The sequence below is a fragment of the Phodopus roborovskii genome, unplaced genomic scaffold (assembly GCF_943737965.1).
Source record: "Phodopus roborovskii unplaced genomic scaffold, PHOROB, whole genome shotgun sequence".
NCBI classification, from domain to species: domain Eukaryota; kingdom Metazoa; phylum Chordata; class Mammalia; order Rodentia; family Cricetidae; genus Phodopus; species Phodopus roborovskii.
The window spans coordinates 29,511,682-29,745,518 of record NW_026126434.1 but is presented as its reverse complement, the minus strand read 5'-3'; the positions used below and the strand labels follow the sequence as shown (position 1 = coordinate 29,745,518).

Below are 233,837 nucleotides of genomic sequence, written 5' to 3'. Positions count from 1 at the left end.
AAGGATCTAAGGACCCTGACAGACACTAGATGGATGGACAATGGACCTGTGGTCATGCCCTTTCTCTTTGCTTTCATGAGAAATAGACTATGATTTTTTTTCTTTGTTTCACTACAGGGTTTTCTGTGTAGCCCTGGCTGTCCTGGAACTCACTCTGTAGACCAGGCTGGCCTCAAACTCACAAAGATTCTCCTGCTTCTGCCTTCTGAGTGCTAGGATTAAAGATGTGCACCACCACACCTGGAAACCATGAAGCTTTCAAAAGAATTTTAATTTTTATTATTACCAAACTTCTCAGAAGACTCCTACATGGGGCTGTAGTGATAGTTCAGATGTTAAGAACACTTGTTCTTGCAGAGGACCCCAGTGCAGTTCCCAGAACCCACGTGGCTCACAACCATTAGTCACTCCGGTTCCAGAGACTTTAACACCCTCTTTTGTCATCTGCAGGGTGCACACACACCAAGCAAAACAGTCAAACACATAAAATAAAATAAATCCTTAAGAAATTAAAAAGGGCCGGGCGTTGGCTCACGCCTTTAATTCCAGCACTCGGGAGGCAGAGGGAGATGGATATCTGAGTTCAAGGCCAGCCTGGTCTACAAAACTAGTTCCAAGACAGGCTCTAAACCCTGTCTCGAAAAGCCAAAAAAAGAAAGAAATTAAAAAGGAAGAGTTAATATTTCACTGAGCAGTAATAGGAAAAACTGTTAAATTAAGAAGGGTGTTGATGGCGCATGTCTTTCATCCCAGCACTCAGAAGGCAGGCAGATCTCTGAGTTTAAGGCCAGCTTAGTCTACACAACCAGTTCAAGGACAGCCAGGGCTACACAGAGAAACCCTGTCTCAAAAAAAATGTTTTTTAAAAATGAGAGTTTGTAAAGTTTAATTATTTTATTTATTTATTTATTTATTTTTTGAGACAAGCTCTCTCCATGTAGCCCTGAGTGTCCTGGAATAAGCTATGTAGACCAGGTTCAGAGATCCTCCTGTTTCTGCCTCCCTAGTGCTGGGATCATAGGTGGTTCATCGCCAAGCCAGGCCTATAAAGTTTAATATCCTGTCTTTCTCATCCTTCCCATCTCTGGAAATGTGGGTTTGGGTGGTGAGGGCATAATCTCTGACTATAAGCTTAAGATGGGTAGACCAGGCATGTTGTCAATCCTTTACCCATTCATGTGTGGCAAAGCTGAGCTGAAGCAGGTAGGATGAGGACAGTAAGACACATTCCCAGCAGATGCACACCAAGGAGCAGGTGACAGAAGGACAGTGACAGCAGAGTCTCACAGTCCCAAGGTGGCTGCCTCAGCCTGGCTCTGGTCCTGTGTGGGTGGCCGCTGTTGCCCTGGTGTCTCCCAGCCCCTCATCCCCCAGCCCTCCTTCTCAGAGTTCCTCAGGCCAAATGACTCCTTGTCTGAAACACTGTTGTGCCCAAACTCTGAACTCCAAATTCATCAAGAGACCCGATCCAATGCAAAAGCAAAGAATCTTTAATTAATGAGTTAACCGTATTAACTAAGTTCCTCTGTCTAATGCACCAAGTGTTATGCCAACTTCAAGAGACGCCAAATAGACCACTGAGAAGCCTACTCTTGGATGCAAAGACAAAGGTTTCTTTAATAACCAATGATTGTATTAACTCGGGTCATCCATCCAACAAGGCGGGTTGAGCAAGAAGGACCCTGAGGGACCTTGGGGCAGGGAATTTATTTGAGTAGGGCAAGGGGAGTGTCTGGGGTCTGCAACAGTCTCAGGATTGGTGCACATTCAAGCTTGGGAAACCTGTCCTGTGTTGATTGGTCAACTAGTTGCTATGGCCTATAGGCCCTCCCAGGGCAGTTGCTATGCTCTGTATGCCACTGTTATCATAAAGTACATCCAGAACCTTTATAGCAGATCCAGAATCCACCAGCTAACTTCTGATTGGTTCATTGCCACATGGAGGGCATCTGGCTTTCTAGTGACTGGGGCAAGGTTGGAAGTTGGTCAGAAACTCAGCTGCTGAGTCAGAGGCCTACATCTTGCTTTCTGCAGCCTGTCATGGCTGCTAAAGCAGAGGGTTGGTGAGGGGCTGGGCCCTTCAACACCACTGGGTGGATTTCTTTCATGCTTGTGCTAGGGAATGTTTTCCTTCATGTTCTACGTTGATTGGGCTCCCTTTCCACCCATCCTTCCATAACATACATGGTGCTCTGGGGCCACCCCCTGCTCACAGGCACTGCATGGCTGCCACACCCTTTTACCAGCAGTGGACACTGAAGCCTTTTCAGACCTCTAGAGAAGTCAGCTCTACCTAGACCAGCCAGGGTGGTAATGCCTAAGTGATGGTAGCAGTCAGCAATATTCTTGCTCTGTGAGTCAGTGGTCAGTGGGGCACTGATCATTACCAGGGATCCAGGTCCAAGAACAGCCTCATTCAAAGAGGATACTAGGAGATGTCTTGGGGAGGAAAAGCAATTGGTAGGAGGAGAGAACCAGTCTCCTGAGAGTTGACCTCCGCTCTCCCGCCATGATGCCTATATTCCCCCCCCCCAACCCCTACACACTAATGATAACAACAATGTTTTGGTTGGATAGATGGATCAGCAGTTAAGTGTTAAGAGCACTTCCTATTCTTAGGGTGGAATTTTTGAAACAGGGTTTCTCTACATAGCCCAAGATGTCCTAGAACTCACTCTATAGAGTAGGCTATCCTTGAACTCAGAGATTCACCTGTCTCTGCCGCCTGTGTTGGAATTAAAGGTGTGCACCTCTATGCCTAAGCTATACCCACTCAAAGAGGACCCAGGTTCTGTTCTCAGCACTCACAAGGCAGCTTACAGCTGTCTTTAATTCCAGGGGATCTGGCATTTTCTTCTGGCCTCCATGGGCACCAGGCACACACATGGTGCATCTACATACATGCAGGCAAAAACATTCATAACATAAAAATAATAAAAATATTTTAATGTTTTATGAAGTAAAATTTAATAAAATAAAATAAAACTAGATTACTAGGGTTATAGAGAAGGTGTATTGGGTAGAGTCACTTGCCATTCAGCCTGAGTTCAAACCCTGGTATCTGCATTCAGGAAGGAGAGGAGATTTCCCAGGGGTCTTCTGTCAGCCACTTGCACACCGTGGTATATGTGCCCTATAAAAATAAATACAAAAAAAAATACATAAATGTAACAAAAAGAAGATGATGTTAAAATCAGGCCTGGTACCCACTCAACAAGAGGGAAATCATGCGTACTAGTGGTGATCTAGCCAACTGCCCACAGCTAGTAAAGTCATGGATCTTGGAGGAGGATCTTCTGTCCCCACCTAGAAAGTCAGCATAATCCTTAACTACATTCTAAATATTGTCCTCATGTCCATATGTAAGTGTAGTCCTCACCCCTCATCAAGGAAAATTCTTTTTTCAACAGACAGAGGCCATTACAAAAACAAACAAACAAACAAACAAACAAAAACCCCACACAACTTCAGAGTGGTGGCATGCCTTTGATCCCAGCACTCCGGAGGTAGAGGCAGGTGGATCTCTGTGAGTTCAAATCCAGCCTGGACTACAGAACTAGTTCCAGGATAGGCTCCAAAGCAATACAGAGAAACCCTGTCTCAAAAAACCAACAAAACAAAACAAAATCCACAACCAATCAAAATGTAGGTTTGTGGAGCCCACTCCCAGTGGATACATACAAAATACAACTCCTGCATCCAAGGCTTGGGGATCATTGATGAAGAGGGGATGGAAGGGTTGTAAAAGCCAGAGGATCAGTGAATTTGTTATGAGCTTGTGTTTCCTAGGAATGTCAGATGCTACATCTATTGAAGTCTCAGCAACATGACGGTCAAAGCATGAGCTGAACAAGGATGGCATCCATGCCATAGTGGTAGGGGAAGCCCCGGAGGCCTCAACCCTACACAAAGAACTACAGAAACTCAGGAATGCTGAGAACAGGAGAAACAGACTTCCCCAGGGAAAAGCCCAACCAATTGGTCATCCAGTATCAATGGTCAGCCCTGAAAACATATAAACAAGTAACGGTGTACAGACTGAGCATGTAGTACTTACATATTTAGGTATGTATATATACAACACACAAGCATATGTTGAGTGTGTGTAACAACAATGAAAAAAGAGACCATGAATTTAAAAGTGAGCAAGGAAGATGGAGGGGCATGTGAGAGCGTTTGGAGTTAGAAGAGGGAAAGATGGTGTAATTATAATATAATCTTAAAAAAAAATAAATAACTTTGAAAAAGTTTTACACTTGCTTGTGCACACACACACTCAGCCTGACAGACTATGTGTGCAATTCCGGTACTTGGGAGGCTCAGGCAGGAGGGTGAGGTGTTCAAGGCCATCCTAGGCTTATGTCCTGCTGCTTGATGTCTTGAGACCCAGTCTCAAACAACGGATATGTAAACAAACACACTAGTAGTTATGGCTTGGTGGTAGAGGGCTGGTTAATACATAGCAAGACCTGGGTTCATCTTCTGATTGAGTAATAAAGAAGGAAGGTGGAGGAGGGGAGGCCTCTGGCAGCATTACATTGGCAATTCAGCACAGTTTTGTTTGTTTGAGACAGGGTCTCACTGTGTAGTACTGACTGGCCTGATGAATGTAGGTGAGGTTGGCTTGGAATGTATGTAGTCCTGCTTCTGTTTCCCAAGTGCAGGAATTAAAGGCGAGCACCACCTGCCATCTGGCTGGTTGGTAAGAATGTACGGAGTCCTCCCACCTCTGTCTCTGAGTTCTGGAATCATGTTGTCAGTCATCTCATTCCACTGATTTAGGACTTCTGCTTGGAAGCAACAAGTGGTGGTGCATTGGACCTCTCTGCCCACCGTCATTGTCTAAAGCCACCCGGCTGTAACTAACTTTGTCAAGATTCAGACGTTGGATTCTCCCATTTGTTTGGAAGGCAGAAACTGGGAGGATTGATAATCAGCCTGCCTGACTCCCACACTGGATGTCCTGATAATCAGTTCACACATCCCCTTTATTCCCCACGTTGACCTCTGCCTGTCCTCCAGTTCACTTGAACTCCTTGATCCTACTGTGGTCCTGACTGGATTTGAACTCACAGAGATCTGCCTTCCCAGTGACGACAAAGAGCATGTGTCATCACAACTGTCCCCAGTTCTTAAAAAATTGCTGTGTGTTTGTAAAGTAGAAGGCAACTTTTGAGGAGCTGGTTCTCTCCTCCTGCTATATGAATCCAGAAAGTTGAATGCAGGCTTGTCTCTCAGCAAACTCCTTTACCCACTGATCCATCGCTTCAGACTCCCAACCTCCTTCCTACATACATCTAGTTTTTGTTGTTTGGGTTTTTGTTTGTTTGCTTGTTTGTTTTTTGAGATGGGGTTTCTCTATATAGCTTTGGAGCCTGTCCTGGTACTAGCTCTGTAGACCAGGCTGGCCTTGAACTCACAGAGATCCATTGCCTCTGCCTCCGAGTGCTGGGATTAAAGGCATGGGCCACCAATACCTGGCAGTTGCTGTTATTTTTTTTAATTGAGACAGGGTGTCCCCTGGTTGAGCCTGTCCTATAATTAGCTCTGTAGGTAAGGATGGCCTTGAACTCCTGACCCTCCCGCCTAGCCTTCTAAGTGCTGGAATTATAGGCATTAGCCACCACTGATGGGGGATGTTCTTCTGTATATATGTTTCTCTTATTGATTGATGTATAAAACACTGATTGGCCAATAGAGGCAGGAAGATAGGTGGGACTAGGAGAGAGGAGGATTCTGGGAAAGGTAGAAGGAGAGAGAGACCTCGAGGAGAAACCATGTAGCCCGCAAAGGAGTAACAGGTCCAGATAGTCTCTCATAAGCTAAGACCATGTGGAAATACTTAGATTAATAGAAATTGGTTAGTAATTAAAACAGAGCTAGCCAATAAGAAGCCCTAGCCACCTGCCAACAGTTTTATAATTAATATAGGGCCCATGTGTTTATTTGGGGCAAAGCAGCTGTGGGACCAGGCGGGACAGAAACCTTCAACAACACACCACTCCCAGGTTTCTGAACTCAGAAATGGGATTTTAAAAATTCAGATATGACTTGGTTCCAAGGAGCTGACTCATGTTCCTTAAAGTCATGAAAGTGCAATGGGCAAACAGCACATGACTTCTGGAAGATGTAGTAGCTTCAGGATGACTCACTGTGTCCCCAACTTTATCCTTTGCTCATTGGAGGTTTTAAATATTTATTGTTTCGTAACTTGATTGATTGATTGATTGGTTGATCTTTGAAATAGGGTCCCACAATGCATATGTAAGTGTGGCTGGCCTGGAACTCACTGTGTAGTCCAGGCTAGCATTGAACTCAAATCAGCCTGGTTCTTTTCTTCCTCCTGAGTACTGGGATTAAAGGTGTGTCACCAGGTCCATCCAACAAGAGTACATCTCAAAGCCAAAACAAAACACTAGCTGGGTATAGTGAATGTCTTTAATCCTAATATTCAGGAGAGAGACCTCTGTGAGTCAGAGGCTAGCTTGGTCTATGCAGCAAATCCCAGGCCACCCACAGCTACATAGAGAGATCTCATCTCAAAAACAAAAACAAATCAACAAGAAGTTTACATCGGACTGAGGATGTAACTTAGTTGGTAGAGCGTTGGCCTATCCTGGCCCCTCCCATTGTCACATACATCAGGCATGGTGGTGCATACCTGTAATCCCAGTGCTCAGGGCTACATAGAGAATTTGAACCCGTCTTGGGCTATGGGAAGCCTTGTCTCAGACAGACACCAGAAACAGAAAGACAGGAGATTTGCATAACTCTCCCTCCTTAGCCCATTTTCCAGCCCCAGTTCTCCCTGAGGTGACTAATTCTGCACATATACAGAGCATATAAGGCTGGGGTGGAGCTCAGAGGTGAACAGTTCCTAGCAGGTACAAAGCCCTACACCAGATCCCCAGCACCACAAAATGATCACCACCAACAACTAACACCCACAGCACAGCAAACTACAATGACAACCATCACCCACAGCAAAATAAAGGAAATTTAAATGAAGAGCAGACCCAGTTACCATCTCCCATGATGTTCTCCCCTTTTACAAATGGCAGTGTCCCACCATGCTGTCTAAGTCATCTGTTGTCTGTAGTCTGTATTTTATCTATTTTGAGTTATTCCACTCTACACAGGTGAACCCCAGGGTGTGGGAAGCCGTGTGGTTCCCCACTGTCTACATGCACCATGTGTTGCTGATCCTCTCTCTCTGCAAGTGGACCCACACTTGGTACATCACTCTTTCATATCTATAGGATAATATGTGGTTTTCTCTTTTTTTGGACTGGAGTACTAAGTAGCTTAGGCTGGTCTCAGATTTGTGATTCTCTTCAGCCCTCCTAAATGCTGGGATTATGAGTGTACATTCCCACAGTCAGCTGATTCTCCCTCTTTGGATGCTAATTTTGTTTTCAGTGTGATTTTCCACTGGCCCCATGTGTGATACTGATGAAACAATTAACCAATGTGCCAAACCTGAGCATCCTGGCCATCTTAAGCCAAAATCTGAATTCCTTCCACCACGCTGGACCTGGGCAGGGAGTGAGAAGCTCTGCTGGAGTAGAAGCTCTCATTTGTGCCCTGAAGGAAAGCAAGTGTGGATGTCTATCCCCTTTAGCTGGAGACTCTGCTTTATCAGTCCTGGCAGCGGTGAAGTGGGGAAGTTGGCAAGGACAAGGGGCTCTAGAGCAATTTCTGGGGATATGGGGAGGAGATGGAGCATTGCAGCCCACATTTGGGAAGGTATATCATTGAAAAGGTAGAGTGGCTGTTAGGTCCCCTCTCACTGATGCCGAGCAGAGCTTGTGGGTAAGGTCGGATGTGGGACAGTTGCAACACTTATTGTTTCCCAGCTGGTGCCTGGTCACCACCTATCACCATGTCATACCCAGCATCCTTTCCTGTACAGGTCGAGAAGAGCCCTACCAACCCTCGGGATGTGGGGAATCTATGCTGCAATGAGGAAGAAATGGATGTGCAGATGTGCATGAGGTACAGGTGAGCATGACATGCATATGTGGGTGATGCACACATGTGTGTGACCTGCAGGTGTGGGTGATGTGCAGGTGTGGGTGATGTGCGGATGTGGACGTGCAGATGTGGATGTGGATGTGCAGATGTGGATGGTGTGCAGATACGAATGATGTGCAGATGTGGATGTACAGATGTGGATGTGGACATGCAGATATGAATGATATGCAGATGTGGATGACATGCAGATGTGGGTGATGTGGGGATATAGATGTGCAGATGTGGATGGCGTGCAGATGTGGATGATGTGCAGGTGTGGATGTGGACATGCAGATGTGGACATGCAGATGTGGGTGACCTGCAGGTGTGGATGATGTGCAGGTGTGGATGACATGCAGGTGTTGATGATGTGCAGGTGTGAATATGCAAATGTGGATGCCGTGCAGATGTGGGTGATGTACAGATGTGGATGATGTGCAGATGGGCACCTCCAGGGTTCAACTCTTATCTGAAAAGGATATGGCTCCTCACAGCAGGTCAAGGACAGACCTTGGGAGGCCCAAGAACACACTTCTCAGATTTTTGTTTACTCCTTGGAAAGCTGTTACAATGGACAATGTCAGAAAGTTCTGTGTGGAACCTGGCATCTGGGCTTACAGGGCAACCTCTGGGGACCATGGCTTGGAGGAACCAGAAGCCAGACATAGTTGTTTTCTGAGGCTTCAAGAGCTGTGTGTGCAAAGCTTCCTCAAGGTGGAGGCAGGAAGATCAGGAGTTCAAGCCCAGCCTCTGCTACATAGCAAGTTTGAGGCTAGTGTTGGCAGTGTGAAACCCAGTCTCAAGAAAATGGGGGCTGGATAGAAGACTAGGTTGGTAAAATGCTTGCAAGAGTGAGGACATCAGTGTGGATGCCTTAGATTCCACATTACAACTGTGATGCAGCATTGTCCTCTTATAATCCCAGTGCTGTCGGGAGCAAAGACAGGCAGGTCCCCAAAGCTCACTGGTGAGTTAATCTGGTTTATTTGACAAAGTTCTGGGCCAGTGAGAGACCCTGTCTCAAACAAAAGGTGGAAGGGGCCTGAGGAGTTAGACCCTTGATTGTCCTCTGACCTCCAGTGGTACAAACACATGGATGTGCCACACACACACACACACACACACACACACACACAGCACACATATACATACTCAAACACATGCACACATGCATACACACACTCACATATACACAGGCTCATAAACATGTATACACACACACATGAAACAGAAGAAATAAAAAACAATATTTTTGTTGCTGATCTAACAGATTTCTTGGGGAGGAGGTGGGAGGGCACTCACCTTAACTTTGTTATAGTTACAATAACACTAACTGTAAACTTAGAAGGGACAAGAGGCTAATACATTGCCTTAAATTCTCCATGGCTGGGCAGGGCATAGTGATAGTGGCCTACCCCTTTAATCCCAGTACTCAGAGGTGGAGGCTGGCCAATCTCTGTGAGTTCAATGCCAGCCTGGTCTACAGAGTGAGTTCTAGGATAGCCAGAGCTACATAGTAAGACTCTGTCTGAAAACAAATTAACAAACTAACTTTTCCATGGCTGGGTGCCCTATGTGGTAGCCAAAGTTTGTAACCTCTACACTTGGGAGACAGAGGCAGGAGGATCAGGAGTTCAAGCTGCTTAGCAAATTCTAAATAAATCTGGATTATGTGAGACCCTGTCTCAGAGGAGAAAAAAAATATATCTATATATATTGTATGGAAAAAGAGTTGTTTTCAATTAAAAATGTATCTCAAACTAGGAAATACTGCCATTCTTTAGAATACCCAGCCCCCACCCCTTTTTTCTTTTGCAAGTTGGGAATTTTTTCTGCTGGATGTTTGGATGTTCTCCCCCCCACCCAGGAAAGAAAGAAAAAAAAATTTCTAAGCATTCTTCCCAACTTTGCAAGTAACTGTTTACTTTCTTTTTATCCTGTTTCCAGGCAAAGACCCAGAAATGGATGCAAACCTTCCCATATGCCAAGAAGTTCTAAAAAGATCAGTTTCGATTCCTCAGGAGCTATATTGAGGAAGACCCAACAGACCCAGGGGACCTCATCCTTGTGCCAACTCCAAAAGGAAATGAAACAACATAAATAAAATGTTTTGCAGGGTTTGTGGGTTGTGTGTTTAACATGACCCATACAAAACCAGGTGTGCTTCAGTGTGTGTGTGTGTGTGTGTGTGTGTGTGTGTGGTGGGTGTGTGGTGGGTGTGTACCCACTTAGGAGCAGTGTGCACAATCTGTTGACTATGATATTCTGGAATGAAGGGGCAGGGCAAAGGTTCAGCCCCCAAAGTTGAATCCCTAGTCCCTGGCATGGGGTGTCTTCTTTCTCCTTTCTCCCTTGGGAGCATGCCCTCACCCGCCACTCCCACCTTTTGAGTCTCTGGCAGTGGAGGCTGCTCAGCCCGGGGTGGTTTCGGGAAGTCAGATGACCTTTCCTCTCCCCTGGCTTTCGGTTGTCGGCTGTTTGTCCTGACACCATGGCCCCTCTGCTGGTTCCCCTCTGCCTGCTGCTGCTATGCCCAGGTAGGAGGCAGGGAACAAGGCTATCGGGGCCCTGTGGGCGTGGCAGGTGGGCTGGATCGAGGAGACAGCCACTTCTCAGCCCCTCTCTCATCTGGGCTGTTTTCCTTTCCCACAGGCCTGGCAGCTATCTCCTGCCCTCAGAGTGTCAATATCTCCGGTGGCACTTTCACCCTCAGCCACGGCTGGGCCCCTGGGAGCCTCCTCACCTACTCCTGTCCCCAGGGCAGCTACCCAGTCCCAGCCTGGAGACGATGCCAAAACAACGGGCAGTGGCAGACCCCAAGAACCGGCTCGCTGTCCACCCTGCGATCCCCTCGGTTCATTAGAGCAGTCTGCAAACGTGAGTCCCTCTGGGCTTTGAGAAGTGCCCACCAGTGTCAGATCTCTTAGCAGGGGATTCCCAGGGACTGGAGAGAGAGATGTGGGGGGGGGGGAGAGAAGAGGAAAGGAGGGGAGGGAAGGGGAGGGGAAGGCGAGAGAGACTTTCAAAATACTGGAAAAAGCAGGTCATAGTGACTCATATCTTTAATTCCAGTCTTTGGGAGGCAGAGGGAGGTAGGGAAGGAGGCAGAGGCAGGTGGATCTCTATGAGTTTGAGGCCAACCTGGTCTACACAGTGTATCCTAGGCCAGCTGGGGTTGTAAAATGAAGCCCTGTCTCCAAAACAACAAACAGCCCTCCCCAAAAAAGGCCCTCAGAAAACCAAAAAAAAAAAAAAAAAAAAAAAAAAAAAAACCAAGCAACCAAGACCAGAAAAAGTCCACCGTCCTTAGGACATTTATTTATTTATTTTTAGGTAAAATCAACTGTAGGATTACTCTCCATTCTAAATGGGTGCTGAATGCCTCAGAGTACCCTGAGCACAAGTGTTCTTGGTGAGAGACTGGTGTGACCACAGCCCTTAAGGTGGGCGGCTACCAGTTAGTTAGGCGGAGCTGTTTTAAGTTCAGAGTATTCAGCCACTGTCTGAAATAGCAAATAGCAATCTTATGTTTCAATCTACTTTCTGGCTTTTTTTTTTTTTTTTTTTTTTTTGTTTGTGTTGTGAATGGAAATTAGGCACTCTCCTATGGAGTTAATTTCCCCAGCCCTTTTTTGATTAATTACTTCTGTTTTGAGCCTGCCAACTCTGTATGCTTTGGTTTTAAAGGTGAGCTTTGAACTCACTGAGGGTGAGCTTGAACTCCTGCTTTCCAGATTCTGTCTCTCCAGTAGTGCTGGCTTGACCTACATGAGTCGCCATGTTTGCCTTTGGGGAGTATTTTTTTGAAGCACACTCACTCACTCTGTAGATCAGGCTGGACCCAAGCTTGCAGCTGTTGGCCTACCAGCCTCTGTCCCCCAAACACTGGGATAACAGGTGTGCACCACCAACACACACCCAACCTTTCTGATTCTTTTTTTCCTCTTGGTTTTTAGAGACAGGGTCCCTCTGTGTAGCTGGCCTCAAAGAACTCAGACTGCTGGGATTAAAGGAGTGAGCCACTACCTCCTGGCCTGCTTTTGTTTTTGGATACAGTGCTTTGCTGTACAGTCTAGGCTGGCCTCAAATTCACCATGCCCAAGTGCTGGGATCATGGGCTGCACCACACCAGGCTCTTTCCATGTTTTTTTTTTTGTTTGTTTGTTTTTTTTGCCACTGGTTGACAAGTCTTGGGTTCTAACAGAAGGCCCCTTCCCGTGCCTAGCCTGAGTGTTAGCCATCCTCTGCCCTGGCCAGACTTCTTTCTCTCCCACCAGCTGTTCGATGTCCAGCTCCTGCCTCTTTTGAGAATGGCATATACACTCCTCGGCTGGGGTCTCACCCTGTGGGTGGCAACCTGACCTTCCAGTGTGATCATGGCTTCACACTGAAGGGCTCGCCTGTGCGGTACTGTCGCCTCAATGGCATGTGGGATGGAGAGACAGCTGTGTGTGACAATGGGGGTAAGTGCACTTTCTGCTGGGCTACATGGGGTGGGAAGCAGGGGATGGGCTTGCAGCTGCAGAAGTTTTTTGGGGGAGGGGAATGTTGGTGGCACAGTGATATTCCTGGATTGGGGTGGGTTGAGGTCTGTGGGCCACACCTTACCGGCCTGCGGGGAGCCTTGTCCAGGCAATTGCTGATAGGTTCTATATCTGACTTAGTGGCTCTACACACACACCTTTCAATTTATTCTTTTTTCTCTTCTCCCTTTCCTCACCCACTTCCCCTACTCCCCCCCATCTTCTTCCCTTCCTTTGATTCTGGTCTCACACTAGTCCAGGTTGAACTGGGGCTTGTTCTGTAGCCCCGGATGACCTTGAACTCGCTGCAATCTCAGACTATAGGCTGAGCTACCAAACCTTTTCAGTCTACTTTTCTAAGTGCTTCAAGATGACACTTTGTACTTAGCCCCAGGAAGTATCACAGATGAGACCTGAGAGAGATGGAGAGCCGAGTTTGGGACTCAGGGCCTCTATCTTTCCTATGCCTCAGTTTTTACATGTGCAGAATGGGATTAGTGGGGCTATCAAGACAGCACAGCAGTTAGGATTCAGTTTCCAGCACATCTGGCTCATGTCCTCCAGGCCAGTAACCCCAGCTCCACACAGACATACACATAAATAATAATATTAAAAAACAAACAAACAAACAAAAAAACTCTGTGAGTTTGGGGCCAGCCTGGTCTACAGGGAGAGTTCCAGGACATCAAGGAATACACAGAGAAACCCTGTCTCAAAAAAAAAAAAAAAAAAAAAAAAAAATAGCAAAGAGTTCACTGGCCTGAAATTTCTAAGCAATATTCCAAGGGAACAGAGGAAGAGCCTGCTTGCTGCTGCCAGGACCTGTGTTGTCCCTGAGGCCCCAGTCCTGGTTTAGCCATGTGTGGGTCTTCCCACACAGGACCTGCTTTCATGGCTTCCCTGAAGCTGCCAGAACCTGGTGATTTCTGAATTCCTCACAGGTGTTGGGTAAGAAGTGGGGCCTCCCAGGATCCCCTGGAGCCACTCTGTTTTTACACACAGGAACCCACGTAGCCCAGGCTGGCTTCAAATGCAGACTGCCAGTGAACTTCTGATCTTCTTGTCTTAGCCACCATAGTGTGTACTGCCACATCCAGCTTTGCCATCACACAGAAGGCAATGTCCCATAGGTAGCAGGACCATGCACTCACCCAGCTACCCAGACAGTGATACCTCACTCATGCTCTTGAATCTTTCCCAAATAACCATATATAACAAATAAGTATAATTTGTTTTAAATTTGACACATAATCTACTGGTGTTAGAGCATGCAATTTGTGTGAGTCTGGGGATGGGATCCAGGATTTCTGGAATGCCAGGCAAGTACTCTATCACTGAGCTGTGCTCCAAACTTCATAGTAGGTAAATTTAAAAGTATGTATTTATTCAGCTGCACATACCTTTAATGCCAGTACTTACAAGGCAGAGGCAGGTGGATCTCTGAGTTTGAGGCCAGCTTGGTCTACATAGAGCTGCCGTTACACATGGTTGTGCGCCACCATGTTGTTGCTGGGAGTTGAACTCGGGTCCTTTGGAAGAGCAGCTGGCGCACTTTACCCTTGAGCCACCTCTCCAGCCCTCGTCTCATTTTCCTCTGCTCAGTTCTTTGCTTTTGAGAATTATGACTGCTGTCATGAAAATCCATACCTCTCTCTCCATTTTTAATAAGATTTATTCGATATTATGTATACAGTGTTCTGCCTGCCTGCATGTATCCCTGCAGGCCACAGGAGGGCGCCAGATCTCATTACAGGCAGTTGTGAGCCACGATGTAGTTGCTGGGAATTGAACTCAGGACCTTTGGAAGAGCAGCCAGTGCTTTTAACCGCTGAGCCATCTCTCTAGCCTGCTTCTCTTGTTTTAATTGCATAGTATTCCATTACATGAACACCTTACACAGTATTACTTGCTGTCCTGTTGAGTATCTGAGTGATGTCTGGTTTGGGACTAGGAAGAGTGAGATTTTGGGAACTGTTTCTCACAGACTTCATCCTCTGGAGTGATAAGTTGGGGAACTTCAGCTTTAGCCAGGGTTCCCCCAGTGGACATTTCAGCTTTTAAACAGAGTTCTGGCTGTCCCACACCCTCCCCTGTACCTGGAGTCACTTCTAGGTTGAAGGTCAACCATTCTCATGATGTATAGCCAATCACCTTATGGTTACTGAAATGCAAATGATGCCTGGGTCAGGCCTGGTGTGCTCCAGTGCGTGGCTGAGGCCTTGAATGCTAAGTGCTGTGGGCTATTTAAGGCCTCCAGCCATGCAGTAGTCTGATGCTTCTGGTGTCTAAAGGAACCCTTGGTGGCTTTGAGGGTCTGAAGGAGGAAGAATGTGGCATGAAGGTCAAGGGTGTTGAACGGTACAGCCATTTCCAGACCCCTTTACCTGTCTTTGTTCACTTGCAGCCAGCCACTGCCCCAATCCGGGCACCTCAGTGGGCACAGTACGGACAGGCTCACGCTTTGACCTTGGGGACAAGGTCAGTTACCGGTGCTCCTCCTCAAATCTGGTACTGACCGGCTCGTCGGAGCGGGAGTGTCAGAGCAACGGGATGTGGAGTGGGACAGAACCTATCTGCCGACGTGAGTGTCCTCCATTCTCTCCTGGTGCTCCACACCCAGGTCTGGTCCTGGCTGACCCTAATGTGACTCTTCCCACAGAGCCATACTCTTATGACTTCCCTGAGGATGTGGCCTCTGCCTTAGGCATCTCCTTCACCAACCTGCTTGGAGCCACCAATCCCACACAGAAGAAGACAGGTGAGTGAATATTGGAGAAGGGACCTGGATAGAGCAAGAGAGAGGCAAGCTACCTGGATGCTGGGAGCTGGAGGAACCTTGATGTAGCACAGGGTGGAGGTGGGCGTCTGAGCCTAGGGTGGGTTGGGGGTGAGCATCTAAATGCTTTGTTTCTTACTTTCCTCAGAAAATCTGGGCCGTAGAATCCAAATCCAGCGCTCGGGTCGCCTGAACCTTTATCTGCTCCTTGATGCATCTCAGAGTGTGTCTGAGGAAGACTTTAAGATCTTCAAGGAAAGCGCCTCCCTCATGGTGGACAGGGTGAGAAACTGAGAACCTGTGGGCAGTGGTTCCTTCTCAGCCCTGCTGGTTTTCCTCCTTGCTCAGAGTCCTGCTCAATCCACCTCCTTCTAGAAACCTCCCCAGGCCACCAGATCCATGAGGTTAGTGTGTATGAACATTTATTCCATAAATGTTTTGGGACCCCTATTATGTCTCAGGCACCAGACTGGGTGCCAGGAGACACCATAAGGAGCAAAGCATAGCTGTCTTTTTCCCTGCTCTGCCTCCTGAGTGCTGAGGCAGCTAAGGGCGTGCACCACCACCTCCTGGCTGGTCTCCAGTTCTTGGGCTGTGAGATAGGAATGCTCGTCATGGACCATCTCTGAGCTGATCTGTGGGTGAAATGAGGAGGAGTCTGTTGGGAGCACATACTTGGCGTGCATCGTTTCCTTGGCTTCTTTGAGCCTCAATTTCGTAATAAGGGTCTTGCCTGTCAGCTCAGCAAAGCTCTTTGTGTCTGTTGGGTCTGCTCTCGTTTGGTTTTTGCAACACCTGCCCCATACCACTTCTCTCCCACCCTCTACAGATCTTCAGCTTTGAGATCAAGGTCAGCGTTGCTATCATCACCTTTGCCTCTGAGCCCAAAACCATCCTGTCAGTCCTGAGTGAGAAATCCCGGGATGGGGTGGAGGTGATTGACAGTCTGGACAAAGCCTGCTATAAAGGTTTGATTGTCATCTACTGGGTGAGGTGGAGGGTGGAGGATGGAGTATAGAGCAGCTGCAGAGGGGATACCAGAGGGGAGGGGCCTGAAGATGTAGTTCAGTTAGTAGTGGATTTGCCCAGCAAGCCCGAGGCCCTGGGTTCCATCCCCAGCATCACATAATATTCCCATACCCTAGGTCATCCTTGGTTACCTTTGGAAATTGAGGCCTACATGAGATATTTTATCAGGAAAAGAGGGGTAGAGGGAGGAAGAGAAGCAGAGAAGGGGGAAAGGAGGGAGGAAGGGAGGGAGAGAGAGAGGTCAAGCACATTTGTCCATTCTTAGGGCACTTGAAGCCAGGGGAAATGGTAGGATTCCAGTTTCCACACCTCTTGGCTTTCCATGACACGCTACAAATAAGCCCATGTTCAAATGTACCATTTGGAACTTCAACTCCTTCCAGATCTCCTGGCATGTGCTATGCCCCTCATGGCTCAACACTGTACCCTCCAGTCACTGCCCGCCTGCACACTGTGTGAAACCTGTCTGGGTGCCATCAGGCAGCTAAAATATCACAAACTCTTTGGAAAGTTCCAACTTTAAATCTTGGGAACTTGTAGTGGTTTTACATTGAGTATTACTTGAGGAGAATTTCTATTTTTATTTAATTTTTGAGACAAGGTCTCAGTGTGTAGCCCTGGCTGACCTGGAACTAACTCTGTAGACCAGGTTGGCCTCAAACTCACAGAGATCCTCCTGCCTCTGCCTTTTGAGTGCTGGGATTACAGACTTGCACCATCATATCTGTTTCTGCAATGAACATTGTAAGATCAAAAAGTCAAAATGGTTGAAAAGACTTGCAAACTGTCTGAGTTTAGCAGACACTGACATTTGCATTTCTGGTGGTCTTTCAAACAGAGACATCTCCCCATTCCCAGGCAGCAGGTAGAGAGTTTTTGTTGTTTGTTTTTGCTTTCAAGAGATTTTTCTCTGGCACATTCCAGATCATGAAAATGCCTCTGGCACTAACATTTACAAGGCTCTGGACAGTGTCTACCTCATGATGAATAACATGATAGCCCGCTTCAACATGGGAACCTCCGCCTGGCATGAAATCCGCCATGCCATTATCCTGCTGACAGATGGTGGGTGTCTCCTTGTCTGCTGGAGTTTGGTAACAGGGGGTGGTGGCAGGACAGGTTCTGAGGTCTTGTGTTCTGCTTGTCTTTCTGCCACTGGGGACTCACTTGGTCTTTTTATTTGTTTGGTTTTGAGACAGGGTTTTTCTGTGTTGCTTTAGCTGGAATTCAATCTGTAGACCGTGTCAGCCAGCCTCAGACTCACAGAGATCCACCTGCCTCTGCCTCCCAAGTTCTGGGATGAAAGATATATGCCACCATGCCTTTCTTCTTCTCCTTTTCTTTCTCCTTCTTCTTTCTCCTCCTCCTCCTCATTATTATTATTATTATTATTATTGAGACTGGTCAGGCTGACCTTGAGGTCATGGTCCTTCCTGCTTCAGCCTTCTGAGCGGCTGGAATTAGAAGCTTGTGCCACAGCACCCAGCCCATAAATGCACACATATACACATACTCTCCCTCTCTCTATTCTTTTGCAGTCATCATATGTATTTGTGGGCTACAGTGTGGCATGTCAGCACATGTACACAGTGTGTAATGATGGAGTATTGACATGTCTGTTACTTCAGTCATTTATCATTTCTTTGTGTTGGAAGCCTGCAAAGTTCTCTAGCACAATTCTGAAGAACCCAGTTACTTAATGCTAGCCTTGACTCTGTTGCTGGGTTACGTGATACCAGAGCAATACAGGAGACTTCAAAACTGCAGGATCATATGATCCTTCTCTGTTTTTCTAATTTTTAGTGTATGTGCTGTAGAGGCAAACCTTAGCTTCTTCCCTTTGCTTTCTCTTTTTCCCTCTCTCTGGTTGTTTTGAGACTGTCTCATCCAGTACCCCATGCTGTCCTTGAACTGCACACACACAGAGACACACACAGACACACACACCCTGAAATTAACCAGACCCAAAGACTCTACAACTCAATGAGCTTCTATACAGCTAGAGCAGCCATTCATCAACTCAATGAACTTCTGTTTTCAGACTATTTGTGAGATTTGCTGGTATCAGCCATTCTGACTGGGGTGAAATGATTATCTCAAAGTCGTTTTTAATTTGCATTTCTCTGAGGAGTAGGGATACTTCTGGTTTAAAAATAGTTATTATCCATTTGTATTTATTTCTTTGTTTGTTTTTGAAAACTGTCTATTCAGTTCATTTGCCCATTTATTGATTGGACACTTTCTTTTTTTGAGACAGGGTTTTTCTGTGGCCTTGGATGCTGTCCTGGAACTCACTCTATAGACCAGGCTGTCCTTGAACTCACAGAGATCTGTTTTATTTTCTTAGTACCTAATTTCTCCAATTCTTTGTAAATCCTGCAAGTTAACTCTTTGTCTGCAGTCTACCTGCAAAGGCTTTCCTCACTCTGTGGGCCCTGTGCTCTGCCATGTCCTTTGCTGTACAGAAACTCTGTTTTCATGTGTTTGTTTCATTTTGCCGGCACATATGTATGTGTGTTGTGTGTCAGTCTAGTGCCCGTGGAGGTCAGAATAGAGCATTGGATCCCCTGGAAGTGGAGTTCTAGACAGTTGTGAGCCACTATCTGGTTGCTTGCTGGGAACTGAACCTGGGTCCTCCAGAAGAACAACAAGTGCTCTTACCCACTAAGCCACCTCTCCAGCCCCAAACAACATGTTTGAAAGTGACTGAATGTTTCCCAGGGCTGTGAGAAATTCTAAAGCCAACCCAGATGGGGCATCCTTTCCCTTCTCTGTTCTAGGAAAGTCCAACATGGGTGGCTCTCCCAAGCCAGCCGTTGATAACATCAGAAGTATCCTGGACATCAATCAGAACAGGAACGACTATCTGGGTGAGGCTCTGCCCCTCTAAGCTGTCAGTGGGGGTGGGGGCAGGCTCCCCTGTCAACGGTTCCAGTGTGGCTTAGCACTGGCTCTGAGCCTCGAGGGTTTCCCAGAAGTTCTGCGTGACAGCGGCTGAGTACCACATGGAAGAGTCAGGTGCCAAACTGCCCATGGTCCCCCCTCTGGTCCTATGTACAGAGGGCTGGGGCCCTGGGCTACTTCTTCATCTGGGCTGATGAGTGATGCCATCGGCACTAAACCTGCTTTCATGGTCGGGTAGGGAACGATGCCAACACAGATGTGACCTGCTGCAGAGAACTGCTCAGTGCAACCAGCCCCCATGTCATTACTGTCTCAAGTTTCAGGAAATTTTGCAGGAAGAACTGGCCTGGGTTCCCAGTAGGGATTATCCCCGCCTGTGTCCCTTCAACAATGGAAACCTAGGTGACACATTAGCAGGCAAAATTGCTGAAGGAATACACAACTCCTCAGATTTAGAGTGACAGCAAAATGTATTGGCCTATGACCAGAAAACAATAAAAATTTTTTTTTTCATGTTTTAAGACAGGGTCTTGCTATGTAGAGGCCTGGTAGCTGCAGGTGTCTTTGGCTTGTAACCACAAAACCCCATTCTCCATCTCTGTTTTCACCCCAACTTCTGTCCTGTTTCCACAGTGTCCAGCTAGCTATGTGTGGGTTCAGATTCCCTATGTATTTATTGCAGTGTTGTGCCTACCAAGCAAGCACTCTACCATTGAGCTATATCCCCAGCCCTCTGTCTCCTTCCTTCCTTCCTTTGTTTTGTTTTTGTTTTCTTTTTGAGACAGACTTTCTCTGTGGCTTTGGAGCCTGTCCTGGAACTAGCTCTTGTAGACCAGGCTGGACTCAAACTCACAGAGATCCTTTTGCCTCTGTCTCCTGAGTGCTCGGATTAAAGGTGTGCGCCATCCCCACCTGGCTTGTTTTCTTTTGTTATACATATATTTATCTTTATCTCTGTGTATGTGTGTCTGTGTGAGTGTATGCCACATGAGTGTGGGTGCCCTTGCAGGCTAGGAGGAGAGGGCATAGCCTCCCCTGGAGTTGGAGTTATAGGCAGTGGGGTGCTGGGAACTAACTCGGGTCCTTTGCAAGAGCAGCAAACACTCTTGGCAGCTGAGCCAGCTCTCCAGCCAGCCCTCTTTTATTTTATTTTTGGGGCAATGCTGTGCTGGCCTCTAACTCACTAGGTGGTTGAGTCTGGCTTTGAACTCCTGATCTTTCTGCTTCTGCCTCCTGAGTGCTGGTAATACCAGGTAAAAGACCCTGTTTCCCCAGTGGTGGTGCATGTCTTTGATCCCCGCACTCAGAGGCAGAGGCAGGAGGATCTCTGAGTTCAAGGCCAGCCTGGTCTACAGAGAGAGTTCCAGGACAGCCAGGGCTACACAGAGAACTCCCCCCCCCAAAAAAAAAACAAAACAAAAAAACGTGTTTGTTTCTAATGCAGGTCACATTCACAACTGATCTTGAATATGTTCTTCGGAAACACAATTCTACCCCTGCAGGCAATACACAAAATAAACAAGGCAATCATTTAGCATGAGAGTGATGGATACCCAGTGCCATGCTAGGAAGTCAAGTGGGGAGGACATGGGAGGGTCTGGGGCATTGCAGATTTAGAAGCCCTTAATGACAAAGAAAGCTGTGTGGATGCCTGGGGGGACAGTACCCTAGCCAGAGGTACAGCAGGAGCAGAGGCCTGAGCAAAGTGTGCCTGTGGCTTTGAGAAGCTTCTAGGAAGCTCTCTGTGCAGGGTTGGGGTCTGGTGGTGTTGGCAAGAGGAGAGGAAGTCAGTCAGGGGTGAAGGAGGCAGAGTCTATCTAATTCAGGTCTTTGTGGGCTTGGTGAGTTCAAGTAACCCGCTTCATATCTTGGGTGGCCTCTCAGCCACGGGCTCTGGTGACTTCCCTCCTTCCTACCAGACATCTATGCTATTGGAGTGGGCAACCTGGACGTGGACTGGAAAGAACTGAACGAGCTGGGGTCCAAGAAGGACGGCGAGAGGCACGCCTTCATCCTGCAGGACGCGCAGGCGGTGCAGCAGGTCTTCGAGCATATGCTGGGCAAGTGAAGCGCTAAGTGGAGAGCCATGGGGCTTGAGTGCCAGCCTGGACCTGTGCCATCACCCTTCCTTCCTGACCTGGTCTTCACCCACAGATGTCTCCAAGCTCACGGATACCATCTGTGGAGTGGGGAACATGTCAGCCAACGCGTCTGACCAGGAGAGGACACCTTGGCATGTCACCTTTAAGGTATCGGGAAGGAGGGGCAGCGCCTGGGTCACAGACCTGAAAGCAGCCAGACACAGCAAACCCCGATTATTTTGTGTTCCCTGTAGCCCAAGAGCAAAGAGACTTGCCGGGGATCCCTCATCTCTGACCAGTGGGTGCTGACAGCTGCTCACTGCTTCCATGACACCCAGATGGAGGACCGCCACCTGTGGAGGGTCAGTGTGGGTAAGTCAGGGGCTGCAGCAGGCCCTCACCCTTAGGCCAGAGTCATCACTGGCTCTTCTCAGCCTTTGGTCTCTTCTGGTCCACCCTAATCTGCCACTGTTCCCAGGGGATCCCAGCTCTCATCATGGTAAAGAGTTCCTTGTGGAGAAGGCGATAATTTCCCCAGGGTTTGATGTCCATGCAAAGCAGAGCCAGGGCATCTCAGAGTTCTATGCTGATGATATTGCCCTGCTGAAGCTGGCCCAGAAAGTGAAAATGTCCACACATGCCAGGTGCCTGAGCCCAGGGTGGGAGGACCCTACAGAGGACAGGGTCTCTGGAAAGTACCAGGAGCAGAGGATACTGAGGAGGGGTCTGTGTGACATTCATTCATCCTTCTCCCCAGGCCAATCTGCCTTCCTTGCACCGTGGAGGCCAATGTGGCTCTTCGGAGACACTCAGGTGGCACCTGCAGAGAGCATGGTGAGTCCTAAAGGCTTGAGGTTTGTGGTGAGCTGGGGCCAGAGCTTGGGTGTGCTGGCAGCACCAGGGCTGCAGTCCTCAAGCTGGATTCATGGGCTCTGGGTGAGGAAACTGGTACTGACACTGCCTTCTCCCCAATGGCAGAGACTGAATTCCTACAGCAGCAGAAAGTCCCTGCACATTTTGTGGCTTTGAACGGGAACAAACTGAACATTAACCTCAGGACAGGACTGGAGGTGAGAGCTCAGGAAGGGATCCCCCAGGAGCAGCTCCCAGAAGGTCCAACCCTGCCTAGGGTCTCCCCTTCTCCAGGGCCTTGCTGGTCTGCCTAACATCTCCTGGCATGTTCTCTCCTACTACCCACATTGCAGCGGACAAACTGCATCAAGGCCGTCTCCCAAAACAAAATCATCTTCCCCAGCTTGACAAATGTCAGTGAGGTGGTGACAGACCAGTTCCTATGCAGCGGGATGGAGGAGGATAGCCATCCCTGCAAGGGTAAGGAGGCCATTCCTGCTCCACCGCCCCCCTTCTCCAAAGCTATGGTGCTGTTGTGGATGACTGGTCTCTTGTCCCCCCTTTCCTGCAGGAGAATCTGGGGGCGCAGTTTTCCTTGAGCGGAGATACAGGTTTTTCCAGGTGGGAAGTGGGACCTGGAGGGGGCTGGCTGCCAGGCAAGGGTACAAGTGCTTCTTGCTGGGTCAGGTGGGAGCCCTTAGAGGGACACACAGGTTGAGTCTCCAGTGGGGCTGCCACCATCTTAGCCCTGTTGTCTCTTCCTCTAGGTGGGCCTGGTGAGCTGGGGTCTTTATGATCCTTGTCACGGTTCCTCTAACAAGAACTCCCGCAGGAAGCCTCCCCCAGGCATTGAGCCTCGAGATTTTCACATTAATCTCTTCCGTCTGCAGCCCTGGCTGAGGCAGCACCTGGATGGGGTCCTGAACTTTTTGCCCCTTTGACATGGTCACTGACTCCCTTACTGTTCTGACTCTCCTGTCTACTACCTCAGAGTGTCCTCACTCTTGGGTACATAAATCCTGGGCCCCAGGAACCCAGGGACAATGGCAGAAGTTAGGGAATCCCCAGGGTTGTACCAGGACCACTGTCTGTACAAACCTTTCCCTAGAGTGCAGGACTTGTGCTTTTCACTCTCACATGGAATTTCCCCAGTTATGAAATTAATAAAAGCCAATGATTTCCACATCTGTCTGTCTTATGTCTTGGGGGTGGGGAGGCCAGAGAGATTCCAGGAAGGTCAGAGACCCTGCTGCACAAACACCGGCTGGACTCTGCTCCGTCACACGGTCCACGGGAAGCTGGCCTCTGAGGGGATGGTCTGGGCTTGTTCTGAGGGTCTGGGGGGTAAGGGGGAGCTCTAAAAGGAAAGTTCTGGACCTTGGTCAGTAAAGAGCAGAGCTGGGATAGTTTGTTTCCTCAGTTGGCAGCTCAGCAGGGGCCCTCCTTCATGAATGTTCCGGGAAAGCCGTGTCTGCATAGGGCAGGCCAGCCAAACTGCAGGTGCCAGAGCAGATTGCATAAAAGGCTAAGGGCCAGTGGGAAAGGGTGTAGCTGGGCCCAGAGTTGCAGTTTCAGTTTGGACAGTGAGCCAAGTAGACACCCGGGGTGAACTGGAGAGGGCTTTCGGCCACTGGCCTCTCTCTTGTTCTCTGTGATGATGGGGTACAATCTGAGTCTTCAATTCTGCCTGGTCCTGCTGGCTTTAGTCCTCTCCTCTGGAGGTAAGCAAAGGACACCCATCCTCCTCTTGTCCACAGCACCTGTCCTTGGTCTGCCTTCGCGGGCCAGCCTTCACTATCCTTTCTCTGCAGGTGTGAGCACAACTCCAGTGCTTGCAGCCCGGCCCCAGCTCTCCTGCTCTCTGGAAGGAGTAGAGATCAAAGGTGGCTCCTTCCAGCTTCTCCAAGGTGGCCAGGCTCTGGAGTACCTGTGTCCCTCCGGTTTCTACCCATACCCTGTACAGACCCGAACCTGCAGATCCACTGGCTCCTGGAGTGCCCTGCAGACTCAAGACCAAAAGATTGTCAAGAAGGCAGAGTGCAGAGGTGGGAGGCTTGGGAGCATGAGCACTGTGTGACAGGGCAGGTAGGGGGTGCTTGGCACTCAGTAACATTAGAGCTGGGTGACTGGCAGGCTGAGCAGTGGGCAAACCTCTGAGGGTACATGGGGAAGTGTTTCCCCATGTCAGGCAGCCCTGGAATGCAGCTCAGCTGGTAGCATACACACAAAGCAGTACTATATGAAACATGGTGCATGCCTGTAATCTTAGTATGCAGGAGGTAGGGTGGGGAGGGCAGAAGCTCAAAGTCACCCTCAGCTTCGTAGTGAGTTTGAAGCCAGCCTGGGCTACATGAGACCTTGACTCAAAGCAAAATAATCCCCAAAACACAAGGATGGGTAGCAGGTTGAGGGGATCGGGCTGTTTCTTAGAGACATGAAGGAACTAGAAACAACCCTCGGTGACTTTTACCTGTCTTCCCTAAAGCAATACGCTGCCCTCGGCCACAGGACTTTGAAAATGGGGAATACTGGCCCCGGTTGCCCTACTACAACCTGAGTGACCAGATTTCTTTTCATTGCTATGATGGTTACACTCTCCGGGGCTCTGCTAATCGCACCTGCCAAGTGAATGGCCGGTGGGATGGACAAACCGCCATCTGTGATGATGGAGGTGAGGAGTGGGTCACCCCTGACTTTACCCCTTCCCTGAGGGCTTTGCTCCGGAATGTATGGGCACTCCAACTGTCCTCGTGTCTCTGCAGGGGGATACTGTCCCAACCCAGGTATTCCCATTGGCACAAGGAAGGTGGGCAGCCAATACCGCCTTGAAGACACTGTCACTTATCACTGCAGCCAGGGACTTGTCCTGCGTGGCTCCCAGCAGCGAAGATGCCAGGAAGGTGGCTCCTGGAGTGGGACAGAGCCTTCTTGCCAAGGTGACTCTTGTCTTCCCGGCTGTCTCCACAGGAGGGCACTGTTTCCCCACCACCTTACCTTAGCTCTTTCCTCACACCTTCCAAATCTCCTTGCCTCTAAGCCTCTCCTGTCCTGACATCTCAGTACCCTGTCAGTGTGTCCTCGCCACTTCAAGCATTTGACCTAATCTCTGCCATCCCTAGATTCCTTCATGTATGACACCCCTCAAGAGGTGGCTGAAGCGTTCCTATCCTCCCTGACAGAGACCATAGAAGGAGTTGATGCCGAGGATGGGCATAGTCCAGGTTTGAGAACAAGGAAGGCAGTTGGGCGGGAACCTGGGGAAGGGTAGGTAACCTGCCAGGGACGATGCATGCCAGAAGCTGAGTCTCTGATGGTGCCCAGGGGAACACCAGAAGAGGAAGATTATCCTGGACCCCTCGGGCTCCATGAATATCTACCTGGTGCTGGATGGATCGGAAAGCATCGGGGCCAGCAACTTCACGGGGGCCAAGCGGTGTCTCGCGAACTTGATTGAGAAGGTAGAGCAGAGCTTTGCCTCCCTTTGAAGAGGGACCTCGTCTGGACTTCACTCCCCTTACAAGCCTGGTCCTGTGTCCCCAGATCCTCCGCCTCCTCACTGAACTGCAGCCCCTGGGCCTCACTCTGACCCTCCCTGTCTCAACAGGACCACTGAGTACTTATTACACTGTTCTTTTAACATAGGTGGCGAGCTACGGGGTGAGGCCAAAGTATGGTCTAGTGACCTATGCCACAGTCCCCAAAGTCTTGGTGAGAGTGTCTGATGAAAAGAGCAGCGATGCTGACTGGGTCACAGAGAAGCTCAACCAAATCAGTTATGAAGGTCAGAGGTCAGGGAAGGGAAAGCTGGGAGGTACACCTAGGGGTTGAGGTGGTTGGAGGCTCGGGGCTCTTCTAGACATGGTAAAGAAGTTGGCCAAAAGTGTCCTTGAGCAATGAGGATTTTCAGCAGGGCTGGGAGAGCCAAGGGCAAGTGGGTGACAACCCAAAAAGTAAAGATTGGCTGGGCTTGGCATATGCCTTTAATCCCAACATCCAAAAGGCAGGGTAGGCCAGCATGGGTCTACACAGCAAAGCAAAAGTTAAAGAATGTGGGATCTGAGGCCCAAGGGTGGCTTGAGATCAGGCAAGGAGTTGAGCTCTTCCCTCTACAGACCACAAGCTGAAGTCGGGGACCAACACCAAGAAGGCTCTCCAGGCTGTATACAGCATGATGAGCTGGGCAGAGGATGTCCCACCGGAAGGCTGGAATCGAACCCGCCATGTCATCATCATTATGACCGATGGTGAGACCTTTCTCCTACCCTACCATCCTCGCATCTCCTGTGCCAGTGTCTGGTCCTGGACCCACTTTCATGGTCCCCATGTTTTCCACAGGCTTGTATAACATGGGTGGAGACCCTGTCACTGTCATTGAGGAGATCCGAGACCTGCTGGACATCGGCAGAGATCGCAAAAATCCCCGGGAAGATTACTTGGGTGAGTGACCGGCTGGGACCCAGCACTCTCACCCCTCAGGGCCTGGACCCTCACCCTTCTTTCTCTGCCTCAGATGTGTATGTGTTTGGGGTCGGGCCTCTGGTGGACTCCGTGAACATCAATGCCTTGGCTTCCAAAAAGGACAATGAGCAGCACGTGTTCAAAGTCAAGGACATGGAGAACCTGGAGGACGTTTTCTTCCAGATGATTGGTAGGAAGACACGTTGTCATGCGCACTCAGGTCACTGACTTCCCTCACCCCTAAGGCCTGGCACACTGGCTGCCCTGCTCCTTTCCTCTTGTCCACCCCAGTATCTACTCACTTCCTGACGTTCTTCACTTCCTGGTCTCACAATCAAGAGCTCTGAGAGTTCATTTTACAGATATGGAAACTGAAGCCAAGACAGACAGGCTCAGAGGACAGAAGGCAGTGCCAAGACTGGGTCTAAAATGCCCAGTCCTCAGATAGCCTGTCTTAAAGCTTTTCTCACTATGTACGGGATTCCCATCTAACACCGGGAACCACTTTTCTTCCTCCTTGGAAGAATAAGGAACCAACAAAGATGGCTGCCAATGCCTTCAGCATTCTTTTCTTCTGCTAGATGAAACCAAATCTCTGGGTCTGTGTGGCATGGTGTGGGAGCACAGGAAAGGCACGGATTACCACAAGCAACCATGGCAGGCCAAGATCTCAGTCACTGTGAGCATTCCAGCAGTGGGGACTTGTGGGAGGGGAGATGAAATGTACACACTAGCCAGGTCTGTAATCTGCTGCTCAGGAGACTGAGGCAGGGCAGGGATTCACAGCCTGCTTGGGCTACAGTGAGTTCAAGGTCTGCACCAGGAACTTTTGAAACTGAAAATGGAAAAAGGAAGCTAGGCAGGGGCCATGTATGCTAGCACCCTGGCTGCTGGAAGTGGAAGCAGAACTACCTTGGGTTTGTGATCAGCTGGGGCTACACAGCAAGACAGACTCACACACACACACACACACACACACACACACACACACACACACACACACACAGAGGGGAGGGAGAGAGCAAGCAAGCAAATGAGCACTGATGTAGCATGTAGGGAGCCAGCCTCCAGCAGCATATACACCAAGGCTGACCAACACTGGTTCTTCCTAGCGCCCGTTGAAAGGCCACGAGAACTGTATGGGGGCCGTGGTATCCGAGTACTTTGTGCTGACGGCAGCACATTGCTTCACAGTGGAAGATCAGAAACACTCCATCAAGGTCAATGTGGGTAAGGGTGCAGTTCCTTCTCATCTCCAGACCCGTCCTCAGGAAGCAGTGTGCCTGTTCTGTCCTCTGCACAGCCCTTCCCTTACACCCACGGAGGGGGAAAACAGAATTCAAGTGATGCTATATGGCCACAGCCAGCAGGCTGCTTACATAAACCCATTTCCCTCCTCCTAGGAGGGAAGAGGCAGGACCTGGAGATTGAGGAGGTCCTGTTTCACCCCAACTACAACATCAATGGGAAGAAGGCAGAAGGGATCCCTGAGTTCTATGATTACGATGTAGCCCTCATCAAGCTCAAGACCAAGCTCAAGTATGACCAGACTCTCAGGTGAGTGGGGCCAGGTCCCTGAGGAGTTGGGCTGGAGGCACAGGGAAGGCTGTCTGCTGCCTCTGATTGTTCCCATCTCAACAGGCCCATCTGTCTCCCCTGTACGGAGGGAACCACCCGAGCCTTACGGCTTCCTCAGACAGCCACTTGCAAGCAGCACAGTAAGGCATGGTCTGGGATAGGACAAGGGTGAGACCCAACACAAAGGGGTAGAACTACGCTCAACTCAGCGCCTAGGCTTAGGAAGGGCCCAAGGGACATCTGATGGGTGAGAAGTGAGGGGACATGGGGGATGGGGTAGGGAGATAGCATGACCCTGTCACTTGTCCAGAGGAGGAGCTGCTCCCCATAAAGGACGTCAAAGCCCTGTTTGTGTCTGAAGAAGGGAGGAAACTGACTCGGAAGGAGGTCTACATCAAGAACGGTGACAAGGTGAGAAGGGGCTCCTAGAGAGGCCACCTAGGCCTGCTCCTGCCCAAGCCAGCTCTGCTTACCATACTTTCCTGTCCCACAGAAAGCCAGCTGTGAGAGAGATGCTCTGAGGGCCCAAGGCTATGGCAAAGTCAAAGATGCGTCTATGGTGGTCACCCCCAGGTTCCTCTGCACTGGAGGGGTGGACCCCTATGCTGACCCCAATACTTGCAAAGGTGAGGTGACTCTGTGTCTATGCTGCAAGCCCACAAGGCCCAGATATCTTTCCCCTACAGCTTGTCTCTTCCACAGGAGATTCTGGGGGCCCTCTCATTGTTCACAAGAGGAGCCGCTTCATTCAAGTGAGCATTCACTTTTCTAGTATGGGGGAGGCGCCCAGGGGCTACATGCACCACAAAAGGAATGCTTGATGCACGAGGCTGACTGTAAGCCAAGCGTCTGTCCTGCGTGCACCAAGAAGACAGCACAAGCTGGGCTCTTGTGCATTTTTTTGGGTCAGCTTAGATGCTTCCTGGGATTCTGAAGTGTCAAGAGACCCATGGCACCCCTTCACCTACACAGGTCGGTGTCATCAGCTGGGGAGTAGTGGATGTCTGCAAAGACCAGAGGCGGCAACAGATGGTACCTGCTTATGCCCGGGACTTCCATGTCAACCTTTTCCAGGTGCTGCCCTGGCTCAAGGAGAAACTCAAAGATGAGGATTTGGGTTTCCTATGAGGGGCTTCTGGCTGGGAGGGGGCGAGGATCAAATTAAAGCAGCTTTGATAAAGACTGTATTCTTCATCTTTTGGGGGGGGTAAGGGATCAGGGGGTGTGCACTGGTCATGTTGCTACAAGAAACATCAACACTGACAGCCGTCTTTAAAGGGTTAACCCCAATCCCAAGTGCTGAAAAACTAGAGGCTGAGGGGGTGAGCGAACTTCTGCCCCAGGATTTTACTGAGACCAGCTTCGGGGCAATATGAGGCACAAGGAATCCAGCTTCATGTCTTAGAAGCCATCCACGGAGGTTTCCTACAGATCGTCACTGTACACAATCTGGGTCCTCTTGTCCCGGTGACAACCCTTAGGGCTGTTCTGGACAGCTAAGGAGGCAGGAAAGGAAGGAACAGTTAAGGTGTGAAGTAGCTCACTGGTTAGACCTGAGGTCTATCTCTGCCCTAGCCTTGGCCCACTAGTGTTTATGCTGCCCTCTGGTGGCCAGAGTCTCACTGTGGCTTAGAACCTTATTATTGAGTGAGCCATGTGAATGATGACATTGTGAAATACATGAAATAAAAGATGAGAACACCTCTGTGGCCCTTGCTGGTATATTGACTGGTCCAGTCTGGTTCCTTCCTGGTGTCTGCATGGCCTCTTGCTTTGAAAATCTGCTTCAGGCAGAGTGGGTCTCTCAGTGTCCACTGAGGAACCTCATACACAGACCAGACTTCTGAGGACCCCTCTCTTTCCTCACACTCCTCATCCAAGGGTTCCATCCAATACCCACGGGGCCAAAGCAGTCCCCTCTCTGGTCCTGTACCCTGCTTCTGCTGACTGCCCCTCCTCCTTAGGTCCTGGGTTCATGACCTAGGGCTTCTGGGGATGCTCGTGGGGGACCCCTCGTGGTTCCCTTGCTGCAGTTGCCACTTATGTCTGGCAGGCCAGGGCTGCTGGAGAGGCGCTTAGCAGAGCCCAGCCGGCTTTCTAACGTACTCGATCCCCCACACCAATTCTGGGTCACCCTTTTCTCTACAATTCCCATCTCTGATGGTTCCAGACACACAATTTCAAGTTCAGACATTGTTCCAGCTCAGAGGAGACAACCTGGTTCCTGCTCTCCTCCCTGTCCCAGTCACTGCCGCGGGACCTTTTAATGTTCCTCCACTATGACATACAGCCTGGCAATTCTCCATCACCTGTCTAGTACAAATCCTAACCCTTAGTACTCTAGGAAATGGTGTACTGTAGGGAGGGGATGAGGGAAGAGCATCATCCTTACCAAGGGAACCCCAGACAGACTTGCCAGTAGCAGCATCCAACATGGGCTGTTTGCGGGCTATGTTGACTTTGAGCTGCACGGATTCCACCTGGGTCCCATTGAGCTGTGGGACAAAACAGGAGGGGACAGAGGGTGGGCATTACAGGGAGCCAGGTGCTGCCACCCTGGGGACCAGACAGGGCTCCAAGGATGGAGGTTTTCTCAGTCAGGAGAAGAGGTAGACAGTAGGGACAGGAAGGACAGGAAGGACAGGAAGGAGGGGTCTGAGAAGTCCCAACCTCAGCAACGGCCTGATCTGCAGATTCCATCTTCTCATAGGTGACGAAGGCACAGCTGGGGTGACAAAAAGCGGGGTCAGTGGCAGCCCATGGCCCTAGTGTCCCCACACAGCTTCCTCCCCAGGATGCTCATCCTTACTTTCTGGGTGGGTCCATGGAAAGGTCGATGATGTTTCCAAAGGGAGAGAAGGCCCCTCGGAGGAGGGTTGGCGTCATGTCCTCTCCATACACATATAGGGTGTTCCCCTTCCGAGGGGCCCTTCTTTCAGGAAACGAGTCTGACCCTGTGGTTCAGGAATCACGACACTACTGAGTCCCCATCACCCCCTATTTAGCGGGACCCACCTAAGCCTGGCCAAGAACACTCACTACGGAAAGGGCCCTCTCGCTCTCTGTCTCGCTCCCGATCTTTATCTTTGTCCCGGTCTCTGTCTCTGTCACGGTCTCTGTCTTTGTCTCGGTCTCGATCCCGGTCTTTGTCTCGGTCTTTGTCCCGGTCCCTATCTCGGCTCCTCTCATGACTTCGGTCCCGGCTGCGGCTTCGGGGAGGGGAGGCTGAGGAGCGGGCACCACCGTGTTCTTCGTAGCTCCAGTCAAAGCCTCGAGGTGGGCCATCACCAGCCCCAGGTCCCTCGGATTCTTCTCCATCTGGTCCCAGTTCCCGCAGCCGATCGCTAGAAGACACAAAGCTGGGGAAAGGCAGACAGTAAGGACAAAGGGGGCTCCCATCTTACAGACACACTCCATCTGCAGCCTTCCAACGACTCTGGCCACTGACTCCACACCAAACTGTGGCTTCTCTCTAATGACTCTGGCCACTACCCCACAGAAAACAGTGGTCTCTCTCTGACCTTTCATACAGAGATTTCCTCTGGGGACGTCTGGATGACTAAAGGGGGGGGAAAAAAGATAAACAATTAAGATGATTCCCAGGTGCTGGAACAGGGTCCAAAATCTTTGAGTCTTTTGTCCTCAACCCTTAACAGAAACCATTACCTCCTGTAGGTCTTCGTCAGCAGATACGCTCCTCTGGAAGGGCTGGAAAGTGGGGACAGGCCCCTTCTCAGGGTCCTGGGAAGAAATAGATAACCATGTTAGTGCGGACCAGGAAAGCGCCTTTCCCTCTCTTCTTGGCTTCTCATCTAGTTCCTCTTTCGTTCCTATTACACTTCTTATTAATGATGTTGGTCTCTTTGTTTTTCGAGACAGAGTTTCTCTGTGCAGTTCAGCCTGGCTTCAAACACACAGAAATTCCCTTGCCTCTGCCTCTCGAGTGCTGAGATTAAAGGCATGGGTTATCACCACCTGTTTTGCTGTGCTATTTCTTTCTTTCTTTCTTTTTTTTTTTTTGGGTTTTTCAAGACAGGGTTTCTCTGTGGCTTTGGAGCCTGTTCTGGAACTAGCTCTTGTAGACCAGGCTGGTCTCAACCTCACAGAGATCCGCCTGCCTCTGCCTCCTGAGTGCTGGGACTAAAGACGTGTGCCACCAACGCCTGGCTCTGCTGTGCTATTTTTAAATAAGGGTTTGGTTTACTCAAATTTCCCTTCAACCTAAAGTAGCACAAACGTGAAAGCAGAAATGTAGGAGCCACCTAGGTTTCCTGTATAATAGATAAGAAACCTAATGCTCCAACAGTGTATATGTCGTGCCCCTCTAGCCCCAGGTGCTTGTGAGGCTGAGACCCGTGTGCCATTTGAGCTCATGAGTTGAAGACTGGCCTAGGGGAACAGTGAGAAAGGAATAAGAAAGTAGAAAAAGAGCCTAAACCTCAGAACAGTACTACTTGCTTGTATCTGAATATACATGATTTCCCCTAAGCCTACCTCCCTTCCAGTTTTGAGGGGATCTCACGGATGTCAAGGGTGCCCCAAACCATCTTACAGTGCTCACCTTTAACTTCCCCTCTAGCGTCCGAGAACGTTTGAAGCCTGAGTTCTTAGTCTCAGCCTTGATGGCACTGATGGCTCCTGACTTCACCAGCTGCTTGGCCTGTTCTGTTGCTGTGGCTGTGTCCACCACAGGCTGCTCGGACAGTGCTGGGGGCAGGAGGGAGGCGTTATGCTGGCTGTGGTGGAGGGCAGCCCCATGCCGCTCCTCCTTGGGTTCCACATCTATCACTTACAGCGTTTGACACCACCCTGGCTGCTGGAACTACTGCTACTTTGCTTCTTGAGAGCCAACAATGCTTTTTTCTGGGAAGGAGAAAGATTAACCAGAAGAGGTTTGTCAACCAAGGTGCTAGTCCCTTATATGAATCATTGCAGGGGCAGTACATATGGTGTCCTCAAATATTTGACCTAACCAAAGCATGGCATCCAAAGGCTCTCTTGTCTATTTTGGCAGTTGAAAAACAAAACAAAACAAAAAACCCTAAGCCCTCCATATAAGCTGCAAATAAGCCCTAAAACATCTTCCTTGGGGATTTTACCCACCTATCTTCTGCATATTTACTGAGGTTGTACAAAAGTGAAACACCTAGTTGCTAATCCAGGAAATATAATGACTAGACTGACAGCCAAGAATAATCAAAGGTACTAACCAATCATAGCTGAAAGCAAGTAACATTCTCAGATGCTTAAGTGGCTACTAAACTGGGACCTGGGTAGAGTTTACCCAACACAGACAAAAAGATATTTTAGACAAAGAAAACATACTAAAATGTGGTAAAAATGCAGAGGAAAGGTCTTGGGGATGTGTTTTTTGTTTGTTTGTTTGTTTTGTTTTTGAGACAGGGTTTCTCTGCAGCTTTGAAGCCTGTCCTGGAAGTCACTCTGTAGACCAGGCTGGCTTTGAATTCACAGATATCTGCCTGTCTCTGCCTTCCAAGTGCTGGGATTAAAGGCAGGAACCACCACTACCTGGCCAACAGGACGCCTGTTGTTTTGTTTGTTTGTCTGTTTTTTTTTTTTTTTTTTTTCCAGACAGGGTTTCTCTGTGTAGCTTTGGAGCCTGTTCTGGAACTTGCTCTGAAGACCAGGCTGGTCTCGAACTCACAGAGATCCTTCTGCCTCTGCCTCCCGAGTGCTGGGATTAATGGCGTGCACCACCAACGCCCAGCTCAGGATGCCTGTTTTAAGAGTAATGCTGTCTTTTCTGACAGGGATGTTGAGTGGAGATTTCAGGGCTTTGTTCTATATATAACATGAAACCTTTGAAGTGTTTTCAATGGATCATGTGTGCCCCCTCCCCAAAACAGCCAAGCAAATCCTTGTTCTGAGGGAAAGAGCCAATCGAGAGATTACTTAGTAATGAGTATGATGTTGTGCACCTGCAGTTCCAGCTCCTCAGAGAAGCTGAGGAGCATCACATGAACCCAGGAGCTCAAGGTCAACCTGGGCTGTTTACTGAGACCCTGTTTCAAAACAAAACAAAAAGTGGGAGGGAGGAAGGAACAGGACATGGACAGACATGACAGATGTTCTCCTCTGTAAATAGTGCATAAGTCAGAAGTGAGCTGAGTGTGCGGTGAACAGATTACGGAGGTTCAGAACTGTTGCAGGCTATCCAAAGCTACATAGATTCAATCCAGCCTGGGCTAAAGTGTGAGGCCCTGTCTGAAGAGATTTTAGAAAGAGGGGTAGATTACACAGGAAGGTGGCTTTAGCTTGGAAATCTGATGCTTTAAAACACACTGAATGGAACTGGGAATCCAAACCTGACAATCTCTAGCTCTTGGGTGGCACTAAAACCACAGGAAACATGACAAGTCCACAGGGACTGGACAGAAAAGAGCGAGCGTTCAAACCAGGACTTGGCAATGCTGGTGAAGCTAAACAAGAGGTGTGTTCTGGGTATGAGGCACGAGAAAGGAAAAGTCCCATCGCCTCACACTCACCCAGGTGTCCTCAGTCTGCAAAGGGTTGGCCCAGCACCCTACACTCCTTACCTTTTTCTTGAGTTTGTTGAATTTCTTCTGTAGTGCCTCTTCCTCTTCGCTCAGTCCGGGAGGTATCACCAACATGTTGGCTCCTGGTTCAAGGGCAGAACCCAAGACATCACTCTTTACTGTCACCACTCAACATTCACACGTCGTCCAACTTATGTCCATCCTGTATTTACCCCAACCTCCAGGCCCGCCTACTGCATGCAGCCTCTGGCCTTGCCCTAACCCCTGGTTTCAAAGAGGCTGCTGCCCGACCTCCAGTTCATTACAATCAACCGGCATTCCCGCCTTTGTCCAAGGTCCAGACACCAGAGCCTTGGGGTACCTCAGCCCGGAGAAGGCAAAGCACTCCCTGCGACGCCAAGGCGATGGCTCCCGACCCCCATGCCCAATGGGGTTAGGTCAGCCAACCTCGGGGTCCGATGGGCAGAGAAGGCGGCTGGGCCCGCGCAGCGCTATCTGGGCAACCAGAGGAGGAGGAAGAAGAAGCAGGGGCCGCGAAGGGAAGGCGCGAAGGAGATGAGACGAAGCCCTCACCTGAGGGGGCGGCGCCCGGGCCCGCAGTCTCCGGCGCCGCCGCGCGGGCTGCTGCGCGCGGGCTCGCGGCGATGACGTACAGGGGGCGGGACACGCGGTAACCAAGGCGGCGAGGCGCAGCGACTTCCGCCCAGCTTTGCCCTGCTCGGAGTCTGGCTTCGGCGCCGCACTCGCCCACGCTCCCGGCGGGGAGTGGTGGAGGGAGGGGGCGTGCCGGAAAAACACCGACTTCCGCCCGTCTCGGGGCGGGGCCGACTCCGTGGCTGCTCTCTCTGAGTTTCCGGGCTGTGCAGCAGCTGCCGGGGCTTCAGGATGCTGGAGACTGAGAGACTCGGTGAGGGGGAGGGGGAAGTGAAAGGGGAGGGGAGGGGAACGGAACGGAATAGCAGATGGGAATGACTTTTGGCCTCTAACCTGTGGCCTTTCCCCCCTCCCCGTAGTGCTGCCTCCCCCAGATCCCTTGAACCTGCCCCTTCGAGCTCTGGAAGTGGGGTGCACTGGGCGCTGGGAGCTGCTGAGCGTGCCTGGGGCTCCAGAGAGCACTGTGAGTAATTCTACCCCGACCACTGGAGGACCTTTGACCCCACCTTCCTGTGCTTGGGCACTGTCATCCGGGCTCCCAGCTGATGGTGGACAGACCCCAGCCTCCAGTGGGTCAGAACAGGGAGTGCTGGAGACACTTGCTCTCACAACTGTCCCTTCCTGTGTAGCTTTCCTCCTTGGAGGTTCCGTCTTCCAGCACGCCCCAGGGCACTTGACTGAGAACTCAGTTTTAAACTCCTCAGTCTGAAGCCGGGTATGGCTCATGGCTTTAATCCCAGCACTTGGGAGGCAGAGGCAGGCAGATCCCCTGAGTTGGAGGCTAGTTTGGTCTACCTATCAAGTTCCAGGCCCGCTAGAGCCATATAGTGAGATCTTATCTCCAAAATAAACGAATGATTGAATAAAGAAAGAAAGAAAGAAACAAGAAGAAAGAGAAGATCTAGGAGTGGCTTAGTCCAGAGGTTCTCAACCCCTTTGGCGGGTGAACAACCCTTTCTCAAGAGTTGCATATAAGAGATCCTGCATCTCAGGTATTTACATCACAAAATTACACTCATGAAGGAGCAACAAAATAGTTTTATGTTTGGGTGGGGTCACCACAAGTTGGGGAACTGTATTCAAGGGTCACAGCATTAGGAAGGTTGAGGAACACTGGCTTAGTTGATTGAAGTCCTCGCCATGCATGCTTCATGAAACACATGTAAAGGCAGAGGGTGAGAGCATGTGTGTACCCATGTCCACACATTCCACAAATACCTATATATCCACACATGTTATTACTACTACTAAGGAAGTCTAAAATGCAAGCTCCCAGCTGAGTATGTAGCTCAGTCGGTACAGGGCTTCCCTAGCATACACAAAGACCTGGGTGTGATCCACTCAAATGTGGTATCACATGCTTGTCACCCTCATTTCAAGGTAATTCTCGGATATGTGTGTGTGTATATACATATATACTCATGTATGTATATATATAAAGTTGGAGGCAAGCCTGGGTTACATGAAAGCCTGTCTTAAAGTAAGAATGCAAATTGCTGTGTCTAGCCTCTATGCGTCTGAAATCCGGTTTGCTTTAGTGTCCTAGGACTTCAGCTGCAGGTGGGTTTTGCTTAGCCTTCAGACTTTGCTCATTACCTGATTGCCTCAGCTTCTGTTGGCGACAACTTCCATTGGATTTAAACACAAATTCAATCGCCCCCTTTGTCTGCACTTTATCCTTTCCTAACATAATGCTTCTCATCTTGTCCTTGTCCCAGCTTCCCCATGGCCTCCCTCCCTGTGCCCCAGACCTACAGCAAGAAGCAGAGCAGTTGTTTCTCTCATCTCCTGTCTGGCTTCCTCTGCATGGTGTGGAACACTCAGCTCGGTGAGAAGTCTGCAGGGGCCCAACTAGGGAGGTGGACCAGCCAAAGGAGGAAGGATCAGGAGAAAGCTGACTCCAAAATTCCTTCTCTCCAGAAAATGGCAGAGGAAGAGGGATCCATGGTCTCTTCTGGCTGCTCTGGGGGCTCCCGTTCCATCCGACCTTCAGGCCCAGAGACACCCAACCACAGGCCAGATACTGGGCTACAAGGAGGTGAGAGGTCAGAGACCACAAGAAACAGGATTGGGGGGGGATGGGTCAGAGCAGGCTTGGTCTCACTGGGACTCCAACCTCTTGTCTCAGGTTCTGCTGGAGAACACAAACCTGTCGGCCACAACCTCCTTGTCCCTTCGCCGGCCTCCAGGGCCAGCCTCCCAGTCACTCTGGGGCAATCCAACACAGTACCCTTTCTGGCCAGGTAAGTTGTACATGATAGTGGTAGAGAGTGTCTTAGTGTCTAGGGAATAGGTGCCTGCTGATGCTGTAACCTCATGTTTCCCCAGGTGGGATGGACGAGCCCACCATAACAGATCTGAGCACTTGGGAGGAAGCTGAGGAGGAGATAGACTTTGAGAAAGGTAAAGTGGCCCTGTGACTGAGGAGGGTCCAGTGAACTCTTTCTACCCATCCTGTATTTTCACAAACTATGGGAAAGGGATCCTTTTCACCCCCAAGGGAAAAGGTGTTCTCCCTAGTAGCTCTTTAAAAATGGCTATAGCTGTGTACACAGAGGCAGAGTAGTGTGAATATCTGTGTCATATGATGTAGTTTCCAGAACAGCTAGGTGGTGGCTGACGCTTCCTCTCTGTTTCCATCCGCAGAACTTCTCACCGTCCCACCTGGCTTCAAGAAAGGGGTGGATTTTGCCCCCAAGGGTGAGTTTGATAAGGATTTGCAGGGCTGCCCTGCTCTCACAGACTTGCAAATATGACAAGGTGGCTGTTGTTCCTCAGATCACCAAGCTCCTGTGCCAGGGTTGCTCAGCCTCAGCCGTCTGCTGGAGCCTCTAGACCTGAGTGGAGGCGACGAGGACGAGAGTGAGGCCGCAGGAGGTCCTACAGGGGACCCTGTTCCAGCCTCTCCCTGCAGTACTGCCCTGGTCCGAGCGAGCAGTCTGGAGGATCTAGTGTTGAAGGTTGGTAGTCGCCAGTGATGGAGGCAAGCAGGATGGAGTGCTGCCTCCAGGAGGGGGTTGGGTTTGATGCTGAGGTTGGGTTTGAGGATAGCAGTGAAATCTTTAGGAGATGAGTAGCAATTGAGCACTCTGGCTATACTTTTATCACTCCTACCTGATGTTTCCAGGAAGCATCCTCAACCGTATCCCCGCTGGGGCCTCCTAAACCTGCAGCTCAGGAACAGTGGGCCGTCCCTGTGGATGTCACCTCCCCCGTGGGTGATTTTTACCGTCTCATTCCTCAGCCTGCCTTCCAGGTACTATATCTAGGCCTTACTTGGTAGAGTAGACCCTGGTCCTGCCCCTCAGCCCAGCCTTGTTCTCTCTCTCTTCACCAGAGCCCATGTACCTTCCTGGCCTGTCTCACTTTTTGGTCCCAGCCCTACTCTGGCCTTCTCCTTTTTGCTCTGCATTCCTGGGGGTGGGGAGAGCAGAGAGTCTCTATCGCTACAGCCCTGCCCATTTCTCTCACACAGTGGGCGTTTGAGCCAGATGTCTTTCAGAAGCAGGCCATCCTGCACTTGGAGCAGCATGACTCTGTCTTTGTTGCAGCTCACACATCCGCTGGGAAGACAGTGGTGGCTGAATATGCCATTGCCCTGGCCCAGAAACACATGACCCGGTACACATGCCTCCTCAGCCTGCCCTCCTCCTGCTGCATCCTTTTGGGACCTCCCCTTCCCCATCACCCCTGTACTTTACCCTTTAGACAAGAGGTCCAGTAGAGGCTGAGATGGGGTTCAGAGAGAGAGAGATAAAAAGGTCTAGGAGAGAAGAGGGGCAGAAAGATGACCTGGGCTAGCTTAGGAAGGGCTGGTGTCATGGAGGGGAGTTTGAAGATTGTCAGTGTGAGGGAGGACTCTGGCTAGAAGGCTGGGTACCCCAGCTGTGGGTCTGTGAGGACCGACTAGCTGACTTCATACCCCATTTCTAGCACCATCTATACTTCTCCCATCAAAGCCCTGAGCAACCAGAAGTTTCGGGACTTCCGAAACACATTCGGGGACGTGGGGCTGCTCACGGGGGATGTGCAGCTGCACCCAGAGGCCTCCTGCCTCATCATGACCACGGAGATTCTTCGGTGAGAGAGGGGCCTCCCAGGTGGGCTCTGGGTGGGGAGTGAGCATCCCCGCAGAAGCAGGGCAGAGTCAGATCTGCTGAGGGGTCATCTGGGCGCTGCTCCTCCCCAGCTCCATGTTGTACAGCGGCTCCGATGTCATCCGGGACCTGGAGTGGGTCATCTTCGATGAAGTCCACTATATCAACGACGCCGAGGTGAGCAGCAGGAGGGTCCTCGCCGCATAGCCCTGCCCCGCATACCCTGAGGACTGTACTGTCTCCTGCTCCCTGACTGACCTGTCTCTCCATGTGTGTGCAGCGTGGGGTCGTGTGGGAGGAGGTGCTCATCATGCTTCCTGACCACGTGTCCATCATCCTTCTGAGCGCCACCGTCCCCAATGCCCTGGAGTTTGCTGACTGGATTGGGTGAGATGAGCTTCCTGGGTGCTTGAGTCAAGGGGACTGGGTGTTCCTTGGTGGGGGTTGGGGAGCTCAGGCCACTACAATGAGGAGAGGGGTCAGGGTATGGAGCTGGGAAACAGTCAGACCTGGGTGGCTGGGTTGGGGGCCCAGAACATTTTTGCATGCTGAGATGGGGTTGGGGTGGGAGCTGCCTGTCTGGGCAGATAGACTGCATAAGACTGAGGAAGGATAGGGCAGAGCTTTGTCTTTGAACCAGTGGGAGCTGAAGAGGAGATGAAGTTGTGGCTAGTGGCCTCCCATTCTGGAAGATGGGGGGTTCTTTCTGGTGCCTTCTCTGACCCGCTGCCCTCTCCCCTCTCCAGGCGGCTGAAGCGGCGGCAGATCTATGTGATCAGCACGGTTGCCCGTCCTGTCCCCCTGGAACACTATCTCTTCACAGGAAACAGCCCCAAGACTCAAGGGGAGCTCTTCCTTCTGCTGGACTCCCGAGGGGCCTTCCACACCAAGGGGTAAGTTCAGGGCTGGGTGTCATGGCTGGGCCTGTGCTGGGTCTCACACCACCTCACCCTGTGCTCAGGTACTATGCTGCAGTGGAGGCCAAGAAGGAAAGGATGAGTAAGCATGCACAGACCTTTGGGGCCAAGCAGCCCACGCACCAGGGGGGACCTGCACAGGTGAGGGCCTGTCATCCCCTCCACAGCCTGTATTTCAGCCGCCATTTTAGCACCGGTCCCCGTGGGGAGCGGGTGGACTTGAGGTCTGCATCCTGTTCTACACAAACCTACTTAAACCCGACTCTACCACCTTCGCATAACCTCAGGACCGTGGAGTGTACCTGTCCTTGCTGGCTTCCCTCCGGGCCCGGGCTCAGCTGCCTGTGGTAGTGTTCACGTTTTCCCGAGGCCGCTGTGATGAGCAGGCTTCTGGCCTTACCTCCCTTGATCTCACAACTAGCTCGGAGAAGAGTGAGATCCACCTCTTTCTGCAGCGCTGCCTTGCACGGCTTCGAGGCTCTGACCGACAGCTACCCCAGGTGTGTCCCTGTAGACATGGGTGGGGATGTGGTGATCGGAGACCTGCCCCCACTGAGGGGTGTCTATCCACGCCTTCTCTGATCTGCTGCCCTCTCCTCCTTCCTCTCTCCTGCAGGTCCTGCACATGTCAGAGCTCCTTCGCCGAGGCCTGGGTGTGCACCACAGCGGCATCCTGCCCATCCTTAAGGAGATAGTGGAGATGCTGTTCAGCCGAGGGCTGGTCAAGGTGAGCAGGTGGGTGAGAGGGGCCAAGGCTTAGGCAGGACAGTGTAGTGGTTAGGAACCTGGGTTCTGGATCCAGGCTACCTGGGTTTGAATCCCAGCTTCATGACCCTACTGAACTCAGGGTGTTTCACCTTAACTTTAAACAGGGATGTACTAATACGACACAAGTGGTTCTAAGAAGAGAAACCTCCACAGCGGGCAATCATAGAAAAGTCACTAATAATTAGAGAGACGCAAATTGAAATGCTTTCAGGAAGCACAACTGTACAATGGCTAGGGTGGCTTCATTCATTCATTCATTCATTCATTCATTCATTCATGAAGCTCCCTAACTGCAAATGTGGCCAGAGATGTAGGCTGTTGCCAATTTGCCACTGTTTGGCATTCAAGTACCGTTGTTGTTTTTCTACCTTGGCACTGTTTAAGCAAATTACATGTAGTATACTTTTTGACACTAAGGGTCATTCTTGGGTATTTATTGCCAATAAATTCTACCTTGGTCTGTGAGGGAACATATGTATTTTCTTTGTTCTCTTTGGCCCTGTTTATGATGATGGGGTTCATATCTTAAGCCTATGCTTCGGGGGATCAGTGTTGAAAGGCTGACTGTGAAACAGAGTACCTTCTACTGGGGCAGTGGCTAGGTTAATGTAGGGGCTGTTTCTCCACAGAGACACATACCTCAGTCACAAGCAATGATTGGTAAAGCTACAAGAACATGGATGGATGTGGAAAGTAGAAAACAATCAGATGTATAGCTGCATTTATGGGAGCTGAATCGTACAAGTACAAAGCAAAATATTCTAAAATAGTGTTCACACAAAAAGATGGTGGTTAAATACAATTCCCAGTTGTGGTTGGAGGCTAAAGAACCAGGTAACCACCTAAGCAGAATGCAGAAAATGACAGTGCTGGCTCTGTGGGTCCTCCTGAAGAGGACGTTCTGTAGACAGTCATCTGAGACTTGGCTTCAAGGAGGATGAGCTGTGCCAGGGCTGGGCATATAAAGGACCTTTTTGCTGATCCAGTCTCCTGTTCTTTCCCAGGTCTTATTTGCTACTGAGACCTTTGCCATGGGGGTAAACATGCCAGCGAGGACAGTGGTATTTGACTCCATGCGCAAACACGATGGCTCTACCTTCCGGGACCTGCTGCCTGGGGAGTATGTACAGATGGCAGGCCGGGCGGGCCGGAGGGGCCTGGACCCCACAGGCACCGTCATCCTGCTCTGTAAGGGCCGAGTGCCCGAGATGGCAGATCTACACCGCATGATGATGGTGAGCAGAGTGATTCGAGGCCCAGCTGGGCGCAGTTCCAGCACCAAATCCTTTAGCCCAACATGCTCTTCTGATGTTCTCATTTTCCTGGGGGAAGTCAAGTTAAAAGTGAGCAAGTCCAGCCAGACCGTGGCGGTGCACACCTTTAATGCCAGCACAGGGAGCCAGAGGCAGGCGGACCTTGAGTTTGAGACTAGCCCGGTCTACTGAGCAAGTTTCAGGACAGCCAGGGCTGTTACACAGAGAAACCCTATCTTGAAAAACAAAAAGCAAAACAAAAAAGTGAGCAAGTCCAAGGGGGCTCCCTCTTCCTCCTGCTTTACCGCCACTGAGGGTATGGCACCCAGTGGGGCCATTTGGGAGTCCATGTCTTTTTATTTTGTTCCCTTATGTTACTGAGGTGAGCAGGGGGTTGGTATGAGGCCTCGCCTCATGGCTGCGAAGCCAGGGACCAGAAGCTGGCTAGGGCACAGGTCGCACTTGGTGACACTGACTCTCTGGCTCCAGGGGAAGCCGTCCCAGCTCCAGTCCCAGTTCCGTCTCACATACACCATGATACTCAACCTGCTGCGGGTGGACGCCCTCAGGGTGGAGGACATGATGAAGAGGAGCTTCTCGGAGTTTCCGTCCCGCAAGGACAGCAAGGTGAGGAGGTTAGGGCCACCAGCACAGCAGGCAGGTCAGAGCTAGCCAGGAAGAGGTAGGTGGGCATGGCCAGTAGGTGGGGTAGGAGTAGAACTGGGGCTTGCAGACTTAAGTGGGACCCCCTTACACAGGCCCATGAGCAGGCTCTGGCTGAACTCACCAAGAGGCTGGGGGCCTTGGAAGAGCCTGATGTGACTGGCCAACTGGCCGACCTGCCTGAATATTACAGCTGGGGGGAGGAGCTGACAGAGACCAGGAACATGATCCAGGTGAGTAAGTGGGGATGTTGGAGAGCCAATAGGAGAGGCAGTGGGTCACACTGGTGCTCCTAAACTTAGTCCCAGTGTCCTGGTCTCACATCTTCCTGTGTCCTTCCCATGTCCCCTCGTGTCTGCCCTTCTCTCCAGAGACGCATCATGGAGTCCGTGAATGGCCTGAAATCTCTGTCTACAGGAAGGGTGGTAGTTGTGAGGAATGAGGAACATCACAATGCCTTAGGTGTGATCCTGCAGGTGAGGACAAGAGGGGTCCTCACCACTAGACAGTGGGAGGCATGACACTGTCTCCCCCTTGGCTCAGGCTCTTGTCACCACTTTATGCTTGTCTCTGTGCCTGGTCCCAAGAAGCTCCTCTAGTTACTTGGCTTGGCCACTCATCCCTCCTCAGTTCAGTGGTTCTGTGTGGTGGTGGGGGTTTCCAATCCTTGTCCAGGGTGGACATGCTATGTCCACATTTGGTGTACATGCCTCCTATAGGTCTCCTCAAACTCTACCAGCAGAGTGTTTACAACACTGGTCTTGTGTGATAAGCCAGTTGTGTCTGAGAGCCCACAGGACAAGGGGCCAGCCATTCCAGATGTGCCCCAACCAGATGACCTTGTGGGCTTCAAGCTGTTCCTGCCTGAAGGTGAGTTCCTGATAGTGGTGTGAACAGGACACCTGGGCCATGACAAAGCCCTTCTGACCTGATCAATTTCCAGGGCCCTGTGACCACACTGTGGCCAAGCTGCAGCCGGGAGACGTGGCTGCCATCTCCACCAAAGTGCTCCGGGTGAATGGGGAGAAGATCCTCGAGGACTTCAGCAAGAGGCAGCAACCAAAGTTCAGGTCAGGGACGTGGGGAGCCTTTTCTAGGGAGGGGCATGTCCCAGTGGGTGTATGTGTACAAAGGGACCATGAAACAGGGAGCCGAGGGTCTCCCTCAGCTCGAGGGGAGGCCCCTGTGGCAAAGAAGCCTCTCGGTCCAGATCACAAAACCCACTCCCCTTCAGGAAGGACCCTCCCCTTGCAGCTGTGACCACTGCAGTTCAGGAGCTGCTGCGTCTCGCTCAGGCCCATCCATCAGGACCCCCAACCCTTGACCCTGTCAACGACCTGCAGCTCAAGGATGTGTCAGTGGTAGAAGGTGGGCTCCGGGCACGGAAGCTGGAGGAGCTGATCCGGGGGGCTCAGTGTGTGCACAGCCCCCGGTTCCCTGCCCAGGTAGCGCCTAAGCAGAGGCAGCTTCCACCCGGTGCCCTGTAGCCTGGGTACTCCTCCCTCAGTCCTGTGCCCAGTATACCCCTGCTGAGGGTGAGGGGCCGCTGATGGTCTCTGCTGTGACTCTGTTTAGTACCTGAAGCTGCGGGAGAGAACGCAGATCCAGAAAGAAATGGAGAGGCTGCGCTTCCTACTGTCGGACCAGTCACTGTTGCTGCTCCCCGAATACCACCAGCGTGTAGAGGTGAAAGAGCAGGATGGGGCATGTGAGGTTAGGGGAGCTCGGAGAGAGTCAGGCTCCCCAACCCTCACCGTTTGTTGCAGGTGCTGCGGACCCTGGGCTATGTGGATGGGGCTGGCACAGTGAAGCTGGCAGGACGAGTGGCCTGTGCCATGAGCAGCCATGAGCTGCTCCTCACTGAGCTCATGTTTGATAATGCACTGAGCACCCTGCGACCTGAGGAGATCGCAGCCCTGCTCTCTGGCCTGGTCTGCCAGAGCCCTGGTGACCCTGGGGATCAGCTGCCAAGCACCCTCAAACAGGTAGGGGCCATCACTCCTCTCTTGGGTTATGTACCTCCACCCCTCCACCCTCTGCCCAGCCCCGATAGATGCCTCCCAAGGTGTGGATAGTCTCTTCCTGATCAGGGGCCTCCCTAGTCCTGGAGCTGGAGGCCTTGACCTCTCCTTACCATCTGCAGGGGGTAGAACGTGTCAGAGCTGTGGCTAAGCGGATTGGTGAGGTCCAGGTGGCCTGTGGCCTGAGCCAGACAGTGGAAGAATTTGTGGGAGAGCTGAATTTTGGGCTGGTCGAGGTTGTATATGAGTGGGCTCGGGGTATGGTAAGTACCTGGGTTTGGCAGGTGCCTGGCTGGGAGAGGTTGCCCAGGCCCGGAACATTTAGTCTTCACTCTGTTCTCCCCATAGCCCTTCTCCGAGTTGGCAGGGCTTTCAGGGACCCCTGAAGGCTTGGTGGTCCGCTGCATCCAGCGCCTGGCTGAGATGTGTCGCTCTCTTCGAGGAGCAGCCCGTTTGGTAGGAGAGCCTGTACTGGGTGCCAAGATGGAGACAGCAGCCACCTTGCTACGGCGGGACATTGTCTTTGCGGCCAGCCTCTACACCCAGTAAAGGGTGTGTGAGATAAAAGTATAACAATAGGAGATCAGAGTGCTTGGAGCATGGGGAAGGGGTGACTGTATTCAGATGCATCAAGAGACCTGCTTAAAAACACGCTTTTATTATCTGCACAGAGACCAGACCGGTATGTCCTCTGAAGCATCAGTCCTTGGGGGAGGGAGTTATTGAGAGTGGCGGGAGGTCTTGAGACATGGCTTCCACATACCACGTGGGCAGGAAGGCATAGGGTGCGTCCCGATGGACAGACACAGTGACTGGGCCACCAGGTTCCCAGGAGAAGAGGTGGACAAGCCTGGTGGAAGATGGAGGTGTGGAGTGAAGTCAGGGACTGAGCTGAGATCCAGAGGTGGCGCACAAACCTCAAGTCCTTACCTGGGGTCATCTTGGACAACTGTATTCTGGGCAAAACTAAGGAAGGCAGCACAGAAGTTCATGCACACAGAGGGGTTCCAGCCATCTCGGTCATTCTGGAGGGGACAGAAGAGGCAGGAGCCATGGGGGTGGGAGGAGGGGAAGGCACATGGCAAAGGGGCACTGGACCTGAGGTCTTGATACAGGGAGGGGATGCGGTGGCAGCCCAGAAGACTCACCCTCACGCTCTCAAACATCTCCATGGTAGGGAAGGTCTTTAAGGAACAGACGAAACCTTCTGGGTTCCGGAAGCCGGCAACAACATGTGGGACCCCTGGGAGGAATGACTGAGCCCACCATTTCAGGAGCTTGTGTCTGATAGGAAAAAGGCAAAGGGTCAGCAGGGCCCCTCCACACTCACCCTCTCCATTATCCTAGGACTCTCCTGTTCACCCAGGGCCCGAACCTGTAGAAGTTCCTCCACTGGCCAGGGCTGTGCATCTCCTTGGAGGTCTTGAGCTCCACATAGCAGGCGGGGGGCTGTGTGGATGGGGCCTGGGGATTAATGCAGTCCACCTCCCCAGAGAAGAGCAGAGGGTGGTTCCCCAGGCGGCTGCGTAGCACAGAGCAGAAGGCCACGTTGGTGTTAACATCCCCAGAGGGGTCCGGGGAGCCTCCAGGTTTGTCTGTGCAAGCAGAGAAAGCAGCAGCAAGGGGAAGGGGCTCAAGGCCTCTGAGGGACTGGAAAGTGGCCACACAGCAGAGCGGGCAACTCTCACCTGCACACATGTACTGCTCAAATTTGTAGCCCATGTACATGAGCTCCCGGAGGAGGGGTGGCCTAGCGAGCCTCTGCGCCCGAGCAGCTGGGGTCTCCACCTCACTTATGTACAGTGTCCCTTGGAACCGTGAGGCTGCCAGCTGCCAGCCCTCCTGCCGCTCATACGGTGTGGTCAGCAGTTTCGTCAGATGCCCTCGCCATGTCACTGTGGCCCCTGCCAGCCAGCCTGGACCCCTGAGGGGGGAAGAGTCTGGGGCTAACGGTCTGAGCCAAAGTCCCCGCTAAAGATCACTTGGCTCTCCCAGTTTCAGGAGATGAAAATGGATCTCCAGATCAGCTTGTGCGCTGTGTGCTTCGCTCACCCCTCCAGCTGGTGTCGGTGTTCCAGAACCCAGCGTAGCAAATGGTCCAACCTCTCCTTGACTTCCTCATCCCGGGGCTTGTATCTATCAGGGTACCCATCTCTGAGATCAAAGTCAGGACCTGGACCATTGACGGGGGGTGGGCTGTAGTAGCGGAGGGCTCGGGCGTCTCCATGGTACTGGCGTTGTGCATCCAGGGAAAAGCAGCCCAGTTCGGAAGGGCGCCGGTAGAAGGGAAACGGCCCAGAGTACAGCGCAGGCTCTGTGCGCAGTGACGACACTGAACGCGGGAGTTTGTTCCAAAGCTCTGCCACCTCTGTCTTTTCAGCTTTTCTCTTGGTCCCTCTGGGCTCCATGAGGTCCTGAGGGGAAAGCTTGCATTTCAGAGTGGACGAGGACAGAGTGAGCCCAGCGCCGTGCAGCAGTTCCCCCTCCTCTCTCAAGAGCTGAGCGCCTCTTACCCATCCACGGCCTGTCCAACGCAGGGAGGTTAACAAGTCTGGCTTTAGCTGAGCAGTGGCACACGCCTTTAATCCCAGCGCTCGGGAGGCAGACGGATCTCTGTGAGTTCGAGGCCAGCCTGGTCTACAGAGTGAGTTCCAGGACAGGCTCCAAAGTTACACAGAGGAACCCTGTCTCGAAAAAAGAAAAAAAGAAAAAGTTTGGGCTTAGAGTAACGATCTGGTTACCTCAGAGCTCCCGACCCTGACTCCCTCATTCTCCAGCCTACGGCGTCAGGGCAAACACGTCAGAGCCAGAGAAGGATGCAGGAGTGCAGCGGCCGCTTCTGATGACGCCATCACCGCCATCCAGGCGGGAGGGTGAGATGGCGCGGCTGGTCTGCACCTCCAGTCCAGTCACAGGTGGACGCCCGCGCCCGGGCGCTCCCTAAGCGAGCGCTCTGACAGCAGCCAATCGGCAGCGGCGCGCGCGTCGGAAGTGAGGCTGGCTCTGGCCCACCCCGCCCGCGCGGTCTATCGTCATTATTGTGCGCCGGAAGAGCCTGTCTCCTATCCCGGAACCGTGAGATTCCGGGCTATGAATCGCAAGAGACAGCTCCTAGCGTGTGAGGCCTTTGGAGTGAAGCGGCGGCGGGCGCCGGGGCCCGCGAAAGCGGATCCTTTGAGGGCTGGAGCAGGTAACCACGGCAATCCGGGCGCGGAGGGCCCGAGGGTACCGACCCTTGGAGGAGGAGGAGGAGGACCCAGGGTAGGTAACCATGGCGACCCGGACGCGGGCTCGCCGAGGGACGGGGCGGCCTCTCCGGGCCTCACACGGCCCTGACCCCGCGCCATCCGGTAGGGTCCGCACGCCAGGCGGTCGAGGAGCTCGTGCAGCTGTTCCCCCGGGGGCTGTTCGAGGACGCGCTGCCGCCCATCGCGCTGAGGAGCCAAGTGTACAGTCTCCTGCCGGACAGGACGGTGGCCGACCTGCAGCTGGTGAGGAGCGCCCGGGGGACCTTCTGCGGCCCCTCCCGGCCCGCGGCCTCCTGGGCGCGCACGGTGCCCCTCCTCCGCCCCCCACGTCACTCAGATCCTCAGTCGGCCACCAACCCTTAAGCAGGCGTCAGGCCAGGGCAGATGCGCACACAAAGCCTCTCGGTGCTGGCTGTTTCCACTGACAGGTGTGCCCGAGGCCACTAGTGGACGCCCAAGTAGGAGAGTGGGTCCGAGATGGCTCTAGTGTTAACTCCCAGGTTTTCCAAGTGATGGGCCGGTGGTGAGTGGGTTGAATAGGAGGCAAGCGCCAAGTGGTTGGCCGAGTTGGTGGTGGTAGGAACATGTACTGACAGTTGGCTGTGATACCTGTACATCGTTTAGGCCCCTTGAACACAAGTAAAAGTCATGAGGCAGAATGAGATTAATTACTTAGCTTCAGCAATCTGAAGAACAGACTCCAACACCTCATTTACCTGATTTCCGTTGAATTAGCCGGATATTTTTGAGATTATTCCACGTTGTTTGTCGTTGTTATGAGCCTATTCTAGTTTGTTCATTCTTGTGAAACAAACGTATTTTTTGATGAATTATGAGTTTCATCTAAGCTTTCAAATTGTATTTTCATCAGTGACCTGTTAGAAACGTCTTCCTTACCTCATTTGTAACTCTCTTTGTCCAGGTCAGTAAGAGCTGTGCCACACACCCCAGACTTACCGTCTCTCTGGCTTATGTAACTTTGTGGCCAGAGAATATACACAAGAATACAATGACCCAATGCATGGCCTGTTTTGCTAAATGTTATATATGTGTATTTGACAAAAGTATCATTCAATTATTAATCTCTCCAGCTGAGGTTATAACTGAAATACTGTTTCATCACTGATTATTTATTCCTTTGTTCCGTGAATTTATGAGGATGATTCATATACTCCTGTGATTTTTTTTGATTTGTTATTGGTTCTTTTATTTTTATTTTTTTACTGTGTGTCTGTGTGTGTGTGTGTGTGTGTGTGTGTGTGTGTGCCTGTGTGTGCATGCGCACACGCATGTGTGTGCACCCTTAGAGGTCAGGAGAGGGTGCTAGATCCCTTGGTGCTCTGCAGGAGCTGCAATAATCTTACCCCCTCAGTGTCCCCACTACAGATTAATAGTTCCCTTTAGCTGTAGTACTGCACCCACATATGCACCAAAGTCTTCCTTCAGTGACTTCAATTCTCAGTTTTAAATTCTTTTCTGGAACTTTTTATTTTGCTTTGTTTTTGAGACAGGGTCTCACTATGCAGGGTCAGAAGGCCTGGAACTCACTATGTACACTAGGTTATCCTTGAACTCACAGAGATCCACCTGCCTCTCGGGTGCTGGGATTAAAGGCGTGTGACCCCATAGCTAGGATGTGTTTAAACCTTTACCTTTAAAAAAAGATTTTTAAAAATTTTAGTATTATTTTTGGCCATGTATAGTGGCATATATGTCTTTAATGCCAGTGCTGTGGAGGCAGAGGCAGGTGAGTCTATTTCCAAATTATCTATTTATTTATTGTGTATTTGTGTGGTTTTGTGTGTGTGTGTGTGTGTCACAGTGCATGTGGGGAAGTCAGAGGATAACTTGTGGGGTTGAGTTCTCTCTTCAACTGGACTGGACTCAGGTTGACAGGTTCCGAAGCCCTAAGCCTTCTATGTGTTTTTTTTTTTTTTTTTTTTTTTTTTTTATCATTTTCTACCAGTTTTTCATCCTGGCTTTTTACATCTCAGCATTAGCGGCATAATTGTTTTTTGTTTTAATTTTAAATATAATGTCTTTTGAACTAAACATAGTTGTATGCCTTGCTAGGGTGTGGCATGGTGGTTTCACATGTTCTTATAGTGTGTAACAACCAGGTTAAGAGAATGAGCATTGTTGTCTCCATTTATCATTACTTGTGTCTGAGGACCTTAAAACACCTCTCTTTTAGTTCTTTCTAAAATGCCTAATAAATGGTATATCAGCCAAGTGTTGTGGTTCAGATCTATCCCAGGTGGGTAACAAAGAAACCATGTTTCAAAAAGCAAACCAAAACAAACAGCCTAAAGCATCGTGAATATACTCACTCTCTATATTTTAAGAAGACAAGTTCCTCCAGGATACTTTTGATGGTCCTTTTGATAACCCTGTGGTTATATGTCTTCTGAGCTTTGCTTCCCGTGTGCCGTGCTTCCCGTGTTTTTGGCCTTGTGCTGGGCACATTTGCTCAGATCAACAAATGCCCCCTGGGTGTTTCCTTCTCTCTAAATCTGTTTTCACTTTCATGTATCTGTCTGCTAATTCCTATGATCTTGTGAATTTCTTAATGTTTAAGCAAACATTTTTTTGTTGCTTTGAGTCAAGGTCTCACTTTGTAGCTCTGGTTGGCCTGGAACTTTGCTCTGTAGACCAGGCTGACTTGAACTCACAGAGATCTGCCTGCCTCTGCCTCCCAAGTGCTTGGATTAAAGGTGTGCCCTACACCTTCATCACTGTTTAACATAGTGACTAGTAAGGGTCTGGTCTTAGAAAATGTTTATATTGGTTTTTTGACAGCTTATAAGGCTGACATGTGAGAGGTAGTTGGAAAGGCTGTTTGATGGTTCACCTGAGTATCTCCCTTCATGGTAGATGTGCTAATCTCAACACAACCACCACTGCACGACCCCCCCCCCCTTGTCTTACCCTGTCTTTCTTTCCACTCTCATATCTGTGGAGACAGAAGGAGCTTCAAGAGCGTGGAGAGATTAAGATCATCCAACTAGGCTTTGACTTGGATGCCCATGGAATTGTCTTCACTGAAGACTACAGGACCAGAGTATGTGGGGGGGGGGCAGGGGGCAGGGGGCGGGCAGGGGAGCTGGGCATAGAAACAACAAAAGGAACATTATCCCTAGTTACTCCTAGCACACATCTCAAACAGGGCCCAGAGCTCTGATAAATAGTGAGATGGACGAGGGAGGGAGGGAAGAAAGGATGGAGCAGACAGGAAGGGGGAGCAGGGAAAAGGGTTTGAGAAGTAGAAGGACCCACAGGAGAGAGGACTCGGGAGGAGATTGCTGTCCTGGGGATGAAGTGGTAGAGAACCACGTGGAGGTGGGGCCACGCAGGTCACAGACATCAACTTTGCTTCCAGGTCCTCAAGGCCTGTGACGGCCGACCGTGTGCTGGGGCAGTGCAGAAGTTCCTGGCCTCGGTGCTCCCAGCCTGTGGGGACCTTAGTTTCCAGCAGGACCAGATGACACAGACTTACGGCTTCAGGGACCAGGAGATCACGTGAGCCATTGTGGGGTCGATAGGTCAGGCATGGGTCTGGCATCCCCATCCCTTCTCCCTGCAGCTCTTTCCTTCTCAGTGAGCTTGTCTTTGGTTGGTGAAGTGAACTCCACCCTGCAAGAGTCAGGAGACGGGAGGCCTAGCAGGAGCTGTGCTTAATGGTACTTAACTAGAACATCAGAATGGTAGAGGCTGCAGTGTCCTTAAAGATCACACTGTAGGGTCCCCTACAAAGAACAGGGACAAGTTCTAACCAAGGTCTCGGTGAAGAAGGGTTTCGGGATGCTATGCCTAAGTCTGGCCTTCTGCTCTCAAACTCCCTGTGTGTGACATGACCTCCCCTGGGAAGTGGCAGGGGCTGAGTGGGGAGAGGTCATAGGTTATGGCTGGCTCTGAGCTGACCCTCACTCCTCAGGCACATTGGAGCCTGTGGTCAGGGAAGCCTCCTAAGGAAGCTGTCCTGTCAACAAACAGTCACCACAGGGATTGGGGAGCTGGCTGGCTTGGTGACATGCCTGCTATGAAAGCACAAGGACCAAGTGAGTTCTAGTCCCCAGCACCCACAGGCTGAGTGCAGCAGGTGTCTGTGATCCCAGTGCTGAAAGGGATCCCTACAGCAAAGTTTAGCCAAACCAGTGAGCCCCAGGTTCAGTGAGAGACCCTAGCTCAAAAACAAGGTCAAGCCAGGCATGGTGGCACATGCCCCTAATCCCAGCATTTAGTGGGCAGAGGCAGGTGAATCTCTGAGTTTGATGCTAGCCTGGTCAGCATAGTGAGTTCTAGGATGATCAGGGCTACATAGAGAGACCCTGTCTCTAAAATAAATAAATAAATAAAATAAAAAATAAAAGGAGGAGCAGGGTTGGAGAGATGGCTCAGTGGTTAAGAGCACTGGCTGCTCTCCCAGAGGTCCTAAGTTCGATTCCCAGCAACCACAAAATGGCTCACAACTGTCTGTAACTCCAGTCTCAGGGATCCAATACCCTCTTCTGGCCTCCACAGACACTGCATGCGTGTTGTATACAGACATACATGTAGTCAAAAAACCCATACACGTCATGTTATTACTTGATGTAAACCTGTGGTCTCTGTATGCTTGTGAGTGCTTGTGTATCTGTGTACACACACACACATACACACACACACACACACACACACACACACACACACACACACACACACAGACTCTCTCGCTCTGAGGTTACAGGGAAGAAAATGCAGAGGGACACTCAGGCAGGTGGTGGAGCCAGTAGGGTAAGTGGCTCCTGCCTTGGGTTGCCTCTGTTTCTGGGCACGCAGTGTCCACACATCAACAGTTGGGGTTGGGGTGCGGTTCTCTGATCTCTGACTGCATCGTCCTGGCTTCCTACAACCTGCAGGCACCTGGTGAATGCTGGAGTCCTCACTGTCCGAGATGCTGGGAGCTGGTGGCTGGCTGTGCCTGGAGCTGGGAGATTCATCAAGTGTTTTGTTAAAGGTGTGGTGCCTACAGACAAGTCCTCAGGACCTCGGGGACACCCTTTGGGTGACGTTAGGTCTCCATGTCTAACTCACCTCTTCCTTTTCCTGGGCCACCTCTCCTCTAGGGCGCCAGGCCGTGCTCAGCATGGTGCGGAAGGCCAAGTACCGGGAGCTTCTCCTGTCGGAGCTCCTGGGCCGCAGGCCTCCTTCGGCAGTGCGGCTCGGCCTTGCCTACCATGTGCATGACCTCATTGGAGCCCAGCTAGTGGACTGGTGAGTCTCGCCCTGAATCTCAGGAAAATTCCATGACCCAAGGTTGGGTATCCCTGGGATCACACTTTGTTCCCTGGTGAAGCCTGCTTGCTCTCATCTTTCCTGGGACTTGGGAGCGCCTTGTGCTCAGCTCTAGGCAGCTGGCTCCAGTTTTCTCTCTCTCTGACACAGCATCTCCACCAGTTCTGGAACTCTCCTTCGCCTGCCAGATACGTGAGGAGTCGACTCTTGGACTCTTCCACTCCCTGAGTGAAGTTCCTGGAAGCGCTGCCCCTGGACGGCTGAGGGGGTCACCAGGATGGGTGCCAGGCCCTGCTGCTGCAAGCTGAGCCTCCAACCTGAGCTGGGCTGTGTGCGCTGCAGCTCTGCGCTTCTGTGGGTGCGGAGCCAGGAGCCATGCCGAGGGGCTAGGAAGGCAGGATCGCTGGGGATGCTGGTGAAGGGAGCAGAAAACTCTGCCCTTTGTGTCAGGTTGAAATCACTAAATAAAACACTTGTGCCTATGCAGTCGGTGTCCTTTGTTTTGTGTGATATGTGTGCAGGTGTCTAGATAGTTCAGAGAGAGAGAGCAAGGCTTACTCAGGCCATTTTCCCTGTGGGGGTAAGGGTGTGCCCCATCTTCTGAACCACAGGCTTTCTGTTAGAGCCTATCCCAAGCAGAAGACTGTAGTTGAGTCTGTCTTGAATGTAAGAGGCAAGGGTTTCTGAAGCCATTCTTGTTTAGTTAGGAACTTCAACTGCCCTGTCCATGTGCCATGTTGGAGCTGTACAAATGTACACATACACACACACGCAGTTAAGGGAGGTGCCTGGTACTGGGAATAAACAAGCACAAGATTTCATTTCGGGGCCAAGATTTCTTCAGAGACCCTGATGTTTGGGCTGCTTCCCCAGCACTGGGCCTAGGGCCAGTTGCGTTTCTTGGCCATCACGTGGTTTCCCGGCTCATCTGGGTGAGGGGAGGAGCAAGGTTCAGAGTCAAATTGTCCCAACCCTAGGTTGACCAGAAGGGAGCAGACATCAGACCAGACAGGTCTGACCTCCTCTGGACTCTGCAGCTATGCGGCTCCTCTGGGGACTGCTCTGGGTGTTCAGCGTCTTTGCCTTGTCCCTGCAGAAGCCCAGGTCCTGGCTTGGGTGGGACAGGGTGAGGGAGAGTGGGGTGGTGGGTGAGGCTGAGGCTGAAGCATCCTCGCTGTCCTTCCAGGCTGCTCCTGTTTTCCCCCTCGGTGGTTAATTTGGGGGTCCCTCTGTCAGTGGGGTTGCAGCTCCAGGATGCCCCTCCAGGACAGCAAGTAAAAGGATCTGTGCACCTGAGAAACCCGAACGGCGGCTCTTGCTCCCCAAAGATGGATTTTGTCCTCAGTTCAGGAAATGATTTTGTTCTTCTCAACCTCGAGGTAACCAGTGCCCACACCCCTGCTGTATCTCAGGCCTTCCTGTTGCCTGTTTAGTTAACAAACAGGAGCTTGTTATGCAACAGGCTGGCTTTGAACTCATGGCAGTTCTCCTGCCTCAACCTCCTGAGTGCTGAGAGTTACCTGGTTCCTCAGTTGTCTTTTATGTTTACTTTTGGTCACAGGGTTTCATGGTATAGCCTAGGTTGCCTATAAATGCTCAGCAGACTTCCTCTGGCCTCCAAGTGTTGGGGTTACTGCCACACGCCATCATGGCTGGCCTTTCTTTTGCTTCTCAAGCACTATCTTTCTCTCTGACTTCCTCCTCTTTTCCAGCCCAGTGGTCTCGGTGTCCCTGTCTTGGATTCTGTGTCCCTTTCTTCTTAGACAGTCTCCCCTGCCGCTCCTGACAGGTTCCATTGGGAGATGTGAGGGACTGTGGCCTCTTTAATCTGCGTAGAGCTCCCCACGTCCAGCTGATGGTTCAGTCTCCGTGGCTAAAGAACATAATGTCCAAAGCTACAGATACTCAAGGAGTCAACCTACTCTTCTCTTCTCGCCGTGGACACATCTTTGTGCAGACTGATCAGCCAATTTATAACCCTGGCCAGCGGGGTGAGCCTCTGGCCTCAGGGCCTCTGCTTTGCCTCTCTCCCAGGCTGCTCAGAGAGTGTTTGGTGTCCTCTATGACTCCACGGACAGCAGTGGTTTAAGTCCCCATTGTCTCCCTGCACTTGTCCCCTGTGCCTTTGCCCAGGGACTTTATCTCTCATCCTCCACTCTTAGTTCGTTACCGGGTCTTTGCACTGGATCACAAGATGCGCCCATCCACTGACACCCTCACAGTCACAGTGGAGGTGAGTGCCTGACCTCTGACCTTCCTGACCCTGTACACTGATATGATTTCCCTCCTGACCACACTGACTCCCCTTGTAGAACTCTGATGGCCTTCGTGTACGGAAGAAGGAAGTATTTGCTCCCACGTCCATCTTCCAAGATGACTTCATGATCCCAGACATCTCAGAGTGAGCTCCCTCTCCTCAGGGCACCCCTATCTACACTACCCCAAGTCCTGATTGCCTTGGCATGCCCACCTCCGATTCACAGGGTCACATTCCAGATGCTCTGACCCTGTGCACTCCCCCCCCCGCCCCCCGCCTCTTCTGGAGGACTCAGGCCATGGGCTGTCTGTGGGCGGGTAGCCCAGCTCTCTCCCTTGCTCATTCTCAGGCCAGGGACCTGGAAGATCTCAGCGAGGTTCTCAGACAGTCTGCAGTCCAATAGCAGCACCCACTTTGAAGTGAAGAAATATGGTAAGTGCTGAAGCTAGGGGTGGAGACAAGGATGAGGCAGGGCAGCCCTGAGGGAGGGAGCGGTGGAGGACTCTTTCTCTAGTACCTGGCCCGCTCGCTCACTCTTTACCCTATTCAGTTCTTCCCAACTTTGAAGTGAGGATCACCCCATGGAAGCCATATATCCTGACAGTGCCCAGCCACCTGGATGAAATACAACTAGACATCCAGGCCAGGTAACCACTGTCATCTAGTCCTGCACCCATGACTCACCTTTCAAAAGCTTCTGTCCACCCACCCTTGGTTCATTCTTCCTTCCTTTTCTTCTTCTTCTTTTTTTTTTTTGGTTTTGAGATAGATTTTTACCCTTGCTGTATACTCACTATGTCAATCAGACTGGCCTTGAACTCACAGAGATCCATCTGCCTCTTTCTCTTGAGTGCATGTGTGTGTCTATGTGTGCAGGGGCATGTGTGAACATGTTTGTGGAGGCCAGGGAACAACCTCAGGGGGCATCCTTAGGAATTCTGTTTCTCTCCTTGGAGGCAGTCTCTCATTGGCATGGAACTCACTTAATTGGGCTAGGCTGACTGGCTGGCTGGTCAGGCAGCCCGAGAATCCCCCTGCTGGAATTACGAGTGGATGCTGCCACACTTGGCATTTTGCATGGATTCTGGGGTGCTGAACGAGGTCTTTGTGCTTGTGTGGTAAATACCCTGCCTGCTGAGTTATTTCCCCAGCTCTCAGCTCTCTTCCAATCTCCCTGTGATGACAGGTATGTCTACGGGAAGCCCGTCCAGGGTGTGGCATACACACGCTTCGCACTCATGAATGAGCATGGCGAGAGGACTTTTCTTCGGGGCCTGGAGACCCAGACCAAGGTAGGAACGTGGTGAAGGAGGGCACTGAGCAGAAGAGGGGAGTCCCCACTTGTATCCCATTTTCTTTCTTTTAGTTGGTAGAAGGCCAGTGTCAAGTTTCCATCCCAAAGGACAAGTTCCAGGCTGCCCTGGATAAAGTCAACATGGGGATCAGAGACCTGGAGGGGCTGCGCCTCTATGCTGCAGCAGCTGTCATCGAATCTCCAGGTGGATGGCTTTCCTCCACTGTCACCTCAACCCCTTGCCCTTGAGGACACCGAGGGGACATTTAAGATGCAAACTACACCATCCACCTAGCTCTTCATCCCTGATATTGACCATCTCATCTCAGGCACACAAACAAGGAAGACCCCAAGACTGTCTCTCTGGTCCTGTCTATTTCCCTGTCTCCTTTTACTTAATCATCTTGCACCACTCATCTGTTCACACACCACCCGATAGACTTGCTATATACATCCATGAAGATGAAGTGATGCTAGAAACATTTCCTGACTCTTTGACTCTTGCCTCTCTTTTTCTGGGTTCCACCTCCCTGCCCTTTGTCTTACAGGGGGGGAGATGGAGGAGGCGGAACTCACATCCTGGCGCTTTGTGTCATCTCCCTTCTCCTTGGACCTCAGCAACACCAAACAGCATCTTGTGCCTGGAGCCCCCTTCCTGCTGCAGGTTCCTCTTGGAAGGACAGGACTGGAGGGGAGAGGGTGTGGGTTGCACAGTCTTGATGCCTTTTTTTACCGATATTCCTCTAGGCTGTGGTGCGAGAAATGGCAGGCTCCATAGCCTCTGACGTTCCTGTCAAAGTTTCTGCCACATTGTCTCCTGGCTCTGACTCGAAAGTCCTCAACTTTCAACAGAACACCAACGGGATTGGCCAAGTCAGCATTTCCATCCACATCCCACCAGCCACCACAGAACTTCGGCTCTCAGTAGGTGCTTCTCTGAGCCCTGGAGATGGGAGTGGGGAATGGAGGGTCCACGAGTTGTTTTCTGAGTGCTTCTGACTGAGTTTGGGAGGAGGGCTGGTATATCTGGATCCTTGGCATAAGCCCTGTCCTTCCCTGCCCTTCTCTCCAGGTGTCTGCAGGCTCCCCCTATCCAGCCACAGCCAGGCTCACCGTGCAAGCCCCACCTCCACGAAGCTCTGGCTTTCTGTCCATTGAGCCGCTGGACCATCGACCCCCTCGTGTGGGGGACACTCTCATCCTGAACCTGCGAACTGTGGGCATCCAAAGGCCTACCTTCTCTCATTACTACTACATGGTGTGTGGGACTCAGGGTATAGGAGTGTTGGCTGAAGGGCAAAGGCCTCTGCAGAGCTAGGCACAGGTTCAGGAAACCACTTACTCCTCTTTGGCTTAGGTCCTCTCCCGGGGCCAGATCGTGGCCATGAATCGGGAGCCTAGGAGGACTCTGACCTCCATCTCTGTGTTGGTGGACCATCATCTGGTACCTTCCTTCTATGTTGTGGCCTACTACTTTCATCAAGGACACCTAGTGGCCAACTCCCTGCTCATCAATGTCCAGCCTGGGGACTGTGAGGGCAAGGTGATTGGGGCTGGAAAGGTGGTGGTGGTGGTGTGTGTGTGTGCATGTGTATATGTGTGTATGTGCACGTGCGTGTGCATGCATGTGTGTCCAAGCGTGTGTGTATATATGTCTGTTGTGTCTGTGTGTGTGGTGGGCATGCGCGTATGCATATTTTGTATATTGCATGGGTGTACATGCACATGAATGTGTGAGCTTGAGGAGGGCTGGGAATCGTGTTGGATTGCTCTCTTCTGCCTTATCCATTGAGGTAGTTTCTCTCAATGAAGCCTAGTGCCCACTCGTCTTGCTAACCACTGTGCTCTGTCTTGGCCTTTCAAGGCTGGAATTACTGGTATGCCCTCATGCCTGCCTGGTTTCTGGCAGTTCAGATTCCAGTCCTCGTGCTTGAATGACACACACTTTTAACCTCTACTCTGTGTCTCTAGCCCACCCCCACCACTGACTGCCCTTTACTTACCATTTCTGCCAGCTGGAATTGAATGTGGATGGCACTAAGGAGTATCGGATTGGGGACAGCATGAAACTCCAAATTCAAACGGACTCTCAAGCCCTGGTGGCACTGGGAGCTGTGGACACAGCTCTGTATGCTGTGGGTGGCAGGTCTCACAAGCCCCTCGACATGAGCAAGGTTTGTCAAGCCCTCTCCATTTCCTCTGAGCCTAAGCTTTGGGGCTTAGTTTCCCAGTCACTCAGTCCCCACAGGATCCTGGCACTTCCCCTCTTGACCTTGGTCTCTGGTTCCCTACTCCACATCCCTCAGCATTGTTTGAGCCCTGCCCTAATGCCCACAGCGGAGCAACAGATCCTGCGCCTCAGCCACTCATGTCTCCCAGCATCTCTTGCCTTATCCTGCTAGGTCTTTGAAGTAATGAACAGCTACAATCTTGGCTGTGGTCCCGGAGGCGGGGACAATGCCCTCCAGGTGTTCCAGGCTGCTGGTCTGGCTTTTTCTGATGGAGAACAACTAAGTCAAATCAGGGAGGGTAAGAGTGGAGTAAGTGGGAGCTGATGAGGGAGGAAAGGCTTGGGGAGGACATCCAGGGGCGAAAAGGCAGGGCGGGGGTAGGGAAGGAGGGCGGCTCAGCTCCTCATGGCTTGGCTGCCCTCTTGCTCTCTACCAGGCCTGAGCTGTCCCAAGGAGAAGAAAAGCCGACAAAAGAGAAATGTGAACTTCCAGAAAGCTGTCAGTGAGAAGTGTGAGTTGTGGGAGCCCACGGAACACTGGGAGCCATGCACTTGTGGTATTGAGGGCTGGGAAGCCAAGGGCTGACTGTTCTCCAGGGAGGTGGGGCTGAGGTTCGGGTCCTTCGCACCTGCCCAGCCTCTCCTGGCCCACCAGTGGGCCAGTATGCTTCCCCAGAGGCCAGACGCTGCTGCCAAGATGGGCTGACAAGGTTGCCCATGGCTCGCAGCTGTGAACAGCGGGCAGCCCGTGTGCGGCAGCAGGCTTGCCGGGAGCCCTTCTTGTCCTGTTGCCTGTTTGCAGAGGAACTGCGCAAGAACCACACCAGGAACCAGGCAGGGCTTGCCCGAGGTGAGCAAGCAGCCAGCCAGGTGAAGCTGGGGAGCAGGTAGTGGGGGGCTGAGAAGGCAAAACTTTCCCTTCTCACCCCTGCCCCTCTCCACCCCCAGCCCAGGAGGTGCTGCAGGAAGAAGATCTGCTAGATGAAGATAGCATCCTTGTGCGTAGCTTCTTCCCAGAGAACTGGCTCTGGAAAGTGGAGCATGTGGACCGATTCAAACTGTGAGGGCCTGGGGTGCCTCATCTTGCCTCTGGGCTGGCTGGGTCTGGAGGCAGTCCCGTGGGGTGACACAGCTTCTACCACAGGCTGACGCAGTGGCTTCCCGACTCTCTGACCACATGGGAGATTCATGGTGTGAGCCTGTCCAAGAGCAAAGGTGAGGTAGCCCTGCCCAGACCCCAGGCTTTCTCTCTCTTCCCAGCTTAGTCCTTTGCTTCCAGCATGGGGGTGGAGCCCATGGATCTGGGAAGATCTTCACACATATGTGGAGCAGGTCAAAGCTGAGGACAGAGTGAAGACTTTTTCATACCCTTTCTCCTGTGGCTTGAGGTCTTTGTGTCTATCCATCTCTGCCCCTGCCGCATATTCCCATGCACAGGCCTGTGTGTAGCCACACCAATCCGTGTTCGAGTGTTCCGAGAATTCCACATGCACCTGCGCCTGCCCACCTCTGTCCGACGGTTTGAGCAGTTTGAATTACGGCCTGTTCTGTACAACTATCTGAATACTGACCTGACTGTGAGACCCTATGGGAGGGAGCCTGAGTGCTCAGGGAAGGGGGTGGGGAGGGGGGGTGGGGGAGGAGCGTGCAGCCAGAGATGGGGCAGGCAGTGGTCTTGACTGGATTAGGCCTCTGACCATCCCTGTTTTCCTGTCCCCAGGTGAGTGTTCATGTGTCCCCAGTGGAAGGGCTGTGCCTGGCTGGTGGTGGAGGGCTGGCCCAGCAGGTGTTGGTGCCTGCAGGCTCTGCCAGGCCTGTTGCCTTCTCTGTGGTACCCACGGCTGCTGCTGCTGTGTCCATGAAAGTGGTGGCTCGAGGGCTTTTTGATGTGGGAGATGCTGTGTCTAAGATTCTGCAAATTGAAGTAAGTGACTACCTCAAAATCTAGGTCTCCTGCGCTGCCAAGTCTGTCCTTTAGCTTCTGTTGACCAGGTCAGGGCTCAGCACCCAAAGCTAGTGCATAGGCAACCTTACTACTACACTTGCAACTCAACTCTGACTCTGAAATTATTTATTCATTTACTTATTTTCAGACAGAGGCTAGTATGTAGCCCAGGATTGCTTCAAACTCACTCCGTAGCCCAAGCTGGCCTTGAACTTTCAGTAACCCTCCCATCTTTGCCTTCCAAATTGTTGGGATCACAGGCATGCTTTGTCACACCCAGCTGTCTCTGAAGTTGTTCATTCTATGTCATTTCATTTGTGAGGTACTGGGAGTTAAACCTAGGACTCTATGCATGGTAGAAAAGTGAGCCATCCATGAAGTTTACACTCCAAGTCCCAGGGTGTCTGCTCCGGGAGGGGCAGGTGGGCGGCTAATCCTCACTCTAAGTTTTGATTGAGACAGAAGGAAGGGGCCATCCACAGAGAAGAGATGGTCTACGAACTCAACCCCCTGGGTGAGTGCCTCCTGCCCCAGCCACCAGTTCCCTAGGGTGAGTTATGGGGCCCAGGGGCTGACCACAGCTCCTCTATCTTCCTAGATAACCGAGCCCGGACTTTGGAAATTCCTGGCAGCTCTGACCCGAACATGATCCCCGATGGAGATTTCAGCAGCTTCGTCAGGGTTACAGGTGGGCTTATGGTCCACACCTTTCCCAGGAGCACCTGCAAGTACCCAAAGCCTGTTGGGTGCTGCGTTGCCCTCTGAGGCTGGGTCCTCGGTCTCATCTTCTCCCTCCTCTATAGCCTCTGAACCTTTGGATACTTTGGGCTCTGAAGGCGCCTTGTCCCCAGGAGGCGTGGCCTCCCTCTTGAGGCTTCCCCAGGGCTGTGCAGAACAAACCATGATCTATTTGGCCCCTACGCTGACTGCTTCCCACTACCTGGACCAGACAGAGCAATGGAGCAAGCTGCCCCCCGAGACCAAGGACCACGCTGTGGATCTGATCCAGAAAGGTTCTGGGTTCAGGGAGAGGAGGAGTCAGAGCCGGGGAGGGCAAGATGGGCAGTCGGGAGCCTAGAGAGGGAAGCTGGGGGTGTCTTTGGGAGCACAGATAGCAGGAGAGTGGGCATGTCACCTCCATGGTCACCTCTGCTTTCCCAGGCCACATGCGAATCCAGCAGTTTCGGAAGAAAGATGGCTCCTTTGGGGCTTGGTTGCACCGGGACAGCAGTACCTGGTGAGGCTGGGGAGTGTGTTCAGGGCAGCTGGAGAGTAAGAAACCACAGGCCAGGTCTCCAGCCATCCTTTCCTCCCCTCTAGGCTCACAGCCTTTGTGCTGAAGATTCTGAGTTTGGCCCAGGATCAGGTGGGCGACTCCCCAGAGAAGCTGCAGGAGACAGCTGGTTGGCTACTATCACAGCAGCTGGGTGACGGCTCATTCCACGACCCGTGTCCAGTCATCCACAGAGGCATGCAGGTGTGAGCCTGCAAGAGGTCCCCGAGGATGTCAACAGGAAGACTGGGTCCCCCACCACTCCAGCCTGACACTCTCGTTCTCTCCTTACCAGGGGGGTTTGGTGGGGAATGATGAGACTGTGGCGCTCACTGCCTTCGTGGTCATCGCCCTTCACCACGGGCTGGCTGTCTTCCAGGATGGGAGTGCCCAGCAGCTGAAGAACAGAGTGGTAAGGAAGCCAGCACAGCTGTCCTTCATGGCCCCAGCTGTCCTCACTCTGGGAGCCCAGGTGGACAGGCTCAGACCTCCGATTTCTTGTAGGAAGCCTCCATCTCCAAGGCTAACGAGTTCTTGGGGCAGAAGGCAAGTGCAGGGCTCCTGGGTGCCCATGCAGCCGCCATCACCGCCTATGCCCTGACATTGACCAAGGCCTCTGAGGACCTGAGGAACGTTGCCCACAACAGCCTGATGTCCATGGCTGAGGAAACAGATGGTGAGGGGGAAGGCACCCTGGTGGAGCTCCTGGGACCCTGAAAATGCCTGGAAAGAAGGCTATCATGGCTGAGGAGTAGAAGCAGGGGTAGCTGGCAGGGGGCACCAGAGAGCCTGGTGGCTCAGCTCCACCTGCAGTTTCCCTGTTCAACAAGCATTTCCCTTCCTTTCCAGAAAACCTCTACTGGGGCTTAGTCATTGGCTCCCAGAACAATGTTGTGTCCCCCACACCGGCCCATCGTGGCCCATCAGAACCTGTGCCCCAGGCCCCAGCCCTGTGGATTGAAACCACCGCCTACGGCCTGTTACATCTGCTGCTCAGGGAGGGCAAGGGAGAAATGGCTGACAAGGCTGCGTCCTGGCTCACCCACCAGGGCAGCTTCAAAGGGGGATTCCGCAGTACCCAGGTAGGGGCAGCTATAGGGCTTTGGGTATGCAGTTCTGAGATTAAGTGCCTGACTCCTAGCCTAATCTCTTTAGGACACAGTGGTCACCCTGGATGCCCTGTCTGCATACTGGATTGTTTCCCACACCACGGAGGAGAAGGTCCTCAATGTGACTCTCAGCTCCCTGGGCCGCAATGGATTGAAGTCTCACATGCTGCAACTTAACAACCACCAAGTCAAGGGCCTGGAGGAGGAGCTGAAGGTGACCCACTCCCTCCCTGACAGGGTTGCTGTGGGGTTTGGGCCAGCTCAGAAGCATGCACATGTACACACACACACACACACACACACACACACACACACACACACACCACCCATGTGCTGCCCGGCTCTCTCCTGAGGGTGTTGTGGGAAGGACCAAATTTCTCCTGACTGTGTGATCAAACCACTGGGCTCTTCTTCCCTCACCCAAAACCTAGCGTGTCTGCAGAACCCACACCAGGGTCTAGGACAGTGGTTCTCAGCCTTCCTAATGCTTCAGCCCTTAAATACGGTTCCTCGTGTTATGGTGACCTCCAACCATATAATTATTTTCATTGCTGCTTCATAACTGTAATTTTGCTACTGTTATAAATCCTAATGTAAATATCTTGTCTATGGTTTCCGATGGTCTTAGGTGATCCCTGTGAAAGGGTTGTTCGACCCCCAAGGGGGCCACAACCCACATGTTGAGAACCACTGGTCTAAGAGGGTAGAGAGAGAAACTGCAGCAAAAGCTTTTAGACAGGGGATGGGCTGCTTGAGGGATCTGTCCCCTGTGCCCCCTGACCTGCTTTTCTCTCCCTCCTGGAAGTTTCCCCTGGGCAGCAAGATCACTGTGAAGGTGGGAGGAAACAGCAAAGGCACCTTGAAGGTGAGGCCAGCAGGGCATGGGGTGGGGAATGGGCCTTGACGGACACCTTGTGGGCAGAGCTTCAGTGCTGGGGAGGAGGAAGCCATCTCTGGCTTTGTGTCCCTTGATTCTTTCCTGAGCTGCCATCTTTGCTCTGTTTCCTTCACTCGCCAGTCCTGGTCCTTAGCCGGGCCTGTCCCTTGTCCATAGTACCTCAGACCCAGGTCCCCATGCCCCTTTTCTTTCTGCCTGCCACACCTGGCACCAGGCTGGGTGCCTCTCTAAAGGGATATGGGCAGCCTCCCTCTGGTCTGGCTCAGGTAACTCCCGCTGTGTCTTCATGCTGCCCCTCTGATTACTGTCCTGCACGGCAGTGAGACTTAAAGCCTGGGAAAATGTGCCATTTCCAGCATGGTGGCATATGCCTGAAGTCCCAGAGCTTGGGGCATGGACTCAAGAGCATCACTAGCTCAAGGTCTTCTTAAGCTATATAATGTTTTTGAGACCAGCTCATGTAGGGTCTGAGAATTGCTGAAGTGCCCCAGACTCAAATAGCATGCAAAGACAAAGAGCATTTATTCCAGCATGCAGGGGCAGCACTTGTACAAAATGGCAACCCTGAAAGGAGCACCTAAGCCCCTTTTAAGTTCAGCTAGAGGAGTTCTGGGAAGTTAGGGCATCTTAAACACAATTGGTTAGGCAGGGTGTAGCTACATTAGTGCATTTTTTAATTGGCCGTGGTTGTCGTTTTACCAGTTTTGGATATACTTAGGCAAAGCAAGGTATGTTTTAGGGAGATTACAGGAATTGTCCTTTTTTGGTCACTGCTGGGACTGGCTCAGGCCTGGTATGTACTGTCTCCCTCGTCCTTTTAGGAAACTGAAACTCAGGCCCAGTTGTAAAATGGGGAAAGTTCGGACCTTTCACTTAAACCACTTGCGACCCTTTAAAAAAAAGCCAGCCTCGCCCCCCCCCCAGCACGTACCCCACAACTTACACAGCTGGGCTCTGCCCTTCATCACCTCCACCTCCTCATTCCTGTCCTGTCATTTGTTTTCACTGAGCGCCCACCAGGAGGCACTGCAGAGCTTTTTGTTGTGGCCTCCTGCCCCTCCTGGCAGGCTGTGCTCTCTGGGTGGCCTGGCCTCCTCACTTCACTTACACCTTCCCCAGTGCTGTGGTGGGGTTGGGGATGGGAGAGGTTGGGGGGCTCTAGAGCCTTCTGCCAGGAGACCCTTCAAGTCTGTGCCGCATGTGTCCTGTGTTCTCATCCCATCTCTGACTGAGCCAGGTCCTTCATACCTACAATGTCCTGAACTTGAAGAACACGACCTGTCAGGACCTTCAGATGGAAGTCACAGTCACAGGCTACGTGGAGTATACCAGTAAGCCCTGGGGTCTGTGGTCCTGACCCCTGCAGGGCTGACATGGGCTCAGGAGCTCCTTACCACTGACTGCCCTGCACAGGGGAAGCCAACGAAGACTACGAAGACTATGAGTATGAGATGCCAGCTTCAGATGACCCTGGTGCCCACTCGAACTCGAAGCCTGTGACGCCCCTACAGCTGTTTGAGGGCCGTAGGAGCCGCCGCAGAAGGGAGGCTCCCAAGGTGGCAGAGGAACAGGAGTCCAGAGTCCAGTACACCGTGTGCATCTGGTGGGTGCTGGGAGCTTCCTGGAGGGGCAGGGCAGTAGGGAGAGGCTGGGCGGTGCCCCATGTGTAGCACAGGGGGTCTGTGCAGCTGCCCCCTCCTCCCTGCAGGCGCAATGGCAAGGAGGGGTTGTCCGGCATGGCAATTGCAGACATCACTCTTCTGAGTGGATTCCACGCCCTGAGGGCTGACCTGGAGAAGGTACAGTCAGCCACCCACAGTTACCCTTCTGTCTTATCCACTGCATCTCTGTAGCACCCCAGGTGTCGAGCCCAGTCACATGCAATGACCAGGGCCCGACTGTCCCTCTTCCCTGCAGCTGACTTCCCTCTCCGATCGTTATGTGAGTCACTTTGAGACCGACGGGCCCCATGTCCTACTGTACTTCGACTCGGTGAGTGGGGGGAAGTACCACAGGAAGGAACTGGGTTCTTGATTCTGTGTTGTGAGGATGAGGTGATGAGGGCAAGATGTGGGGAGGAGGCTGGACAGTAGCAGCCTTGGAGAGCTCACACGTGACACACCCCAGTGCAAGGATGGGGCTGTGAGTCCAGCTTGGCAACCGTCAGCCTTCAAGGGAGAGATGGAGGCCACCACAGATACTGGTGGGGAAGCGAGGGCTCGCCCAGGCCTGTGTTCCTGGGAAAGGAGAGGTGGCCAGGTGAGGCAGGGTTGGTTCAAAAGCCAACCCGCATCATGGAGGGTCTCACGGGGAATGTGTGCCTGTAGTGACTCTCAGCAGAGGGCCTCGGGCAGCGAAGACCAGGACAAGGCCACCATCTTGGCAGTGAGGTCATCAGAGACCTTGGGGGCTAGTTTTTAAGAGTCTAGTGTCAGGATGAGGAAGATGACAGGACATGAAGGATGCTGGAGACAAGGTCATGGTAACCAAGCAGAAGCAAGGCAGGTGAAAGTAGCCAGTGGCCTGGCCTTGAGCAGCCTTCTATCCTGGTGCCAGGTCCCAACCACCCGGGAGTGTGTGGGCTTTGGAGCCCTGCAGGAGGTGGCTGTGGGTCTGGTGCAGCCTGCCAGTGCTGTCCTGTATGACTACTACAGCCCCGGTGAGCACTCGGGATGTTCTGGCATGCAAGATCATGGGGGCTGAGCCCTGATTAGGGGCACCATGGTGGGTGAGGTGCTGTGCGGGCTCCACAAGATGCTGAGATGGAGAGGAGAGGCACAGGCCCTTACTCCTCGCTGCTTTCCTCTAGATCACAAGTGCTCTGTGTTTTATGCTGCACCGACTAAGAGCAAGCTGCTGTCCACCTTGTGCTCTGCAGACGTCTGCCAGTGTGCTGAGGGTGAGAGGGGGCCTGTGTGGGGCTGGGAGATGGCTGGGGAGGCCCAGCAGGTCTCATCTGACACTTGACCTCAGGGAAGTGCCCTAAACAGCGACGCTCGCTGGAACGAGGGGAGCAGGACAAAGATGGCTACCGGATGAAGTTTGCCTGTTATTATCCCCGTGTGGAGTATGGTTAGTTCCCCCGGGCCTCTATCCTATTTGGCACCAGCACCTTGGGCTGTCTAGGTTGCCTGCTTTTCTGCCCGCAAGTCCACCTATGGCCTCTTTGTATTGCCCCGACTTCCCTCCCTTTTTTTGTCCCCTCTCAGGCTTCCAGGTTAAAGTTCTCCGAGAAGATGGCAGAGCTGCCTTCCGCCTCTTTGAGACCAAGATCATCCAAGTCCTGCATTTCAGTAGGAAGGAGAGGCGGGTGGGCTGAGGAGTCATGGAGGTTGAGGTCTAGGTGTGGGGCCTCTTAGAATTGGGAAAATTCCAAGTCTGAATGCAAATCCCCCATCCTCCCACCTCCCTGTGCCCTGGTTTCTGGGAACCTGGACTTGCTCATAAACAGTGAGCCACAACTCCTTCTGTCAGGAGTGGAGTGGGTTAAATGGCAGGATCTACAGAGGGTCCTGCCCTGGCTCCTGCCCTCCCTTCTCCAATGTTATCTTTCTATTTCCTCAGCCAAGGATGCCAAGGCTTCGGTAGGTCAGACCCGCAACTTCCTGGTCCGGGCTTCTTGCCGCCTTCGCCTGGAGCCTAACAAAGAATACTTAATCATGGGTCTGGACGGGGCCACCAGTGACCTCAAGGGAGAGTGAGTCAGCTTACCCTGCCGTCCTTTGCTCTCCTCATATCTGTGACCTTCTTTTGGGGACAGATCCTAGGCACCTAGCTCTGCCCTTCCAAAGACAAGTGCCTTCCATGTCCATCCTGACCCCTGCTGTGTCACCTGTGTCACCTGCAGCCCTCAGTACTTGCTGGACTCCAACAGCTGGATCGAGGAGATGCCCTCAGAGCGCCTGTGCCGGAGCACCCGCCAGCGGGCAGCCTGCGCACAGCTCAACGACTTTATCCAGGAGTACAGCAGTCAGGGGTGCCAGGTGTGAGGGTGCAGGACTCTGGACCCCTGAACTCAGCCCAAGGGTCAGTCATAAATAAAAGCTTTTGACAGCAAAGTGTCCCTGTGTGTCTGTATATGTGGAGCAGTCCTCCACCCACCCAGGTTTTGTGGGCCCTAGCCAGGTTTGTATGATCTTGGATTTAGAGTCTTGGGGAGCCTTGGGCTGTAAAGGTCTGCCCGAACCCTCCTTGAGGCAACTCTAGGATTCAGTCCATCTTAGGGCCAATAGCCAGTGCCCCAAGTACCCTATCGCCAGGTGTCACAGTCACTGCACCCTTAGAGACGCCTCTCGTCTTTAGCCCACATACTCCTGTGGTTGGAGTTGTGGGGTCTGTTGGCCTGAACTGTGTCAACCTGTTGCAAGCCCGTTGACCTTGTTGTCAGTGGCATTAGGCAATCTTTCTGGCATTGTGCAACATTAGGTCTGAAGGTCACTGATTTTAAATAGGCCGAAGGTTGACTGTGTTGTTCTTAATGAGAGCATTCATGTTCCAGCCTCAATCTCTCTCTGTCCAGCTAGGGGCTATACAGAAGGTGGGTAGGGTTTTTCTAGGAGTCAGGATGAGAGGGAAATAAGCCAGCACACATACCTGTTCCTCTCATGGCTCTTTATTCTTCAAGAATGGAAACTTCACAACAAAGTTCTAAGATTTCTCTCTAAAAGTTCTTAAAATTTCTCTAAAGTTCTTTCCTAAAAGTCTCCAAAAGTTCCTTCTTCTAAAGGTTCCCCTGGGATCTCTCCTATCCCACAAGACTTCTAGTTTTTGTACCTGCAGGCACATTTGACAACTCTCTGACAGTAGGGCCTGCATCTCTCTGAGAGCCAGGAAGGAGGCAGGATCTTGAGAAAAGCAGGCACCTCATGTCTCTCCCCTGGATGTGACTGCAAAACATTCAGGGGGTAAGCAACTTGCAATATGTGCTGTTAACTGATTAAAAGGGGCTTCTCAGCACTGTATCAAAGGGAAAAACTAAGGCTATGTAGTGTGAGATCCTGAGGCTGCAGCTCTTACTGCTGACATCCAGGTGAGAAGGAATTCCTTTCTCTGGGGCCCGTTTGAGAATACAAAACACCCAGTTATATTCTCTATATAGTCAAATTCGTAGTAACAAGTATTCTGGAGTTAATACCTAGAATATTAATTTCTATTTCTCTAATAAATGATAAAGTCTCCCAGCAGTTCCTGAAACACTCAAGGGGAAACACATCTCACAGGGGCCAACCCTCCCTACCCTGTCTGCCTAACTTTCCCCAACCTTGGTGGCACCTTTGGTTATTTATGGATGTCCTAGAATTCTACCCATGGAAATTTACAGAGGTCAGATGAATCTGTTATTGGATCATTCCACAGGGATCCATGGCTTGTCTTCCTTGTTCTGCCTAGTGATTGGTACCAGGCTCATAGCTACTTATTCTGGGAGCTCATAACGGGGGGGGGGGGAGCCCGAAATGAGACTAGGTAGTTCCTGTGTCCTGGGAGAGGTGAGATGGAGGGGCTTAACCCAGTGAGGAGAGTACCAGAGCAGCATGGGGTATTTCCTGTGGGTTGTTTTGAGACAAGGTCTCATGTGTTCTAGGCTGGCCTCACACCTGGAGCCTCCACAGTTGAGTTCTGAAGTCATAACATAGATCACGACACCAAGGATTTCATAATGCTAGGGATGGAACCCAGGATGTCAGACATATCAGGCAAGCACTTTACCAACTGAACCATATCCCTAAATGATTTTTGACTTTTTGAGACAGGTCTTACACAGCCAACACTGACTTTGAACTCCTGATCCTTGGCTCACCTGAAATTACAGGAGTGCCCCAGCATGCTGGGTGGCTAGTCTGTGTTTGGAAGTTGGAGTTGAGCAAAGAGAATAAAGATAAGGGGAGTTTGAAACAAAGAAAGGGAAATACACAAAGGCTGGAGACAGGAAAGAGCACATTTTGGGACTCTGAAACTTGTCCCTGCTGGAGTTTGTATTTGAAGATGTGGGAGGGGGTGCTGAGGTAAGCAAAGACACCTCAGGAGGGACCTTCACAGCCACCAGGCTTCCTGGTCACCCCATCAGCTGGTGACTTTAGAGGAGGTCTGGTCTTCCTGGGTATTTCAGAACATTGGGCCTTTTAACATCTGCATTTATTTTCCCCAAACCAGTCACCAGAGCAGGGTTTAGTTGTAGCCTGTGCCACCCATAGAGATGCTGCTGCTTTTATGACCCAGCCCCAGACATCCCATCCCCTTCTATCTCCTGGGGCAAGGCCAGGGATCCAGGCTAAGCCTGGGCTTCTGCTACAAGGACCAGGCAGCCGTCAGCTCACCCAGCTTTGGGTAGCACAGCTGGATTCTCACCTTGGTTCTCATGCTGCACTCCCTGTGCTTTGGGTAAATCTTGGCGTGGAGATGAACCATAGGGTCTGTCTGTAAAGCTGGGGATGGGGAGCTAGGAGACTTCTCACACAACTCCTTGAGCTCTGTCATCCTTTTTGGAATAGTCACTCCCCAGATACTCTGCTAGGTTCCCAATCGTTCCCCTATCAGGGCCCTTGATCTGGTCCTAAGGGAAACCCATCTCATATGGCTATAACTTCTGAATCAGTTGTGTCTGCCCAGCTCCCTCCTAGGGAGGCCCTGGTTGGTAGACTGTCTCCATCACTTGGATTTATCTTCTCCCTGACTGGTTCTGTGACCTGTGGGCCCTGACCCCAAAGGCAGCCTTATTCTACCTGTGCCTAAAGCACAGGAGGCTTAAATGGCAAAGAGAAAGGAAGAGCACTCAGCAGACTTTTTCTGTCTCATGTTCCTGACCTATGGCCTACCAAGGCCAGCAGGTCCCCTTTCCCCTTTCCGAGCTTCCACAGATATCTATGGTGATTTTCCTTTTTTCTGGCTGTCCTGGAACTCACTCTGTAGACCAGGTTGGCCTTGAACTCCTGCCTCTGCCTCCTAAGTGCTAGGATTAAAGGCATGTGCCACCACTGTCTGGCTTTTTTTTTTTTTTTTTTCTTTTCTTTCTTTTAAGTCAGCTCAGTTGGTCATTTTGTTGTTGCTGCATCCAAGTCTTAAGCCTCTGTTTGCTAGGCTTAAGGTGCTCGAGTGGGTGAGACAGCGAATGTGGAAGCAACTCTGAGAGACCTACGCCGCGGGAGTCTTGGAAGTTTTACATCACTTCCAAGTTGGAGATCCAGATTACATTAGATGTCACCGCACAGAAACCTTGAGACTCGGTCCTCCTCCTCTGGACCCACCCCCATGCCACTCCAGGTTATAGGACCCAGGGACAGCCTCTTACAACTGCCCATTTTTATTTCTCTCTTGTTGCTTACTATTGGAAAAATTGTTACTTTTGTTATGAGTGCTGTCCAGATTATGGTGCTTAGATAGCAGTACAGGAGCCTCCGGAGCCAAGAGGAGGCTGCTTCTTAATTTCCATAGTTCTAAGATTAGAACTATTGACAAGAGAAAAAGGGGGGAATGAAAGACCTAAAAAGTAATGTTAATGATGGACTAACCTGGAAACCAATATCTGTTCCTTGGAATTTGCTAGCTTCCTCTCACAAGGCCCTGAGATAAGAAGAATTCACACTGCCCCTCCTTTCTGCCCTTCCTTTCCTGTGAGTCAACAGGTGGTAAATAGGGTCCTTAGGAAACAAAGAGATAGCTGTAACTCTGGTTTGCCCAGACAAGATTAATTAGTACACCCTGAGGCCCTAAGGTCTGCTGACCCTAATAGCAGACCATCTGGCCTCCAAGGGTCACATACTCAATGGACAGAGGGTCCCACCCCCTCCCTAAGCTAGTGGGTTTGCCTTTAAAAACACCTGGGCCCAGGGGAGGGGGCTTCTCCCTAGCCTGCGTGCTGGAGGAGCCCATTTGTGCAAACGTTTCCTGTTCATTAAAGCCTCTTGCGTTTTGCAGCAACTGGACTGGACATTGAGTTCTTGGGGTATCGACTGAACCTGGAAGACTTCTCATTCTGAGGGTCTTACACAAGGAGGGCAGCAGCTGCTGGTAGTTAAAGATACAGATTCTGCCCCTGGTTGCCTGCTGGAGCCCAGCTCTGTCTCAGTAGCTTCGTGCACACACACACAAGTCACCCAGCCTTGGCCCAAGTATCTTCATTAAAAAACAGGGACAAAGGCGTGGCCTATGCAGCATGGCTGGGGGAGCAGTTAGGAGAGTGTGTGGTACACATTGTTCTAAAGTGGAGCGGGCCATGGCTTCTTGTCTCCTGACACCTTTCTGTGTGGTGATGAGGAAAGAGCCCAGTGTCTCTGTGTGAGGCAGCCATGCACCAGTACAGCCTTGTCTCTTCTGAGATGGGCTATGTAGCCCAGGCTGACCTCAGACTCAGTCCTGCTGTCTCTGTCCCCTAAGTGTTGAGATTACGGAACCACCACACCTCATTCTAGACATTTCTGACAGTGAAAGAGGCCATATGTGTAATGTCACCAGCCCAAGCGTTGTGGTATATGCCTGTGATCCCAGCATTTGGAAATGTGAACACTTTGAAGGGAGCACTTTGAAACCATCCTTGGCTTCATATTGTTTTCAAGACTAGCCAGGGCTACATAGTGAAACCTGTCTAAATAAAAAGGTCTGGTTGTTGTTTTTGTTCAGTTTTACATGTACACATAACATAAAATATAAGTAAATGAAAAACTAAACAAAGCCCTCGTGTTTTGTCTGTATGCATGTGTGTGCATGCAGTATACCCTGGAGCCAGTAGAGGGCACTGGAACTCCTGAACTGGAGTTACAGAAGGTTGGGAGCAGCCACATAGGTGCTGGGAACCCAACCTCGGTTCTTGGCAGTGGCAACCAGCACTCTTAACCACTGAGCTACCTCTCCAGCCCTGTGGCACTTGTTTGCCACTCCAGAAATGGGGAGACAGAGACAGGAGCATCCCTGGGGCCAGCCTGCCTAGTGGATTCAGGGAACTCCATAAAAATGACAGGCTCAGGGGTGTTTTCATCTGGTCAGACCACCTGAGGTTGACCTTTGGCCTCCACACATGCACCCCCTCTGTCCCCACAAAAAGCCTCAACCAAAGCCAAGAACAACAACAAAGAATTACACAGGGGACCAGGCATGGTGACATGCCTGTCATCCCAGCTATTTGAGGGACTGAGGGAGAATTCAAAGTTTGAGGCCCTGCCTGAGCTACATAGTAAATTCAAAGTACCCTGGACAGCTTAGTGAGACTCTGTCTCAAAATTAATAAAAACGGGACATAGGATTGTCTAGCAGGGGATTGCTCACCCGGAATGTATAAGGTCCTGGGTGCAGTCACTAGTATCACAAAAATAAAGTGGTAATAATAATAATAATAATAATAATAATAATAATAAAAATACTTGTAGGGACTATAGGCAAACCCGAAAGGCCTATTGGGCAGAGTTTGTCATTTATTTTTTTCCTCTGGGATAAATTCATTCCGCTCAGCTGGTTCAAGGTGGGGTTCGGTGGGAGGGGCCGGGCTCAGGATGGACCTCTCGGCCCACGTGACTCAAGAAGAGCTATGAAACTGATAATGGCACAGAAAGGTCAGGGTTTTCCATCTCTTCCTTTCTTCCTGATGGATAGTCCCGTCTCCTCATGAGTCTCCAAGGCCAGTGGGACTGTGCCAGTTTGAAAACACACAGCTCTGAATGTGGGCAGTGGGAAGGGACCTGAGGCTGATAAAGGTCAGAATCATAGCCGGATGGATGGCTGGGGCCCAGAGCTATAAAAAGCCGTGTCGGGGCTGCTGCACAAGTGTCCCACCATGGTGCTACCTGGGCTGTGGCTGCTGCTGCTGCTGCTCGTAGGCATCCGCTGGCTGTGGGGCTGGTGGAAACTCTGGAATCTCCACCTCCCACCTCTTGTCCCGGGATTCCTGCACTTTCTACAGCCTAACCTCCCTGTCTACCTGCTTGGCCTCACTCGGAAATTTGGACCAATCTACAGGATCCGCATGGGGCTGCAAGGTGAGCCAGCTTTTTTTCTTCCTGTACCCATCTCTCCCTGCTGACACCTGCTGTCCCCCCTACACAGCTGTGGTGGTGCTGAATTCAAATAGGACCATTAAGGAGGCCCTGATCAAAAAATGGGTGGACTTTGCTGGCCGACCCCCGATACCATATGGTAAAGATTGAAGGCACTTTCTTCTTCTCCTCCTCTTCCTCCTCCTTCTCCTTCTTAAGATAGGGACTCACTATGTAGCCCTGGTTGGCCTGGAAATCACTATGTAGACTAGGCTAGCCTCAAACTCACAAAGACACACCAGGTATGACCACTGCTCTGGGCTGCTTCTTGGACTGGGGGAGGTAGTTCAGGCCTTTGGCTTCCTTAGTTAGTCACTGTTCTCTCCACCATCCCTCCTACAGAAAAGCTAGACTTGGACCTGTCACTAGGGGACTACTCTTCAACATGGAGGACCCACAAGAAGCTCTCTCGTTCGGCACTGATGCTGGGCATGCGAGGCTCTATGGAGCCCCTGGTAGAGCAGCTGACCCAGGAATTCTGCGAGGTGAGGCTGCACTGCTGTGGCTTGGCCCTCCTGGGGTCAGCTTCCCCCACCCTGGTACCCCTTGGTCTCCACAGCCTATGTAGCCCTGCCTCTCTTCTGCAGCGTATGAGAGCCCAGGCTGGCACACCCGTGGACATCCATAAGGAGTTCTCCTTTCTCACGTGCAGTATCATCTGCTGCCTCACTTTTGGAGTCAAGGTCAAGGCTGCCCCCCTGTCCCTCAGGCCCATCCCTCAGCCCCTCCTGACCCTTCAATGGTCATGAACTCAAAAGCGTGCCCTTCCATTCTGACAGGATGACACTTTGGTACACACCATTCATAACTGTGTCCAGGACTTGATGCAAGCCTGGAACCACTGGTCCGTCCAAATCTTGGATATAATTCCTTTTCTCAGGGTGCGGAAGCACAGCCCAGACTCCTGGGGACTGGGGCGGGGGTGGAGTGGGGGGGCACTGGTCTCCATCTGGAAGCTGATGCCCCTTCCTATCCTAGTTCCTCCCCAATCCAGGCCTCCGGAAGCTGAAGCGGTTCCAAGAGAACAGAGATCATATTGTAAAGCAGCAGCTGAAGCAGCACAAGGCAGGCTCTAGCTCCCCGACCTAGGCCAGCGATGCACCTGCTGCCCCTCACCACTGCTGAGCAGGCTTCCCTCCCCAAGCTACACACTCAGCCTGCTTCCCCTGCCCTCTGCAGGACAATCTGGTTGCAGGCCAGTGGAACGACATGATTGACTACATGCTTCAAGGAATGGAACAGCTAAGAGAGGACAAAGGTGCAGGACAGATCCACGAAGGGCACGTGCACATGTCTGTGGTGGACCTATTCATCGGTGGCACCGAGACCACAGCCACCACGCTCTCCTGGGCTGTGGCGTTCCTGCTTCATCACCCTGAGGTGCACTGTGGGAGGAGATTGAGGCTTCTTCTGGCACTTGGCCTGTGCTATGTTCAGAAAGGGGGCTCTAGGCTCAGCTAGGTGGCTAGATGGATGGGCCGAAGACTGGGCAGCCATGAGCTAGGTCCCTAGACTCCAGCTTTGCCCCCTCTCTTCTCAGATCCAGAAGCGACTGCAGGAAGAATTAGACCTCAAGCTGGACCCCTGTGACCCCAGCTCCCAGATCCTGTACAAGAACCGAATGCAGCTGCCTCTACTCATGGCCACTATTGCTGAGGTGCTGCGCCTGCGGCCCGCCGTGCCCCTGGCCTTACCCCATCGCACCACTCGGGCTAGCAGGTGATTCTCTGGGTTAAGGGTTGAGTGAGGAAATTATCCCACCCCTACCCAGGGTCCTGAACAGCTTCTGACTCCACCTTCCTTCAGCATCTTTGGCTATGACATCCCCAAGGACACAGTCATCATCCCCAACATCCAAAGTGCCAACATGGATGAGATGGTCTGGAAACTGCCTAGCCAGTTCTGGCCTGGTATGATGGGATCAGGCAGGGGAGTGGAGGAGCCCAGGCCTCAGCTGGGACGCATTTCCCTAGCTGTCTGTTAACTACCCACAGATCGCTTCCTGGAACCTGGCAAGAGTCCCAGGACACTATCCTTTGGCTGTGGGGCACGCGTGTGCTTGGGAGAGCCTCTGGCACAACTGGAACTCTTTGTGATACTGGCTCACCTGCTGCAGGCCTTCACACTGCTGCCACCACCAGATGGCACCCTGCCCTCCCTGAAGCCCCAGAATTATGCTGGTGTCAATCTGCTGATTCATCCCTTCCAGGTTCGGCTGCAGCCCAGGAACCTGGTACCACAAGACCAGGGCCAGAACCCTTGACAGGACAGGACCAGTGCCAGCCTCGTGCCTCAGTTTCTCCTTTATTGCTCCATTATCAACCCCTCCCCTCCCCCCTGTAAACATGGTGCTGTGAGATCGTGGTAGAGAAGGCTTCCTTGGTGAGCCAGGCAGTAGAGACACACTCGCTCTTCTCTGGGCACGACCCCTCAGTGCTCGGCAGTCATACTGGGGTGTGAGCAAGGTGGGCAGCAGGCTCAACTGCCCCTGGTGGGGGGCTGGAAGTTTCTGGGTCTCAGCTTCATTTCCGTGAAAGGTACGGAGAACTCGAAGCCCTTCCAGTGGTACCAGCTCACTCCCTGAAGAGAGAGTTGTCAAAGGCGGGGAGTCAAAGCCAGCACATCAATGCCACTCATTCATCCCCACCCTGCTCCTGCAGGTGACTCCCAGGAATCCCTCCATCTCCCTCATGCTCCCTGCCTAACCCTCTGCTGCAAAAGGCTGAGGCTTAATCCCCAGCCGGTACCTTCTATCCACTAATAAATAGTCTTCAAGCTTCCTCAGTGAGGTTGGCATCATTGTCCCAGTTCACAGATGACAAGAAGTTCAGTCATTCATGTGACAGTACTCCAGCCCAAGCGACCCAGAGCCCAGCCTGCTGCCCTCATGGCCCCCACCTGGTGGTCCACTGTGCTCCCATAGAGCCCGTTGAGGTTGGCATAGTGACAGTTCCTATACCACCAAGCCCCACGATAGGATACAGCACAGGAGATGAGCAAGTTGTTGGGGTCTCGATCACGGGCAGAAAAGACACTGCCGCTGTGGTAGCTCATAGAGTCGCCTGGCAGGGCATGGGAAGGCGTGGTGAGGACCGCTCTTATGCCCACCCCCACCCTGTCCCGGGCCCACCCTCACCTGCGGTGCCATGATAGCCCTCTAGGTGTAGACGGTAGTTTTCCATTGCTGAGTCTACCCGGAAAAAGTCATACTGGGCGAAAACAGCTTCGTTTCCAGCCCGCAGGTCCACTCGCATGGAGTAGTCTCCAGCCTGCGTCAGACTGTGTAGGACCTCATTGCCTGGGGTGGAGCGCTCTTTGTCAGGATCCTGGGGTCCACAGGACTGCCATCCCTTCCCTGGTTCCCCAGCCCTATGAGGCACGGACCCAACCAGAACTCCCTGGAGACGTTCCCAAAACCATGGGCATACTCCTCCCAGTCTCTCCAGAAGTCCGTCTGTCCATCCATGCGGCGCTGGAACACCTGGAAAGCAGGCAGGGGCAGCATTAGCCTCTGGCTCCTGGGCAATCAGTTCCTGTGCTACACAGGTACCTGGGCTCTGACTGCAACCCACCAGCCAGCCGCCTCCATCAGTCTCCATGTCACAAAACACATCCAAAGGCTGCTCGCGGTTGCCGTTGAGGAAGATGGTGGTGGTCTTTGAGGCACTGGGCCCATTCTGCATCTCCTCCCCACAGTCCCGGGGGAAGGGGACCCGCAGCCCGCCTGCAGAGAGGAGATGGGGAGTCTGTCTTCCCTGAGTCTCGGACCCCAGCTGCCCACTTAAGTTCAGCCCCCGGTGTCAGTACCAGTTGTAAAGGAAGTGGACACAGGTGGTGTGAGGCTCTCGCCCCAAACAGCCCGGAGCTGGGCTCTGTAGAAGGTGGAAGGGAAGAGGCGGACAAGCCGGTGTGAGGTGGTTCCTGCTGGAAGCAGGATTTCCTGGACACAGACAAGGAACACACAAGGTCAGCAGAGGGCGAGATGGAGACTCACCAGGAGGGCCAGAGGTGGCACCTCCAAATCAAGCTATGGAGAGCAGATGGCCAGTGAGGCAGGAGTGGGGTACCTGAATCTGTCCTCCAGGGCTGTCAAAGCTGAGCAGGTAGCCAGTGGGCGGGACTTCGGGCTCAGTCCAAGTGAGCAGTGCCGTTCGAGGGGTCACTTCCTTGGCCTCTAAGTCCTGGGGAGCCTTCAGCCCTGGAAGGGGACATAGGAAGAGGCAGGTGAGCCCACACCTGTCCCTTTGAACCTCCTGTGACCCATCTCCCTCACAACCTTGGCTCTACCTGTGGTGAAGGTGATGCTGGCTGGGGAGGTGAAGTTAGGGCCGCGGAGACCACGCACAGTGGCTGTGTAGTTGGTGTCGATCGCCAGGTCCGTCAGTGGGTAGTCCACAGCACTGCCAGGTGCTGAGGCCTGCAGGGTTGGGGCTGGGAGTGGGGGTGGCATCAACTCCTGCCCATCCATGCTGTCCCCTGCTCACCCCACCTTGAATAAATCCTCTTCAGAGGAGGCTCAGCCATGCTCACCTCCAGGGGATGCGACCTGGACGTTGTACTGGTCCACGGGTTTGTGAGGGGGTTTCCAGTGCAGAAGGGCAGACCCATCAGTCAAGTTCAATGCACGCAGCTGGGTGGGTCCGTCGGGAACTGGGGGAAGCAGGGAGCTCAGAGGTATCCCTGCCACTGTCCCTACCCTTAACTCTCCCAACTCCACTGCCTCCCTTGCCCTCTTCACCCTCACGACAGACAGCCTTGTTTCGGCTTTCTCTACCTCTCCTGGTGCCGGGGGCAGTCTTTATTACCCGTAGTCAGGAAGCCTGTGAGAGGCTCACTCTCCTCAAAACCACGGACAGAGACCACTGTCACCTCGTAGCGAGTGTCTGGGATCAGCCCCTGGAGGATCTGGGTCTGGGTCCGGCCGTCCACTAGCACACTCTGTGGCTCTCCTACAAACAAACATAGGTGGAGCCCGCTGAGGGTCACAGGAGAGGTCTGAGAGCAGCTAGAGAGGGGACAGTGTGCAGGGGTGGGGATGGGCAAGAGAGGAGAGCTAAGGAGGACGTGGGAGGAAGGGGCTGTCACCTCCATCTGCTAGTTGGTAGGAAATTTTGAAGCTGTCCACCCTGGATGGTGGTGGCACCCAGTTGACTCTGGCTGACGTTTCCCCAATTTCACTGAATTGCAGGTCCCGGGGGCTCTCCAGAACTGCGGACAGTAAGGCGGATACAGCGGTGAGGCTGCAGATAGGCAGGCTCCTGCTCTATCTCCCCGAGTGCTCTAGCTTCAGAGAGGCCCACCATCCCTCTCTGGAAGGTCGCTCTCTAGGTGCCTTCAAGTCCTCCCATTCGCCAGACCCCTTTACACACTGGGTTCCACTCTGCAAGTACAATGCTCTCTCTTGGTGCCCAGGATGGGTCCTCACCTGGACTGAGTGTGCGAGCAGTACCCTGGATGCTGTCTGCCTTGTGTGGCCCACGCAGCCCGTACAGAGTCAGGCTGTACAGGGTCCCAGGATGCAGGTCCCGAAGCACAGCTGAGCGCTGTGTCCCTGGCACCACCAGTTCTCGCTGGACCAGAGGACGAGAATATGGCTCCAGGGTACTTGGTGAGGGGACCCCAAAGCGTATTAGGAAGGTGTCAAAGGCCCCAAGTGGGGCCTCCCAGTTCAGCCGCAGAGAACTAGTGGTCACATCTGTTACTGACAGCTGGGACAGGCGGGGCCCTGGGTCTCCTGGGGTCTGACCAGCAGGAACTGGACCTGTGGGAAGTGGGTGGGAGAAAAGGCTTTGGAGACAGAGACAAACCAGCCCCAAGGCTTGGAGCATGTCACTTCTGCCATCCCACCCTGGTTCTATTGGTCAGAAAAGTTGGGCTAGAGAGGAACAGAGCCACAGGAGGGATGTTCAGTGGCCTGACATCGGAGGAGAGGAGAAGCTATGTAGGGCAGGTGACCAAATGTCCTCAACTCTTCCTGGGTGTTTCCTTGTGCCTTCCCTGTGGCAGGCACTTCTGGATGTCACCTTCCTCCCTTCCCTTCCTAGCCCCCAGACTAGAATAGTCCAGGCATGGCACACCTGTGGTGCCCTCTGCAGAGACAGGTCCATGACGCATTCCTTCGCGGAGCCCATAGAGGAAGAACTGGTAGGAAGTGCTGGGTTCCAGGCCTGAGATAAGGACCTTGTCCTGGTCTCCATCGACAAGCAGAGCCTGGGATTGCCCCTCTGTGTCCTGGTACTGGACCACAAAGGAGTCAAAGAGCCCGCGGGCCACATCCCAGGAGAGGCGCAAGGAGTCTGGGGTTGCCTCAGTCACTGTCAGCGTCCCCAGGTGGGGTGTTTCAGGGGGCTCAGTGGGGCTTGGGGCTGGCACATCCTCTTCTGGGGCTACATGGGAGAAACCAGGGCAGAATCTTCATTGGGTGCTGTGGGCCTGCCCTTCCCATCATGCCCTTCAAAGGAAGGGTTATGAGGCCAGCCAGGGATGAAGACAACTCATAGTCCTGCCAGAGCAGTCCAAGAGAGGAAAGGGAGGGACCAGGGCATCTCCCAGAACCTTCTTGAATTTGTTTTACCCTTACCTTAGCATTACATCCTGACACCCAGGAGGGCCTCTCTGAGCCTAGACCCAGGGTCTCCTGCCTGGGAAGCTGCTGTGTCTGTTGGCCCTTCCTCAGCTCCTGGCTGTGTCTGGACCAGGGACTCACTTCCCCTCTCCCAGCCTCTGGCATATCAACCCTGCCCCACACAAGCAGTGGCCCTTCAGGCTCTGTCCTTGCTCTGCCCTTAGTGCCTGTCTCAATGATTTTGAGAGCAGCTGAGGGTGGCACTGGCTGGTGTACGTGTCTGGAAAGTCACACTAGTCCTGTGCCCTTGGCCAATCTGAAGTGGGTGTCAGTGGCCTCTGCCCATTGGACTTCCCAGTGATTTTCCGTTTGAGAAACAATCCTGGCTCCCTAGAACAGGGGGCATGCACCTATGCAGCAAGGGGATAGAGCTGTCCCCACAGAGTAGTGGGGAGCAGCACATGAGGGGAATGGGTGGGGTCAGAAGAGCAAGGTTCCCCAAGACCTTCCATTGCTGCCTGACCTGGCTCCTGTTCTTTCAAATGACCGATCAGCACCTAGGGAGGGCACAAACCCTCACAAACCCTCCCTTCTTTGGCTCTGGACAGGCCTCTGTCCTTCCCACCCATCCGCCATGGTCAGTCCCTTTGTCTTCAGACTCCTCAGGCCTATGGTGAAGCAGGGCAGCCTCACCTGTCACTCCCAGGGCAGAGATGGGTCCTAGGCGCTTCCCTCCAGAGAGCCCATAGAGCAGAAACTTGTACTTCCTGCGTGGCTGCAGACCCTCTATGGTGACTTCATTCTGGTCTGCAGCCACGAGCACCGTCTGGGGCTGCCCGTCCCTGTCTCTGTACTGGACCAGGAAGGAGTCAAAGGGTCCCTGTGCCACGGTCCACAAGAGGTGCAGAGAGTCAGTGGTCTCTCCTGTCACTGACAGTTCACCAAGGCGGGGCTGTGGTGTCTTCTCCAGGGGTGCTGAGGAGAGGGTGGGGACAATTTTCAGTTTTGAGTCTCCATTCCTGGAGACACAGGGAAATGTGAGGCATTGGGAAGGGTCCACATGTGGCCTCAGGACTTGAGGACACAGCCAGACCTGCGCTGTCCTGCTGTGGGGGAATGAGGGACAGCTGCTTTGTCTCTGGAGGTACTGCCTAGCCCCTTCCTGCCCTGTGCCCATTTGCTACAGTCAGGAGTCAGACCACACAGAGTGTCATGATGAGAGAGGGCTAGTGGTGAGCACAGGCAGTTCTTCATTTCCTCAGGGCAGGGGCTGTGGCCAGAACTGAGGCTCCAGGGGCATCTGGATGTCAGAGATACTCTCAAATGCAGAGAGCTGCCATGAGCCTGGGGCTGCTCCCCCTATCTCCTTCCACAGTCCAGATTCCATACCCTGGGACCAGGTAGGGCAGAGTGGGAGAACAAAGAGCCAGACAGAGAGACAATCTGCCCACACGAGGGTGACAGTCGACAGACGATGCTTGGGCAAGCCTGTATAGTAAGGGTTTTTTTTTTGGGGGGGGGGGTTATGTTATGTGAGGGCTCCAGGCCTTGATGTCTGCCTGGGGTGACTCATGGACCTGGGAGTTGGGTAAGGGTCATGGACCCACTCCACCCTTTCCTTGGGGATTGACTCATGGGCACAAAAACACCAGATTTTTCCATAGTCTTCTGCAGCCAAGCCCTTCCTTTCCCTCTCATGGCTCAGGGTTGGGAGAAAGAGGGCATAGGTATCAGCCAGCCAAGCTACTGGTCACCGGCACACTGGGGAGGCCGTGGTGCAGATGAGGCGGCTTACTCATGTCAAGTGGCTGTCAAAGACTGAGTTTGGGTTTGAACCCAGGTCAGCCAAGCCTAAAAGCCCCTTTCCCTTGGCAGTTGTCAGGAGACGGTGCATAAAATGCTGAGATTGTGCTTAATCCAAGAGCAGGGACTTGCCTTTGTGAGGACCTTTACTCTCAGAATAAGTCCCTGGAAGGCCCTGGGCATTGGATCTCTGCAAGGGTGCGAGGCAGGGCCTGGACTCACCCGTGGTGCCCTCCACAGAGGCAGGGCCCAGCCTTTTGCGGCCTGCCAGGCCGTAGAGCAGAAACTTGTATTTTCTATTGGGTTCCAGGCCGGGGATGGTGACCTCACGCTGGTCTGCTAGCACAGGCACCACCTGGAGCTGACCTCCCCTGTCCTTGTACTGGACTAGGAAGGAGTCGAACTCGCCCTCAGGGACAGTCCAGGCAAGACCCACGGAGTTCTGGGTCACCTCTGTTATTGTCAGTTCTCCAAGATGAGGAAGAAGCTTTGTGTCTGAGATTGGAGTAGAGAGGAAGCTGCTTAAAAAGTGTACCACAGACACAGTCCGTAGGGGGTGGGGTGGGCTGGGGCTCTGTTCCTGCTGGTCAGAGGGGGTGATCGGGCAGGGCTCAGGATAAAAGAGCGTCTATCAAAGGAAGCAGGTGCTCCTGCCCTGTGATGAGGATGGCAGGAAGGATGGGAGTGAAGGTCTGAATTTGGGTGGACCTGACAAAGAAATGGGTCCCCAAACTCCAAGGTCTGGATGTGGGGCACAGAAACATGAAATTCCAACAGTCGCCACAAGGGGGAGGGAAGGGCGATGTGGGTTGCGGGGGGGGGGGGGGGGGGGCAACCTTGCCAGGCATACTCACCAGTCTTTACTTCTGCGGAGATAGGGCCATGACGCTTCCCACCTTGGAGTCCAAAGAGTAGAAACTTGTACTTGCGGGCCGGGTCCAAACCTGAGACGGTGACCTCACCCAGGTCTCTGCTCACAGGCACTGTTGTGGGCTGACCCTGTGCATCCTTGTACTGGACCAGGAAGGAGTCGAAGGGGCCCTGGGCCACAGTCCAGGACAAGTGCACAGTACTAGAAGTCACTTCTAACACAGCCAGGTCCCCCAGGCGGGGCTCTGTGGGGAGCTCTGTGGGCAGGGAGGCTGCAACAGAGCAGAGACAGAACCTGCTGAGGTGACCAGGCTGCCCCTAGGCTGCAGAACAGCCTCTTCTAAACCCCCACCCCATGCCAGCCATAGGCAACTGCTACAAGCAGCTCACATATAAGAGTCCCTGAACCACCCACGTTTAACACAGTAGTTCTCAACCTGTGGGTCTTGACCCATTTATCAACTGTTTATCTCCAAAAAATATTTACAATATGATTCATAACAGTAGCAAAGTTAGCTGGTTGGTGATGGCCCATACCTCTAATACCAGCACTCAGGAGGCAGAGAGAGGTGGATCTCTGAGTTTGAGGCCAGCCTGGTCTACAGAGAGAGTTTCAGGACAGCCAGGACCTCACAGAGAAACCCTGTCTTGAAAAGCCAACAAAACAAAACCAAGTAGCAAAAAAACAGTTATGCAGTAGCAGTGAAAATAATTTTGTGGTTGGGGGCTCACCACAACATGAGGTACTGTATTGAAGGGTTACAGTGAGGCTGGAGAGATGGCTCAGAGGGTAAGAGCACTGGCTCCTTTTCCAGAGGACCTGAGTTCAATTCCCAGCATCCACATGGTGGCTCAACAATCATCTGTAATGAGATCTGGTGCCCTCTTCATATACATACATACATACATACATACATACATACATACATACATACATTAAAATAAAGGGTCACAGCATTAGGAAGGTTGAGAACCACCGGTTTAGCAGATGCCATCATGATTGCCCCCTTGCTTCAGGAACTAATACTTGAAAAGCCACACAATGACAAGCAATTCAGACCCAGGTAGCCTGAATCCGGAGCATGTTAGGAATCACTAAACACCCAGAGAGGCAGCCAAAGTGGAAGGAATGAGGGATCCAGTAAGGCTCTGGAGTGGAGGAAAGAGGGAGCTGTGTGGAAAGCTCTGTTCTAGGTGACAGGATTGGAGGCCCACTGTGTGAAGCTAGCTGGGAAGAATGGGAGAGGGGGTGGGGATAGTGCAGAGCAGAAGGGGAGAAGAGAGGGGCAGGAGAAGAACAGCAAACACAGGGGACAGCTCTCACCGGTCACGCCCACGGTGGACACGGGACCCACACGCCGACCCTCATGGAGTCCATACAGGTTCATCTTGTATTTGCGCCCAGGATCCAGGTCTCTCACGGTGGCCTCCCTCTCCTGGCCCCCGACACGCACCACCTGGGGCCGCCCATCACTGTCCTTGTACTGCACAGTGAAGGAGTCAAAGTCTCCCTGGGGGACAGTCCAGGAGAGGCTCAGGGAGTCTGGGGAGGATCCTGTCACAGTCAGCTCTCCCAGGAGCGGCTCCTCACGGGGCTCTGGGGCCTCTGTGCTGGGCTCTGTGGGGCTGGGTGTCTCTTCCTCTGCAGCTGAGAAAGGGACAGAGAGGTGAGCAGGATTCCTGCTGGTGTCCTCAAGTGAGGACAAAGTAGTATACTTATCAAGGGGGCCTGGTGCTGTGGTCAGCTGACAACTGACCATCAAACCCAAGCTCCTAGGTAAGCTCAGGAGACGTTCAACACAGCAAAGTCCTCTATGGACCTGCTTCCCAGGGAGACTTGCTAGCTCAGAACGTATGTACACAAAGGTAGACCACAGCATCAGCAAAGCAGGTCTGTGGTGCTGAGCAAATCTGGGGTATTAACAGCACCTAACCACTGATACCACTCACTTGCCACCAAATAGTTTGAGGGTCCGCCTCCCAATGTTCTCACCGAGGGTTCCATGCCCACTCACCCGTCACCCCGACAACAGACACGGGGCCCACACGCTGGCCACTGTGCATGCCATACAGGTTCATCTTGTACTTGTGGTCTGGCTCCAGGCCAGGGATGGTGACCTGGTCCTCATGTCCTGGCACCCGCACCACCTTGGGCTGCCCATCCCCGTTCCTGTACTGGATCAGGAAGTGGTCAAACTGTCCCTCGGGGACTGTCCAGGAGAGGCTCAGGGAGTCAGGGGTGGCGTCTGTCACAGTCAGCTCCCCTAGTTGTGGCTTTTTAGGAGGAGGCTCAGGAGTTGTGGTGGGCACCACCTGTGTGGTCATAGTTTCCTCTTCTGGAGTTGGACACACACACACACACACACACACACACACACACACACGGGGGGGGGGGAGGGAGAGAGAGAGAGTTAGGTCTTCTCTGTTCTCAGAATATAAATAAACATTTATAAAAACAAAGTTCCAGCCGGGTGTTGGTGGCCAATGCCTTTAATCCCAGCATTTGGGGAGGCAGAGGCAGTTGGATCTCTGTGAGTTCGAGGCCAGCCTAGTTTACAGAGCAAATTCCAGGACAGACTCCAAGGCAATACAGAGAAACCCTGTCTCAAAACAAAACAAACTTCCCAGCCACAATGCTACTACCATGCATCTTTCCTGTTCTTTCCATACTGCCATTCCTAGCTCCCCACCCAGACATTTGCCAGCACCCCTGACTTCTCCCTCCCTCCAGCTCTTGCTCCGCATAGCCACTGCCTTGGGCCTACCTGCACTGTCTCTCCTTGCTGTCTGTTTCTTCCCAGGGCCCAGATCTTTACCTCAGACATGTTTGGAAACCCCTCTAGAAGGCTGAGTCCCAGCCGCTAGTGAACTCAGTGCTCTGTTACTCTTGGGTGCCTCACACCCCACCCCACCCCATCTCTTCTATCATGGAACCTTGGCTGGACCACCATCTCCTCTCACTTAGTGATGACCCAGGTCTGCCTTCCCTGCCTTCAGGTTTACTCCTCCTCTCCCTCCAAGCCAGCTGTGCTTCAGGAGGAGGCCCAGGCTTTGAATGAGAAATCCAATGACAGATGCCAGCATGCAGCATAAAAACAGGTGCCCAGTCCTGTGTGGAATTCCGGGTTTCTGAGCTGCTCCCCAACCTCTCCATCAACCTCTCAAGACCACCTCACACCTCAGAGCACATCACACAATGTCGTGGTTCCTCATGGATCAGCTTTATTTCTAGCCTTCTGTTCTTTGCACAGTTGGGACATTGACTGACACTCTTCATCCCATCACTGCCCCAACACTTCATTCACCCCAACACTGCCCCAACACTCTTCATTCACCCCAACACTGCCCCAACACTCTTCATTCACCCCAACACTCTTCACCCCAACACTCTTCATTCACCCCAACACTCTTCATTCACCCCAACACTCTTCATTCACCCCAACACTCTTCATTCACCCCAACACTCTTCATTCACCCCAACACTGCCCCAACACTCTTCATTCACCCCAACACTGCCCCAACACTCTTCATTCACCCCAACACTGCCCCAACACTCTTCATTCACCCCAACACTGCCCCAACACTCTTCATTCACCCCAACACTGCCCCAACACTCTTCATTCACCCCAACACTCTTCACCCCAACACTCTTCATTCACCCCAACACTCTTCATTCACCCCAACACTCTTCATTCACCCCAACACTCTTCACCCCAACACTCTTCATTCACCCCAACACTGCCCCAACACTCTTCATTCACCCCAACACTGCCCCAACACTCTTCATTCACCCCAACACTGCCCCAACACTCTTCATTCACCCCAACACTGCCCAACACTCTTCATTCACCCCAAAACTCTTCACCCCAACACTCTTCATTCACCCCAACACTGCCCCAACACTCTTCACTCTAATGTTGACCTAACAAACACTCTTTACTCTAACCTGCCACCAAGCCAATGCCTGTTTGACCTCAGGTCTCAGTGGTCTTATGAGCAGGCCGGTTTAGATATTTCTTCAGGTCCTGTTCTGGCCCCTCGGCACCCCATGTTCTATGCCCATGGCATATGCCTGTCCCCTTGAACTTGAGATCTGTGTTCTCTCATCTGGATTTTCAAAGCTTTGCCCGGATAGAGACTCCTGTGGGCTGCCAGGCTGTCAGCTCAGAGCTGTCCCAGAACAGCTCTGTCTCCTGTAACTATGCCAAACATAGACAATGGCACAGACCATGGACATCAGACAAGGCCATATGGTGCCATGATGGCAAGCTTAGAATCCTATTACCACATAGATACACTCAAGCATTTGCTATAAAACAACCAAACAGCCCTCATCCAGGTGATGAAGGCTGCCTCTTCTAACAATCATGGCTTTGTGGTCCCTCTGGACACCTTCCCTCAGATGGAACTCAGTGACCTCGCTGGGTGATGGAGGATCTGCTGGCAGTATCACTCAGACTGAACTCCACTTCCTGAGGCTTTTGCAGCCCATCTAACTCAGCAGTTTCTCCCTAACCCCAGAGTCCCCACAGCACTACACCCCCAGGTTCAATCCACAGTTCATTCCAGGTGAGTCTTGAGGGCTCCCCAACTGAAATTCAGCCCCACAGTCCCCACATCAGGGAACTGAGGCATGCAAATAAAAGCTTAAATTGAAGAAAGGAAGGAAGGAGAGAGGAAAGGAAAAGAGGGCTTGAAGCAGTTTGCACATACGCAAACTAAATTCTGTATCCCCACTCACTTCACTGTTTCCATGGGCCAGAGAACTTTACATGGATAAGGCCCCGCTGTGAGGAGTCACGCTAGCACATCCCAAGAGAGGGGCTGACACCTCTTCTGTGGGGCTTTGCTGCCTTGGAGCCGACCCAAGAACCAGCAGCTTGTTCCCCATGATCTTCTTAGAAATAAAATATTGGGCTTGGGACACACTGCAGGGTCTCAGGCTGATTTTGGCAATGTCAGAAGGCCAGGCAGCTTTAATGCACAGTACAGGTATTTTCATGAAGATGTTTGGAAAAGGAGTAGTTTGGGACCGGTTTTCCCACACAGACACAACTAACACTCACCAGTCATACCCACGGTGGACACAGGACCCACACGCCGACCCTCATGGAGTCCATACAGGTTCATCTTGTATTTGCGCCCAGGATCCAGGTCTCTCACGGTGGCCTCCCTCTCCTGGCCCCCGACACGCACCACCTGGGGCCGCCCATCACTGTCCTTGTACTGCACAGTGAAGGAGTCAAAGTCTCCCTGGGGGACAGTCCAGGAGAGGCTCAGGGAGTCTGGGGAGGATCCTGTCACAGTCAGCTCTCCCAGGAGCGGCTCCTCACGGGGCTCTGGGGCCTCTGTGCTGGGCTCTGTGGGGCTGGGTGTCTCTTCCTCTGCAGCTGAGAAGGGGACAGAGAGGTGAGCAGGGTCCCCCGCAAGTATCCTTGGCTTTTGATAAGGGGGAAGGAGTAGCTATGGTTACCAGGGAGGTGCCAATATCAGTTCAAAGACAGCACCCTTGGGCCTGGTGGCCCTGGTCAGCTGGCAGCTGACCACCAAGCCCAAGCTCCTGGGTCAGCTAAGGCGACCTGGTCAGCAATGGCACAGCAAAGGTCTTGATGTCCCCACTCCCTGCACAGGGGAGATAGGCCAGCTCCAGGGAAAGGTACATGGGCCATAGCCTTGGGCACAGAAGGTCTGGGATATTAGCCAGTCCCAGGCTACTGATTCCTACCCAGAGCCGACCATCACTCCCAGTGGATCCCACCCTGGACTCCCACAGACCACTCACCCGTCACCCCAACAACAGACACGGGGCCCACACGCTGGCCACTGTGCATGCCATACAGGTTCATCTTGTACTTGTGGTCTGGCTCCAGGCCAGGGATGGTGACCTGGTCCTCATGTCCTGGCACCCGCACCACCTTGGGCTGCCCATCCCCGTTCCTGTACTGGATCAGGAAGTGGTCAAACTGTCCCTCGGGGACTGTCCAGGAGAGGCTCAGGGAGTCAGGGGTGGCGTCTGTCACAGTCAGCTCCCCCAGGATGGGTTTCATAGGAGTTGTGGTGGGCACCACCTGTGTGGCCGTGGCTTCCTCCTCTGGATGTGAACACACACAGGGACAGGTTATGTCTTCCCTGTCCACAGTTGCCACATAAATGGGCATTTATAAAAAATGAAGCCTGGAAGAGCAAAGTGACACTGACTAAAGGGACCACCACATATCTTGTCTGTGTCCTCTACCCTGTCATTCCTGGCACCCATCCTAGACCTTCTCCTCCCCCTCTATCCACCAACATGACTTCTCTCCTTCCTGTAGCACCTAAGCAGGCCCCGAAGGCCACTTCCCTGGGCCTTCCTGTGCTACCTCTCCTTGCCATTTCCTTCCTCACTGGCTTCAGGATTTTGCTCCAAATAGGCCTGGAACATCATACTAGAAACTCAACCCGCCCTCTCTCAGATGCCATCATTCTGGATGAATTGTTGGAGGTCTCTAGTTGATGACAAGTGATACTCAGCTCCACGGTGCCCAGATTAGGGGACAGGAGTTCTTTGTGGAATGAATGAATTGATCCATGGAAATCAAAGTTGAAAATTGTGATAATAAATAAATTAAGATAAAACAAATAAATAAAGTTGAATTCATAGGTGTACAGTGAGAACACTAGCCACTCTGCTGTCCCTTCAGGGCCTGGATGCTCCCTACACAGACAGAGAATCTAGAGGAATCAGAGGATCACACATGCTCAGCAACAAGTTCCAAGGCCCATGCCTCTGCTCTGGGGTGTTTACCAGCATCCTGGTTCTTGGGATTCTATTGGGAACAGAACAGCAGGCTCCGGATGCGCTGCTGGGTCTGAGTCTGATTCGTGGAAGCAGCTGTGTGTGGTTGTTTCCTCCCACCTGAAACTTGTCCTCAAATCTCTCTCAAGAAGTTCTGAGGTTACAGAAGCACAGTTGTAGAGAGAGGAATTCTGAGGGCCCAAGCTAAGCAGGAGTTCCAGGTGTTAGTATTCAGGCATCTGTACTGGCCTGTCCTTGGGGCTCTGACAGGATCCGCCCTCAGCTGCAGCCACTAAGAGCACAGCTTGTGCACATGCACTACCTTCCCTTTTAAAAGGGCCCCACCCACCTCTCATCCTTCTCTCTCTCTCCCTTTCTCTGTCCCCATCTCTCTCCCTTTCTCCCCCTTTTTCCTTTCTCCTCTCTCCTGCTGCTCCTGTCTCTGGAGGACAGTCTCCTCTTTCCCTTTCCCCTCTCTATGATCCCTAATTAAAAAACAAAAACAAAACAAACAAAAACAAAAACCCTCTACTTGCACCCTGTTGCATGGCATTTTTCTCTTGAGTGCCACTTTTCTTAAATTACAGCACCAGGGAAGTGCTTTTGTGAGCTGTAATCTATGTTGGAGTTAGTTAGGTCTGCAGTGATGTGACTGCCTTCAAGCTACCTGCACTCCTGAAAGACTCACCACATTCCTGCAAGTGGTCCTGGGGAATACATTTGCTCACCAAGCTAGACATGGGTGGAGTTAGTTCTTGGGTCTACTTTTAGTGCCTCATCTGGCATGAATAGATGTTAAGTTTCCCTCAAGAAAGTCAACCAACATAATTGGCACTGGGATATAAACTAACAGAACCCAAGGTGAGTTAGGCGGGTGAGGGTATGTGACCACTGTAATAGATGCTGAGGCATGGATCTGGGATCTACAGGGGTGATCTAGACATGGCTACCTTTTTCATGTGCTATGGGATGGTGAACCTCCCTGTTATAGGAGACAGGGTATGCAAGGCCAAACCAGGCCATCTGAGAGTTTCCAGGTGAGAATCTTGGGGTATTCATTTTCCTAAACTGGATATGGTTGATGAATGGTTTATACTACACAAATGTTAAGTACATCTCCAAAACAGAAAATGGACTAGAGGGTGTATTGCAATCCCTAAAAGTAGCACATATAGGACAAGATGGTAAGCAAGTTATGGTGTTAGCTCTGTGGCCTTTGCTGTAGGCAAAAATGTGAAACTGAATCTCAGCTGCCTTCTCAGAAAGAACTTGCCCACATAAGAGAGGGATTGCAATGGGGGAGAGTCATGAAACAGGAAGACAGATAGAAGTATCAACTTACTGTTTCTTAGAGCTGGAAGGATGCAAGGTAGGTCAAACACACGCTACAGAGCCTATCCTAGGATCCAAAGCCTTGGAACCCTTGGGTAATTGGGTAATAAAGGAGGAAAGGATAGAAGGATAGAAGGCGACAGACCTTAGGTCTGACCATGAGGAGAGGAAGATAAATCCATGGTTCAATATGCAGACAGGGCATTAGTAATGATCGAGTACTGGGAAACTATGACGTCCAGGGCACACTCCACATCTGACCAGCATGAATTGGGGAAGTTTTTAAAGCTGAAAACAATGAAGAAGCCTCCCATAGCCTTGCTGGTGTGGCTGTGAAATAGAAGCAGATGGGACTAATCTGAGCGGAGATGGAGAAACCGAGTGTTCTAACAGCCCATCCCTCCTTGAGACAAAAGGCTGCATAACCCAAGGCAAAATGGGGAAAATCAATCCCTGATGAAATGGCTCATATGAGCCATCAGGGACACTTAGTCCCATAAATATTGGGACTTAAAGACAACAGAGGAGAGAAGGTGTTGCTGGAGGGAACTGGGAAGGAGAGAGGCAATGTAGATGCCCAGTTCATGAAGTCAGACAAACTCATATTCTCGGGGAAGCTAAGAAAGAGATCTGCAGCCAGATGTGATAGTGTGTGTCTTTAATCTGGGTGCTGGAGAAGCAGAGGAAGGTGAATCTCTGTAAGTTTAAGGCTAGTCTGGTCTATATAGCAAGTTCTGGGCCAGCCACAGCTACAGAGCACTTCAGCTTGCTGGGACCAGGATGGGATGTGACAGAATGACTCAGAATCTCTGGGAACTCTGACTCTGAATGGCATGCCAACTGTCTTTCTAAAATGCAGCTGCCATCAAGAGGGAGTGAGAGAAAGCCAAGGCAGATAAAGAATCTGTCCCGGTCACTCAAAGGGAAACGTGACAAGACTAGTGTACAGACAGTTAACAGAGTGCCAAATGCTGTGCTAGGGACCTTCTGGTAGATTCTACAGCCTGAGCAGCAGGATACAGAAGACAGAAATTATAGGACAATGCAGATTAAAACATTAAATTTGGGGCTGGAGAGATGGCTTAGTGCTTAAGAACATTGGCTGCTCTTTCAGAGTTCCTGAGTTCAATTCCCAGCAACCACATAGCAGCTCATAACCACCTGTAATGGGATTAGATTCCCCTTTCTGGTGTGCATAAAGACAGACTCATACATAACATGAATCAAAAAAAAAAAAAAAAAAAGATTAACTTTGACCTCAGGGTGGATGCTCATCACCTCCAGAGTGTGCAGGGTACATTTCTCCCCTGCAAGAAAGCATGAAAGCATGGATCTATGCTAGGGATAGAAATTGTTTAAATAGCCTGGGGCCCCTCCAATAGCCATCACAGCAGAAAATAGGGCTGAAGAAAAGACAACAGCCACAGTGATGGCAGGGGGCTTGCCAGGACTGGAGACCCAGCTCCAATGGTGGGCATTTTAGGTTAGAGTACAGTCATGGGCCTGAGTCAGGCCCTTCAGGACCATCAAAGGCAAAGAGAGACACAGTGGTCCTAAAGCAACAACAGCATCCTGGAATGAGGAGGCCGGACAGTTCATGGAGAACATCTGTGTGCTCTGGAAGGCCAGACAGGATAACATACATTCCATCTATGCCACTGTGTTCAATGTCCCTTGATAAAATAATTGATGAAACGATGAGATCTTTTTCTACTGTACTGAGCTTTGGTAATGTTTCTTTACTAGTACCTTTGCTCTGGATCCTAAGGCCAGTTTGTATTCATTTGGAATGGCTAACCATGGATCTGCAGAGCATGCCCCTAAGGCTGTCTTTATAGTCCTATTTATTTATTTATTTATTTATTTATTTATTTATTTATTTATGTCATGGGATGGGTCTGGGACCCTGCATTGTTATTCTGTCCACCTCTATGAATGCATTTGATGACATGGATGACATCATGCTAATCTGAGTATTTTAAGTATCTATAAAATTGTCTGAAGAACAGGAGAGACATGAATTAAAGGTCCTAAAGGAATGTTCCCTCTACGAAAGGCACATTCCTTTCGTAGAGGCATTGCCAGAAGCTATAGGGTTGTTCAATGAAAATCTTGATGTAAGGAGTGGACTGCGTTTCTATGAATTGTTCAGGCTAAGGAGACCCCCAAAGTCCCACAAACCATACGGCTATGGAAAATGCTGTTGGTTGCAACACTAAACTAGCTGAAGACACTGCATACTTGTTGCAGAATATGGAGAAATAAAATTGAGACTGAACTGGAAGGTCCCTTCTTTTGGCTTCATTTGTATTACTGACAGGAACCATGCAGGGTGCTGTGGGAAAACCATCACCAACAGCCCTGCTTGTCCATGGACCCCGAATACTACAGAACCATCTATTCAGGCAAGATGAGACCTCTGGTACATAATGACACAACATTATGGGCACAACAATAATTAGGCTTAAAGTCTGTCCACAGGTCCACAGGAGGGAACATGCATCTTGTACTACAAACCAGGGCAGAAGCCTGTAGCTGGAGAAGACACCCATCGAATTGCCTTCTAAATATTTGTGTCTACACCCACAGATTACTGCTGCAACCATCACCAATTAATCATGGAAGGAAATTTATTCCTTGTACTCAGAGGTGTACTGCAGAGACTCATAACTGGTGAAGTTACAGAAACTAAATGACAGTTGCTGTGTCACAATAGCCCAATACTCAGCAACAGATGGAAGAAAATAATGAAGCATTTCTGCCCCCTACTCCTAAGTCTAAGGGAACACTACAAAAAGTGGGAAAATTTTAAAACCTAGAGGAGGGATCACAGCCTTGTGATGCATTCCCTCTTGGAGGAAAGCTCACTAGAAGTAGCCAAGTGTGGTGGCATGTGACTTTAATTCTAGCACTTGAGAGGCAGAGGCAGGCAGATCTCCGTGAGTTCCAAGTCTACATAGTGAGTTCCAAAACAGTCATGGCTATGAACAGAAGCCCTGATTCAAAAACAAAACAAAGAGAAATAGCCAGGAAGTATTCAGAGCTTAAAGGGCTCAGGAAATAAAGAAAACTCACAAGCCACAGGAAGCTCCTGAAACTTACAAAATTCACAGTCTGTCCCAACACTAGCTAAACATTAGCAGTAACTTGCAGGAGAGCTGGAGAAAGCTCCAAGGATGGATCTTTTCTGAGTCATTATCCATGCTGAGGTCAGCTTTTATGCAGTACACCTGTATTTGAGTCACCCATGTTTCTGCAAGTAACCCTTCACCCATTTTCTCATATATAACCTTAATAAACTATTGATTCGTTATGCCAGATTTCTCTGGAATATCTTGAATACCTTGTTTGTTGTTAGTAACCTATCTAGACTTCTAGACTAAATAGACTTTAATACACACACACACACACACACACACACACACACACACACACGAAAAGTGAAGTGTTCACACAGCCTTGCTTGTGTGAGAACAAGTGTTACGAGAATGATGGGCCATCCCACACAGACCCATCTGACACTCACCGGTCACGCCCACAGTGGACACAGGACCCACACGCCGACCCTCATGGAGTCCATACAGGTTCATCTTGTATTTGCGCCCAGGATCCAGGTCTCTCACGGTGGCCTCCCTCTCCTGGCCCCCGACACGCACCACCTGGGGCCGCCCATCACTGTCCTTGTACTGCACAGTGAAGGAGTCAAAGTCTCCCTGGGGGACAGTCCAGGAGAGGCTCAGGGAGTCTGGGGAGGATCCTGTCACAGTCAGCTCTCCCAGGAGCGGCTCCTCACGGGGCTCTGGGGCCTCTGTGCTGGGCTCTGTGGGGCTGGGTGTCTCTTCCTCTGCAGCTGAGAAGGGGACAGAGAGGTGAGCAGGGTCCCCCGCAAGTATCCTTGGCTTTTGATAAGGGGGGAAGGAGTAGCTATGGTTACCAGGGAGGTGCCAATATCAGTTCAAAGACAGCACCCTTGGGCCTGGTGGCCCTGGTCAGCTGGCAGCTGACCACCAAGCCCAAGCTCCTGGGTCAGCTAAGGCGACCTGGTCAGCAATGGCACAGCAAAGGTCTTGATGTCCCCACTCCCTGCACAGGGGAGATAGGCCAGCTCCAGGGAAAGGTACATGGGCCATAGCCTTGGGCACAGAAGGTCTGGGATATTAGCCAGTCCCAGGCTACTGATTCCTACCCAGAGCCGACCATCACTCCCAGTGGATCCCACCCTGGACTCCCACAGACCACTCACCCGTCACCCCAACAACAGACACGGGGCCCACACGCTGGCCACTGTGCATGCCATACAGGTTCATCTTGTACTTGTGGTCTGGCTCCAGGCCAGGGATGGTGACCTGGTCCTCATGTCCTGGCACCCGCACCACCTTGGGCTGCCCATCCCCGTTCCTGTACTGGATCAGGAAGTGGTCAAACTGTCCCTCGGGGACTGTCCAGGAGAGGCTCAGGGAGTCAGGGGTGGCGTCTGTCACAGTCAGCTCCCCCAGGATGGGTTTCATAGGAGTTGTGGTGGGCACCACCTGTGTGGCCGTGGCTTCCTCCTCTGGATGTGAACACACACAGGGACAGGTTATGTCTTCCCTGTCTTTAGTTCCCATGTAAAGGACCATTTGTAAAAACAAAGCCTTGTGGGGTGTGATGTCACAGGCCTGTAAACCCAACATTAGGCAGAAGCATGCAGATCTCTGTGAGGTCAAGGCCAGCCAGGACAGCCAGGGTTACAAGGTAGACCCGGTCTCAAAACATTATATTGGCAATTAATAAAATAAAAATTAAAAACAAAACAAATGAGTTTAAAACATAAACAAACACCAAAGCCCTGGAGATCAAGCCACACTGGCCTCAGTGGCTTTGCCATACCTTCCTGCTCTGTCACACCGCCATACCAATACCCCACCAGTACCCCCTCCTCCCATCTGTGAACACACTCACCTCTCCCTTCCCTTCTGCGCCAGCCTCTTCAGGGCCCCGTGGCCACCACTCAGAGCCTCTCTGCGGTGGCCCTCCTCGCCATCTCCCTCCTCACTGGGCTCTCATCTTTGTCCCCAACCTGCCCACCCAGCTGCCTCCAGACTTGGAGTATCCCAGACTTTGGCTAAACCGCTCCTGGCTACCTCACTCACGAGTCCTCCTGCAATCTGAGCTATGCTTCCACATACCCATCTTTTGATGCCAGATGCCAGCATTCAGCACAGAACCCATGCTTTCTGAGCTGCCCCCACCATGTCGTAAGCCCATCCTGTCCCTCTGAAGACATGTCACACAATCCTCGGGTCCCTTCTGGATCATGGTTTTTCTAGCCTGCTCTTCTCTGCACCAGCCTGGACTCACTCTTTCTAAGGCTGTCACCAAACTCATGCCTCTCAGACTTCAGGTCTCAATGGTTCCCTGTGAACAGGCTGACTTAAGTGTCCCTTGCCAGGTCCTGGCTTGTCCCCACGCTTTTCTACCACAAGCTCATGTTCAGTATGGCTGTGAATGGATCCATCACTCAGTAACTTCTCAATCGTCTAGGCTCAAGGTTCCCCATTGTATGTACCTGGATCTGACACCTGTAACTTGGTTGGTACACTGGAGAGGTGTACAGTTAAGACACATCCCAGCATCACCTCACAGTTTCCATAGTGACAAAGCCACTGTGAGGACTCATAGAGCCAAAAGGCTGCTGGGCCACATATTCCCATGGAGTGCCGACACTTTTGCTGTGAGGAGCTTTGCTATTTAAGGCTAAACTGTGCTCTGGCCGCATCAGTCAGGATCACCCATCCCTCAGATGCCTATGCATTAAGTTATTGGTCCCCAGGGTGGTTGGGGCAGGAGGAGGTAGACCCCTTAAAACTGTGGCCTGGAGGAAGTTCCTGGTGTCACTTAGGGTGTGCCCTTGAAGAGGACAGTGAGGTTGAGTGTTTCCTCCTTTTGTCTGGCCTCCTATGATGTGCTGTTCCATAGCAGGCTCTGAAGGAACAGGGCCAACCCACCAAAAAACCGAGCCAAAGCGAAACTTTTTATCAGCTGATCATATCAGGTTCCTATCACCAGAATGAGGCTAATGCCACATTGTGATAGGAATGCAGACTGGGAGACCCTGGATGACCTGCTGTACCCCCACCTGCTCTGTGGGAAGCCCCTGATGGCTAAAAACAGACACTTCCAGGAAGCTGGTTACAAGAGGATGATTTCTGAGTTCAGGTTGGCTGTACATATGATGGACACAGGCCAACCCAATGCCCCAAATGAAGCCCATACAGGTAATTCTGCACTTGTGATCGGAGCTCCAGGTCCCCCACAGTACTTCTTCCGGCCCCCAACATGTACCACAGGGGCCACCCATCCCTATCCTTATAAAGAGTCAAGGTGTCAGTTCAGGAAAAGCTCAGGGAGTAGGGGGTGGGGGTCCTGTCATTATTGGCTCTTCTGAGGATTCTGGAGCCTTTGTACAGGGATGTCTTCTCAGGGTCCTCTGACCTGGGAGAAGAATTGGGACCACACAGATGCTAAGAGCACCCAGCAGATAAACTTCCTCCAGCAGAAGCCGGGGGACTATGTGGCCTTACAGTGGCCATCTGGTCACTACAGGCTGAGAAGAATTGAGCCAGCCCTGCTGTCCTGTCTGATAGTCAGGCTGTCCTGTCACATAACTTCTACTAGGCCATATGTGTCAGGAGCCAAAATAGTGCTTGTTTTCTTTGACCCAATAATCCCATTTCTGGGCACTTATCCTAAGAAAATTATTAAAAGCAGGAAAAAGTTACAGCATGGAAGAATTCATAATAAGATTATTCATGACAGCAAAATGTGTCAGGACCCAAATGACCTGTTACAGATGATTGGTTTTGTTACAGGGCTTTCCCAGGAAGCATCAAATAACCATTAAAATGATGATTAATGCAAACTGTGTAGTCACAAGGTAAATGACTACCATCCAACAGGCACTCAAAAAAGTAAGAGCCAGCTTGATAAGGGGAGTGTCCTGGAGCTGCACAGGGAAAGTAGGAGAGGGGGCTCACTTACACCATTGACCTTTGTTTGTGTTTTGTTAGGGGAACTCACACTGTTGGCTTTTGTTTGTGTTTTGTTAGGGGGACTCACACTGTTGGCTTTTGGTTGGGTTTTTGTTAGGAGGACTCACACTGTTGGCTTTTGGTTTGGTTTTGTTAGGAGGACTCACACTGTTGGCTTTTGGTTGGGTTTTTGTTAGGAGGACTCACACTGTTGGCTTTTGGTTGGGTTTTGTTAGGGGGACTCACACTGTTGGCTTTTGGTTGGGTTTTGTTCTTGGTGCAGGTGCTGGATGTGGAAACCAGGGCTTCACACAGGATAGTCAAGAACTTACAGTTACTAACTGTGATTGTTGGGTCAAAGTTAGACTTAGCTTTTTACTTTCTAGCTTCCAAGCTTTGCACATGGCTGCCATGTCCGTCACACTACAAAAATACAGGCTTCAGAAGAAATGATTGACTCATACATCAATAGGTGAGTGGGAGGTGGGAATGGGCACTGATGCAGATGGAAAGGGAGGGCAAGGACATGGGGGACAGGGATATGGAAGAGCAGGGTCTGTGGGTCCCTCACTGCCCTCTCCACTTGCTATGAGTTGAGAACTGCCCTTATGAGGAATGGCAGGAGGTAAAGAGGCAGGAAACTGAGCTGTGGGTGAGGATTAGCAGCTCACTCCAGACTGCAAACTCTCCAGGAGGCCCCAGTTCTCCCCATATTCCACAACTCTCCAGTATGCGGGACCATGTACAGACACAGACCTGTCAAGTCAGGGAGACTGTGACATAATAATTCCCCCACCTAGATGGTCACCAGGACATCCTGTAGCTGAGTGACTTGACCTGCCCCACCACAGAGTCCCTGACAATAGGTCTATCCACCTTCGGCCTGCTCTTGAGAAACCCTGGGAAGAAGTGTGACTAACAACTAGGGCCCTGAGTGCACCTGTGACTTACCTGTCCCCCTACTACTCAGGGACTCATAAATTTAATTTTCTTATAATTAGAAACGAACTGTGTTGCCAGGGCAACAGGGAAGACAGATGGGGAGCTAAGGGAGAGATGCTGCATTTTCCTGTTTTTCTGTGATTATAAAAGGAATGCGTGGAGGGGGAGAAAGAAATGCTTGCCATGTTGGAACATTCACACAATGTAGAACAGACTAAAACAGGAAGAGAAAAAAGAGGCAATCCAACAATGTGCAGAACACTGCATTCCATCTCACAAAGCACACTGCCGTGGGCGCCGTGGGCTGAGCTTCATCCTGCCTTGCCTGTTATTGTCAACTGGTTGTGATTAGCACCCAATGGGAATCTTTGGGCTCGGTTGCCCCCTTTCCTTTCCCTCATCTTGGTTTTTATTTTTTGAGGGAGGGAATATTACTCTGACCCACACTTTGGGAGAGTGTTGTTCCATCGTGGTGGGGAAGAGGGTGTGGTGGGACAGTCACATCCTGGTGGTAAGGAATCCAGGAAGGGTCCAGGCCAAGGACAGGGCCAAGAAAATGTCCCCCAATAAACTACTTCCTCCACCAAATGCCCATTCCTACCTCTCACCACCACCCAACAATGCCATCATAGCACAAGTCCATCAAGGTACTCAAATGTGTGTGTGTGCATGTGTGTGTGCCTGAGAACAAGAGTGGGTGTTGCTCCACAAGTATGAGCCACCTATTTAGCACATGGTCTCTCCCTGGCCACCAGCTTGTCTAGGCTGACTGACTGGAGAGCCCTGGGACCTTCCTGCCTTTACCTCCCCAGCACTGGGACTACAGGCATGTGAAATCCTGTCCACCTCTTTTTATGTGAATCTTGGGGATTGGACTCAGATTTCTGCTTTCATGTCCAGGATGTAACTCAGCCCACATCTGTGTGTCTTAGTTTATTGAGACAGGATCTCGTTCTGTAGTAGTCTAGGCTGCCCTGGACATCACAGAGATCCTCCTGCCTCTGCCTCCCCAGTGCTGGAATTAAAGGTGTGTGCCACCACATCCAGCTCAGTTCTGTATTTTTCAGTAGAATATTATAAAATGGTTTTAGAGTAAAAATTTTCTTTTCAAATTTATTTATTTATTTATTCATTCATTTTTAAGAGGGGCAGTGTTGATACACTCCTTTAATCCCAGTACTCAGGAGGCAGAGGCAGATGGATCTCTGAGTTTGAGGCTAGCCTGGTCCAGGACACCAGGGCTACACAGAGAAACCCTGTATCAAAAAATATTTTGTTTTGTTTTCCAAGATAGGGTTTCTCTGTGTAACTTTGGAGCCTGTACTGGAACTCACTCTGTAGACCGGGCTGGCCTCGAACTCACAGAGATCTACCTACCTCTGCCTCCTGGATGCTGGGACTAAAGGTGTGTGCCACCACTGCACAGCCTCAAGTTTTTTTTTTTTTTTTTTTTTTCATTTTTAATCACATGTATGTGGTGTGCCTGTCTGTCTGATTCTCTGTCTGCTGTCTGTCTCTTTCTTTCCCTTTTTTCTCTTAGAGACAGAGAGAGAGAGAGAGAAAGAGAGAGAGAGTATGTGTGCATGTCTCTGTGTGCGCATATGAGGCCAGAGACATCAGATCCTCCTGGGGCTGGATTTACAAGCAGTTGTGATCTGCCTGATGTGGATGCTAGGAAACTGATTGTGGTCATCTGCAAGAGAAGCCTTAACCTCTGAATCACACGTGTGGCCCCTTGCCAAAGTATTTTCAAGGTACAGATGCTGTTTATGACATGGATTCACCCCTAGAGAGTACACTGTTGTTTATCTGTATATGAGTGTGAATGTGTCTGTAACAAGGATGCCTGCAATTAGGAAAGAACAGGAAAACACTAGAAGATAGCTTGCCATGTGTGTGATTTGTTTCACCTGCTGGAGGAAGATCACAGCCATTAGGAAGAGGCTGCCGGTGAGCAAAGGCCAAGGCTGTTCAGGACATATGTGGAAGGGAACCAAATCTTAGCCTTATGGGATTAGGAAAACAATATCCAATACCCAAGGAAGGAGGCATACCCCTAAATCCCCAGCTCACACTCACCGGTCACGCCCACAGTGGACACAGGACCCACACGCCGACCCTCATGGAGTCCATACAGGTTCATCTTGTACTTGTGCCCAGGATCCAGGTCTCTCACGGTGGCCTCCCTCTCCTGGCCCCCGACACGCACCACCTGGGGCCGCCCATCACTGTCCTTGTACTGCACAGTGAAGGAGTCAAAGTCTCCCTGGGGGACAGTCCAGGAGAGGCTCAGGGAGTCTGGGGAGGATCCTGTCACAGTCAGCTCTCCCAGGAGCGGCTCCTCACGGGGCTCTGGGGCCTCTGTGCTGGGCTCTGTGGGGCTGGGTGTCTCTTCCTCTGCAGCTGAGAAAGGGACAGAGAGGTGAGCAGGGTCCCCACAGGTGTCCTTGGCTTTAGAGGAGTAGCTATGGCTATGTCAGTTCAGAGATGTCCCCCCTTGAGCCTAGTGGCCCTGGTCAGCTGACAGCTACCCAATATGCCCAAGCTCCTGGGCCAGGTGAGAGGACCTGGACGGCTCCAGCACATCAAAAGCCTCTGTGGTCCTGCTACCCAGGAGAACAGGCCAGTTTGGAGGCCACAGCCTTGACCATGGCAGGACAAAGGTACTGACCCCCACTCATCACCAAAGAGCTAAGTGTCACCTTCCCTTGAGTTCTACCTGAGTTCTCCACAGTCCACTCACCCGTCACCCCAACAACAGACACGGGGCCCACACGCTGGCCACTGTGCATGCCATACAGGTTCATCTTGTACTTGTGGTCTGGCTCCAGGCCAGGGATGGTGACCTGGTCCTCATGTCCTGGCACCCGCACCACCTTGGGCTGCCCATCCCCGTTCCTGTACTGGATCAGGAAGTGGTCAAACTGTCCCTCAGGGACTGTCCAGGAGAGGCTCAGGGAGTCAGGGGTGGCGTCTGTCACAGTCAGCTCCCCCAGGCGTGGCTTCAGGGAAGGGGCATCAGTAGGTTCTTCTTCAGGGTCTGGGGAAGATGTAGAACAGAATCTTTGCTGTTTCTGGAAGTTCTCAAGTCCCAGCTCTCTGGCATACGGGTCAGAATGAGGCCGTATTTAGACCTGGTCACTCTCTCTTCCTGTCTGTAACCACGAAAGCCTTTCTATGGTCTCCCTGGGGCTCTCAGACAAGCCAGGCCACCGTGTGGCTCAAGGCCTTTGCATGTCTTATGCCCACACTCCCTTTAAGTATTTGTGTTTTCTGTTTGTTTTAAGACTGGGTTGCATACAGCCCAGTTGGTTTTGAGTTGAGTAGATACAGGAGAATAAACCTAATGCCTGACCCTCTTTCCTCTGTCACCTTCTAGGGTCTCAGGTGTGTGTACAAGGCTTCATTGGACAACCCGAAACCTCTCCTGAATTTAGACTACAGAGGTTCCTGCAAGGTCAGGGTATTATGTCGGTGCACCGCAGACAGGTGACCATTATGACACTTAAGTTATGTCAGAATACAGCTGCTAATGAAAACCTTTCCCTCAGGGGAGGTTGGGAGAATGCGGGACACAGGTGGGCCACAGGCCAGCGAGCACCTGATTGAAGCTGTCAAGGATACATGCACCTTGTTATATCCTCTCTCCTGTATCCTCTGGAACTTAAAAAGCAAAGCAAAACAAAACAAAACAAAAACTTCTTATTAGGCTTATTCATTTTAATTTATGTGTGTTTTGCAAGTATGTCTGTGTGCCATGTGTGTGCTGGGTGCCCTTGGAGGCCAGAAGAGGGCATGGGGTTCCCATTGTTAGTTACACAGGGTTGCAGCACCATGTGGGTGCTGAGAACTGAAAGTGAACAACAAATGCTCTAAACCACTGAGCCGTCTTTAAGCCCCAACCTTTGGAAATTTCTTAAAACAATTATTTTTGGACAAGATTTGCTGACATTTCATGAAATTTTTTCCAATCCCAGGGTTCTCTCTAGAGTCCCTGCAAAAAAGCAGAGCCTAAAATATGCATCAGAGGTCTCAGCACCCAGGGATTCCCCCAGACTTTCCTCCTCTTAACTGGGCAGTGCTCCCCCAGCCCTCCCTCATCTTAGCTGGGCAGTGCTCCCCCAGGCCTCCCTCATCTTAGCTGGGCAGTGCTCCCCCAGGCCTCCCTCATCTTAACTGGGCAGTCTCTGTCCCAGATTCCATTAGACCTGAGGCATTGGAGATCAGGGATGACTTAGAAGCTGAGAGGTTTGGGGGTCCTGTGTCTCTGCTGTAGGAGACAGTGAGGGCTCTATTTGTGTGAGAAGTAGAGAATTCTTTACCCACTCACCAGTCATGCCCACAGTGGACACAGGACCCACACGCCGACCCTCATGGAGTCCATACAGGTTCATCTTGTATTTGCGCCCAGGATCCAGGTCTCTCACGGTGGCCTCCCTCTCCTGGCCCCCGACACGCACCACCTGGGGCCGCCCATCACTGTCCTTGTACTGCACAGTGAAGGAGTCAAAGTCTCCCTGGGGGACAGTCCAGGAGAGGCTCAGGGAGGCTGGGGAGGATCCTGTCACAGTCAGCTCTCCCAGGAGTGGCTCCTCACGGGGCTCTGGGGCCTCTGTGCTGGGCTCTGTGGGGCTGGGTGTCTCTTCCTCTGTAGCTGAGAAGGGGACAGAGAGGTGAGCAGGGTCCCCCGCAAGTATCCTTGGCTTTTGAGAAGGAGGAGGGAGTAGCTATGGCTACTAGGGAGGTGCCATTGTCAGGGTCTGGTGGCCCTGGTCAGCTGACCAACATGCTTAAATTTTTAGGGTGACCTGACACAACCCAAGCAGCCATCAACATAGCAAAGGCTTCTGTGGACCCCGGCCTGGCAGATGAGCAGCCACAGGAGGGATGCACAGCTGCAGTCCCAGCTATAGCCTGCCTTGGTGCTTGCCACCTCTGGGCCATCAAGCACTATTCACCAATCAATCTTGGCTCACCTAATCTGAAGGTCACCTCCCGATGGGTCCCACCCTGGACTCCCACAGACCACTCACCCGTCACCCCGACAACAGACACGGGGCCCACACGCTGGCCACTGTGCATGCCATACAGGTTCATCTTGTACTTGTGGTCTGGCTCCAGGCCAGGGATGGTGACCTGGTCCTCATGTCCTGGCACCCGCACCACCTTGGGCTGCCCATCCCCGTTCCTGTACTGGATCAGGAAGTGGTCAAACTGTCCCTCGGGGACTGTCCAGGAGAGGCTCAGGGAGTCAGGGGTGGCGTCTGTCACAGTCAGCTCCCCTAGGCGTGGCTTAGGCTCAGGAGTCATGGTGGGTGGCTCTGTGGGCTCCTCCTCCCACGGCACTGAACATGGAGACAGGATGACCATGGGACCTTGCCAGCTCTGGGCCTTTGCAGCTGTTCAGAAGGTCGGGGTTAGTCTCCCACTTACCTGTCAGGGCCTCGATTTGAGCAGAGTCCACACGATTTCCACCATGGAAACCATACAGGGTTACCAGGTATCTGTGGTCAGATTCCAGGCCAGTAAGAGTGATGTCACTCTGGTCACCCTCTGTACTGACCACTTTGAGTTGCCCATCTCTGTCAGTGTACTGGACCTCGAAGGAGTTAAATTCTCCCTCAGTCACCACCCAGGAGAGATGCAGGCTGTGAGGTGTGGCCTCCTCCACCCTCAGCTCCCTGAGGTGGGGTATGACCGAGGAAGCTGAAGCTGTGGGGGCCTCTGTCCACGCTTCTGTTGGTTCTTTGGGGCCTGGTTCAGAGAGATGGGAGAGGAAGTGATGCCCTATTGCTGGACTCATTTGGGGGAGGAGGGAGTGGAACGGAGAAGGGAGGAAGGCAGAGGAAGGAGAGTAAGCAGAAGCATTTGAAGTGCTAAGCACTAAGTAGATGCTGTGGTTTGCATGAGTCTAAATCGAGATGCAGAGAGGCAAACCCCAGAGTACAGTGGCTGCCAGGGCCTCAGGAACTGAGTGTGGAGAGTAGTTTGTAAGCTCCTGGCAGGAGTGAAGCCATCCTAACGGGGCCTTGTGCCCCTCCCGTGGGCCATCAGACCATTGAAACAAACCCCACCCTGTCCCAAGTTAAACTGCCCAGGAATCCCATGCCGGGAAAAGGAAAAGGTTAAACCTTGGTGCCAGCAAGAGGGGGAGCAGGCCTCCTGGAAGGAGATTTCACACAACTATGACAACTCATCAGCCTACCATGCAGGAGACCGGAGCTGATGGGCAGGACCAAGTCTTGAGTGGGCCTGCTTAGTTATATGTACATCTCTGGCTCTCCATTTAAATCTAACCTCATGCCAAGACCCCAGGGGTGGATTTGAGGTATTCACTGGACTTTACTCCTCTTCTCACCACGGCCACATTTTTCTATGACTTGTCTGTTTGCTTGGCCTATGGAAGGCAGCTGGCCAGGCCCCTAACAGATTGGTGGACACAGGGGTTGAGGGGGACAGCTTTGCACCTCCCTGTAATGAGTGCTTGGTGACTTACCCATTTCCCAAAGCCCACTGGCACTGTATGTAAATTATGACTTGGTAAAGCTGGCACCAAGGAAATGGGACCTGTCAGGTGGGCTGTCACACTCACCAGTCACAGCGATGACAGACAGGGGACCCACGCGCTTGCTTTCTCGGAGCCCATAGAGTAGCAGCTTGTACCTGCGGCCTGGGTCTAGACCAGAGACCCTGACTTCTCTATGGCCGCCCTCCACAGGCACCACCTGGGACTGTCCGTCCTTGTCTTTGTACTGGATGACAAAGGAGTCAAACTGGCCCTCGGAGACTGTCCAGGAGAGGTCCACGGAGTCTTGGGTCACACTAGTCACCCGTAGTTCCTCCCCTAGTCGGGGTTTAGGTGGGGACTTTACTCCAGTGTGGTCCAGAGTATTCATGGGCTCTGAGATGGAGACATAGGTAAGAGATAGCTCAAATGGTCCTGGCTGTGACCTTGAAGGGCAGGGCAGGGCAGGGCAGGGCAGGGCAGGGAGAGGAGGGGTTGTTGCCACAAGTGATGGGCTGGTGCTCTGCACCCTGCCAGGAAGACTCACCTGTGGTGCCCTCTGTGGTGAGGGGGCCAAAGCGCTTCTTTCCCTGAAGCCCATATAGGAGGAATCTGTACTTGCGGCCCGGGGCCAGGGCTGTGATGGTGGTCCTACGCTCTTCACCCTCTACTGGCACCATCTGGGACCCACCCTTGTCCTTGAACTGGACCACAAAAGAGTCAAAGTGGCCCTCTGGGACCGTCCAGGATAGGCGCAGGGAATCTGTTGTAGGATCCGTCACCCACAGCTCCCCAAGGCGGGGAAGGGCCCCTGGGCTGGCGTCATCTCTGGCAGCTGACACAGAGAAAGGTTCTTGTATTTATTTCTTCCAAAACAATTCTTGACCACCTCCCACTAGAGCTGGAAAACTGCAGAGTGGCCCAAGTGGTCAGTGCATCCCCAGATACTTCCGTTGCCCTCTCATTTGCTCCCCCACCTAGCCAGAGCCTCCCAACTTGACCCTCTGGGTCTTCTGCCCCAAGCCACCCCGGCACAGACACCCTAACTTCCCTGCTCATTTTATCTTTTTCTCTGACTAGGCTCGTCTTATCCCTTAGAGACCTCTCTCTCCACAGGGCACAGCTTACCCAGAAACCCAGCTGAGTGACCTGACTAACCCCTGGGGGGAATCCCAAGGGGTTAGAGGCTCTCTGTGGGAGACAGGCAAGGGGGAGGAGATGGGCTGCTATGGGGGTTCAGTGTGGCCCAGCCTCCCATTTCCTTTCTCATCTGAGTCACAACACCCACTCCACAGGGCCTGGAGGAGACATGGTGCATGCACTGTTGCTTGTTGTAAAGACTTGTGTTGGGATTCACACACACACACACACACACACACACACACACACACACGAAAACTCAAACAGAAAAGGGATCCCATGACTGCCCTCCAACTTGGGAAGGCGCTGGCCCGCCACCCTCCTGGACAGCAAAGCCACTGACGGAATTGTTATTGAGAGAGATTTTCTGGCAATGGGGAGCCCCAAGGGGCAGAAGCCTGCCTGGACCAAACCCCGAGAAAGGGGCCAGCTGGGTAGGGTTTGTCTGGTTTCCATTTTCCCAGGCTCCGAGAAGTCAGAAGAGGAAGGTGAGCCTCTACTAGAAGTGGATATGGGGACAGAGGGATGAGAGCTGGGGAAGAGGCAGAGAGGCAAGCCAAACTCTCAGGCTGTGACAGTGACACCTGGCTCAGGATGGCAGGAGGGGCTCCTCTCCAAGAGGCCCCAGGTCCCCACAACCCATCTTCTAGTGAAGGCCCAGCACACAGAGCAAGGGAAGGAAAGAGGAGGTCCGAGAACCTGCCCTGCAGGGTCCCTGTCTGATTTGCACTGGGATGGGCAAACAGGAAAGTTGGCCAGCAGGAAGTTCAGACACTCCAGGGAAGGCTGGGACTCCAGGTGGGGTCCAGGCTGAGTCTCAGGCAGTTCCCACCTGTCTTTGTTTCCACAGAGACCTGACCACGTCGTTTCCCATCTTGGACCCCGAAGAGCAGGAACTTGTACTTGTGGGAAGGCTCCAGGCTTGGGATGGTGACTTCCCGCTGGTCTGCTGCCACTGTCACCACTTGGGGCTGGCCATCTCTGTCCTTGTACTGGACCATGAAGGAGTCGAATTCACCCTCAGGGACAGTCCACAAGAGGCCCACGGATTCTGGAGTCACACCTGTCACTTTCAGCTCCCCCAGGCGTGGCTCCAGCTTGGAGGCCTCGGTGGCGGGAGGTGGCGCTGGAGGGAGAGTGTCTAGGATGAAAAGCAGGGCATGGCTGAGCTCCTGGAAGGAGGCCTGGCTCTGCCTGCCCTGGGGGGCTAACCCTGAGGAAGAGATCCCTCTTTATCTTCAGTAGCCTGTAACAGCCTGCTCTTCCATGACCCGCATGTTGTCAACTGCACTTGTTACTCTCACCAATAGAAAGGCATGTTTTCACACTGCCTTGGAATTACTCAGGACATCAACACATTGCTTGTTCATCACCTCTAAGTAAGCTGATAAAAAGGTCCAGGTGTTGCCAAGTCATGAATCAGGAGTAAGATGTTTTGATAATGGTACATTGGTCTGCTGGTATCCATAAGATGGTCCCATGGATCCCAAACCTGAGGGTGCTCAAGCTCCTCATATGGGATGGCAGCCTCCACACACCCTAAAACCTTAAATCATCTCCAAATAACTTACTATGCTTAGAGCAATGTAAATGCTATGCAAACGGTTGGCAACTATATGGTTTATGACAAGTAAAAGAGTTGTACTCATTCAACATATGTGCTTGTACGTGTTCATGTGTGTGCAGGTGAGTGGGCATGTGGTATGAACGTCCGTGTGTGCAGGTGAACATACATGTGTGTGCATGCATGTGTTCATGTGTATGCAAGTGAGCATGCAAGTATGTGTGTACATGTTTATGTGTGAGTAGGTGAACATAAAGGGTATGTGTGTGTGCAGGTGAGTATGCATGTGGTGTGCATTTTCGTGTGTGTTCATGCAGGTGAGCATGCATGTGTGTGCATGTATTCATGTGTATGCAGGTGAGCATGCATGTGGTGTGCATGTATTCATGTGTAAGCAGGAGAGCATGCATGTGTGTACAAACATGTAGAGACCTTGTGTGCTGTTTTTCAGTAGCTGTCTGCTTCACTTTTTCTGAGGCACGGTCCCTCAATGGACACTGGAGCTTGCTGATTAGGCAAGGCCGGCTGGCCAGTGAGCTCCAAAGACTCTCCTAACTCTGTCTCCCGGTGCTGGAATTGTAAGTATTCTCCACCATGCCCAGCATCTTCCATGGGTTCTGGGGATCTAAACTCAGACACTCAAGTTTGTGCAACTGTCAACTGCGCTATCTCCATAGTCCTGAGGGTCTGGTGAAAGGGTTCAATGGGCAAAAGGCACTTGTCACTGAGCCTGGTGACCTAACTTCAATCCCTAAGACCCACACAGCAGATGGAAAAAAACTAACTTCCATCAAGCTGTCCTTTGACCTTTAGTCACACTGTGAATGTGAGCATCTACACACACGCATACATACACACACACACATGTAAGAAGTTATTTTTGTGTGCATGTTCTGTCTCCAGCTGCATGTGAAACATCTGAAGATATGGAATGATGATTATATCAGCATAATTAAGGCCCTTTATGAATTCTATTTCCTAGATTTTAATGCCACGTTCAGAGAGAGGAAAGGGGTTCCACCAGATGCTGTGGTCCGGGAGTCACAGTGAGCTTATGTCCAGGAATAATGAAAGGAGGCAGAAACCAGGAGCTCAGGGAGTGTGTCTTCCCTAGGGGTAAAGCTGGAGTGGACCAGAAGGGAATGAGACTTGGATGGGCACCCAGGATCTCTGAGAAGTTCTGAGACGTGTGTGCCTAGCCTCAGTGGAGAAGGGCAGGAACAGGGGGCGGTGACTGTGTTCAAATCACAGTAGGGTTGCAAAGAGGAGGGAAGGAAAAAACAAACAGAAAAGTGATGGGGAGGAGAGAGGAGAGGGATGGAAGCCAAAAGGGAGGCAGGATCAGGGGTGGAGTGCAGATAAGGAAGCCACCCAGGGTGGGCAGGTTCCAGCCTTGGGGAGACAAATGTTTGGGGCCTAGATTAGAGTTCATGAGTCTGAAGAGAGGCCTGTAGTCACGGGTGCAGAGACTGATGAGTGAGGGATGGTAGCCCCAGGCAAGGCTGGGACAAGGGTCTTGAGGAAGCACTGTGGGTCACGGGGGATGGGTACTGCCTGGCGCCCTCACTCACCTGTCATTGCCAACACAGAGAGGGGACCCACACGTCGTCTGCCATTTAGACCATAGAAATTCATCTTGTATTTTCTTGCAGGATCCAAATCAGGGATGGTGACCTCTCGCTGGTCTGCAGCCACAGGCACTTCCTGGGGCTGCCCATCCCTGTCCTTGTACTGGACCATGAAAGAATCAAACTGCCCCTCAGGGACCATCCATGAGAGGCTCACAGAATTGGGGGTTACACCGGTCACTGTCAGGTCCTCCAGGCGTGGTTCAAGCGGGGGCTCAATGGCAGGAGGGGTCTCTTCTTCTGGTTGTGAGTCTGAGACAGAATCGGCAGGGTCTGTTAGAAAAGGGTCCTAGGAGAGATGCATGAAAGACTGCACCAATCAGCAATGCCCACCTGCCAAGAAGATTCACCAGCAATCTGGCAAATTTGGCACCAGCAATATGACAAAGGCACTTTTGAACAAGCCTGATAACCCAAGTTCCATCCCAGAGCCCATGTAAAGGTGTAAGGACAGGACCAGACCCACAGAGATCTCCTTTTATCTCTGTTCATGCATACATGCACCATCACACACACACACACGCACACACACACGTCATACACAATAGCAACAACATGCATAAATATATGGTGTCACCAAATCCTTGCCTGCTGTCTGGCTAAGCATATGGAAAAAAGGTATCACAAAGCCGGTGGCAGCCCCAGTCCTTGGTGACTTGCCCTATCTAGACCTTCCCAAACAAACAAGGTACCATGACTGGTCAACAGCTAGACATCCCCCTGACCATGGGACATGAGGCTCAGAAATAAGAGGGAACAGAACCAGATCTGAGCCACACTCACCAGTCACGCCCACAGTGGACACAGGACCCACACGCCGACCCTCATGGAGTCCATACAGGTTCATCTTGTACTTGCGCCCAGGATCCAGGTCTCTCACGGTGGCCTCCCTCTCCTGGCCCCCGACACGCACCACCTGGGGCCGCCCATCACTGTCCTTGTACTGCACAGTGAAGGAGTCAAAGTCTCCCTGGGGGACAGTCCAGGAGAGGCTCAGGGAGGCTGGGGAGGATCCTGTCACAGTCAGCTCTCCCAGGAGTGGCTCCTCACGGGGCTCTGGGGCCTCTGTGCTGGGCTCTGTGGGGCTGGGTGTCTCTTCCTCTGTAGCTGAGAAGGGGACAGAGAGGTGAGCAGGGTTCCCGCAGGTGTCCTTGGCTTTAGAGGAGTAGCTATCAGTTCAGAGATGTCCCCCCTTGGGCTAGTGGCCCTGGTCAGCTGATAGCTGGCCAACATGCCTAAGCTCCTGGGTCAGCTGAGGGGACCTGGACAGCTCCAGTACATCAAAGGCCTCTGTGGCCCTGCTGACTAGGGAGACAGGCCAGTCCCAGGGGTGGGCACACAATAGTAAGCCATAGCTTCAGCCAAAACAGACCCGGGAGGCCGACCAATCCTTGGCTACTATTCCCCAGTCACTAGACTTGGAAGAACTGAAGGTTCTATTTACTGATGGATCCCACCCTGGACTCCCACAGTCCACTCACCCGTCACCCCGACAACAGACACGGGGCCCACACGCTGGCCACTGTGCATGCCATACAGGTTCATCTTGTACTTGTGGTCTGGCTCCAGGCCAGGGATGGTGACCTGGTCCTCATGTCCTGGCACCCGCACCACCTTGGGCTGCCCATCCCCGTTCCTGTACTGGATCAGGAAGTGGTCAAACTGTCCCTCGGGGACTGTCCAGGAGAGGCTCAGGGAGTCAGGGGTGGCATCTGTCACAGTCAGCTCTCCTAGGCGTGGCTTCTCGAGGGGCTGTGGGGCGTCTGTGCTGGGCTCTGGGGGGCTGGAGGGCTGGTCCACAATGTGTGGTGGAGCTGAGGAAGGGGAGCAGGGTCATGGGTGTTAGCAGTGACCCACCAATCAATGGGGGTAGCAAAGCACACCAGCATGTGTGTCCCTACATGAAGGCCTTGGCATCCAACACCCAGTTCCTGACCCATCCTTCTGAGGCAGCCTGCTCCTTCCCTACACAAAGCAGACCCTTCATCTCTAAGGAATGCATTGCTGAGGCAAGGCCACTGCCCAGAATGCAAGCAAGATGAGATGAGGTAGGTAGGCCTAGGAAGAGTCCTTCCTGGATGGCTTGGGATGCACAACTCCCAGGGCACACCCACCTGCGGTCCCCACACATCTGTACCTACTATCCCCTGCAGTAGGTCTTCACAGAGTTCCCTGGGGACACATGAAGAGCAGGAAGGGATGGGGAGGGAGCAGAGGAGAGGCAGATGGTGACAATGTTGTTGTATGGGGAAGTCAGGAGGGGCTGGGTGTCAAAGGTGGCTCTGCTACAGTACAGTTTGCACACAGGTATTCTGAGCCGGACTCAACTGCTCCTCTATTTATTTACTGGTTTTCAGGCAAAGTCTTACTGTGCAGCCCAGCCCATCCTGGGACTCAATAATCCTCTTGCCTCAGCCTTCTAGGTGCTGTGATTACAAGCAGGTCTTAACCCCACCTGGCTTGAACTTGCTGCTAGTGTATAACAGCATTATGGAGTGTCACCATCAAGGCCCCCACTTGGCAGAAAGGAAGCTGGGAATGATGAGATTAAGTGACTAGCCCAAGGTCCTATGGGCACTGATTTATGAAGTCAAGAGTGAGGGACAGGCAGCTGCCTCCAAAATCCCTACTCCCTAGCAGTGTTATCAGCAGCAGAAGGCAACCACGATGGATAGGAAGGGAGGGGCTGGAGACATGGAGGAACAGGATAAATAGATAAGACTTGGAGCCAGCCTGACTAGGGGTTGGGGAATGGAGGCTGAAAGGAGTCCTTCCCATGTGGAAAGAGGCTGGAGCAACATGGCATCCAGGGCCCTGGGATCTGCCACCCTTGCACAGAGCAGCCATGTGGTGAGGATGCAGGAGTGGATGGCAGAAGCCCAGCAGTGACAGCCAGGGACTGAGTCAGGCCCTGAATGAGTGCAGTGTAAGCGGCTGTGAACTGTGCGGCTGGAGGAGAGGAAGTCTGGGAAGGGCATGGAGTACAAGAGGGGTCTGGCTGTTCGGAATGGGGAAAATGAAGGTGGAAGAAGTGTGACAAGCTGAAGGCTGGGCAAGGGGTCCTGAGATGTGGGGACAGAAGAGCAGCTTGCAGGAACGAGGCAGAGACCTCAGCAGATGTGGAGTGAGGAGATGGCAGCTGGAGCTGGAGCAGGCTCTGCTTGAGGCCTGGGGCCAGCAGCGAAGGGAGACATGTGGGGTTCTGACTCACCCGTTTTGGCCACTACAGACACGGGCCCCACATGCTGCTTGCCACGAAGCCCGTAGAGGTTCATCTTATACTTCCTGTTGGACTCCAGGCCAGGGACAGTGACCTCATTCTCATCCCCCATGATGGGCACCGTCTGGGGCTGTCCCTGTGCATCCTTGTATTGGATCGCAAAGGAGTCGAAGGGACCCTGGGCCACGGTCCAGGACAAGCGCAGGGAGTCTGGGGTCACACCAGTCACCCTCAGTTCCCCCAGGAGGGGCTGCTCAGAGAAGCCATCTTTCTTCACTGGGGCTGTAGACAAGAAGAATGAACCAGGTACAGAAGCAGCAGCCTGGGATCGGGGTTCAGGTTTGGACCTGGGGATCACCATTCCATTAGAATGAGTGCTGAGACCCTGGGAAGCTGAGCACAGCCAGAGTATGACACACCTCCTGGGCTTTAGGGAGCACACTGAATGGGGTGGAAGGGGCCTAGCTGTGCTGGGGAAGCTGGCTGCCCCTCAGCCTGGGAGCAGCAGGGCCAGGGTGTTGGGATCAGCCATTTTGCTGGGAGGTTCAGCTGGTCCCTAGCTGAGGGTAAGCATGTGCAGAGCCAGAAAAGGGCACATGAGACCTTAGGTGGCCACCACTCACCGGTTGTGCCGTCAGCAGTGAGGGGCCCATACCGCTTCTTATTGGCAATCCCGAACAGAGTGAATCTGTACTTGTGACTGGGGTCCAGCGGGGAGACCACCACTGAACGCTCAGGCCCCTCCACTGGTACCACGAGGGGCCGTCCTTCCTTGTCTCTATACTGGACCATGAAGGAGTCAAACTGGCCCTCAGGAACAGTCCAGGAGAGGTGCAGTGAGTCCGGGGTAGGATCTGTTACCCACAGCTCTCCTAGGCGGGGTGGAGATCCTGGGCTGGGGTCACTCTGAAGCACTGGGAAGAGAGAGTGGGACCGAGAAGTCACAGGAGAAAGGAAGCCCCGTGCAGCTGCTCTCTGTACAAAGACACATGACAGAGGGACCAGGAGGACTAAAACCCAGCCAGCCCTCTGCCTTGCTGTGAGCTCTTTCAAGGGGCTGGACCTGATTACAGCCTAATGCACTAGTGTTACATTGACTATTCCCAGCCAAGGGGAAGAGGCTCTGAAAGGAGAGGGGGGAACCCAGCCAGCCCTTTCACATCTGTGCAGCCAGGGAAACCTCCCTGAGGCGGCCTCCATGCTTTCAACTTAACTTGTAGCTAGTTTCTCTTTCAAGAGAACATCCACTGGGTGCTTCAGTGTAGGAAGCACCCGCCCCCCCCCCCACCTGTTGCTGTCTGCCATGCCTGTCCCCATGCCTGGCTGTACCCACTTTCTGAGCGCATCTCTCTCCATTTCCGCTCTTTGCACTCTGTTCCCAGAGGATTCCAGAAATGTCTGTACCCCATCACCTCCAGTCCAGCTCTGCCCCCCACAAGGCAGTTTCTGGTGGCCTGGCCATCGCTAAGACCTGTGAGCACTGGAGAGCCCTAACTCTGTCCTGCGGACTCTGGCTGTGCCCTCCTCTCAGCATCTGGGACACAACCCTGGTACTCCTCTGCCTCAGCTCCCCTCACGTGCTCCCTGCTCCCCACAGCTACCAGGACTCAGAGTAACCCCGAGGCCCCTCCAGTCCCCACGGGGCACCTGTTTTGCCTCACTTAGGTGTCACTCAACGCTGCTGTAAGGACTGTGGCCCTTTAAGGACACACTGAGCTCACTGGCTCCAGAGACACACAGGAAGTATTTCTCTGAGTGTCCCACCCTATATTGCTCTCCACTGGCTGCTGCCTGAGGGACAGAAGTAGTTGATCCAGGGACCTGCGGGCTGGCCTGAGCCTCCAGGCTTTTCTCTTACACTAAGTCCCACAGTCACCATTCCAGGCCACCATCAGCCACACCAGCTGTTGACCGACTTCTCTATCATGCCCCTGTAGCAGACACTATGCTATTTGTAAGGTAGTTCATCATTTTACTCTTACATCCAGAGGCCTTGGGAGGTCCCTTAGGGCTCCCAAACGAGGCCTAAGCCATCCCACACAGCACACAGAATCCTAGAACTAAGCCCATTAGCACCTGCATGCCCTGCTCTCCAGCCAGAAGAGCGTTGCAGGTTCTCTGGGAGACCACCCCCTCTGCCTCACCTACCTCCTCACTTCCACTGTCCCCACACTTTCCCTTCAGGATTTAACACAGCTACGGCTATAGGTTGCTAGGGGCCATACACAATCTCCCTGGACCCGAAAGCTTCAACATGGTACAAAGTACAGGGCTGGGGTGCCTGCTGTCACTTACAGATCTTGGCTTCAGCCACCGAGGGGCCATGCCTCTTCTTGCCGATGAGCCCATACAGCATAAATTTGTACTTGCGCCCTCGTTCCAAGGATGTAACAGGTGCTGAGCGCTGGGGTCCCTCCACGGGTATCACCTGGGGCCCATCTTTGTCCTTGTACTGGATGACAAATGAGTCGAACTCCCCCTCTGGGACAGTCCAGTGCAGGAGCACGGAGTCAGAGGTCAGACTGGACACTGTCAGCTCACCCAGGCGTGGTAGGACCGATGGTTTCCCAGGCTGCTCCTCAGCCCTGTCTGGTGTTTGGGGACAAAGGCAAAACATGCTGGATCAACCATTCCCCTTCTCCCTGTCTCCTACCCTCTGCTCCGCCTCCCTCGCCCCATCCTGGATGCCTCCATCCCTGCCCCTCCTTGGAAGGAGACCTTTTATCCTAAGTGCCTAGCCTCTCTTTATGTCCCCACCCTGTACCCTAAAACTTTAAGGAGAGTTTTGTGTCCCTCATGGTATGGCTTGAGAGTCTCTAGATTCCCCACTGATGCTTCAGAGAAGTCTTCAGGCTCCCCAAACTCCTAAGCTGCTCTTTCCCTTGCTACCCCCTCCCAATTGCCTACTTGTTCTAGAACTGGACCACTCTAATCTCACAGGGAGAACCAAGGGGGTGTAAGGATTAGGCATCATCCCAGGCCTTGACCTTTCCCACCTGTCCCTGAAGTTATGGTGGCAATAGAACCCCCAAAGTGCGCGCACGCGCGAGCACACACACACACACACACACACACACACACACACACCAGAAGACTTTATCCCGGGGAGGGGGTAGATCTGGCCAGTGCAACCACAGGTACTGTTCCCAGGAGACAGTTCACCTGAGAGCCAGCGCTGGGACCAGAGCTCCATCTGCCTTGAACTCTACAGCCCTGGGCTGAGCAGAGGGACAGCCAAGAAGGGAGACATACATAGAGCAGGGTCTACTACAGCCTTCTGGATGGGTCACTACCCACCTCTGACTTTCCTCCAATGACATACTGTCCTTGTGATGCCCCCTCTTAACTGCCTTCCCTTCGAACTCTCAAAAGGTTCTCTCTGTTGCTTCCTCTTATTCTCCAGTCACACTCGCCCTTCACTGTTCTCTGAAACCCTGTCCGCCCTCTAGAGTCTTGAGATGGCCCCAGCTCCTCCCCCAGCCTCAGGACACCGCCCTGAGCACAGTCCAGAATGTACCCATAACGCCTTGGTAGGTGATGGGAACAGAGGGCTTGCCCCCAGGGGTGATCCCATGGAGGAACAGCCTGTAGGGGGCTCCGGGAGGGGGCAGGGGCACCAGAGCCTGATGGACGTCTCCTGGTAGCAGTTCTTCGTGTGCCCAAGGCCCCTCGGCCACCTGCATGCGCAGCTGGAAGTGGGTAAAAGTGTCAGGCTGGGCAGTCCAGGCCACACGGAGGCGCCCTGCCTTGTCTCTGCCCAGCACCTTCAACTCTCCCAGCGGGTAGTGCTCCAGGATCAGGATAGGGGCCTGGGCCCCTTGGGTCGTAGAGGGGCCCGAGGGAGGAGGCTCACCGGTAGCCTCCAAGAGGCCAGAGGGTAAGGACCCTGAGGAAGGGGCAGGGCGGGTAAGAAAAACAGGAGAGTTGGGTATGAGAGCAAGAAGGACACTGCAGTCCCCAGGTGTACCCTCAACCTCTGAGCTAGGTGCTTTCCCTCCCCTTCTCTCCTGAGCTGCTTCCCGGCCCTGTCTGGGGTTCAGGAGGCAATCGATACTTCTTCCCATACTTGGCCAATCCTCCAGCTCATCTGGAGAAGTCAGGCCTGGCTTAGGACAGGCAAAGACATAAACCCTGCCACCCCTCCCTGCCCACGAGCCTCCCCTACAGGTGGTATCCGCCTTCCATTAGTGCTGCAGTGAGAAGCCTGGAAGGAAGGGAGGGAGGAAGGGGACAGTGGTGTTAGGAAGAAAGGGTGTGGTGGGCAGTAAGGGAAAAGAGAGAGCGTGAGGGTGGACGTCCAGTTCCGGTGGCATCTGGGCCCTATGGAGGAAGAAGAGGTCCACCCCCACCCTGCAGCCACAAAGCCACTGATCCCTGGGCCAGGCATCAGTCCTGTGGGAGAGACCAGCTGGAGGGGAGCCAGGCCTGGGAAAGCAGTTCAGGAAGCCGTGGTTTCACCCCACACACCCCCACCATCCACACATGCTGCCTGATGGCTTTCAAGGCCACCCTCAAGCAGCTCTGTTGCATCCCTTCAAGGTCAAAGCCAAACTGTGGGAAATAACCACAGACCACAGGCTTCAGGCACCCTCACCACAGTGACTCAAAGTGGGAATCGATGGTTTCCAGCCCACCCACTGAAACTGCAGGGCAATTCCCTGAAAATGCCACAGTCTTCCACAGCCTGCACTGGGGGGGGGGGGGTGTCTAAGCTGCGGTCGCTATGATGCAGCCCTGAACAAAACTATAAACTTTCCAAAAATATTATGAGAAGGTGGTTTTGTAGTTTTAGGGTTTTCCCCCCAATAAGAGAAAAAAGAAAACTCAAGTGTAAGGTATGACCTTTGCAGACAACATTGTGTCACTATCTCAATATGTTGGACTTGCCTGGCAATAGCAGCATTGCCAAAGAGCTCAGGATCCCAGGTGTGAGCCAGGGAACCCCACAAACCACATCTGTTTGGCTTTAGCTATCCTCAAGAGAATGCCAGGACCCTGGGATGGGGTGGCTTTCTGTGGAAGTGTCCTACAGCCTGGGCCAGGTAGGCTAGGAGGGGAAGGGCATGGTGGTGTGGGGGGTGGGGAGGATTGAAGCCTAAGCGGTGAGACAGTGGGAGGGCTAAGTGGCTGCAATCTGGAAGGCAAGTGATGCTGGACAGGGGGTGGGCATTCCAGGGCCCCAGCCCACACTACCTGTGGTGGTGATGAAGGCGTAGGACTTGGATGTCTGCCCTGCCCGCACCCCATGGACCTCCACGTGGTAAGTAGTGCCAGGCCTGAGGTTGGGCAAGCCGACAGTACGTTCAGAGCCATCCACAGTGAGCTCCCCACTGGAGCCCTTGGCAGGTGGCAGTGGCCGCCAGCGCAACACCACACGCTCGAACTGGCCCCGGAGCCCGTCGAGGGACACGATCAATGCACCATCGGCTGCACTGCCCAGCACCTCTGGCTTCGGGTGACGCACTGTGGTCACCAGGTGTGCACCATCTGATGCTGGGTCCACGTCTCCCTGGTTCGACTCCCACTTCCTGGTGCTCTGGGTGGGACTAGCGGTGTGGTGGGGCTGACGTGGTTTGGGTGCAGGGTCACCCGTTGTCTGGTAGCGCTTCAGGAACTCATGAAGGTGGCGCGCCACCGATGTGTAAGTCTGGTTGGCACGCAGTGGGTAGCTGTGGGCACGCAGGTGACGCTCCAGGTCTTGTACTGTGCCGCGGAAGCGGCCCAATTCAGCCGTCAGGTTACCCCACGGCCTTCGGGGATGCTGGGACCGGGGATGCCACTCCTTCGCACTCCCCTCTGTGGGCTGCAAGGGCCGGGAGGGCCGTGGAGGCCGGGGAGGGGGGCTAGGGGGCGGGGCTGGGGGGTGCACCTCCGGGTAACGGTAGTGGCCTGGCGCTGCCGAGTGAGAAAGGGGGAGGGGACATCAGGTCAGTGCCAGCGTCCTTCACGAACCCCTGCTAGGGAGGAGGCCTCTTCCCTGAGCCCCAGCCCCACCTAGAAAGAGAAATTAGTGTCCCCGAGCCCCACCCATTCCTTTGCCCTCCAAGCCTGCCACTGTTGGTGCCCTAGAAGGAAAAGAAGCCAGCAGACCAGGCGTGTATCTGAGGGAGAGAACGGGAAAGGGAGATGATAATGTGAGCTACTCCGAAGTGGGTGTCGCCTTGTCCCAGGAAAAAGAAAGATCCGGCTGGATATCTGTTAAGAAACCTTGAGGGCTGGTGGAAAATGACCCCAGACACCCCCAGTCCCAAAGTCAGCAGGACGGCGACCTGTGACCTGCTTAGCTCTAGTCTCCACAAGATCAAACTGCCCACTGCCCATGTACCTAAGTTAGTACAAAAGCCACCCTCCAAGGTAGTTCACAGCATCTTCTGAACTCTGCTTGCTTCCCAGGGGCAGTCCCTCCCACAGTCTATAGGACCCCAGGCACCTAAGAGCCATCTCCCCAGGGTCACTAGAACAGAGCACGGCTGTGGCAGGTGTGCTAGGATTGCCACAGCCTTCTGTGACCCTCCAGCATGAGCCCTGGAGGAGAGGGATCCCAGCCATGAAAACCAGGCTCTACCTTAACACCGGGAATGCCATACCTGTGTTCGCCCTGATAGAAGCCGGGTAGCTGACTGCACGGCCTCGTTCTGCAGTGACGGTCACCACATACTCCACGCCAGGCATCAGGTCGGTTAGCTGAGTCCTGTCTGCCTCAGGGGGTACTTCCAGCCGCACCCTTTGGTTGCCAGCACTGACATAGGACACCACAAATCGGTCCACCTCAGCCTGGGGGCGCAGCCAGCTGAGATCCAGTGTGGTTGGAGTCACAGCTACCACTCGGAGGTCCTGAGGTCCATCAATCACTGGCAGGGTTAGACAGGAGATGGTTCAGTAGTGAACTCACTTTGCTCTGCCTGTCAAATCCAGATGTCTGGCCCCCACAGCCCCCAGCTCTCACTGGTAGTGATGGTCTTAGAGGCAGGAGGACCCCAGCTGGTCCCTCGTAGAGCACGGACAGTGACCTGGTAGTCCTGACCAGGGGCCAGTCCTCTCTGGTCATAGGCTGAGGCAGAGCTGGGCACCCGAGCTGTGAATGGTGGACTCGCCCCCTCAGTCTGCAAGAGAGCACCAGATGCATCAGAACGGGACTCTCCCTTGCTCCCCCCGTTCTTCTTTCTAACAGTTCCAAACAGTGTCAACACAGGACTGTGTGGGCCTTGGCCCCACAGTAGCTGGGGAGCATGGCCAGGAACCGCAAGATGCCTAGCGCCTTACTCTGACCTGTGGGTCTTCCCTGTGGTTTGTGTCTGTCAGTGCACTTAACCATCTTTGAGGAAACCAGCCTCAGAAAGACAACGTCCTGACAGGGTGCACACCAGGAAACCAGGAGGACTGGCAGGGTGGTTTACTGTTCCTGTAGAGGGATCTAAATCCAGGTCCCAGCACCCATGTGGGGCAGCTCACAACTATCTGTAACTCTAGCTCCAAGGGATCCAACCTCTGTCCTCCTCAGGCCCCTGCAACTCATGTTCATATACCCACACACAAACATACCAGACACATGATTATACATAAAATAATTTTCTTAAGAAAGCTGGGGGCTGAGCAAGGTATGGTGGCATAAACAAGGCATGGTGGCTCACACCTTTAATCTTAGCAATCGGAAGGCAGAGGCAAGTGGATCTCTGAGTTTGAGGCCAGCCTGGTCTACAGAGTGAGTTTAGGAAAGCCAGGGCTACACAGAGAAATCCTGTCTCAAAAAATAAACAAGGAAGAAAGAAAGGAAGGAAGGAAGGAAGGAAGGAAGGAAGGAAGGAAGAAAGCTAGGGCTGGAGAAAGAGCGCTACAGTTAAAAACACTTGCCGCTTTTGCAGAAGACCAGAGTTGAGTTCCCAGCACCCACATGAAGTGGCTCATAACTGCCCATAACTCCAGCACCAGAAGATCTGACGCCCTCTCCTTCTTAAATACCTGAACACACATGTGCATACACATACGTACAGAAATCTTTTTTATTTTGTTTTGTTGGGACAAAGTTTCTTTGTGTAGCCCTGGTTGTCCTGGAACTCACTCTGTAGACCAGGCTGGCCTGGAACTCAGAGATCAGCCTGCCTCTGCCTCCTGAGTGCTGGGATTGAAGGCATATGATACCCAGTAATAAATCTTTACAAACATAAGAAATCAGAGAGGCTTGAGAGCAAGCGATGAGTCCCCAGGTTGCCCTCTCATGTGCAATCCCCCTCATCTGCCAGAATTCTGCCTGACCCAGGTTCCCTCTAGTTCCCTGGTGACCCTGGCTACCTACACAAGTTCTTTCAGAATAGGCAAGGCAGAGCATGGATGTCCTGCACAAGCCCCCTCTTCTTTCCCAAATCTACTTAGCTGGCCCTGGGGTAGCACTGACTCTGTGTGACTGGGTGTCCCTTTAGACATTTTTCTTGTCCCTTCAGCAGCCTTATACACCCATTAAAGAAAGGCCTACCTGCTCAACATTCTAATAGTACATTTCCTGAGCACTGTTTACACCTACCATTGTGCTGTGTGTTGAAAACTCAAAAAATAAGATATCATCCCTGTCCCAGGGTTGGGTGTAACCTAGTAACCAAATGTAGACCTCTCCCTCCCCAGTCTCTATGTGTGATAAATAGCCATGAGGGAAAACAAAACAAAACAAAACAAAACAAAACAAAACCCTTTGGGTGTGTGTTTCAGATCTTGAGATTTTGTAGAGTGGCCCTTCAGGTTCCTAGAGTGACAGCTGCTGGGGGGGGGTTGGGGGGATGGGGGTGGGAGGGCTGGGCATCTGTGAATGTTCTAACAGCCCTACACTGAGTGGAGCTGCCTTGCAAAGACAGGCTCTGGAGACATCCTGTACCGCTTAGCCATGTTGGCCATGGTAGGGACACCTTCATTCAGCCAAATGGGATTGGAAAATTTGAAAGATACTGTCCTAAACCAAAAAACATAGTAAATACCAAAGTAAAAAACCAGATGAGAAGCCACGTGGCAATTTTTGGGTGAGGATGAACTAAACTGTGTCACTATTTTCTGGGTGGAAAGGTTCCCCTGGGTACAGAGATTCCTGCCCTCCTCCTACAGTCCCAGCTTAGAGTGGCTTTCACCCAGCACATGTGACACCCTCACACCTCCCAGGATCCACCTGCCCATAGTGCACCCCCATTCTGCCTCTCCTTCTAGTAAATGCCCCAATGTCTAGATCTTTCATCAAAGCAAACACATCCCGAATTCTTCTTTCTTTGGATCAACATGTCTCTTGGTTCCTCCCTGAAGTCCCCATGCCAGCCTCACCCACGCTGCCCAGCCCCATCTCTCAGATCTGAGGCCGGCTTTCTGGCCAGATATTGGCAGTTGGCACTGCTCCCTGGTAAGGCTTGGCTCCCTTGCTGATTGTTGTGCTGACTGTTGATTCTCAGCCTCAGGGCTCTACAGAGAAAGTCTGGCTTGGGTGATCCCTGGAGATGACCTAGCTCCCATCCCTTTCACTCCAAAACACCCAAGAAAACGTTTTCTGAGGTCCAGGGATGCCCGGCATGCACTTGACGCACTCTTCTTCCAGGCTGCAGAGAGCACTCCAACAAACAATGCCTAACTGCCTTTGATTAGCGTTCAGGTTCCTTAGGTTACACTCTCTCAAATCTCGTAGAAGTGGGAGAGTCCTGGGGCTTGCGGCCATGAGCATGAACTAAAGCTTATGTCCCAGTGGGTCCCTGGTACTGCCACACTCACACACCTCTCATTTAGATCCTGCGATGGTGGCAGCAGCTCATGGGAGAGCAACTTCAGCAAGCTCCCTGCTGACACCAGGTTCTGGAACAATGAACACACTTTGAGAACCACTGAGTCACAGTGACAGCCCACACACACAGGAGGGGAGGGGGAGTCTTGCGTTCTGAAAATTGAGTGTGCCCTTGGCTGGGAATAGCAGTCAAGTTCTAAGAGAAAAGTGTCTTTTGGGGGGGGGGGCACCAGGAACAAGGGAGAGACAGGCTGCTTTGAGGAGGACGGAGGGGTGACACTGGACTGACAAATAGGCTCCATGTCAGCTGATGGACAGAGCATGGCAAGGCAAAAGGTTCAGGCCCAAGAGTCCCCACAAGCTGGGCGTTGGTGGCTCACACCTTTAGTCCCAGCTCTTGGGAGCCAGAGGCAGGCAGATCTCTGTGAGTTCGAGGCCAGCCTGGTCTATAGAGCGAGTTCCAGGACAGGTTCCAAAGCCACACAGAGAAACCCTGTCTTGAAAAGGTCTGAGGGCTGAGTGTTGACCATGTGTCTAATACCATCCTTGTCCTGGGTTTGGGTATACCCTAGTAACCAAATGTAGACCTCTCCTCCCCCAACCAGTCTCTATGTGTGGTAGCCATGAGGAAAAAAAACCAAACCCTTTGGGTGTGTGTTTTCTGACGGGATGTAGGGTGGCCCTTCAGGCTCCTAGTATGACAGCTGCTGGGAAGGTGGGAGGACTGGACATCTGTGAGTATAGCTTCACATACAGCCTCACGCATGACCTGGAAGAGTCCCATGCCCAGAGCAAAGGTGAGGGGCTGAGAGCCAGGCCTATAGCAGACCAGCTTAACCCACCCTGCTCAGAGCAGAAGCTAAGCAAAAGCCGCACCCCTCGACAACACCCAGAGATGCGCCTGTATGTGTTTGGAGACAGCACTGCCTGAAGGTCTTTCTTATCTCAGATGTTTATTTTATTTATTTTATTTCTCCTCCCCTGAAGGTTCATAGGAAAATTCCTTCTAAAAGTCCCACCCTCCAGATTAGAGCTATGTAAATAATGTACACTTCATAAAATGTTAGCGCGCTGGTTTTACTGTCAGGCAGCCAACTATCATTTTTCTCTTCTCTAGTTGCCAAATTCTTGTCTCCTGATTAAATTATTTTTATATAAATTCAGAGAGGAGAAGGGGGGCTACCTTGGTTATGCACAATGCACAAGTGCTTGGGGTACGGCTGGAGGAGACCTTCCTGTAGGGCCTGCCCTGGGGTGAGGATGACAGCCAGCACCTTGGCACGTCCCTCCCTGTTCCAGTGCCTTCTGAGGCTTTAGGGCCAGGGACTATGCTTGTGTAGAGTTTCCCCTGGACACAAGTATGGCCTTGCCCACCATTTGTGGGATGGTGTGGGAAAGGTCAGATGACTGAGACGTGAAGTATCCGTGTTCCCCGAGTCGGATCTGTGTAGACAGCAGTCCCTAAGGAGGGGCCGAAGGCTTTGTCCTCACTGTGCTCCCAAATGTTTTAGGGACAAGTTAGGGGCAGAGAAAGAATGCTTGCTGAAGTACTGATGACAGGAGCTGGGAAAACAAACTCATGGACTCAGAATTATTGTGAAGGCCCAGACAGCTTGGCCTAAACCAATAAAGATAACATTGAACAGAGCCTAAGGCAAAGGCTATATATAGACTAGAAGCTGAGGCAGTGAGGCTGCCTTCCATCTTCCTTCCCGGCCTCCCTGCCTCCATTCTCTTCTTCCCTTGTGCTCATTTATCTGTAACCTCTTTCTTTCTTCCTTTCTTCCTCTCTCTCTCTTTCTTTCTAGACAGGGTTTCTTGGTTTCTTTGTGTAGCCTTGCATGTCTTGGAATTTAGCTTTGTCAGACCAGGCTGACTTCAGACTCACAGGGATCTGCCTACCTCTGCCTCCCAGGTGCTGGGATTAAAGGTGTGCACCACCACTACTGCCTGGAGTGTTTATCTACACTTTCCAAGGGTTTTGCTCTGGGCCTCTGTGAGGTTTGCAATAAAAAGACACTTAAACACATATAAACAAAACCACTGACAGTCTGTGTGACTACAGGTTAATATATAGCAACCCTGAGAAAATGTCAGTGGGCCCAGGCTGGCAGTGGGTCTCCCTATTTTGGGAAGCCTGTACAAAAAGGCAGGAAGCATAGAAAATTGAAGAATCTGAAAACAAAGCATTAGGGAAAGAAGGAAGAGGCCAATAGTTTGCCTGAGAATGAGGTGACAGCTGAGCACTCTGAGTACAGAACATAAGGAGACCACCATGTATCCCACCCAGATGCTGGTCCCCAGCCAATGCAAACTGGTGTGTGGAATGGGGAGACTTGGACTCAGCAACAGCAATGGCCACTGCACTAAGCAGCCATGAGTAGTGACCTCACCATTATCATCAATAACCTAGTTGCTCTAGACCAATGTTGAATCCTCCATGCCAAGCTGGGGCTGGGTAGGAAGGCATTTAGAGCAGATTGGGACACCAGCCATCTGTAGTCTCACAAGTGTGACTTCCTGTGTGACATGAGCTCCACAGCCCCTTATGCTGCCCAGCCAGCCTCCCCCTTACTTCCTCTCACCATGGGGATGAACTGGATTTCATAGGCATCCACAGGACCAGGGGCCCGGGTCCACTCTGTCCGGACAGTCGTCTCCTCCAGAAGGTGCATCCTCATGTTCTGGATGGCTGGTACCTCTGCCCACAACGGAGGGAAAGCTGATTAGCCCGGGTCACTCAGGGCGGCAGAGGGGCATGTCTTTGTTTCCACTGCCCAAACTCAAGTTGGAGGACACTGGAAAAGGCCCCAAAAGGGCGGGGGCATCTCTCAACTTCCCCCGTGTCCTGAACATAGAAACACTTTAAAGACAACCCTCTGCCCAGAGGTCTAAAGATCAGGCTTCCCACAGACGGATGGGGTCCTACTGACTGATCTCCCCCCACCCCCACTCCACAAGGACCGGTTCCTCCATTCTTTCTCTAAGCCCCTAGGCCTCAGGTTTCTTCTGCCAGAATCCCTGTTCCTGTCCTAGAATATGGGAGAGGGCGCCTGGCTCACCTTCCCCGCAGTCGTCCCCAGCATAGCCATCTTGGCAGACGCATCTGCCCTGGAGACATTCTCCCCTGCCACGACAGTCACCCGGGCATGTCTGGATAGCACAGTCTGGGCCTCGGAAGCCCTCAACACACACACATTGGCCTGCATGGCACAGTTCCCGGGGCCCACAGCCCCCTGGGCAGGCGCTGGCAGGAGACTCTTCTTGCCCACAGTCCTCACCGCTGTACCCTGCATAGCACAGGCACACTCCCTGCACACAGCGCCCACGGCCACGACAATCTGCTGGGCATGTGCGAGTGCTACAGGCAGGGCCAGTGAAGCCTGGATCGCACACACAGCGCCCGTCCTCACAGCGGCCGCGCCGGTTGCAGTCGGCCGGGCAGGTGCGGATACTGCAGTCTTCACCGGCGTAGCCCGCGTGGCAGACGCACAAGCCATCCTGGCACACTCCGTGCTGGCTGCAGTCGCGCGGGCACCGTCTCACACCACAGTCCTCGCCCGTGTAGCCATCGTCGCACACGCAGAGCCCGTCCAGGCACCGGCCGCGGCCTCTGCAGCCGCTGGGACAGCTGCGTGTGCTGCAGTCGTCACCTGAGTAGCCTGCTTCACAAACGCACACACCGTCCTGGCAGTGGCCGTGTCCGCGGCAATCCCCAGGGCACCGACGGCTCCCGCAGTCCTCGCCAGTGAAGCCCACATTGCACACGCAGCGGCCATCCACGCAGCGGCCGCGCCCGCGACAGTCACCAGGACAGGCGCGCGTGCCGCAGTCCCGGCCTGTGTACCCGGACCAGCACACGCAGCGACCATTCTCGCAGCTTCCCCGGCCGCGACAGTCCCCGGGACAACTACGCACCCCGCAGTCCTCGCCGCTGTAGCCCGCGTGGCACACGCACACGCCATCCTCGCAGCGCCCTCGGCCCCTGCAGTCCCGTGGGCAGGCGCGCGCACTGCAGTCCGCCCCTGTATACCCGGGCCAACACACGCAGCGGCCGTCCTCGCAGCGGCCCCTTTGGTTACAGTCCCCGGGGCAGCTCCTCACGCCGCAGTCGTCGCCGCTGTATCCTGCGTCACAGATGCATTCCCCGTCCTCGCAGCGGCCACGGCCACGGCAGTCACGCGGGCATGTCCGCGTGCTACAGTCTTCGCCGGAGTACCCGGGCCAGCACACGCAGCGGCCGTCCACGCAGCGCCCTCCCTCACCACAGTCCCATGGGCAGCTCCTCACGCTGCAGTCTTCACCGCTGTAGCCAGGGTCACACACACAGCGGCCGTCCTCACAGCGGCCTCTCTGGCTGCAGCCCCGAGGACAGCTTCGCACCCCACAGTCCTCGCCAGAGTAGCCGGGGTTGCACACACAGCGTCCGTTCTCGCATCGGCCCTTCTGGCTGCAGCCTCGGGGACAGCTTCGCACCCCGCAGTCCTCACCAGAGTAGCCGGGGTCACACACGCAATGTCCTTCCTCGCAGCGTCCTCTCTGATTGCAGTTTCGAGGGCAGGAGCGCTGGCTGCAGTCTGGGCCTGAGAAGCCAGTGCGACACATGCACACACCCTGCACGCAGCGCCCGCGCCCCTGACAATCTCCGGGGCAAGAGGGCCAGCCGCAACTGGGGCCGCTGTACCCGGGGAAGCACACGCAGCGTCCTCGAACACAGCGACCCTGGTCGTTGCAGTCATCTGGACAGGCTGAGGGTGGGGACGAGGTGGGTTTCTTAGTGTCCGTAGGTTCTGAGCAGGTGGGTCCACCCCAGCCGGGCTCGCAGGAACAGGCACAGCGGCTCAGGTCAAAGACACCATGGAGGCTGCAGAGGCTGCGCACATCGGTCTGGCCTGGTGCGGGAGGAAGCAAGACCCAGCCAGTGTTAGTGCCTATGGCTAGCCCGAGACTCAAAAGGTCATTAGCTCCTCGTTGCTTAGCATATATGCCCTCTTGTGAGTGTTTGGATTGACTCTAGTCGATCTCCACTTTTCAAGTTGCGACCTTCACAGCACCCACCACCCCTATAGAGCAGGAAGTGGCGCATTTTCTCCTCCATACCAAAGATTCTTGCCATCACCCTAGACAGCTCTCCCATCCTGATCCTCTTCTCCCCTCCTCTTTCCCACCTCCCCCATCAGTGCTCACCCGTGCCAGCCTGGGCAGTTGTGGGACAGCATCCTCCTGAGCAGTGTTCCTTAAGCCCTTTCACCAGCTCCTCCAGGATCTCCAGACGGACCTTCAGGGCCTGCACCTCTGAAGCAGGCACCGGAGGTTCAGTGCCCGGGGGACAGCCACAGCCAGCTGAGGGGGGCAGGTTAATGCGGTGGGTGAATACCACCTGCTTCTCCCCTCCTTCCACAGTGTGCTCATACAGCTGAGAAGAAGGGCCCCCTGGCTGTGGAGGGGGCCGTGGGGCTGGGAGGGTCACATTGGACCGAGGAGAGAAAGGGCCTGCTCTGGCAGTGCCAAGCAATACCAGGAGAGTGAGAACAGACGTCAGGGAGCATTGAGCTGGCATCACTTGCTCAGGAAGCTGAAGGAAGAAAGGACAAGTGTGAGAACTGACTCAGCTAGGAGAATCCCCAGCGCACCAGCAGAATACCTGCTAGTAACAGATGCAACTCAGGCAGATGGGAAGCTGAGCCTAAAGGACAGCCTCTCGGGGCAGGCCTGCTCACCCTGTCTTCCCTATTTAACTGGTTCGACTCCCCCTTCCTTTGCCACCCCGATTTTGTTTGTTCCACAGACCAGCCTCAGGTCCTCTGTGCTGTATGTTTCCTCTGTCTACAGGTCTGCACCTAACTGGCATAACTCAGACTGTCCTTACATTGGGCAGCACCCACATGGTAGTTCACAACCCTCTGTTAACTCCAGTTCCAGGGGACCTGACGCCACCTTCTGACCTCTACAGGCACTGCATACAGCCTGTACACAGACATACATGCAGTCAAAACACCCATACACACAATTAAAGAACCAAGCTGGGTGGTGGAGGCACATGTCACATGTCTGCAGAGGCAGCCTGGTCTACAGAGTGAGTTCCAGGACAGCCAGAGCTACATAGAGAAATTCTGTCTTGAAAAACAAACAAACAAACAAACAAACAAACAAAAATTAAAGAACCATATAGGGAAAACAAAAAGAATTGGTCTCTACCTTATATCCAAATATGGAAACTACTGCGAGATGGGTCATAGTCCTAATACAAAAGGGAAAGCAAAGGTTCCCATGGTAACACAGAAGAAAATATGAGTGGAGAAAGTGAAAACTGCTCAAGTGAGGCACACAAACCTAACAACAGAAGAATGAACACAGTGCTGGAAGTGATAACTTCACTCCCTGACTTATTTCCTCCGTGTAGAAGATGGAACATGCTGGGCAAAGGCTCTACCACAGAGTTGTATGTCTAGCTCAAGAATTGAAAACATCTGGTCATTGAATGACATCAGTAAGAAATAAAACAATTCACAGACTGGGAGAAATATGTGAGGTAAACATGAATGTGAGAGCAAGAGGGGAAGAATTGAAAATAGAGGCTTGGGTTTTAGTGGGTCCATTGGTAAAGTAAGGGGGGAGGGAGGAAGAGAGAGAGTCTAAAATATAGCTGGGGTGAAGGGTCCACTGGTAAATTACAGCCTGAGTTTCATCCTCACCCCCGTGTAAGTGCCAGACACTACGGTGCATGCCTATAAGTAGAGTGCTGAAGAGATGAGGGCAGCAATTCTAGAACAGAGGATGAAGGCGGGCAGGCAATGGTAGACCATGCCTTTAATCCCAGCACTAGGGAGGCAGAAACAGCAGGTGGATCTCTGTGAGTTCGAGTCCAGCCTGGTCTACAGAGTGAGTTCCAGGACTGGCTCCAAAGCTAAAGAGAAACTCTGTCTTAAAAAAACCAAACCAAACCAAAACAAAACAAACAAACAAACAAAAAAAGGGTGAGCTCCAGGCTCTGGACCTTGTCTTAATAAGATGGAGAAAAACAAAAGACACCCAGTGTCAAACTCTGACCTCCACATGTCCATGTGCACACACAAACATACACACATAGATAAAACTTAAGAGTGTGAAGCTCTTGCAGAGGAGTGGATCTGAATCGGGTCCCAGCATCTATGTTGGGAAGCTCACAGTTCTGAGGGATCAGATGTGTATGTGTGCACACACCCCTACCTAAAACAAACAAACCTGGGGCCTCTGCAAGAGCAATTGTTCCTAACCACTGAGTTCTTTTTATTTTGTTTTGCTTCTTTTCCTAAACTGTTGTCACTTTGATTCAGGATCTTACTATGTAGTTTAGGATGATCTTACACTTCTGAGCCTCTTGCCTCAGCCTCCCACATTTTGGGATGACAGGCACACACACCACCACACACTGCTGGCTGTTCACAAGGTTTATTTGCAACTGAAATGCAACTCAATTGGATAAATGACAGCAGAGTCAGAACAGAATATTAAGCAACAAGAAAACCTTCCTCTTTGCTGCACATGCCATGAATTAATTTCATGTGTATGCCAAGCAAAGGATGCCAGACACGAAAAGATAACAACATTCTAATGATGCTATTTATGTGAGACACACCATGAACAGGCAGAGCTAATCTGTGCCCTTAGGAGACAGGATGGGATTACAGTTAGGGATACCATAGACAAGGGGAGATACAGGGGCTTCCTGGGACATCCTGTACCTTGATCTTGGTTAGAGCTAACAGATGTATGTACAGCTCACTAGGCTGTACACGTAGGACTTGTGTGTCAGTGTCTGAGAGTTATGGCCTGTGATTAAAAACAAATCCTTGCCTGACATCACCATACTTTACTACACTTTCTATCCCTACATTTCCCTATCCTGCATGCACACACGCCTCAATCCACTCTAACTGGCTTCCCAACAACCTTCAAGATCACCAAACAACTCCCCCTAGGGTCCCCCACAAAATCTGTCTTCAGTTTACTCCACTTCTCTCAAAACCAATGATAAGTTGGCCACCTCTTCCATTTTGAAGTGATCTGTGATGTCCAATATGCCAACCATCTCTCCTTCCATAGTGTGGGTGCTGAGGATTGAACTCAGGTCATCAGGCTTGGCAGCAAGCACCTTTATCCATTGAGCCACCTCACCATCCATGCCACCACTGGTCTTCCTTAAATACTTCACAGTCACCTCTCTAGAGAGCACACTTGCTCCTCGCTTTATTCTTCAGATCTCTACCCCACATCACCGAACAAAGCCTTCTCCACCGGGCAGAGGCCCTCATCATGACATTACAGTGCACATACAGTTGTTGCTTGTACTATTTAATGGCTTGTAATCTTGTATGAAAACTCAATTGTACTATTTAATTGTTTGTGATCTTGTCTAAAAACAGAGGGACTGCCGCTTTCTTGCCTCTCAAGCCCCTTGACATACATCAAGGCGACAGAAGAGTGCTACCATTTTTCTCTTCATTTTTCCTGGCTGCTGTGTCCTTGCATCCAGCACACCCAATGTGCTCAGTAAATATTTATTGGCTGTATTAATGATAGTGAAGTTATCTAAGCCCAGGACTAGCACTAAGGCTGGAGTCAAGAACAGGACCAAGGTTAGGGCTAGGACCACGGACAGTGTCTGGGCCTGGAAGTCCAGTAAAAGAGTAGCTGTGACTGAAGAGCCAACAACCAGGAGGGGAGGACGTTGGAAGGACCAGATGGTATAAGCATTTTGGGAAACAGGCAGAACACACACTGTGAAATAAATAAAGCTGGACATATGCAGAGCTGCTGAACCCGCAGTGATTCCTAAGACTACAACAACATGGCAGAACTGGCCAAAACAGCCCCAAGGGAGAACCACCAAGCTTCTATCAGCTCTTGTTGAATTAACTGTGGCCACGAGGACAAACTACAGTTCACATACTATTGTTGGGTCATCTATAAAGAAAGTTTGAGCGAGCCAGGCGGTGGTGGTGCATATCTGTGATCCCAGCACTGGGGAGGCAGAGGCAGGCAGATCTCTGCAAGCTGGAGGCTAGCCTGGTCTACACAGTGAGTTCCAAGCCAACCAGAGCTACATAGGGAGATTCTACATAAAAATTTTAAAAAGAAAGAAGGTAAAGAAGTGTGAGTTTGAGGAGAGAGGATAACGAACTTGCAGTTTTGAGCTGGAAGTGTGGTGTTCTTGGGAAAGAGTAACCAGAAGAGGCATTGATGGGAGATTTCTAGGGTGCTAAGAATATCTTGTTTTGTGCTGGGTTTAGAGATTACACATAATCTCAAGGATTTGGGAGAGTGAGGCAGGAAGTACAGGAATTCAAAACTAGCCTGAGCTACATGGTAAGACCCCATCTCAAAATTTCAAGGGCTAGAGAGGGTGATGGAGACGGAGAAAAGTACAGTGATGTATAGATGAACATGTACAATGAAACTCATTGATGTAAAAACCAAAACCAAGAAAGGGTAGAAACAGTAGAGTATGAGCTTGGGTTCAGCATTTGGGGGATGGGGGATAGAAGTGGGGAGGGGGAAATTTTTATTTTATAAATTTCCATTACAACTATTTCAGGTGTGGATATGACATGTCACACTGAAGGTATGGCAGTCAAAGGGGCAAATTTTGGGAGTTGATTCTCTGTTACCATGTGGGTTACAGGAGGAACTCAACTCAGGTCACCATCATCGAGCATGGCAGCAAGAGCCTTTATCTGCTGAGCCACCTTGCTGGCCCTTGAAGATATTTATGTATCCACATTTTTTATTAGTTTTATTGTGCCAGCATCAAACCCAGGGCCTTGTATATGCTAGGCAAATGTTCTACATCTGAGGTGCTTTTTGTGGAAAAATAAAAATCCCAAATTGGGGTGATGGGGTTTAGATTCAGGGGTTCCTTGTTACTTCGTCTTCGTATTTATCTGGATGTGTTTGCAAGGTTCACTTCGACAACTGGAGAGATGGTTTGAGAAGAAAGGCTGAGGCAAGAGAGAAGGCTTGATGAATAGGGAGCAGGATGAGGCAGGGTGGGCCTGAACTGGGGGAAAGCTGAGCCATGTTGGCAGGTGCCCAATCACACGGAGCAGAGAAGCCGAGAAAGCAGGAGGACAGACGGAGCACTGGCCAGGAAGGAAGGGCTGTGACTCTCCTCTCCCAACATATACATTTCCCAGCTTCCTCTTGGGAAAGAGAAAGGTGTTTTCAGGGCCACCAGACACCCTGACTGGTGTCAAGAGACAGAGGATGTCACTCAGTTGGTGGGGTGCCTGCCTAGCATAGCTCTAAGTTTGAGCCCTGGAATCACATAAAACAGGTGTGGCAGAACATGTCTGAAATCTCATCACTTGGAAGGTAGAGGGCAGAAGGACCGGCAGGCCAGGGCCACATAGGAAATTTAAGGATAGCCTAGACTGGGTAAGACCCTCTTGTTGACCACCCTCTTCAAGCAACTGGGTCCTGCTTAGCTCTCATAGAGGTGATGGGGGGAGGGGGTCTCTGCAACAGGAAAATGTACTGAAACTCCATTGGCTTCTCCAGAAAAGCTATTGAAGAGAGGTGTGACCCTTAAAGACCATGTCCCAGAGCCTCTTTCCCAGGCCCCTCCCCTCTCTTGTCACCATCATCACCCTTCTGTTTCCCCTCCCAACGCTTGGAAAATGTGGCCCTTCTCTTGGCACTGGGCAAGCAGAGAACTGAGTTTTTCTTATGTCTCCCTCTATGCCTCTCTGAAATATGTTGGGGGGCAGCCTCGCCCTCTTGGCATCCTTCCATACTTGGAGGACTGGCAGGGTGGGGGCATCCTCTCAAACTGTGACTCAGCACCCCTGGTATTCAGTGTGTGGCCAGCTTTGACACTTTAGTCACTGGGGACCATTGGTCCTACTGGGTGGGAAAGGGACAGGCTTCCATGAGGGGTGTTCCAGGGATGAGGTCTGGTTCCATTCCAGTGTCACACTCAACTCCTGCCATCCCCACTCTCAGCAAAGTTTGGCAATGAGAGGTGAAGTGAGGACTCCAGGCATGAGAAAATGAGGAGTCTCAAGTACTGGGCTGAAGCTAGTTGAAAAGAGGGTGCCAGTAAGAAGGAGCTGGGGTCCAGGCACCTCTTATTTTGGGGAGAAAGCAGATGGGGTCATGGGAATAGGAAAATGAAGAGAAAGGATTTCCAGACACCCCCCCCCCCAGTGGGAAACGTCAGGAGGAAAGTGAGAGACAGGAAGATGCATTCTGGCCCTGCACCAGTGGCCAGGGCTTGAGCGGAAGAAAGTTTGACTAATGGAGGTGCTGGGTCTCCAGGGGTTGGAGGCAGCCAGGGACAGCAGGAGGGGGCTGAGATCCGGGAAGCAGGGGCGGGGCAGCAGCAGCTGCTGTTTCCTAGCTGCTTCCCAGTAGTTCCCCTCAGTACCACTTCCAGTTGTTCCCAAGCCATTAAATTCTTTCCAGGCGAGATAAGAGGCCCCGCCTGCCCCACCCGAGGCCAGTCACGTGTATTGGGGAGTGGGTGGGGAGACTCGGGCGCACAGAAGCCGGGAGCCTGGATGAGGGACCGACCGAATGAAGACATAGCCCAGGGCCCTGAGGGGACATCGCTCAGCCTCTGCAGGCTCTCTGAACTTTGAGTCACGGGTGTAGAGCGCCCGCCAAGAACAAGTTATGGGATCGTCTCTGAAGGCTCTCTCTCTGTCCCGTTTCAGCACTTCTGAAAACCCTGTACTTCTCCAGCCCTTGTTCTCAGCCCCTGTGACTCCTGCACCTGAGAATTCCCATTCTGGACGTGGGGAGCAGCTTCCTCTCCCCCATTTTAGCCCTAGGCTCAGCGTCTGCAGCCCCAGCATTCAAAATCAACAGTGCTTTCCTGCTAGCGTGCAGCTAGACAGCTCAGCCCAACCTGATCCTCCTTACAGCCTCTTGATCAACAGCTGGACCCACCTGACTCTGGGAGTCCCACACTTCCTTGTCAGGTACCGGCATCCCCTCCAAACCCTGGTGTGTGCAACACACACCACATTCTGCCTTAGCCTCCTAAGCACACCTCCACTGTCTCTTAGGACTTTCTCTGAGCTGAGCAGAAAACCCCTGTCCCAGAAGGCACTCCTGCAGCACTTGCAGCTGTGGAGAAGTTCAGGAGGGAAATCCTTCACCTTTCTCCACTCCTGTGGTTTTCCCAGAACTGTTGCTTACCTGGAGATCGTGGTGGCTTGTGGCTGCTGCACCTCTGAACCTGCTCAGTCCCAACCCCAATAAAGGAAGTGTCTCAGGCAGGGTAAGCACCCCTCAGCAGCCCTGGACTCTTGGGGGGACCCTTCACTTGCCCCTTGCAGCAGAGGCTCCTGGAGCCAGTACCAGGACTGTTGATCTCACAGCAGTGACAGAAAAGAAGGGAGCCTGCAGTAAGTAAGCAGGAGGAGGAGAAGGGGAGGGCCAGCATGAGGTCAGTGAGGGGAGCGGAGATGGAGATAGGGCAGGTCTTCCCACCCCTCCAGCCCCTCCTACCAGCCCATGTCCCCATCCAGGATGAGTTGCCCCCCACACCCTCATCTTAGCCCCTCTGTCCCTTGTTTTACCCCCATGATGTCCTTTTGTTATTCCATTTTTAATCTTCTCCTTGCTGCCCTTACTGAGAAACCTGACATTCTCTTATTCTCTTCACCACCTTTGGCCCCTTGCCTTTAACCCATTTCCTCCTCTCTGCCAGCACCATCCCTCAGGGCCAGTCTCCATACCTGTCTCCAAGCTCCCTTCCACTCCTTCCTAGCTGCTGCTGCAAATTGGATCTTACTCCATATGCTGCTCTTTTTTCATCCATAAACTCCCCTTTGGTTGTGCTATGCAGGTGGGCACAGGAAGCAACCCCACACACTCAAGCTTGAACTGCTCCAGTGCAAGATCATTCCTGGGGCTCCTTGCCTGCCTGCCTTGCTTCATTCACCCCATCACTCCTTCCTGCCATCCCTCCTCCCCTCTCCCGCTTCCTCCTCTGGCTTGGGCTTGAGCAGCTGTCCACTGCCCATTCTGCCCAGCTCTTCTCTGGTTCCCAGCTCTGCCCTGTTTTCATTCTCTCAACTCAGCGAATTCCTAAAGAAATAGTGAGACTTGGGCACTGGCTGGGCGAAGGCTTGGCTGAAGACCAGGACATACAACTTGGGAAAGTAGCAGTAGGGGTGTGTGGAGATAAGGACAAGTAGAAAGAAGGTCAAGAGGTTGGTAAAGGGAAAACCAAGCAGCCAGAGGCAGCAGTGTCTAGCCCAGTACTTCCCCAAGGCACTGATAGAAGTTTTGCCTCAGAGGACTATCTGAGGGACCCATCCAACCCCCCACCCCCCAGTCCCAGGTCCCACACTGAGAACAGAGCTATCTCTACTGCACTGCAACTTTATCATTAAGGTGCACACACTTTAGCCAGGTCAGGTGATGGTGAAGGGACTTGAAGGGATCCACATGTATCTGGTGACATATGCAGGTTATGGCACAGGTGTCTGCAGTCACAGGCCACACCTCCAGTCACAGGTATGCCTGAGAGGAAGTAGGCTGGCACAGCATGTGACCACGGCCACTGACACCAGCCCCATGTGGCTGAGAGCAGCAGCACACATGACCTCCCTCATGGGTGTACCCGTGTGTCGGTGTGTCTGGGTGTGTGTCTGTTTTTTTCCTGGCTTTGATGGGAAGATGAAGTCAGCGAACAGGATAGAGCTGGGCTTAGCTTCCTTCCTCTGCCTTGGCCAGAATCCCCCAGAGCCATTAGTAGGTGATGGCTCTTCAGGTCTCCCAGGGAAGTGGGAAGCAGCAGATAAAAAGACGAGGGGGGTCTTCAAATTGCCTCACAGAGAGAACAGGTGGCGGCAGTGTGGCTCTTAATAGCTCTGGTTTCAGAGCATGCTCACAGAAGGATCCGTCTCTTCCCTAGGTCATTTCTCATGCCTTTATTATTCGGGAAGTAGGGTCATCCTAAGTACAGTTGACAGTGTCACCTTTATTATCCAGTAAGTGGGGTCATCCTAAGTACAGTTGGCGGTGTCATCGTTATTATTTGGTAAGTAGGGTCACCCTAAGCACAGTTGGCAGTGTAAGTGGCCAGGAGACTTGAGGGTCTCTGCACAGGAATTCAGGGCTCCAGGTTATGAGCTTACAAGGCATCTGGGGAAGATCGTGATTGTCTAGAACCACCTCCTCCCAGACCCCAGGCTCCTGGGAAATCATGTCCTTTCAGAATCAGGAATGAAGGTCAACTCTGAACCATGGGGACTGGGGCAGGGAAGCCAAGAGTTCAAAGCTGGAATGGCTCCAATAAGGTGTCCTGCAGGACCAGCAAGGTCACAGCACTGTCCAGAACCATGTGTGTGCTAGCTGTTCCCAGGGGTCTTTGGCTCAGAGCCCCATAGCCTTGAATGACCCTTAAGGTTGAGAGAGAGAGAGAGAGAGAGAGAGAGAGAGAGTGAAGGCAACTGAGTGAGGGCAGCCTAAAGGCACAGAAGGGAACGAAGAGAGGCCAGAGGGTGACCCAAGAAATATCCCAGAGAGGCAAGGGCAGGAAATGCGACCTGGGTTCTGTACACAGCAGCCCTGCACAGTGCAGGCTTCCCTTCATCTTCACGGGTATCGCTCAGCTTCCCTAGGAGTGAAGTCAGCTCCGCTTCCTAGAGCCTGTTCTCCCTCCCTCAGGAAAGGGGAAAGAGTGGACATGGCTAAGAAGGAACGGTGAAGAACTCGGACTTTTGAGATTTCTCATGTAGACTGTGTGTGAGAGGAAGCTGCCTAAGATGGGTGGTCACCGTCCATGGTGGAGAGCCTTCAGACTGCCTGGAGACACGGGTGTGGAGAGGCAGGAGGAGGGAGGACATTTCTATCTCGTGACAAAAGAAAGTCACACAATTGTTTTGTTCTCTGCTCTGGAGCGGGTGGGCGCCTGTATTTACCAGAGGGACTGAGGTCGCTGTGGCAACCACACATCTGGGCCCCGGAATCCAGATGTGCTGTATCCAGGAGCCATAGCAGAATGATGAGGCAAACATTAGGCTCCCCAGGCCTGGCCCCCACAGCCAGGAGGAGGACCGAGTTTGGAGTGAAGTGCAGAGAAGGAGGGAAAGCATGGAGGGGTGAGAAGTGACCAGACAGGGCAGGAGTACTGACCGGCCGAGGATGGACAGCAAAGGGGGAGGGGTCACAGAGAGAAAGCTGCACAGGGCCAGCAGTGAGAGGTGCAAAGACCAACGGACAAGACAATGAGGCAGGTGGAGGAGGGGAAAACCCAAAGGAACTGAGAAAAATCAAAGAGAACTCTGTGGGGCAGAGGATCAAGAAAGGCAAGGGAGAAGGTAGGAGATGGCAGGGCATGGACGATGGAGGATGAAGATTGCAAAGAAGGAACTGTTAGCAAAGGGCAGAATGGGAAGCAGTGAGCCTTGGGTCTGAAAGTCCTGCTTAAGTGCCAGCGTGACAGTGGCCTGGCATGCTGAAGGGGCATTAGAGAGCCCAGTGGGCAGAGGAAGGAAGGTCACACTGACCTGCAGGGCAGTAGCTGAGCCTGTTTCCACCTGCTGCCCTGCACCCCAGTCTCTATGGCTCTCCTACCCTCTCCGGCCCCTCCCCAAACCAGGACAAGTCTGAGGGCCCCAGTCTCCCATCACTCAAGAGGTCTAGGGTGGATCATCCCAGAGCTTGGAACACTTTCCCACATGGGTACAAGTAGCAGATCCAGATCGGAGGCAGCGCCTACTGGCCCAGCACAGCACCAGGTTTCACAGTACCACCATGAACAGTAAGGAGGCGGGTTACATCTCAGAGGAGCGCAATCCTGAAATGTTTTAAGGACATCAGCCCATGAAGGGGCCCAGGACCAGACCATCTGTTTCTCTTACTGCTTGGATAAGGTGCTCAAGGGAACCTGGGACAGGATGTGGCTGTGGACCAGGGCTGCCCTCTGGGAGGGGGAGAGAAGCTGAGTTCCTGGGAGCCCTAGTTCCAGGTTGCCATGGCTCCCCAGTCTGTTTTCACTCCAAACACAGTAGGGGTGGGTAAAGGGAGTGGGGAGAGCCTGGCTGGACACGTGAGGTCCTTCCTCCCTCCTTCAGGGCTAGGCTTATAGCCAGGCAGCCCCTGTCCAGTCAGTCATCTGGGCCTGGAGCCCAGGTCCAGCTCACACCCTCCAGCTGACCCAGGCCACTCCTGTAGGGTCAGGCCAAAGCGCTGCTGGATGGGAGCAACTGCAGGGGACCTAGCAGCCAGGCACACTGGTCCCCTTAGGTGATCCTTTTCCTCACACTCAGAGCACACAGCCCTTACACCCACCCACTCCTGTCTTGCCCCCTCAGGTCTGTCTCCTTCAGTTCAGGGCCAAAGGGGAGTCCCATAACGTGCCCCTTCTCCCTACCAGGCCCTCTGCTGTGACCCCGCCCTCCTGGGCTCTAGGCCCTCTGGCCCCCACGCCTGTTGTTTGTGTGGACAGCTCATCCTGGAAAGCGGGGGACCTGCTGCAGAGCAAAGAGGAGCTGAAGGGTGTGGGGCCCCCTGTCTTTCCTGTTTACTCAGACACATTCCGGTGATCTGTACTATCTGCTGTCACGACAATGCCAGACACCCTAGAGATTCAGGGGTGCGGCAAGGGGCTGACATGAGGGCTGACTCCACCCCACTCCACCACCGGGGACTTGGGACTTCGTCGTAGCTTGGTTCTTTGATGCTGGCCCTAGAGGAGTCACACGCTAGGAAAGCAGTCAACATTCCTTTAACTCCCTCTTGGGTTGTTTATTTAATAATAATAAAAAAAGATACACTCACAAACTGACTTCCACCACCCAAGAACATCTCTTGTCCCACCTGGGGACCAAAGTCCTACCTCTACTCCTGAACAGATAAACGAAAGAACAGAGAGGCTATGGGAAGCTGCCCAACCCTCAACTGAACCTTACAGAGTACCCTCAGAGAAAGAAGGGGACTGGGGGTTTGCAGGAAGGAGAGAGCCCTATATTCTGAACAGATGAGGAGAGGTGAGCCACCCACCCTACTCCCATTAAGTGCTGGATCCCCATACACCCTGCTTTCCTTTACCAATTACCCCAAGTTCCAGGATCAGGTTCCCCCAAACCAGTTCTAAGCCAATGTGAGCTGCAGAAGTCAGGGGTGGTTGAGGTAGAGGGGCTGGTGGGAGGCCTGACCGGCCTGACTGGCTGCAGAAGCTGGCAAGGGGCCACCTGTGGTATTGCCTGGGGTTGGGGGTGGCTGCTTTCGGAGTGAGGGGGGCACCGTGGAGGTCTTGATGTGAATCACCCTGGTGTCCATGACCTCACACTCGATCTGCATCATCTCCTCATAGTCCCCTGGGGGCCCCCGGCCTGACACGGTCTCTGTGAGAAGGGGAGAGTTAAAGAGGAGGAGAAGGGGAGGCAACCCGTGGTAGAAGGGATGAGATGGGAGGATGGTTAGGAAGGGCAGAGGCAGGCCCATGTTGGGAGTTCAGCAGGCACAGGGATGGAGGAGGGACAAGCAGGACAGAGTAGGGAAATAAATGACAATGGTAAGTGAGGGGTCACAGGAGAAGACTTCAAGAAAATGAGCAGTCTATCAGGCTTCTCGCTCACCCACTCTGCCCAGCCACCTATAGAAGCAGCTTTGGGTCTCGCTGAGAAGGGTCTCACTATGTAACCCACACTCACCTACTCTCCCACCTTCCACTCCCGAGGCCTCAGTGCCAGGATGTCAGGCCCATGTTTATTGCACTGTGTTTCCCCTTAGTTCTAGCCTCTTCCCACCTCTTGAGACTCATCTCTCTGGACATCACCTTTTCCCTTGGCTCCCCCTGCTGGATCTCTGCAAGAACTTCCTTCCTCGGTTCCAGATTTCAGAACCCTCCCATAGCCAGAGGAAGAATTACCATTGGGGGCCATGGCTGGCATCACCAGGGACATCTTGGGCCTGGATGTCTTGTTGTGGCTGATGGCTGGGAGCAGCAAGTGGTCCTAGGAGCAGAAAGAGCATGCCGGGTGGCTGGAGAAGACACACTGACAGGTTCCCCAGCTCTTCTCCTCCTTCCCACTTAAGAATATGAGCGGGGCCCAGGGTGACAGGAAGACGACAGGAGAGGGGAGCTCACCCTTCGGAAAGAGACAACATAGAAGGTGTCTTCCCGCCGGTCGATTGCATCTAGAAATTCAGGCTGTGAGCGGCCTGGGTGGCGGTAGAGCTGTAGCTGCCCCACAGGGTCCCTAAGCAGAAGAGGACAGACTAAGGGAAGAGACAAAGGCCTTGCTGAGGGACACATTGTTCCTGCTGGAGCCAATGCTAGTGACATGTCCTGGGAACACAGCTCTTCCTAGTGACTTCACTTAATCAATGCTTACCCAGTACTCACCTCTCAGGAGGTCCTGGAGGTTGGGTGGGGACTGGTTTCACTGGAGGTGACTTCTTCCGTAGCTGAGACTTCTGGAAGGAGAAGCATCTAAAGATTTGAAGAGGGTAAAGGGAAGAGGGAAAGAGACAGGCGGTCCCTGGAAGCTTGTGCCACCTCACACTCACTCCTCCATGTGACCCACACAAGCCCTGAAAGGTGTCCCCTGAAACCCTAGGATGCTTAGCTCTTTCTTATCTTCATCTCTCCTTCCCTGACCCAGACCCAATGGCTCCTACCTGTCTCTCCTGGGCCCTCTGAGGTATCTTCCGACGACCTCTCTGGTGTCGCTGGACCCAGCCACTCAGCTCATCAGCAAGCCTAGGGAGACAGGCCACCACCTCATACCCAAGCAGGCTTGAGAAGGCAAGGGAGCTGGCATTCCATACAGAACAGCGGGGCTATCTGGGGCTGATGGACACACCTCAGGGACTCAGTGCGGTTGAAGTGGCGGCAGTCAGAGGCGAGGAAGAGCTGGTCTAGGTCTCTCAGCAGTAGCTCCTTGGCCCCGCTAGGGAAGGCCGTCAGGTTTCTGAAGTGAGGCAGAGGAGGGAGAGCTCAGAGACTGCCTGGCACGGGGCACTGCCAAGGGTAACTTTGGCTCTGTGCTGTGCAGAGGCAGGGTTCAGGAAGCCTTGCTCTTATCCCTAAAGGAGAGGGGTCTTTTTGCTTCTCACCTGAAGCTGGGCCTGGCTGCAGGGTTTGGCTGGTGCTCCTCTGGGTCCCGGGCAGCTTCCTGGAGGGGTTCAACACCATGAGCCGGCCCTTGCTCAGAGAACTCCAGCAGGTGTCTCTGGGGTCGAGGTTCCTCTCTGCTCATCCGAGAAGAGATGGGAGCTGGAGGGGGCTCACTGATGCTGTGGGAGGGAAGCATGGCAGGGAAGCATTCCAGCTTTCTCAAGTGCCTTTAGTAAGGGTCAGAACTCTGTGGTCAGAATGGCACAGGTCCCACCTGCCCCACAAGACTGAGACTCCCTGCCATGAGATGGGGTGGGAGTTGCCAGCCTCACAGGTCCAGGAAACAGGAAAAGGAGAGCGAGTACTCTAATGCCTGACACCAAGTGAGCCCATACATCACTTGAGTGGGTATGTGTTGGGGACAGGGGGTTTATGTATCCATGTAGATGTGCACACAGCACTCAGAGGTTAGCCCTGGCTGCCATTCCTCAGGCGCAATCCAACTTTTTATTTTATTTCTGAGGCACTGTCTCTCACCAGCCTGGAGCTCACTAAGTACTCAAGTGTGGCTAGCCAGCAAGCACTAGAGACCTGCCTATCTTTATCTTCCCATTGCTGTATCAGTGCATGCTACCACAGCCGGCTCTTTTCAGATGTGGATTCAGAAGATCAAACCCAGGCCCTCGTGCTCATATGCTAGGCACTTTATCCACTGAGCTACACCCTGTCCTCCGGAGTCACCTTTCATTAACGTCATCACTATCACCCACAACACACCACCCAAGGGAGAACAGTACAAGCAGCCACTGATGGATACACCATCAGGGGTAAAGTGTGCCAGAAATGTTTGTGCAAGTTGGAGCTCACATGGCACAGGAACAGACTGCTCACAAACAGGCAGCTATGAGGCCCAGCCCCATCCAGGAGGCTCCAGGAAACAGCGAGGGCCTCACCTCACAGGTCCAAAGTTGAAGGCAATGAAGAGAAGGAAGACCATGACACAGACAACCTTCCTGTTCCCAGAGCCCAGCTTGAGCTCACTGTTCTGCAGGGCAGAGGCAGACACAGGAGAGTATGGTTACCACAGGGGCCTGTACTTCCCACCCCCTCCAAGGGCAGCACAGGCCAACCTCTGCCAGTAGGGCCTCCAGCCTTCGCCGGAGGGCAGCATTCTCCCTGCGCAGCTGCTGGTTGTCTGCCAGCACGGCCTGCAGTCTGGCCTCCAGTCCCTGCAGGTACTCTTTCTTCTTCCGGCGGGACTGGCAGGCCGACTCCCTGTTCTTGATCATCCGCTGCTGCCGTTTCAGCAGCTTTGCCTTGCACCAGCGAGGTCAGAGATCGGAGATGAGTTAGTGAGAGACTGCGCCCCCCCCCCCAATGCCAGGGCCTCAAACGGCCACCCTCCTCCTGCCTTCCTGACCAGTCAGAAATGCTCCCCATCTATCACCACATTTCAGGGAAAGGGCCTCCTAGGAACAGCTTCTCTTTGGGTCTGTCTTCCTTCTTTCCAAACTCTGGTTCTGAGCACTGAGTTAGCTGGGCTATAGTTAACAACAGTTGACCTGCTTTTCCACTGGGAAACTGCCTGTGTCCTGGCACCCACAACCAAGTGTGATGCCCCGGGTTTGACTTGAGTCCATCCCACTCTGCCTGCGGTAAAAGCACGCCTACCGACCCTAAGGCCACACACAGAAAAGGCCACCTACAGGTCTCAGCTCTTCATCCAGCTCATCAACCCCCTCAACCACACTGCTGCTTTCATGACAGGGGGCTTTCTTCCCTCCCATCCCAACACATACATCCACTTCAGGCGGGCAGGAGTTCCCAGGCATAGGAGCTGGGACAATGCTCTTCCTCTCGGGCCGAGGAACTGCGGAGGCTGGCCCTTCAGGCTGGACTCGAATAGCACCTTGGATGAGGACTACTGGGGACACTGGGAAAGCAAGCAGAGTGGGGTTAGTGCCCTGGTGTTCCACACTCACACCCAAGCACTAAAGGGTCAGGAACTCAGCGGCAGTGAGCTCACTGACAAGGCCCCTTTCTCCAGCCTCCATACCTGCGGGCTGCTGGACAAGGGGCTGCAAAAGGACAGTAGTGCTGGGAGGCCCAGCTCTAGGTGGCACCTGAACTGTGGTTAGCACCACAGGTTTGGGCTGCAGTGGAGGCTTCCGAGTGGCTGGAGCTTTCCCTGAGGGAAGAGGAAAGAGGGAATCGCAGCAGTAGGAGACCTCTCACCAGGGACCCCAGGGGTCTAGAGGCCCCATTACCTGAGGAACTATCAGGGGACGGACCCATGCTGATCTGGACAGCTCCAAGTGAAGATGCTGGGACATCCCATAGGAGACACCCCGGGGGGGACGGCGACTCCGTCTTCACTTCCAGAACCTCCTCTCCTATAAAAGCCTATGCAGGGCAGTCCAGAGATATTAGGGGGTCAAGAGACATCATCCACACCTCTGGAGGAGGGCTGGGGCTGTGGAAGAGAGAAAACTGTGCACCTGGCTGGGAGAGTCTGGTGAGAGCAGGGAGGCCTCTGAGTTGACAGAAGAAGATGGAGAGGCGGGTTCCACCTTGGTCTGGGTATCTGTAGGGGAGCAGAAAGACACAGAGCTGGTTATCAGGGACTAGAGAGATGCTCAGTGGTAGAAGGAACCTGCTGCTCTTGCAGAGGACCAGTTCCAGAGTCCACAGGGTGGTTAGCGATTATTGGTAACTCCAGGGGATCTGACACTCTCTCCTGACCCCTGGGGGGGGCATAAAATAAACCTAAAAAAAGAAGAGGGGTTGGAGAGATGGATCAGGGATTAAGAGCAGTGACTGCTCTTCCAGAGGTCCTGAGTTCAATTCCCAGCAACCACATGGTGGCTCACAACCATCTGTAATAGGGTATGATGTCCTCTTCTGTCATGCAGGCATACATGCAGAGCATGCATGCATAAAACGTGAATAAATAAAATTTAAAAAGGCATGTGCTACATTCTGCTTGGTGCTAGGGAGCCATTAAAAAAAAAAAAAAAAAAAAAGGCTGGGCAGTGGTGTCCCGCACCTTTAATCCCAGCACTGGGGAAGTAGAGGCAAGTGAATCTCTGTGAATCCAAGACCAGCCTGGTCTACATGAGTGAGGATAGCCTCTAAAGCCACAGAGAAACCCTGTCTCAAAAAATGAAGAAAGGAAGGAAGGAAGGAAGGAAGGAAGGAAGGAAGGAAGGAAGGAAAGAAAGAAGAGCAGGCTGGCTAGCTAATAAATACTTAAGAGGAAGGAGAAAAGGGTCATTTCTCCCCCATCACCTGGACTCAGGGCTACTGCAGGTGCCCCAGAGGGAGGAGCCATGAGATGACCATCTAGCTTTCTAGCTCCCTATCCACTGGGACTTCCCTTTCTGTTTCAGTGGCTTCCCTACCATTTCACACCCACAGCTGCTGGTGTTCCTCAAGGCCATCTCACCCATCTGCCAGTTCTTTTTCTCCCCCACAGACTCTGTCCATCCATGTGGGAGAGTCCTGAGCGATCACAAGGTTCACACTCCTATCCAATTCAACTTCTTTTCAAGGTTCGGTTTTTATTTTATGTGCATGAGCATTTATAAGTGCAAAAGGCCAGAAGAGGGTCTTATATCACCTGGAACTGTAGTTACAGACAGGTATGAGCCACCATGTGGTTGCTGGGGATTGAACACTGGTCCTCTGGAAGAGCACCCAGTGCTTTTAACCACTGAGCCATCTCTCTAGCCTGTTTCTTATTCAATTCTAACCTCCCTAATCAATGTACTCTCATGTTGACAGTGACCATGCCTTCATCTTAACATGACCAGTTCCTAAACTTGTTTCTGTCCATTCCAAACTGTTTTCTGTCACCTCCATTCCAATGCCTCCCACACATTCAAAGTTAACCAGCCCCGAAGACTCACTGCCTCTCACTTCACACAAGTTCCCTTCGGACTGACCAATTAGACTCCTAGGAGCATATCAACAAAGCTTCACCTATCTCTGAAACTTATTAATTGCCCACAGAAACAAATGCTAGGCCCCAGGTGGATGAAATAAAACTCACCTGACACTAACACTACTATAGTACTTAATTATACAATCAGTTATCTCAATGCTTGGTTCCCAGTGGGAGGAACTGTTTGGAGAGGACTAGGAGGTGTGGCACCAGACATGGGCACCCATGCCAAGCCCAGTCTCTCTCTCTACCTTCAACTTGTGAGTCAGATGTGAACTCTCAGCTATTACTGTCCCAGCGCTGTGCCTACCTGCCACCTGCTTCCCACCACGATTGAGGACTAACCCTCTGAACTAAGCGAGCCCCAAAGGAAATGTTTTCTTTTAAATGTTGCCGTGGTCACTGAGTCTCTGCACAGCAATAACACAGTAACTGAGACAGGGCGTGTGTGCTGGGGTGGTACGAGCAGCACATACACATGCACAAAATTTTCCACACTGTTTTGAAAATGCAAATTAATGGTAAGCTCAGGGACAGACTGAGCACCAGGAACAAGGAAAATAGCCATTTACCTCCTCCATGCTACTTTGCTTTGTCCCTGAAGTTCTTCCCGGCTTCTATTCCCATGACCTTCCCGTCACTCTCCCACCTCACCCTGTCCTGTCCACGCAGATGCACACATCCTACCCTGATAAACCCAAGTGTGGGTTCTGTTTTTTTAATCTGTGTAATTGTTCTGCTTGCATGTATGTCTATGGACCATGTTTGTGTCTGGAACACCTGGAGGCTAGAAAAGAGCTTTGGATCCCTGGGACTGGAGTTACAGACAGTTGTGAGCTGACATACTGATGCTGGGAACTGAAGCCAGGTCCTCTGAAAGAACAGCTAGTGCTCTTAACCACTGAGCCATCTCTCCAGCCCCATCTCCTTTACCCAGTAGCAGGATTTTTGTTGTTGTTGTTTTGGGTTTTTTTTTTTTGGGGGGGGGGTTCGGGACAGGGTTTCCCTATGTAGCTTTGGCTGTCCTGGAACTCACTATGTAGACCAGGCTGGCTTTGAAATCAGAGATCCACTTACCTCTGCCTCCCAAGTACTGGGATTAAAGGCATGCACCCCCACAGCTTGGCCCCCAGTGGCAGCTCTTAAGGACAGTGACAAGCTGTGATTACCTGAGGGATCATCAGAGAAAGAACCCACGGTGATTTGGACTGTTTCAAATGGGGATGCTGGGTCATCTCCCAGCAGGCAGAGTGGGGGTGCTAAGGACTCTGTCTTCACATTCAGCACCTCCCCTACTCCAGGAACCTGTGAGCAGGGAGGCAGAAAAGACAGAAGGAAAGAAAGTTAGAGAGGTGTTGAGAGTCAGGATGAGAGAAAAAACCTGAGAGCCTACAAACCACCAGTCATCTGTGCCGTCACGTGAACAGCCCGAGACTCTAGCCAGGCTCTCCAGCTCTGTTCTTCCTTTCTATTTTCTTCCCAGGAGAGTCAACAAAATCTCAAGATTGCAAATATCACATTACAGTGGACAACCTGGGTAAGAACGGTTGGAGAATCCTCAGCCGTTACCAACGCTGTTTTCCCAAGACCTACTACTGCTATCTCTTTGTACATTATTAAAAAGGACCCATCTTCCTTCTGCACAACCAGAGTGGATGCACAAAAAATGAGGTGTTATCACTGAGAGGACACTCCCACTCACAGCACACAAATAGAACCTCGGCACCTAGAGTAGAGCCAGAGGGGACAGTTCTCACCTGGCTGGAGGGCTCTGAGGAAAGATTCGAAGACTCTGAGCTGAGAGAGGAGGAAGAGCAAGGAGAGGACGGCTCAGACTTCACCTGAAGATCTGGAAAAACAAAAGTTAGGAAATAACCAGGAAGGACTGGGAACATGGCTCAGTGTCCAACACCCGTCTTGTGTGTATAGAGCCAACACTGCAAAAATTAGTGCCCAGGAAGCAAAGGCCTAGCAGAGAAGAGGTAGGTGCTGTCGGCGGGGTTAGCAGAGTGAGGGTGGACAATACACGCACACTAGGGGTCCAAGAGGAGAGTGCAGAAACCTGTGTAGGCTGAATGAACACAAGGACGAGGGATACAGCTTCTGGGATGCAAAAGGAAAGACTAGGGAAATACTAAGCGTCTCTTACCTGGGAAGATAGGTAGAGGGTCCCAGGGAGGTTCAGGGGGGCTGACATCCATCCCCACATCCAAAGAGCTGCTGTCAAACTAAGTCATGGGCACAGTAGAGGGCAGGAAAGTGATAAAGTGTGAGACCAAAAGAGTGACATGCCTTGCAAATGAAGGAGCCCATTGTGTTAACCCTCACAAAAAAAATACTTGTATTCCTGTTTTATTGTACTTTTCCTAACAATATCTAAAAATCTGTTCTCTCATGCGCCCTTGTAAAGACACTTACAACTGTTAATATCTTATCTGTCCCGCATAAAAGGGACCTCAAAAGGTCAGAAGGGGCTGCTCTCAAAAATCTCCGCTTAGGGTGAAACAGCAGGCTGGCCAGTTCGGGTGCACCTCTAAAATAAACCTTGCTCCAATTAGACAATGGTGAAACTGGCCTTTCTCCTCGCAATTTTCGGGTTGAACAAAAGCAGCGGTGACTCCCGGATGAACTCTGACTTGGGGATAGCTCCAGGTTTGAGGGTCCCCCCTCCCACCACCAAGGGAGGAGAAAGGCTGAGGTGGCAATACCTGGACATCCTGCTCCACGCAACGGAATAACTGTGCCTGCTCCTCGGCCACTTCATCCAGGCCACTGTACAAGGTGCTGTCTGCAAGGAGGCCCGCGTGTCAGGAGGCTCGCACTGCAGCGCGAGCTCCATTCCTCATTGGCTCTGCCGCGCCAGACCCACCGCCCGCCCACTCGCATAGGCAGACACCTTAAAGTGTCCGGCCCCTCTCCCCTGACCCCGGAGCGGACCCGTGCTCCCGCGGGAGGCCAAGGTCGTCCCTCATCCCGCATCCCGCGAAAGCCCGAACGCCGCTGCGCGCTCCTTCGGGCGATAGGCTCGGCGTTTGCCCAGCCCTCCTCCCCGCGAGCCTCGGGCCCGTGTCTGGCCACAGCCCGCTCCCTACCCCCGGGCCTCATTCCACACACCCCAGTCCTCCGGGCTCAGCAGATTGTCGGTAAAGAAGCGCGTCGGGTCGGCGATTTCGCTCAGGAGCATCAGCTCCGCCATCTTCCCCCCACCCCCCACCATGAGCCGGCTCCCAGACCCGCCTCTCCCGAGCCTCATCAAATCAATGGGCTCGCTGAAGAAAAACCGGGCAGCCCGGAAGTCCCACTGGCCAATCAGATGCTTGGGTGCTGAGCACATGACACGAAGGAGCGGTGACTGTACAAGCTGGGCCAATAGGAACCTGGCAGCAGTCAGCCACTCCACACATCGGGGCGAGGCTGCGCACGCGCCAGAGAGACCCCAGAGACCAGCCTTGTGGGAAATGTAGTTCCCACAATTAAAGTTCTGGCATCGGGACTAGAACGATGGCTCAGCGGTTTTAAGCTGCACCCACGTGCAGGAAAAGCACACATGCACACATAATAAATGAATGACTGAATGAACGAATGAATAAGTGAATCAATTGATCAATAAAGGTCCAGCATCTAGGATGGACAGATGACTCAACAGTCAACAATTTAGTACATAGGCAGCAGTGGAGTATGCCTTTAATCCCAGAGGCAGGCGGATTTCTGAGCTCGAAACCAACCTGGTACACAGAACGAGTTCCAGGTCTACACAGAGAAATTTTGTCTCACAATAGACAGACAAACAGTAAAAAATTAAAAAGGTGGGGAGAGAGCGTATGGATCTTGCATGGACCTGGATTCCATTCCCAGCACCTAAACCAGGCAACTCCAGCTCCAGGGATACAACTTCCTCTGGCATCCGCAGGCACATGAAGGCATACACATAATACACAAATCTTCAGAGGTGGATAAGCCACCACACCCCCAAGAGACTAGCTGTCACCGTTGCTATCTCCCCATAGGTGGGATAGTATATGAACTGAAACCACTTTGGGGCCCTTAAAATATCCCAAAACGCAGAATACAATCCACGGGTTCCCGTCTCTTTTAAAAGTTTAACTTTTTAATCAACAGAACATCTTGCGCAGACCCCGCGCCAGCCCTGCATCCTGTTTCTTTCCCTCAATGACCACTTTCCCCAGTTCCTCTTGGGCGGCACGGTTTTGAGGATCTGCTGCTAGCACTTTCTTGAGGTCAGCAGTTGCTTTCTCCAAGTTCCCAAGGGCAGCCTGAGCAACCCCTCTTCGGTATAAGGCTTTTAAATGGCCCGGCTCCCGCTCCAGCACTCGGTCACAGCTCTGGGCCGCCAACTGGGGCTGCCCTAGCAGCAACTGGCAGGCAGCCAGATTGGCATAAAGGATAGTTTGTTCTGGGGGTCCAGGTGGGGGTAAGGTCAGCAGCAGTCGGAGAGCCCCTCCATAGCATCGGGCAGCCCCTTTAGGGTCCCCAGCTCGAAACAGTTCTGTGCCCCTCATGTGTTCTTCCTTGGCCAGGGCCTCCTTCTCCATAGCCGCCAACTCCCAGGAATCCCGACCTTTAGTAAATGAATCCAGTCTGAGATTGGCAAGAGGTGCAGATGATCCGGGAAGATGGATCTCGGCTTCTTCGCCTTGACACATGGATTCCAGGCACTTTTCTGTGAGTTCCCCCCAAGTTTTTTCCCTCCATTGCCCTATGCCTATAGTTAGTTCTGTCCAGCCCTCTGGCATCCCAGATCCAAAAGGAAACCCCAAAGCCAACACTCGGCACCGGGACCCTAGTTTGGGTTTGTCTAAGCCATGGCCACGGACTACAATCTTCTTTACAAAACTCCCATCAGGGCAGTACCAAAGATCACAAGCTTGGGGACGCTCTGCTGTCTCATTGGTGGAGACATGAAGTTGGTCAGTGTCACCTTCAAGCCCAGCCTCCGAGTGTTCAACCTTTTGAGGAGTCTCTGCAATCCGACTGGCTGGATCCGGTCTCACTCCCAGTTCCAGGGCTTCAGGGGTGGGAACTGGGGGTTGCTGCCTAAACTGGACGGTTGCATCTAGGTTTCGCTGGGCGTTCTCTTCCCGCTGCCGGGGTTGAGCGGTATCCTTCTCTTTCATTGCGCTAACAGGTGATGTCTCCATTTGACCTCCTGGTCCCTTCAACAGTGGATAAAGGAAAAGTTTTGACTGGAAAGTGATGGATCAAGTGTCGTTCATACCTGAAAACACACACACACACACACACACACACACACACACACACACACACACACACGAAACAATGCAAATTCCCGAATTTCTAGTTAGGACTCCGTCATTCCTCTGAGACCGGGGCACCTAGTCCTCCTTTCCAAAGCTAGAGTCCGCCCAGACCCAGTTTAGAACTATAAATATCCTAATTCCCCACTAAAGATGGAGGTTTCTGCACGGCTCGAGTGGCCGTCCCAAACACCGGCACTTGAGTGAGTCAGGAAGTACCTGAGAGGACAAAAATCCCTGCTGGGCGGCCTAAGTCACATCTGCTGCGTTGAGTACGGTCCCCGGGCCTGGGGGCGAGCCTGCAAGCAGATAAGTCTCTTTAACAGCCGCGGAGCCCACGAGACTGGAAGCTCATCCCCCCCCCCCGCAACACAACGACCAATCGGGAGGACGGAGAAGCTGCTTAGCCCGTCCATGGAGTGACGTCACTTCCCTAGCAACCGTGAAGCTCCGTGCCCTAGCAACCAACCTAGACCTAAGCAATAGAATTAGGCCAGATCGATCGGAAAAAAAAAAAAAAAAAAAGGACCAAGAAGGGTCAACTTGGATTCTTGGATTGAAGAAGATGGAGTGGCGGTAGAGTTTCCAAGCATGCATAAAGGGACTAAGTTCGAGCCTCACTATTTTTTTAAGGCCAAGAATGTTATTATGACTAAATTCAGGGATCTTAGCTGAAATCAACCCCTGTCCAAGTTGGCTCCTCCTTGACTTTTGCCTCATATCCATCATTGGCCTTTAACCGACCACCCCCTGCCTCCGATCTAGAATCTTTAGTGTTTATCAAAGTCTAACGTGCATGTCTATCACTTGGGAAAGACGTTAAATTGCAGGCCCGCATTTCCAAAGTCGGAGAAGGAGCCTGTGATTCTCAGCTAGTGCTCATGCTCCCAGCCCACGAAGACGCACCGCCGACGGTATAATCCCTCGGTGACCTCATTCTGAACCGGCCCAATTTGTCCTGTATTTTGGGTGTGTAACTGGTATAGCATGCTCCAGTTGAGTGGAGCGGTGGAAAACGGGTCTCCTAGCTAAGAAGGGTATAGATAGATAGATTCCTTAAGTGACTGAACTTTGCTTGGCCGGCACCGATTTTCAGGGAAGAAGAACCCCAAGTACCTCACTTCGACATATGTTCTTGACATGTTGTTGACATGGTCTTACATGTCCCTCACTGGCCTGGAGCTCACTATGTAGGGGAGGATGCTGGGAGGAACTGCAGGCATGTGCCACTGTGTCTGATTGATGTGGTACTGTGGGTCACACCCAGGTCTTCACTGATGATGATGGTAAATGGAAATACTGACAAGCTTTAACACTAATTAGAATATAAAGAAAATAGGTGAACTAATAAACCTCCTCAGACATATTAAATAAGGGATTACACTCATTGGCTCTGACCCAATTCTTATTCAAGCATAGCTTACAAACTCGCTTTGCTTAGATAATTTAGGAAGATAAGGACATGAAGTTACACTTCCAAGTCAGTTGGAATCTAAGTTTCTTTTGCCTCTTGAGCCATTTGCTCATTGGAAAAGCCTCTTATCTGAAGAAGCAAAAGTTTGCTAACCTGTTTAAGAACGTGGCCCTGGGCCTGAAGCTACTCTGAGGGGGAAGCTGGTTTAAGGATAACTGGGACTTACATAAGCACACAGAAAAATATAACCTGGAGATAACTGAGCTGTCGCCTGCCTCTGTGAATCTGCCTAATTGCCTGGAAGATGCCACCCAGAGGGACCCCAAGCCCAGTTTCGGCTTTTGTAACTACCTTTTGCTTCATTATTAAAAATGTAACTTGAGATGGCAATCTAGTAAATACCAGGTGTACTGGCACACACCTTACTCGGGAGGCAGAGGCAGGTGGATCTCTGTTAGTTCAAGGTCAGCCTGGTCTACAGAGTGACTTCCAGGACAGCCAGGATTGTTACTCAGAAAACCAAAACAAACACACAGTATTCCTGACTTTTTCGCTTTTTAAAATTCTGTTTTTGCCTTTGAGCCAGGGTAACCGTAGTCCATGGCCCTGCCCTGTCCCTGGCACCATGACTAACTATTGTGGTTCTTGGAATCCCCAGAATCTCATTGAAATTTTATCTATCTTCTCTCTTCTTGCAGTTCCTTGTAGCGTCCGCGCTATGATCTGTTCCACGAGATTGAAATAAAGACAAGACAGCGGGTCATTCGTTCAATGGCAATGTCAGAACACCAAATGCCGAATGCCTTTTACTGAGGGGAAAGAACAGGCTTAAATACCGATTTACAGCACAGTGGAAAATTACAGGAATTTTAGATTTAGCTCCTCCCTACGAGGTGTGTCTTGTCAAAAAGGGAAGAGTACCAACAACAGCCTTGGAGCAAGGAGTTCCTGCCAACAGCTTCAGGCTTGCTCAAGGCGTCTCAGGGTCCTACAGTTCCTCTGAGGGATTTCAAGAAAGGTTGATAGAATGGCTCACACCCTAATCCTTGGACAAAGAAACCTCACCTTCCAGGAGCATACCCCTTAGTAACATTCTCTTGTTACTTTGTATGTGTATATTTTAGCTCCAGTATACTCCACAAGGCAGTGAGTGTGTGTGTGTGTGTGTGTGTGTGTGTGTGTGTGTGTGTGTGTGTGTCGTAACCCCCCCACCCCATTCATTCAGCAGGTATTTACTGAGCAGCTGCTGCATCCAGGCAGTGTGCCAGGACTGGGGATGCTGAGGTGAATGAGACAGACAGACAGACAGACACGGCCTTTGTACTCAGGAAATTAATAGCCTCGCTATGGAAAGAAATCACAGAGGTATAAAAATGTATTGTGTGGAGACTGCAGAGATAGCTCAGGGGTTAAGAGCACTGGCTGTTCTTCCAGATGTCCTGAGTTCAATTCCCAGCACCCACATGGTGGCTCACAGCTGTTTGTAGCTCCAATTCCAGGGGATCTGATCCCTTCACACCAGTGCACATAAGATAAACTTAAAAGTTATTGTTTTAAAAAAATGTGCTGTGAGGTGGAGTGAACATTCCTCAAGGCAACAACTTTGCTGATATCTAAGGAATGAGCTGGTGAGGGGTGTGGTGACTCCTATAATCCCAGTACATAGGAGAAGTAGGATCAGGAGTTCAAGATTTTTCTCAGCTAAATAATGAGCTAATTTGAGGGTAGCCTGAGTGACAAAGAGGAGGAGGAGGAATCAAAATCACTTGAAGGCTGAACCTCAGACACCACATCTGACATGCATTCTTGTGGAAAAGCAGCAAGCCCTAACCATTGTGCCAGCTTTCCAGCTCCACAATCCATTCTTTGTTAGTCAGTTAGTAATCCTTGCTAAAGGTTGGAGTGTCCCTCTGTGGCAGAGTATACACATCGTAAGTAAACAAGATCCCGAACCACCCCCTAATCCTTACTAGGCCCTCAGGATTTACCAAGGAAGAATGGAGACAAATGCAGAGACCCCCCCCCAGTGGGGACAGTGTCGAATTAAAATGCTCCCCATACCAGGGACAGTGCCTTGGGTGGCTGGTGCCTCTGGGATTTCCAGCTCAGCACTATCTGGAAAGGCTTCATGCATAGAGGCAGTCAGATCGCTGAGCCTTGAAAGGTTGCCATTGTTTTGACATGCAGAGATTTGCAGGAGGCAACACAAGCCTTGTCCACCCAACATTACACACTTGTGTCTTCAGTCAGCTTGCATGCCCCATCACAAGGCCTGGAGTCAGCTACAGTTTTTCTCACTGTCAAACAGCAAGCATTCCACATTGCGAGGAGCCAAATGCTGCCTTTATGCTCCACTGCTCTCCCATTAGCATCATTGTGAGAGACTAAAATTCTAGCTTCCCAGAGGTTAGACAAACGTCCTCTTCTATTTAGTTTTGGTAGTTTCTGTAGTATTAGGTTCTCCTGGAATTTGTGTCAAAATTGTTCCTCTTTCTTTCCAAAGTTTTTTTTACTGTACTTGCCTTGCAGGTGAGGTTTTCTGGCAGGATCAGAGGGAGACTTTCTGCAGTGAAACATTTTGTCGAAAGTTACCCCATAGTAAGCCTGGCCATGAGTCAACAACAGCAACACCAGGCATTGTGCTAAAAGACAATAGTCTTAGCTCATATGCATTAGCTTATTTTTTCCTAACATAACTCAAGGAACTATTTATTCACTCAGCCTTTTTCCCCCTTTTTCCCCCTTTTGTGATGGTGATGGCAGAGACCAATTTCCAAGACTCTGTATGCCCTTGGTTTACTCTTCATCATGAAGCCAAATCCCCAGTCCCTGTTCAGCAATTTATTTTCCTTATCTGGCTGGGGCTGGAGAACTGGCTGAGTAATTAGGAGGACTGGTTGCTTTTGCAGAGGACCAGGTTCAGTGCCTACCCTCCACATGGTAGCTCACAGCCCTCTGTAATTCCAGCCCCAGGGCAGCCAATGCCTTCTTCTGACCCCTGTGAGCACTAGGCGCATATATGGTGCATATACATACATGCAGGCAAAACATTCATACACATAAAGTAAATCTTTAAATTATTTTTTGGGGACAGAGTCTCACTTTGTAGCCCTGGCTAGCCTTGAACTCATAGAGATCTGCCTACCTCTACTTCCTGAGTGCTTGGATTAGAGTGCTCCACCATGCCTGACTTATTTTTGTTATTGTTGTTGTTTGGCAGTCTCATACATCCATGTAATATGATTTTCAGTCATTTTTGCCCTGTCCTGTTCCTTTCCCTCACCCCATCTTTCCTGACAGAACCCTTCTCAACAAGATCTTTTTGTGTGTGACCCATGGGGTTTAATGTGGGTATGGGCAATTTATCTTGACCACACCACTGAAGAAATTAAACCCTTTTCCCCAACAAGCAGCTAACAATCTGTCTGGGAGGTATGGCCCCTCATGGACTCCCTCCCCCATCCATGATGCAATGCCATGGACAAATCTTTGTTGCTGGCCTTCTTGCTAAGCCCTGTGCTAGGTCACAGGCTGAGGGACAGGCAATACCTCAGACCGTTACAACAGAAGATGTTAGGGAATAAAAACCTATTGATAAAATGTCCTACAGTGTCAGTTACTCAGGTGTGATGAATCAATAAACCAGGGTAAGCAAATAAGTAGGAAAGGTCCCAGGTGTGTGTGTTGTCTTTAATCCAGTGCTGAGGGTGTGTCTCCTCATAGAGTTGATATTGGTCCTGTGACATAAATGATTTATGGTGACCTGTAGGGGGCTGGGATAGCTCAGTGGCTAGAATGCTTGCCTAGCTGGCAGGAGGTACTATGTTTGATTTCCCAGTACCATAAAAATGGGGCAAGATGGGACATGCCTCTAACTACAAACTCAGTAAACATGTCAACATATTAGGGGAGGTGAAGTGGGTTGGCAGGTAGAGAGGCTTTTGGCCAAGCCTGAAGGTTCCTGAGATCCACATGGTAGAGGGGAGAGAACTGATTCATGCAAGCTGTCACCTGACTCCTACAGGTACACTGTGGTACACACACACAAATAACAAGGGGCTGTGTATAATTCAATAGTGGACCACATGGTTGGCTAATACAAGGCCCTGTATTAAATCATCAGAGGGAGTTGAGGGGAAGAGGAGGAGGTAGGGAGGAGGTGGGAAAGGGGAGATAGAGAGCACTGAACCTTAATCCTCACAGTCCAGATAAGAGCAGACCTAAGAAACCAACTCCCCAAAGCTGTCCCCTGCCTCTAAATAGGCATACCACGCACCCCTACATACACACACCTACTCCCCTTGAAATGACAATTTCTTTTTTTGAGATAAGTTCTCACTGTGACATCCTAGTTGGCTTGGAACACTCTATGTAGATCAGGCTGGCCTCTAACTCATAGAGATCCTCCTGCCTCTGCCTCCAGAGTGCTGGGATTAAATGTGTGCACCACCAGACTTGAAAATAATAAATTCTAAAAGATTAAAAACCAGTCAGGCAAACAAAGAAAAGTCAGTTCTTGGGTTGAGCCAGGCATAGTGAGGCGGGACTATCATCCCAGGGCATGAGAAGTTGAGGAGAGAGGCTCTTGAGTTCAAGGCCAGCATGGGCTATATAGTGAGATCCTGTATCAGAAAAAAAGAAAGAGCAGAGGAGGGGGAGATGGGAGGGGGATCAGGGTACAACAGCAGCTCAGTGGTAGAGCACCTGTCTAGCACACACAAGGCCCTGAGTTTGATCTCCAGCGTCACAAGTGAATGTGAGACATCTTCCCCAGCACCCTGCACATTTCTTTCCAAACAGCATCAGTTGGAATTCCCTTCCTGCCAGAGCACAAGCACTCTTAAATATCGTGCCACACCAGGCTAACAACTTGGGCGAGGTTTTCTTTCTTTACAGAGGTAAAGCTATAGCATGTTTGTACAATAATGGATGTGTTTCAGTGATGTAGAAAAACAAATGATTCGGAACAACAGGACTTATGGAGTCCCAGCTCTGGCAGACAGAAGGTCTGCACTCCCTGGGCACAGATGAACTGGGCCAGAAGTGTCTGCAGCAGAGTTGCCTCAGTGGGCGCTGGACATTGGTGAAGCTATGGGGAAGTTCTTTTCTGAATGGTTCTGTTTTTCCACTCCCTTTGGAAAGAACGTTGTCATCTTGTGAAACTGTGGTCTCAGAGTGGGGAAGGTCAACCAAAGAGGGAAATGTAGGCTGGCAGCTACACAGTCGGCTCACAGGAAGTGAACCATCCAGTATGACTGTGCACTTGCATAGGACCTATTCAGCTGGTGGGTGAAGTGTTAGCGGACAGGGTGACACCGAGCCAGAGGCAAGGGAGGTAAGACAGAAAACGGGAAAGGAGCCAAGAGAACAGGGTGAGGCCTGGAGGTACTCACCACATTTAACTTTGGAAGCTGTACTAGTTAGGTTACTATTGCTGCTGTGATGAAACACCATGACCAAAGCAGCTTGGGGAGGAAAGGGTTTATTTCAGCTCATGCTTACAGGTAATAGTTCATCACTTAGAAGTCATAGCAGACACTCATACAGGGCAGGAACCTGGAGGCAGGAGTTGATGCAGAGGTCATAGAGGGGTGCTGCCTACTGGCTTTTTCCTCATGGTTTGTTCAACCTGCTTTCTTATAGAACCCAGGGCCATCAATCCAGGTATGGCACCTCCCACAATGAGCTGGGACCTCCCCTTCCACCATTAATTAAGAAAATGTCCTACAGCTGAATATTATGGAGGCATTTTCTCAATTGAGGCTCCCTCCTTGCAGATTCTAGGCTGTGTCAAGTTGACATAAACCTATCCAGGACAGAAGCTAAACTGAGAAATGAGGAAAATCAGATTTTCTTTTTCTCCAGAGATAGGGTGTTGGCTAGCCTTGAACTCATGGCCATCTTCCTGCCCTCAGCCCCTCCAAGTTCTTAGATTACAGGCATAGAGACATTATGCCTGATCTGAAGATTAAAAGCTGAGGAAATCAAACAATAATAAAAATAATGTGGGCTGGAGAAAGGGATTAACAGTTAAGAGCATTGGCTGCTCTTCCAGAGGCCCATAGTTGATTCCCAGCATCCACAAGGTGACTCACAGACATTTGTAATTCCAGCTCTAGGGGATCCCATGCCCTCTTCTAGTTCCATGGGCACCAGACAAGTGTTATACAGACATATATGTAGGCAAAACACCCACATATATAAAATTAAAAAAAAAAGTGATTGACAGAGTCAGTGGGTAGGTGGTCCAAATGGAGTTGGGAATTTTTCAAGAGGAACATGAAAAGACTAAGTGAGATTTTTGGAAGGGGGCAGCTACAGGTGGTGAGTAGATTGAAGGACTGATAGGTGGATGTTTGGTTAGGTAGGAGACGGTGGGTCACTAGCTCATGGATATACAAGGATATCAAAGACATCAAAAATAATCAAATGAGGGGTTCAGAATGAAGATCCCAATACAGCATTTGCCTGGAGCATAGGGAGCCCTGGCCGGCTTCAATCCCCAGCATGCAAACAATAACAGCATAATAAAATGTCAAAGAGGCAGAGGCAGTGAGCTCAGTGCAGACTTGCCAGAGTGAGGGAGCAGTACCCGTTTGAGGATTTAGGCTGTTGACAGGGACACAAGAGCTCCCTGTACACAGGGGAGCAGAGGCCAGACAGAGAGGGCTTATTGCCTCTCCCCTACCCTAGGAGGCAGAATGTGGGTGAAGGGGAGAGGTGAGAAGTAATTTTTACTCACTTCTCCTAATTACTTTCAAAGAGTTCAAATATCAGTGGAAGGGATTTTACCAGATGAAGATCTGAAAACCAGAAAGGAGCAACATTTGACATCAAGTTCCAAAGCACTTCTTTGGGTTAAGCGTACTCGTCAAAACCACAGGCAAGAAATTTCTAAAATGCTTGGGGCGTTGGTGGTGCACACCCTTCATCCCAGAGCTTGGGAGGCAGAGGCAGGCGGGCTTCTTTGAGTTCGAGGCCAGCCTGGTCTACACAGTGAGTGTTAGGACAGGCTCCAAAGCTACACAGAGAAACCCTGTCTCGAAAAACAAAAATGAAAGAAACAACAACAACAACAAAAGAAAGAACGTTGCCCTGGCTGAAGCACTTTTTAGATTCTTCTCGGGTGGCTCCTGGGGTGACTCCGGCCTTGACTGCTCTTTGGAATCCTCTGACTTAGGAGTTGCCCAGAGCCTAGGGGTGGTCAGAAACTCATGATAAACTTCAAGGGATTTGATTCATGCCTGGCACAGACCAGAGAGACAGGCCAGAAATTCAGGTGCTGCTGGCTAGACACCTGGAGGTAAGGATGATGACTGATACAGACTGGTTGAAACTTGAGTTGAACAGGAACAGTGGATGGTGTAAATTACTAAGTATATAGACAGACTGTAGTTTGGGAAATAACTGAATAAGCCATAGGCAATCTTGAAGGGCTTCCGTCCCTGTAGTGGGGATTAATCCCAGGGCCTTTTGCTGGTATCATTAGAGTCCCATTCTTGCAACCCTGGTGATAAGTTTTTAGGCTGGGCGTGGTGCAGCAGGCCTTTAATCCCTGTCTCAAAAAATCAAAACAGCAACAACAAAAACACCCTTGAGCTTCATGCAGTGTGGGTTAGTAGTGGGGGTTAGTACTTGCCCCATTGATGAACTATTTGCCTAGCCCCACCCCCTCATCCCCACGTTTTATTTTGAGACAGGGTTTCACTAAGTTGTTTAAGTTGGTTTTGAAGTTGCATTGCAACCCAGATATGTCTTTCAAAAAATCGTTATTGTTATTGTGTGTACATGCAGTTGCCACAGCATGTGTGAGGAGGTCAGGAGATCTTGGAAGCAGGGTCTCTCTTGGGTCTGCTGTGCTTCGTGGTCCTGGCTAGCTGGCCTGGAAACTTCCAGGAGATTATTCTGTCTCCCTTTCTCCCTCCTGAAATAACAGCTCTGGGAGTTACAGATATGAATCCGTACATCCAGCTTTTTTTGTTTGTTTTTTTCCAGACAGGGTTTCTCTGTGTAGCCCTGGCTGTCCTGGAACTCACTGTGTAGACCAGCTTGGCATTGAATTCACAGAGATCTACCTGCCTGTCTCTGGAGTGCTGGGATCACAGGTGTGTGCCACCACTGCCTGGTTTACCTGCAGTTTTTCTTTTTGTTTGTTTTTAAAATTTATAGCCGGGCGTCGGTGGCACATGCCTTTAGTCCCAGCACTTGGGAGGCAGAGGCAGGTGGATCTCTGTGAGTTCGAGACCAGCCTGATCTACAGAGCGAGTTCCAGGACAGCCTCCAAAGCTACACAGAGAAACCCTGTCTTGAAAAAGCCAAAAAAAAAAAATTATTTATTTAGTATGTTCACAGTATTCTGCCTGCATGTATGTCTGCATGTGGTTGCTGGGAATTATTGCACTCAGGACCTCTGGAAGAGCTGCCAGTGCTCTTAACCTCCAAGCTATCTGTCTCTCTAGGCCCATTACATCCAGCTTTTTAAAAAATATATAGATTCCAAGGATCAGATTCAAGTAGTTGGGCTTGCTTGGCAGGTGCTTTCTCGTCAGCCCGCAGACAGGCCTTGAACTTTGTCTGCCTGTCCTTTAACTAGGACAAAATACTGGGACTAAAGGCAGGCCTCCCAGTGTTGATCCTCTTGCCTCAGTCTTCCCAGAAAGTAGAACTAAAGACTTGGTTTCTGAAATCCTTCTATTTCTCTCTCTTTGGCTGGGGATGGAGCCTAGTGGCAGAGTACCTGCCTAGCATAGGTCTTAGGTTTACTGCCAAATACAGACGGAGACAGACAGCCACTCTGGTCTCTTCAGATCAAGCAATCCCTTCTGAACAGGGGCTCCCTGACTAGCTTTTGAGCTTTTTGTTGTTATTGTCCTGGCTTCTCTGAAACTCACTATGTAGACTCATAGAGATCCCTCTGCCTCTGCCTAGCTAGTGCTAGGGCTAAAGGTTGCACCACCGCACCTGGCTGGCTCCCTGACTAACTTCCTGAAGACTTTCAAGCTGTGGAGTAAGAAGCAGAACTAGAGAGGACAGCCTGACAGTGTTGAGGGAGACTTAGAGTAGGCGGGGAAGGGGGAAGCTGTTGCAATAATCCAGGATGAAGGTAGGTAACACAAGCAAGGGTTGGGGAATGGTTGTAGTAAAGCCTGACTCAGCTCAGCAGCATACCTTGATACAGCAGGCACCAGATGAAAAGGAAGGTGGCTTGTTCCTGCACAGACAGGCTCCAAGTGGCACAGTCCCTGTCTGTGAAAGAACACAGCCAGCACCTGGAGGAAGGTCTGCAGGTGGGGTGTTGTGTTGGGTCAGGAAGCGGGGTCAGCAGTTGGAATGTAGTTCAGTGGTGAAGTGTTTGCTTAGCACATAAAAAGCGCTAAAAAAAAAAAAGAACAAGTCTGTCCAGGAGGCTCACACCTTTAATTCCAGCACTCAGGAAGCAGAGACAGGCAGATCTCTGAGTTCAAGGCCAGCTTGGTCTACAGAGCAAGTTCCAGGACAGCCAGGGCTACACAGAGAAGCCTTGTCTCAAGCAAAACAGTAACAACAAAACACCCTCCACCAAAAAATCCACAACCAGTCAAACAAAAAAAGCCCCCAAACCAATAAACAGAATTCCTGACTTGGTAGCAGAGGCTTGTAATCCTAGAATGTGTGTGGGAGAGGTGGCAGGTTGGGGAAGCATGGTTGCATGTTAGAAGGAAGCCCATGCTACTACATACTGTGACCTCCGTATCCATGGATGGATGGATGGGGGCGATGGCTGTGGTGAGTGGGTGAGATTTCTTTCTTTCTTTCTTTCTTTCTTTCTTTCTTTCTTTCTTTCTTTCTTTTTCAAGATGCTGGGACTAAAATCTCGTGCTTGCTTCCATCACCCAGTGAGTGGATGAGATTTCAAAGGAAAAGCCTCAAAGAAGAAAAGTAAATCTAGAGATAGACACCTGGGGAAGGGGAGAAAGAGAAAGGGAGGAAACAACCTGTCACTGAGCCTGCAGGTATAGGGAATTCCCAGTCAAGAGAAAGGTGTGCCTGAGGCATGGTGACACACCCCAGTAATTCCAGCACTTGGGAGGTAGAAATACTTCAGGAGTCAAAGGTTATCTTCAGGTACACAGCAGTTTAAATTTAACTGAGCTACATGGGAGACACTGTCAAAATAAGTAAATGGATAAAGGGTGGGGGTGGGCAGTTGGACAGACAAGACAGGCACAAAAGGGCTGGGAGAAACAATATTTTGAAAACACTATTTTGTGCAATCACTGGCTATTTGAGATTCTAGCAGTGTTAGGAACAGAAGTGCATTTCAAGGAGTCAGGAAAGAGGGGGTGTGAAAGACAGTCACAGGGACACTTTCCAGCTCCAGAGGAAAGCACATCTGAAACTCTTCAAGAGCATTGGTGGAGGCTGCTCAGGGGCTATCTTGCTGCTCTTTCAGAGCATCTAGGTTCAGGTCCCAGCACCCACAGGAGGTGGTTCACAACCACCTGTAACTCCAGTGCAGCACATGGAAGGGCCTTTGTGGGCACGGACACACATCCTTGTATATATTCAAGAGCAGACACGCAGCAACACACACATACATAAACATAAACCTTTCAGGAAAGAACTGTGTTTAGGAAAGGCATATTAGATCTGAAATGTCCCAAGGGGAACCCTGAGACCCACTCACCCCAACCTGCCTCAGTTCAAGGTTCTCTGTCTGGATTCAGGGTGGCAGCCAGGTCTGAGCATATCTCACCAGCCACCCTGTGAGCCATGGTCATGCCTTATGAATGAACAAAGCTGGGTGACACCCCCTTCTGCATGTATGCAGTGAACCCAGGCACCTTGTCTTCTTGTTCCCCCATCCCCTGTCACAGAGGCCTCACTACGGGCTTCTGGTTAGAGGGCAATCAGCCCAGGTATAGAGGCTCTGTTAGCCCTCTCCCCGGGGTCACCACAGCTCTCTGCTCCTTGTCTAAGCCTGACTTCATGCAGGACTCTCATATAGGCCAGGAACACTGTAGCAGGTGGTGTTCATTCCCCTTCTCCTGTCACCCCAGCCTTGAACAGCTTCACCTTGGTCTGCCATTTTCTTTCTTGTCTTCTGGAAATCTCCCTTCCCCAAACCAAAGCCCTATGCCCAATCTAGAAGGGGGTGAGAAGGCAAGGGTTGGGAACTCCACTGTGAATGAGATGCCAGGTCTTCTCAGTCTGGTTCTTTCTCGTTTGAGGTAGGGTTTAACACAACCCCCCCGTCCCCCCCCAGCAAGCCCAGCTAGGGCTGTCCTGGGAAACTATCTCCTGCTTTTGTCTTTTGCTGGCCAGCTCCCCTGCACCGCGGGGTGGGGGTAGAGGGAACAAGATGAAAGAAAAGTGAACGGATCGCCCAGGTGTTCTCTGAACCGTGGTCTTTGGAACTGCGGGTGATAAATCCACTAAAGTGTCTTTAATACCGTCTTTTGGAAGTTCACACAGACGCACACACAAATCAAAACAAGTCTAGGGAGAGAGGAGGAACACAGGCTCCCTTCCTTAGCCCTTCTGCCCCGCTGCCCAGGGGTTGGCACAGGTAGAAAGTATTTACATTGCAGGGACTTGATTGCTTTTCCAGGGTGAGGCGTACTAAGCCAGAAACTCCCCACTTCTCACTCCAAAGCAACAAAAACGGGAGTTCTGGAATTAGCTAGAAAATATAGACAGGAGTGGAAATCCGCACTGGCAAAAATCCGAGCCAGAGGGGTTGTAGTTCTCCCAGGGTTGAGTTCTTTTAGAGGGGTGGGAGGAAGAGTCCATCTGTTTGTGGGGTGGGCCTGAATTCACAAACCAGGAGCAAGACTGAATCATCTCCACCCCTCTCACCCCAGCAAGGAAGAGGGCGGAGCCTGCCGACCTGGAGGCGGAGTTTGTGGGAATTGGGGCGGGGCCTATGGAGAAAGTAGAGCTTCGGGGACCTGACTCCCTACTGGGGATCAGAGACCAGGAGAGTTCCGCCCCCACCCCCCACCCCGCACTACACTTTAATGGGGTGGGAACTGGGGCGATACTCGCTGGGCCAGAGATTCCGTGGGGGCGGAGTTAATGATGTCTGGAGATCCAGCCGTGCCGCGGGAGGATGTGCAGGGCGCGCGCGTTGGGTAGGAGGCAGGACCGCACGATGCTCCTGGAGGTCGGGGGGAGGGGGGGCACGGTGTGGGGCCGAAACGGGGACGTTTTTAGGGATCCCAGTAATTTTCATGGTGCTGGGCGGCGATTATGATGACTACGGTGAGAATGGTGCAGAGCACCATGGCTGCGATGCCCACGGCCAGGGAGATGAACGAGAAGTTCCGGGCCTCGCGCGAAGCGATCTCAGCGGACACCATGTCTCCGCGCGCCAAGGCTGTGCGCACCTACCCGGGAGGGACGCAGGAAGGGGGTCAGAGAGACACTGGTCACCCGTCGCAGCCTCCCTCTAAGCAGATGCTCAGAATGCGCTGAACTAATGAAATCCCAGTCAGCCCAGGTTTTCCTCTGCCCCACACACCTGCACGGCCTTGAAGATGGCGATGATGCCCGTAGGCCAGAAGCAGCAGATGGTGGTCAGCACAGCGATGGGCATATAGTCGTGTGGCGGGCGCCTGGGCTCCAACAGAGCCAGCCCTGGGCCCTGGGGCGGTGGGGGCAGAGTGGAGGTCACTCCGGGCCCCCCGGGGGTCCCACCTGCGTAGGGCTGTGGGAAGGACAGTGAGAGGAAAGGGGCATCACGCCTACACTCTAGCTACTTGTCAGCAGCTGGTCAATTGGCAGAGAGGTTCCTACAAACACGACTCTAAGGTTAAAGGGGGAGAAATTAACTCCCCATCCTTCTTCACTGTGAAGTCGGTCTACGTCACCCTTCTTTGTGTCATCCAGCCCCATATTCGTGGAACCTCGCACACTGTCTTACAAGGTATGGGTCAGGTCTGCACTTCAGGTCTTGTTTCCTTCCTCTTTGGCATCTCGAGGCTCAGGCTTTTCCCTCTTCTACCCCTGGCTTCCCACCTTCCACTTCTTCCTCTTGCTCCAAGCCAGTTTCCTTCCTTCAGACCTCTTGAATTTGAACCACCTCCGAAGCCTCGACCTTTGACCCCCAAGTATATCCCCCACCAGGTTTACCACCTTCCCAGGCACAGTCCCTTCCCTCACCACTCTTCTGTCTAGGGTTTGTTACCAAAACACCGGTCGTTCTGGTTCTATTTCTCTCTTTCCCAGCTGCCCGTGAGTCCCTGTAGCACCTGCCTCCCTCTCCTAGGTCCCATCAGCCCCACACTCACCGTGCCCACCGGATACACCGGGACATAGGCAGTGCAGGGCTGCAGCTGCAGCGGGTAGCCAGGCGCCACGTAGCCCCCCAGCGGCAGCGTGCCCACCGCCCCCGCGTGCGTGGGCACCACAAAACCCGGGGCTTGGGCCGTCGGGGCTGGCGCTGGTGGGGGCGGGGCGGCGGCCGCCGGAGGTGGTGGGGGAAGCGGGCCCTCGAAGCGAGTCTCCTGCAGATAAGGGTCGGGTGGCATGCGGGGTAAGGTAGCACAGCCGGGTGGGGGAGCCCCAGCGCCGGGACCGGGCGGGGCATGGTGGGGGGGCCGCGGTAGCGTGGCAGAGGACGAAGGACCACGCTGAGCGCTAGCTGCAGCGGAGGCCAGGCCACCTGCCCCTAAGCGCGGGAGGGTGGCAGTGCCCGACTGGTGGTAGTGGTGGTGGTGGTGATGGTGTGAGGAAGGGGCCGTTTGTGGGGGCGGGATGGGGGGCTCGGCCGGAGGTTGGGGGGCATTGTAGGGCGGCGGTGAAGTGTGGGGAACCGAGTCTGGAAGGCCTGGCCACCGGAAGCGGAGGAGAGGATGAGGGGAGAGAGAAAACAGCAGAGATCAGAAGGGGAAGAAACAGAGAATGAGAAACAGCAAGGGAGAGACAGCTGGGATGACATCTGCCATTTTGGGGGTCAAGGAAAGGGTTGTATGTATCTAGGCCACCTGCCCTCCAATCTGGTTTTGACATCACAACTGTAACAACTCTTCCCCAGCTCCTCCGCTGTCACTCACAGCTGCCAGCCACACATCCTCGGCTCTCTCAAAGCTATAGCTTCTGGACTAACCCTCTACATGTGTTCTCGACTTAACAGTTTTATGTGGATGACATTCCCACTTTCCTTCAGTGGAGAAACGAGCCAGGGGTTACCTGGGAATCTCATGGCCTCTATTAGGGCCCATTAAAAAAAGTCTCCTGAGACTAATCATGGTGGTTCGTGCCTCTAACCCTAGTACTTGTGAGGCACAGGCAGGGGGATGAGAAACCAGGGAGTTCACGGCCAGCCTGAGCTACATAGGGAAATCCTGTTTCAAAAAGAAAAAAAAAAAAAAAAAGTCTTCTAGATTTCACTTCCCTGACAACCCCTATCTGATCAAGCCGCAGTTATTTCTCCGCTGGGTGTCTCCATGCCAGTGAACCAGTGACTGGCCATCTGTCACTCCTAGTGATGATGCCCCTGCAGTACCTGGCTGTGCCTTCCTCTCCTTTTCAACCCCCCCCCATGTTGTTGACATGGCACAGAGGCAGACTGACCCAAAGAAAGGAAGAGAAGAGGGAGACAGAGAAAGAGGTGGGGGTATGAGTGGAGGGAAGGGGAATGGTACTGAGCCACATAACACCCCAGACAGTGTCAAAGAACGTGCTTAGGGCCAGTCAGGGGTTAGACAGGAGGTAATGGGGAGGGGGTATGGGGGATTTTTTTTTACCTGACTTTTCCGATGACATGTTTGCAGTCGCTGGGACAGGGTCTCTGAAGCTGGAGTCAGGGCCCCCTGGCTAGTGCAGGAGTATGGGTCCGGGATGGCGCAGCCGGCAGCGCGGCGGTGGCAGCACGCAGCGATGGAGAGATGAAGACAGTGTGTTGGGGGGGGGGGCAGAGGGAGAGAGTGGCAAGGGGGGAGCTTAAAGGGACCGAGGCCAGGGGGAAGAGAGAGCTTCAGAAGTCCCCCCCCCCAATCGTTCTTTCTCTGCGCTAGGACCACCTCTTCCCTCCTCTCACCCTGGCATTCAAGCCCCCAGTTTAGGCTCCCTTGGAGTTGTCATGGAAACCGGGAGGCAAGACCAGGCAAGGCGGGTGGGACTAAGAGAAGGAAGCAGGGAGAAAGAACTCTCTCGAGTCTCTTGTCAAAGACCCGCTTTAGTGATTACATCGTGGGAAGCCAGTTCAATGGATTCAGCCCACTTATCTCCAGACCTGCTCACCCAAGGGGTTCTTCGCTCAGAACTACCTGCAAGATAGCTCTAGGCTTCTCCAATTAGAGAGAGAACCAGGTGTGAGAGAAAATTGTACAAAGCTGGGAACCAGGAGAACCTGAAAATTCCCCCAGGTGTACAGCCTGGGTCTGGCCTCGAGGTTCAGGTCTGTAATTGGAAGCGCCTGCGGAGGGTACACAGGTACCTTCTTCCTCCGGAGTTAAGGAGCTGAAATGGTTTAGCAGAGAGAAGCAAGATGTAATTGCTTGTTTGTGACAATGGTTTAGCAGAGAGAAGCAAGATGTAATTGCTTATTTGTGATAGGCAGGTTTGAAAGGCGTGCTTGTGGGGGCTGGAGTGGTCTTGGGCGGGTCAGCATTCATATCCTTTCCCTATGGCAGCCCCTGTCCTCCCCTCCTCCCGCCCCAAGACGCGGTGGTGACTTAAGAGTCTTTTTATTTGCTTTTTGTGTTTTGGAAGGACGTGGGTGGGGAGGTGGGGTGAGGATAGACAGTCTGCAGAGATTACACCAGTTGGTCCTTTTGTAGAAACCTAGCAGAGGGATTAGAAATGTCCTCCCCTTTTAGAATTTCCCAGCCCTCGCCTGGGGCAGTTGCCCTAGGTCAGGGACGCTCTGGTGGCGTCCTGGAAGGCAGTCCCAAGCCCTGGCTAGATCAGGTACCAGGTCTGAGAAATTTCTACATCACGGCCTCATACCGGTGGTTCTGGTTTTTCAAGCGTGGATGGATCAGAGAGAATCCCAGATCCATCCCTCCCACACTGTCTTCACTATACGTTTCTGGTTTTATTGAGAGTCGAGTTTAGATTGAGCAAAGACCCTGAGTTCAGGCCGAGAGGCTCGGGCATGCTCAGAAAGCCTGGAAACTCATTTAACTGCTGAGTAAAAGTCCTGACGGGTAAAGGCCATTCCTGGGCACTCGGACGTGCGCTGGGGTCACGGGTAAAGCCGAGTGGTGCCAGCGCCCGCAGCGCGGAAGTCTGGCTGCAGTAGCAGGGTCTGTGTCGCCAGCAACCCGCAGGGATCCGAGGAGCAGATTGTTGGGGGTCGCTCAGGGTTGAAAGATTGGTGGAAATTCGGTGGTGAGTCCTTGCAGCCCCCGGGGCCCTACGCCCATGGAAGGTGGGTCATGAAGGGTTGGTCGTGTATGCAAAGATAAAAGTAGAGCCAGAGAAACTGGGCCAGGCTGCACTTCACTCGAGGGGCCTGAAGGACTCTCGGCGTCTCCGGAGACAAGGGCACAACACGCACTTCAAAGTGAAGAGTTGTAAGGCGCTGATCCGGGGCGCTAGGGCAGGCAGGAGCGGGAAGAGGGGCGGCTCGCTGACCTGCCAGTTGCCTGGCTTCCAGCTACAAGCTGGGGTAGACTTTCGTCAGTCCTCACCTTCCAGACCAGAAATTCGGGCTCTGCTACAAAGCCAGACAGCCTGGATTGCAAAGTGGGGCGCATCAAGGAGGGGAAGTAGCACCCTGGGTGGCTGGATGCAGCCGACTGTAGGAAAGCCTTCTCTAGATACAGACACATAAGATTATCTTTGCTGTTGTTTCTCCCCTTCCGGCTGAATGGATCGCTCCGCCCGGTCCCTCCCCAGCTCCTTGGGTGCAATGGAATGTTCCATTGCCTCTCCGGTTCGCGGTACGCGTTTCAGGGGACGCTCTCGCTGTTGTCAGGGAAAGCCCCGGACGTGACGGCTTTCCGCGACCCCGAGCACCCCCCCTCCCATCCGTCATACCCCTGCGCGTTCCCCTAGTCCCCCTTTCCCTCCTAATCTGTGGATTCCAGACTGGGTACAAGTAAACAGCTGGCGGAGCGAAGCCTCCAGACCCAGGCCAGGTGGGAGTCTCCACTCTCCATGGAGCCCGGGCTGCTGCTCTGGGGCACTTGCTGAACCCGGAGTTGTGCATGGCCGAGGTGATACTTACGGAAGATCCTGGGCCTAGGGACCAAGTCCCTTGAGCGCCAAGTTAGGGGCGGGACTTAGGATGAGCATTAGCGCAACGAGGTGGTAGGGGGTGTGTTTGTGCCGAACCAACTGGAGTAAGTAAAAGTAGGCTATTGTGACAAGGACCTGGTATAGGAGCGAAGGCCGGAGGGATTGCTTGCTGGAAGTCTATTGGGAGCAGAGGGGGGAGGGGGTCGCTTCCCTCACAGCCCCTCGTTCCTTCTCAGGTGGGAGCATGCCGGGGCTATGGAGGCAGAGGCTCCCTTCGGCGTGGGCTTTGCTCCTCCTGCCATTCCTGCGGCTGCTGATGCCCGCAGCCCCCGCACCCCACCGCAGTTCCTACAAGCCAGTGATCGTGGTGCACGGGCTCTTTGACAGTTCCTACAGCTTCCGCCACCTGCTGGACTATATCAATGAGGTCTGTCAGGGGACGCTGGGTGGAGGGTATTGGAGCAATAGTGTCTGGGGTGGAAGCGTGGGCAGCTGAAAGACAACCCCTCTAGACCAGTTTCTCAGGGTACTGCTACTAGCATGAGGGGACTTGGGGGTTGGGGGTCCCTGATTCCAGCAAGCATAGTGAATGCACGTGGCCTCCGTAGGCCAACCCCAGTGGCTGCATTGCCCCCTTCCCACAGACACACCCCGGGACTGTGGTGACTGTACTTGATCTCTTCGATGGCAGAGAGAGCTTGCGGCCCTTGTGGGAACAGGTGCAAGGGTTCCGAGAGGCTGTGGTCCCCATCATGGAAAAGGCTCCTGAAGGGGTGCATCTCATCTGCTACTCCCAGGGTAGGCAACAAACACTCACTGACTCCCAAGCCCTATTCGAGCTTAACCCTTATCTCAGGCGTGCTTTTCAGCGTTTGCTTTTCAGAACTTCATAGCTCTGGTCAGAGGCTTAGTAAATGTGCCCCATCATCTGTTTTCCTCCTTTGTGTCCTGGACGGGAGGGAGGCTTCCTTCCATCCTCACTTTCCATGATTCTTAGAGTTAAGGATTTGGAGAGCTGCTAAAAGGCTACCAATTGGTCAGAGGCCTAGACATTTATCTTGGTACTATCAGGTGATACCACTTGACTTGTTGGCATAGGATGTGTCTTCAGTCTTGGATCCCTTTTTTTTTTTTTTTTTGGTTTTCGAGGCAGGGTTTCTCTGTATTGCTTTGGAGCCTGTCCTGGAACTAGCTATGTAGACCAGGCTGGACTTGAACTCACAGAGATCTGCCTGCCTCTGCCTCCCAAGTGCTAGGACTAAAGGTATGCACTACCAACGCCCGGCTAGTATCCCATCCTAAGACCTCTTTCCAGCATTGGTGCTCTGCCTCTAGGGGGTCTGGTGTGCCGAGCTTTGCTGTCTGTCACAGATGAACACAATGTGGATTCTTTCATCTCCCTCTCCTCTCCACAGATGGGACAGTATGGAGGTGAGTGGGCACTGTGGGTTCCATAGAAGGCAGCATGTTTGGGGCACAGGGTTGGGGTCACTTGGCACTGCCATTCTTTCCTCAGACACAGACTACTTGAAGTGGCTCTTCCCTACATCCATGCGGTCTAACCTCTATCGGATCTGCTATAGTCCTTGGGGCCAGGAGTTTTCCATCTGCAACTACTGGCATGGTAAGTGGGGGGTGCTGCCCTGGGGCCTGTGTGGACATGCACACAGGGTGAGGCCTGCTGTGCCCACCTCTACTGTAATCAGCAATAGTGCATTTATCAAACACTTCTAATCAAATAGGTACTGTTGAGAATGTTGTTTGCAGGCCACTCAGGTGCCTCAGAGAGGGTAGTCTGGTGCAAATTTTCCTTTTAAAAAGTTAATGGAAAAAAAAAAAAAGTTAATGGAAGCTGGGCATTGGTGGTGCATGCCTTTAGTCTCAGCACTCTGGAGGCAGAGGCAGGTGGATCTCTGTGAGTTCGAGGCTGGCCTGGTCTACAGAGCTAGTTCCAGGACAGGCTCCAAAGCAGGTTGGTCTTGAACTCACAGAGCTTGCTTCTGCCTCCCCAGTGCTGGGATTAAAGGCATGTGCCACCACTGTCCATCCGTGAATGATTTTATATTCAGAAACAAGTAACAGACTGGATTTGCTCCTTTAGGGACCACCCTCTAGTGTAGGGTTGTGTGCCTGGATGCTGGGGCCAGATTGTGGCTTGCAGCCTGGTTCTGTTGGGTAACCTTGGGTGCTTTATGAGATTCAGTCTCCTTCTGTAAAGTAGCATGTACCTTGTGAGGTGATTAGCATCATTAAATTAATGAGAGTAAAACACTTTAACAATCACTGGCTCATACAAGGTGCCAGATAAAAGTGCCTTCCCCGGAGCGGCAGGGTGCTGACACACACGTTTATTCCCAGCACTTACTTGGGAGGCAGAAGCATTCAGATCTCTGTGAGTTCAAGGCCAGCTCGGTCTACAGAGGGAGTTCTAGGACAGACTCCAAAACTGCACAGAGAAACCCTGTCTCAGAAAAACCAAAAAGCAAACAACAGTGCCCATGTTTATCCGTTTTCTTTTTTCTTTTTGTTTTTTAAACACTTGTGTTGTATGGCTGAATGTCTGAATTCACTATTAGACTTGTTCATTTGTGTATTTTAGTATATGGGCACTTTGTCTGCATGTACATCTGCATGCCAGAAGAGGGTATCAGACAGTTGTGCTGACATGTGGGTGCTCGGAATTGAACTCAGGACCTTCGGAAGAGCAGGGAGATAGATGTCTTGACCACTGAGTCATCTCTCCAACCCTATCTTCACTATTACTGTAGTCTTTACAGTAGTCTTCCCATTGTGGTTTTTGTTTTGTTTTTGGTTTTTCAAAACAGGATTTCTCTTGAACTCACAGAAACCACCTGCCTCTGCCTCCCCAGTGCTGGGACTAAATAAAGATGTGCACTATCAACACCTGGCATTCTTCCTTTTTTTTTTTTTTTTAAATTAATTTTATGTGTGTGGGTATTTTTCTGCATATATGTGCACCACATACATGCCTGTTGCCTGTGGAGGCTGGAAGATGGCATTGGATCCCTGGGACTGGAATTACAATTTGCGCTACCATGTGGGTGCTGGGAATTGAACCAGAGTCATGAAAGAGTAGCCAGTGCTCTCAACTGCTGAGCTGTCCCTCCAGCCACCTTGAACTCTGTGTAGGCAGGGATGACTTTGAACTGATGTTCCTGATGTAACAACCTGAGTGCCAGTATTACGGGTGTGGCCCATGCATGTCCAGCTTATGCAGTACTTGGTGTCAAATCCCAGGGCTTCAGCATGCTAGGCTACACCCCGGCTCCTAGCTATCTCCCTAACTGCTGTTTGTACTCAGATCCTCACCATGATGACTTGTACCTCAATGCCAGCAGCTTCCTGGCCCTCATCAACGGGGAAAGAGACCATCCCAATGCCACCGGTAAGGTCCTATTCCTACCTGTGTCCCTCTTCTGCATCTGTTCTGGCCTGCGCCCTGTGGCTGACCCCATCTCTCCCCATCTCTGCAGCGTGGAGGAAGAACTTCCTCCGAGTGGGCCGTCTCGTGTTGATTGGGGGTCCTGATGATGGAGTCATCACTCCCTGGCAATCTAGGTAACAAGGGATTATAGGGGCCGAAGACCTGGCCTGGTAGCGCATACAATAGATGTTCTTTTAGAGATGGACCCGGTGTGTAGCCCAGGCTTGACCTCTTACCTTTGCCTCCCAAGTGACTGGCATTATTACCACATTCACGTCTTTTTGATGATGCTTGGTATTGGGTCCCAGGACTTAAATCTGCTATGCATGTGCTCTGTGTATGTGCTGGACATGAGATCCAGGAACTTACACACTCTAGGCATGTGTTCTTCATACTTGACCCTTGTAGAAATATTTGAATGTGAGGCAAGGAGATCACTTGAGCCCAGGAGTTCAGGATGAGTCTGGGCAAGATAATGAGACCATTTCACCAAACACACAAAAATCTGATATGTTTAATCCCAGTAATTAGGAGACAGAGGCAAATGGGTCTCTGTTTCAGCTCATCCAGGGCTGTTTGTTTGAAACCCTGTGTCAAAAAAACAGAACACTGCCACCATACAGTGTTTGGATTCTGGCAGCTGGATTCTGGCTTAGTTGGTACGGTGCTTGCCTAGCATGCCCAGGCTCCGTCCTAGCTCTAAGATAGAGGAGGAGGATGAGAAGGTACTACATAGTGAATATGAGGCTAGCTTGGGCTACATGAGACCTTATTTCAAAAATCACACAGGAACACTCATACACACATAATTGTGAAATAATCATGGTATTTAGGAGGTTGCAGAGTTCCTGATTTTACCTGGGGCTTTGTTGTAAGAACAAACCATTAAACTCAGACTGCTGGGTGTGGTGGTGCACATCTTTAACCCCAGAGTTTAGGAAGCTGAAGCAGGTGGATCTCTGAGTTCAAGGACTGCCTGCTCTACATAGTGAGTTCCAGGACAACCAGAAACTCTGCAGAGAGACCCTGCCTTAAAAAACAAACAAACAAGAAAAACAAAGTCAGGGCATTGACATCACTATAGTGTGAGAGTGAGGTTCCGGCCCCTTCTTGCGCCAGGCCTGGTGAGAGTGTCTACCTCAACCCCTCTGTCTTATTCCTCAGAAAGCTGGTGGCACTGCAGCTCTGCACACCTGCCTCTGTGGTGTGTCATGGGGAAGTGATCTGTGAGTGTCACCTGAAATTTACTCAACAAATATTTATTGAACACCATATGTGTGCTCAGGTGCTGTTCTGGGCCCTGGGGAAGCATTGGCAAAGGAAGTCCCGATGTCCTGTTCTTTATACACTAAATTAGAAATACTATGGCAAGTGCAGTGACAGGAGGCAAGGGCCTGTTGTAGCCTGTGGTCAGGAAGTGTCCTCGAAGGAGCTGTCATTGGAGCGAGCCTGGAGAAGTAAGGGAAGGCTTGTGCCATGGGAGCCTAGTAGAGCCTGGTGAGGACTGGGGAAGGCCGTGTGAGGAGAGCAGGAGTACAGGAACTCTGGGCATGGTTGCCTTGAACCCTTGTAGGCCAGTGTTAGTTTCTTCCTCCTTGTGACAAACTGTAGAGTGTAGTGGGCGTAACTGCAATCCTAGTATGTTGGCAGAGGCAGAGGCATAATTATTGTGTTTGTGGCCAGCCTGGGCTACCAACAGAAAACAATAAGCTAACGGATAACATTGAGCTGAGAGGTTGTAGCTCAGAGTATTTGGCTAGCATGCTAAAGTCCCAGGTTTGATTATTCTGTTTGTTTCTGGAGACAGGGTTTCCCTGTGTAGCCCTGACAAGACTGGCCTTGAACTCACAGAGATCCTCCTGCCTCTGTCTCTTGAGTGCTGGGATTAAAAGCCTGTGCCACTGCACCTAGCTCCTGGATTTGATTCTCAGTATCAGGATGAAAGAAAGATAGCAAATCAGTGGATAGATAGGTAGGCAGAAGTTATGATTTTTTTTAAAGGCTTATTTATTATGTATGCAGTGTTCTGGCATGTAGATGGTTGTGAGCCACCATGTGGTTGCTGGGAATTGAGCGCGGGACCTCTAGAAGAGCAGCCAGTGCTCTTAACTGCTGAGCCATCTCTCCAGCCCTATGATTTTTTTTAAAGTTTGGTTTGAGACAAGAGTATCCTGTTTTCCAGGCTGGCCTCAAATTTGTTGTGTAGCCAATGACATTTGTTACCATGTTAAGTTTATGCAGGGCTGGGGATCAACCCAGGGCTTCCTGCATGCTAGGCAATCACTACCAACTCAGCTACATACCCAATCTTAGAAATTACAGGGTTTTTAAAAAATTGTATTTAATTTTATGTGCACTGGTGTTTTGTCTGCATTCATGTCTGTGTGAGGATGTTGGATTCCCTGGAAGTGTAGTTAGAGTTGTGAGCTGCCATGTGGGTGCTGGGAATTGAACCCAGATCCTCTGAAAGAGCAGCCAGTGCTCTTAACTACTGTGCTGTCTCTCCAACCCCCAACTCCTGGTCTTTGAATAGTTAGCATTTGTCAAGTTATTGACAGGAGGGTCTACTTGCTTGCTTGTAATTTTTTCTTTTTTGAGAAAAAAAAATGCTATATTTTTTTAATTAAAAAAAAAAAAAAAAGTTGACTTGAGTCTGTAAAGGTGCCTGGTCACTTGTGCTCAATCCCTGAAAACTGTGCAAAAGTGGGAGGAGTGAATCCATAAAGTTGTCCTCACAGAATAAATTAAATTTTAGGTGGGCATGGTTGTGAATACCTTTAGTCATAGCATCCTGGAGTCAGAGGCAGGTAGATCTCTGAGTTCTAGACCAGCCAAGGCTACATAATGAGAAGCTGCCTCAAAAAAAAATCCAAACAAACAAACAAAAAATTAAGGTATCTCAAAACAAAACAAACATTAAGCTGAACATGGTACCACATGCCTGTCCTCTGCACTCACTGGGAAGCATAGGGTTCATAGTGAGACCCTGCACAAAAACTACTCATTGACTTATTTGCAGTATTGAGTATTGCATCTGGCATCTATGCTAGGCATGTTTTTCTGTGTGTGTTTGGTTTTTGAAACAGGGTCTCTCTACATAGCCCTGGCTGTCCTGGAACTCACTGTATAGACCAGGCTGGCCTTGAGCTCACTGAGATCCTCCTGCCTGTTTTTGAGTGCTGAGATTGTAGACATACACCACCACTTGGTTCTTGAACCATGTTTAGCTGTGTCTACATGTGGATGTGTACATATGTGTAGGTGCTGTCACCAGCTGCTCTTATCTGCTGAGCCATTTCTCCAGCCCCCAAATTTACATTCTTTTTAAATTTTGAATTATGTGTATGACTGTTTTGCCTTCATGTACTTGTATGTACCACATGCATGCCTGATATCCAAGAGGATATAAGATGGCATGGATTGCCTGGAACTGGTGTTACAAATGGTTGTGAAATACCATGTGGTACTGGGAATTGAACCAGACTCTTCTGGAAAAGCAGCCAGTGCTCTTAACTGCCAAATTAACTCTCCAACCCTTAAAATTCTTTAAGTCAGGAATTGTTCTTAGTTTTTTGTTGTTTGAGGCAGGGTCTCTGAGCTTGAACATTCTATGTAGCTAAAGCTGGCCTTGAACACTTTATACTCTGCCTTCACCTCTCAAGTGTGTCATGGTGCCTAGCTCCTCTTAAAGAATTTGGGTATCCTCCATGATGCCTGTCTCCCCTGGGAGCTTTGAGTCTCAATGGGACACTAGTGCACATTAGTTTTCCTGGTTCTCCTGATATCTTCCCTGCAAATCTCTTTGTAGCTTCTTTGGTTTCTATGATGCCAATGAGACAGTCTTGGAGATGGAGGAGCAGCCGGTAAGATAGCCTCTTGGAACAACTCCTTTCTCCCTCTATTTTCTTCCCTCATTCTGGTCTCCCTCTGCCTCTGACCTCTGAGCTGAAGGGTCTGCCTCATGGGGCCAGGACAGCAGGGGTGGGGTAGGGGTGGCTCTACAGCAGCAGTATCCTCACTTTGTCTCTTTTTTTCCCCCGTGTTTCCCCACCCCTCCACCTCCTTGAAGGTTTATCTGCGAGACTCCTTTGGGTTGAAGACTCTCTTGGCCCGGGGGGCCATAGTGCGGTGTCCAATGGCTGGGATCTCTCATACCACCTGGCACTCCAATCGCACGCTGTATGATGCCTGCATCGAGCCATGGCTGTCCTGAAGATGTCCTCAGGGATTCCCCAGCCCAGAGACCAAGTGGTGGCCTTGGGAAGCAGATGCCAGACTCTGGCAAACCTGTGACCACCTCCTCGCTCCCACACTGCCCTGCCCCACCAGGGTTCCCTGGATCCTCCTCCCCTCTGCTCCTCTGAGAATGACAGGTCCTGGTCCCCTACCTCATGTCCTCATCTGGGGATGTCTCCATGCTCTCCCTTTCTCCCACAGCTGAGGTTGGGAAGCGAGCACCAGGGTTTTTTAACTGGCTTCATCGCTGCTCCTCCTCCTCCGGGTCTGGCTGTACCGGAGGACCCAGCCCCTGCCCATCACAGGGGTGTCTTTCCAGGCCACTCAGGACATTTTTAGCTTCTATTGTCCCTGTGCTTTTTTTCTCTCAACTCCCCTGTCGTCAGCCTCCCCACCAAGAGGGACGCTCGTAAGAGGGGTTCTGAGGGTCCCCTATGGGGACAATTCCACATTTGAAGTGTCAGTGTTGGGGAATATCTGTGGCCTGCAAGGCCCATCTCAGGTTTGGGGATTCCCCCAGTCCCTATGATCAGTATTGGGGTATCCCTGGGAGCCTAGGTTCTTTGAGGTCCCAGCCCCTCTTTTAAGTACCCTTGATTGGGTGTTCCCTGTATTTATAGAAATAAAGTTCCATTTCCTCAGGGTGGCTTGGCTTATTCCCAGGTGAAGGGGACTTGGGCTCCCCCAAGAGGGTGGGAATAGAAAGCCTGGGGCCTGGGTGTCCAGATGCCTGGTGTGGGGTGGGGACCCCCTTGGTGTTTCCGTGCTCTCAATGCCCATTCTGTTTAGGTTCCTGACTCTCTGTGGGTTCTTTCCTGCTGGAGACAATTCTCTTCCTGTCCCAGCCTAGGGTTAGGGGGCTGAGTGAGCCCCAGGCTCTGTAACTTTGGGCCTCAGCGTCATGGGCAGAATAGGTCTACCATCCCCGGCCTAGATGAGGGGGCTGAGGGTCAGGGTGGACATGTGTCATACCCCTTGACCTTTGTAGGCCAGGGCTGGGTGAGGGGCTGTACAGTGAGTCTCACTTTGTCTGGGAGGAGGAATTTGGACTGAGACAATAGAGCCCTGTCTGTTCTGGCTTGGGGGTGGTGTCCCCCAACCCCCAGTAAATGCCATCAAGGGATGAAGGCAGTTTTCCTCTGGTGGGTTGGGCGCGCCTGCCTGTCTATGACTGTTGTCTCTCCTCAGCCTATCTTGCCTGTTTGGCCATGACCTGCTCTTGCTTGGCTCCTGCCTTTTTCCCCACCTTCACATTCTCCCACAGTCTGTGTTAGGTTGAAGGGGATGGGGGTGCTGGTTGCTATTAGAGCCAGGAACTTATGATTTGGGGCCCTTCAAAGGTTTTGTAGGTCCTTCTAAGCGGCTCTTGGCTGAAGAAAGGGGCCTGAGACTGGGAGTCTTGTGGGAGGGGTCAGGAGTAGGAGGCTGCTCTCTGGCCCCGCCTCTTCTTCTCTTCTAAGCGGGGAGAGGCCCACCCACCAGTCTGAGAGCTGGGGTTGCTGATGCGGCTGCAGTTTCCCGGCTGGGAAAACAGGTGGAAAGAGGATGTTACTAGGGGAAAGGAAGTCAGTGGTGGGAAGGATTGGGGCTGCTTGACCTTAGGATGGGTATGTGCTGGGAGGGAGGGTTCCTGAGTGAAGGGTGTGTGTCTGGGGAATACATGATGGTGTGGGAGAATAATGGTGGCAGAAATGTGTTTAATATGCTTGGGTTTGTGTGTAAGGTGCAAGGTGTCTACAGTTTTGAAGGTGAAGTTCCAAGGGTTGTGTGGGAGGGCTGGGGGCTGGCCATTAGCTCTGGAGTAGGGTGAGCCTGGCTGAACAGTTCATGATTTGCTAATGGCAGGCCACGTCTGATTAAATGTACGGGCCTCTCGCTGTAGACCATGTGAGAGGCTCATTTAGGAGACCTTGACCTCAGTAGATTGTTTCAGGAGGGTCAAGACTGGAGAAGGCAGAAAGAAGTGAAGAATCTGCAATAACTCCCTGTCTGCAGCCCACAGAGTCTGGAAGAAACATGGGGCTCAGGGCTGAGCTGTGCGTCTTCCTAATTGGACTTTTATTTCTCCTGCTATTGATGTTGGGCGAGGGGCACAAAAGAGGATCTTTCAAACAAAGGTGACAGCAAATGGGGTTGGGCCAGGGCGAGGTCTTTGCTGGGGGCTGGGTTTGGCAGGGCGCAAATCAAATTGAAAGTTTAGATTGAGAGCGAGACAGAAGGCCATGAGTGCCTGGCCTCACCAGCAGCTGTGTAAGAATGGGCTCAAGCTGCTGAGGGCCTGCCACACTCAGGGTCTTCTACCTTCACTCCTGGCATGGCTGCAGTTTGGGGGTCTGTTCCAACCACACGCTGGTGGTTCCCCTTCGCTACAACGAGTCCTACAGTCAGCCCACATACAAGCCCTACCTGACTTTGTGTGCTGGGATGCGGATATGCAGCACCTACAGGTGAGACGTGAAGCCTTAGGACCTAGGGTCTCAAAGGGATCCCAGGAACCAAGCCCAAGATGGGCACCCAGAATCCTGACCCAGTTCTGTGTTCTAGGACCACTTACCGTGTGGCCTGGCGGGAGGTGAGGCGAGAGGTACAGCAGAGACATGTGGTGTGCTGCCAGGGCTGGAAGAAGCCACACCCAGGAGCTCTCACCTGTGAAGGTGAGCCTGGGACTTGAGGCCTTTGTAGGGGGTATTGAGTGGTGCTGGGTAGGTGGCTCTGAGTCCGGGTCTTAACTCTCTCCCCCCAAATGCACCCCAGCCATCTGCTCCAAGCCTTGTCTAAATGGAGGTGTCTGCACTGGACCGGACCAGTGCGAGTGTGCCCCAGGCTGGGGAGGCAAGCGCTGTCATGTGGGTGAGCAGGTTGGGGCGGGAGCTGGGATCTCCCTCTACCACCACCACTTTGGCGCTCTGCACCCTTCAGCCCCCTTCTCTTTCTGGCAACTAGACATTGATGAATGCAGGACCAGCCTTACCCTCTGTTCTCACGGCTGTCTGAACACCCTGGGCAGCTTCACGTGCAGCTGTCCTCACCCGCTGGTTCTGGGTCCGGATGGACGCACCTGTGCAGCGGGGCCTCTGGAATCCTCAACAAGTGCCAGCATCCTCAGTGTGGCGGGTGGGTATGGGATGCCCGCGGGGTGGGCCTGGGTCTCTGTAGTAGGTCAGGCCATGCTCAGTCTCCTTTGTCCTAGTTCGGGAAGCGGAACGTGAGGAGCGAACCCTGAGGGAGGTAGCAGAGCTACATGCTCGCCTGGAGCGGCTGGAGCAGGCAAGCAGCAGGCGGAAGCGGCCATATGGGAGGGGTGTGTGTGTGTGTGTATGTGTGTGTGCAGGTACCTCCAGGACCTTGTCAGAATCCTGAGGTACCATTTTCTTTGCAGTGGGCCACACAGGCTGGGGCTTGGGTCCGAGCAGTGCTCCCCATGCCGCCTGAAGAGCTGCAGCCCGAACAGGTAGCTGAGCTGTGGGGCCGGGGTGACAGGATCGAGTCCCTCAGTGACCAGGTGCTGCTGCTTGAGGAAAAGTTGGGTGCCTGTGAGTCCTCCCCCAACTGAAGACACAGTATCAACCCAGCATCTCACTCCTGAAACTCCCCCACAGTCCTCACCCCCAGAACCGCTCCCTGCTGACCACAGCCATCTTGCCCCTTTACCATTAACTAGGTGCCTGTGAGGACAACAGCCTGGGCCCAAGCCTCCACGGTTGACAAGGAACGGAGTCAGCAGCCTGGATCCCTAATTTATACATAAACTGCACTATCTGGGATTGGCAGATGGGAGTATTGACCACCAAGGCACAATGAGCCACAGAGCCCCCAGATCTCTCTTTCTCTTTATTCTCAGTTGCTTGCTGTTACCCAGATAATAAAAACCAACCACATAAAACCGGGTTCCACTCGTTCCTTCTGCCCCCAGCCTATCTCCTGGGTCTTAAGAGTGGGTCTAGAGTGGGAGGCAGGGGGAGTGGCCAATGCCACTGGGAGGAAATGAAAACTGCTCAGAGAGGGAGGTCCCTCAAAAGAAAGAGAAATAAATTAAGCACCCCCTCTCCCTCTCACCAGGGTCAGGTTCTTTCCCCTAAGGCCCCAGGGAGCAGAGAGTGCGGCTTCTAAGATCCACCCCTCCAGAATTTCCTTAGATGGTGCCAGGCCAGGACCCTGAAGACCTCTACCAAGGGGATAGGGGAAGCAGAAATTGGCATCTGAAGTGGGCTCAGCCCCTGGCACAGGCAGGGGTAAGAGCTCTGAGTTAGAAGAGCCCAGCCCCGCTGAGGCTGAGGGGGACAGTGTTGAGGAAGTTCCCCAGGTGAGCGAGCCAGTGGAGTGTTCAGGTTCAGCTTCCAGCCACAGGATGAAGAGTCCTCCCTAGTAGATGGGTCCACTCAATCTGTGGACTTGGGGTAAGGGATGGATTGTTCCACAGAACAGATGAGTCCATTGTCCAGTGTGGGGTGGAGAGGGAGAGAAGGCCACAAAGAGACCACTTGGGGTGGGGATGGGATGGAATGTCCCCCACCCTTGTATCCGATGAGCCACTTGAGATGAGGGGAGGCAACTGTCCCACAAGACAAGATGGCAGGTGGGGATCGGAGTGGAGGCTGTACGCACGCCCACGCAGGAGAGTCCATGGATAGGGGAGGGAAAGGACATGGAGTGATGCTGTATCCGTATTCACTTCAGAAGCTGAAGATTCCAAAAGGAGAGTAGGGAGTGGGGACCCAGGAAGGGGCCTGGCCCTGCTTGAGGCTCTGGGTCAGAGGTATGGGGAGAAAGATGGGAAGGGTGGGAGGGAACTCAGAGTCGGGCCTCGCCCGCTCCCCCAGGCTTTTTCAGACAGTCACCGCCACCCAGGCCATCAGTGGAGATCTCCCGGAAGATGGTAAGCATGGAGTGCCGGACTCGGTCTGCCAGAGCTGGGACATCATCTGGTGTCAGCCCTTCTGTGCGCACTGGGGGCAGCACCCGCACCTGACATCGTCCTGGTGGGATAAGCAACAGCATCATGGCCCCGCACTCTTGGTTCTTGGCCAACGGTAGTGCAATCCCGCTACGCCTTTCCTCCACCTTCCGGGTCTCTCCTGTAAACCAGGATGACCGTTGCTCTGCACGCCAGCTGCTGACAAACTCTCCAGAGCCCTGTCCAGTCCTCTCTGCACGATTCCAGCGTGCGGTCAGTGTTCAGGGCTGTTACCAGTCCAGCTCTGCACAGGCCAGCTTCACTTTCCCTTCCAGACTGTAGCAGTCTCTCTTAGAGAGACTGGTTCTACCTACCTGGCATCCAGTGGGTACTTAAAGTCCCCTTGCCTCAGGGACATTCCTCAGCCTGCCATCAACTTTCTGGCCACACCCTCCCCAGACCAGCTCAGTGTCCTCAAGCCAGGTGAGCTCACCCGAGGTGAAACGTCGCTCCTTTTTACAGTAGAAGTCTTGATAGGAGGACATAACTATGGGGACAATGGGAACCTGGGAAGAGGCAAAGCCAGTGAGTACACTTCCTGGGAAGAAAGGAAGGAAGGAAGGCAGGCAGGCAGGCAGGCAGGCAGGAAGGAAGGAAGGAAGGAAGGAAGGAAGGAAGGAAGGAAGGAAGGGAGGGGGTCTGGGTGCTGATGAGGAGAAAGCAGTATCACCTGGGCTTGCACTGCAAGGTGGAAGGCGCCACGTTTGAAGGGCAGCATGGAGCCATTGTGGTTTCTTGTTCCTTCAGGAAAAACCCAGACTCTCACCTGAGGAAAAGAGGTCAGAAGAACACACATAAAGGAGGGTCAGCAGCTGGCATGCTGTAATAAGGACATAGCACAGATCATCAGTGATTCAAAATAATTTACTCCTTAACCCCCAAAATCCCCATCCCAGGAAGACTCACATCCTGGGTGAGCAGGGTCTGGGCCACCTCAGACATGACACTGATGGCATCGCCTGTACGTTTCCGGTCAATGAAGATGACTCCTCCCAGCCAGCAGGCCAGCCCGGCAGAGCCAGCCCAGAGTAGCTCACGCTTGGCAATGGGCACACAGCGGTCTGGCAGCACCTCCATCATCCCTTGGCGGGGTGGGGATGGGGTATGGATCAGGGTACAAGCAGGATCAGAGCAGGCACCATGCCCACCCCAGGTCGCCACCCACACAACTGAAGAGGAGCGGGCTGGAGAAGGCCTGAGAGAGCAAAGCACCTACAACTGATGAGGGCAGACCCACCCTGGGAGAGGAGACCTGAGCAGGGGTGACATTCAAGAGGAGGGGGAACTGAGGACCTCTAGGGACACAGGTCTGGGGGCCAGAAGAGAAGGCTCAGTGATAGGACTGGGGCCCTGTGGAGAGGCCTCACCGAGCAGGTCGAGGGAGCTCTGGTGGTTGGAGACCACAACGTAGGGCTGCGTGGGAGGGAAGTGTTGAGCCCCCCGCACCTCCACTCGGATCCCATACAGGTATTTGATGTGGAGCAGCAGCAGACGCAAGATCCTGTGGGGTCATGGCAAGGGGGCCCAGTGGGATCCACTGACGCCCACTTCCATGCCTCTGTGCCTCTCTGTGCCCGCCGATCTACTTGCTTCCTGGTCATCTTTGCAGTCCTTTCCCCCATCCTTGTCTCTGGATTTGTGTTTGGGTTCTTCTCCCCTGCAAATCTACCACTCCCTTCTCACCCTTGGGAACCCTCAAAACCCACCATTTCATGACCCTTGGGCCCTTACTTCATGTTCTCGACATTTCGTCCACGCACAGCACACAGAGGGATTACGAGTATAGCCAGGAAGAGGATCCAACCGTTGTAGAAGGCCATCTTGAAGAAATACTTGGCACTGGGGCTGCAGAACCACAGGGTGGACAGCAGGAGGAGCAGTAGCAGCAGCAGCGCTGTCCAGGCCCCGGGCCACAGCTCCATTCTGGTCACCTACAGGTGAGAGAAGCCGGGTTAACCAGGTACAGGAGGCAAATCTGGGAGATCTCCAAGAATGGGGAAGAACCCAGCCCGAGACCACTGTCCACTGCAGCTCCAGGACTCTGGATACAGACAGACAAGAGCCCCGAACACCCACAACTCTTGGTCAGTGATAAGGGAACAGCAAAGACACAAGCTAACACTTGTGGCTAGAAAGGACTATTTTATTTTGGAAGCAATGTTTCATTCTAATCCAAGCTGACCTGGAACTCTGGAGCCCAGGTTGGAATTCTGGAACCCAGGCTAGTCTCTAATTCACAGCGATCATCTCTGTCTCCTATACACTGAGCTAACAGGCACAAGGCACCACAGCCTGCTCTGGACAGGCAGTCTACAGCTGTATTGTTCACTCCCAATGGAGAGAGAGGGACTGGGAATATTGAATGCACACCAGACTCTTGAGGATTCTGGGTGAAATGTAGGCATGTAAAATGTCCCATCAAGCCAGGAGTTGGTGGCACATGCCTTTAGTCCCAGCACTTGGGAGGCAGAGGCAGGCAGATCTCTGTGAGTTCAAGGCCAGCCTGGTCTACAGAGAGAGTTCCAGGACAGGTTCCAAAGTTACAGAGAAACCCTGTCTTAAAAAAACTAGGGGAAAAAAAATTCCCATCAGTAACACCCCGCTCCTTGTTGGTCCCTGGGCACTCTAGGAAAGGAAACTGAACCTGATCATCTTCTGCCGATTACTTCCAGCTTTGTTGGCCTCAGTTCAATATACTAACAAAATGGACTTCACTGCTTCTTTGTACATTTTTTTTTATTGTGGTTCAGAAGTTTAGGACTAAAGAGTGGCTCCATTTTATTCCTGGTGGACAGTGCTATTTTACATAGTACATTAAACCCTATGTATGGTCCATGTGAGAGTTTACAAAGTAATATTAGCATTATTGGTTTCACAGGAAATGGCTCAAGGAGGGGAAAGGGCTTACCAGAGGTCACACAGCTCCTCAGCAGCAGTTTCTAGGTTAAACCTAAGCATCCTATGTTCCCGAGCCCTGCTACATACTGTCACTGTGTACACACACACACACACACACAAAACAAATGGTAAGAAGAGGCTGATGTCAGAGATCCAAAAATCCCAGGCATACAAAGGCTAATACATTCACACACAAATTTACTATTGTACCTAGTGACACATAAAGGAACGTAAATACATGTCTAGAAAGGCCTCTTCTTCCCTGAAGAATCCTTTATGACCCTACACCCAACATGCCAATGCACTTCTAGAGACAGGCAAACAAACCCAACCATTCCTGTCCTCCTCCTGGCCTCATGGAGACAATGTAGGCAGGCAGGTCTCAGAGACATCTCAAAGAAACAGAGCAGGAACTTCTAGTCACCTGCTAGGACGGGAAGAGCCTCAGGCAGGAGATGCAAGCATGAAGAACCAGCCTTGGTCTTTCCTTTTCCTCTACTCTGCCCCATTGCCTGAGGCAGGTTCACAGCTCATAAGAAGGGTGTCCTGAGCCTGTGTCTCCAGGCACGTCAAAGGCATTCCCTCCCTAAAACTGGAAGGGCCCAGGAGGACAGAGGAGCCCACCCCAACTTTGTAAACTGTTCCATGCAACACCTTCAGTGCCCTCTACACCTCTTCATATGGCCCCTAGACAGGCTTCTGAAACCTAAACCTGAGCATTTCTCTCTCTCCAAAAGGCCTTTCTTAAAAAGTTGACCCCATCTCCAAAATCTTCACTTTCTCTGATTGGCCACAAGTCCTTCATGCTCCTCTGCTTTGACTACACTGTTCCCTATGGCTGGCAGGCCCTCCCCTTCTTGCTTCCCACAGCTCGGCACCACCTTTCAAATGCCTTTCAGAATCTTGCCAGGCCCATGCTTTCATTACAAATTTCTAGCATATCTCTGAACGTCCCCAGACTGGTCATGTCAATCTTCCTGTACCTCCTGAATGCTGGGACTCAGGTGTAGGCCTCCATGCCTTGTATGATCAGTGGTTGTCAATGTGTAGAAATAACACTTCTGGGCCTCACCTAGACATAATGAACCCCGGGCACTGGGCCAGCCTGTGTTTTAACGTGCCTCCTAGGTAAGTCTGCTGTTCACCGGGCTTGAGAACTACTGATAGCAACAATGCACTTTGGGTAGTTCACAGGTCTTTTCTAGTCACCTCCTCCAGGTTGTGGGCAACTTCATGATAGGGATTCTGTTTCATGTCTGTGCCAGACAGAAGCAGGTGCAGTGGGTGGTTCAGGAAATCTTGGCAAAGGGATTATAAGGCTGTAGTCACACCCACACTTGATCAGTTAATAATAGGCAATATGGTTTTTGTTTTTGTTTCATTTTTGCTTTTATAGTGCAGGGCTTTTCACATGCTGAGAATGTGCTGGGCCACACTGAGTTACACTTGCAGGCCAGGTATGGACGACTCTGATTATAAACGAGGTAACTGCCTTCTTAAGGAATATTAGGAAGTCACCTACCCACAACACTGACAACAAACCTTACAGCAATCCATCTACACAAGGCCACAGGGAAGCCACAGTACAAACCAGAGTGGGATCAACATGCCACCACACTCTTGTCATCAAGTATGTGCCAACAGTGCAAAAAGTGGGCACAGACAATGGTCCCCATAGAAATACAGACACTGAGACTCACCACTGGACAGAATTACATTAAAGCTGTGATACAGACTACAGCCAGTGGAGAGAAACATATGTGAACAGACAGGTCAAGTGGTCAGCAAAATAAAGCAAATGAATGGTCCCATGGGACACTAGGTGTGGTGACACATGTATGTAAGGTACAGGGTCAGGAATTCCAGGCCAGACTGGCTTCGTCTCAAGTTCAAGGCCAGTGTGGGCTATGTGGAACTGTCCAAAAAAAAAAAAAAAACTAAGCTGGGCATGGTGGCAGATGCCTTTAATACCAGCACGAAGGAGGCAGAGACAGGTGGATCATTGTGAGTTTGAGGCCAGCCTGGGCTACACAGAAAGACCCTGCCTCAAAACATAATAATAACAAAATGCCTTGGGCGAAATTGGAGAACAAACAATATTTGTCTAACAGCCTGATAAAGAAATCATCCCAAGACAGAAATGTTTCAAGATTTATAAACACAATGGAATGTCAAATGGGTTAACAAGCACATAGCTCACACCAACCACACTGACAAAATTTACAAAATAAATGGCAGGTGCTATGGTTATGTCACATCACAGGGCATGCAGATTTGTGGGATTTGTGGTGAGAGCCACACGTAGGAAAACAAGCTACTGGGATCACACAGGGCTAAGCCACTGGATCCCACACAGGAAGCACCCTGCACATTCCAGAACTGTGGACAAGCACCTGTGAGGCCAAAGAAGAAAGCTAAAACAAGCATGCATAAAAACATAAAGCATGGAGGAGACATCCAACATGTAACATACCAAGTCGTCACATATACTTGGCACTGGGGCATGTCACAAACTGAACACAAGGCACGGATGTGAATGAAGTGTGAGGGCCACTCTGATGGGCATTTAAACATCCTTCCCTACGCTACAGCCTGTAGGGAGCACGGCAGCGGCCAGCTGAACACAAGCAATTCAACCTGTCAAAGGTACTCGTAACCAATGGAGGGGCATCCTCCCACAAGACACTCGTGTAAGGGTCTATCCCAACGTGGGAGTAAGTGGTTCTGTGCCCAGAGGTTAACTGGTGTCTGACAGCATTCCTAGGAAGCAGTCCTGGCCTTCTCACCAACACCCATAAGTCATGTGGGGCCAAAACGCAGGGGAAGGGCTGGGAAACATGATGGGAACCCCTTCTCCAAGATTCCCTCGTTCACACCCCCGGCTCCTCTCGCCCAGCTCTGGCCTTCAGGCAAGCCCTCCACCTCGGAGCTCGTCCGCAGCCCCCTACGCTCCCATTCTTCCCGTTCAGGCCCCTCTCCCCAGCAACCCTGTCTGTCCCCAGCCGGCCCTCCCATTTCCATCTCTCCCCATCCCGGACCCTCTCAGCGCCCCCCTCCCCACATCCTCCCACCCCTTACCCGCCCACACCTCAATGGGGCGGGGGGCCTGGGGGACGGGCCCCCTCCCCAGCCAGGCTGCGGCAGCGGTGGTGGCGGCTGGCTGTATCTCTGTCTCGGTGTCGGTGCCAAGGGGGGCGACAGGATTTGGGGATGTCCTAGCCCCGGCCGATGTAGGGGTGGTGGGAGTGGGAAGCTGGGCCCATAGCGGTAGGAATGGTGGGGGGGCCGTGCCCCCAACACCCTCCTCCCAGCCGGCTCTCTGTGGGCCGGGGCTACTGCTGCCGCTATCTCCCCCACCCTCCCAGCGCCTGCTGGTTTCCGGGGCTGTCCAGGAAGTGGGGGGCGATGATGGGCAGCGGGCCTCGCCAATCGCCTCTTCAGGGACCAGCATCTCCCCCCCACCACGCCTGACCGGCCTCTCGCTGGCCCCGCCCCCTGAGAGCTCAGTGGGGCTCACGGACACAGCCGCCAGCACCGCTTGGTCCACCAGTTTCGGCACCTGTATCCCTGGTTCCCTGCTCTGTTTCCTCCGCATCGTTTTGCTTCATTCACATGCTCTCTGACCGCTGCCTTTCTTTGGACCGCAGTGCTATGCTTAGCCACTGCAACTCCAGGATTCCCACACATCCCTTTACCCGTCCCCATAAACAGATGTTTATGAAGTACCTTCTAAATCCAAGCATTTAGTTCACCCTTTTCTGCCCAGGACTCGCATCTTTCCCTGCGTAGCCCTCCAGCCCTCTGTGCACTTGCTCTTTGTTCCGGCTCCCCATCTCCTCCTCCTTTGGCCTTTAAAGATAAAGAGCCTTCTTCTCTCGTACGTGCTTGTTTGCCTAAGTCCTTTCAAAGTGAGTTCTTTCATTCAACCCTTCCCCCAACACAGAATCTAGCTGCAGGCTTTGGCGGAGTGTGCTTGCAATAGCAGCACCCTAGAGCCCGGGGCAGGAGCATCTCTTGAGTTTGAGACCAGCCTGAGCTATAATGAGACTTTGGACAATAAAACACTGCTTCCTAAGAGTAACAGAATGATGGGCTGGCTGAGCCATGTAGCCTGCTGGCCAAGCGCCTACTCCCTCTTCCTCATCTCAGGCCCGGTCCATCACTCCTACCTCCGTATTTGCAGTTTCTGTATCTAAAACCTCTTCAATACTCCAGAATCCTCGTTTCCCCGTACCCTCTATTGAGTCCGTTTCTCACCTTTCTTTATTCCTGAGTCACACGGGCACTTTTTATCAAGGTGTTGGACAGTCCTTAGCCTGTTCCTGTCTCCCGCCCCTGGACGGACACCTTTGCCCTGAATGAGTTTACTCAGCTTGGTGAAGAACCCTTGGTAGTGGGAGGACTGTTACCTAATTCTGCGCCTTGGGCCACAGTATGGGTCACTGATTGTTGGAAGGGCCCAAGCTCTCAGAGTGTCCAGCCAGGAAAAAGATCCAAAACTCTGCAGGGCAAATTACAAGGAAGGGGCGGATCTATTCCATCGTGCCGCGGGTCACCCAAGGGGAGGGCTGTGCCCCTTGGGCTCCCACTCATGGAGGGGTGGAACCAGACCTTTTCTGCTCTTAAGATTTAAGACGGAGTTGAGGTTCACTGTGGCCCGCTCTGTGTCACATTACAACGCGGGCGGGTGGGCCTCTGGCTCGGCTCTGCTGTGAGGATCACCTAGAGAGGCTGAGCCGTCTAACCGAGAGAGTTGGGTTAACACCAGCGCCGCAGGCCGAAGGCCGCACCATCCACACGTCGGGCTAACCCCAGGTCTGCTCCCTGCTTCCCGAAGAGGGAGGGGCGGACCCAAGTTCTGCCCTCTACGTCACCCAAGGAGGCCGGAGCCATCTTGAACCCCGCGACCCTGCTATCTCTGCCCTCTTTTCCCGAGCTCAGCACCGGCTCTCCAGGTCTCGACCAATCAGCGGCGAAGTAAACCGCCCAATCAAGCCGGGAGAGTCCCCGTCGAAGGACCCGGATGAGGCCGAGCGAAGGCCTTTGAACCCTAGGCCCCCGCCAATGGCGGAGGGGTTGCCATGGCGACGGGATGGAGTGGAACGGGTGGGACTGGAATCCACTTGGCGGCTCTCGTCGGGTTGGCTTACTCCACGCATTTCCCCCCCATCCGTTTATTGCGGATGCTCATTTCCTGTAGCCACGCCCCCCGTGTCATTCCAGCCAATCATTTGATTTGGAACCATATGCTCTAAAGTCCAATAGGAACCCGGACATTCTTCGAAAGCGGAAGAGAAAGAAAGACTGGCTCCCAGTGGGCGAGTTCTGTCGCCCCAAGCCAATCCTGTCAGAGCTTTGGTTGTGACTGGCAGCTACATTGACGAATCAAAATATCCCTAGCTGAGCGCATTATTACCAATCCCTTGGCACTGTATAATGACTGAAGCTTTACTAGCCAATCATCATCGTGCGAGGGTAGGACTCACACACCCTTTTCCCGCCTCCACACTTTAGCTCAACCCTGTCTTTTGACTCCTGTATGATTGGCAGGCATCTCGACCAATAGTCATGAGGAAGCCTTGAAGTCTGCCCAACGATCGTGGGCAGAAGGCGGGCCTGGTTTGTTGGGGTGTGTGTGTGAGTGTATATGTGTGTGTGTCTGGTGGTACTGAGGGGTCCGTGGGGGAGAAGCACAACCGGCCATGGCAGCGGCGGAGGAAGAGGATGGGGGCCCCGAAGGGCCAAACCGCGAGCGGGGCGGGGCGGGCGCGACCTTCGAATGTAATATATGTCTGGAGACCGCTCGCGAAGCTGTGGTCAGCGTGTGTGGCCACCTGTATTGGTGAGAATCCGAGTCAGGGGAGTGGGATGCGGCGGTGAGGCTCCTGTTTGTGATGGGGAGGCCAAGAGCGGGGACCATACAGTTACTGCAAGATCTGAGGGCATCTACCCCCGCAACACACACACACACACACACACACACACACACACACACACACACGCAGGGGAGGCTTGAGGTGGGGACTTGTGTCTTCACTGGTAGGGGTGATCACGTCTGTGCAGATGTCTGGAAAGGAGAGTCTTAGGAGCTGGTGCATGTGTGGCATGTTGTAAGGAGGAGGTGGGGTGAGGAATGGGAGACCCTGCATATTCCTGCTGGTGAGGCCTCAGCCACAGTACCCCGCTAGATCTACCCAGCTGTTGACATAAAAACAGAGGCGAGAGACTTTCAGTTTAGGGGAGGTGCCCTCGTCAGAGGAGGGCCGGATCTAGGGACTATGGGTCCACATTGAGATGAGATTGTGTGTGTGTGTGTGGGGGGGGGGGTGGGGTGTCAAACCCAAGGACGAAGGCATTGTGGAAGGGCAACGTGAAGAGGTTAATGGTCACGGAGATAGAGATTTTATTGAGCTTGAAGTGAGAGGGGAAGGAGCAGTAGAGATGTAGTGAGGGGAGTTTGGAGGAATGGGAACAAGAATGGAATTGAGGCTGAAGAGAAACCTGTTGAATTGGGAATTCAAGTTTAGAGGTAGAAAATAAGTTGAAGGAAGGGAGTGTGTAGAGAGAGAGGGAGAGGGAGGAGAGGATCAAATGTGTTCAGGATGGGAGGAACTTTAAGTATTGAAGATGAGAGACATTGGAAAGATTTAAGTTAGCAAGTGTGCTAGAGGTTGTAGAAAAAAGGAAAGAAATAGCAATATAGCAGGCGATACCTGGGAAGATTGGTGAAGTATGCTCTGTTGTCTGGGGTCTGTGGCTCTTTTCTGTTGTTTGACCTGTTTTTTTTTTGTTTGTTTGTTTGTTTGTTTTTGCTTTGCTTTTTCTTCCATCCAGTTGGCCCTGTCTTCATCAGGTATGTATTCATGAGATGAACAGGGAAACGGAGGACTGGAGAGCTCGAAGGCTCTCTTTGTATTTGAAAACACTACTCTGTATTCTCTCTCCAGTGGCTGGAGACACGGCCAGACAGGCAAGAGTGTCCTGTGTGTAAAGCTGGCATCAGCAGGGAGAAGGTTGTCCCTCTTTATGGGCGAGGGAGCCAGAAGCCCCAGGATCCCAGGTGAGAGACCGGACACAGTGCCAATGGAAGGTTAAAGCTTCCTCCCTCCCAAGAGAGGGACAGAGGTGCTGATCCCCTCTCTCCTTCTTCAGATTGAAAACTCCACCCCGCCCTCAGGGCCAGCGACCAGCTCCAGAGAGCAGAGGGGTGAGTCTCCTTGTCCAGCTGTATCCCTCTGATGCCAAAGTCTGTGCATGGATTTCCCTGATATTCCCTATTTCCCTAGGGATTCCAGCCATTCGGTGACACCGGGGGCTTTCACTTCTCATTTGGTGTTGGTGCTTTTCCATTTGGCTTTTTCACCACCGTGTTCAATGCCCACGAGCCTTTCCGAAGGGGTGCAGGTAAGAGCTTTCCCTGAGTCTCTGCCCAGGCCCTCTCCCAACCTACAAGAGCATATCTGACACTTTCTTTTCTCCTACAGGTGTGGATCTGGGACAGGGTCACCCAGTCTCCAGCTGGCAAGATTCCCTCTTCCTGTTTCTCGCCATCTTCTTCTTTTTCTGGCTGCTCAGTATTTGAGCTATGTCTCCCCCTGCCCACCTCTAGCTAGAGGAGAATCAGTATTGGGGGTCCCTGCTGGCCCCTCCTTGCTTTTGGACCATCCCCTCACTTCCATGACCTATCTTTGTTAGTTGAGGCCTCCTTCAGGAGGTTGTGGGAAGGAGTGACCAGTCTGCCTAGAATGGGAGTGCCTGCTGCTCTGTACTGCTGGCCCGGTAGCATAGTCATTCCCCACCCTGAAGGACACACTAAAGTCAAGTGCCCAGTCCTCCTTTGCTCCCCCCTCCCCACATTTCTTGATTTGATGTTTAAAGGTGGGCTCTCCCTGACTCTTCCACTTGTTGATTTAATTTAATTTTCCTCTCCTGTCTAATATGAGTTCTGACTCTAAATGTCTCCTTTCCACCCCTTGCTACCTCCTTTATTACAAATTCAATTAAAAAAAAGATGAAATATATTGTTGGGAAGTCTCCCCAGTCCTTCCCTCCTTCCAGAACAGGTACCTCTTCCATCCAGCTTGAATAGATGCTTGGTATGGGAGGAGGCATGGAGTGAGCCCCTCCCCTTGCAGGGCTCCCAGAGATGCAGGGGTGATGTTGCTTCTTTCACACACAGATGACAGTAGGCAACAAGTGTCAGGTGTTTACTCAGGTTGGGTGGGCTCTGGTAGTAGAAGTGTATTGAGGTGGAGCAGGGATTGAACATGGGAGAGCTGGTCATGGGGCCAGCACAATTCAGGGAGGATGTTGAAGGAGCTGGCGGACAAGGTCTGCCTGGGCCCTGCTAAGGTCCTCCTGCATCGTTCTCTCTTGCTTCGGCATCCTCTGACTGATTCAGCTCTGCTCGCTCCTCCTCGTCCTCCTGGTTTTCTGGGACCTTCCTGAGAAGGAACAGTATTCTAGCCTTCTGTTGGGCCATTCCAACAGCTCTCACTTGTTGCCTGGAAGCCCCTGGTTGAGTGTCTTTCACTCACCTCTCCTCTCGTCTGGGTTGCCTTTTTCTCCACAGGATGGCCCCAATGAGCAGGGTGGCTATTCCCAGGCCTCCCAGGATCCCCAGGGCCAGGGCTAGTGTCCCCAGCCCAGACCCACCTACAGAGCCTGTAGGGACACAGGGTAGATTGAGGGCACAGCTCCAGCACACACCACTCCTTCCTTGTTGACTGTACACCAGTCACATGCAGCAATCATACGCCTCCCTCTGACTTTAGTCCAGCCCCTCACCTGTAGCTGGCCCCTCCTTGCCTGTTTCTGGAAGACAAAGAATAGTCTGAGGGAATACTTGAGCTAGGGTGGAAGGCCCAGTGGCATCTCCCTTCAATAGTGGGCAGGATGGACTTTTCTCCTGACAGGATTGTGGTGGAGCAGAAGAGGCTTGGGTGTTGAGTGCCCCGAGGGGAGGGGTGGTGTGGCTCTTGGGGATCATGTCTGAGTAGAGTAGGGAGTTGGCATGTTGTGTCCCTCACGTCATCCCTAGGGTCCCTGGAATTTGGAGGAGAGTTACCTGAGGTGCTGATGCTGACAGGTGTGCTTTCCTGTGACCCATGGCTAGGATGGGTGGCCACACAGCTGTAGATACCCTCATCCTTATGCTCTACCTTAGGGAGGAGCAGTACAGGGCTGGAGGCAAGGGGCAGGGGTGTACCCTGGTAGGGAAAAAGGGACAGGAAATGGTTAAGAACCCCTGGTCCACACATTCTGGACTCTTGCCTTCATTTCCACAGTCGAACATTGTGTTTTCAGCCCAGCTCTCAGGCTGCCCACTGCCGGTCACAGTTTTCTATCTCTCAGGCCTTCCAGACCACTCACATCCTTTATCCAGTGAATCTGAGGAGGGGGCTGAGTAGAGATGACACAGGTCAGAGTCACGGTCCCACCAGGAGCAACTATTCCACCTTCTGGTTCAACCAACAGCTGAATCCTCTCTAGAGGCTCTGGGTAAGGGTAAGCATGAGATCTATTAGGATAACTGGAAGCTGGCCAATGGCCCTGGGATTGACCCCTTCCAGACTAGGCCTTTCTCACCCCTGACATGGGGCTGGATGGGGGCTGTGTTCAAGGGTCTGCGCCGGGCAAGGCCCAGGCTGAAGCTGCATGAGAAGGTGGGATGGGCAGCTCCTCCTGGAGCTGGGGTCACAGTCAGCTCTGACTCTAGTGTGAAGAGCCCTGTCTCGGGATTTCTCCTGGACTCTTCCTTCACGATTGTCCCTGTAGTGGGTAGGACAAAGTCAAACTCCCAAAAGTATGTGGGAGAACATCCAGGAAAAGGCAGCGGGTACAGGGCACATGGGCACTCACTTTTTTCATCAGGAATCAGGGGTTTCCCATCCAAGTGCCAGCTAAGGGTCCCTGCAGGGTAGCTTCCCTTTGATACACAGGTACCCACCTGGAAGGGAAAAATGAAGGCCTTACTCTCTGACTCTGCGGGAGACCATGTAGGCAGGTGCACAGTTAAAGTACCCTTCCTATTTTCTGTTTTTCTGTACCTTATTAGGGACACCAACTGTGAGTTCCGAGGCAGCATCCACAATTTCTGGCTTCCCAGGAATTTCTGCAGGGAAATTTCAATCAGAAGCTGCCCTTTGAAGGTTCTCACACATACTCCAGGCATGGGAACCAGGGCAATGGAGAGCAGAGGTTCACATACACCAGGGCCAAGAGTCAAGGGCTGGGGTAAAGGAAGGCTTTATCTTAAACAAAAAGTGACTTAGCCAAAGCCAAGGAACCCTTACGGTAGACCCGGACACGGTAGTTGGACTTGATCTCCTTTCCGTGCCTGTTCATTGCCCGACACCGGAAAGTCCCCTCATCGACAATTCCAATGGCTGGAAGGAGTAGGGAACCATTGGGGAGGATTCGAGCCACACTGTCTCCTCCCTGGGGAGACAGGATCTTCCAAGCTTCTGTCCGGCCTGTGTTCTGTAAAGGAGAAAAGCCTAAGTGGTCTGGGCACTTAGGGAAAGGGCTGACCAGACAGGGAGGGGTGCTGGGGACCCTCAAGGTTTGCTTCCAAGGTTGAGTGGCCAAGCGGATAAGTCCTGCTTACCAGTTTCCATTCTAGCTGCTGGGGTGGTTTCTTAGGGGCCCCCTTACAGCTCAGCACAAGAGGCTCTCCAATCCGGGCTGTGATGTTCTGACCACCAACTAAGGCTCCTGGGTGGTAGCATCCATCGTGGTAGAGGGGCAGAAGGGGAGAGGTGGAGCTAATGAGTGTAGGGCAGGGTGGGTGAGGGGCTTTGAAAAGTGGTGCCCAAATTCTAGGAAATGTATAGAGAGAAGGGAGGTCCTGGGGAGAGGGGACCTGGACTGTGAAGGGTAGAGTCATTGGGACTGGGAACAGCTCACCCCATAGAACAAGGACCAGTGCCCAGGCTCCAGCTGCTGTCTCTGTTGGCATCATGCTTTCTTCCCAGGCTCCTGGCTCTGTCTGCCCCTTTGCCTGCTATGGCCACCGCCCCAGGTAGAGGTTGTACCCTCTACCCTCCCCCCATCTCCCATCTTGTCCTGTCTCGGAGAATGCCAGGAATTCATGCCTGTGGGACAAGAGTCCTTCAGGTACTAGAAGCAGCAATCTCACCCCACCCCAGGGCACTGCCAGCCTCTGGGCACGCCTCTCCTGGAATAGGGTTGTATACCACTAAGGGCCTCATTTCCTCCAGCCCGCCATATTCCATGGGTCTCATACAGGGGGCTCACTCCATCTTGACTGAGGCAGACTGCTAGGCAACATGGTTCAGCTGTGTTTTTGTAGGAATTTTTTTTTTTTTTTTTTTGGGAGGGAAGCATTCTAGTTTTTTTTTTTTTTTTTTTCTTGAAAAAAATTCTCAACTAAACCCAGGAAAAAAAGAAATCTCTTTATTTAAAACTGCAGTTTTTTTTGTTGTTGTTTTTGTTTTCCTCTGTGAATCTACAAGTTTACAAGTGAGGAGAGAACTGCCCCTGGCCCCTGCCTCCCACCACCCGGGTCTTTGATGGGAGAGGTTCCCCACTGTGACAGATCCTGAGGATGTTCTAGGGGGTCAGACAGAGGGTTCAGGACTGAGATGAGATGGTGTTTATACCTTCCCTCATACCTGGCATTCTATGGCCTCCCTCTTCTCCCCACCCCGCTGATTTTGGCATGAGATTAAAAAATGAACAGAAATACTTATTTCTGGGAAGCTGGGGGAGATACACGTGTTAGCACCCAGCCCATGTTTAGCATATTTGGCAAGAACACCCTCCCCATTCATTCATTCTCCACTCTGCAAATAGTTTAAAAAGAAGAAATTTAAAAAGCATTTTGACTTTTTCAAAATTATTGAGTTTAGTCCAGCCTTGCCCAAAGGTTATTAGGAGGGGAGACAAGGGGCTAGAGGGGAGTTATGCCCCCATCAATACAGCAGAGGTTTGCTTGCACAAGCTGAGAACACCTAAGTGACCAGGGTGAGGACTGCAAAATCCACTTCCCTGTCGGTAGGCCTGGAGCAAGTAGCCACCACCATTTTTCATTCCTATGAGGCCCCTTTGGCTCTTCTCACATGGGTAAACAAAAATAAATCAGTTTATTAAAAAAAAAAAAAAAAAACCACACACATACCAAAATCCCTACTTCTTCAAACTATTAAAAATTAAGGATCACCACTACCAATAAAAACAATTAAAAAAAAATACAGACAGATCCCAGGGTTTTTTGTTTTTTTTTGTTTTTTTTTAAACAAAAACAAAACCAAAAAAATCTCCAAAGCCCAGTCAACAATTTTCTAAAGTAGCAGAAACTCCCTCCGAGGTAGATAACTGAGTCAGACACTCTGTCCACCGAGCGATTCTATTGGTTTAAGATGAGCTGCGTATGAGGTAATAAAGCCGTCTGGAGGGGCAGAAGGTGGGGATGCATGGGGCGGGGTGTTGGCCCAGGGCCTTTGTCCAGGAGTCCCCATTTTTGGCATCTCTGGGTCGGGCAGGGCTGACATCTCCAGATTCCAGAGTATTTAAGTGGGGTGGGGACAGAAAGTAGGGAGCCCATACACAAACAGAATAGTTATATGTTGGTGTAGATTTGAGAGAGAGAGCAAGAGAGACAGAGAAACAGATACCTGTTTTCTGTGTGAGAGGGAAAAGACAGAAAGAAGGAAAAAAAAAGGAGACACCCCACTTTCCCTGCCATGTAGTCAGCACCCCAGCACTGAGTGTCTAGTTGGGGAGGGCATAACCCCATTCGCCCTTTTCTGTTTTGTGCTTCGGTCGGGGTTTGTCCTTTAGATGCCCAAGTCCTCTTCAAGAGTTGCCTGGTGGGAGCCCCCAGCCCTGTGACCTTGAGGGGCAAGGTCAGTTGGAGGTGTCAGAGTGAACACTTCCTGGTCCCTCTGTTGGGGATGTCACTGAGGATGGGGTCACAGCCTCCTGCCAGCCGCCATTGGCCTGGAAAAAAAAGAATGAAAGTCAGAAAATGGGAACCCTGTGTGGGATCACATTCCCGTCCTGGTGAGAGCTGAAAGCTGGAGGCAGCAGGTCCCCGTGACCCACTCACCCGCATTTCCCGTGGACTGTATATCTGGCCTCCCCCGAGGTTGTCCCCGTAGCTCCCGGGCCCCATTGAGTGTCGGAGTGACTCCACCTGCAGGGCACAAAGAAAGGAAGGTATGACACATAGATGCCTTAGGCAGGCCTTGTATGCTTGAGGGTGAGCCCAGTGACATAGCTCTGCAGGTAAAGGATGCTTGTCACGAAAGCCTGGTGATCTGGTTCTGGTCCCCATAACCGACCTAAGGACAGGAGATAACTGACTCCAAAAAGTTGCCCTGGCCTCAGCACGTGCAGTGGCTCATGTTTCTGCCGCCCCTTCCTGCTCACAGCCAGCTAGAAAAGGAGAGGTGGGTTTCTAACCTGGGAGGCAGAGTAGGAATCTCCATTGAGTCCGGGCATCCCCAGAAACATATCTCCGGATCCTGAGAGATTGAAAGAGCCGCCAGAGCCTTGAGAGAGCAGAGAGAGAATTAGGGAAAAGCACAGGGTAGACAGGAGATGAACACAACTCTTAGCTTCCAGAAGACTAACTCTCTGGGCATGCACATGGAGGACTGCATACATCCATAGTCCCATCCTCAGAACAGGCTACTTGTGAAGCTCCCCTGACCACCCACTAAGGGCTGTTTCCCTTGACATCATCACCCCTGGTCTCTTTCACCCCCAAAAGTCCTCTTTGCTATCTGTATGCAAAGCAACCAGGGAGAATGGCAGTGAGCTCCACCTGCAGAGGAAGGGGGCGTTGGAGAGCTGGTGCGGCTGTGCCCCCCCTGGGCGACTGACACAGCTGTCTTCACAGCATAGATATTTGCCTCCTCTTGGAACTTCCCAATATTTTTCTTGTAGCGAATTCGCTTGTTACCAAACCAGTTGGAAACCTGCAGTGTTGGGCAGAGAGAGTCAGACAGAACCCCTTCTCCAGGACACCCTTCTCAAGCAACATCTGAGAACTCTTTGCCCCTTACCTGCTGACCCCCTCCTCCCCCAGAGTACCTGAGAGACGGTGATGCCGCACTTCTTGGCGAGCTCCTCTTTGGCCTCCTCACTAGGATAAGGGTTACTCAGGTGGGAGTAGAAATATTCATTCAAGACTTCAGTGGCCTGTTTGCTGAAGTTCCGGCGTTTCCGTCTAAAAGAAAGAGAAGTATTGAGCCTGCCAGGAAATTCCAGGAAGCATCATTGTCATGGTGCCCTGTTGGACAACATAGAAGCCCGGTAGTCCTGGAGAGGTACGGGAGGGAGCCAGGTACTGGGGGCCAGGCTCAGGGGTCCCTGAGCCCCACCTGGCATCCAGGAAGCGAGAGCGCAGGATCATGACCGCCTCGCAGGTGCTCTGCTTCAGCTGCATCTGGATGGCGCTGAACTTGCGATGGATGATGCTCACCATGCGCTCCATCTCCTTGGGGGCCACAGGACGAGTGCGGCTCTGCTCCCTCAGCAGGTTCATGACGTGGGTCGTGAACTCATTGCATGCCTGTTGGGGCAGGTGGGCTGGTGAGGGGCCTGTGGCTTGGGGAGACCTCTAGAGTCTAAGTCTCTAGCTCAGTGGGCCTCCTCTCCTCACCTGCTCATACTTCTCCAGCTCTGAGTGGTAGATGTGGCGGATTTGGGCAAGCTTGCTTCGATAGTCTGAGTGTTCGATGGAGTTGTCAGGGGACACGCCACCTCCGGAGGCTGCGGCGGCTGCAGCTGCTGCTGCGGAGCCCCCCCCTTTCTCTGGTCCAGCCACACCTTCTGCCAGGAGCATGTTGTCCAAGCGCATCAGCTGTGGGTCCACCGGCTCCTCCTCTTGTGAGCTGCGGATGCTCAGGCCTAGTGGGCAGGCAAGTGGACGTAAGGCCCCAGGAACCCCTCACCCAGTGTTCCAACCTTCTAGTATCTCTTCAAGGCCCAGGTCTCCAGACTTTGCTTCCTTCCCCACTCCCTTTTGAGCAGCCTCCCAGGGTCTCATTTTCCTCATGGCTTCAAATTCTGAGCCCATAGAGTGAGGAGAGTCCACTGAGGTGAGAACCAGAGGGTCACCCACGTACCGGTTTTCTCCTTGATTTCACACAGGACACTGAACAGAGCAGGCTTCATTCGGTGACAGTTTAGGGCATGTTTCCTTAGAAGGAATGGGAGAAGAGTTCAGGGGTCAGGAAAGAGGACAGGGGTACCATGGAACAAGGTGGGGGCAGAAATCTGCAGAGGTAGGAAGTCAGAATGGGGGTGGGTGGAGTTGCAGAGGTAGTTCTTGAAGGAGAGAGCAGCTGCCATAGCTTCTGGGAGCTGCTGGGCCAGAGGAGGCAGAAGATGCAGGCAATGGGACTAAAGTCATTATGGGCAGGCTGAGGCTAAAGGAGATGGTTCAAGCAAAAAGGTGGAGAGAGGATCCAGACTTGACTGAAGAAATAAAGGTGACTGGGTAGATTCTGGAGGAAGGGAAATTAGAGGCCCAGATGGAATAGTCAGTGCCGGGTTGCAGGGGGCCCTGTACAGTGTGTGGGTTGAGCAGAGGGAAAGGCTGTGAAGACTTTTGGAGGCCCCAACCACGATGGAAGGGAGAGTGTGGATATCCTGAATCTGTAGAGAATAGGGTGGGCTAGCTGGATAGTTAGGGAAGATAGGTCGGCTGACAGTTTCTAAGTCTGGGAGACAGGAGATGGGCCGGTGTAGAGTGTAGGGGTCAGCAAAAGGTTAGGAGTGAGACCACCTAGGGTTCCCTCTGTGAGGTTTTAGGCCTACAGGCAAAGCGAGCTTTGAGAGACCGCTAGAACTAAGGAAAAGAAAAGAGTTGCAGGATTCAGAGAGGGCCCTTAGGGGAGGGGGGGGGGGCTTGCAGAGGACTCGGAGCTGTGAGCAGGGTCCCGGGATGGGGGCACTCACTTGGCCTGGGCCTCGTCCAGGCTCTGGTCGGTGATGGTCATTATCTGTTGCAGAATGTCCCCGATGTCTTGCTTCCCTCGGCCTCCCGGGACCCCCCCACTTCCCCCACCAGGGTCTCCGGCACCGGGAGGCTCGCCAGGGGCCCCGGGCTCCCCACCCACCAGCCCCAGGCCCCCCCGGCCCCCGCCAGGAGGGGGCGGCCCCAGCAGCCGCTCGTCCATGGCTGGGGGGGGCCCTGAGGCCCCCTCCCTGCTCGCCCCTCCCCCCGCCGGTGACTCCCCCCCCAAACTCGCCGGGGCCGCTGCTCCCTCCGCCCCAACCCCGCCCGGCAGCCCGCCTCCCGGCTCCCTCCGGGGGTTCACCCCGGCACCGGAGGGGAGACCTGGGGTGCCGCCTGGGCACCCCCACAGGAGACCCCGGCCCCCGGCGGCGGAGAAAATGGAGCCGGAGAGAGAGAGAGAGAGGAGGCCCAAGCGGGGGTGTGTGTGCGAGAGGAGGGAGGAGGGAGAAGGGGGAGCGAGGGAGGCGGCTGGGGGAGGGGAGCGGGAGGAAGAGGAGGGGAGGAGAGGAGGAACGGGGAGGAGCCGGGGGCGGGGAGACGCAGGCCGGGCGGCGGCGGGTGGAGGCGGGGAGCGGCCCGGCGGCCCGGGAGAAACTAGGCTGGCCCGGGGCGGGCCGAGCCGGCGCTGGGGTGGGGGTTGTGGGCCACCTGGGTTCCGAGCCCACCGTCGGGGTGGTGCGGACTCGGGCTGCTGGAATGTTCTCCGACAGCTTGGTTCATATTTCTTGTTCTAATGACTCCCCTCCCTGTTCGACTTAATTAAGACCGGGAGACTGGGGGCTGGGGGAGATGATTAGGGAGGTCTCCAGCCGCTGCTTAATGAGCCAGTAATTAACCAGACAGGGAGGGGAGTTGGCCTCTGGCCAGATCGTGGAGAGCCGCTGCCCCAGGCCTCACCTACCCACCTAGCACACCGCCACCCACCCCCAGATACCAGTCTTCAGTCCAGAGGGGAATTAAGTTTATTAACACAACCAAAACATCAGATAGATTCAGCAGCAGGGTGTGTGGGTGGGGCTAAAGTTCGCTTCACAGCCTCTGGGCCCCTCGGCCTTGGAGCTTGGGGGTGCTAGGGCTTAATCTTTTCCTTTTATCTTACTAGGCAGGAAGGGGCAGGGTCTCAGTCCTCACACTCTGTTTAGTAGCTTGACAGCTTAGGATAGACTCTGAAACTGCCCACCCCACCTTGCTCATTTTCAAGGTTAGAGTACTTGCCCCAAGTCCAGTTCCCTGGGAAAATGGGTCTTCAGTCTCTGGCACCCCTGCCACACAGTGTTGAAGGCTTGCGGTGTGTGGGGGGGGTGGGGTGGCCCAGCTTTGAGTCCCAAAGAGAAAGGGCTGGTTGGGAGCTCAGGTCTCAGCAGGTGTGTGTAGGGGGCCGGGATCTTTGCTCCTCCATTCGCCCTCCACCCTGAACTCTCAGCAGCAACTCCAGGAGCTCCTGTCCCCCGGGGGGCAGGGGCGGCTCTGACCGCTGGGCTTCCATCCGCTGGCACTAGAGATGCCGAGGGAGAGGAGAGCGTTGATGGCCGGGTGGTGGCTTTGGGTAAGAGGGCCAGGGATGGTGTAGGGCAGTAGAAAATCTATGATGGTGTTGAGGGCAGTAGAGGCTGGTCAAGAGAGGTATGTTTTAGAAAGAAAGAAGTTGGGGCTGAAAGAAGCCTGGCCTTGGTGATCCACACCTTTAATCCCAGCACTCAGGAGACAGAGGCAAGTGGATCTCTGTGTATTCGAAGCCAGTCTGGTCTACAAAGCAAGTACCAGGACAGCCTCCAAAGCTACACAGAAAAACCCTGTCTCGAAAACAAACAAACAAAAAAGAAAGAAAGAAAGGGCTGAAACAATGCCAGCAGTGGTGGTGGGTACATGTCTGCCTTACCTGGTGACTAAGTATGGTGCTGTAGAGCTGTTCTTTGTCCTCAAGAAGCCGGGGTGGGGTTGGGGCTAGGTTCGTGGGGACCTTGGGGGTGTGGAAGGTGGCCCTCTGTTCCTCTAGGCGGCGGGACTGGGCCTCAGCCACCAGGTCCAGAAGAAGCTCTGTCTGCAGGGAGAGCAGGGAGCCCGAACGGGGCCCCAGGGCTATGGAAGAGGAGGGAGGGGGCTAAGACCCAAAGGCGATAGCAGAATGGAGTAGCAAGGGGTGGGGGCAGGTGAACGGGCAGACTCTGGTTAGGGGCCATCCGGTAAGCAGGCAGGAGGTTAGCGGGCCTACACTGGGGTAGCCTGGGTGATAGGTCAGGATCTCCCAGGGTTGGTGGAGTACCTGTGTGGCGGGTTCCAGGAGGAGGGGAGGGAGGAGCAGATCGCCAAGGCCGAGTAGTGGAATTCACAGGGGGCCAGCCCTGATCATTTTTCTGGGTACCCTGATGTCAAGACAGGTCCATTCGAGTCAGATGGGTGGCGAGGGCAGAGGTTTAGGCTAGTAACCCATTTCCCCTGTGTTTCTGTTTCTGCCTTGGTGTGCCCAAGCTTTCCAAGTCTCCTATATCCATCCTGTGTCTCTGGATCCTCACATGCCCCTCCTCCCTGTGCTGGCCTCCCCACCCGGGCACCCAGCTCACCTGCCGCTCATCATCATCTTCTTCCTGGGGTCTTTCAGCGTCCATCCTTGGATTTGGGGAGAGACACTGTGGGGGAGGAGTGATGAATTTGGAAGGAGGACGGGGACCCTGGATTCCTGAGGGGAATGGGGGCTGGAAGGGGTGGGGGTGAGCTGGGGGCTGGATGCCTGGGTACTGAGCAGGAAGCTGGGTTCCTGGTCAGGCCCCCCCCATGAGCCCCGCCCATCTCTGTCAACTTCCTCCATTCTCTTTTCCCACCCAAACAGCTTGTTTGACTTCTCTTGCCCCTGGGGAGGACAGACACTGGGAAAAGTCCAGCTGCAGGAGTGGCGCAGGCTCATGACAGGGGCAGGCTCCGGCCTTCTCATTTCTAGAGCCTCAGTGACCCCTTGGCCTGCCGCACTGTTCCTTCCATCCCCACCTCCCCTTCAGATCCTCTCTGTCAACACCGGAACTAGCTATAACACAGGAAGTGGTTTCACTCTTTGGGATCCCCCTCCCCCAAACTAGGTCCCTTCCCTCCCTAAGACCTGATCCTGAGTAGGATCTGGCCCTTTTCACCTTTCCTCTTGACTTACTGGGCCAGGGAAAGGCAGGGTTCTAGAGGGAAGCAGAAGGCATGGATCCAGATGCATTGGTCTCAGATACCTGCTGATGTACTAACACTGGGCTGACACACAGGAAGCCATCAGGGATGGGGAGCTGAGTACTTGTCACTACCCTCAAGCATTACAAGCAGAGGAGGGGACTAGTGTGAACCAAGTGTGAGAAAAATGTCCCTGGAAACTAAGCTAGTGTAGACAAAGGCCAGAGGAAGACTTGCCTGGGGTCAAGAGTGTGGAACACAGAACTTAGTTTGCCTTTTGGCCAGCTCTGGTTAGCCCCGGGGAGGAGCAGGACAGACATCTGGAGTCTTCAGCCTGCCTGCCGTGTGACGTTATGAAGTTAGAGCTGAGTGGCTTGGAGCATGAAAGGGAGTGAAGAGAGCCCTGCAATCTTAGGTGAATGACACCTCTGTGCCCCCATTTGTGACAGGGTAAAGCGGCCCTTACCTCATAGGATTGAAGAGAGCTAACTGTAGTGAGGCACTTGGCACCTGGTGGGTACTCTATAAATGGTGGCTGACAGCCTTCTAGAATGCCCCCTATCTGTACGTCACATCACAGACTTAACAGGGTTGGTGTAAAGCCATGAAGATGAAATTCAAGTCCAAGACCTTAGAACTCTCTTAAATGCCCAAGGATGAGGGGCACAGTATATATCACCTTGTATATTTGTGTTGACTATTAGAGATTTTCCATTGCAGATGATACTCCAAATGAACTGGGACCCCCAGATTGTCTGTTTGCCCTTAAATTGTATCCAAAAGTCCCCTACCCTAACTTTATGGATGAACCTAGGGTATTAAATTTCCCAAACACTATGCACTGTCCAGTTCCTTAGACAAATAAAGTAACACTCTAAATCAGCTTTATTGTTCATGAATTTGGGGTTCTTAGAGATAGCAGTAGCTAGAGAGGAAGACCTCATCCCTGCATCATTTTCTTAGGGATGGGGGTAGCGGGAGGGCAAGGAGTCATCAGCTAGAGGGGCCACTGGTTTCATCATCTTTCATCATCTACCCAACACCCGGCACACAGTAGGTGCTCAATAAATATTTGCCAGTTACTCGTGGGCAGTGGGTAGCAGAGGCTTCGTTTGGGAAACCATGCACAAGAAACATTTTTACACCCAATTTACCCACAGTTCTTGGTCCCAGTTGAGAGATTCTCAAAGTCCACTTTGTCCTCTTGAAGCTGCCCTATTTTCCAGGAAAAGCCCGGCATGTGTCTTTCGGGCATTCTAAACCCTCTTCGAAGTACTGTGCACACTCAAGGGGGAACACAAGCAAGCATAACGCTTAAGTCTGGAATCTTCCAGACTGCCCGTCACTTCCTTCCCTCCATGCAGCTGCCTACTTTTGGTTCTCTCCACCCGAGTTTAAGGGCACCTCTTGGTGGACCGGAAGACCCCAGGCAACTTGAGGGGATCCGTGTTCTGGAGACGGGGTCAAACTGGGAGGCAGGATCGGCGCACTGCGGGCAGAGCCGCAGGCTTCCAGGGCTACCCAGTCGCGAGGCCAGTCATCCTGGGATGCCCCGGCCGCGCGTCGCCCACAGGAGCCTGCGGGAAACCTGCGGCCATGCAAGGCAGGGCCTGAGGAGCCTGAGTACAGGCTCCGGCAGCGCGCATAGGCCGCGCCCCCGCGCGTCCCCAAGTCCACAGACCAAGCGCGAGCTTGCAGGCAGGCTCCGCCCCCGCGCGGGCGCGCTCCCGCCGACAGCGTCCGGCAGCGCGGCGCGGCCCCGCCCCCCGACGCGGCGCGTGCGTGCATACGGGCCTCCGGCACCGGCGGCCCCGCCCCGTCCAGCAGCGTCCGCAGATCCCAGTGGCTTCGCTGGCGGGCCACGTCTCCCGGGGCTAGTCCGGCCTGGTCCCGCAGCCCTCGGGCCGCCCCGAACTCCAGCAGCAGCTGCGCTACCTCCATGGCTCCTTCGCGTGCCGCCAGGAACAGCGGCGTCTGCTCCTGCGGGGCGGGAACCGGAAAGCCCGGGGCGGTCAGAGTCCCCGCCCACCGGGTGTCGGCCCCCTCCCGCCAGACGCCCCCTTTGAGCTCCCTGGATTCCCATGCTTGTGGCTTGTTCAGTGGGGAGTCTGTGGCAGCGGCTCACCCTGCTGTCTTGGGCATCTTTATCAGCTCCAGCTTGGAGGAGGGAACGGGTGGCTCGGGCGTTGTTCACAGCAGCGGCCCAGTGCAGTGCGGTTTTCCCTAGGGTACCACGTGGGAGCCGGTTACCCCGTAGCTGGGGAACAGACTGCTGCGTTCCAGTTTCCCACGGGTTCTGGCCTTGGTGATGGGGTGGGGGAAGGAAGGGAGAGCTACTTGGGTTCCTCGCAGACGGGAAGCGTTGCCCCGGCAACCGACAGCCTGCAGCAAGCGTTGCCCTGGTGACGTCATCGGCCCGCGAGAGGGACAATGGGGTATTGTTCTGGATGGTTGGACCCGGTATCCCCATCCCGTTTCAAGGACTGAAGCTAGGCATTGTAGTTGACGGTGAAGGGGAAACTCGCTCTCCATACCTCAGTGTAGGAGGGATATCCTCTGGTCCCTGCTCTGCCAGTTATGCGAACCTCACCTCATTCCCGCTCTGCCCACATTTCGATAGCACACCGGCTCCAACCATACCCCTTTTATCTCTGGCTCCCACATCCGCTCGGGCTGCGATCAACTCTTCAACCAGGTCCTCCACTGCCAGCCTGGCAGCCAGCATCAGAGGTGTAGTCCCGTCCTCTGTGCGTGCATTCACATTAGTCCGTCTGCTGGACAATAGGAGCTGGGGAGACAGAAAGGGCCTGTGACCCCCCCCCCCCCCCGTAACCCCGGACTTCTAGGTCAGGTCAGGTCCCTCATGCTTTTGTTGTCTGTTTTGGTTTTGGCTCACTATGCAGCCCAGGCTAGCCTGGGACTCAGATCTGCCTGCCTCTGCCTCCCCAAGTGCTGGGATTAAATGCTAGGCTCTGCAACCCCCTCACCAGTCACTGCCTGCCACCTCTTTTAGGTCTTCTGTCTCAGTTTCCTCTTTTGTCAAACCCTAGAGAAAACCTCTCCATTTTACTTGCAAGTTTACTTCTACTTCCTGCAGGGACCCCAGTTGAGTGCTGACCTGGCAGACTTCCCGAGCATCGGCAGCCACTGCAGTGTGAAGTGGAGTGCGCCCTGCCTGGTCAGGCTGGTTGGGGTTGGCTCCAGCCTCAAGGAGGCGGCGGGCAGCAGTTGGCCGAGAGAATCGGGCAGCCAGGTGCAGGGGTGTCTCTCCAATGCCCACAGTGTGAGCCTGGGGGCAGGCTCTTCTATCCAGCAGTGGCTCACAGGGTTCAGGATTTCCCAGCCATGGTCCCTGGACAATCGTGGACTCCATTCGCCCACAGAGGACTGCGGACATCAGGGGTGTCACCCCTGTGGATGAGAATGAGGACAAGGCCAACCGAAAGAACACAAGAAGAAATTAACGACTGCTGGGAGAATTGCAGCCAGAAGACCAAGCCAATCTTGAACACAGATCTGATTGCTGCTGCCTCCCGAGTGCTGGGATTAAAGGCACCACTATGCCTTGCTTTACTGTTTTCATTTGGGGCAGGAGCAGGAAGGATTTAATTCTCAAAGGCTCTCAGTCTTGAACTTGAGTCACACCTATCTAGAGGGCTGGTTAGATTACTCCGTACCCCAGCTTGCTAAGAGTTTGAGTTTGTATTCCTGGGTCCCCAATCTGAGTGGCACTGTTCTAAAGGTTTCAGTTTGGATACTAATGGGCTTTGCTTTTAAAAGGATCAAAGATAGGATTTTTTTTTTTTTTTTTTTTTGATCTAGGTTGGTTATGTACCAGGTCCACAAGTATTCACATCCAGAGCCTCCATTTCACACTCTTGAGGAGGCGTCAGCATGGCAGCTGCCTGTGGGAGCTCTCCACAGCTGCTGTTCATTGGCCAGAGTTGGCACTTGGAGGCTGAGGCTGTTTCTTCTGCCTTGGGACAAAAGGAAGCAATAGGGAAGGCCACTGAGTTGTCTTTTCACCACTACTGGTACCTCTTTACCATTCCCACCCCAACCTTTTCACCTGGCCCACCTCCTCTCCCTCCTCAGGGCCCGAGCACATGGCCACTCCATCCTCATCCACTTCTCCCTCCGGCTTCAGCGCCCTGAATGGGGTGAGTAGGTAGGGGTTCTTTGGCAAGGGCCAATCAGCATCTCCAACATTCCCAGAAGCCCCCCCCCCCCCCCCCCCGCAGTAGTGTTCCATAGCACACTTGACACTCCCCTCCCTGAATCCTAGGCCCTCCTCAGTCTCACTTGAGACCTATGCTGTCCTCGCCTAGTGGGGGCCTCCGCCGATGGGGTGCCTGCTGTGTCTGAGGCTTTCGAATGAAACCCGGGGGCAGCCACAGGGCTCCATGTTCTCGCCGCCGCCGCCGTCGCCGCATGAGCTGGAGGACAAGAAGAGCTCCAAGGGCCAGGAGAAGAACCCCAGCCACTGGCGAACACAGAACAGGCCAAGGAGGCTGGTTGACAGGGGGCCCTGGCAGGAGAGAGATGGTCACAAAGGGGTAGCATTCCTGATGAGACTGGGCCAGTGGAGTGGCCTGCCTCAGTTTCCTTTCCTGTCTCATATGGTTAAATGTGTTCATGGTAAAATGTTTAGAGGAGAGTCCATGTTGTGTGATCATTACTGTTCTTTTATAAGCTGGAACCCAGTTGGCAATAGGACTATGCCAGAGATTAGTACAAAGTTCTTAGGGAAATAAGAAGGAAGACCACCGAAGGGTTGGGCCAGGAGGAGATTCATCTCAAAGAGGTGTTAGGGAGGTCAACATTTTGGCTTTCAGTTTGATCTCTACCAGAGATCATGAACAAAGGGAAATAGTGGGGATCACCTACTGGTTCCTGCTTGGGGGTGAGCAGCCAGCAATGGTCCAGGCAGCAGGGGTTCCAGGGCTCCCACAGCGGCCATTGCCGCAAGGAAGCGTAGCAGGAGCCCAGAGTCCCAGGGACAGCGGGATGCAGGGTGTTCAGGACCACAACGGGACAAATCCACCCCCATCACCACCACGAACCTGGAGAAAAGGCAGTTCAGGAACACCTGTTTAGCCCCTGCTCCCCTTCAGCTCCCTTTAAATAACATTTGGCTCTCCACTCCATCTTTGGCTTACCCAGCACCAAGGGAGTCTGGCTCCTTGCCTATGGGCTGGTTGTCAGGGGCTTGCCTTTCCGATGAAGAGGAATCCCGAGATCCGCTCAGCTCCTCTTTGGCCCGGGTCCCCGGGTAGGGAAACACCATGTTCCTTCCATCACTGTCCTTCCTCACCCAGAGCCCGACCCTCAGAGTCAGGGACAGTACTCGAGCCAGAGCCAGCAGCTGCTGATCCAGAGCTGGGGGACTCAGCACCACCAGCAGGGCCAGGGAGGGCCCCCACTCTGAGTTCCCATCCTCTGACCTGCAGTCGCCCCCATCCCAGCCACACTCAGCGCTGTCGCATCCTTTTTCACAGTGGCCGTTGTGAAAGTGATCTTGACAGTACTGGTCATAGGCTGGGCTGTGGGTAGAGGAGAGGTGGGCTCAGAGCTCTTCACAGAAAATTACTGTCTCTCCATTGCTTCTGACACTTGTGGATAAGGATGGTGGCCAAACACCCTGAAATCTACTGATAGTGGCTCCTGAGGCCAACATTTCATCCTGCCCCTCTCCCAGAAAGAGGGTGCTAGGCCCTTTATCTTGGGAGTGCTGGTTTCCAGGAGGGAGGTTTTCAATGGCAGGAGGTCTGGGGGAGGGATGCAGAGGCCTAAGGCCTTAGAGCTCTCAGGAGTCCAGACAAAGGCTGTGCCCCACAGTGTCAGTCACTCAATTCCTCTGGTTGGAACCCAGAGTTTTTCTTAGCACAGAAAGTCCCTGGAGTCCAGTGCTGGTCATCCTGTAACTTGGACATGTACGTCTCCTCACCTCCACCCCTATCCCACCCCTCATTCCCAGGCTCAGGCTCACGTGCAAATTGGAGGGATTTCACAGTCATAGCCATCAAACAGACACTCCTCAGAGTCGCACTGTGGGTGGCACCGTCCATCCCGGAAAAGAAGCCAGCACTGGGAATGGGGGGGACAGCCCTTCCAGGGGTCTGGGACCCCCAGAGAGCAGTCCCCTCCATCCCAGTCTCCTCCTGGGCCACTGCAGCCAGCATCACAAGCCCCATCGCCCCCTCGGCCCTCACACCCATTTGCGCCTGGCCTTTGACACCGGGGCCCTGGAGAGTCAGGAGGGCAGGAGCATTGAAAGCCAGGGTTACCCAACCTGAGCATCTCAGAGCAGCTACCATTGTGCAGGCAGGGTGAGGGGGGCCCACAACCCAGTGGAGCTGGGGGTGTCAGACAGTCAGGGCCCCCGAAGCCACCGAGGCAGGCACAGAGGGGTGGGGAGCCTGGCTTAGGGGAGGGCAGACATAGGCCTCCATGGTGGCAATGATGGATGCCACAGGAAGGGGCTTTGTGGCTGCAGGTGGGGCCTTCGAAACCCTGTGGCAGATAAGAGAGGACACAAGAGGACCTGTGTCAGTCTTCCCTGAAGCAAACTCCTGGGATAACCCTACACAGAGGGCTCTAGACTGTCATATACAAGAGAGACCTCAGAGAATATCAAGTCAATGGTAATGGATGTTGCAGCTTTGACCCCTGGTAACTCCACACGCTGGCAAATTACAGTTGGTGGGAGTGGGTGAAGTGGGGCTATGCAGCCAAGGCTGTGAGACTAGTCAGCTAGTGCAGTTGACCACTGACTGTGTCCTTGGAGACAGTCCAAGCTCTCCTCTTCCTTCCCAGGGTAAACAGGAGGAAGGCGTAAGCAGAGGAAAGTGTTTGCTTTCTTGGTTGCTGGGTTTGGCTTGTAAGTGTTATGTTAGGATAATGAAGGAAGGCATGACCTGTTGTCACAACCCAGGCTTCAGCTAGTTCCTGCCATGAGCCCCTCACTGACATCCACATAGAGTTTAAAGAATGTATCTAAAGCCATTCTAGGAAGGATTGGTTTTGTTGTTTCTTTTCTTTCCTTTTCTTTTGTGACACTCTCATGTAGCCCAGACTGACCTCAATGTCATTGTGTAGCCAAGGGTGACCAAGGAACTCATGCTCCTTCTGCCTCACCTCCCAAGTGCAGGGACTATAGAACTGCATAGCTGTGCTGCTGTCTGATTCTGCCTTTCCCCTGCTTCTGAGAATGACGGTGAGCTTGGGCTCTCTCCAGTTCTGTCTCCAAAGTCCCCCCCACTCACTGCCCCAGGGTTCTGGCTCTGGTCTTTGTATCTTCCATCAGGGCAGGGAGAAGAAAGAGAAATAGGTGTTGCAGCACTTGCCTTGGGGCAGTGGCAGGTGAAGCCCGGGGCTGGTCCTGTTGTGACCTCACAGGACCCTCCATTGGAGCAGGGCTGGCTCTGGCAGGGGTCTGTCTCCACCTCACACCGCTGGCCTGTGGTGGGGGTGAGATTGGAGATCACACATGGCTTCAGTCATTGCCTCTGTCTTGACTTACTCCTGACAGGTGGTTCAGCACACTATGTGGGCTACAGGACACTGGCTGGGACATCTTCTCTGGGGAGAGGTGTTGAGGCAGAGGGCGGGAAGATTGTCATTTAGACAGGGACTGTCTGGGTTTCCCTGTTCTTAGCTATGCCCCAGAGACCCCAGGCCTCACCTGTGTGCCCAGGCAGACACTGGCAATAGAAGGCATTGGCTAAAGAGTGGCAGGCTGCAGTGCCTGTGGGGTGACAGGGCCGGTCGAGACACTCGTCCACATCCCCCTCACAGCGCCGCCCCACAAAGCCTGGAGGGCAGGCACAGTGGAAACCTCCAGGCCTGGGGGTGCAGATTCCTTGGTTGTGGCAGGGTTGAGACCAACATGCATCCTGTTCTTTTGAGCAGTTCTGTCCTTCATAGCCTGGGGCACACTGGAGACACAGAGGGCCAGATGATAAACTGAACTCAAGGTGGTTCACAACCTCCCACCTTCACAGCCTGTCTCAGCACCACAGCCACCCTGAGAGAGTCTCTAGGCCTAGCAACCTTGCTGCAGTTGCAGCTGACCAATCAACTCAGGACAGGTTGCCCAAACTCGGAAGCACACCAATCCTGAGTCTGTTGCAGACTCCAGACACTCCCCTTGCTCTACCCCAATACCCCAATATATGCCCTACCCCACTGCTGCTCAGGGTCCCGCCTGCTTCACCTGCTGTGTTGGATGGGGGAGCAGGGTTAACTCATAAAATTAAAGACTCTTTGCTTTTGCATTGGTGATTTTGGGGTTCAGAATTTGGGCACAACAGAGCTTAACCCTCGGTCCCAAACAATGTGACACTAAGCATTGCCTCATTCTGGTAAGACCCCTTTCCCTACCAACTTCCCCTCCAGCCTCTCTCACACACTACACATTGATTTGTTAAGTATTCCCTGAATACCTTCTTGTGACATGTATGCATTTGTGTGTGTGTGTGTGTGTGTGTGTGTGTGTGTAGGTCAGAGGACTTTTCAGGGTTAGTCCTCAGGCTTCTTTACCTTTTGCTTGAGAAAGAGCCTCTTATTGGCTGGGACATTTGCCACTTAGGTCAGGCTAGCTGGCCTGCTAACTCCCCAGGATTTGCCTCCCAGATCACTGGGATTGCAAGAATGTGTTGCTGAGCCCAGCTTTGTACTTGGGTTTTAGGGATCTGAACTCAGACCTTCAGGCTTGTGAGGTGATTGCTTTCTTGGCTGAGCCACCTCCCAGCCTGGTAGTTTTTTAAGCAGTACAGATAAAGGAAAAGGTAGAACTCATCCCTGTCTGTGAAGCTTAGTCAACAGAGGAGACAGTACTGATTGCATAATCTGCATGTATAATCTTACCCCATCCTCTCAGTAACAGTAAAGAAATCTCATTTAATCTCCACTCTACTCATAAGGAAACAGTTTGCTGAAAGGTGAAGATACTTTTGGAAGCCATACCGCCTTGTCAGATGCAAAGATCGAAGCAAGACTGGCTCTGTCCAGAGCCACACTGCGGGTTTTGCTTGTGACAAAGTCACAAGTTCTATGACATGTTAGAAGGGAGGTGTTGGAACTGGAGAGAATGGGTTCACAGAGAATCCAGAGAGCTGTAGGAATGCATGGGTGGCATTAGAAACCTTTGGTGGGAGTTTCATGAGGAGTGGAATAGTAAGTGCACAGAGGTTCCCTAGCCAGGATACTGGTCTCTTCATTTTTGAGCCAGGGTCATCTCTAGCCCCACCCTGCTGCTTTGTGTCTGAAAATATTCATGAGGGGTTAGATTTGTCGATGCTGGGACACATAACTAATTGGGTAAAGTGTTTGCTTTGTATAGTGGTTTGAATAAAAAATGGCCCCCCTAAGTCCATAGGGAGTGGCCTTGTTGGAGTAGGTGTGGCTTTGCTGGAGGAAGTGCATTACTAGGGGTGGGCTTTGAGGTCTCAAGAGTTCAAACCAGGCCTAGTTAGTGGCTCACTGTTTTTTCCTGCTGCCTGCAAATAAAGATGAAGAAGTCTCAGCACCTTCTCTAGCACCATGGTTGCCTGTACGTTGCAATGCTCCCTGCCATGATAATGTAGGTCAGCCACAATTCAACGATTTCCTTTATAAGAGTTGCCTGGTTGTGGTGTCTCTTCACAGTGTTTAGTCTTCTAAGAAAGGCCTTTTAACAAGGTTGGGCATTCAGAAAAAAAGGTCCCATTCCCTCAGGGGCTTGAAGAAAGTTCCTGCTTTCCACAAGCGAGCCATTCTTCTTATTTCTGGCAAGAGGCATTTGTGGCCCTCCAATAACATGACTGTGGTGTCTACTGTCAAGGTTAATGCTAGGCTCCCTCAGTCTCTGTTCACAGGCCCCTTTCTCCAGTTCCCACTTAATCCTGGAAAACTTTCCTCTGTTACTTCTTGCTTTCCTGAGAGACACCCTTTGCAGTTTGGGATAAACTTTTCCCTTTTCACTCATTGAGGTGGCTATTTTGGTTTCTTTATTGTGCCCATTTTCATGCACATAGCAATAGAAACCATAGCTAAGACACTAGCATACATAACTATAAACTAGGTGTGAGGGTGCATACCTACAGTCCCAGCACTGACTAGGTGGGAGGCAGGAGAGTTATTAGTCATTCAATGTAACATAGTAAGTTCAAGGCCAGCCTGGGCTACAAGAGACCAAGCCTCAAAAAAAAAAAAAAAAAAAAAAAGGTGTGGGGCTCTCTGAGTTCAAGGCCAGCCTGGTCTACAGAGCAAGTTCCAGGACAGCCAGAACAACACAGAAACCCTGTCATGATTTTTTTTTTTTTAAAAAAAGTTGAATTTCCAGGGTCTAGAGATGTGGCTCAATGGTTAAGAGCTGCTCTTCTAGAGGCCTGGATTCAAGTCCCAGCACTCACATGGTGCTTCACAATCATCAGGCGATCTGACTCTATCTTCTGACCTCCATGGGTCCTGGGTGTGCATGTGGTGCACATACATACATTCATACACACAAAGCACTCATACACATGAAATTTTTAAAGACTGTGTTTCCTCTCCTGGATAGTGGTCTGGACCCATTGAGGAGAAGCCCTCCTCCAGCTCAGAGGGAAAAAGGGACATCCCCCAGGGGCAGGAGAAGGCTGTTCTAGGCAGAACAGCAGTAGAGGATGAGGTTGGAAGGAAGAACGGCTGTGGATGTGTAAGGAACAGTTTTGTGATGCTGGAGCAGGGAGCAGGACAGTGGGGACAGGAGCAAGGGTGGCCTGAGGACAGGGCTGTGGAGGAAGTTGTTCCTGGAGGTGTTATGAGGGAGGGACAGGTCAGCTTCTGTTTTATTAGATTCCCTTGGCAGTGGGACACTGAGCCAGCAGAAGGACAAACAAGGAGGCAAGGGATATAGGAGTTAGTTTAATGTAGGTATCAAGTTTGAATTAAAAAAAATGAAGGGAAAAGATACAGAATGTGGACCAGCCTCGCCTGGTGGGCGGATAGGCATATGGGTTAAAGGGAAGAAAGGACTGGATAAACTAGGTTCTCACCAACCCTACTGTATGTTGTAGCTCTACCTCTCTAGGCCTCTTACCTGGCAGACATAGCCATTGGGCTGGGCCACACAGGTGGCCCCATGCTGGCAAGGCTTGGACTCACAGGGGTTGACGTTATCCTGGCATAATCTGCCTTGGAATCCAGGAGGGCAGTGGCAGAAATAGGAGGAGCCTCTGTCAACACAGCGGCCTCCATTCTGGCACAGATTAGAAATGTCTACACCTGGGAAGACAGACAGACAGGTGGGGATGGGTCTAAGTTGGGTAGAAGTGTTCTCCAGGGCCCCAGACACAGAGTATTCTGTAAGAGGCTGGGCAGGGGAGATGTTGGTGCTGTTGGGTTATTTTGGTCCACTCAGGTGGCCTCCTAGCCATGGTGGAACTGGGTGGCTTCAGGTGAGACACGCTGCTAGTGGCTGTGCTAAATTGGAGTCTTGTCTGAGCTGTTGGTATTGAATATAGCAGCAGAGTGGAGCTGTGTTAAGACTGCCACTGTGTGTTGAACTGTAGAATAAATTACTCTAGTTTCTCTTGGCTGTTTTAGCTGTGATACAAGCTGTGTGGCTTCCCTGGGGGTTGGGACAAAGGAGGACTCTTCTCTCTAGTTGGTCCTGGGGCTGGTACCTTGGCTCATCGCAGCCTTGTGGCAGGACAGGGGGAGGTCACAGTGAGGTCCTGTCCATCCCTGGAGGCACAGGCACTGGAAGGAGGGCCCACTCTGGAGGCATTGGGCAGTGTGTGGGCAGGGCTTCTGGGCACACAAGTCTACCAGAGTCTGGGGGTTGGAAGAGAATATGAGACAGGAAGGCCTGTGCTTCTGGGACCCAGAGATGAGCCTCTGCCAACTGTAGCTTCCTCAGAACCTTTCATTTCTAAGGTGACTTCCTTGCAAACAGGCTCAGACGATGACAGTCTCCAACTTCACATTTCAGTTCCAGGATCAGAAATTCATCCAGCTCACACCTAACACCTGGACTTTTTTTGGGGGTGGGTGGGGGTGATAAGGTCTCATCTACCCTATGATGGCCTAAAACTTTCCATGTAGCTGGCCTTGAACTTCTGATTCTTCTGCCTCTGCCTCCCAAGTGTTGGGATTCAGGTGTGTACCACCATCCCAGCTTTCCTTCCTTTTACACCTCACACCCAAGTGAGACACTAACCCTTAAACTTCCACCCATGTGGACATTTGTTCCAGTTTTCCCAAGACCCCCTTAGCTAGAGCTCTCCAGCCTCTCCCACTTGGCACATTTGGCTTATTGCACCTCACCTGGCAGCTGCTTCCTGTATATCCAGGGTTGCAGAGGCAGCGGGCACCCTGAGGTGTGTCTTGGCAGGTCGCCTTATTCCTGCAGGGGCTAGAGAAGGCAGAGCCAGTGCAATAGGAAGGTATGGGAGATGGGAGTGTGTCATGTGGGGTAACAAGCTTGGTTGTGGGGAAATGGTAGGCCAGCTTTGTGGAGGAGGGGCAGCCAGCAGGCGGGGAGCTGTGGTTGCACAGAGCAGTGAAGAGGACATGGGGGCTGAGGGTTCCTCTGTTCCTCCTGGGGGCTCATGCCATGCTCACCTGTCTGCACAGCTGGGGCTAATCCTCCTCTCACAGTGAAGCCCTTGGAAGCCCACAGCACAGAGGCAGAAGAAAGTGCCAGGTTTCTTCACACAGGTACCCCCATTGAGGCACGAGGCTGGAGAGAGGAGTCTGTGAGGGGTTGGGTTCCATGCCTGTAACCTGGTCTGTGATCTTGGTCACACACAGCACAAAGGTTGTACATTTCTCACCAAGACAGCTTACTGTTTGTCCAGTTAGTTATTTAAAATGTGTTTTTACACTTTATACATCTAAAATTGTTTTTTGGATTTATATGGTGGGTGCATGTGCATGCCACAATGGGCATGTCGGGTGGGTCCTGGGGATTGAGCTCCTGTCATCAGACTTGGTGGCAAGGACTTGACACTCTGAGCCATCTCTCAACCTCTAATATATTTGTTTGACAGGGTCCTTTTGAACTGGACATGGAGCCTAGGATGGCTTTGAACTCCTTGCAGGGGTGGGACTACTGGTGAGCACCACCATTCCTTGTGTCCCTGGGCACTGAATCCAAGGCTTCACGGGTGCTAGGCACACCCTCTACCAACTGAACTATATCCCAGCCTCCAGTTAGTTTCAGAGCGATATCACAGACACCCTGCCCAGCCCCTATAACCTGCTGTGGTTCAGAACCAAGGACAGCACTCACCAGACACACAGTGGTCCATGACGGTTTGGCAGTGGGAACCTGTGTGACTTGGAGGGCAGGTGCAGGAATAGCCCCCAGGACTGGTGCTGCAGGAGCCACCATTGAGACAGGGCCCTGAGTGACAAGCTGTGACCTCCTCATTACAGGACAGCCCTGAGGGAACAGGTGAGCTCTGAAAGTGGGGTCCTCTTCTTTACCTTCTTGCTTTATGCTTTTCATTTGCTTTCTTGCCCCTACCCTATAACCCCCGTCCCACCCAACCTCTTCCTTCCACCTCCCACATCACCTGTGTCCCCCACAGTCCACACTCAGTTCTCAAAGAGTTCACAGCCACAACTTTGACTTGGGGGCTATAAGCTGGAGTCTATATGGTATAGGAAGAGACTTACCCATGAATCCTGTGGGGCAGGTACAGTTGTAGCCAGAGGGCTGGGGGTGGCAGGTTCCCCCATGGGCACAGGGTGTGGAGATGCATGCTCCAAGCTCTGTCTCACATTCTGGCCCAGTCCAACCCGCATCACACACACACGAGGATCTGATCAGAATAAAAAGGGGAAGGAAGGGGCCACCTCTCTCTCTCCTGCTTTGTTGATTGGACCCTTAAGACCATCTCCTTTTTTGGCTCCAAGACTCTTGTTTGCCTTCTCTCCCCATTTTAAGGAATTATTTTACTTATTGTTTTATGCATATGGTTGTTTTGCCTGCATGTATATCTGGGCACCATTGCCTGGTACCTGTTGGATCCTCTGAACTGGAAGTGTGATGGTTGTGATTTTGGGAATCAAACCCCTGTCCTCTGCAAGAGCAGCCAGTGCTCTTAACCACTGAGCCTTCTCTCCAGCCCCCCACTCCTTTTTTTTAATTCTTAAAAAGAAGGATCTTAGGTAGCCCAGGCTGGCCTTCAAATTACTATGTAGCTGTGAATGAGGCACTCTACTGACTGACCACACGCTCTCTCCTTCCTCTCCCTTTCTCTCTCTTCTTCTTCTCCCTATTTTCTTCTCCCTAAGGTCTCCTGTAGCTTGGGCCAGCCTCAAAACTCACTGTATAGCTGCCTGTGGCCTTGGCTGCCTGATCCATTTGCTTTTACCTGGATTACAGACATGGGATTGGATTACAGGCATATGTTAACACACTTGGCTTGTTCTGTGTAGGGAAGTGTCTACACAAAAATGCCCAATAGATATTTATGTAAGGAGAGATGAAGCCTTCCTGGTATTTTGTTGTTGTTTTGTTTTTGGTGTCTTTGTATCTTTGCAGGCTGTCTTGGAACTCCCTCAGTAGACCTGGCTGACCTCAAACTCACAGATATCCACCTGCCTCTGCCTCCCGAGTGCTGGCACTAAACGTGTGCACTAGTACTGCCTGGCTCAGCCTGGTATTTATGCTCTTCTCTCTGCCCTGACCCTCCATCTTCTTTTGCCACCTTCATGATGCTCAAACATTTCCCTCCATGGGGACCACTCATCAACTGTGCTCTCCCTTCCACTTCCCCAAGGAAGCTTGCCATCTCCTTCCTGTTTCCCCATTGGTCATATCCCATTGGCCAGCACCCTGCCCACTGCTGCCTTCTGTTCTAGATGAGGCTGATGGGGAGGAGGGCACAATGGAGGTTGGTGTTACCTCTGGCAATGGCCATGGTGGCAGGTGCAGTTGTCCTTGGAAGGGACACAGCCAGGACTTCCATCAGGGCAGAGGCAGTGGGCTGTGTCTTCATGATCTTGGCATTGCTGCTCAGGTTGGCACAGGTTGGGGGTGCACAAGGGAACTTCACAAAGCTGGCCTGTGAGTGTGGGTGAGAGAGGACTCTGAGAGGAAAGAAAGTCCCTTCATGTCCCGAAGGGTCAAAGGCTGGCGTGTGTGTGACTTCTCACTCTCCACGAACCTGTCCTTTCTTGGTCTCTGTTGACTTCAGGATATGGACTGGGACTGTCTTTCTACATCTCCGCCTTGCTCCTTCCTGAGCTCTGGGTCTCCTCTAGCTCCCTGAGTGGAGCTTTTTCCCTCTGAGCTCTGCCTCCTGAGTGCTGGAACTAAAGGCATATACCACCACTGCCCAGCGCCCAGCACTGCCTGGCTTTCTGTGACCTGCTCTGCTCTCCAGGTCACTCCCTCCAGGAAGCCTTTTCATTTTCAGTCAGGGTTAGGTGGTGTCCTGTGCTCCCATTGGAAGACACAGTGCTCATAATTGAATGTAGGAGTTGCAGAAATTTTGGGAACAGTAAAATTTTTCTAACATACAATGACCAAAAAAATAATTCAAAAATCAAATGCAGCATGAATCTGAGATGCTTGATCATGCAGCTGCATGCAACCCTGTTTTTTTTTTTTTGAGACAGGGTTTCTCTGTGGCTTTGGAGGCTGTCCTGGAACTAGCTCTTGTGGACCAGGCTGGTCTCAAACTCCTCACAGAATCTGCCTGCCTCTGCTTCCTGGCTTGCAACCCTGGTTTTGAACCCATAGAACACCCCACTTTCTATTGCATGTGTCACTACTCCATAATGACAACAACAAAGTTGCCCCAGACACTTGGCTCAGATTTGAGATTATCACATGTTATAAACTATGTTGTTTTTGACAGGTGTTGGAGGCACACGCCGTTTTTAATCCCATCACTTGGGGAGGCAGAGGCAGGCAGATCTCTGTGAGCTAGTTCCAGGACAGGTTTCAAAGCAATATAGAGAAACCCTGTCTCAAAACAAAACAAAAACAAAAATAAAAACAAACAAACAAACGATTTAAAAAACCCTATGGTGTTTTTACTGGTCACATGGAGTTTTCCATCTTTTTTATGTCAGTTTAATGATGGAAAACAAAGACATAATATTTTCATGTTGTCAGTCCTCAGCATGGAGTATCAAGTTAATTTACCTCTAGGTTTTCCTGTCTTCAGCAAGCAACCAAATCCATTTCATTATAATGCAAATTTTCTATTTGTCTTTAACAAATGGCAAAATTATATGTATATCAGACTTTTTTTTTGAGACAGGGTTTCCCTGTGTATCCCTGGCTGTCCTATAACTCGCTCTGTAGACCAGGCTGGCCTCCAACTCACTAAGATCCACATGCCTCTGCCTCCCAAGTGCTAGAACAAAAGTCCTGCACCACCATTGCCCAGCCAAGAATTGTTTTAAAATAAGTATCTTTATGATTTTTTTTACAATGCATGCTTGATTTATATATTTATTTTATATACTTATAGGATTGAAGTTGAATAAAAAATTCTTGAGTGAAAAGGAATCACGAATAGATTAAAAGTTCACGGGGCCTTGACCTACAGGACCCTCTGCTTTCTCTCTGTCTCTCAGCCATGGTCAACAGGAAGTATGCCCATTCTACATTGGATTCAAAGCTCCCTGACAACCATAGCTGTGTCAGTCTTGCATCTGTGTCTGGTGTTGTGAGATATGTGTATGTGTTTGTGTGGTGTGTGGTGTGTGTGTGTGATGTGTGTATGGTGTGTGTGTGTTGGCAGGCATGTGCCATTGGCACCAGCCAGGTAGTAATTTTTCAGAGTCAAGTCTCTCCCTCTTCAAGTGGACTCTGAGTTTTGAGTTAAGGTTGTTAGGTTTACAGATGCTCAAGATTTTACCTACTTATTCATTTTACTTACACTGCTTTCTGTAGTTCTGGGGATTGAACCAGGGATCACACATACTTGACAGGGTCTTTGCTACTGAACCACACTTCCAGTTCTCATTGTAAGTACTTTTGCACTGACTAGTTTAAGAGATGCCATTCTCATTCTGTTTCCACGTCCTGCCCATCAAACACCCCCCCCCCACAGTGGACTTTCTCCCACCCCTAGTGGGCTGTCCCCTGAACAGTGGGCAATTCCCCTCTTCCAGAGCTCACATACCCTCCCAATTCTTTCCCTTGTCTCCTGACCTGTGAATCCAGAACGGCAGAGGCAGAAGAAGGCTCCTGGGAGATCGAGGCAGCTGGCTCCGGTGGGGCAGGGGTCACTCAGACATTCGTCCACCTCCATCTCACAGCGTGGCCCTTCAAAGCCTGTGACATAGGAGAGGGTCAGGGTCTGCACTGATGGTCCTCTCCCACAGTGTCTGAGCCTCAATTTACCTGGTAGACACTCGCAGTGGAAGGCTCCAGGATGGTCTTGGCAGTGTCCCCCATTGGCACAGGGGGCACTGCTGCATTCATCCATGTCTTCCTCACATCTGGCACCAGTAAATCCTGGCAGGGAAGGGATGAGAAGGGAGGGAGGCAGGTACAGTGTGAACAAAAGTGATTCTTCTGAGGAGACTCAAGGTGCTTGGGCAGAGTAACCAATGATTTAGAAGGAGTGGAGCCTAGCTCCTGCTGGCTGTGATGCTGGGCATCACATGGGCAAACTACCCAGCTTCCCTTTGGCCCTCATTTCTTCCTAGTGATAGTGCCTGGGCTGGGGTATGGCTCAGAGGCAGAGTGCTTACCTTAGGCACTTGTGCCCTGCCTCCCATCCCCAGCACTGATAAAGAATCTGTCTCATGTTACCATGGGAAAGAGCCAGTCTGTGTCTGTGGTGGTCCAGCCAAAGCCAGTCACTGACTGGACATGCAAGGGAGTACACAGAAGAGAGAATAGCTTGTCAGGACAGAGGTGAGGGTAGCAAGCAAGCAAGAGAGGATTGGGGGGGGTGTGATGGAAGAGTTTGGGGTGCTGAAAAGGAGTGAGAGAAACAGTATGCTTTGGCCAAGAGGGAGAGGCCTTCAAAAGGGGTGCTGGCCTCAGAGGTTCTTTGGGGACTGAGGTTGACTGGGAGGTTCCCCGGGGAGCAAGGTTGGTAGGCTGGACCCGAATCTTCACCTACCAGGGAGGCAGATGCACAGGAAGCCATTGAGCAGGTCATGACAGCCAGCTTGGTTCAGGCAAGGGTTAGAGGAACACTCATTGGTATCCACTTCACACAGCCTCCCTTCCAGGCCTGAGGACACAGAAATGGGCCCAGGCAAGCTCAGCCATGGGCAGCTGGGTTTCTGCCGGGTATACCTGCGCTCTGCAGCAGCTCTGCCTCGGACTTGCAGAGTAACCCTTTCCCTCAATGCTGCCTGCCTGTGATGCACTGATGAGCCCTGAGGCTTAGCTGGTGTGTGTGTGTGTGTGTGTGTGTGTGTGTGTGTGTGTGTGTTTGAGGAGTTGCTTCCCTCAGGTCTGAAGGCTCAGAGTACTTCCGAGGGCTGAGAGGAAGTGCTGTTTGAAGCCCTTTCTGTGTACCTAGAGTGTGGGGCTCACCTGATGGGCTGCCCAGCCTGGAGATTCTTGAAGTATAATGGAAAAGTGGGCGTCTGTCTGGAGGGTGATTCAGCCCTTGTGTACTATGTAGGTCTCTGTGCCAGGGGAACTGGGATCCTGGCAGGGGTGTGGTGACGGTAGTGATGATGATGATGGTGGTGGTTGTGGTAGTGATGGTGATGATGGTGGTGGTTGTGATGGTGGTAGTGATGGTGATGATGGTGGTGGTTGTGGTGATGGTGGTGGTGATGGTGATGATGGTGGTGAAGTAGGATTTGAATAAAGGCATTACAGAAGCAGAGTTGCTTCCATTTTTTTACTTTTAAGTCCACCCTAGTCTCAATGGTCTCATGGTCAGCCTTCTGACCTCCCTGTCCCCTCCTCTTTCCTGGGGAGTCTGCCTTGACACCTCTTGCTGCCTGTAACTTGTCCCTTGGACACAGTTTTTCTATTCTCTGTGCTTGTCTGTGTGGTCTGAGCCATGATGCTTGGGTGCTGCTTGGCTTCCAGTAGGGGGTGGAGTGGTTAAAAGTGTTGAAGCCCAGGGTTTGAATCTTTGGCTCTGCTGCTCATCGACAGTGTGGCTTTGGATAAGTCTCATTCCACCTCTGTTTTTAAATTCATGACATGGGGATATAATGTACATTGTTCTCTCCTTCCTTCTGGCATGGAGGCAGGAGTGTGGGCAGCCATGCAACATTCCTTTCCTATCACACCAACTCCAGCACATCACCCATCTGGAATTTCAAGGGTTTACACAGAGATTTCATCTCTCTGTGGAAGAAGGTGTAACCAAGGGGGCAGTTCTGGACTGGCATGAGCAAAGGGGCAAATGTACTGTTATTCTGTCTTCTTCACTGGGAACTATGTACCGGGGACCAGGATGTCCGCTCTACGCTGGTCATGGATTGGATGGAACATCCTGCCCCTGAATTATACAGTGCACAGTGTCATTACACGGCAACCCACCCCTTTCCCAGGAGCCATGGGCACTCCAGTTTTAGGGGGGGTCTTGGGAGCGAAAGAAGTATACTGGAGAAACCGTCACCAATCACTCTGGCTAAGCAATTCCCCCTGGGCCTGAAGTTAGCTCTCTGTCTCTCCCACCCATGGCCCCACCCAGCTGTACCTGGTGGGCAGATGCAGTGGAAGGTGGCAAGTAGGTCCAGGCAGGTGCCACCTGGGCGGCAGGGCTGGGACAGGCACTCATTATGGTCAGCTTCACAGCGGGGGCCTGTGTAACCAGGTGGGCAGAGGCAGCTGAAGGAGCCAGGGCTGTTGATGCAGGAGCCGCCATGTTCACAGGGACTGGGTCCTTAGGAGGAAAGAAGAGGTGAGAGTCCACAGAGGCCAGGGGTGAAAGGACAAAGAGGCTGATGTGTCAGGGAAGGTGTGGGGGTCTGTCTGTGGATATGGGACTGGTCAGGCAAGGGGCTGTGTATTTATAATGGAGGAATCTGTGGGATCTGGAGGACTGAGCACTTGGAGAATGGCTGAACCAAGTCCAGACTCATTCAAAGAAAATAAGCTTTTTGTGTTTTCGTTGTATGTATGTATGTATGTATGTACGTATGTATGTATGTATGTATATACATATGTATATTTCCATTTGTGTGTTTTGTGGTATGCATTTGTGTTTCTGCGTGCTTGCATGTGTGTGGGTGAGCCCAAATGTGTGTGAATGTGAAGGTGCAAGGTTGATGCTGGGAACCCTCCTGGGCTGCTCCCCCACCCCCTTCTCACTGAAGTCGGGTCTCTATATCATATCTGGACATCTTTGTGAAGAATAGAGGCCTGGCTGGCCTCAGAGGGCCTCTGCTGGGGAAGCCTCACCCATCTGACACTCATCCAGGTCTTGGTGGCATGTGGGTCCTGAGTAGCCAGGCTGGCATAGGCAGAGGACAGAGCCTGTCAGAGGATTGGTGCTGCACTGGGCATTCGCATGGCATGGCTGGCTCAAACACATGTCTTCCAGGTGGCACAGGAGGCCTGCAGGAGACTGAGGAGTGAGGCTCTTGCAGGCTGCTTGGGACCCCTGTTGCCCTCCAGGAACTTTCTTGCCCTCCAGGCCCCACCCGCCACATCCTCTGCCTGCACCTGTGCGTCCTGGTGGGCAAAGGCAGGAAAAGGAGCCCACACGGTCAATGCAGGTGGATCCTGGGGCACAGGTGGCAGCCGCACAGTCATCCAAGTTCTCTTCGCAGCTGGCGCCTCCCCAACCACTCACACACACGCAATGAAAGCCCCCGGCTGAATTCTGGCAGGTGCCACCATTTCTGCATCGAGGGGGATCCTGGGTTTCACACTCATCTATGTCTTCAGAGCAGTCCCAGCCTGCAGGGGCACAGAGAGGGGACAAGGGCTGGCATTGAGAATCCAGTGAGGATGGAGGCGCTGCTGCTGTGGCGAACTTGCTCTGAACAACTCACCCTTCCAGGTCTTTGGGCAGAGGCAGGAGTAGGTACCCAGCCCATCCAGGCAGGTGGCCCCATTCTGACACTTATTCCTCACACAGTCATCTGGATTCATCTCACAGTCCAGGCCTGTGAAACCTGATGGGATCATGGTATCAGCCCTGGAACCTACCCAGGGAAGAGGACTCTCCCTGCTCAGAAAGGGGTGCAGGGGAGCCAGCTCTACCTGGGGGACAGAGGCAGAGATGAAAGGTGGTATCTCCTTCTGGAACCGGCTGGCAGGTGCCTCCATTGAGACAGGTTCCAGGAGGGCAGGGTCCCTTTCTGAGCTTGCACTGTGGACCCTCCTGCCCCACAGGGCAGAGACACTGGAAGGAGCCCAAGGTGTTATGGCAGGATGTGCCCTTAGGGCAGGGTTCTGGCTCCAGGAAGCACTCATTGACATCATGTTCGCAGGTGTGACCCTCAAAGCCAGGTGGACAGTGACACTGGATCTGGGGGTATGTAGCCAGGCACACACCTCCATTGGCACAGGGGTTGGCTGAGCAGAAGTCTCGGAGCTGGCATTGCTCACCTGTAGCAGGGGACAGGGGTGAAGTGGGGAGGGGCCATTTTGGGAGCTGCTCCATCTAGTTTATGCAGCTCAGCTTGCTTAGCGTCAGGTGTGTACACTCTCTGCCAATCTCCTTCCCGTTCTTCTCTTGCCCTCTTTATCCAGGTGCTCCAGGCCCCCCCTCCCGCCTTAGTTCTGCTGTGCGTCAGGAGGGTTGCAATTAGACTGTTCATATCTTCTACTTTGGAAAGCACACATAGCTAACTGGAGTTTTACAAATCGGCCTACCTGGGAAAACTTGGGTTCCTGGCAGTGACCTTGGGGAAGGTAAAAAGCCTCAGTGGCACCCTGCCAGGTCTTTTTGCCTTCTCTGAGTGGATTTTTTGTTATTTAGATTTTGGTTTTCTTTAAGGAAAGGACTCATATCAACATGAATCTGAAGATGACTATGAACTTCTCTCCCTCCTTTTTTTGACATAGGGTCTCTCTAGATAGTCCTAGCTGTCCTGGAACTTGCTACATAGACTGGGCTGGGCCCAAACTCATAGAGATTCTCTGCCTTCTGAGTGCTGGAATTAAAGGCATGCACCATCATGTCTGTTCCAACTTTGAATGATCCTACCTGTGCTTCCTGAGCCACTAAAGCTGAAGATGCATCGAGCCCAGAGATCCATGCATGCCAGGCAGCCTTTTACCACCCGAGCCCTGTTTCCTGTTCTTTTGTTTCTCTCCTTCAGCTGTGTGGTGTGGATCCTAGGATCTGAACTCAGGTTGTCAGTGACATATTGGCAGCAGGTATTACCCACCGAGCCATGGCCCGACTGTCCCCAATTCCCTTTTCTTCTTCTTCTTTTTTCTTTCCATTTCACATATTTATTTATGGATGTTTTGCTTGTATGTCTGTATGTCTATGCATCATGTGTGTGCCTGATACCCATAGAAGTCAGAAGAAGATATGTCTGTGAGATAGTTTCGAGGTTGGGTTAGGCAGGGTGAGAAGACCTCTAAAAGCAGATGGCACTGTTCCCTGATATGGGGCTCTGGAATGCATAAAGAGAGGAAAGTGGCCTGGCAGTGGTGGCACACACTTCTAATTCCAGCACTTGGGAGGCAGAGGCAGGTGGATCTCTGTGAGTTCAAGGCCAGCTTAGTCTACAAAGCTACACAGAGAAACTCTGTCTCAAAAAAGAGGAGGAGGAAAAAGTTGAGCCGAGAACCAGTTCTCATTGCCGTGTGTGTGTGTGTGTGTGTGTGTGTGTGTGTGTGTGTGTGCGCGCGCGCATGTGCTTGGTTGGTTTTGTCTACCCACTTGCCACAGCCTAGAGTCACTGAGAAGAAAGCCTCAATTGAAGAATTGCCTGGATCAGGCTGGCCTGTGGGCATGTCTGTTGGGGGTCATCTTGAAATTGATGCAGGAGGTTCAGCCCACTGAGGGCAGCACCATCCCCTAGGTGAGGATCCTAAACTACGTAAGACAGGAGAAAGATAAGAACGAGCAAGCAAGGATGCTTTTGTTCTTTCTGCTCTCGATGGTGCATGCTGTGTGATTGGCAGCTTTGGGTTCCTGCCTTGACTCCTGCTCAATAATGGGCTGTCACCTGGAAACAAAAGCCACATAAACCCTTTCCCCCACTGTGCTACTTTTTGTCAGGGTTTTTATCATGGCAACAGAATGAAAAGAAACAAGAGCACCCAACTTCCTGTCTGTTTTCACCACATGGCTTCCTTACCATGATGCAGAACCATCAGACTGAACCAGAATAAACTCTTTGGGAATGTTTGTCTTGTGTTTGTCACAGCATCAGGAAGATTAACACACCCCTCCTTAGATGGTTACCTATGCACCCCTGGGTGCCTACCTGTCCACCCGGGCTCACAGGAACACTGTGGGCGGCCTGAGGCCTGGATATAGCAGTGGCCCCCGTTGGAACAGAAAGAGGGTGGGCAGAGGTCTTCCAGGTGGATGTGGCATCGCTCTCCGGTGAAGCTGGAGGGGCACGTGCAGGAGAAGCTGGGGGCCAGCGGAGGAGCAGAACTAGGGGAGCTTGGGGGTGTGGGAAGCAGGGCTTGGCAGCTGCCGCCATTCTTGCAGAGTTGGGTATCCAAGCAGGGGTCAGGAAACTGGCAAGTCTCACCCAGAAATCCGGGGGCACACCTGGGGTAGAGGGACATTTCAGGCCAGTGGTCCCTCTCCCTTCTCTCCCTCCTCCTCTGTCCCCATACAAATCTTCTCCACCCCCCACTCCTTATCCTCTTCCCTGTTCTCCCTCTTTCTCCAGCTCCCACTCCCAGGAAGCACACTCACTGGCAGGTTCCTTGTCCCTGAGACAGCCTCAGGCAGGTGCCTCCATTGGCACAGGGTTCTGGGAAACCTCCACACGGAAGCTCTGGGGAAGAGACAGGAGGAGGACAGGGAGCCCAAGGACCTATGGTTGCTCTTCTCCTTCCAGACGCTCCATAAAGGTAGTGACTAGCAACTGCCATGTGGCCTAGGTGCATGGGTGCTGTATGCCACCTCCTCCTTCACTCCCCGGTCCCATGCTCCACATGGTCCCCTTGTCCCAGCTCTTCCATTCATGGCTTCTGTTACTACTCCAACCTCCTTCCTGTTTATTCTCTAGTGTCCCAAGTCCAGCCCAGCTCCATCCCCCGGAAGCAGGACAACTGGGATTAGGAGGGAGCCAAAGGCGCTTCTGGGAGGTGAATGGCTGCGACACCTAAGGGATTTCCTTCAGGAAAAGGCTAGCAATGAGCCACTGGGGGTGGTGGTGGGGACAGCTGGACAGAAAGGGACCTGATGGGCCCTTCTATGTCTCCTGTCCCTCATTTCTCTCTTCCCCGGAACAGGCAGTCAGCTTTTTCTCCTGTCTGTCCCACACCTGGCCAGCTGACTTCTCCTTGGGGATAGGCACCCCTTTCCCATTCCAGAGCAGGCACTACCCCTGGCACCAAGCCCAAAGCCTTGGTCTAAGCAGCCCCTGGGAGAGTTAGGTCTCCCTGCAGGTTGTTCCCACAGAATCTCCTCCCTCCAGTGTCCCTTCAGTGCCTGGAGCTTGGCTCTCTTCCCTGACCTCACCAAGCATCTCCTCAAGTGAGATATGTCTCCACCCCTTCACCTCTGGCCATGCCTCACCTCTAGTCAGGGTGACTGGGAAACTGGGCAGCAATAGCAGCAACAGTAACAGCAGCAGGGACTGGGGCTGCATTCCAGAGCGCCTGCCCCTGACCCGGATCTCCTCTCTCTTCAGGCAAAGACCCTCAGAGCTCTTGTCGTCAGGCAAGGCTAGGTCCTCGGGCTCCACCTCCCCTCCTTCCTTCTGGGCCTGCTGCACGCCTCAGTCTGAGCTATTTCCTGAATCACACAATGTCCTGAACACCCTACTGATGGGTGTGTGTGTGTGTGTGTGTGTGTGTGTGTGTGTGTGAAGGGACACTAAGGGAGGGTGAGGGAGGGGCCTCTGTCTGCTGACAGCCCCTGAGAAGAGGATAGTGTGGCTGGTGGACAGGTTGGCGGGGGGTGGGTGTGGGTGGGGGTGTGTGTGGTTTGCTCTTAGGGCTCAGGGCAGGGTTGGGGTGCCCATGGAAGGAGTCCCTGTTCTTTAACTGTCAGTACGGTTTCTCTTTTATAGGAATGGGAGTGGCATTGTGTCCCAGGAAGGCAGGATGTGGGACAAAGAGAAAATGCTCAACTGCTGGTACAGCACACCCACTTCTCAAAGGACCAGCAACTTGTCATGAATTGAAGCCAGTCACTTTGGCAGAGGGAACCAGGAACTTCTAGGCCTTCCCTTGGCCCTTTCTGGGGATATTCTTTTTTAAAAGATGTTTTGAGACAGTATCTCGATGTATATGCAGTACCGGCTGTCCTGGAACTTGTGGAAATCTGCCTCCTGGGTGCTGGGGTTATAGGCACATGATTCTGCCTGGTGTCTTTATGGGGAATAGACAGATGCTGGGCCTGCCCCCCCCCAGTGGAGATGGAGCCCAGGCTCCCTGTGTTCCACCTTGAGACTTGCCCATAGCCTACCCCACTGCTTTTAGTGCAGAGTGGAGGGGGGATCTTGGCTTCTTTCAGGGAAGAATTCTAAGACGTAATCATTACCAATAACAAATGGATACACTGTTCTTCATTACCAACAACAAATGGATACATTGTATCACTATCATTTCACCCACCTCTGACTTTCTCTCTGACAAAGGCTGGGATACAGTCAGGATGGCAGTCAAGACATAAAATTTAAGTTGGAAAAAAAAAAAAAAAACAACACCAACAAAAAAACCACAAAAGAGAATTCATTTCCCTGAGAAGTTCATTCTGTCTCCATCTATTTGTGTGTTTACTACTTATTTTTAGTTTCTTTGAGATAGGGTTTCTCTGTGAAGCTTTGAAGACTATCCTGGAACTCCATCTGTAGATCAGGTTGGGCTTGAACTTATATAAATCTGCCTTTCTCAGCCTCCTGGGGTTAAAGACCTGTGCCACCACCACCTGGCTTCCTTTTATTTTTATAAATAAAATAAAAAACAAAAAAACCTGGACAAGGTCTCAGTCTGTATGTATCCCAGGCTGGCCTGGAACTCACTATGTAGTGGAGGCTAGCCTCAAACTTACAAGTCTTCTTGCCTCAGTCTCCTAAATGCTAGGATTGCAGTATTCCCTGTAATGCTTGCTTCATTCTCTTTTCAGAGGACAAAGTACATCTTTGAGTTGGTTACTCATGGGGACTGAGCCCAGGGCAGTGGAGTGTCTGCAGGAGCAGGTCACTCAGTTTTGAGGAATCGTGGATGCTGCCCGCAGTACTGATCAACTACCCTGATGGGAAGACTGTACCAGTGTGCCCCCACCCCTGCCAGGGTAGCCCGAACTGCCAGGGGAGCCTTGAACTTGCTATGTAGGTGAGGGTGACTTTGAACTCCCAATCCTCTTCTGTTTTATAATTGTTGGGATTAAAGGTGTGCACCAAAGTCCCTATTTACACTATGCTGGAGGAGATCACACCCTGAGTTTTGTGCACACTGGGCCAGCACACTGTCCCTGGAGTCACATCCATAGCCCTATAATGATGTCTTAGCTGGTTATTTGGTTTTGTAGACTATTCTAAACTTTGAGTATGTCTGATGTTTAAGTTGCTCACTATAGAACTTAGGGTCTCATATGTGGTGAAAGTGTACCCCACTAGGGAGCTCCACAGCATTCCTGATCCCCATCACCATTCTTAAATGATTGCTCAGGGTTCTGCCATATGAGCTCTGGGTTACTTCAACTAGAGTTCTATTGAGACATGCCATGGAGGGTTTCAGCTTTTAAAACATGATAAACTATTTTATCACCTTCTAGAGCCCACATATATGTGTGGCTGCTTGATTCCTTAGGCTAACTACTAGGAGTGAAACTCCTGAGCCTGAGCCTACTATGGAATCAAGCTGTGGTCTGTAAAGCCTGGCTCCAGGATTTTCTATTCCAGTCAGCTGTGCGTCTTACTCTCACCAGCTCTTGATACCCCAGTTCTTGCCACAATATCTCATTGTGCCTTTAACACTGCACTTGGGCTAAGAGTGGTGGTAGGCACCCAGAGTCCCAGTGTTTGGGAAGTTAAGGCAAGAGAATTGGAGTTCAAGGCTAGCCTGGGAAGACTTGATCTCAAAACAGTTTTTTTTTTTTTTTTTTTTCAAACAGACAACCCTCACCACATTTTGTTATGAGAGTTACCATTATTTTCATTTGTGTGATGACATTCATGTTTCTCTTGTGCATTTCCTGTCTGTGCTTCCAGCCCATTGTCCTAGTGATGTGTCATTTCCCCCCTAACCTTCCCTGCTTGAAGAGGCAGCTGAGATCTGGGAAGATCCAGTGAGCCAAGTGCCCACTTTTTCTCATCTGGGGCTGGTGAGCTGCAAATGGAAACTGGAGAAGAGACACCTGGTTTCTGGCGGCACCAGCACCGCAGAGGTCTGGCCCTCGCTGCCAGCTTCACATGGCTTAGAAAGGAACCTTGGGCTGGAGCTTGTGAGAAAGGAGAAATGGTAATGGAGACAGGGAAGTGGCGAGGCAGAAGGGGAACCAAGAGTGTGTGGGTGAAGTGCAGGCAGTGTGTGTTTGTGTGTGTGTGGGGGGGGGTGCTGCTCAGGGTACTTGTTGGTTTATCCAGCTCAGGGCAGGGCACCCGCTCAGGTTATCTGTGCTGCTTCTGGGTCCCTGATAAACTCTTACTTCTAGCAGTGAGGATTCAGGCATCATGCTGGCCTGCCCCTGTCACCTGGCAGAATGCACTCAGGCAGTACCCTGGTCAGCCCAGGGGCAAAGGATCCTTTTAAAAGAAAGACCCCCGCCCCTAGGCTCTTTGTGATCTCTTTCCTGCGGTTCCCCTGGGGCAGACAGGACTTTTCCTGTCTCCCTCTTCTCTTCTGTCCTCTCTCTGTCTCTCTGTCTCTTTACCTCTTTTCTCTTTCCTTCCCCCTCCCTTTCTAATAAAACTTCTCACCAAGCTCTGTCTGCCTGGCATGTTTGTCCCTCTGCTTCGGGGAATCCGCCAAGGTTCCTCACACATTATTCCTTAACACTAGGATCTTACTGCTCAAACTTATGTTTCCCAGTAGCTTACCAGGTGCTGATGCAGATGATTGGGGACATATCTATCTATCGTTGTAGGGAGGGTAACATCGGAGGATGCAGTGGTGTAAAGCCACTCTTCCTTACCCCTTCAACCAAATGACTTTTCTTTCATTGTATATCCCTGAGAAGGATAAGTATCAATCACTCACGCTTCAGTTATAGGGACTTTCCACACTAAGAAGGGCAACATTCGTGCAGGCGTTTCCTGCTCCGAGGACCTTTATCAAGAGTTTCTCTCCTTTTCTAGAAGGTCCTTTGTGGCCACCCAGTTCTGAAACCAGAAGCCCTCTCTGGTGCTTCTCATCCTTTAGTTTGTTTGTTTGTCCCCCCCCCCCATTATTTATGATTATTTTTAACCAACTAACTCCGAGGTTGTACATTTTATTTTATCTTCCTTGTAATCTGCTTGATAGTTCCACAGTTAGCAACATCTACATGGATTGGGGTCTGAATGACTGAAAAATAGAATTGTGAAAC

General features: G+C 52.2%; 19 protein-coding genes and 1 long non-coding RNA gene across 33 annotated transcripts; 9 read left to right on the top strand and 11 right to left on the bottom strand.

Annotated features, from left to right (window-relative positions):
- The first annotated feature begins 10,299 nt into the window (after positions 1 to 10,299).
- LOC127224317 (complement C2) lies at positions 10,300 to 29,394 on the top strand. The gene is made up of 33 exons (XM_051187299.1): positions 10,300 to 10,550; positions 10,666 to 10,890; positions 12,291 to 12,476; positions 14,941 to 15,117; positions 15,196 to 15,294; positions 15,461 to 15,594; positions 16,142 to 16,280; positions 17,266 to 17,406; positions 19,122 to 19,211; positions 21,165 to 21,305; positions 21,400 to 21,494; positions 21,581 to 21,698; positions 21,805 to 21,970; positions 22,084 to 22,160; positions 22,305 to 22,396; positions 22,532 to 22,658; positions 22,946 to 22,954; positions 24,664 to 24,849; positions 24,941 to 25,114; positions 25,298 to 25,399; positions 25,500 to 25,636; positions 25,821 to 25,959; positions 26,291 to 26,422; positions 26,514 to 26,615; positions 26,689 to 26,826; positions 27,218 to 27,315; positions 27,749 to 27,866; positions 28,040 to 28,193; positions 28,278 to 28,354; positions 28,525 to 28,625; positions 28,708 to 28,840; positions 28,917 to 28,966; positions 29,187 to 29,394. Exons 1-33 carry the CDS (start codon positions 10,505 to 10,507, stop codon positions 29,340 to 29,342), a joined length of 4,059 nt encoding a protein of 1,352 aa, XP_051043256.1. The 5' UTR covers positions 10,300 to 10,504; the 3' UTR covers positions 29,343 to 29,394.
- Positions 29,395 to 29,546: 152 nt separating this feature from the next.
- Nelfe (negative elongation factor complex member E) lies at positions 29,547 to 35,364 on the bottom strand. Its single transcript, XM_051187298.1, has 11 exons — positions 35,094 to 35,364; positions 34,772 to 34,854; positions 33,008 to 33,077; positions 32,776 to 32,921; positions 31,881 to 31,955; positions 31,736 to 31,773; positions 31,254 to 31,573; positions 31,024 to 31,168; positions 30,885 to 30,939; positions 30,607 to 30,709; positions 29,547 to 29,710 (listed from the first exon to the last, which is right to left on the bottom strand). The coding sequence occupies exons 2-11, from the start codon at positions 34,844 to 34,846 to the stop codon at positions 29,640 to 29,642; spliced, it is 1,098 nt and encodes a 365-aa protein (XP_051043255.1). The 5' UTR covers positions 34,847 to 34,854; positions 35,094 to 35,364; the 3' UTR covers positions 29,547 to 29,639.
- A 209-nt stretch (positions 35,365 to 35,573) lies between these two features.
- Skic2 (SKI2 subunit of superkiller complex) lies at positions 35,574 to 45,790 on the top strand. 2 transcript variants are annotated; one of them, XM_051187294.1, is made up of 28 exons: positions 35,574 to 35,639; positions 35,746 to 35,849; positions 37,105 to 37,214; positions 37,307 to 37,424; positions 37,515 to 37,629; positions 37,715 to 37,789; positions 38,033 to 38,086; positions 38,165 to 38,346; positions 38,514 to 38,642; positions 38,862 to 39,007; positions 39,320 to 39,466; positions 39,576 to 39,660; positions 39,764 to 39,870; positions 40,230 to 40,376; positions 40,445 to 40,541; positions 40,688 to 40,900; positions 41,017 to 41,127; positions 42,173 to 42,403; positions 42,911 to 43,048; positions 43,180 to 43,317; positions 43,456 to 43,560; positions 43,804 to 43,954; positions 44,028 to 44,154; positions 44,319 to 44,529; positions 44,660 to 44,770; positions 44,851 to 45,069; positions 45,228 to 45,368; positions 45,454 to 45,790. In XM_051187294.1, exons 1-28 carry the CDS (start codon positions 35,618 to 35,620, stop codon positions 45,652 to 45,654), a joined length of 3,735 nt encoding a protein of 1,244 aa, XP_051043251.1. In that variant the 5' UTR covers positions 35,574 to 35,617; the 3' UTR covers positions 45,655 to 45,790. The 2 variants fall into 2 exon arrangements, 1 of the variants encoding a protein (XP_051043251.1); XR_007834696.1 differs by lacking the exon at positions 45,454 to 45,790 and having other exon boundaries at positions 44,319 to 44,452.
- Dxo (decapping exoribonuclease) lies at positions 45,745 to 47,771 on the bottom strand. The gene is made up of 7 exons (XM_051187296.1): positions 47,619 to 47,771; positions 47,158 to 47,519; positions 46,794 to 47,029; positions 46,481 to 46,700; positions 46,254 to 46,389; positions 46,036 to 46,130; positions 45,745 to 45,955 (listed from the first exon to the last, which is right to left on the bottom strand). The coding sequence occupies exons 2-7, from the start codon at positions 47,511 to 47,513 to the stop codon at positions 45,805 to 45,807; spliced, it is 1,194 nt and encodes a 397-aa protein (XP_051043253.1). The 5' UTR covers positions 47,514 to 47,519; positions 47,619 to 47,771; the 3' UTR covers positions 45,745 to 45,804.
- A 368-nt stretch (positions 47,772 to 48,139) lies between these two features.
- Stk19 (serine/threonine kinase 19) lies at positions 48,140 to 54,109 on the top strand. The gene is made up of 7 exons (XM_051187293.1): positions 48,140 to 48,295; positions 48,460 to 48,596; positions 51,319 to 51,414; positions 51,733 to 51,872; positions 53,252 to 53,349; positions 53,459 to 53,606; positions 53,778 to 54,109. Exons 1-7 carry the CDS (start codon positions 48,196 to 48,198, stop codon positions 53,821 to 53,823), a joined length of 765 nt encoding a protein of 254 aa, XP_051043250.1. The 5' UTR covers positions 48,140 to 48,195; the 3' UTR covers positions 53,824 to 54,109.
- A 466-nt stretch (positions 54,110 to 54,575) lies between these two features.
- On the top strand, positions 54,576 to 68,691 carry C4a (complement C4A (Rodgers blood group)). Its single transcript, XM_051187292.1, has 41 exons — positions 54,576 to 54,731; positions 54,814 to 55,006; positions 55,417 to 55,618; positions 55,790 to 55,860; positions 55,940 to 56,028; positions 56,234 to 56,316; positions 56,435 to 56,531; positions 57,071 to 57,176; positions 57,251 to 57,383; positions 57,727 to 57,842; positions 57,926 to 58,102; positions 58,251 to 58,436; positions 58,536 to 58,721; positions 59,194 to 59,352; positions 59,581 to 59,707; positions 59,846 to 59,920; positions 60,064 to 60,258; positions 60,357 to 60,468; positions 60,553 to 60,623; positions 60,846 to 60,985; positions 61,129 to 61,332; positions 61,816 to 61,867; positions 61,952 to 62,041; positions 62,157 to 62,366; positions 62,515 to 62,590; positions 62,674 to 62,830; positions 62,922 to 63,038; positions 63,131 to 63,302; positions 63,476 to 63,708; positions 63,782 to 63,949; positions 64,541 to 64,600; positions 65,871 to 65,964; positions 66,047 to 66,236; positions 66,342 to 66,432; positions 66,551 to 66,625; positions 67,190 to 67,292; positions 67,443 to 67,532; positions 67,607 to 67,705; positions 67,843 to 67,926; positions 68,198 to 68,330; positions 68,481 to 68,691. Exons 1-41 carry the CDS (start codon positions 54,667 to 54,669, stop codon positions 68,620 to 68,622), a joined length of 5,223 nt encoding a protein of 1,740 aa, XP_051043249.1. The 5' UTR covers positions 54,576 to 54,666; the 3' UTR covers positions 68,623 to 68,691.
- Positions 68,692 to 74,360: 5,669 nt separating this feature from the next.
- LOC127224309 (steroid 21-hydroxylase) lies at positions 74,361 to 76,915 on the top strand. Its single transcript, XM_051187291.1, has 10 exons — positions 74,361 to 74,595; positions 74,663 to 74,752; positions 74,995 to 75,137; positions 75,240 to 75,335; positions 75,432 to 75,533; positions 75,631 to 75,717; positions 75,832 to 76,032; positions 76,193 to 76,371; positions 76,459 to 76,562; positions 76,647 to 76,915. The coding sequence occupies exons 1-10, from the start codon at positions 74,394 to 74,396 to the stop codon at positions 76,913 to 76,915; spliced, it is 1,473 nt and encodes a 490-aa protein (XP_051043248.1). The 5' UTR covers positions 74,361 to 74,393.
- A 24-nt stretch (positions 76,916 to 76,939) lies between these two features.
- On the bottom strand, positions 76,940 to 136,138 carry Tnxb (tenascin XB). Its single transcript, XM_051187290.1, has 44 exons — positions 135,935 to 136,138; positions 128,939 to 129,326; positions 126,814 to 128,643; positions 126,337 to 126,452; positions 120,953 to 121,109; positions 120,594 to 120,857; positions 119,200 to 119,901; positions 117,524 to 117,892; positions 116,302 to 116,595; positions 114,630 to 114,920; positions 113,998 to 114,288; positions 112,268 to 112,600; positions 111,570 to 111,893; positions 110,730 to 111,038; positions 108,427 to 108,735; positions 107,002 to 107,289; positions 106,542 to 106,850; positions 105,383 to 105,703; positions 104,983 to 105,294; positions 104,280 to 104,603; positions 102,693 to 102,989; positions 102,029 to 102,352; positions 96,241 to 96,549; positions 95,524 to 95,847; positions 89,673 to 89,981; positions 88,957 to 89,280; positions 85,906 to 86,226; positions 85,215 to 85,538; positions 83,875 to 84,162; positions 83,243 to 83,515; positions 81,911 to 82,192; positions 80,730 to 81,038; positions 80,078 to 80,413; positions 79,738 to 79,860; positions 79,458 to 79,601; positions 79,183 to 79,302; positions 78,940 to 79,083; positions 78,720 to 78,850; positions 78,460 to 78,592; positions 78,225 to 78,376; positions 78,037 to 78,133; positions 77,789 to 77,950; positions 77,551 to 77,714; positions 76,940 to 77,232 (listed from the first exon to the last, which is right to left on the bottom strand). Exons 2-44 carry the CDS (start codon positions 129,309 to 129,311, stop codon positions 77,131 to 77,133), a joined length of 13,008 nt encoding a protein of 4,335 aa, XP_051043247.1. The 5' UTR covers positions 129,312 to 129,326; positions 135,935 to 136,138; the 3' UTR covers positions 76,940 to 77,130.
- A 4,334-nt stretch (positions 136,139 to 140,472) lies between these two features.
- Atf6b (activating transcription factor 6 beta) lies at positions 140,473 to 150,106 on the bottom strand. The gene is made up of 18 exons (XM_051187288.1): positions 149,872 to 150,106; positions 149,466 to 149,545; positions 148,907 to 148,985; positions 148,515 to 148,606; positions 147,927 to 148,062; positions 145,313 to 145,398; positions 145,082 to 145,217; positions 144,871 to 145,002; positions 144,614 to 144,747; positions 143,945 to 144,130; positions 143,768 to 143,859; positions 142,814 to 142,993; positions 142,561 to 142,668; positions 142,376 to 142,457; positions 142,101 to 142,171; positions 141,843 to 141,954; positions 141,624 to 141,708; positions 140,473 to 141,096 (listed from the first exon to the last, which is right to left on the bottom strand). The coding sequence occupies exons 1-18, from the start codon at positions 150,089 to 150,091 to the stop codon at positions 140,867 to 140,869; spliced, it is 2,241 nt and encodes a 746-aa protein (XP_051043245.1). The 5' UTR covers positions 150,092 to 150,106; the 3' UTR covers positions 140,473 to 140,866.
- Positions 150,107 to 150,843: 737 nt separating this feature from the next.
- Fkbpl (FKBP prolyl isomerase like) lies at positions 150,844 to 152,336 on the bottom strand. The gene is made up of 2 exons (XM_051187287.1): positions 152,253 to 152,336; positions 150,844 to 151,931 (listed from the first exon to the last, which is right to left on the bottom strand). The coding sequence occupies exon 2, from the start codon at positions 151,914 to 151,916 to the stop codon at positions 150,870 to 150,872; it is 1,047 nt and encodes a 348-aa protein (XP_051043244.1). The 5' UTR covers positions 151,917 to 151,931; positions 152,253 to 152,336; the 3' UTR covers positions 150,844 to 150,869.
- A 13,243-nt stretch (positions 152,337 to 165,579) lies between these two features.
- On the bottom strand, positions 165,580 to 168,337 carry Prrt1 (proline rich transmembrane protein 1). Of its 2 annotated transcripts, none has more exons than XM_051187284.1 (4): positions 168,177 to 168,337; positions 166,719 to 167,257; positions 165,950 to 166,135; positions 165,580 to 165,815 (listed from the first exon to the last, which is right to left on the bottom strand). In XM_051187284.1, the coding sequence occupies exons 1-4, from the start codon at positions 168,193 to 168,195 to the stop codon at positions 165,639 to 165,641; spliced, it is 921 nt and encodes a 306-aa protein (XP_051043241.1). In that variant the 5' UTR covers positions 168,196 to 168,337; the 3' UTR covers positions 165,580 to 165,638. The 2 variants fall into 2 exon arrangements, with proteins under 2 accessions (XP_051043241.1, XP_051043243.1); XM_051187286.1 differs by having other exon boundaries at positions 165,950 to 166,072.
- A 1,087-nt stretch (positions 168,338 to 169,424) lies between these two features.
- Positions 169,425 to 178,939, top strand: Ppt2 (palmitoyl-protein thioesterase 2). 4 transcript variants are annotated; one of them, XM_051187282.1, is made up of 9 exons: positions 169,425 to 169,764; positions 170,853 to 171,043; positions 171,225 to 171,414; positions 171,952 to 172,047; positions 172,133 to 172,240; positions 173,939 to 174,022; positions 174,111 to 174,195; positions 177,870 to 177,924; positions 178,131 to 178,939. In XM_051187282.1, the coding sequence occupies exons 2-9, from the start codon at positions 170,861 to 170,863 to the stop codon at positions 178,272 to 178,274; spliced, it is 945 nt and encodes a 314-aa protein (XP_051043239.1). In that variant the 5' UTR covers positions 169,425 to 169,764; positions 170,853 to 170,860; the 3' UTR covers positions 178,275 to 178,939. The 4 variants fall into 4 exon arrangements, with proteins under 4 accessions (XP_051043239.1, XP_051043237.1, XP_051043238.1 ...); XM_051187280.1 differs by lacking the exon at positions 169,425 to 169,764 and adding an exon at positions 170,230 to 170,594; XM_051187281.1 differs by lacking the exon at positions 169,425 to 169,764 and adding an exon at positions 170,231 to 170,516.
- Positions 178,940 to 180,279: 1,340 nt separating this feature from the next.
- Positions 180,280 to 182,180, top strand: Egfl8 (EGF like domain multiple 8). Its single transcript, XM_051187274.1, has 8 exons — positions 180,280 to 180,414; positions 180,622 to 180,744; positions 180,842 to 180,951; positions 181,052 to 181,147; positions 181,241 to 181,411; positions 181,488 to 181,564; positions 181,677 to 181,830; positions 181,959 to 182,180. The coding sequence occupies exons 1-8, from the start codon at positions 180,314 to 180,316 to the stop codon at positions 182,000 to 182,002; spliced, it is 876 nt and encodes a 291-aa protein (XP_051043231.1). The 5' UTR covers positions 180,280 to 180,313; the 3' UTR covers positions 182,003 to 182,180.
- On the bottom strand, positions 182,116 to 191,024 carry Agpat1 (1-acylglycerol-3-phosphate O-acyltransferase 1). Of its 4 annotated transcripts, none has more exons than XM_051187277.1 (7): positions 190,872 to 191,024; positions 184,983 to 185,182; positions 184,619 to 184,752; positions 184,158 to 184,333; positions 183,922 to 184,017; positions 183,685 to 183,757; positions 182,116 to 183,273 (listed from the first exon to the last, which is right to left on the bottom strand). In XM_051187277.1, the coding sequence occupies exons 2-7, from the start codon at positions 185,171 to 185,173 to the stop codon at positions 183,089 to 183,091; spliced, it is 855 nt and encodes a 284-aa protein (XP_051043234.1). In that variant the 5' UTR covers positions 185,174 to 185,182; positions 190,872 to 191,024; the 3' UTR covers positions 182,116 to 183,088. The 4 variants fall into 4 exon arrangements, with proteins under 4 accessions (XP_051043234.1, XP_051043236.1, XP_051043235.1 ...); XM_051187279.1 differs by lacking the exon at positions 190,872 to 191,024 and adding an exon at positions 190,559 to 190,761; XM_051187278.1 differs by lacking the exon at positions 190,872 to 191,024 and adding an exon at positions 190,407 to 190,548.
- A 663-nt stretch (positions 191,025 to 191,687) lies between these two features.
- On the top strand, positions 191,688 to 194,170 carry Rnf5 (ring finger protein 5). 2 transcript variants are annotated; one of them, XM_051187272.1, is made up of 6 exons: positions 191,724 to 191,991; positions 192,984 to 193,002; positions 193,097 to 193,209; positions 193,302 to 193,356; positions 193,436 to 193,553; positions 193,634 to 194,170. In XM_051187272.1, exons 1-6 carry the CDS (start codon positions 191,852 to 191,854, stop codon positions 193,729 to 193,731), a joined length of 543 nt encoding a protein of 180 aa, XP_051043229.1. In that variant the 5' UTR covers positions 191,724 to 191,851; the 3' UTR covers positions 193,732 to 194,170. The 2 variants fall into 2 exon arrangements, with proteins under 2 accessions (XP_051043230.1, XP_051043229.1); XM_051187273.1 differs by lacking the exon at positions 193,436 to 193,553 and having other exon boundaries at positions 191,688 to 191,991.
- A 171-nt stretch (positions 194,171 to 194,341) lies between these two features.
- Positions 194,342 to 197,326, bottom strand: Ager (advanced glycosylation end-product specific receptor). 3 transcript variants are annotated; one of them, XM_051187269.1, is made up of 11 exons: positions 197,058 to 197,325; positions 196,759 to 196,865; positions 196,445 to 196,631; positions 196,199 to 196,263; positions 196,011 to 196,098; positions 195,738 to 195,920; positions 195,522 to 195,646; positions 195,217 to 195,358; positions 194,937 to 194,963; positions 194,687 to 194,813; positions 194,342 to 194,593 (listed from the first exon to the last, which is right to left on the bottom strand). In XM_051187269.1, exons 1-11 carry the CDS (start codon positions 197,110 to 197,112, stop codon positions 194,497 to 194,499), a joined length of 1,203 nt encoding a protein of 400 aa, XP_051043226.1. In that variant the 5' UTR covers positions 197,113 to 197,325; the 3' UTR covers positions 194,342 to 194,496. The 3 variants fall into 3 exon arrangements, with proteins under 3 accessions (XP_051043226.1, XP_051043228.1, XP_051043227.1); XM_051187271.1 differs by lacking the exon at positions 195,738 to 195,920 and having other exon boundaries at positions 197,058 to 197,326; XM_051187270.1 differs by lacking the exon at positions 194,937 to 194,963.
- Positions 197,327 to 197,545: 219 nt separating this feature from the next.
- Positions 197,546 to 202,318, bottom strand: Pbx2 (PBX homeobox 2). Its single transcript, XM_051187266.1, has 9 exons — positions 202,083 to 202,318; positions 201,248 to 201,321; positions 200,782 to 201,029; positions 200,501 to 200,691; positions 200,211 to 200,346; positions 199,942 to 200,095; positions 199,578 to 199,666; positions 199,222 to 199,308; positions 197,546 to 199,112 (listed from the first exon to the last, which is right to left on the bottom strand). The coding sequence occupies exons 1-9, from the start codon at positions 202,301 to 202,303 to the stop codon at positions 199,020 to 199,022; spliced, it is 1,293 nt and encodes a 430-aa protein (XP_051043223.1). The 5' UTR covers positions 202,304 to 202,318; the 3' UTR covers positions 197,546 to 199,019.
- A 769-nt stretch (positions 202,319 to 203,087) lies between these two features.
- On the bottom strand, positions 203,088 to 205,651 carry Gpsm3 (G protein signaling modulator 3). 2 transcript variants are annotated; one of them, XM_051187267.1, is made up of 5 exons: positions 205,283 to 205,651; positions 204,705 to 204,770; positions 204,407 to 204,506; positions 204,023 to 204,222; positions 203,088 to 203,638 (listed from the first exon to the last, which is right to left on the bottom strand). In XM_051187267.1, exons 1-5 carry the CDS (start codon positions 205,337 to 205,339, stop codon positions 203,501 to 203,503), a joined length of 561 nt encoding a protein of 186 aa, XP_051043224.1. In that variant the 5' UTR covers positions 205,340 to 205,651; the 3' UTR covers positions 203,088 to 203,500. The 2 variants fall into 2 exon arrangements, with proteins under 2 accessions (XP_051043224.1, XP_051043225.1); XM_051187268.1 differs by having other exon boundaries at positions 205,353 to 205,651.
- Positions 205,652 to 206,167: 516 nt separating this feature from the next.
- Positions 206,168 to 230,100, bottom strand: Notch4 (notch receptor 4). Of its 2 annotated transcripts, none has more exons than XM_051187264.1 (30): positions 229,881 to 230,100; positions 229,053 to 229,134; positions 228,607 to 228,902; positions 226,421 to 226,768; positions 226,210 to 226,332; positions 225,878 to 226,114; positions 225,614 to 225,769; positions 224,910 to 225,095; positions 223,359 to 223,472; positions 222,629 to 222,742; positions 222,437 to 222,559; positions 220,172 to 220,331; positions 218,938 to 219,083; positions 218,549 to 218,701; positions 217,879 to 217,996; positions 217,582 to 217,669; positions 216,939 to 217,089; positions 216,353 to 216,537; positions 212,975 to 213,227; positions 212,637 to 212,749; positions 211,280 to 211,803; positions 210,450 to 210,833; positions 210,178 to 210,353; positions 209,593 to 209,818; positions 209,360 to 209,441; positions 209,126 to 209,267; positions 208,409 to 208,701; positions 207,931 to 208,078; positions 207,416 to 207,513; positions 206,168 to 207,270 (listed from the first exon to the last, which is right to left on the bottom strand). In XM_051187264.1, exons 1-30 carry the CDS (start codon positions 229,951 to 229,953, stop codon positions 206,659 to 206,661), a joined length of 5,904 nt encoding a protein of 1,967 aa, XP_051043221.1. In that variant the 5' UTR covers positions 229,954 to 230,100; the 3' UTR covers positions 206,168 to 206,658. The 2 variants fall into 2 exon arrangements, with proteins under 2 accessions (XP_051043221.1, XP_051043222.1); XM_051187265.1 differs by having other exon boundaries at positions 209,369 to 209,441.
- Positions 209,397 to 209,945, top strand: LOC127224296 (uncharacterized). Its single transcript, XR_007834695.1, has 2 exons — positions 209,397 to 209,450; positions 209,576 to 209,945. It is a non-coding gene; the product is annotated as an uncharacterized LOC127224296 (long non-coding RNA).
- Positions 230,101 to 233,837: the final 3,737 nt, after the last annotated feature.

Bases quoted from the DNA above. Each gene is read 5' to 3' on its own strand.
- LOC127224317 (XM_051187299.1), top strand. From the start codon at position 10,505: ATGGCCCCTCTGCTGGTTCCCCTCTGCCTGCTGCTGCTATGCCCAG. The intron at 21,495-21,580 runs GTATCGGGAAGG...TGTTCCCTGTAG, and splicing joins CTTGGCATGTCACCTTTAAG to CCCAAGAGCAAAGAGACTTG. The intron at 25,637-25,820 runs GTAGAGCAGAGC...CTTTTAACATAG, and splicing joins TCGCGAACTTGATTGAGAAG to GTGGCGAGCTACGGGGTGAG.
- Nelfe (XM_051187298.1), bottom strand. From the start codon at position 34,846: ATGTTGGTGATACCTCCCGGACTGAGCGAAGAGGAAGAGGCACTACAG. The intron at 31,574-31,735 runs GTCAGAGAGAGA...GCCTTTCCCCAG, and splicing joins AGGAAATCTCTGTATGAAAG to CTTTGTGTCTTCTAGCGATC. The intron at 31,169-31,253 runs GTGAGTGTTCTT...CCTGAACCACAG, and splicing joins GCGAGAGGGCCCTTTCCGTA to GGTCAGACTCGTTTCCTGAA.
- Skic2 (XM_051187294.1), top strand. From the start codon at position 35,618: ATGCTGGAGACTGAGAGACTCG. The intron at 35,850-37,104 runs GTGAGTAATTCT...TCCTTGTCCCAG, and splicing joins CTGGGGCTCCAGAGAGCACT to CTTCCCCATGGCCTCCCTCC. The intron at 43,049-43,179 runs GTGAGGAGGTTA...CCCCTTACACAG, and splicing joins CGTCCCGCAAGGACAGCAAG to GCCCATGAGCAGGCTCTGGC.
- Dxo (XM_051187296.1), bottom strand. From the start codon at position 47,513: ATGGAGCCCAGAGGGACCAAGAGAAAAGCTGAAAAGACAGAGGTGGCA. The intron at 47,030-47,157 runs GTGAGCGAAGCA...TTCCCCCCTCAG, and splicing joins CACCGACACCAGCTGGAGGG to GGGTCCAGGCTGGCTGGCAG. The intron at 46,390-46,480 runs GTTCGGGCCCTG...TTTTCCTATCAG, and splicing joins CAGTGGAGGAACTTCTACAG to ACACAAGCTCCTGAAATGGT.
- Stk19 (XM_051187293.1), top strand. From the start codon at position 48,196: ATGAATCGCAAGAGACAGCTCCTAGCGTGTGAGGCCTTTGGAGTGAAG. The intron at 51,873-53,251 runs GTGAGCCATTGT...TACAACCTGCAG, and splicing joins TTCAGGGACCAGGAGATCAC to GCACCTGGTGAATGCTGGAG. The intron at 53,607-53,777 runs GTGAGTCTCGCC...TCTCTGACACAG, and splicing joins GGAGCCCAGCTAGTGGACTG to CATCTCCACCAGTTCTGGAA.
- C4a (XM_051187292.1), top strand. From the start codon at position 54,667: ATGCGGCTCCTCTGGGGACTGCTCTGGGTGTTCAGCGTCTTTGCCTTG. The intron at 59,921-60,063 runs GTGAGTTGTGGG...CTGGCCCACCAG, and splicing joins GAAAGCTGTCAGTGAGAAGT to TGGGCCAGTATGCTTCCCCA. The intron at 63,039-63,130 runs GTAAGGAAGCCA...GATTTCTTGTAG, and splicing joins AGCAGCTGAAGAACAGAGTG to GAAGCCTCCATCTCCAAGGC.
- LOC127224309 (XM_051187291.1), top strand. From the start codon at position 74,394: ATGGTGCTACCTGGGCTGTGGCTGCTGCTGCTGCTGCTCGTAGGCATC. The intron at 76,033-76,192 runs GTGCACTGTGGG...CTCTCTTCTCAG, and splicing joins TCCTGCTTCATCACCCTGAG to ATCCAGAAGCGACTGCAGGA. The intron at 76,372-76,458 runs GTGATTCTCTGG...ACCTTCCTTCAG, and splicing joins CGCACCACTCGGGCTAGCAG to CATCTTTGGCTATGACATCC.
- Tnxb (XM_051187290.1), bottom strand. From the start codon at position 129,311: ATGCCAGCTCAATGCTCCCTGACGTCTGTTCTCACTCTCCTGGTATTG. The intron at 82,193-83,242 runs GTGAGTCCAGGC...CCCTCTCCTCAG, and splicing joins CTCTGTGGAGGGCACCACGG to CACCCCTGGAGAAGACACCA. The intron at 79,602-79,737 runs GTGACAGCCCCT...GTTTGTTTGTAG, and splicing joins CTACCAACTAGCAGATGGAG to GAGAGCCACAGAGTGTGCTA.
- Atf6b (XM_051187288.1), bottom strand. From the start codon at position 150,091: ATGTGCTCAGCACCCAAGCATCTGATTGGCCAGTGGGACTTCCGGGCT. The intron at 145,399-147,926 runs GTAATCACAGCT...GCTCCCCTACAG, and splicing joins TTTCTCTGATGATCCCTCAG to ATACCCAGACCAAGGTGGAA. The intron at 145,003-145,081 runs GTAATGGGGCCT...CTCTTCCCTCAG, and splicing joins GTCCCCTGATAGTTCCTCAG to GGAAAGCTCCAGCCACTCGG.
- Fkbpl (XM_051187287.1), bottom strand. From the start codon at position 151,916: ATGGAGACATCACCTGTTAGCGCAATGAAAGAGAAGGATACCGCTCAA.
- Prrt1 (XM_051187284.1), bottom strand. The intron at 166,136-166,718 runs GTGAGTGTGGGG...TCCTTCCCACAG, and splicing joins CGGTGTATCCGGTGGGCACG to CCCTACGCAGGTGGGACCCC. The intron at 165,816-165,949 runs GTGTGTGGGGCA...CCTCCCGGGTAG, and splicing joins CCATCTTCAAGGCCGTGCAG to GTGCGCACAGCCTTGGCGCG.
- Ppt2 (XM_051187282.1), top strand. From the start codon at position 170,861: ATGCCGGGGCTATGGAGGCAGAGGCTCCCTTCGGCGTGGGCTTTGCTC. The intron at 174,023-174,110 runs GTAAGGTCCTAT...CCATCTCTGCAG, and splicing joins AGACCATCCCAATGCCACCG to CGTGGAGGAAGAACTTCCTC. The intron at 174,196-177,869 runs GTAACAAGGGAT...ATCTCTTTGTAG, and splicing joins ATCACTCCCTGGCAATCTAG to CTTCTTTGGTTTCTATGATG.
- Egfl8 (XM_051187274.1), top strand. From the start codon at position 180,314: ATGGGGCTCAGGGCTGAGCTGTGCGTCTTCCTAATTGGACTTTTATTT. The intron at 180,745-180,841 runs GTGAGACGTGAA...TCTGTGTTCTAG, and splicing joins CGGATATGCAGCACCTACAG to GACCACTTACCGTGTGGCCT. The intron at 181,831-181,958 runs GTGAGTCCTCCC...ACCATTAACTAG, and splicing joins TGAGGAAAAGTTGGGTGCCT to GTGCCTGTGAGGACAACAGC.
- Agpat1 (XM_051187277.1), bottom strand. From the start codon at position 185,173: ATGGAGCTGTGGCCCGGGGCCTGGACAGCGCTGCTGCTGCTACTGCTC. The intron at 184,018-184,157 runs GTGAGTCTTCCT...TCTTTTCCTCAG, and splicing joins AGACCCTGCTCACCCAGGAT to GTGAGAGTCTGGGTTTTTCC. The intron at 183,758-183,921 runs GTGATACTGCTT...GCCTCTTCCCAG, and splicing joins ACCTTGCAGTGCAAGCCCAG to GTTCCCATTGTCCCCATAGT.
- Rnf5 (XM_051187272.1), top strand. From the start codon at position 191,852: ATGGCAGCGGCGGAGGAAGAGGATGGGGGCCCCGAAGGGCCAAACCGC. The intron at 193,357-193,435 runs GTGAGTCTCCTT...CTATTTCCCTAG, and splicing joins CAGCTCCAGAGAGCAGAGGG to GGATTCCAGCCATTCGGTGA. The intron at 193,554-193,633 runs GTAAGAGCTTTC...TTTCTCCTACAG, and splicing joins GCCTTTCCGAAGGGGTGCAG to GTGTGGATCTGGGACAGGGT.
- Ager (XM_051187269.1), bottom strand. From the start codon at position 197,112: ATGATGCCAACAGAGACAGCAGCTGGAGCCTGGGCACTGGTCCTTGTT. The intron at 196,099-196,198 runs GTACAGAAAAAC...TTTCCCTTCCAG, and splicing joins CAGTTGGTGTCCCTAATAAG to GTGGGTACCTGTGTATCAAA. The intron at 195,647-195,737 runs GTGAGAAAGGCC...ACCCTTACCCAG, and splicing joins CATCCAGCCCCATGTCAGGG to AGCCTCTAGAGAGGATTCAG.
- Pbx2 (XM_051187266.1), bottom strand. From the start codon at position 202,303: ATGGACGAGCGGCTGCTGGGGCCGCCCCCTCCTGGCGGGGGCCGGGGG. The intron at 201,030-201,247 runs GTACGTGGGTGA...CCTGCCCACTAG, and splicing joins TGAAATCAAGGAGAAAACCG to GCCTGAGCATCCGCAGCTCA. The intron at 199,667-199,941 runs GTGGAGCTCACT...TGCTCTCTCAAG, and splicing joins AACGCCCCCTTCCTCTGCAG to GCTCTGGCGGCTCTTTCAAT.
- Gpsm3 (XM_051187267.1), bottom strand. From the start codon at position 205,339: ATGCATCTGGATCCATGCCTTCTGCTTCCCTCTAGAACCCTGCCTTTC. The intron at 204,507-204,704 runs GTGAGCTGGGTG...TCTTGACATCAG, and splicing joins AAGATGATGATGAGCGGCAG to GGTACCCAGAAAAATGATCA. The intron at 204,223-204,406 runs GTACTCCACCAA...CCTCTTCCATAG, and splicing joins TCCTGGAACCCGCCACACAG to CCCTGGGGCCCCGTTCGGGC.
- Notch4 (XM_051187264.1), bottom strand. From the start codon at position 229,953: ATGCAGCCCCAGTCCCTGCTGCTGTTACTGTTGCTGCTATTGCTGCCC. The intron at 225,096-225,613 runs GTGAGGCTTCCC...TTTCCTCCTAAG, and splicing joins CCTGGATGAGTGTCAGATGG to GACCCAGTCCCTGTGAACAT. The intron at 223,473-224,909 runs GTACAGCTGGGT...CTGTGTCCTCAG, and splicing joins CCACTGCATCTGCCCACCAG to GCCTGGAAGGGAGGCTGTGT.